General features: G+C 41.5%; 3 protein-coding genes across 3 annotated transcripts; all 3 read right to left on the reverse strand.

Annotated features, from left to right (window-relative positions):
* Positions 1-3,137: 3,137 nt before the first annotated feature.
* Positions 3,138-43,659, reverse strand: kndc1 (kinase non-catalytic C-lobe domain containing 1). Its single transcript, XM_022743918.1, has 31 exons — positions 43,434-43,659; positions 38,408-38,606; positions 35,334-35,392; positions 33,306-33,452; positions 31,973-32,090; positions 31,758-31,897; positions 29,756-30,379; positions 28,845-28,956; positions 28,504-28,575; positions 28,298-28,359; positions 28,041-28,199; positions 26,701-26,778; positions 26,271-26,358; positions 25,744-25,936; positions 24,387-25,099; positions 22,915-23,053; positions 20,296-20,549; positions 18,830-19,185; positions 17,884-17,977; positions 17,695-17,792; positions 17,409-17,593; positions 14,202-14,312; positions 13,866-14,013; positions 13,338-13,493; positions 12,842-13,048; positions 12,625-12,707; positions 9,627-9,780; positions 8,723-8,845; positions 8,290-8,349; positions 7,717-7,874; positions 3,138-5,240 (listed from the first exon to the last, which is right to left on the reverse strand). Exons 1-31 carry the CDS (start codon positions 43,536-43,538, stop codon positions 5,012-5,014), a joined length of 5,424 nt encoding a protein of 1,807 aa, XP_022599639.1. The 5' UTR covers positions 43,539-43,659; the 3' UTR covers positions 3,138-5,011.
* Positions 43,660-67,641: 23,982 nt separating this feature from the next.
* On the reverse strand, positions 67,642-170,939 carry adgra1 (adhesion G protein-coupled receptor A1). Its single transcript, XM_022743806.1, has 9 exons — positions 170,785-170,939; positions 169,298-169,531; positions 117,309-117,519; positions 116,606-116,814; positions 93,569-93,696; positions 86,872-86,995; positions 78,007-78,152; positions 69,581-69,676; positions 67,642-69,171 (listed from the first exon to the last, which is right to left on the reverse strand). Exons 1-9 carry the CDS (start codon positions 170,911-170,913, stop codon positions 67,743-67,745), a joined length of 2,706 nt encoding a protein of 901 aa, XP_022599527.1. The 5' UTR covers positions 170,914-170,939; the 3' UTR covers positions 67,642-67,742.
* Positions 170,940-172,396: 1,457 nt separating this feature from the next.
* On the reverse strand, positions 172,397-230,206 carry LOC111220775 (adhesion G protein-coupled receptor A2-like). Its single transcript, XM_022743994.1, has 10 exons — positions 229,460-230,206; positions 213,276-213,347; positions 201,145-201,216; positions 198,750-198,821; positions 198,443-198,514; positions 197,834-197,997; positions 188,779-188,992; positions 176,254-176,418; positions 173,068-173,287; positions 172,397-172,600 (listed from the first exon to the last, which is right to left on the reverse strand). The coding sequence occupies exons 1-10, from the start codon at positions 229,675-229,677 to the stop codon at positions 172,397-172,399; spliced, it is 1,473 nt and encodes a 490-aa protein (XP_022599715.1). The 5' UTR covers positions 229,678-230,206.
* Positions 230,207-252,579: the final 22,373 nt, after the last annotated feature.

Below are 252,579 nucleotides of genomic sequence, written 5' to 3' on the forward strand. Positions count from 1 at the left end.
TCTCTGGCTTGTTTAAACCATATGGCTTATTTTTGTCACTTATAGGACACACTAATAATGAGTCAACAGGATGGTGGAAAGTAACTTTTACTCCAGTAAGTACAAATTTGACATGCATGTACTTTACTTGAGTATCTCCATTTTACTTTACATCTTCTTTACTACATTTCAGGAGCTCATGTTGTTCTCCATATATTTATTTCACCTAGAGCCGCTTGTTACTTGCAGGTTAAGATTTTGCACGGGTAGTGGGTAGATATTATTCTATCCAAATAATGAGCTCCACCACTCTGTAATCCAATATATTATGACAATGACGAGATCTATTCTGCATGGTGCCGTGTCAAACACTTTTATTTTGTAAAGTTCATAGTCCTGGACTTGTTCTAATAAAGGAGTACTTTTTTTATGAGTTTGCTTTTACATAAGCAACTGATGTGTGCACCTCTTCCACCACTGGATATATCTTTAGTCATTTAGTATTCAAGGTGCAGCTCCAAAATAGCTCCTTAATCCTTATCACAGTGATCCATGCTTTAAAGGTGATTCATTGGACCTGATGTGTGATGACATTATATTTCCTGGTTCAGTGCAGAAAATAGAAAATACAGGGGGACCAAAGAAAAGGTTTTTTTTTTTTTTAATGATTCTTTCTCAGCACAGATGTGTCATTTGGCTTCTGGTTATTGCTGATACACTTTGACTGAACTGACTATCGTGTAAACAATGGGCCTATTACAGAGATTCACCAGTGACCAAACGGGAAATGGACTATAATAAGGACAGTGATTGTGTGCGTCAAACTCAGCTTCAGAGCGACAGTAACACCCTCTGCACTGTCGCGTCACAAAACCAAAAACAAACCTGTCCTGTGAGAACTCCACCTCGCAGATTTTACTCGTGTTATCAAACGGGGGCTCATACCGCCGTCCTCCAATGGTTTCTTATTTGACGCGTCTTTGATACCCCGGTGAGCTGCTGGCGCCAGCTACCCAACAGCCAGCGTTTGGCACAGGCGCTTCAAACATTACGGATCAAAGGCATTACAGTAGCAACACAATTACAGTGGATTGTCGGCCCGTTCAAATGTAAATATGCTAAAACAAGCTGCGAGGAAGCTGGGAAAACCCTGGGAGCGCAAACCAGCCCATAGAAACAGACCTGGGTGATCCTGAGACTGACTGCCTCACATACTGAAGGATGACATACCGCACTTATAATACAACAGGTACAAGATCAATATAAACTCAGTGAAGTTATCTAAAGATAAATGTTCAGCCTTCTCCGCTTCTCTGTACACAGTCAACACGGTGACTCACAGTTTCACATCATGTCTTTTAGGCGCCAAATAAACCGAGACACAACTTTCCGTCAGACAGCGTCTAACCTGTGGGATTTGCGGGCCCTCCCCTGAGAGAGCTCTGCACGCACCAGCTCAGGGACAATACTGCTAAACTGATCGTTTAGTTATATGACAATGCAGATAAGAGGCTGGGCCTGGTTGTCTCCTTTATCGGTGATCTGTCGTTGTGAAGGCAGGAGTCCCTTCAGCCTTTTGGAGCTCTTTATCTCCGCAGCTTTGAAGATGCGCCCTGATCCCGGTAGATAACAATGAAAAAGCGCCCGGGACGTCTCCTTCACACTGCGCCTGTTTCCTCAGCTCTGCCCCACACGAGCTCTGTCTGTCCCACAGGAAAAGCTGCAACTCTCATTATATTCTAATTTATTGTGGGACTCTGATCTGGAGAAGAAGAAAAAAATCACCCAGCAGCTAATATTATTGTACTGTTTGGAAGTGACACAAGCAGCTTTTATTTTGAAATTCAATAGCACTGGAGATCCCGGACCAGTGGTGCAAGAACTATTCAGCAAACTATTCCTTTACCACAGTGTAAACATACAGCAGCCCGTTACAACTGGAAGTCCTGCATTCATATTCTGAAGTAAAATGATAGAAGCAAGAAAGAAGAGCCATCATATGAGTATACACACACACACACACACACACACACGCACGCATGCACGCACGCACGCACACAAAAGCCCCTAACACAGAGCATATTTAACATTGTTTTATCATCTTGATACTTCATGACCTTTTCTAAATCTTTGAGAAATTGTAAACCTGATTTTGAATTGATGTCATGATTCGGAAATAATTTGCTGTAGAAAATAACACATTTCTGTTTGGAGTCTGTAAAACACAGTTAAATACAAAGTGTTTTCATGTCTCTATCTGTGATTGGAGTTGACAGGACTTTTTAAGCAGCTCTACCTCTCACAAAACCCTAAAGTCTGGATTTATTATGTAACAGTTTGTAATAGTCATCATGTCTATCAGGGACTAATTGACCCAAAACATAAGTAATAACACTATGTCTGACGTAAAACTGTCTGCAAATGACTATTTGGCAAAGAATACAAAATATAATAATATATATATTTGTGTTGATTCACAGCCCATATAACATTTAAAATAAGATATATATGAGCTGGTGCCATAATAATGCTTTAAGGTCATAATTAGTCTCCTTCATTAACAGTTTGAGCCCAGTTTGAGGCGAAGGGAAGGATTACTTCTTAAATACCTTTCTATGTTTTTTTTTATTTTATTAAAAAGGCCAGAGTAAAAAGAAATAATAATTCTGCAGTTGTGATTATTATTTTTACACACTGAGCAGCGGCACCTGTGGGACCCCAAACCATGAGGACGTGGTACAAATGTCAACAAAACACAAAGATTCATTTTGCCTGGATAAACTAATGAACTCACGCATGTGTCCAAATACTATGACAAAGTAAAAAAGTGTTCTTGTGGTCTGGTCTTGAATACCTACTTAAATTTGATGTAGCCATTCTACCAGAGAAAGTCCTTGAGTGACATTCAAAAGGAAGAAATACCAGAAAGCACAAAAAGTTCACTATGATGTCATCACCACACACTGTAAATCCTAATGGGAGGAGAGAAACCCGAGCTTCGGCTCCCCCACCGCCTCCCACAGCCCCCTGACAGATGTAACAGGACTGTAACCTGCCATGCAGCCATTCTATCATGGATATTGTCTGACAATAATACGCTTTGGCAAGAGAGAGCTTATAAAATCTCATTTATTTGGCTAAATTAAGCAAATCTTCGTAGCACGTCACATTCCATCTCCACGGTGTGTTTCAGGGCAAAAAACCATGGAGGAGAGAGAGCGGGCAGGAAAATAGAAAAATAGACACAGACTCAGCTTCACTCCTCATATAACATTTTGCACTGACATCTCATTATGTTCTATCATTTTCTCTGTAATAGTAAGGTACTGTCGTGACAGCAAGCTTGTCTAGCTTCACGACACACTATTGATAATAAACGCAATTATTTCACATTGTGCTGTTTAAATGGAATTAATATTAGATATTAATTTACCAAGCTAGTCATATAAATCTCATTTTGGTAAAGTCCTAATTGGTAAAAAAACGAATGATTAACCATTCTGCGTTATTAGTAATGTTTCCTACAAATCAGACACAATTCAGCAACATCAAATAGATTTTATCTGAATGTTTGACAAGGCCTGGAATAGGACCAAGGACAAAAATTAGTTGCTGGGCCCCTATTTACCCCCATTCCCTCCTCCTTGTTTGCACTGTGCAGGTTGTTCCTCTGCTGGAAAGACATGCCCCCCAGTTTGCTGTGTGATGAGTTCATTGAATATGATCTAATTCAGGAATATGCACCTTCTACGTACAATATCAGCTGAAATGAAGGAGGTCTGAAAATTAGATCTTTGCGCAAGACCATAAGACACAGCCCTTTAGATTAGCTAACAAGGCGCCAGTATACTATACTGAATAGCTTTGGAATCCTTCCCGCCGCACGTGTGCAACGTCAGAAGTGGGGGAGAGGGGGGGCTGTGTCTGACAATCCAACATTGGTGCCCATTTCTTGCAGTTGTTGTCCTGTGTTTGAACTTAACCTCCTTTTTTTTTTTTTTTGATGCACAACTACATCTGTCACAACAGAGTGCAACTTTATGTCCTCCTGGAGCGACTGAAGGTGTGAACTGTTACCCTATAGTTTAATGATGATTGTGTCTCACCTCTCTCTATAGCACTATATAGCCCTTCCACTGCAGGAACCTGCAAGTGTGAAAACACTGTTTTAGCTGTTAGTTCATTGACAGACATTTTACAAACCATGGACCGGTGACAAAGTCCAGGCTTCTTGTTGAAGACAACATCCAGAGGGAATTTGAGATGACAAAGTTTACCTGAAAATTTAATCTGTGTTGAGCAAACTAAACATCATCTGACGATCTGACAGTGGCGGGAAAAACTTAAATTTAACTGCAAAAAATAAATGAATAATAAAATAAAGGACTGACAGGCTGACAGACTAACACTGTCATTCCCAGTTTGGCTAATAAAGGAGGATTCCACCTTATTGCCCTCATCATGTCAGTTATCTTGTGCTTTAATGGTGCATATTCCTAAATTAAGTCCCAGTTGATCATATTACTGCAGCTGCTACACAGCGAGCTTGTGGCTGTCAGGGGCTCCTGGGGTTCTCAGGCCCTGGTGCAGTTGCCCACTTTGCCAGCCTGTATTTTTTGAAATATATTCCCTATTCCTGCCATGTTCAGTCCACATGTGATTACATGGAGGCCTTAACAGCTAAATTACATGGTCAGATAACAAATGTCAGTATATGAGCTGAGGGAGAAATACTGCAAATTACAAACATCAGCCATTATTTTTATCTTTGTGAAGAAAGATGTTGAATATCAAAACCAAACAGATGTGTGACCAACAGCAGAACCTGTGTAATCTAAAGGGTGTGAGTTATAAATAAAGTTAAACTGATTTTACCGACTGAAGTTAGGGAACAAAATGAACATACGACAGCGGAAAATGTTTTCCAGTCTACTAGGCTCTGTTGCCACGACAACAGAGGCATCTGAGGGTTGGGCCTTGACCTGTTGGTGGTGACTTACTCCAGGGCTATGATATGCGACCGGGGCACGGCTCACTGGAAGGTGGCCTTTACCCTCCTCAGCGTGTCCTGGATTCTCCGCGTTTGTCGCTCGCTGGAATGCTGGAAGTTGGCATCCTTGTCCGAGGCCAGAAGGTGGATGTCAGAGGTGGCCAGCCGGGCGATGCGGCGCTGAAGGTAGGCCTGCAGATCCCGGTCCGGGCTGTAGGAGTACACTGCCTCCTGGAAGGCGTGGACCTGACTCACAACCTTTGCGATGCGCCTAGACCCAGATATGAATGGATGGATGAGACAAATGAAGCAAAAGAACAAGAGTTTAAAGTGAAAACATGAAAAGAAAATATGTCTGGCTGCATATTCTTTCTTCTTAGCACCATCATCAGCTTTTGTCTGTGACCTGATTTGGAGCGAGCGGGGATAACCCGGGGTCCACACTCAACAGCTGTGTCTCTGCCGTTCCCCGCTAGATCTCCTGACCCCAGCATCTGGCTTCACCCAGCCTCCTCTCAGCATCTGGCCCAAAACCTCTTTTCCAATCAAACCCCATCCCACGGGCGCCATCTGGTGCAACACTGGCACCCCTACCAACAACCCAAATTCAGCAGCTGTGCCATTACCATCCAACCGCCACTTGTTGTGACCTCAGCATCTGGTCAGCCATATTGGATTGAAGGAGAAGGACACAGGAAAATGCGAGTTGGCCGACTTTGTCATAGATGGATACTCAATATGTGGGGAGAGAGCTAATTTTCAGTTAATGGCACTAACTGTTCATATTTTGTGTCACTACAAGGATAGATAACAGGCTAATTTCACTGGCTGTGCGCGACTTTCACTAACATCCCACCTCTAACATAATTAGTGCAAATTCCAGCTCGCAGTTATATCATAAGTTGCAGAGACGGAGGAAGGGAGGACCGGGCTTTTAGCCGCAGAGATATTTTGAAGAAACGGGGCGTCTATTCCCTCTATGTTACTCAACAACAAGGAAGAACTCCACTGAGATACAGTATTTTGTCTTTTAACTTCCTGTCTGCCCCTTAAATAGGGATGTTTTGCATTGTGTGGGAGGACATCTGACGCTTGTGACCAAAGATCCGACCAGTTCCACAACATAACTTACAGCGTTAAGTTGTGTCGGGTCAGGAAGAAACTCAGACTTTCTTTTCTGGCAGTTTTATGAACATATCAGTTGCTATTAAAAGATGTCACAGCGCTAATTAGACCATTTCACCCACACAGACCCGTTCCTGTGCGGGTGAAATACAGTGCAACATGTCATCAGCTAGACATGTTGCACTGTATTATTTAAGCTCGTCTAAAAAAACTCTCACATCTAAATCCAGTTATGTCAAGTAACAGGATTCTTTTCACTTTGTACCACATGTTCAAAGCAGAACAGAAACACTGGTTATCTGGTTGTGCCCCTCAAAAATGGATCAGTCTTTCTATTTTTTAAAACATTCTCAGTTTTTATTAATGTGTAACCATTGGTTTGTGCGCATGTAAATGTGCATTTTGTCAGTGCTCATTCTGTACGTGTTTTATTGTACACTGGTCTCTCCTGGAAAAGAAACTTTGATCACAGTGAGAAGTACCGGTTTAAATGAGGGACCAAATAAAAGTATTACTGTTATAATAGTCACGGTGACAGGTCAGTATGCATTGGTATTTTTGTTTTTCTAATGTTTGTATATATTTAACTGTATGCCATGTGAGCTAATTAACAGTATTTCTTCATCCAAAACAGACCGCAGGGTGGAGACTTATTTAGACTATTACAGTAAGCAGGATTTTCATATGAACCTCTTCAACTTTATTGTGGAAGTAAAAGATTTTCTACACTTGGTTGAGGGAAGACTTATTTTCATACCATCAAGTTAAACAATGGTCTAGTTTTCCATGAGTTGGACTAAGTATGTATTGAGCTGATTATTCCAATTTTCATCATTAATTAAAATCCTCCTCCACCCAATAATGTGTTCATAAGCATAACAGCAGGATTTTGTGATGTCACAACAAATTTCTATGTAGTGAAGTACAGACATCTCGTCTCTAGCATACTTTGCACTGAAAAATATTTGCATAGATTATAGATTGTCGATTTTTCAATGAGGGAGTTTTTATGTGTTTTTTGTCGATGAAAACCAAATCAGACAAATTTCTATTCAAAGCAAAGCAGTTTCATATGTCTTACAACAAGTCTAGAGAGGATCTGTCATAAATTAATCAATTAATAAATACTCATAATTAGACTTTTAACGATTATTATATCATCAATAATATAATTTGGAATAATCAAACCAACAAAGCAAAAAACATCTAGTTTAGTGATACTTTAGCCAGAGGGGCTACAGTGAGATTACAAGTCACATTAACTGAATATGGTGATCATGCTGCTGCTGTTTTTTTTTTCATCATAGAAACATTTAAATGGTCCTACAAGACAAAGATAGCCAACTAACATCATTGGTAACTGTGTCAAGGATGGCGTTTTAATCTGATATCTGCTGTAGCTGCGGTGGCGTCAGGTGAACGCAGGAATGTGGACGTGTGTTCCCAACTTTGTGGTGTTTACAGTGTGAACCCATCACGGCTGAAACATTTGGCAACAGCAGCCAGAGGTTAAAAGACAAGGGCGGGAACGGGAAACACCAAAAAAAAAAAAAAATGGGCGCCCACATCAAGTCAACAACAGCTTATTACAGATCTAGAAATGATCTGGATTTTCTCCTCACCTGAGCTTGGTCCACTTGTAGGCTCCGGTCGTGAGCGTGAAGGCCCCGATCTCCAGCTGCTGGACGTGCATGGCCAGGATGTGCGATGACGGCAGGGTGGGCCTCCTCCTCGAGTGCTCTGCCCCCATCAGACACAGGTCGTCGCTCTTCAGGAACACCTGAGGAGAGAGCAGTTTAGCCGCACAGTAAATAAATGACTTCTTACTGGAAGAGAAAATTTCCAATTAAGTCAAAAGCATGTGTAACATGAGTGAAAAACCTGTGAGGATTTTCAACAAATTTAACCTCTTTACATATGAAAACCAAGAGAGCATACAGTTTGTTTTCATTACATCTAAATAGTGGAGCTGGGAAGATAGCAATGTCTGTTGTTTGATGCATCAGGATCTTTTGAGAATAACTTTCAGAAGCAGAGCCAGCTGTAAGCTTTCAGCACACAGGCGGGTTGCTTGAAGCTGTTTTTCTATTGATCTGTTTGCCCTGCAGCCCAGTTTCACAATATGTGACCAGCCTAGGCTTCAGTTACAAACAGCATAAGCGTGCGCCTGCTCAAACACACCTACGCACACACACCTGCACAGCTCGCAGCTCCTCCAGGATCTCAAACACCTTGGAAGACAGATGTTTCCAAGCCTGTTGGCAAGAGATGAGGAAGTTTTATTTAGTAGCTCCAAAATGAAGACGAATTAAACCGTGGCTTCAGTGCAACACCAGAGTCAATGACTATAACCTGCCTTTAGATTAAAATATGGAAATTTTTTGCATTGTCTCAACCAGTGGTGTCTTTTAATTGTTAGGTTTTTAATTACTCCTTTTCGTGGGCCACATTCCTCCTCACTTTCTACATCACATTTGAATGCATTAATGCTAATTTCTCATTTGAGAAACTAATTAAACACCAACCAACTCCTATCACAGCTGAAGAAAACATTTAGCTCGAGGGCACCTGACTTATTACACAAACTCAGAATCTGTTTGAAGAGTAATTTATGAGATGCAGCCTCACTGGTAATTGCTTGACAGTCACGTTCTCCAGACCTCGGAGGACCTGCATGGCTGTGGCAAAGTTCCTTGATTCATAGCAGTGTTTTCCTATCCACAGGTACTTGGTCAGCAAAGCAACTTGTGTCTGCAAAAAAAAAAAAAAAAAAAAAAAAAGAGTTTGCAATGAGAAAAAATGCTAAACAGGGCAAAATGCAAAAACCTGCTAGCTCTTTACGCTGGTGTGCTTTTCTTGGGACCACAGCAGACTGCATAATGAAGCACGTCCACTGGAAAAATACTATGTATAGTCTATATTAATAGTGCCTTGTCGACTGTTCTACATTTTCATTACTGCTACTGCTGATTATTTTTCCGTTTGACTAGAAAAGGCTAAATTGAAGTTAAAAAGCAGGTGAACATTTCAATTTCAAACACTGAAAGCAGTTGAACTGTCAGCTGACGAGTGAAAGACGACAGCGGGTTGAAATGTCTTTTAAAGAGGACGAGGTGAAAGCAGGCGAAATGTCAACTGAAAAGCAAATAAAAAGTAACCGCAATTTTAAGCTGAAGTTGAAGCAGCAGATGTAGTTTAATGTGAGCTGTCATTTAAGTGTGAAAGATGTGACAAATTTGAATGGATGCAAATGAGCTGAGCATTTTATAGATTGAATGGAGTGTCTATATGAAAGTATCAGGAAGTAGCTGAAGGAAAAAAAAAAAAAAAACATCCGTAATAATATTTTTCATAGAGTTTCTAACTCTCTATAACCCATTCAACCATGAGACCAGAGAGGAATCAGAGCGCACATGAGAGGAGGTCAGTGTCTGACATGAGAATCCGTGTTTGATAAGATCACAAAGCCCATGCTGTGTCTGTAATGGCTCCTGCCGACCCTGTTACTTTCATGAGTTCTGTCTCCTCTCACCTTGGTGGAGTCACAGATGACTATTTCAGAGGAGATCCAGTTAGTGACGCTGTCAGCATATGTGAGCAGCCGCTGGAGCTGGCTGTCTGACAGCGTCCCCTCACACATGAGCAGACCGCTGCCCTCTGCTGGCGGCACGTTCTGGGACACATTCCTGGTGAGGGAGATGAAGAGACATCTATACTATAAAATCACAATAAAAACAATAATAACTTGACTGTTCGGTTTCAAGAAGATGTACTGACAGAAACTTTGATAATTACGTCATTTTTTAGTCATTTATCAAAAAGAAATCTGGTTGCAGATTCTGAAAATGTGAGGTGTGCTTCTTTGCTCTTTTCTCTTGGCCACACAAAACAAGCTATTGGAGCCAGTCACCTTGGGCTCCAGTAAACTGTAATGAAAGTCTTCATTGTTTGCTGACATTGCTTTCATGACCACATGACAATGATAATGAAAATTATAATTAGAAGCACTCCTACCAGAAACATAATTTTCCACATACAGTGAGAGAATCATACTATCAGTGGATATATACATATAAACTTCCTGTATACATGCGTCAGGGGTCAGCAAATAGGTTTAGCCAGGGGCCAGTTTGAAAATATATGTTTTCATTGTATTGTTTTTTTCCTTTCCTTTAATTCTTTTCAAAATAAAACTGTTTTAAGTTCCCATGCGAGAGCAGACGACTCTGTTCCCGTTAGTAAGTTTGAGCTACTAGAGTTACAACATCTTACATTAATACTTGTTTATCAAAAAGGACTCAAACACAAATGCATGACTTGTGCTGCACTATGATAAGATTATCCGCACCCAACACGCCGTGGCCTGCTTCATTCATGCTAGTATGAAGGGGACTGTTGTTGTTGTTGTGTTGATAGTGAGGGGATTATCCTGGTGGAAAGTCAATAAAACCAAACTTAAAAAGTTGCTTTAGAAAAAAATGTCAAGCTGCTTTGATTGTGAATTACACAAATCAGTTACGGTCAAATAGGCTAAAGCTGTGGAATTAAAACTGTTTGTTCTTGTACTTGTTGATTTTAATACTTTTTTATCTATCTGTTAAGGTTATTAGACTTCATTACAGACACAGGCGCTGTTCTAACAGCCCGGCACAGTGTACATCTCTCTACATGTAGGGGGAACAAATCTTAAGGACTGCTGCTGGATTATGGCAAAAATAATAATCACGATTTTTTGGTTAATATTGACATCACAATTATTCAACACGATTGGTCACTGACTTTGGAAAAAAAACTGAATTTAAAAAAAAAAAACGAATTACAAAACAAAAAGCATTGTGTCTATGTAGTTATTTCCGTTATACACGAAATAAGAAAAAGACATCTGAGCATGGGATATAGAAACGGAGTTGGTGAATGTGGAAGAAAACTTCTATCAATTTCCCAATTCCTTCAGTACCGAGGGCGGAACCCATAACGTCGGATGGTTTTTGTAGGGGGGGTGACATTGGTTGTGAAAACAGAATGCAGCACAATAATCGTTTTCTCTCGATTATCTTGTTTTTATAGTCGTTGGAGGCCAAAATCGTAATCTAAACAAATCTTAAATCATATTTACTGAAGTTTACATGAGTTTTGTACATCTACATCTACAGAAGAAAACCCGAGCTTTCATCGGGTGGTAAATATTTTTGTTGGAAGGCCAGATTTGACCACCGACAAACATTTAACTGTCTTGTAGATGCTGCTGCACAAACATAATATCCGTATATTATGTATAGTATCCCTATATTATGTATGACATACATGTTACTAAGTCAACAGGAACTCACATAGCCTACTGTTCAGAAGGAGATTACGATGAAGTAATTTAATATGAAAAGTAGACTCTCTAGGTACAGATGGGTGGGGTCGTTGAACAAATCTGTTATCATGTTTCCATATAGATCACAAGGGGCCACTGAATGTGTGATGGTTATTTCAAATGATGAGAATCATCAATCAGTGCTATGGCTATCACAGTCACCAAATCTCAACCGAGCTGAACCACTGTGGGAGACTTTGGATCAACATGTCAAGACTCCCTACCACAAATATCAGAACACAGAAGGAGGCGAAATATTTTTTTTTTACACAGACTTATGATCTATGCTGAGCAGCACTGAAACTGAAACTGGAAGCATGTGGTGGCTCAGCACCTCACTAAAACCCTGTTTAAACAGAGATCCTGCTGTATTGCCATTAAGAGTACCCCTCATTATGCCTGCTTTATTGCTGGAACAACAATAACAATAACAATGTCCCCTCATTCTGTGATGGTACAGTTCATGCAGAACGACTAGGCGGAATATAGTTCCAACATTCCCGCCTTAAACAGGCTGTGTAAAAGGGGCTCAAGACACTATGGCCCTGTCCAGATCCGGCATTAACATTCATCTCGGGTGATCTCTTCACAAGTGGACAGCTCTAAGTATGTCACTTCACACCTGGCATTAGAATGCACCCCTACCTGCTACTCAAGTGCCCACTTGTGATGGGATCTCACTTCCCTGATCTGTATGCAAAAAAACAGGTATGAGTTGTCGTTTTTAAGCAGCCTGTTGGGTCTGTTGTCAATGTGTGTGTGGGTGTGTCTGAGAGAGAGAGAGAGAGAGAGAGAGAGAGAGAGAGAGAGAGAGAGAGAGAGGGAGGGAGAGCAGGCTGAAGAGGGGCTGAGCGAATCATTGCTCTGCTCACAGCTCTACAATGAAATTAGGTTTAATCCATTTGGAAAAAGTAGAATATTTTCAGTTCATTATGAAACTGGCCCAGACCACCTCCGAATGTGGTCTTAATGACTGGATCTCGAATGCATCTTCAGTGTATCATGGGTGCGTTCACACCTGTTCTTAGAGTTGTCCACTTGTGATCATCTCACCCAAGACGCATCAGGTCTGAACAGGGCCTATGTTAGTTTTTCCTTTTCATTTGCCACCCATCTGTATCCTATATGAAGACTGTAGACGGTGTTTAAGCTCGAACATTATACTCACTTGTTTGGGATGGAGACTTTGTCCCCGACTCCGTGGACTCTGGAGTTGAGGAAATGAACTGGATGACATTCCTGGAACATTTCCTGCATTACAAAAGGTAAATCACAAGTTTATGAATTAGAGCCTTTCTGGGCATTCATAGAGACATGTCTCCCTCTAGTGGTTAAACGAGACAACGACGACGGTGGTGGATTGAATGCATGGAGGATGTGTGTACCTGCTGCAGGAGTGTGAGCTGTTGGGCTACGTGCTGTGCGCTGTATTCATTCTTGCTGAACGGGAGTCGCTCCTCACTGTGCAGGCAGACACTGGAGAGGTCATCGACCAGGGAGGGATAGCAAGGCATAGGCAGAGCTGCAGCAATGGAGAAGGCTTTGTCTTTAGGCATGGACGCAGAGGGCTCCACCACTCTTGAAATCCTCCACTGAAAAGTTTGGAGAGAAGATGTGTTTCATGAAGGTACTCTTGCAAAACGGTGAGATAGTAGACTCAGTAGAAGCAATCAAAATTCAAATTATACACAAAGAATACGCAGCAACTGAACTTGTTCTCTGATTTCCCTTAAAATGTTTCGCTTAGGCGGGAAATATCTGCATGCAGAAAGTGCAAATCGTTTTCTTGCTCACACAGTATAAATAAAAGTCCAGACTCACTTGAACTAATCAACAGGAAACAAAACCAAATGGTGTAACTTGTTATTATAATGCACTTACCTTTCTGCCGAGATCCTCAGTGGACGAATACAAGCACACAGAGTCATCGTCGTCCTCTATGCTGATAAGGCTATCTCTTCCTTGACTCCACCTTGTACTTGGGGGGCTGCGGAGAGCAGCAAGAAGGGCCTCCCCTCGGCTGTCGACAGGAATCACCTGTGGAAAAAACAAAGAAACAGAAAACAAACAAATGTACCAAAACAAAAAAGCTCCATCACCTTTAAATAGATCATTTAGACTCACATTTTAGAGTTATAACACATTTTTTCGATCCCTTTTGTTATGCTGTCATCTAATAAGACAAATGACTTGAATTGAATTGTGTCTGCTGTCGAACCTCATGGTGTCTGATAGTCATTTCTATTTGCAAGTTTAAGAAAATGAAGTGGGTCGTTAGCATGAGCAGCAACAGGCAACGAGAAGTACGGTAACCTTGAGGAACTGCAGGCTAAAAATATTGCATGTTTTAATACAGCCCTGCTATTATAATATAAGCAGTATTATTATAGTTGCTAGGAGGTTATGTACCTCAGTATTAAGGAAGTTTTCTAATGTATCCACAAGGTTGGACTTGGGTGTGAAGTCCACCTGTTTACAGTCTGTTATCCAGAACTGGAGCACGTCCAAACTACGATGGAAGATCTTCTCACTGTCTCCTGACATGTCTGGACCTTCTCTGGAACAGAAAACAATTTTGTCACACAATTAATGGACAGTGTTTCATACTGTGTGCTATAAAGCATTATGTTTTATAGCTTAGAGGAGAGGCTGGACTAGAGATATGGGTTTTTCTGCCAACTGGGGCCTACTTTACCGCACTACACTGTTTCTCTATGTAATCATGAGCTACTTGATATACTCTACCTTGCTGCACTGACAAATTTATCCATTATGAACTGCAGTAACTGCTCAGGAGTGCAGAAGAAACGATAGGTATACAGGAACTGCTGGATATAGCCCTCCATGGCAGCATTTCTGTGATGACAATGAACACAATGACATGGAATTAAGTTCAGAAAGAAACACAGTTTATTAACACTGTTCAGTGAAAAATATGACTAAGTCTACAACAGACAATTAAAGAATATAATAACACAAGCGCCGACCTTCAGGGTTGAAAAATAAAGCCAACATGTGAAGCGCCGAAAGCTGCAGTTCTTTGAAAGGCCAATAGAGTCTGGCTCCAAAAGCGAGTCAATCCCCAGAGACTCCCATGTTCAAATGTCCAACTTTATAGCAGAAATAAACATGTTTACAGCCTGGTACAAAAAATGGTTTGTCTCTATAACTCATTTTCTCCTTCACGACAACTGTACAGTGGGTGAATTTTTATATAACTCACTCGTTTCAATATATTAAGGATTAAAGTTATCCATAATTGAAGGTGTTCTGCTTTGAGTGACAGGTGGGTGAATGTATGCTTGCCACACACCGGCATTCACTGAAGTCTCGACCCCACGTACATCCCACCTCTTTGCCCATCTTTGGATTAGCAGCGAGTTAGTCAAGTTAAACTTGATCATCTTTTCTATCCAGTTCCTTATCCTGATTAACCTTATTGTTGGCAGCAGACAGTGGGATCCAAAACTCCTTCAACTCCTTCCGGGGAACCCCTTCAAGCACTCTCAGACCATGTGGGAGATGTACTCCCTACATATGTTCTATGTCTGGCCCAGGGTCTCCTCCCACTTAGTTACGCCCAGAACATTTTAAAGAGTTTCCAGGGGGCATCATTATTAGGTGCCCTAAATCACTTTAAATGCCTCTTTTCAGTGAGAGGGAGCGGTGACGTCATACAAAAAGCTCTCCCAAATCACAGCATCATGGTGGTGTGTCTCATGTGAGCTGGCAGACAAATGGGAATTTATGAAAATCCCCTATATGACTTTTTAGGAGAAATATCTGAAAATAAAAACAGCTAAACGATTTTTTTTGTTGAGGAGCTGGGTCAACATTTTCAGCCCTGAGTATTCACAAGCTATATATATATATATATATATATACAGTATATATATACCACCAAGAGGGGATGGTAAGCTTGCACATTGGGCAAATCTTTGGGCAATCTTGGACAAAAAAAAGTAATTTTCAAGTAAATCATTTGCCAAGATGCCGTGAGAACACTGTAATAACAGCCGACGCCTACTGTAATGGGAACTACCACAGGAGTGCTTTTGAGTATTTTGACAGGTGTTTATATGTCTGTCTGTCTTTGGACAGATTTTGTCAACATGATAGTGTCACAACCTGCAAGATACAGTCACAAAAAAATAACAGGTATGTAGTTGAAGTAACTGGTTCTTCAATGCTAATATATTTACTGAAATGTTTAAGCCCTTGTGAGGGTATAAACTGAAAACAAGTCTTATCAGAGCTGTTAGAGGTGGAAAAACAGCTTCAGCTTGAGGCAGTGGAAACTAAAAGGGGATAAAGAATTTATGGATTGTGACCTTGTTTTTCTAAATGCTGATGCTGTTTCTCATAGCAACAGATACAAAGCAAATGCTATAATGTCAAACTTCAAAGCAGCAGTGATAGTGTCATGGTTTACAGATCAGATTAGAATTAAGGATGGACTTCTAGTGATACTGACAAAATTTATGTAACCAATTACATGACTAATCGAAAACGTGTGGGTGAGCAACAGAGCGAGAGAAAAGAACTAAAGCACAAATGTATTTGATACTGTCAACAAATCCTATGAAAAGGCAAAAAGCAACTATGAACTGATCCTACTATTATGTATAGTCCACTAATATGATTCCAAAGCCTGATAGATCTTATTCCTCTGTCCCATAGAGCTCCATTGTTGTCCAAAAATGATTAAAAACACATCAGTGAGCCACACTGTTGCACAGGGTGACACGTTCCTGAATTAACACAAACATGGACACTAATCTATTTTGAGTCAGTCCCACATACATCAACTAGCAGCTGTTAATACTCACTAGGGCATAGTGTATTAATCCACAGGTGAAAAGAGTCCCAAACAAATGCACCATTTACCCGTTTGATAAAAAAATAAAATATTTCTGACTTTAGTCGTTTTTAAAGATTCATATCTTCACTACAAATGAATGAGGGTATTGCTGCAGGAGCGGGGAGGTCAGGTCAGAAAGTAGTGAGAGACAGACTGACATATTGTGTCTTTTCATGAGATTTCGTGACATTGAAAAGAATACAGATGAACGCCAGCTCTTTCCTTCAACAGTTATCAACACGACAACAAGACTCTACAGCCGAGCCCGCAGCTCTGAATGGCTGTGCTTTGGCAGAGCAGTGTTTTAAGCTAACTGCTAATGTCAGCATGCTAATATACTCCTAGTAACAATTTAAACAATTACCAATGTTAACATGCTGAGGTATAACGTCTGTGTTGGGAGGGGGGGCGGGGGGGTGTTCACATGTTGACTGACCATCTGTCTCTTAACTCTCTTTCTTTTAATTTCTTCCGTGTGTGCAATCAGACAGAGCAAGTGCACAATTTAGTCTGGTGGCAAAGTGATATAGTTGGAGAGTGGAGACAACATAAAAGTTCCTATTATTGTTTTGAAACATGTTAGAAAGATAATTTCATTTTTAAAACATTAAAAAACATTATTTAAAAAGGTTTTTTTTATTATATTTTTCACCAAAATTTTACAGTTCCACTAATAATTTGTTGGCCCACTTGCAATGACTTCACGGCACACCAGAGGACCACAGGTAGGGTGCCACTGCCAAGGTCAGTATGACTAATCCTCTGGGGACATGAACAGAGCTGTACAAAATTCCACAGCCATATATCAAATAGTTGTTGAGATATTTTAGCCTTATTTTATGAAAAGCATGTCTGTTGTACAAACAGTAAGATCAAGGATCTTCTTCAGTTTCTTACTGTAACCTGGTAATTTTCTGACCCGAGTCCTTGTGGAATCCCTTGGTTGGACGCATCAAAAGCAGCAGGGAGAGTAAATAATTGAGCACAGAACTCGGATCACAAGGGCTGCCTTAAACTTTGAAACAATATCACAAGTCCTACAACCTCATGACTTGACTAGAATTTCAAATCTAAACCCTGATCAATAATACCTTGTGTAGAGGTAAGCCATGAGGCCCAGAGAAGAGCCAGCCTGCAGACTGCTCTTCCCTTTGCTGGTGCCAAAGTTCAGAACAGACGGGTCTTCAGAGGATTGGAGGTCCAATGATCCAGGTCCAGCGACAGCCAAAGAAGGTAGTAATGAAACCTCCAACCCCCACTGATCCACACTCAGAATCTGCAGAAGTAAATGACATGATATCAAAGGTTAGAAGAAAAAGATTGTTGGGAGATGCATGAAAAACATCAGTGTTGGGAATTGTATCTCTTTGACAGTACCTCAAGGTATTTCTTCACACAATCCAAGAAGCCCACTTTGGATCTGAGTTCCTCAAGCTGGGACTTGAGTTTAGACAGCATCAGTTTGCTCTCAGAACCTTTGGGATACAGTACATACACAGTTTTATAGATCATAATGGCAGCTTGCTGTTTTCATACACCAGCAGCGTAATGAAATGGGCACCCAACCTTTATTTTTCCTCTCTTGTTGAATCAGCTTCTGGTAGAAATTTCTCGTTTTCTTTAGATTCCTTGTTTCAATTATCAGCTGCTGCTGCAGTTCCTGTTCAAAGGAAATCACACAAAATCAAACAAAGGCCCTAAAATAACAGCACATGCCTTTCACTGCCTTTAGGTGTTTCCAGTGTGTATGGAGCAGAGTCTTCATTTTTTTCCCTTCTCCTCCCTCTTCACCGTGGCAACAGAACACAACAGCTCTTTTGAAGTGAAATGAGTAAGAAGTCGCAGCAGCTCGGCTCTTAAGGTGTGTTATTAGCTGTTACACGAACCCTCTGAAGGAACAGTGGTGCCATCAAAGTGTGCAAACACAAAGATGATTCATTAATATTCTTTTGCAAATGATAATAACTTCCTCTGCCAAGGGCCAAGTTCAACATATTAATATTCAGATCCAGTTTGGAGAGAATAATATGCCAATTATCCTAAAGTCCCCAACATGTTCTCGTCCTATTTACCCCAAAGCCTGACCGTGCCCCACTTCATTACAGTTAAGAAAATAATTCCTGTACTTGTTCATAAAACTCGACCTAGTGAAGAGCTGCTGAAGCTAAACTGGGTGCAACAAGCACTTGGATGTAACATAATAAAGGATAAAATCTATAAAGAATCAAGAGTCTAATTTTTAAAAATGAAAACCGGCTCTGTCTTTGTTTAAAAACCATCAACACCTGATAGAATATCAGCTTTTTGTCAATATACACAACTCTATTCACAACCTATTATTGCAACATGCAGTACATGTAAAATACATGCTCTGTGATATACATTTCATTGTGTTAATGTAATAGAATCTCATCTATAAATCAGCCGCTTCACACAGTCTGCTGTTTGTTCAAAGACACAGGGTGAAGGTCAGACATGAGTCACCGGCAGAAGCCTTCACAGGTTCACCTACCTGCGTTTTCACATCTAGACATGGTGATCCCGTGTGCTGTCCCAGATTCACCGCGTACTGTATCACCTCTGGACTAAAACAGTCTTCTCCAAAAAAGGCAGAGGCCCACACTGGGCTTAAGCTGAGGCCCGGTCCCTCTGCTCTGGATCCAGGCGAGAGGAGTCGCTCTGACGCCAGGGAGTCGCTGTCCTCCATGTCCTCCGAGCAGTCAGGGCTCATCTGCTCGTCCGGGGCTCCCGGCAGCCCTTCCTCTCTCCCCGACACAAACTCGGCTTCAGAGGGGCTTTCATCGCTGCCCCCCACTGAATGATCTCCTCCCTCCATGACCCCTGTGTCTGAACAGTCCATGCTCACACCTCGACCAGTAAACAGGGACAGCAGAGAGAGTGGGTGGGGGGGGGGCCGGGGGGGGAGAAGAGAGGGACTGAATCACATGGAAGGCAAAAAAAACAAACTGGATTTGTGAAGAAAACACAGAGAGAGAGATCCAAGACGGGTGCTGGGGGTATTTGTTGCTAACCCTGTCATAGCTGCACAATGCAGCCACTGTTAACAGATGAACTTAAAGGCAGTTCAAGCTCAACTTGTTCTATCACTATCTTTTTATCTCCAATATCTAGTAACCAAGTTGTTTGTAATCAAGATCCCATGTCTAGCATACTTTAATAGCACAACCGATGCAGATGTAAGGGCTTGCGTGTGTGTGTGTGTGTGTGTGTGTGTGTGTGTGTGTGTGTGTGTGTGTGTGTGTGTGTGTGTGTGTGTGTGAATGTCACTGGCCAGGAATGAGCTCCAGAGGAAAAGAAATCTTCAGCGTTTGCTCGCCTTCAGCCTTGGACTCCTCTCAATGTGCTACAATCTTAAGAACAGCATCCAACAGCCACTCACAACTCTCATGACTTCAGTCAGCAGCCAAATAAAGAGAAATATAAAGTATCACGGGGGGGTTGGGCTTCAAACCACCTTTTTTTTTTGCAACCAGTATTGAATCTAAAACCCTTTATTGAATCTATTTAGGTAGTATATTTGAGGAGGACACTTCTTAGTCAAAAAAGTATTGTTTTCATTGCAGCAGTGGTGGAACATGTATTTCCATTTCATGGTATTTTACACTTCTACTCTACTACAGTTCAGAGAGAATTATTGTAGTTTCCGATGCTGTAAAAAGCACTGTATTTTCATTATATGACAGCTTTGCATATTTACTTAGTTTTGCCACATAGATCACATATTTTGAATTCAGCTAAATGATTACCTGCTCTACACTGCTGCTACACTGATTTTTGCTGGAGAAAGATTAAAATAATTTCATAAGAATTTTGTATTATGATCATAACAAATCTGTGTATTTTATAAACTTGGAATTGGATCCAAAATTTAACCGGCTATGAAACCCGACCCCATGAGCTAGATCTTTGTCTAAACACGCATAGAATTGAACATGAAAGTAAAAGTCAGTTTCCTACCTTCACTGACAGAGTGCTGACTCTGCTCCGATCTCAATTCAAAATCTTCAGGTGCAGTCTCATTTTGACAGGGTCGGGCCTCGGTTTCTTCCCAAGAATCCACAGCAGCAGGACTGGAAGTGTGAATGTTTCCATTCAGATCAAGATGGCCGTGCAGGCAAACTTCTCCCTTCCCTCTCCAGACAGTTGCTATTAAGGGTGGGGTGAGAGCTGCCCTTTTCACAGCCTTTGAAGAAGGCTGCTCATCAGAGCCGCTGCAAGGGGCGCATTAGGAGAGAGCAAACACACACACACACACACACACACACACACACACAGATTTCAAAGCTAGGTAGGGACAATTAGCACTTATTAAAAGAATAATGCCAATAAATGCATATATGTGAAAATTAACAATTTGGAGAAAACACATGCTGATGGTAAAAAACAAAACAGTTGACATCACATAAAACTTCTTGCAGATCAGATGCACTTGCCAAGACAAAACACAGTCCACTCCAGTCCATGTCAGAGTTAGAATGGACCAACGTCTTAATAGAGAGGTTACAGACCTCCCTCTATCCCCTCACTGAAACTGGAACAGTGGGAAAAAAAATAACCTTCCATGGCCGAGCCCAATGAATGAGCCCACAGCCAGAGGGAAAGAGTGTCTATCTCCCTGCAAAGCTGTGATGTCTCTCTCCACATGTTGCCCTGAGCATGGCAATGCCTGGATAAAAAGATGTCTGGGAGAAATGGCAGGCTCGACCCTCTGCTCGTCTCTGGCTTACATATAAATGAAGAGAGAAGCGCGAAGCATGGAATTTGCTGCCTTCATTCATGTATTCATTCATACGCTTAAGCCACCCCTCCCCCCCACCACCACACCACCACCACCAACCTACCCCCCCCCACCCCCACCCCCCCACACACACACACTTCCAACCACCCCTCCCAGGGCTACTTGTCAGCATATCAGTAACAAAGCAGATGAGGCTTTACATGTATCTCCAGTGTTGCCAGGTATTCTGCTCAACACACATACTGCAAAGCTGTTGCCATAGGGACCATTTAAGCTGCTGGCGGACGTTTATTTATGAAGCGCATGTTGCATTAATGCTCATTTGAATGCTTTGTAATGATGTGCACATGTATACGAACTGTGAGTGTGCAGGGGAGGAGAGGTCATGTTCATGTGAGGACCAGATCAATCTGTGTGTGTGTTCTTCAGAAGCCACTTAAGAATAAATTAAACATCTGAATGGGTATCTTACTGTTTAGACAGAAGCACTGGCTGTTGTGCTGTGGACAGATCTCTTTCCTCGATTCACGATAATCATTTTGACACCTCTGGTCATGTCTTTAATTCATAATGTAGGCCAGTTGGGGCGATTTGATTCATCAGACAACCCACCCCCCTGAAAAAACACTCACTTAATTAAAGGATTAAAAACTTCTTTCAGAGTCTTTGAACTGTGCTGTGATTGAGTCAGTCATTGAAGCTGTGGTACTGTGGCAAGAAACGATAATGGAACAACAGCAAAAAATAGTGTTGTTGAGGTGTTAGGTGGTCGATTTTGATGTAGAAGTACAGTGTGAAATACATCATTTCCACAGCACTGACTCTGTTCTGAAAGACCTGTGTTGGTTGCCCAATAATTACAGTTTATTGATTTTTGAATTTAGTTTTTTCACTTAAAGGTCCCATATTTTATACTTTCCAGGGTTTTATTTCAAGCATTGATCCATAAGAAGATATATTTGTGGTTTTAAGTAATAAAAACCAGCTCAATGTAGTTTTACATCTCCTTTCTCAGGCTTCTCTTTGGAGCTCTTGCAACAACAGGTAATTGAATCATTGAAATCTGCTCTAAGTCTCTCTTCTGATTGGCTGACTGTTTTCCGAGTGATGGATTAAAAATATAGCAGACTTCAGGTAAAACACTCAGAGAAACCGAACCCTGCAAGGTTGGATGGTGGGTCCAGGCGGGCCATGCTCAGGCATAGCTGAGGGTGGTGACTGTTTCATTGTGACATCACAAACATATTTGGAGGAAGTCCTGACAGCTCATTTTAAGGCTCAGTTTCTGAATGCAGGCTGTGTGCATTTCTCTGTGGACCGAGCGCTTTGATGCTTTCACAGTATTAATATGGAACCAACAACTGCTTTACAACCTAAAAAACATGGGAATCTCACTTTATACAATGTCGGACCTTTAATTATTATTTGAACCTGTGAAAAAAAAACTGGATTCAAGCTAATTTGGTGGCATATAATATGCAACTGTAGTTAACATTCATTAACTGATGATCCAATTATCACATTACCTCAAAGTCAGTATCATTTCTTAACAGTGAGCAACATGACTTCATGATACATGCTGCATTAATTCATGCGATAAATCATTGAGCTATTCCTTATTTACACATTATTGAAGCATGTGCCCCCTTATTATGAAGTACTCATTTCTGTATCACATCATGAGGATGTACAGCTGGTGGCACAACTAGAAATTTCAGTCTGCTGGCTACAATGACTTTATTTTCCTTTGTCTAGTACCAATTGACAAATATATTTTGTTTCTTAACATGCAGTTAATTTAAAAAGAAAAAGACACAAGTGTTTGAAGTCCGACTCACGGTGTGGATGGGCTGTAGTTGACCAGGCAGTGTAAAACACCCAGCAAGTCTTCTTCCCAGTACACATCACTGAACCTCTCCTTCACAACACTGGCGAACGTGTGGTACTGGAGGTCCTTCAAAGAGAAGATGTACTCCCCTCGGAAGAGACAAAAAGTTGATTTTCAAATGAATATGTCTGAACAACTGAAGACAAGGTGATGGAGCAGGTCATTGCTTTGTTGTTTTATTCAAACATGCCTGCACTGAAGGTGTTAACTGGTAATAAAGCAACATTGTGCACTTAGACATAGGGGTGACTGTTCTCTGTGACACTGCAGCTGTCTAGTTCACTTCTGCCATCCACTGGCATATTCTGACGTCAATGATACAGTGAGACAAGATAGAGCTTTATCTGTTCCTCTCCACCCAGGGGCATCCCAACAGCTCAGTCCGCTATCAGAGAGGAGTGCTGTATGTGTGTAAAAAAAATTGTGTAAAAAGCCCAAAATATCAACCAGATACACAGAACATTATTTTAATGATTCCTAGATGTTCTGAGGAGGCATGTTAAAAATAACCATGGTGGAACATTAAACAATTTTGTGAAGATCGTCTTGGAATCTGCTTAGACCCAGTGAACCCAGGCTGTCCTCCTCCTCGCCTCTCTCAGATGAACTGAAGTAACCCTCTATCAACACCACCACCCGTGACCACCTGTCATGTCCTAAATGTGTTCACTAACTTATTTTAAACAGGATGTTGTTTAACATTGTTGATTAGGTAAAAGTATATGTTGTTACAATATTTTTTGAACTGTCAGTATTTAGGTCAAGTTTGCTATTCAAACTGTTCATTCATTACTTTTATTTATTTCAGTCTTTTTTTTTTTTAAGTATATTTTTTTAGGCTTTTTATGCCTTTATTCAACAGGACAGTAGAGAGACAGGAAATGGGGAGGCAGAGAGGGGGAATGACATGCAGTAAAGGTCGTCTGATGCGGGACTCGAACCAGGGCCGACTGCAGCGAGGACTGTAGCCTCTACACATGGTGCGCCTGCTTAGACCACTACGCCACACGACGCCCGACTTATTTCAGTCTTTTGTCTATACCTTTTAGCTAGCCACTTCAAAAGTTACCTGCACAGTTGACAGGAAATCACATGATCTCAGCAGCAGAAGTTGGTCTTCGTCATGTTATTTTTGCATGAACATATGCATTGCATGTACATAATCAGGCTCATAGGAAGATTATGATAAGAAAGTGATACATAATAATTTATTAAAAAACTGCTTAGTAAATAAATTTGATTTAAACATTACATAAAACATTTAAAATAATTGGTGGCATTTTCAAAGACTTAACTTTGAATTAGTTTGATTACCACTGGCTGAATCACTGAATGATGTATACATATATGAAGTTTTTCCCGATTGTTGTGTAAAGCAAATGAAGCAAAAATAAAATGATGTTGCACGGTAAAGATACATACCCATGGCGATGTCCTCACTTCCATTATTCAGATAGCCATTAAGTGAAAACTCTCCCTTCAGCAGGTCAATCACCTCCTTTAAGGCAGGGTGGACTTTGGGGGCGACGGACTCTGAGGGAGACTGGTTCTCACCTTGCATTCCTGGATTTGTTTGTCCATTGTGAGTTCTGGGCACACTGTGCTCCAGGTGGCTGTTAGAAATGATGGAGCTACCATTGAAATATGATGGTGGGCCATATTCCTGAGCTTCAGGCCTCACAGGCACATTCAGACAGTTAATAAAGGGACCTTCAACGTTCTCTGGAACTGTGATTAGTCCTTGCAAAGGCTGTGGGACCAGCGAGAGATTTATATCTAACCCGAGGAGAGACTCAGGGGCCCTGACCTGCACAGGCACTAAAGAAAGACGTCCTGTTATGGGATCCTGACGGAAGAGGTAATTGTTGAAGACACCACAACCATTAAGGTTAGAGGATAATGGTGGAGGAAGAGACACTTCAAGACAGGAAACATCGGGGAGTGTAGAAGAAGAGTTAACCAGTATCTTGTCACTGGAAGTTGTAGCAGTTGTAGTTATTGCCTGACTAACAGGCGACTCCTCTATGTGTAGATTGGGTTCAGTCTGTGCAGGATATGGGTACTCAGAGAGTGAAGTGAAATCAACATCCCTTTCCTCGATGTGTTCACTGATTTTTGTGAATCCATCCTCAGTCCTGTAAAACAAACAATCCCTAATAAGCATTTTATTTATTAGAAATTCTTCAACATTCCTGGGAATACGCTTATTTGTTTTGTTATATCTATCCATCTATCTATCTATCTATCTATCTATCTATCTATCTATCTATATATATATATATATATATATATATATATATGGCATAGTGGGCTCATTTGGTACTGCAGGATCACATGATACACACCTGTCCAAAGAGGGTGTTTCCAATACACAATCATTACAAAATAACAGTAAAAAACATAATGACTCTTTGTATAATCAGAATTCTATACATTCAGTCCAGTAAAATGTTTTAGAAGAGCTGTATCAGTAAATTATTTCATGTCATTTGCACGTGTGTGTGAAGTCATGGGGAGGTGTGGTTAGAGAGCATTAAAGGTGTGGGAAGGTGGATTTGTTTTATCTTAGCTCTGTACAGAGCCAGGCTGCTGGTCCCACTCTGTCTTTGTGCTAAGATAAGCTAACCCACTTCACATCTAACTCTCAGCAAGAAAGCAAAAAAGTCTATTGTCAAAAATGTCAAAATGTCAAACTATTACATTTAAATTTTATGACTTTTATCCTGCAAATTGCTTTTTAAAAAGATGCGTCAGTATTACAGTGATAATAAAATCGCACCCTTCAATGGCAGCTCCAAGATTTTGGCTCTCCTCCTCTGAGTCCCTTTCATTGGTCAGGATGATGGGGGTGAAGTGTGTGGCAGTGGAAGTGAAGGCCTCTGGGAGTTGGAGTTCCTTGCTGACTGGATAGCTGTGGGGAACAGGGCCAGGCACAGGAGCCAGTCGGCTCTCAGTGGCCATGGGCACAAAGCCTACACACAGTTACAAAAATGCCAGATACAATATCAGTGATATTGTCTCATGCAATGCACGTCTGTAAATTACACAAAATGTGTAAAATATTAGGAACACCTGCTACTGTGGCGTGATCCAAGTTAAAAGCCATGATACCTTTTAGATTTTTTTTAAGGAATTCACCTTCAGTCAGGAATGTGAGACGTAAAAGAAATGGCATTTGTGAGAAAGACATATCTCAAGTCAAAGGGTCTTCTTAATATTTGTCACATTTCGTGTATAATATATTGCACATTTCAAGGTAAACTATATTGCATGAGGGTCATCCATACTAAAGCGAAGCTGTCCTACCACTGTTGTTTTGTTCAGACTCTTCACATGAGCTGTGATGAGTTTCGGTTGCACTCAAATCTTCTGCATCTGTGGATTTTGAGACTGGCTGAAAGACAATAGAATTGATTCATTACAATAAGTAGAGAACCGAGAACACTGTGGGGGTCGAGTAGTTACAGCACATGTCACGTAACCGCAACATCCATGCTTTGAATGCAGCCACGGACCTTTCTTACAAACCTGCCTTTCTGTCAAACCTGCCTCTTCACTAATAACTGACCAATCAAGAAAACAATAATAATAATGATAATAGAGAGACAATCTATTTTGAAGTGAGACAAAACAAGAGGATGACCGAACAGACAGAACAAACTGACTGATTGTGGGATTTAAGATGAAGACACAGAGGTTTAATTGTATCTGTGGTGTAAAACAAAGGAGGGTTTACCGGGTGAACTCTGCTGATGAGGTTGTTCCACACAGTCTCAGCATCTGTCCCTTGATGGGATAAGTAGTCACGACAGCTCTGGAACAGATCCACATAAAAACAATATGATAACAATGCAGAACACTCACAGACACCAATAATGTCATAATGAATTCACCAATCAAAACACCCATTGTTTCTAAAACTAACAGCTTCTTTCAAAAGAAATGACTGACAGCATAACAATAAAGGTAAATGATAGTATTTTTGTAGGAGAGTCCTTCATTGAAAAAATGACATGGTACTTTTACAACTTGGATTCTCTATATTTAAATTACAAGTGGTTTTCTTCCAAAAAGGATTTGCCTGTTTGTACATGCCTCTCTGAAGTTGTGTTATTTGCACACTGATACGCAAAATTTAATCAGGGTTTATTTATAGAGAACTTTTCATATAAGTCAATACTAATTCAAATTATTCTTACAATAAGACAGACACAGAACAATAAAATAAAATGACTCAGCGTTAATGAAACAGAATGTTACACAGAACAGAAAACAAATAAAAAGAAATAAGAAGAAAATTAAAATAATTAGGGGTCAAAATGATCTTTTTCTAAGAGTTATTTTTCTATAGGAAGTGATTAATTGTCAGGTCCTTCCTCACACAATTAACAGGACTAGCCGACAGCCATGCTAACAGCTCTGCGAGGCTGTGTTTAGGCAGTATTTAGCACTTTGAGCAAAATGCTAACATCAGCATGTTAACATGCTCACAGTGGTAATGCTAACATGCTGATGTTTAGCAGGTAATGATTGTCCTGTTGTTTAAAGAAAGACGTCCTGTTATGGGATCCTGATGGAAGAGGTAATTGTTGAAGACACCACAACCCAGTTTCCGTTTTGTAATAAAATTATCAATGAGAAAAAGATTCATCGACATTCATCAAAAAGTAAAGCTTTCATTTTTCTCTTGTAATTTAGTTGTACACTTTTTTTTCTACAAATTTAAATCCCACTGCTATATATCTAAGAACAGGCAGCTGAAAACAGTAATATTGTTGATGGGGCTGCTTAAGTCTGAGAGATCAGTGGGAACACTGGAATGAGAAAAGTAATGGGATGACACAGGATCAATTTCAGGCCGGTGCAGTGGGGAATTGCAAATAGCAGAGCTTTGCGTCTGAAGAAGAAAATGGAATAATATGGGAGGCCACATGTGAAGCATGCAGTGTCAGACAGAGAGCCTTGGTGATAAATACATCAGGCTGGCAGAAGTGAAAGAGTAAAAAATTGCCAAAGCAAAGTGGTAGATTGAATGAGCAATGCATTCTTTTCAAGAAAATGTTGAAATAATAATACCTTCTTAGCCATAATGATGGTAGGTCTCTCAATGGGTGTCCTCTTTGCCATCTCCAGGAGCAGTCTCTTCAGTTTGCGAGGCATCGCCAGCTTTTGATTGGGTGATAAACTGAACTTGGCTGTGGCCCAGAGAATAGCAGCAACCCCGTACACACAAACCTGAGCCAAGACAGAACAGAGGAGAGAGAAGAAAACCTTACAACCAATGCAAACGGCTGATGAAAATTAATTCAAGAAAGAAGCTCAGACAGACAGACCTTTTCAGTCACAATGCCATGTTCTTGATATTCGGGAGCAAGATAAAATTCATCTAGGGGTCCTGCAAAGAATTCTGAATGTCAGTTATTAAAGTCAACAAAAGCCTCCAGACACTGTTGCCTCATATACTTCGGCAATCTATTCTGTAAATAAAGATTAAGAAAAGCACCACAGAGACTACAGCATAGGACGGAAGTAAACCTACCTATGTTTTTAGGCTTCAAGAAAAGCACCTCACCCTCGCAGCCCACGTACAATGTGTCAAGGCATAAATACGCTGATGGAAAAGAAAGAAATCAGCTGCAAAGAATTGTGACAAACATGCAGCATAATTTGAATATTTTTTTCATTCCCTTTTTTGTCTTTCCTCTGGAATCTCCCATCATTATCGTAACAGCTGGTTATTAAATGAACAGCAAAAATGAAAAATGATAATAAATAAATAAAAATAACGTGTGCTCTCATACAATATGGGACTGTGCTTGAAGGAAGGGTTAATATTAAGTTCTTAAATACTGGTTTCATGCAAGAAGTGGGTAAAATCACCTGGAAAGTCAATGTAGGTCTGCAGTGAGGACAGACAGGTATAACACAGAGCCCACAGCTCATTAACCGTCAGCCTCCGTCCACGAGTAAGTAACTCTCTTAGAGAGATCCACTGGATATAAGATACAGAACAAATCCAGACTTAAAAAGACATGAGTGACAGACTTAAAAGCTTCAGCCGGTGTCTGAGGCCTGATTAACACAACCTGAAGTGATCCCTTACCTGATTTTTCGAAATCTACTTTTAAATGTTACAAGTCCAATAATGATTTGTCTTTTGGAAGTGTGTGTGTCGCTTTGGCCTATTACTGCTGAATACCTATGTGACTACTCTGTCTCTTGACACGGAATACTTTAGTCTCAAACTCAACTAGTAACTCAATAAATGCATTCATACAGAAGAGTCATGTAAAGGTTCTGAGTAACTGTTCTGACAAAAAGAGATGTGTAAGTGAGTATGTTACAGACGTTTCATTAAGCTAACACCCTGTATGTCTCCTTTCAGTAAATACTGTGTACATCCTGGCAGATGTTAGAGGAAACAGAAGACAAACTTAGCACAAGGCCCACTTGCTACCTTTTTTTTTTCCAGAACTTGGTCTCCCTACCAAAAGACCAACTGTCACATTACCGGTTTTATACTTAGGTCACATGTTGACATGGAGCAAACTCCATCTGCTGATGAAGACTGTGTGAGATGCTGTGGAAAAGACGGACCTGAAGATTATTTTAATCCAACTCTTCCTATTTCTGCACTGACCTACATCCCCACCATAAAGACCTTCTTCATGTTTCAATCTTTCTCTTTCATAAGCTGCTCTTATTGACAGGCAGCCAGTTCTCTTGTGGACTTCTATAACAGCACCAGACATAACTGTGATTAAATCTAAGATGCAACTGCACTGGCTAACCTCATCCTGAGATTCTTCATTCAGGCACAGCATGCTTTTGGTCATGTGGTTATTAGGAATGTAGAGGCTGTTGTTCGATGAGCGCTGGTCCCCAGAAGAGTCCTGGTCCATTTCCAGGTCCTGACAGGAAGATGCTAAATCCTGGATACATTCAGATTCACTTTCGTGGCACTCCTGACTCTTTGTTTCTCCACTGCACAAAGTCTCTGCAGCATCCTTGTTCTCTTGTGACATCTGGTTGTCCACAACTGAGTTCACATAATCCTCAGTGCTACTATGAGGGTAAGCTTCACACGACCTGCCCCGGTTGAGCCTTTGAAGTCTGTTACTCCACATAGAATTGCAGCTCGAGTGTTCATCTGCTCCTATCTCAGTGAGGTCGGACACCGGTATACTGATATCTCCGTGTGGTGGAGGGGAGAGACAGGGGGGGTTGTTGGAGTCCGGGACAGAGCAGGAGCGGTTGAGAGCCCCCCTCACCCTGTTCAGCCTCTGCTGGGCTCGCCTCCTCACTGGGGAGCTGTTGTGGGACCTGCAGTCCATCTCGTCTGCCAGGATCATGCCGTCTCCTTCACTGTTGTCCATATCCTCAGCCCAGAGAGAGGAGTCCCAGCCCGCACACACCTGCAGATTACATTTATAGCATTCAGTCATTTGTTTCTCTTAATCATACATCAGTGGGTGTAAAACAGATTAGAGTTCAGATAATTGCAAAAGTGAAGCAGAAATGAAAGAACCTTGGTCAACTTTTTTTTAACTTATTATCTCTTATGATTTCAAGGGCTGTAGGAGGCAACTGCTTATTTACATTATATAGACGGGTTCCCAAACAATGTCATAGTTACGTGCAGCGTTGAGAATAAACTGAAATGTCTGAGAGCTAATGGAGAGATTAACATGAGTTGCTTTTGTGCTATAATGTCTTGAAATGGCAAAAGTAATGGGTGGAAAATTATCAGTATCTAAAGACAGAAACCTCCTCTTCAAAATTAGCAAAATTGGTCATTAGTAACAAGAGATTAGGTCTGACTCTGGCTTTTAATAAGGCGGTGAGTAGTTTAGCGCAGAAACTGGTGAGGAAGATTTTAAGATAAGGCAGCCCATTCTGTTAATGCTTGTTTTGAGCCGGTTTAAGGAAAAGTGCAAAAGTTTGTTAGGCTCTGTGATCAAAGCCGTGATCAGTTTGATATGAGTTTAGAGTTTCAGTGTGAAACATGCATTTTGTTGTTAAAAAAAACAGACAATGACAGGGTGTGACGGGTGTCTTTACATGTTGATAGATAAAACTTCTAAATCCCACTGGCACTGCATCTATTATTATGACATCTAATAATAAGACATAAGCATATTTTCAGTGTCTGGTATATTCATATTAAAAAATGCAAATGTAACTCAAATCAAGAATGAGGCAACTTCAGAGCTTAAACAGGTAAAAAGCAGTTAGTATACATCCTACTGTTACTTTTTTATAATGCTAATATTACAAGGGGGAGCTTCTTTGCTCTTAACCCATGCTTCCTGTTGCTGGTTTGAGACACACAGTCATTTTCCACAACCTGCATGAGCCAATTTTGTGTGATCTCGGTTAGCGATATCACTGCCTCTAGCCCCCCTGGAATTCCATGTGTCACATTAAATAGAGCTGACAGACATCTATCATTGTGAGTGTTGTTAAAAGGTTTGGTTGATGTGAGTTCTACATACAATTTTTACCTCTTAACAGCACTATTACTGGTTTCTAATTTAAGTTGGTTTATTTTTTAATAATGAAAATATCCATGTATAAGCTGTTGTGACACTGTAGCGATGTTTTTCCCACCCCCTTCCTTTGAACCTTCATCCTTGATTTTGAAAATGGGAGACCCATACACAGCTGTCGGCAAGCACTGGAGGGCAAGCAAGGCTAACTACTGTTTGCTTCCCATTCTGTTGTGCTTCAATTATTTGTTCATCCAGAGCAGCAGCTTCCTGAGAATGTTTGCAGCTACACACTGTCACATACCTGCTGCCTGGACAGACTATTTGCCTTCACAGAATTTTCACTGCACAGGTCTTTGGTATTATCATCTGAGCTCAGTCTTCTGAGCAGACATCTGGGTTTCGGATGCTGCCATCTTGCCTCCCAGGAGCCTTCCTGCCCATCTGTGGATATACAAAGACGGCAGTTAGTACCCAGCAGACACCAGTCAGTGACATGACTAAAGAGATAAAAATGACCTTGAAATGTTGAAACTGATTCAATGGAAAGCACCCGTCGCCCGACAGAAGACAGCTTTCGGCACACAGCAGCAGAGGAGGTGTGAGACAGCCGAGCTTCAGCCAGAGACACGATGTCCTGAGGGAGAATTACACTTGCAGGTTTGCAATCCACAAGAAAGACACAGAAGACATAATGCTTATGTTCTACTTTTGCCAATACTTGTCTTGTTTTAAGAAAGTAAAAGTAAACCTCAGTAACATGTAGCATTTTTTTTTTCCAAAAAGACAGATGAAAGAACTGCTGAATCAGAGATTACGCAGAGTTGCAGAAGCCAAGAGCCTGCACATAACATCATGACTTCAGCTCTTTATAACTTCTCTGTGAGGAAAAGTTATTATTAAAACACTTTCTTTTTGATTCACATATTTTCAAGTCAAGTTCCAATCTATCACGTCTTTTCATACAAATATAACTTGTTTTTCATTTCATTTTTTGTGGCTGAGGCTTTTCTGAGCTCTGTTGTCAATGAAAGGTCTTATATAAATCCTTTTTTTTATTATTTTTATTACTATTATGATGATCATTATCAACTAATTCAAAAATATCTTTTATTACTTATTTAGAATTGTACTTTTGTTTTGCCCTGCTGTTAAAGTTTAAGTCGTGACAGACTGAAAGTGAATGGACTTCTGTCATTTGCACTGACACACCATTTCCACTTGATGCTGCTCAAGAGCACTGACTGACTGACTACAGTATATGCACTGCCAATTAATCATAAGAGAAAAAAATGCTTTAAGGCTACAGTCATAATTACTGTAAACATAATTATTTCTCCTAAAGGACCAATGTGATTGCACTTGTGACTGTAAAGGCCCGGTGACGTAGCACTGTACTGGGATATGTTTTATGACTTGTTGTGTCACACTGACCACACGTGCAGCTGTGCAATCACCATCCATCTCCCTTGAGTTAAGACGACTCTAAAACAGCATGAATTTATTTCTCTTTGTGTTTATTTCATCATGTTTTATGCCTGTTCTTGTTTATCGTTGTCATTTATTTCATTTTTCATGTCTTACTCTCTAATTTTACCTCGAAGTTGCTATTTTTTAAATCCCTAAAGGTCAAACAAATCATGCTAATTTTGCATTAGCATTGAAATGAACCTAACTTAACACTTAACTAAACACTCGTAACTTCAGACATTGTACTTCTTTTCATCTGGATATCATGACAACACAGCTGCTCAAGTGAAATCTGTAATTATTCCACGCCTGTCTCACGGTGGTGAAACCATGATCGATAAATCATTCTAGCAGTAGAGAAGAGTCAGCAAGGTTTTTATACCTGCAGCAACGGCCTGTCCTCGGGCTTCTCCTCCTGCATCTGTTCCAACAGCTTCTGGATTTCTTCTCCCAGTTCTGCCTCTAGCTCCGGCTCAATGACGAAGTTCAGTGCAGCAGAAAGCGTAGAGCCCAGAGAGTAAACATGGCCCTGTAGCCGGGGATGGAGGAGACAAAAACACTATCATCATCAGGAAGCAGCTGCAACTGTGAATATACACCGAGTGCAGAAAAAGGCTAAATAAAAAAAATACAGGATCCTCTCACCATTCTGGGCAGTAATTGTCATGTATTGTATGTATTTATGATGGAGCTTTTGTTTTGCTTTGCTACACTGACAGTAGATATTATGGTCAGCTCTTTGCCAGCAGCGGATTTGAACCAGGTGCTTTTGACTTAAAATCCGAGACGTAACGATCACTCCCGACTACTGAAGTGGGCTGTACCCATATTTATTTGCTAAAAATAGAAGAGTAAATACTCAGCTGGCCTTAACTCCTGTTTTGCTTATGCTTTTACTCTGGCAGTGTGTAAAACCTCCCTTGAGATAAAACACACTTGGGGAAAACATCAGAGAAGTGAAGGAGATGTTTGTTTTTTTGTCAGGAATTTAGTGTATTATGACAGACAGCAAAATTAGAATGAAAAGTTTATTTTGGAATTCAGTTGAATTGAGTCTACTGTACATTTATTCATGTGATGGTGAGAACAATGAGAGGGCAGAACAGAGACCTTCTCAGTAATAGTTTAAGATCATAAATAATTTATTTGAAGATTCATTAAACCCACAATGATGAAACTTATACTAGAGAAAAGATCCAGTTGAAGAATTGCAGCATGAAAGACCAATACATGTACAGTAGGCAGACACATCGATCGTACCGGGAGCTGCAGGTATATTCTGTTTTATGATGTATGTCTATACACAGCTCCATTAAAAGGAGTTCAAGCCTCAGACCAATGAACAACTATCATGACAGTCTGTCATTAGATTCAAAGGGGTGATGTTTAAAGGATAATTCAGGTGTATTTAACCTGGGATCTTAATTGGAGCTATTCCCATTGTTTCTATTAGTTACAGTAACAATGGGAATATGGCCAGTCTCTTAAAAGACGTCAGACATGGCGACAAACATGAGCAGTCAGATGATCAGACAGGTTGTATAGGATCTAAAATGACTGACTCGTGTTTCATTTCCTATATTAACACCTCTTGTAGTTGAAAGCACTGTGCCACATATTCAATAAACTTGATAAAAATGAATAAAACAAACCCAAGAAAATGCCCCCTCTTAGCTATATATACACTCAGAGTCTACCCATTAGTTAGACCTGTACAAATGAATGGAATCCAATACGACTGATCTTTTATGATGTGTATAATGTTCAGTTTTCTGACACTGTCAGAGAGGTGTTAATTCAAACATGTTTTAGCGTTGAGAGGAAGTGTCGTACTGAACCACATTATATTGAGAGATGTTTCTAGTATTCTACCCTCGTCATGTATGTAAATACAGAAGACAAAAAGTTAGAAACACCTCTCAATATATGTGGTTCAGTACGACACTACCTTTAATGACTGCCTCCGTAACATAGTATAGTATATATATAATATAATATAATATATTTTGAATTGAATTGAATTGAAGTTACACATTCCGACGGTGTCACCAAAAACGGAACATTACAAACTTCGTAAAGGTAGAATGCACAGCACTGTACAGGTGTGCCAAATAAAGTGGCTGTGTTGTAATAAACTGGAATTATCCTTTAAGCCATGACCTTGTGTCTTTTACTGTTCGAGTGCTGCCTCCTATTTCACTTTATCACATGATGACAGAGATGACAGATGACCTCGTAACTGAGTGACTGCTGGTTTGTGTGGGGAATCTTAGGTGAGGAAACAGAACAAGCGACGCTCTCCTCTCCCTCAGCAAACACAGACACGGTGTCCGTCTGTGTGACTGTGTGCAACCGACAGAGTCCAACTGTGATCAGATTAAAATCTGTAAGAAGATTCAGAGTTTCTCACCTCAAACGTGCTGCCTGTGTTGTCAAACTCAGGAGGCACAAAGGAGCCTTCTGGATCATCTGCAGGTGAAAAACACACCAATTAACTGCTCCATTAAACTTGTCTGAAACGCAACACATACATCACAATGTCATCAAAAGGGAACAAACGGTGCATTTGCCATTTGATGTGAACACTCTGTTGTACAGCCATGTCAGTTCTGTACGGTAACCCACTTGCTAAGGATCCACTGTAATGAGATGCAAATCAGAGGAATATGTATCCATGCTGAACCACAACAGTCCAGTGAGCTAGTGCAGCCGTTTTCCCTTTATTTGCATAATTCATGTGTCAGAGATAATCCCTGACAAACAAGACAGCAGCTATCTGCAGATCAGAAGCTGAAGCAGCCACACAGGAGCGGTGCAGCGTCTTCCTCCTCCTGAAATAGGCCAGTGTTCACACTGGCTATAAGCAAGACACACAGATACATGAAAACATCACTGTAAACACACTGAACACTCCCTCAGCTGGACTCACGGACTCACGGACTCATGGATGCGTATGGAGACAGAGGGAGAGAGAGGTTGAACCCAGAGTTAGAGGAGCAGAAGGAAACAAGTAAAGTGGGTCATGACGGATCTGGATCATGATGCTATTCTCTCGCAGGTGTACTGAGTGAGGCTAATCTCCATTTCTCTGCGCTCCCCTCCTCTCCCCTCTCCCCTCTCCCGTCCTGTCCAGTCCTTTCCTTTCCTCTCTTCTACACTTTAACTCCCTCTCCTCCTCAGCACTTTTCATCTAATCTTCTTATTCCTTGACTCTCCTGGCTTTCCTTATATTTCCTCTCCTGTTTCCTTTCTCACCTCTTTCTGTTACTGTCCTCTTTCCTTCCTTTCTTTTCCTCTTCTCTCTTCCATTTCATTTCCTTCCCCTTCCTGTCCTAGTCTTTCCTTTCCTCCTCACTTGCTTCAACTGACCTCCTCCTCAGCCTTTTTTTACCTTGTCTTCTTTTTACTTTCTGTTACTCACCCATCCTTCCCCTTTTCCTTTCCTTCTCATCCCTCTCCTCTCCTTTCATTTCAATCCTTCACTTTCCTCCTCCCTTTGCTTTGCCCTCGCCTTCTCTTTCCTATTCTCTCCTCACCTCTTTCCTGCCCTCCCCTTCCTTGCTTTTTCATCTCCTACTCTCCCCTGTTTTTCCTTCTGTCCTCTCAAAGACGTCGACAGTTCAAACAAACACGAAGGAGGAAAGGGACAAACAGGAGAACAAAAGGAGGACGAGGCATTTAAACTCTTTGAGGTCGGGAAGAACTGTAACCCGGTGAAATAGGCAGTGAATAAGAGAGGGGGAAAAAAGACAGCCGTTGTCAGTGACGCAGTTGCCTCCAGGGTGATGGTGAGAGCTTGGTGAGTCATGTATGCCTACAGCATTTTAGCACAACAGGTAGTATGAGCTGAGCAATATCACACTCTCTCCAAATGTGCTGATTATAGAGAGCACAGTCAGTCCCGTTTTATCACAAATGGAACAGTTTGCACTGCAGAACCTCCTGGGAAAATTAGCAGCTCTTCTTGGTCAACGTGGTATTAAAACCATTAGAGGACATTTTGTTTCTCTGGCCGGTAGCTTTGGCGCTACCACATCACCCACAGTCACGTACAACTGCCTTCCTGTTATTACCGCAGTAATTAATTAGCTGAAATGAACCCTATTGATGAGTCACTGTGGCAACAGCTATTCTCACTGAGATTCATGACTACAGCCCCTCAAGGTCACTCTATTATGCAGCCTGGCAGGGACAGAGTTTGTGTGGGAGCACGGGATTGGCTGTCGAAGTGTGCGTCAGCTTGAGATTTCACCGGTATCGCACAAAGAGCTCAATTAGACGGAATCAACAGGAAACTGTGCAGCGAGTGAAGCAGAGAGCGTAGTGTTGTGATTAATGATACACATGCACTGTGTTCAGGATGTGTGTTCAGCAACACAAGAAGGTTAATGTGGGCAGCGCGGCCCCTTTTCTCTGTCTACAGGATGAATCATAGCCAAAGGAGTGAACGCAATCCAATATAGCAGGACAACAAATGAGCCAGTGGAGGATTTTAGCTGACAGAGTAATCAAAACATCGCTTCATGGTGTCTCTGTTACTAAAGATCTGTGTAGAGATACAAAATGGATACAACACTCAAAAGGATACCATGCTGCCTGTGTAATGTGTTTGACTATATGTGTGTGTGTGTGTGTGTGTGTGTGAGCAGCGCAGGTTGACTGCTGATAGGTTAACCGAGCTGTTACCACAACAACAATCCCCCTGGCAACTCTAACACTGCTCTTCTAATCAATGCTTATCAATTTCTGACATTTGGCATCAGGGCATGGAACAAGTGCGTGCAATACTGTGTGTGCGTGTGTGTGTGTATGTGCACATGTGCATGCAAACATGAGTGTGTGTGTGTGTTGAGTGTGTGTGTTATTGAGGAGGTAGAGAATGAGATAGAGAGAGAATGAGAACAGCAGAGGAGAAGGAATGACAAAAAGATTGGAGACTAGAAAGAGGGATAATAACTCCTGAGAGGATAAATCCGTCTTTCTGTTTGATGTGCAGGACTGTGAAGGAGGAAGATGTCTCGTGTTCAAATCAGAGCAGCCCTGCACACAGATCCACTGTGTCACTGAGAGTGTGTTTTCAAGCAGGAATTAGCAAACTGAAACCGATTTAGATCAGGGCAAAAAATCACTGAGGAGAAAAAGGTGGCTTCAAACAGTTTAAGCTGTTAACGCACAACCTCATATTCAAACTTCCAAATCTCTTATGTATTCACATCCTTGTTTCAAAATAAAAGTCTACTACAGCAGCATGTGGGATTCAACAGCCCAACCATTGGCTACATAATGGGTGGAAGTCAAATCCAATATCAGGATATACAGTAATATGCAAAATGTCATGCAAGCAATAGTAAACAGTAAAGAGTGTCAGGTAGAAAAAAGTAGTAAAGTGCAACTCAAGGAGTATAATATGTCTTGAAAGTGGTGGAGTTCTTGTCCAAATAGAACAAATATATAAATAACAGTGTATCTGTGCCATAGACTCACCACTGAGCTGCTCCATGAAGCAAACATTCCCATGGGCGTTGAAGGCCAGCGTGTCGGGCGTTATGCAAAGGGTATGGAAGAGGTGGGAGGGTCTGATGCTCTGCAGGGCCAGAGCACACTCTGCACACACCGCCCACACCTCCTCCTCAGACAAACAGCTGTCCCGCAAAGAAAGGATGTCTGCCAGGGACACGTTCTCCTGTGGACACACACACACACACACACGCACACACAAGTATACAGTGCTTGAGATTAAAAACAGCCTAGGTTGTTTGAATTTTGGTAAAACTTGAAGGGGCAGGCCTGATCTGTATAAGTGCTCTGGCTCTTGTTTAGTGTTTGTGTAAGGGCAAATGTAAATGAGGATTTCTCTTTACTCTTTAATAATTACCTGCCTTGACCATTTTTGTGCGAATTTTCCATTATTAGCTTGTAGCTACTTAGCTTGGTCATCCAGTTGTTTCAAAACAATAGGAAGCAGACTGCATCACCGTCATCCTAACTAATGAGGGCTGCACCTGACAGAACCTACAAGCTTCCCACTCAAGTCTGGCTATAGCCATATGAATAAAATGATTCGGCTTCTTTGAAGGACTTTTAATTTAGTGAGGAGTCTTTGCATAGAATATCATATTTTAATGTACAGCGATAGGGACCAGAAGGCAGAGCATTCATGTTGTCCTACCTAAGCATGAGCACCAGAATGCACCATCAAAGTTTTAAAGAGTGAGCCTGCACTCAGCTTCATTTCAGTCCGCTAACTCATGTGGAACCGGTTTATTAAAATGTAAATACAGCGCGTGCAAAGTTAAAGTTTGGCATTAAGGCTTTGACCTTGTCAATCTCTGCAGCACAGAGGGATGTCGGGGAGTTCTACCTCAACTCTGGAGAAACTAGACACTAAAGGTGGAGGTGAGGGAACTGCTACAATTATATAGCAGCAGTAGCAGCAGCAGCATGACAGCTTAAAGTGAAGACCTTATTGCAGAAGGTTCAAGGGGTTAGACAACATATATTATATTATATTATATTACCATTTTTATTTATTTAATTATTGCAATTGCAAGTTTTATTTTATAGTTTTGTATTATACCAATACTTACAATACAATATATTATGATTTACTATATTTTCCAAACTTTCAACTCATAACTCAACTCAGTGTGCGATACTGCCACACTTTACTGCAGCGGGTCACTAAGTTTGCAGCTAATGGCATGGTTACTGTCAAACAGGAGGCGGATTGAATACTCTGTATAAAAAAAAAAGTTCAGCAATAAATGTGAAGTATAATCACTGTAAGGCTGAGAAACTCTTCCCCTTCTCTCTTTTCTGTACGTTTCATAATGCTGTCTGAGATTGCATTCCTGAAGAATGGTATCTTTCTCCTTGAAGCGGAGAAAAGTAGATGTTGCATTTGTCCTTGAAAGTCCTAGAAAAATGATCAGTTGTCTTCCTCCCTTGAGACTGCCTCTTTGTCTACAAGTCAACATTTATTTCAGCTTTAGACAGAGACAGTAGGTGTGAGCTGAGTGGAGGTAAATCAAAGTGTAACAAGATGGAAAACCACACCCCGAAAATTAAATCATTATCATAAAAGTGAAACAAAAAATCTAATTGGGGAGAAAATAAAAAATCAATTTGCGAGTCGTACATTCTTGTCTTAAACTCAGATTTAAATTGAGCACAAAGAAACCTTTGCTCTTCAATAGATGAATGTGAAAACAGCCTTTAGTGTCAAACTCTGTGCACACTTTATTCTGCACAGCGAAGCTCAAACATCCACAAGAAGGAACAATACGCAAAACACATTTCTGAGAGGAAAAGAGGGAGCTGCCTCTGTATAAACAGTTTATCAAGTCTTTGCACATTTTCTATCACACTCTATCAGAATAAAATGTGCTGCAGAATGCACAGCAAGCCACGTGATGCTAGCAGCATGACCAAGGCTTCACTCCAGTATTACATACATGTATGTTAACTAGACCCAACTATGACACAAAGATAAATGGACATGCTGTTTACAGTTATAATACAGACTTCTAACTTTAGACTTTTTTATTGACACATTTATGCTATTTTCACTTGTAGGACAATTGCAGGCTTAAACTTCATATAATTAAGCCACCCATTGGACGTCCCTCGTTATACAGAAGTCTTATGGGTCCCATATTGTAGAAAGAGAAATTAGATTTTAAATGTGTTTATAAAGTAGGTCAAAGTGCTGTATAAACACTGTGAAAATATCAAAGTGCTTAATAAACAGAGGAATGCACACAGTCTGTATCCAGAAACTGAGCCTTAAAACCTTAAAACTGACCATCGTCACTACAGCTGAGTTTTTCCAAGACAGGCTCTGACCCTCTCTTCTGATTGGCTGATTGAACTGGTGTTACTTGAGCTCAAAGCCTGGCAAAGGAGCTGTAAAACTACACTGAGATGGTTTTTTGTACTTAAAACCTCAAGTATATCTTCCCCTGGATATCAAAACATCAGAACACAATAAAATATGGGACCTTTAATTTGAAAAAAAAAAAACAGTGAATGCCCCTGATCAGTGCCCTAATTTTGATGCCAAGAGCAAAAAATCATATTCAGTAGCAAGGGTATTTGGTACACGAAGTACATTACATCACACTTTTCATAACACGGAGTGACTCTACATACCCACATTAACACACTACATCATCTGTGATCCACTATCACCAAATGGCCCCATTTATCCGGGCAGACGCAGTGATCTCAGAGATTCCATGCAGCGTCCTGCATGATGCCACTGTCTGATCATTACAGGATCTTCTGTTCGCTTTGCATGTGAACACATGGGCCTGGGCTCAGATGGAAGGGCGGAAGTGGGCAGTGTGGGGTCTTCACAAAGCAGCGACTGTCTAACACTATATCCAGTACTTTTAATTACCATGAACTTGACATATTTTTTCTTCCATGACATTTATACCACACCAGAGCATCTCTCAATGGAAACTTATTTTTACTCTAACTGTGAAAGTCTTAACGCCTGTGATCTCTTTGATATTCAACAACCGCATTGTCTCTGACTGGCAACAGAAGTGTCCATCTGTTTGGCTTTGTGACTCCCTCAACTCTCCTGTAGGTGCAGGACAGTTGCAGCATATTGTGAACAAAGCACATTGATGTGATCTAGTGGGGTAGAGCACAATTACAGGGCAGAAAAGTGCCATTTCAAGCAGCAGCAGCAGCAGCAGCCCCATAAATAGACAGTTTCCCTTGAGAACAGTGCAGGGGAAAGCTGGAAGTCTCGCTCACTCCCCTCAAGTTAAATATGCTGTCCTACATAAGTTTGCCTCTGAGCTCCAACAGTCTGATGAGACTAGTGGTGGTGTTCTTCCTGTGTCTGTAATCTGGGACTGAGAGGAGAAGTGAAAGAGCATGCCAGAACTGTATGTATTAAAGGATTAAAGGATAGGTCTGTCTTAACAACAACTGTCAGGTGCCCATAGACTGTTAAAACAGGTTTTTCTTGCTTTCTTACTGGTCAGCCAGAGATCTGAGATCAGGGACTAAACTAAATCCACAGACCTCCCTCCCTGCAAAATGTATTCCAAAGTTTATCTGAGGCTAATACGACACTTCGGCAGTCAGATGAAGCTAAATCAGGTAGATATCTTCCAGAGTTACTGTTTTTAGGACAGAATTACCTCATTGTATCACTAACACTTCACTGCAGCTCAACAAGTTAACACTGTGCAGGGAAACAAAGAGGACATTTTTTTATTAAAAACTTTAAATGATACCCACTTGCTCCGTCTGACTCACACTGCTGACGCCTCATATTAACATCATATAGACTTTGGAATATATTTTTACAGAAGAAAAAAAAGGATTGTGGATTTTGTCTCCTATCACTTACCAGCTCATTAGGAGGGGATCTCTTAATGGCCAGTGTGAACGGGAGGAACGATTACAGCAAGAAAAAGCTGAAAAAGCTTTCAATGTACATAGCAACACCTGACTATTGATTTAAGACAGACCTGAAATTGCATTGCATTTATGCTACTTTATACCTCCACTCCTCTGCATTTAACTGACTGATACAAGATACTTTTCAGATGAATATCTCCCATAAAAATGCAATGAATCTATAAAGTGCATGGCCTTATTGTCTTGTGACCCCCTTACAAAGAAGCATGCTGTAGATGTCTATGAGCAGTTTGCTGTTCCAGGATATACTGATTTCTTTAAACTTCTCAGAATAAATGAATAAATGTCTGAGGCTTTTGTTTTCATCTTTTCTACCTCATTCATTATCTTAGAGCCTCCAGATTTATCTTGTGATGCTCAAACAACTACACGACTCTACATATCTGTATATAAAAAAGTCACTTAAGAAACTTTGCTTTGATACTTTGAATACATTTTGCTGCGAATACTTGTTTTCACTTCAGTAAAGAGTATAGTAGGGCTTAGTACTTATCCTTAAGGAAAGGATCTGAGTAGCCTCCTTCTTCCAGCAGTTATAGCAAGAGGTTACAGAGACAAAGCAGGTCAGACAAACAGTAAATGGACAGTATGACAGAAGAGTGATGGCATCAGGTCCACTGCCACCTGGTGCAGACATAATAACTCTGACATACTGTAATGAACTGACAAAGTCTTCGTGTGTGTGTGTGTGTGTGTGTGTGTTGCAAAAATTCCAATAATCTAAGGTCTTGAAATCTTGTGCAACTGACTTTAAATCCTCTGCAGTTTGACTAAGTAGGAAAAATCCTCCTCATGGCCTATTTATGAAATCACCATATCAACTTGAACTCAGTATGACAGCTTGACAGGATGTGCGAGGACACTGGAGACAGTATCCACCAGCTGTTCAGCTTTTACATTGGGGATGACACGTTTCTTTTATTGTAAAGTTTACCTAATGAGTAATTTACCCATTTGTCCTATAGGCTACTAATCAGAAAACAGTCAAGTCTGAAGTCAAGCCTGTTATTCTAAATGAATGCTAAGAACTGTATTTCATTATAACTTAACAACCATATAGTCTCACCTCATCCTCCAGCAGCGGAGGCAGATGTTCCACATCATAATATCCGTCTCTGTCTTCAGCTTTCCCCAAGTGTGTGAGAGCCGCATCACTCCCGGGAGTCTCCATTGCAGCAACTTTGATTCCCTCAAGTAGTGAAACGAATTTCGGCCCAGACAACAACAGTGTTGCCAGTCGAGACAGATGGCATGCCTGAGCTCTCTCGGTACACCGAGCACAAGCGGGGGTCGACTACTTGCTGCAGTCCAGCAGTCAGTCGATGGTCACTGCGGGACACTCGGGTCCAAAAACAACGCAGGAGAAAACAGGGAAAGCACAGCAATGCGCCGGAATCGAGCGTCCACAACGTGCTGGGGGAGGAGGAGGCGGTGGTGATGGTGGTGGTGGTGATGATGGTGGTGGTGGTGGGGGGTGACGGCCGGTGTCTGAGGCTGTCATGACTACTACACCTACACACACACACACACACACACACACACACACAGGCGACACACTGAAGGCGAATGAGCTGCAGTTTTCTGAGTCCTCCCTTCCCAGTGGAGGAGTCAGTGTTGGCAGAGTGGACGGTGCTGTTGTCTGCATGCCACAGTTGGCTCCACGCCTCCGTTCACAGTGCAGTTTGTGAGTGACTCATATTCATCACCTAGCTCTTATTAATCCCTTCTTATTCCTGTGATATGGCTTCGAGTGAGCCGTTATGCCATTAATATGAGCAGTGATTTGTTTTATTGCACGATAATGCACACATACTCAACGGCCACCATTTGCAATAAGTCTGTGTTTGTCCTACAAAGTTATATCAAAATGGTCATGATAATAAGATTTGGACATTTATCACAACAATTATATATACACACACACCATATATTTACTTAGTATCCTTCTCAAAACTCCTTCATTCTCGTTCATATATGACACTCAGGAGAGCACATACCTCCACCAAGGCAAACAACCCTACACCTCTTTTGTCAAGTACACTTTTATTTTTTTTATCTTTTTTCCGCAATTTATTGTCTTTAATCCCAACAGCTGTATGGTGTTATTACCTGTTGTGTGATATGATGACGTCAGCATTATACAAGGCTAATTTTATAAATTGCATGTTGCAAGTTTCTTTCACCACATCCAGATTATTATCAGATCATTATCTGGATCTGCACCAAATTGTACAAAGTCATAGATCTCAACACCATAAACGTGTGTATTATAATATTCACACTCAAAAACTACTGGGTTAAAACATAACCCAGCCATAACTCCACAGCTGGGTAACTATGGGACAGAACATTTGCTGGGTTGGTTTGACCCAAGAGATGGGGTTTCCCTTTCAACCCAGAAGTTTTGGTTGTTCTCTTAACTAACCTGGTGAGCAAAATGAACTCTATTGCTGGATTACATGTTACCCATAAACTGGGTTATTTCTTGACTTATTGCCTTGATACCTTATATCTAATGATAAAAACAACAACAACAACAACAACAACAGTATATTATAAAAGAAAAACGAGTTATCATGCAGAATACAAATGTACATAATGTACAATACACTGCATGCCAGAGAAACTCCCAGGTGGGGGAGGCACTGCTTGGTGTAATTGATGTCAAACACAAACATCTACACCCTCCAGCGAAGAGTCTGTTTTGATGGCGTGGCCTGAAATAGCAGTGAAGAGCTGGCACGTTGTCATCTCATCCCCAAAGCACAAAATGTGCAGGAACGCTTGACTGGTCTCTGCATTTTCTAAATAATCAACTACACATCACTTAATGTTGAAATAAAACTGACTTTAAGTTATCAAGCTTATTTTGTGGAAGTATCAAAATGCAAAAAAATGTAGGATCAGTTTTTTTTAATAGATGATGACATATTCCTATAAGAAATATTAAGGTTACCTGGTGTAATGTCATCCAGCACTAAGTGCAGTTTCCCTCTTGCTGGGCACATGTGAGGATTCCGTCACCGACAGCAGCCCAGTTTTCAAACAGTTTTCCCGCCACCTTAGGATGAATCTGTTGGAAGTCCTGTGATATTTAATAAATTCTGAAAACATGGAGAACAAATGTATCTAGAACAACAAACAGTTGCATCAGGTCTGATTAAGAATAGGGTTAGAGTTATCATAAAACAACTTTCATCGTTCATGAAAAAGATTTTTCTTTTCATCTTTGATCATTTTCCCATTTCATTATTGTATCGTAGATAATCTTATAGTCAGGGAGAGGAAGAGTCTGTTGCTTTCAGCTGTAAAAACATTTCACATCAGTTTCTGTCAGGTTGAAAATCCCTGTGCATCAAGTAGAAAGGATATTTTGACTTGATATTTAATATATTTTCCACTATCACTAAAATAAACACTACTTTAATCATTTCTACAAATTAGAAGACATCCTTCTCATAACTTGGATAATGGACATAATGAATTTACAAAGAGAACATTAATAAATGCAGATGCAAATAATCCAAAAATGAATAAAGCTTTGTTGGTTTATTAGCTTTCAGTGTCTGAGCAGAAACTTACCTGTGGTTTGATGGATGTGTTGACAATTTAATCAAAAATAAAGTTTTTTAATGAACGGGCACCTGCTGACAAGCAATTTATTTATGGTATTTCACAGTCACTTTTGTCATGTTGGATGGTGTCACTGCAGCGCTGCACTGGATGTTCTTGTTATTTGGACATTACAAACTCCAAGGCATAAAAAGTTGTTAACACCTGCAGACTGACAACTGATCCAGCTGTGGTCCAGCTGCGCTGTCATCACAAGAAACTGATGTTGCTTCAGATGATGGGTCAGAGAAAAGACATTTTGTTCAGGATTGGCTGTCACTTACACAGCAAACCATTAACTACTCAAACCTGACAGTTAGTAGCTACTATTATGTATATATGTTTTAGCTTTAGCTACTAACTCTTGTTTCCAAGAGTTAGTAGCTAAAGCTAACCTTGTAAAGTACAGAGGTTAGGAGGCGCTACAGACACCTTTGTAATTGCAAGGTCCAAAAGTTAGCAGCTTCTTCTAGTCTTGTATGATCCATATTTATGAAGTTTAATAGCTAATGCTAGTCTTACAATGCCCAAACTGTAGTACTTTAGCAGTTAATGCTAGCCTTTTAATGTCTGATTAATGTTAGTGACCCTGTATTATTTAGCTTCATGCTAGTCTTGTAGTCCATAAGTTAGTATCTACTATCTTCTAACTGTCATAGCTTCATGCTGGGCGTGCTTTCCCTTAAGTTAGCAGCTAATGCTGCTGACATGTTTTCATTTTATCTTACCATCAGGGGGTGAACTGAGCCAGAGCCTGCCACAGCTGATCTCCGCCTCCTCATGTCCAAATTGCACCAAGCCGGAACTGAGGTCTGTCTCCCTCAATATAAAATATCATCATATGACACTTGTATTTTTTTAAATGTCCCAGTAAATGTAAGAGCATCTTGAGTAATTTTCTAGACTTCAAAAAGATATTTTAGGCGATTTCTACACCCAAATTCTATCAAGGAACTTACTGTATCCAGTGATGCCTTAATGTGCAGGCTTACATGGGCTTGAGCCCCAGGCCTCTGACCAATCAGCTGTCTCAAGAGACATGAGCTTAATTGGGTCAGGTATGTCATCATACAAATTGCACACTTCAATAGAACTCCAGCATAGGGGGTGCAGAGCATGAAAAACAGATTCATAACTGATGGTGTGGCTTCATGTAAAGAGGACACTGACAGCACATTGGCAGATAAGACAGAGCAACAATACAACAGCAGCACCATGCAGCAACGAGTTATTCAACTATCGGGAGAAAGTGAGAAATATTCATAAACTGTTATATTGTAATTTATTCCCATGCATGCTGCTCAGAGGAGTCAGCGGATCTTCTGACAGCAGTGTCTCTACCTCTTCTCTTGCACTGTGCACAGGCAGGCAAGTGTGCGTGAGTGAGTTACTATGGTTACAGGACGCTCTGTCAGAGTTTGTTCAGAAATTCAGTTTTAGAGATTTTTTGGAGCTGTGTCTGTCACTCTGAAACTTTCCCATGATTCCCATTAACAGATTATTAGGTTAGTATGCCTTTGCAAAAATAATGAGTGTGATTTTACTTCAATTCTGAAATAGTAATATAATAATAATAATTATATATATAATTTTTCATTTCCATTACACTGGGTTGCCAGCATGCTCCAATCTCTCTGAAAACAATCTCTCAAATCTCATGTCAAATAAGAGAAAGCCTCGAAGCTACTCTATCGTGAAGAAATATAATTATATGTTAAACAGGCTTTCTGTGAACAAAGCTCGAATATCAGGCTTTTTTCCAGAGTCCAGAGCAACTGCTTTTTTAGTTAGAATTACTCCTTCCTGTATGACATTACAACTACACCAGCTAGTGGTGCTCTGAGAAGAGCTACCATAAGAACTGGTGTGTATAATAAATAGGTAGAATTAGCTGTTGTAAGGCCATTTCATTCATACGGATGACTTTGTGAGTACTGGGAATAGCAACCCTCAGGTTTAACATTGTTTAACCAGGTTCAATTATCCAACTCATATTGTGATGTGTTGTAAGGCTATTTCATTTATTTAATTGTTTTGTTTGACCATGAAGAAGGTCTAGTAGCCTGCAACCTACTACCATTTGAGGCTACACACTGTTTTTTTCTTAGTAGGCCTATAATTTAAAATATTAAACAGTCATTCTTCTAATAATCATTTCCTGTCCTGATTAACCCAGTTAGAAATTGTTCTTGATACAGTCTTGGTTTTCATAGCACCTCAGTCTAACTAATCTAGACTAGTACAGGTGGCTGTTTCTTGACTTTATCAAAGATTATGTATTGTAATCTTTATCAAAGATTATGTAGTGTAAAAATACAATACAAAAATACAATTTCTTTTTCTGGGTTAGGACCCCCCCAATATTAACCATACACATAACTTTAGTCATGGTGCAAAAAGCATCATTTCACAAGCTGTAAACAACAATCAATTTGAGATTCTCCACCAACACATTCTCCATTCTCACTGGACTAAGGTGATACAATCACAATTCCTGATATAAGCCCATTAAATTTACCATTAAATTTGTGAAGACAAATTAGCAGCTAATACTGACTGTTTCATCAAGCTTAATACTAGTCTTGTAATGTCCCAGGTTAGTAGCTATGCTAGCCATGTAATATTAAGAGGTAAAGCTAAAGCTACCCAATTGTAATGTCCAGAAATGACCAATGTCACTTGCACTTACATGTATATATTCATTCTGTGTGTGTGTGTTTTGCAGTGAGCATCACTATTTTTTGGTTTAATAGATGCAGTTCTACTATATTGGTTTAATGTGCGCATTGTAATACTCCATACTCACCATGGACTCCAGGAGTTAAATTAAGAGGGTGGCAGCCAAACATTTCCCTCCTTTATACTCTTGCTGATGTCATCAGTGATGTCACGGATTATACCATGAGTGTAGGGGTGGTATGAAGTTTAATATATCGTGTTAGTAAGTATTTGTCTGATTTGGAGTAATTATACAGTTTGTTTACACAATCATAATTTGCATCTTAGTTGTTCTGTTGATGTTTACGACTAAAAGTACCTTTTTCTTAATTAATCTTTGAAAATGAGATAGACTTAGACACCCTGAATGAAGTTTGGTTCTGCCCATGCTAATTGTTCAGTAGAGAAAGGGTCTATAAAAGCACTTGTTCCCTCTCAGCTGAGGGAGAAAATCATGCAACTGGTATACGAGTATTACAGGAAACAGTAGAACATGCAATTATTTGTTGTCTTAAGTACCAGAAATTGGGCACATTCTCAAATGCAGACTGGGAAAAGATCATATCAACTTGAACTAAAAGAATCGTATAATTATATATTATAATTCCAGGATTATTCTGATCCACACTCCATTTCAGAAGGTGGTGGTAATGCACCTAAAAGCTGTTTGCCAGCCGCCATTAAACATCATCAGAAGAAGAAACTGAGCACGAAGGATCTCACAGGTCTGTGCAGGTGGGAGCTTTATGTTGGTCATGTAATGCCTAATGCAAGTGACTTTAGCTGTACCTTCACTTTAACCTGACACCCGTTACATATCACATGGTCAAAAGAATGAGTCCTAAAACCCAGAAATAAGTTTTTGTACTTCTGATTCCCTCATCCAAAACTCGATGGATTTTTTTGGATGAGGTGGCTGAAATAAGGTCTGTGGTTAACACAAGCTCAGGACATCTCCATGTTTTATTGTACAACATAAAATTCTTTAAGCTTTTGTGAGTCTTAAAACAGAGGTTGTCTAAGTGTCTCTCAAAATCTACCGTCCCACTTGTGAACAGTGTCTACTGAAACTGTTGACTCTGTCGTCTGTGGATTACACAGAGAAAGAGGCCACTTTTTCCCAAAAGAAATGTTGCTGCTGCAGTTTTTCAAGTGTAATTTTTCAAAACAGTCACCACCAGCTACCATAAATAAAATTTTATTCATCTCCATTATATTGGAGCAGAGGCAGAAATCTCAAAATATGAGCAAACTATTTGCATGGCTAGATACAATTAGAAGTAGGTTAAAAACAAGTTGTTTTTTTTAATATAATTTGGATAAACTGACTGAATTGTTACCTGTTTCCCCACATTGTGTGTCTCTGTGTTTGACATATTAAAATTCCCATTGATGATTTTCTTTCGCCAAGTGTAGCCCTCTCTCTTTGTCTCTTTTGATACCTGGTGACCTACTTAGGAGACAAAGTCCTTCACTTTTGTCTGGAGGAGACCATCCTGCTACAGCCCATGAACAACATCACTTGGCAGAAATGTGGAAACTCCCTAGAGAAGTGTTCCATTTATTTGGCTTATGACCAATGCTTGCATGCAGGTCATCCATAGTTGCATATGTGTGGATGTATAACAAAACCCAAAAGTGAATTTGTGTATGAGTTGAACAATGTTTAGAGGCCTGAGGGACAAAAGGATCCAGTAAGTCACAGGTATAAAAGAAGCAACAATGAATTGAATCAATGTATTTTGAGACCCCTGAGAGGTCCTAGCCCCCAGGTTTAGCACCACTTCCCTAGAGGAGTGTGAACTGCTCTGGCATGCAGCCCTTCCTGCTTCCATATTACAGATGCAATCACACAGTTGCACACTTGCTCTAGATCAATACTATTTGTACTCACTCTGATCCATCTTAACTGCCCACTCCATTTGAATATCATCTTGTGATGTGTCACAAGATGATATAGTGATGATGGAAACCTGTTTGGGTGCCAGCTGAGCCCTGGGTAGCAGGCAATGAGATTACTATTATGTTGTTGGTGCCCTGTGGCTGCTGAGCAGTGATAGAGAGGCCTCTCTGGCCAGGCACCACTATTAGATTTGTTGACTGCTCAGCATTCTGGCATGTTGAGATAATGGTGAGGAAATACTTTTACTTCAGCAGCCAGGCATTAATGTGATCATATATATTCTGGCATATTTCCACAGTGACTTATTACTTGAGAACAAGGCAGTCTATTTGATCCTTGTTGGCATTGTACAGTAACCAACTGAGAGACACATTCAGAGGGTTCATCTTCAAAAGGATTAGCTCCTAATGTGGAAATACTGCACAGCTCCTAGCCGCTGGGAACAACTGAATCATTTACAGTGAGGCACACTTGGCAGGGATGAGTCTGACATTGCGATCTGAAGTCATCTGATAGTATGACTGCTCACTTTTGTCTATTCTCATATTTTAGATATAAACCTGCTTTGTATTCCTTTTCTTTCTGCCTCTTTTCTTCTATTCTTATACAGTGAGATAATGATTATTGTGGCCTTTTTGATTCTTTCAGTCAGAATAGGAGACCACATGTGGATCTGAATGTTTTTGTAAATGTATATATTTTATGTATGTCAAATGAGAAATTTCAGTTTTTGGATTTTTTAATACACTTGCAAAAAGTATCCTTTTAAAATTAAATGTACAACACCATTAAGTCTGCAAAAATTGAAGGTTTGTGTGAGGACTTTCTGAAGCCACAATGACAATGTGAACATGCTGATGATTACCAGTAAAATGATTTCCCAGAATTTCCCATCTTAGTTTAGCATCTCGGCTCGCTGACATTAGCTAATTAGCACTAAACACAAAGTACAGCTGAGGCTGATGGGAAAGTCAATCGTTTTGCAGGTATACGTAGACCACATAAAAGTTTGACCTGATGATGGTTTGAAAGGAGCGGGGATCACCAAAACCAGTAAGTAGGCCTCTATCCTGAGGGCCACAAATGTCATATCAGTCAGCTGACCATCACACCGTCAATCCCATTCTGAGAGCTGCACTGCTGGCAAGGTTAAAAACACACGTTTAACTTAACCCTGATTGTAATCATCTATTCAAACTGTAAATACCAATTGTTAAGTCACTGGTTACATAGGATGCACAAACTGAGTACTGGTTAATCATCACACTGGTTGATTCAATCTGCCAATCCAAGGATTAGCAGACACATAACCCAGGTAGCCCTGGCTTCGACCAACAGAGGCCTGATTGCTCTACTTATTCTAGACTTGTGATAAAATATGTTCCAGACCTTGCCTAACTGCCAAAACTGGGCCAAAGCTGGCATGAATACTACCAACCAGAAAATTGTCTGCACCTCCAAAATCTGGCCAAATCTTACAAGCTTGGATCAGAGCCAACTCACATTTGTCCTTTTTCCAAAAAACAGATGAATGAGCCAACACTGAGACACAGTGTTTTCATTATTCAGATTTGGACTAAAATATTAAAGAAAAGATTAAGATTAAAAAGTAACTGCACAGTTAAGTTTGAACTTATTTTCATGGATTTTGTCTCGTGGAAAAGAAAACGCTTCATATTTATTACCAAAGATTTCTTATTAGACTATTAAATATTTCTTCCCCCTTTAAATACATATAGAAATACACAAAAGAGAAATGCAGTACATGAAATAACGTATTCATCGACACAAATAGCAAAAGAGGGCTGTGACCCATAATTGGGATCCCGTGTGAATCCCAGGCTGGCTGACCTAGGCAGTCTGGACAGTATTGTTATAGAGCAGAACCATGACGGAGCTGGAAGGTCAAGCGTGTGGACAGTTGTCAGCCGTCCGGGAAATGTTGAATGAATGTTGAATACTGGCAGATGTGCCCCAGAAAAAAATCAGAGGTGTCAAAAGCTCCCAAAGTCGACAGGTCTGGTATGATGCTTTGAATGTGTAGCTTAGGGTTGTTTCTCAGCGGGGGGAATCTCCTGTGAGAATATCTGACTCAGGGAGTCTACTGAGGCGTTGTGTTTAAATGAGCAAGTGTGAAGTGTGGAACCAGATAAAACCACATTTAGTTGCATGTAGTGTTGATTTTTATGGCAGGAATATGCAAATTTTGAATCCCCATAGTCTTTCACATCACATCTCAGATCTATAGCACTCGCACTGGAGGTTAAAGTGGCAGTCTCAAAGATTTTCATTTAAATAAATATCTGTTAAACCTGCAGTACAGAACTTCTGTCTCCCCCTTCTGGCGGAGTGACGTCCACCTTGATTGTGCACCAGCCCACATGCCAGGCTTGGCATTGGGGTTTTTGCGTAGGCTAATGAGAGAGCCATAACCGTTACCAGTAAGGCGACATCCATCTCTCAGTCCCTTATCTTTCAGTGTGCTCAAATAAGGAAAGACCACACCAGTGGAGATCCATGTTTGTCCTAGGATTGCATTCTTTTCAATTGCATTCTTGTAATCCGTCCTCTGAAGGCTTCGGAGTTTCTTTGTTATCTGGAGCATCAGAAACTTGGACACTTTCTAGATTTTTCCGCCATAGGATCTGCCACAGTACTAGTTACTATAGCATACTCTCATCTCTGTCACTATACGCTCTTCAGCTCCGGCAAACCAATGGTCGCTGGTTGACATAAAACACATTTCTACCAGTGCTCCAGCGTGGGAATGGTGCCACAGGCACTAGATTTAAAACTCCAGCATACTGTGAAATACAGAGAGATTTACCTGGCACTTAATCAGCAGCATGTGGACTCGTTTGGCAAGGGCTTGAATGTAACAGATGTTCATTTATATGTAAAAGTTGCACACTCCAGCTTTAAGTCACTCTCTATGGCCAAATGAGGTAACACAATGGTGATTGAGCCTACGGTCTAATGATTAAAGTATTGCAATATTTATATAATCGCAGTATTACGACCTGGGTGTCTGTGGTGACATTCCTAGAAAAAAAATCTTGTGTTAAGTTGCTGATAATGCAAATTGAACATTTCCTACTGCTGCTTCACATTATTTAACTGGCGAAACACAAGATGACTTATTATGAAGTAGTGGGAATGCAATGTGTTACCTAAAAAGTGACCGAAAAATTTCCCACTATCTTTCATAGAAAAAAATGCATTTACAAAACAATATAGTGCTCTGCATTTTCTGTCAGTGGATCAGCTTGAAGTATTGGAACAAGAAGGAGCAGCCACAGTGAGCTGTTGCTGCAGGTGACAGGCTGCACACCTGCAACCTTTCAGCCAGGTAACCAACCCCTTTCACTGTGCCCAGCTGTTTGCAGATTCCTGCTGTTTGCAGCATGAAACCAGATCATGGTTGCTGTCAGAATGATGGGAAATGGCCAATTATTGCTTCTTTATTGAAACGACAAGAGTTTTTTTTCTGTGACCTGTCGTATTTAACTACATCTGAAATCTTGGATATCGCCACTTTATATCTTTACCCCCTTTACCTTTATAACTTTTCCTCATCAAAATGTCTAACAGTGACCAGACCTATGTTGCATATTTCATTGAGTTGTGTACTTATGGGATCCCAAATATTTCCAGCAATTTTCAGACCTAGAGAAGTATGTAATTTTAATCAAGGTAATCATTTGCTTGCTTGTCAATGACGTTTTTCACATGCAAGATGTGGTTGTTTGCCAGAAGCGGTCAAAATTGACATTCAGTTTTAATCCACATTTTTATGATATTTTTAACAATATATTTTAACCAGGAGAAGTATTTTAGTCATGGGACATCTGGATATTAAGTTATCAGAGAAACAACCTGGGCAAACATTGGCGGCAGTCCTGTGTAACTGACGAACAGTGTTGGAGAAACACTCATTTTTAATGTGGAACTGCCTTATTATGTTTTTCCCAGATTTAATCATCAGGTCCATTTGTTTCAGAGAGGAGGAGACCTCTGCAGATAATTCAGCTTTCAGTAATAACCTCTTGAACAACTGACCCTGCAGAATCCTAACCCGGAGAAGTTAACAACAATGACGGCAATGGTGATAAAGACATTCTCACACTTTCACAATGTCACCAATCTCTGTCTTTTGGCATTGTTTTGATTGAGGGTCTATAGCAGCAGAAAGTTAGATATTGTGTCTTTAAGAACTGGACCGTCATTGGTCCTCACCTGCTAAAATCAAAAGAACAGCTAAATAAAATGTTGAATGTTTGCTGAAGAACTAGACACTTTTAGTGTCAGTTCACCCAAAATTAATATAAATGAAACATATTGAATATAATATTTAACCTTTTTTTTTTTTGCTTAGCTGAGGTGGAAATGTTGGTGTAGCCTGTCGATAAAAACAAAATGAGACAAGGTGAAATGGAAAAGACAAACATAAACCATAAAAATCAGATCTGTATGAACCAATGAGGAGACTGTTACTTTCCTCAAATTAATATGTAAAATCAACATACAGTACATGTCATATTTCCCATGTGGTTTTCCACCTTGTGAGGTTTGAATAGATGTAGATATGGTAACTAAGAGGTAAGTCAAAACATACATGAATACAGCCTTTAATGCTAAAAATAAATTATGGAAATAAACAACTATGCAAAATTGTTTGTTTTTTTCCTTGAAAAGATAAAGGATAATGACAGAACTTCATATAAACTCTTAGTCGTGAATTGCTCCTCTATTCCCTGTCTGTATAGTTCTCGAGCCGACACACACTGTGCATCAGCATTTGAAGCACGTTGTACATCATAGCTGTCCTGGCAGGATTTGTTGTAGTGAGCAGTGTCTTGAAGTTGTAGCTTTGCCACAAGTTCCTTCAGCGTTCCCGAAGGTCCTACACTCACCTTTCCTCTCATCTCCTCACCTTGGAACTATGTGTGCAGGGTTTTGACTTCCACACAGAGAGATGTATCTGACATAAAAAGGAACAGTGACATCTGTTTCCCAGGACCTTGGTCAAAAGGAGGGTGATGGGGGGGGGGGTGTCTTACACACACACACACACACACACAGTCATTCACTTGCTATAAGGCAAAATGTTCGCTTTGTAACTTCTAATTTCATTTAGCATAACAAGCTTTCTGTGGGTAGACCTACAGTAATATCTGTGGAATTACATAATCAAACACTGGAAAAAGAAAATAAATGGAAATAGTCTTGATTACTGCAGTTACTACATGAGGTTGAAATCTATCTAACTATAACCCTATAAAACCCCACAAGAGCGCAAGGGTGCACTAGGGTCAGCGTGACGTGAACTTTGTCATCAGAGTTTGTGCTCGAGGTTCTGTGTGGATGGTCCGTAACATTGCAGTATTTGTTTCTTAATGTGGTCTGGCCTGCTACAATTGGCACCAAACATGGCGTTCTTTCTCAGAGTCATGACCCGGTCAAATCTGAACCCACAAACATCATACACATATTTGTAGATTCAGTATTGCTGACACACATAGAATATCATTATCTCAGATGTCATTGCAAATGCAAGTCCATCAATCCCCTTAAAAATCATAGTAAAATGACACTCTTTGGAACTCCAGAACTTGCCCTAGAATCATTAATGTTTTTAAGCTTTCTTCAGTATCAAAGTATTCCAGTGATAATTATCTAGACAAATGCATTGCAAACAGGAAGTGCTAATAGCTTAAAATACATTTAGTGGTACCAATTTGCCAAAATGTACCAAATATAGACAACTAACTCACCGTCTTGGCAACTTCGGGGCTGTCGGCGTCTATAGTTTTCTTTCTTTGTATTTCCTTTTTCTTTCCCTTCTTTTTAAATGTATTTTTCTATGGTTTATCATTCTTGTATTATCTCCATCATTTCTGTGTTCTCGTGTTGATCTTTTTGTCATATATGAAGCTTTTAGTTTGCAGTCATGAGGATATGATTCTGAAGCTAAACATAGAATATTACATTACAATTACAGTGTTTTCATCATTTAAAAAAAATCTTACATAATCACAACAAACTCGTTAAAGAGGAAATTAATTAGTATATCAGCCATAATGATGTTACTGCAGTAATGTAATAAAATATGTAAGGTGGATTATTGAATGTATTACAATTCTGACATGTAGCTACAATAAGTTCTTAGTGAACTTATCTGTATGTAAACAGCATTGTATGGGTGCGGATTTGTGTGGTGCACAAATGTTCTCCTGTGCACGTCCATGTGTGTGTGTCTGTGCTTGTGCGAAGGCAAGGAAGCACTCAGGCAAAAATGTCGGGGAGGGAAAAAAATGCATATTCATCAGGCCTTGCAGACAAAACAATGTACTGGCATAAGCTCTGCAACAAGCGCGAGTGAAACAGCTGCAGAGAGACTTGATGTGCTACACTGGGACAAACATTTATGAACCCACCCCCATGGACTTGCCACACAATGATGTGACACAGAGAAAGGAAGGATCCCTGCATACATTTGCATTCGGTTTTCGGGGCTAGAGTTCAGCAGGGCCCCCCCCGTTTTTCACCTCCATCTGAACGCTAAACTACTTCAGATGGTTAATCGTTCACTTAATACAAATCTATTAAACAGGCCTGGCTGTGTATAAGCAGGGTGTGATTTAGATCTGGATCAATGCCCCTGTGTATCTGCTACACTCAGCCAAGACAGTATTTTGTGCCTGGCAGATTAGTCTTGCAATTACACTTACATACATGTGGACGTTTCACATTGACTCATGTCTTGACATCAACCAATTGCATAATCTTCTTTTTTTTCCCCTTTTGTCGTGTAGTTGCAGCAGCAGATTATCCCTCATCTTGTTTTTCATAAGGCTTTTTTTTTCCTATCTCTATTGTGAAAAAAAACCCCTTATCTGACAACAAAGAGGAACCCAGCTCATGCATTAACCTGCCTGTTGACCTCTATGCAAACTCACCCCTGCAGATGAGCGACCAAAGATGCTGTAAATAAAGACAATCCCCTGTCATCCACTTATGTCCTTGAGTTACCAAATGTATCCACTAGATGGCATTCCTGTATAGAGAGCAGATCTGAAACCAAAGACAAGCCTGGCGATCAGTTTCACTGTGTTTGCATTGTTGACAGCTGAAGCACTACCAGCGATGTTACATCATGCATTAACATCACTGTCTGTCTCCATATTATGGATGAACGGCAGCAGTGGTGTCCATGTGTCTGCACAATAGCATTTATTTTAGTGAGGATTTGATTTCTGTCACACTGAGAAGAAAACCCTGAGGAGCTCTCTTCACTTCTTCACTTCACAATCCACATTTGCTCTTTTGGCCACACGTTCAGCTGTTAAGAGTCAAGTGCACATTTGTGAGTAAGCCTAAACAAAACAAAACAAAACAAACAGAAAAAAAAAAAAAAACGCAGGATGCAATCTGAGATTCCCAGAGCTGATCTGATGAAAACAGTTGAAACTAATGACAGATTGACTTTCTGGAGCTTCCAGTTGGTGCGATGAATTCCTGGAGAGAGGAATATAAAGTCTAAAATGAAAAACTGTACTGCAAGTTGTCGCCAGGGTTTTTTTTTTTTTTTTTTTTTTTGCTCGAGACCATGTGTGCCCTACTACGAATCCCCCACCACTCGCACAAAATTAAGACCATAAGACATTTTTTATATTTCAGTTTGGCATTTTATTCCTTTACTAGACAGCGACAATGGGCAAGGCCAGACAATTTGCATAGCACATTATCATACGCAGAGGTCATTCAAAGTGCTTGACGGATATAAAAAACGAATTAAAAAAAATACAGAGAAAACAGTATAAAATTGTAAAACAAAATAGTATAACAGCAAGGATTATAAAACATGTAACATGTAATGAAAGTGTAAGATTAAATCATTAACTCTCCTTACATCCCTCTCCGTAGAGGGCTGCAAGTAGATAAGAGGAGAGAGAGATGGGGAATAGCATAAGACAAAGGTTCCTGGCTGGATGCAAACTGGGGACATAGCACTTCCTGCTTGGTGCCTTAACCTAAAGACCAGGGCCCCATATTTTCTGTTTTACTATTCTCCTGACTGGAGGCTAAAGGAGAGTTATAAAGATTCAAATTTATTTTTCAATAGCCTACATTTTAATTATTTAACCCAAAATATTAGTGTTAAAAATATATTGTTTTTCATCCTGTTTTTTTTTTGTTGCTACTTTCAATAAGATAATGTGTTGAACATACTGACTCTAACAATGTTGTAATCAACTTATAAAGTACCAATTATGTGTAATTTGTTAATTTATGAAATTGAAATTTACAAATTGATAATAATGAAAGAAAGAAAAAACAAGAAGTTGAATAAAAACCCAAATTTACAAAAATAAATAAAGGAATCTTTACTTTTACATCTCTTTCTTTATCATTTTTTTAAACTGTACTCGGATATATTTTTGACCCTTTTATATCAAAGCTGTCACCAATTGTCACAAATATAATTCTGAAGGTGACATACTGAATCCTTCATTTATTTATTATTTTGTTCTTGTTGTCACATTTGAACATATTGGGTCTAAAATACTGTAAATCATCATTAAATGTGTGTAATTTTGTAACTGTAGAATGTAAACTTGACCCAGGTGATAAACCTCCATAATTTAAGTAAGTCCCAAGGTCATGACCTCAGCGTCCTTCATGGCCTTCAGTTTACCTGTTTAAACACAGTTTGGTTCAAAACACACTAGTGAAGAACTGGACATTTTAATACATTGTGATATGTTTTTTTTTTCTTTTTTATGTATTTCATGTTTTATAATGTGCAGAAGCTTATTTATGTCTGTTTGCATGAACACTCTACATAGAATTCAAATGTCACATGACGCATCTTCACATATGTCTTGTTTGATCTAAAGTGGCCTCCCTTTGCAGAGCTGTCGCGGTATTTCTTCTTAGATGCCAGATTCCTATGGTTATTGCAGTTTCATGTACAAACTTTGTCAAACAGTTCTTTGGTTTAGAGGATAAACCTTCATTTTCTGGATACAGAGGAGGTGGACACCAGTTCCTGGCAGCTGTGAAGAATTTAACACATCCATAACAAACAGCTACTGTAGCGTAATCTCCTGGCTTCACTCCTCCCTCTCCATCCTCTCGATTCTCGTCCCTGCTCCCTGGTCCTTTGCCCACCATGCCTTCCCCAGCTGTCCTCTTCTCTCTCCACTGAAGGAGGGAGGAAGAGGGAGCGAGGGAGCTGGCGGGCTTCAGCCCTGCCTGGCTGTCGTGTTGGAGCCTTGATGTTACAGACTGCAGTAGCAGCCTCTTAGGCCCCTCATAATCCACTGGATTGTTGCATTAAAACCATCACATGATTCTTTGCTCCCTTGCAGTTGTACCATGTTGCGTCACCATTAGAGCAAGCTATAAATAACAAAGAGGGGCTGCGGGGGAGGGAGGGGAGATACGGGGGAGGACTGTCAAACACATAGAACAACACAGACTGGCAGCTATTGGCTCCCTCCGAAGCCAACACACAGCTTTTAGTTAGAGAACGCAGTAATATTCACACTTACCTGACTTAGTCATTGGCAAACATCACAATACACACAAAGGATTTGATGCATGAAGAAATTGAATAGCGCAGCAGGGGCCAATGGCTGTGACGAGAAAACAAGTTAAAGGGAACATTCAGACGTGTCACTCACTGAGACGTCAAAGTCTTTTTTCCAGAATGAGAAGCTACCCTGGATTGTCACATCATAGACTGAAATTCAGGTGCGGCTGTGTTGACAGTAAGCCACTGTGAAATAGCAGAATGGGGCTGAGCTTGGTAAAATAGGTTGGGGTTTTTGTTCATTACTTTCATGTACTTAGAGAGGGGATGTAAGTCTTCAGAGGTCTTCTTGGGGGAAGCTGAGAGATAGCGATTGGCTGGAAGGCAGCCTCCTCACAGGGAGACATATACTGAGGCAAAACACAGCTATGACAACCACATAAACCAATATAGCTGTTTTTGTTTCCCCATGTTCGCAGCCACTGTGCACTGGATTAGCATACATCCTATCCTCTGCCCGCCAGGCAAACAACTCCAGCACAAGTCTATGTAAGTAGAAGCCTGCTGTGTCTTCTGAGTGAATAATGCAGGATGACAGAGCAACATGCTTCACAGACATATGTACACCACCATCAATTACTGCATCATCAGTGCCGCTACATCCAGACAGAAGAGTGGTAGAAGTGTTCAGATCTGTACGTACAGCAGCACTTATCAATATTTCTTATGTTAATGATGGATTATGCTGAAATGGAAACTCATAGAATGACGAACCCAAAGAACGTCATCATCTCCTGTTCCTCTCAGCTCCACAGAGCTTTTTAGTCTGTTTTGGATTGTTTTGGTTTCCTTTGATTTCCACCCACCACAGTTTTCTTGGGAGATGGTGGAGACCAATATAGAGCTAAAAGGAGAGTAAATGTTGGTCTTACAACCCCGAGGTAGACAAAAACAGTCCAAGAATTCAACTATTTGCTAATTTAGCTTTGTGTCTGCACTGTTACAACAACTGTTATTGTCTCCTAGTGCAACAGCAGGAAAAGTACAGGTGTCACTAATAACATTAACAATGGATGGCTCTGTTCTATTCAAGTGTCCCAGTAAATCATGACACTGTGACAGTGATTCACATAACAGGAACATGAAACTGAAGCAGTGAAATGGAATTCAGCCAATTAACCTCATACCTGTGCTTTTCCTACTGTAACATGTCAAAATATCCTCTGTGAGAAAACCCTGTATAAAAACCAAGTGGCAACCTCTGGGGCTGTAAAATGAAGCCAACTCAGAACTACCAAAAACTGCTGTTCCTCGAATGGCCAATAGAGTCTGGCTCCAAAAGTGAGTCATACCCCATTGACTCCCATTTTAAATGGCCAACTTTACAGCAGAAATAACCATGTTTACAGCCTGGTACAAAAACAATTTTGGTCTATATAGCTACTTTCCTCCTTCATGACAACTGTATGGGGGTGAATTTTTGTATAACTCACCTGTAAAAATTTTACTAAGCCTCCTATAATTGAGGGTGTGGCCTCTTTGAGTGACAGGTGGTGAGTGTATGCTTGCTACAAACCGGCAAGCACTGAAGTCTGAGCTCCACGCGCCCCACCTCTCCACCCATTTTTGGATTAGCTGTGAGTTAGGTGGAGTCAGGCTCTGCCAAGATGGCGCCAGCAGAGCAGCCCACTCTGAGCTTCAAAACAGCTCTTCAGAAACCTGTGGGTGATGTCACAGAGGCTACGTTTATCTTAATTTACAGTCTATTGTGAAAACAAAGAAGAAAACCAACACAATCTCAAATTACTATAAAAATGATATTATTGAATCACTATTACTAATTCAATAATGTATGAGCGGTATTTTAAAGGTTAAACTTTAACTAATTTACACTGCTGGGTAATTTACAATATGACAATGCAAATGAATGAATGAAAAATACAAATTTGCAAAGTAATAGCAACTATAGCTGTCAGATAAATATAGAAGAGTAAAAAGGACAAGAAATAAGAAGCTCCCTCAGAATGTCTGTCATCACATAAGATGGTGGTAAGTTAAATACAACAGCCTGTAATTGTTCACCGAGTTTGTAAATTCCTTCTAGGAAGGAGTGTGGTCTAAACAGGTGCAGCAGAGGACAAGATATCTTGACATTTATGCCACATTTATGTCATATGGATGGATAGTACAAATCCCTGTTAATGTGAGTGTTCATGTCATCAAGGTGATTGAATGATTACATGGTCGGTCATGTAAGGATTAAAATACTGCATTGACAATATAACAATATAGCTGATGAGGCATCTGTAGTTATTGATTTCAACCTCAGTGTTATGAGTTGGATATTGACATAAACAGTATTTACAAGTTGGAAATGTGTAACTACTATAAATCCGATAAGATGTGAAGACAGCTTAGGTTCCCAGTGTGGGTTAAGCTTCAAAAATGCTGCATCCTACATTTCCCATAATGCAACTTGATAGCTTCTTTCATTAGACCTCCCCTGCCTCGTAAATGCCTGTGCCTTTCAAACTCCATGTTCTCAGTTTGTAACACAGGTTTTTTGTTCAAAATTTAAAGTATCCAAGCCCAAGGCGAGATGATGACATCACTGTGACATCATCAGGGTATTTTTTTTTCAGACTTGGCAAAGCTCCTCCAGAGATAAGTATTTAAAACTGTTTACACAGGCTGAATACTGCTCCCCAAAATGAGAACACTGATTTTCATGTGTAAAATCAGTTATTCAAGTACTTGAGTGTGCATTTAGTTACTTTCCACTGCTGCAGTAGCCTCAAAGACTCAATCACACACACACACACACACACACGCACACACCACATTAGAAATGCAGCTTCCAAGAAACCAAGTGATGCTATCTAATAAGAAGTTTTGCCCACCTCTTTCTGTCTTCTCTTCCTCTTTGATCTCTCCACCTCACTCTCTCTGTTTCCTTCTTCCCATAAGCCTCAAACTATCCATTCAACCACCCCGCCCCTCCTCTCTCTCTCCTTCTCTGTTCTCTCTGCAGCTCTGCCTCGCTCTCCTGCCCATCGAGTGTCGTGCATGTTATTTAAGTCAAGGGCGGCATTAGCATGACGATCACAGCCTTCTATCACAAGTCTTGTCTGCCAAGGCTAGAGCTGGAGGAGTGGGGCTTTTGTTATTATGGTGGAGAGAGAGCGGCAAAACATGTGGGGAGTAGAAAGAGAGAGAGAGAGAGAGAGAGAGAGAGAGAGAGAGGGGAGCTGGAGGCACAGAGACAGGAGGTCTATAAGAAATCAAAGATGATTTGTGATTACTTTAAGAAAAAGCGTATATGCGTGTGCATCAGAGAAAAACTCAATCCATTTACGTGCCATATGTTGTCGGGTTATTCCTCACTCCTGAAGAAAGCCTGCTCCTTCCTCTCAATGAAAAACAAAACCACAAGTGTGCAGAGATAGGCCTACAAAGAGACTCCAGAATCATGCCTGGATCATATACACACACACACACACACACACACACACATATATATATGCTAATTTCTGTATGAAACTCAGCAAATTCAGATCAGGCTCATGAATTCCTGCTTGTTATTCCAGATCTGATTACTCATGACTGCCTACAGGAAAAAAAAACAAAAAACATGCAACATATTGTCATCTCAGGAGCATACATGCATTTTAACAGGCGCACTCACTTCATCTCCCCCTTCTCTCCGCTCATACTCCTATTTACAAACCTATTTATTACAACAGGAAATTAAAACACAGTTAATTGTATCATAAACACACATCTGTGTTACTAAAACCAGATTAATTTTTAATGAAACAGATGCCGTCCTGGGCCAATTTCTCCCTTCGCCAACCACCGAGTTCAACCTACCGCGGCCGGCTGTCTCACAGCCACGTGGTGAAGCCTCCTTTTGCTTGACTGACTCTGAGGTGGAAATACACACTTAGCGGTTCAAAGACACACCTGGTTATTAAAGCAGTTGTAGCCTTTTATTCATTATTGATATAATCACCACTGCAGCTCATTTGGCACTGCAGCGCACACAATCGTTCTGCCGGCTGCAGACATCCGTGACTCACCTTTGATGGACACCCTGCAGTACTCATGTTCAGTCTGGGTCCTCATTGCAGACAGAGGAGGAGAGATGGGGTCTGACATTTCACATGGCTTTCAGTCAGACGAATAATCTGATGGTCGGGAGGGTGGGGAGAGAGAGAGAGAGAGAGAGAGAAAGAGAGAGACGCGGCCTTGGAACAGAAAAAAAAAAAGAATCCAGCTGAATATTAAATGCGCTCAGGTGTTTCATGGCCTGTCAAACCTGGGTGACACACAGAAGACACAGTGTCTCATTTCCTGGGTGAAGTGTGCACATGTGGATGTCTGTGCATGTATGTGTACAAGGTCCAAGGCATGCACAACACACACACACACACACCAAACACACAGTGGCAGTCAAGCCTGCTATCATTTGAATTCCTCCCCTGTGGTGGCTCCGTAAGACATCTCAATCTCCATCATGCTGTCAGAAGAAATAAACACAGTACATAGAGAACTGAGAAGAAAAAAACAGGCTTTTTCTTTCCCTCACATCCATCGTCATGTAAGTTAAATGCCTTCTCATGGACACACGCACACAAACACACACACACACACAGCAGACAAACAAACACAAGCCAAAGACGCTTTCATCCGTTGCATGGTGAAAAAATACATTTATTGGAATCTGTGTCAATGTAGAAAAAAGTGAAAACTGGCTTTAGGTTTTGTCACAGTACCACAGGTGAATATTCCAGCAGCCGTCTGGTGAGCCGAAACTAAGTCCGCAAGCTCGTTTTAGGGCAGTACATCTGCTACTGATGACAACAGAAAGGGTGGCCTACGGTGGCCTTATGGTACCAAACACGTCGTCTCTCACAGACACTGAAAAGCTCAGGCTGCTTCCTAGGACACACCACCAGCAAATACACATGTTGTACAGCAATTAACCTAGACCAATGTTCTCTCAGTTTAATGTGGGCTTCTGTGGGAGAGGCTGATTTGTTCAAATGTTTTGTTGTGATACTGTTACAAATCCCTTTCCAATAACTATAAAGTCAGGGCCGCTGACTGCCAGCATCCGAGGCGACTCAACGGAGCCTGTATTGTATGATCAATTGCGGGCCACTGTTTTATAACTCATAAACTGGGCCCATAATATCCCATTTCGTCCCGGACCCTGGAAATAACTCCACTGGCCCTGTGCGAAGCTATGAGGTTCATGCATCATCTTTGATGTCCACCAGGGCCTCCTTTCACTGTTCAGCGCCTGCCATCCAAATGAAGGGAATATCACATTAATATTTCTCTTTTCTCTGTAGAAGTCACTTTTTTTTTTCTTTTTTTTTTTAAAATTCAAATATTTCTGTCTGAACAAACATCTCTATAATAAACATACCGCAAGTGACAAGTTCTACTCTGGCAGGCCAAATGTTATAATGTGTAGTGCATTTCTATTTCTGATATGACAGGATAAGTCTCACAACACATGGCGAGTCTGCATACTTTATGAAATCAACTCAAATCGCAACAGAAAAAAAAAAAAAATGCATTTGAAAACAAAACGAGACATTTCTAAACTCAGATACTGAGTATTAACATTGAGAGGTCAGTTTTTTTTTCCCCATACAACTTTCTTTACATATAGACTTATTTTATTCTTAAATATCTTAAATCTCATATAAAATAATTCATCAGAAACCGATTCTATATACACGGACGAGAGTGCACAAGATGGATAAAGAGATGGTGTGCATGCTGACGTGGTTTAGCTAGAGCAGGGTTTGCTGTGAGGTTATATGCGCTGCTTGGGTGTACAGTTTTTTTTGTTTTTTTTTTTTTTTTTTTTTTAAAGTTTGGCTTTTTCTGATGAAATGAATGACAGGTTCTGTGTGGAGCATCGGACTCAATATCATCATTCAGAAAACAAACAACAGCTTCTAAACCAATAAATAGGCTTTCTCTTTAGAGCGGCAATTCTTCAAAGAGAATGTGACCTTCATGGTTACCAAAAAAAAAAAAAAAAAAAACCAACAAAAAAAAACAAAAAAAAAAAATCCATATTTCAACCTCTCTCCTGACACAAGTTATCTACCAAAGCAGAACTGGGAGCATTATGATTTTTCTGGACTGGATTCTAGGATAAACCTAAGCTTAATGTATTGTTAAATGGAGATTAGCAGTGGGGAAATAGTACAGTATTTGTTGGGAACTAGGCTTTTAATCCAAGAGTGTGTCAAAAATGATATATGGCAAGCTGCAGCAGTTTTATCGGGTCAAGGCAAATAATATGTTCATGGACGGGCATTCAGTTACACTGTTAAAATATAGCACATAGCTACGTACAACAAGGCATGCATGCTTTGAGGCTCTTATGAGACAAAAATAAAAAAGAGATAAAATATAAAGGGATTGCATTTGCACTGACTTCTGCCATGTGTCATTTTGTGGCTCTAGCCAATGGTGGGTGAGGTTGGCTGAAATGTTTTATTAGCTTAGGGAAAATAATCGGCGAAGTTTCCCCCAAAGTGACATTTAAGCAGCTTGTTGTTTCTTCTATAATCACATTCACACTCTCTTTTTTTTTTTTTTCAAAAAAAAAAAAAAAACGTCTGAGTGTTTGATTTTACAAAGAATCGTACGCTTATAATGTGCACGCTAGTTTTGGCAATGAACTTGCTGTGAGGACGCGGCTCTGTGTGGCACAGTGTTAATAAAAACGGCACTGGTTCCAGTGACTCCAGTGACACCAACTCTCTATTCACAATGGCCACAATCGCTGTTGCTGCTGACGCTGTTGTTAATTTACTTCTCTCCCCCGAAAAAAAAAGAGAAACACAACAGTGAAGACATCATACAGACAGCACGATCAATACCGACCTGGAAGAGGATGCTTAATTTCACTTCTCTTTTTCTGTTGCTTTGAATTTTCACAACTTAACTGGCATCCACGCATCTCTGGCAAGCGACAGCATCTTTGTATATTATTTAGAAAATCTCTAGTAGATATTCACAGTTGCTTGACTGAATGGCAAAAATACCCATGAAGTCTAAAATTGCTGGTTTAAGTCGTCTAAAACATGGATGCCAAGAGTTCTTTAAAGTACTGGAGGTTCACCGTCGTCGTAGACTATTTGATGGATTCAGATTCAGAAGTGTAAAAAAATCTTGCAGCGTGTTGCCTTTGAGCACGAACACACATATTCATACATACAACCATTCATTTTCTTGTATATATATATAGAGATCTGTAGTAATATGGGACAATGGAGATACCTTCAATTACATCTGATGGTTCATGATGTGACACATATTCCACAAATTCTTCTGGATGTTCTGTGGGTGGATGCTCTACAGGAGCGTTTACATGAGAGCAGATTTCTGTACAGTAAAACAGCACACATAAAAACATGAGGACTTTAAAATAAAAATATCCCACGCTGATTGTGATGTTTAAAATGTTATTCAATTCATTTTTTTTTTTTTTATTCTAGAAAGGGAGGCAAGGGTTTATTTTTGGCGGGACGAGGCAGGGGTGCTGCCGATCTCCCCTGTTTTTCTTTCCCACACTACACAGTAGTTTCATTCTTCCAGGGTCCAGTGCGTATATTCCCTGTGCTGTCCGAGGTGTACAGGAGTCCTTCGTGCAGACCCCCTTTTAGAATCCCATTCTGATTGGGCGGGTTCTGGGGGTAGGATTGTCTGCGCGGGGCGTGCATCTCCAGATGGTGATGTGTCGCCATCGGGTCCTCCTCGGCCACTTTGCCGCAGCCACACAGGAAGATGCCCGTGTCGCCTGCCTCCGCCGGGCACAGAGAGGGGAGGAGGTCTGCCTTGGCACAGCAGATGTGCCTGTGGCAGGGGTTATGGCACGCCAGGGCCTCATGCGTGGTGGCTGCAGCAGCGTGGCATGTGTGATGCCCATCATGGTGGCCTTCGTGGGCCAGATGTGGACAGATGTGGGCATGACGCTCATGTGTGCTGTGGGGGCTGTCAGTGTGTGAGCTGTGCACGCTGCCTCCGTCCACGCTGGAGGGGATGTGATAGGCGTACTCCCTCTCACTCCCTGCTCCGCAAGCGCCGGCGCCGGACCGGCGGCTGAGGTGACGGCCTTTAGTCCTGGTGCTGCTCTTTAGGCAGGGGTGTAACTGGATGCCCGGTCTGTAACCCTCGGGGTCAGCGTGTAGCAGTACGTGCGTTGCCGCAGGCTCCTCCTCCATAAGCTGCTGACTATGCAGGGCGGCGCAGCATGGTGTCACCGGTGCCAGGCACGTCACGTGATTTTGCGAGGACGGAAGGGCGGCGTGTTTACAGTGACCTAAACTGCCATGACTGCAGCTCATTGGTGCTTTACCTTGACACGGTGAGTCATGGTGGCAGTGGCTGTGACCATGACCATGTCCGGGGGTATCTCCATTCACGTTGACCTTGGGCCGCGCTTGAGCAGGCCCGTGGGCGCCAGAGCAGGCGTTGGCTCGTCGTCCGGGACAACAGGAGCACCAGCAATGCCAGACATCGTCACGCTTGGCACAGTGATGGATGAGGATGAAGAGGCCGAGGGTGACGGAGAAGGCACCGTAGAGGCAGCTGAAGATCATATCCAGGAAGTGGCCCTGCGACACGGCCAGTGCGCCGAAGGTCCAGGTGGCCAGGAAGAGGAAAAGGGTGAAGGCCGCCGTTCGTAACTGAGCCTTGAAGGAGTGCTCGTTAGCCAGCAGCGCAGGGTTGATGGGAACGCCTGGGCAGCCGGCGGGGCAGTGGCTCCCGCTGGGTGGAGCTGCCAGGGCTCCAGGCTCGGCTCCCTGATGACAGTGGGTGGGCACGTCGACGGCGGCCAGCCTCTGCTGCTCCTCCGTCAGCTGCTTGAGCTCATACTTCTTTTCAGGGTGTCGCCGCAGCTGGATGAAGGTACAGAGGAAGTAGATGCATGTCACCAGGACGATGAAGGCCACGGGGCCAAAGAAGGCTCCCAGGCTGGGCTCCCAGGCCATCCAGCAGCTGCAACACACACAGACACCAGTGTGTTTCAACACTTTCAACACAGCATTTATTCATTTGTTCTAACATCTATCCGCCGGCATGTGCACCTTCAAAATTTGCACCCTGTACACACAGTGCAAACAACCTTAATATAACCACACAACATCTGAGTTGTGTTTGCTCAACAGAGATATGCTAATTCATACACACACCCACCAAAGGGAAATAAAAGCTAATGGCGGAGGTGTGTGTCAAAACATGTTGTCTGCAGATACACACATGCAGCTCTGTTTTTAAAAAAATCAAATGAAGGTTTATTTTTGGAAATAATTAATAACACCTAATGATGAAAGTACTTTGTTGAGGTGTATAAAATCAACAGAGGGTGTAATTTAACCTTGAGAGCAGAAACAAATTCAGGACTTACTATGGTGCTTGCTCCCCGCTGCCATAGTTGTCAATATTGACGGCTGCCGTGACCCCGCAGATGATGAGGGGCACTCCACCACTGACTAAATAAAATCTGTGAGGTGACAGAGGGACGAACACAGGCAGAGAGAAGAAGAAGACGAAAGTATAAGACTGTGAAAAGACATTTACAAATCCCATATCTCACATCTGGATTACAACAGCACACTGTCAAAATATGACTGAGAAACACTATTCGACACAAGAGATAGATAATAACCCAAAGATCCAAATAGACAAAGTGACAGATAAGATTACAGACTTGTGCAGTGAGTGAAGCTCTCACCCCAAATAACTCTGCTTTTTCTCAACTTAAGCAACAAACCGTGACACTGAGGAACAGATGTGTGGACACATTTGTCAGATATCCTTTCTCCACTTTTCCAAAACATGACCACCCCAAAATATCTCAACACCGATGTGTGAACTTTTAAGCCTTTTTTTTTTTTTTTACAATGTGTTTGTTTATGATCACACTCCATGGGTGCGATCACACCAATTGTTTGTTTTCCTTGCTCCAAATTAAAGTCTGAAGTTTAACTAGGAAAAAACAAATCTGTTTCCTGTCGATGAAAGCTTGTCAGGACTCATTGCTTGAAATTTGCAGCAGCTGCTGTCCATGACAGCACGGAAGACGTGGAAAGAAACCTGGATTTGAGCAGAAGTGGATAGAAAACTTAAACTCAGTTTGGCTCTGTATGTGCACTGGTGACGCCTTGCATTTAGAGGTTTTATCCTCAAGTTACTTAGAATTATTTTTCTTCTTGCATGCAGACTGCAGGTCTGAAAGACAAACCAAGAAACCACCAACAACCAAAATTATAATATTATTATTATAATACATATTGTCATAATGTCCCTACTATTTCATACTATTTTACATTATCATATTTTTCTCTTTATCATTATTATTATAAATGTATTATTATTACATTCTTCCCACACACACACACACACACACACACAGACACACTTATCATTTTTATGTTGTTTTTTATGTCATCTTCATGTCTGTTCATTATGTTCTTTATATCACACCTGTTTTTGTTATATTGCCAATAAAGTTGTTACAAAAAAGAAAAAGAAAAAAAGAAAAAGTAAACATGAGCTGCATCTAAACACAGCAAGGGGCAGCAGTGGTGGGGTGTGTTTTTTCAGGTACCTATGAGATGACAAAATATAATGTGGGAAGGTCGGTTTGAGTAAATACTGTAGATCCATGAGTTTTTAGTCTTATCAGGCACAATAACACTGCACAACTGTTCATCATATACCACGAGGTGTTGAAAGTTATCACAGCGGCAATCCTTCTATCTTTCCTTGCAACAATCGGCAGAAAATAGAAACATGACATTCACGGCACAAAGCAACCAGGAACGTTGCCGCTGCCTTTGTTTTGTTTCTTTTGGCCACAGCCCTTTTGCGACAGTAACCCCTGCTGTGGTCCAAGTTTTTTTCACACAGTGCTGCAGTCTGAACACAGCCTCAAAGCACTGATGTGTGGCCATCGTGGTTGTGTTCATCCTCAGAAATGCCTCCCCAAGATGCAATTAAGCCCTTGCGGTGGAGGCTGTACATCAGCTGTACATTGCAAAAGAGATCTCGGTGTCATCAAATAAAGGTTATATGAGACTAGAAACTGATCTGAAAAAAACAACATTAATAGTGGTAGAAAGGAACTAATAAGGCATGAGCTCAACAACACGACAGTATCCCCTCCTTACCCGGGGGGATGCTGTAGTGTTGTAATATTTACATTGTGCAAAACTGGATATTTCCTTAAGGAAGATGTTCTGATGTTTCCTGGGAAACAGGTAGGTATGTGAACAATGACACTTGCGTCACAGCAAATGAACCATGAGCCTTAAGATTTCGATGCACAAACAAAGCCAATCCTCAGCAGCTCCCTCTCCGCACTGCCCTTGTCCTCCCTCTCTGCGTTGTCCTCCGCTTTCCTATAAAACACTATGCTATTTCCTCTTCCTTTCTGTTCAATCTCAACCTCTGTCACCGCTCTAACCTCTCCACCACTCCATCTTCCTCCATCTTCATCCTCGGTTTCCTCCCTTCCATCCCGTCTCTCTCTCTCTCTCTCTCTCTCTCTCCCTCTCTCTCTCTCTCTCTCTCTCTCTCCCAATCTGTCATCCGTCACACAGCAGCCGTCCCAAAAATTCAATTACAATCAAGATGTTTGTCGGGGCTGGTTGGTGAGAGGTGGTTGGGTGGTTGGAGGGGCGAGGAAGGGGGTGGGGGGGGTGGGACAGCGGTATTACTGGCCTGTCACTGTCTATGAGTGGAACAGTTCCCTCAGGGGACCCTCCTCCAACAGAAAGCCATTTACACACCCGTCAGCCAGATAAGCATAAATGAGAGGAAGAAGTAGTGGATGTTAAAGCACCCTGTGCTTTATAACCGTTCCCCTATATCTCCTCTAGGAAAGCCTCCTTGTGTTTCCTCTAGGCCTGTGCCCCAAGAAAACATGTGTAGTGTACATGCATAAAAAAATGTATAGCACGTGTGATCAAATTACAGTCTCCATGCTGCCCCGATTTTATACAAAAAGCTGCTCCATCATATTCAAATTCCTCCCAATCTTGCACACTTTCACACAGACTTTATTTGTTGTCCATTCTATTAAAAAAAGCCTTCAAACTCTAACGAAATAGCTGTGTATGCAGAGCCGTGCTTTTGAGTGAGTTTAGGAACAGTAATTATCTGATATAAATAGACCCTGAAGTGCCTTTTAGCCAGCAGCTACAGTGACTCCCCCCCAACCTTGTGCCTCAGCTGATGCACTGTCCTCTGTTTGGTGACTATGTGCTGTCCTCTCTCTGGACCTGCTCCAGGATATACATAGCACAGCTAGAGAGTCAAGTGATGGCCATAAAGCTCCAGCTCAGGGCAAAAGCTTATGGGTAAAACCAGACTATGCAACAGTAATGCATGTACTCAACCTTAGACTAAAATCTGCATGCATGAATGCCCTTTAATGAATGCTTTTTTAGAGCAATTGTTTAACACTTTGGGAAATAAGCTCCTTTGTTTATTTGCCGAGAGTCAAATGAAAATGAAGCTAGCACCAGCAGCTGCTTAGCTTAGCTTATCATAAAGGCTGGCATCAGTGTAAATCTTTCCGAAGGTAACAGAACTCGCCCACCAGCCCCTCGAAAGCTCACTAATGAACTAATTCATCACATTCAATCTAATAAACAAATTTAACAATTGACAAGTATGGTGAATGCACACTCAAAATGGTCAAAAAATCGAGTGTAAAATGATGGACACGTCTCACCCTCAACGGACGCCATCTTGCCTATGTAGCGGAAGGAGGAGGGACCAATGTATCTTCAAACTTGTGAAAACGGTGCCGGCAGCGATGGCGGCCTAATTTCCATGTGGCATGACACAGGGGGCACATTCAAGAAAATAAAACATTCATTTTGAAGTGAAGTGTGCAAAACAGCCAGCGGGCGAAATCACCTGTCACGTTTGTCATTTCTGATGAGTGCACAACGGCCGTGTTTGATTGGGCACAACACTACCCAGTTGAAATTTGCACGCTACGCCAGAGAGTATGCTGTGTACACAGTGTACTTCACGTGAGCGTACTGACTGAAATACCTGGTTTGAGGCAGAGCAAAGGTAGCTTTACCCCCATTTGCATTCGCTGAAGCTAAGCTAAGTTGAGCTTGGCCAGTCACTGGTTTAGCCCAGTGACTAACACCACTGTCAGTCACGTGAGTCGGCAAGAAAGTGACCTAGTGTATTTCCAAAAATGTTATTATTATTATTTCTGGTATATTAATTTCAATTTCTGATCTGTTTTTTTTAATGGTGATGGACATTTAATGGTTTTACAGAGATATTCTGCCATTTAATTTTTGATACACTTGATTGTACACACACTGTATCTCATGGTTCATGCGTGGTCAGCCACCCATACTAGCCATTTCTCTTTTGAAAGTCATTCTGTTTTCCCACCTGTACTTTTCAATGTGTGACTTTGCCTGTTTGCAGTTAAACATTTCTGGAGATTCTATACGAGAAGGGAAACTGTTCTCTCAAAGTGAAGTGTTGCTTCAGAGGAATGAGTTATCCCCATCACACTACAGATGACTGTCAGTTAATAGCATGAACAGAGGCGTTAAATGTGTGTGGTCCAACACGGTGAAGCAGATTTCTGACAAAGGTCAGTGTGATGGTCCACTGGATATGCCATCTGACACTGTCAGGGGTGGAGAGACAGGAAAAGAGGTAGATGAGGAGGAATAGGTTGGTTGTTGGGAGGGAGGGGGAGGGGTGAGGTGGGGATGCTCAGAGGAGAAATTGATTTGTCTCCAGCTGCTAAGTCTCATTGCATGAGCCTGTCTGACGGGGAGCATTACAGTCAATCACTGTGGATCAACTTGACTGCTGCGCCACACGATCCCACCGCGTGCCCCAAGACAAATTATCTCATTCACAAGCAGTGCATGATGGGAGAGTCTCAAGAATGTTCCATATTAACCCCCCCCCCCCCCCCCCAACAAATCACGCAGGTGTCTAAGGATTTGCTTTGCAAGGAGAGTGCTGCTTATAGGCTGAGAGGATTCTTATCTGATGGGGACCTTATCCCCAGTGACTTTCAGTGACTCTTCAGGAAATATATTATTCAGCAGATTCCAGTTTTAATAATGTCAGACATATGATGCAGCTCATTTAAAGGTTTTTATAGATATGAATTTCAGGTGATGTAGGTTGGAAATGTCCTCGGAGTGGTACATGCATCACAACCCTCTAAAACATCCCACAGAAACCAAGTCTGAGAGCATGTGAGTAGCAGGGTTCATATTCAGTGCAACTCCACATGTTTAAATCATTTTCATGTGTGGGGTCATCCGCTATGTCAAATGTTTCTTAAAGTTCATGAAAAGTCAGACAACTGGATACACTTGATATCTTCCAACAGCTTTAAGAAAATGGCAGTGAATACAAGATTTAAATGACAAACAAGCATTTGTCACGGTGCACCCTCTGTTCGCCTCTCTATCTCTGCTCTCAAACCTTATGGGATTTCTCGTAGAAGCTTCTGAAGTTCAGCTCTGCAGCACGGTTGCGCTGTTGCAAGAAGAGCTCACACAGCACCTTCTCACTGCAGAGGAAGAGCACCGCACGTGTCCAAAAGCTGATCCTCTTACACATGCCAAATGTCTCGAGTAAGCAGAGAAGGAATGAAATGGAGAAATAGTAGAAAAAAAAAAAAAAAAATGACAAAAAGCAGAAATTCAATTCTGACGTGTGCGTCTAAGCAAATAGGAATTAAATGGGTCAAAAGGTTAAATACATTTCGATTTGTGATAAAGCTCCTGGCTCAGCAGCCTCCTGGGGACCTGAGCTAATTAGTTACAGCATTGGGGTGATGCCATAGTAACAGGTTGTTTTAAGTTGTTCGCTTTTTCATCCTTCCTCCCCCTCTTCCTGACATTCATTCCTTCTTACCTTTCAGGGTAGTAGGAAGTCTCAAACTGAATAACTGAGCTAAAACATTTACTACAGACCCAGTTCAGCTACTCCAGGAAACAATGTGTAGCTATACCTGTGGGGAAACTGCAAAATCAGAGGCTTCAAAATAGTTTAAAATTACAAAAAAAAAAAACAAACAAAAAAAAACACACTCACAAGCCCGATCATTGATTCCTAACCTTTTATGTCTGATGTACTGTATATCTCTATCAGATGAGCTCAAGTACTCTTATCTTATCATTGCTACTGTCAAGTTTCAACTGTGTTCCTTTCAGTTTCAATTTCAATTTTCAGTGTTTAGGTCCATTTGGTTGACCAACCAGAAGATGGATCTGTCAAATATTGATCCTATTGTTTTAGTCAACCATTTCAGATACGATACGATACGATACGATACGATACGATACGATACGATACGATACGATACGAGAAGAGAAGAGAAGAGAAGAGAAGAGAAGAGAAGAGAAGAGAAGAGAAGAGAAGAGAAGATGGTCCTTTATTAGTCCACAGTGATGATTTCAGCTAGGGCCATCTGCAGAAACATGTTTTAGCCACTTTAAAAAATTTTATATTACTACACAGCGCACACTACTCCACAGATCAGCTGTTTGAGTCTGAAAGAACTAAGCTTAGGTGCACTTGTGTGTAGGAATACAGTAGTTCAATGGTTAAAATGTAGTTCCAAAGGAAAGGGCTGTTTGACGGCAAGATGAAGTGGTGAAAATATTCAAAATATAGCATACATTTAAACCGATATTAGCTTTTTTTTCTGTGGGCATTTGTGCCGGTGCTCCTGCTGCTTCTCCAAACTGGGAGCGTGCTGGTCCGAATCTACTACAGGTAATACACTGACTATGTGTTACAGCTGTTTTAGGTCGTAGCTGGTGGCTTACTGGTTAATGTGACAATAATTTGCCAGAGACCGTCAAACCAATTTGTAATCCTACTTGGATGCGTATTTGCCTCCCCCTCCTGAACACAATCTGTGTTCTTCTTCAAATCGTAATTTCTCTTTTTCTTTTTTTCAAATTCGTAGAAATGTTCCATTGTACCACATGCGAGTTAATGGTACTGATGAACTGATGCAAAATGTCATATAGAGTTCCCAGACAAATGCTTGTCAGTCTGATACACCTCCCTCTGTCAGAGTATTGTTGCTAAGCAGCAGTTTGCACCTTGAATGCCTGTCACCTCTAACAGGAAACTCTGATGTAAATAGGGCTCAGTTCAGAAATTTACTTATTAATAGGAATTCACTCGACTCCACTAATCTCTGGCATTTATCAGCCTAATTTTCACATTAAGTGAATCATTACCCTTCAAAACCTAAACGTCTTCCCTTGTGGCGGACAGTGACTCAGATTAAAAATGCAATTTCTTAACATGAGCAAATGTGTGAGAAATCACCAAGGAGAGCCAAATGGTATAAATAGGAAGACCTGACAGCGATGTCACTACAGAGTGAACAAAGCCAGAGGCTTGAAAGAATGCAAACTAGCTGTGGATGTCTCTGCAGATAAACGATGCAATAACTCATCTGTGTGAAGCTATTGTTGCCCTCTAAAGGAAACATGAGCCAGCAAACACCTGAAAAAAAACACATAAGCTAGTATAAATCAACAGAGACACAATTATGTATATGCTCAAACACGAACACCTCTCTGCAAGGACAGAGTAACCTGAACACAGACTTACTTAAACCACATTAATACTGGGATTTGTCGTTAAGAAGAGGAAGGAGAAAAAAAAATTACGATATAACTTAAAATCAGTGGTGGAAAGAAAGTAAGTACATTTACTTAACTATAATATTTTATAATATATGTACTTATCTGTAATTTTCATTTACTTTCCTTGAGTATTTCCATGTTATGCTACTTTATACTTCACAAAATTTCAGAGGCAAATGTACTTTTTACACCACTACATTTATTTGACTGCTATGGCTAGTTGTTACATTTAAGATTATGAGTTTAAATAACATATGATAAGTATATGAAATACAATACATGTCAAAGATTCATTTTGGATTTACGTTATTAGACTGATTTGTCCTTTAAACCTCTCAGATGGCTCCATTTAAATAGTGTTTGAGGGACTAAGGAGGTAAAACTCTCCCACAGAAGTAAAGATTCAATCCAAAGTCCAAAGAAGTTAATACAGTTTTTTGTATCACCCCTTTGTTTTTTCTTCTGACCCAAAATGATCATCTCACAACCCCACAGGTTTGTGTTTGGAGGGAGTCCGACATCTAGGCTGGGAACCAATGGACTGCACTACCAAACAAACAGTTATAACCAGCTACAACAGTGAAAGGCTGCTGACACACTGATACATCAACAGTCTAATTATCTTATATTTGTAATAATATATTAGTAATTAAAGCAATTTTCCTGCTGCTAATACTTCTGTGCTTACACTTAAGTGAAATTTTAAATGCTGGACTTTAACTTCTTCTTTAACTTCTATTGGATCAGTGTAGTAATATTGTATTAGTGTTTTTACTTAAGGATGTGAAAATGCAATGTGCGGCATATAGCTGTGATTGTGTAAGACTTGTACATCATACATCTCACAGTGTCAGTCAGGTCATATGCTGCCAAAAAAACGGAAGAAATAAAAAAGCAAATAATTGTGCAGTGAACCAGTCCTTGGCCTCTAAAGACACACACACAGCAAGCAGCAATGACAGTGCAAGAAAGATCAAAAAATACTGGTCACACACACACACACACACACACACACACACACACACACACACACACACACACACAGAGGCACAAAATACACAGAGGCACAAAATACATACACACGGCTTTTTATGTACTTTTCCGTCTACATGCAGTCAGGGTTGAGGAGGGTTGCAGGGACATTTGTTCTTACCTCAACAGGGGCTGTTTAGGGGGCGGAGGCGGGTCACCATCCTGGCTCTGCGGAGGCTTCTTGGTCACCTGCTTATAAATGTTCCTGGCTGTCACCCCGAGCCACAGCATGGTCGACAGAGACGAGTAGTGCAGCACGACCCCGACCTGAGATGGTTTGGCAGAGGAGGGTACATCATGTTATTTATATGACTTTTGTGAACTTGACATACAGTAAAAAGTCAGACTTGATTATATCACTGTAACACAAAGACAATATGTTCGGGAAGAGCTGCCACTCCTTTCTCAAAAACAATGTCACTCCAAGGGTGTCTCCGCAGACGTTTTCCTTCAACACCTGCCTGCTTCGTCTTATCCTTCACTAAAAGACAATAGTACGTGAATGGAGGGACAGGTTGAAAAAGTGCCATTGAATCATCAAGGTTGATGAGGATAAGAGCATTATGGTGAGGTTATACTGGTGGATACCGAGCAGCTCTTATCAGTTGAGTTAGAGGACATGAGGTGTGCACTGTGAATAACAAATCTGAATAAAAATGATAGTCACGTTGACAACTATCAGTGCGTGATTGTTTTTCCAAAATGCACTGTATACATATCTCTGTTCGTCTTTGTTTTAATATTCATGAATTATGTTTGAATAGGGGAGCTGATCTAACTTTGTTTAAAGGCTTTGCCAGCTCATAGAAAGACAGATGGAGAGACGGAGAGATGAGAGTTTCAGGGAAAAAAAAAAGAAAAAAAAGAGAGAGAGAAAGGGAAATGGAGGGAGAAAATTAAAATGCGTCTTTTCTCCACCTACTCAATCTGTTCATGATGTACTAGAAACCTGAGACATCCAATCAAACGCTTTCTCTGCAGCCTGAGAGGCCTAGGGACCGAAGCAAGTGTACCGGAGTCCAGATGCTAATTGGAAGTGTCCTTGCGCTGCTTATAGAGAGCAGAGAGCGGGTGGTAAGTCAATCACTGCTGCGGAGTCTGCACACTACAGAGCTTCATTAGTGCCAAGAACAGATAGCGAGGAAGTGTGTTTGTAATATGGAAATAAGAGGAGAGGAGAGGAGGGGGGGGGGGTTCTCAAATTGAGAGTATGGTGCAGATAGGGGGTCTGCACACATTGATCATAACTGGCTGATTAATGTCCTACATAAATAAGACAGAACAGCCATGTCGTCCATCTGGCAGTTTTTCAAAATTACAGATCACATGGTCGCAGTCTGCTCATCAGTCATCAAGCATATAAAGCAGTACTATATCAGTAACCCCTTAAATTCCATGTCTCAGGCTAAAAATGTCCTGTATGACCGTTTGTAAGCAGAATTTTCATATATAATATATCAGCTTGTGTTGGATAGATTTGTGCAGTGTCACATGTTTAGTGTAAGTGGTCAACAGCTGCTTATTTCCTGGGTGCACTCTATGATGTATTATGAGAAATAGTTACTGGACTCAAAGATGGCACCTTGCCACTTCAGTAAAAATTGCTCATGCAGCACATGAGCCAAAAAGGCTTTCTAGCTTCTGTGTTTGCCTTTGCTACGGCATTGGTGACGTTCGTCTCTTTTCAGTTACGACTGGGACCAAAACATAAAACACCACTTTTCACTGTTTTTCCACATAAGACATGAACACTCCAACAGAGTGTAATTTTAAGTGGGCACACACCTGGGAAAAAAATGCGGGGTTAAATGGGTTAAGTGTATTTAGATAAGACCTATAATTAATTATCACTTGGATATGATTAGAACAGTCTGCTGTACACAGTCCTATTTTGGTGTTTCACTATTCTCATCTGCTGTGTGCTTTCACCTGATGTGCCTGTGTTAATAGAGAATCTTGGTAAATACATCATTTCAGTCAGTGATGGGATCAGTGAGCAGCACAGTAATCACACAGTTAACGAAACAGGAGCTGGAAACGGCCTCAGAAAACCTGATTATTGTGTCCCCATTAAACGCTTCTATCGCCTCAGACTCACTCTGTCATCACATAGGACAGGTGTCAATAAATAAATGAAATTATTAGATTTAGATTCATGAAATTTTTGACTCTAATCTTTTTCATTTTGCATATGCACATGGTCACTTAAACAAAATGAAGAGATACAAGCTAAAGTTAGCGTGTGGTGTTGCTCTAATGTTTCTGCAGCAATACACAGCATCTACAGCCAATAATCCTACACACACACTCTATCTATCACAGCATACAGTCGACGTGTCAGTCAGAGTTAGCTATAGTTAGCTTTGCAGTGCTTTTATGTAAGTGCCCTTTTGTGATTATTTGTGTCAAACAGCAACAGACTGGACAGAGATGTCATAATCAATACAGGTCAAATCCTGATATCGTCAGTGGGAGGAGGCAGAGGATGTGAAATTAATGTGAAACGTGGAAATAATGAGTTACCACAAAAGGCTTGTTGTGCACCTTTCTGCACTTTGTGTTCTACAAACACACCAAACTGCAACAGGCAGGGAATTGTGGGCGACATTAGCCTTAATTAGTCACTGTTAGCTGTCAGCTTAATACATGAGGGAGCTATTCATTTGATATTTGTATGCTAGTTTAATTGTTTATTTAGACTACATTGCAAGATAGGATATAGTATATTGTATTATGTGTAATGTAGTACAGCAATATAGCAATAGCAATAGCAATATATCCCCCACTTAGGGGAGGAGGACATATTCCATCACTTTTTAAAATCCTGTTTTTGCTAGATATTTGCTAATGCTAAAATCTGAGTCACTTTCATTGACATCTTTTTGGTCCTGTCAGGCTACAAACAGGTTGCCCTACTTTATTAATGGCGCTTGTTGGAGCCATATGCAGCCTGAAAGCAAGTCTCCTTCCACCTCTTCTTCTACAGTGTGTGTCGATCTATCTTAATCTATAATACACTTTGTACTTTTTATCCACAGTTTATCTCCTAAAAAGACAACGGAGTTGAACATCGATCAAAGATAGGGCAGTAAAGCGCAGTGTAAAGATGGAAATGTAACATTATCTATCACAGAAGCATCAGGTCTCTGAATGAAACTGGATTTTAAATAGGATTAGTGCATAATTTTCTTTTGATGAATCCCCGCTCTCAGTGTTTAATATCAGAATAAAATAAACATTATTACACTCAGCGAGAAGAGAGAACGTGAAGTTATTAAGAGCTATTAAGAAGTGTGTTTCTCAATTAACTTCATTTTATGCCGTGGTGAATCCAAACTTTACATATCAGATGCACACAGTAGTACAATATGAAATGTTCTGTGACCATTTAATCAGAAGGAAGTGCAGACAGTGAAACGGGGCCGGCTACCACACATTACCAAGCAGCACAAAATATTCACAAAACTGTACCAATAGTGTAAAACTGTACCTTGTTGTATGCAGTATGACAGTGTGCAGCAGTGTAAAAGGGCACAGACAATACAGAAACAGTACCAGAGAGTTTTAAACTGTTCAAAACATAATAACTCTGTTAGTAAGCATAGGGGAGATATGGGTAAGCGTGATCCTTGACTATAAATCTAACATTTTAATAACCTGGAGGACAATATGTCCCTGACCATGTTGGTTCAGAACCTAATATCAACATATTGTTCTTTAAACGGTGACTAACTCACTCAGCCGTTCGGTTTTTCAAAATAAATTCCATTTAAACTTGTTTGTTATAGTTAAAATGACATCAGTGTCTACACTGACTTACTTGCAACAATCATTCTCTGCAGTTCTTCTAATACTTCAGTCATTTTAAGAGTTTATTTGGAAAGGCACCTTTTTAGCTTCAGTGTAGTGGGGCATTTCCTATAAAGAAAACACTGTCAAATGAATTGTTTCAACAATTTTAGCATATGCTAAAAGTGCTATACTCCAAAGTCCTTCTAAGCTGTCTCTATATTCATTATATCAGCTCCCTACTGTTTTCGATGCATAAGTAACCAGTCTACCGGAAGCCTTTTACATGTGGGTAAATGAGCTCAGGAACACTCAAATTGGACCCAATGAAAGTACAAAGCAAATCACTGCAGATACTGTAATGTCTAGAGCCTTTTTTTTCCATTTCGTTTTTTTTTTTTTTTTTTGCCGTCACAACTAATTTCACAGTGGCACACTAATGAGGAAATCCTCTCTATAGCATCTTTAAGCTGACAGTCAGATGTAACCTCAGATCTAGGTCACATCGTTAACTATGTTTTTTTGCTAAATAAATAAATTAATAAGTTTATTTAACGCTTCTCACACTTACTGAGCTGAAATGTGTAATCTGAATTTTGATGGTCAAGGGTAAAATGAGGTGACGTGAGGGAAAACAGGGACGTCCTGTATGTTGTTCTGCTGCTTAACACAGACAAACAGAAGATCTAACGTGACAGCTGGGGTGTTGCTCAAGTCAATGACAAAGTGGGCCTCGTTGGAGGAAGAGATAGGAATAGAGATTGGAGACGACTTTGACTTTGAGGCCATAAAGACATCGGATGCTGCACAGCGACAGAGCCTCAGTGGGCGGGGAGGCGGTGCAAGACTGAAAAGTGGCATACAGATAGAGTGTATAGGATGCAGGTGGGGATGGTAAGGGAAGGAGGGTGAGGGAGTGAGGGCTGGGTGAGAAGTGCATGCTTGAAGTGCTGCGAGAGCTGCCAAAGCTAGTTTCAGAGCTCCTTGAAGTTCCCTCTGTCGGAGGGAGAGCGTGTACTTATGTGTCCCCCTGGGAGGGGAGAAGGGGGCTGCATATGTGTGTGTATAGAGGGAAGGTAGGATGATTGGGGGGAGCACTGAGAACACAGCAGACACAGCGTGTATCCGGGTGTGCGTTGTGAATGTGTGTGTGCGTCCGTGTGCGTCCTGTGATCACACATCTCCTCAAGCAGTCCTGTAATTATCCTAAATTGTGTCTGGTGGGGCCTGCCTCCATCCCAGTGGAACAGCAGACAATCTGGGCTCCTGCCCAAATCTGCGGGGAGTTATCCTGTTAGCAGTGATTGGCTAAAGGAGGAGCAAAAAATATCCAAAGGCCCCGGGATAAAATTAGAGAAATGAATGAATGCTAAATGAGTTAAAGAGCAAGACCAGGGCCAAATAAGGTTGCCTGGCTTTGTCAACAACACCTGCACGGACGCCGCCGGAGAAGGCGTGTGCTGCACGAGCAGTTAGATTTATGGGTACTGCATTTATAATAAGGCATACTTTATGAAGTGGTTATAAGCTGTAATTAATGAACTATATAAATAAATATATTAAACAAATAAATTGTCACTTATTCGTTCTTTATAGATCAGTAGGAAGCAAATAAAAAAGAACAAATTTTGGGTTGCCATATTATAAGTGAATGTTGAATTCATTAAATTTCAATGAGCAGTTCGACCATTTATCCTCGGAAAGAGAGAATATCCACAGCAAAGTCCATCGATTAAAAAGGGATTAAAATGAACAACTGCATTTGATGTATTATTGTGGTGGAAGAATCATTTAGAAACAACTTCCTATTTTGTCAATGACTTACTTTCCAATCTCAGTTATAAATGTTAGTCAGTTAATAAAATGGGTTTGTCTTGTTTTAATAAGCAAATAAAATGTATTAAAGGAGTAGTAAATAATGAGGATACATTAATGGCATAACAGCAACCCAGAAGTAGTTTTTAATCATTTCTTTGCACTGGTCTTCAAAGTATTAAAGACACAGTGAAATAAGAAACATACGCAGCACAGTACAAGTTTGTTAACTGTTCACTTATCTGTTGTATATGACAAATAAATATCACAAACAATTTTTTTTTATATGTCAAAATCACTCTGGTTTAATCTCTTATAAACATTCAAATATTATTTATGACTCATCCTGCACTCTAGCGTGTATACTTGTACACAAATGCATCCGATCAAATGTGAACTACGGAGATTAGCTAATTCATTGCATCATTTAAAACCTCTCTGGCAGTTAGCTTGTGGGTCGTAGCGGCTAGCAGAGCAATATCATGGGTCGGAGGGGAATGCTTGATGTTAGCTGGCAAAAACTTTGTTTACATTTCCAAAGAACATGGCTGAGGTTCATTTTATTCACTTGTGCCTTGGCCTCTGCCTGTCGGTCTGATAACGTGGGTGAGAGAGGTCTGGAGGCCGACTGTCCTCTACATTTCCATATCTCTCCATAGCTCCATATCGCTCTGCGTTCACAAAGACACACACCTTTCTCATTGAACTATATCCTGCCCTCATATTCAGTTTCATCTCGGCTGACATGTAAGACATTGTGATAAAATAATCATCTGTTAATACAGGACTGTCAATTTATTGGTCAGGCTCTGGCGTCAACTTATTAACCCTCAACAAAGTAGACAGCGGTGCCTCATGAGAAAATGGTATCAATACACCATTAAAACTGCATATTGTGGATAGCTATGGATCTTGCAGTGATGAGGAGCATTTAAACAGTGAAGTTCATCCCCATATGTCTGTCAGCAGAAGTTTAATTATTAATATATATGGTAAAGTTATGAATGCGATGTTAAACGGCAGATGCTGCATTTTAGGACAAACACCAGCCGCTTCGTGTCAGTCACAGTTGTGGTGGAGAAGTTGACGGCCGTGACGGCGGAGTTGGTGACTTCTCACAGACTTCGCTGTCACCCAGCCTCCTGCCAGGCAGCTCAGGCAAAGCCGGCTGGCATGAAATATGATGCTCTGCATTTCAGCCTGGTTGAGGTGGAGTCTTTGCACTATGGAATAAGGGGCCGCCTAAAGTGCGTGTGACAGCAGAAGAGGCAGCTGAGTCCCAAACATGCTGCAGCTCACAATAAAGGGAGCGAACAATGCCCGCTGATACAAACATGGAGTGAGTGAAGGCAGATGAAACCGTGAGTGAAAAGTATAAAAGAAGTGTATATCAGTGTCTTTGTGACTACATGCAGTAAAGCAGCCCACCCCCTGCTGAGGTGAGCTGACAGTGGAGGTCCAGCTATCAATCATTGGGAACGAGATTCCACCAGGAGCATGTGGCTTTCCAACCATGTGAAAAAGTAAAAGAAGAAACATGTTACTCTTTCATCCTCAATTTCTCTGTCTTTTTGTTACCTTGACACGGATCTGAACTGCCTCAAACATCTGTGCCATCTCTTACTTGTCCCTTCAGAGTGGTTCCCCTTTGTATTTCCACTTCCTTTACAATATTATATCAGTCCAGTATTTACTATATACAGTGTAATTTCACATCCTCCTCTCTTTTTGTATAAAAACCTAAGAATAGTGAGGTGCCAACAGGCAGTGAAACATTTCCCTGACCTGCTTCCAAATCTATCCTGACATCCCAAATCTCCACGTCCCTCCGCGTGTCTCGCTCTCTCATTCATAACTGTGGGCTGCAGAGACGGAGGCACCACCCTTGTGACCACATACTGATTGCAAAGGGGAAGAAAAAATCCAACTGCAGCGACAAAGCACTCTGCTCGCATCACATGACGGGGCTGGCTTCCCAATATCCATCATCAGAGGCAGTGGTAGATGGTAATGTGTGTCAGTAGCAATTATGGTGATCCAGAGAGACTTCAGACAACCCTCTTTTTCCTTTATCTAGATACAGTATATCTTGCAGACTAAATGTTGACAATTACTCATTATGGACAAAATGGCTGAAAAAGGGGGGAGGACGACTTGACCAGCTGCAGCCATGTAAATGCCTCTATTTAAGCAAAAGAGGTGAGGCTTGGTGGAAATCAAAGTAAAACTAATCTCCAACCACATGAAGAAAAACAGAATGAATCTGCAGACAATATAGTCTAGAGACTAAGAGTCAATGGTAATAGCTCCTGCAGGCTGCACTGGGCTAAATGCTAATATCAGAATGCTAATATGCTCCCAATGACAATACTAACATGCTGATGTTTAGCAGGTATAGAGTTTAACACGTTCATCACCTTAGTTTAGCATTTTCGCATGCTAAAACTTGCTTATTAGCCACCAAACACAAAGTGAAGCTGGGGCTGATGGGAAGGCTATTAGTTTTCCAATGGTAATCCATCCAATAAATATAGAATGATGCAGAGGACGTATCACCTGGGTGATCACTTAGGCGATACATCCTCTGGGAACCATGAATATCTGCAACAAATCCCTATATTGAGATATTTCACAGTGAAAACTCTGACATGCTGACAGCACTAGAGGAAAAACCAGGCTGTCACCAAGAACAGTGGGAAGCATCCTGTGGGGACCATGAATGTCATGGTAATCTATCCAATAATTGCTGAGATGTGCCACTAGGTGCATGCGCAACCGTGAACATGTTTTGTTGAGAAAACTCAATTTTGCCAGGGGTGAGAACACCACCAGGCCTGTGTTGAGACAAAACCTCTGCATGTGTGATACCACTGGAGGCCTTTTGTTTCTCTTCAATAAAAAAGTGTGCATGGCTGTTCCAAATAAAAATGTCATAATATTTGTGTTGCTTCCAGTTAATGAATTGTAAATACATTAACTCCAAAGTTGAAATTTCAGGCTTAAAAAAAACAAACAATTTGCAACATATTAAAACGACAAGAAATAAATGTATATACTGCCACTTTCCATGATATAAACTGATGTAAAATTGGGGCCATAACGCCCACCACTAACCTTAGGCAACAAAAGAGAGCACAGTCAGACGAGAGAGAGGGAGACAGAGTGCATGCATTCATGATGAGAAAGCCTGAATCATCAGGGCTCATTGTGCCAACACTTGAGTAAAAGAGTGACCAGGCCATACATGCCGCTGAAGCATGAAGGTACTCTACATCCACATACTACACTCAGCGCCCTGGTTGCCATCACCTGAATAGACATTCATAATCAATTTTCTGAACAGCTTTGAGAGCGGGACGAATGAAAAAGGGAATGTACTTACTGTTTGACAGATGATGGGGTATTTGATTCGATTGATGCCGCCGGCAAACACAGCGAAGGTCAGAGCCGTGTGGAAACAGAAGTTGAGAAGCATATGCCATCCCTTCCGACTGATGCGGATTGCGCTGCCATAAAAGACCAAGAACCAAAAAATTAGCAAGTACATACCATAAAGTAAAATCTCATTGAGATTCAGTTTTCAAGGTATATTACCCATCACTTATGATTTAAGCCGGTCTTTTTACAAGGTCCGCATAAAGCGCCCTTTTCTTTTACCTTGCTACGGCCATATAAATTAACAACCACAGGAGAGCCCCGGAAATGCTGCTCATAGACTCTGAGTAGTACAAACAAGCCATTACATCCTCCACTGCCAATGCAGGTGCTGATTAACAGAATATTTTAAAGTACATTGAAAAAATGTAACCTTGGTTCAACTTTAAAAAGTAAGGTAATGAGTCACACTCAATATTTTCAAGTTGAGTGAACATAACCAACTCAGACTGATTTTTTTTTTTTTAAGTCAAGGCACCATTTTACAGAGTAAGGGTAAAGTACATTAATAACTTTAATGGGCCTTTTCCCATTTAATTTTTACCACATTAAATAGCATAGCATACTATTGTATTGTATATCGTATTGTTTTCATTTAACAAGCTTTGCAAGCTCATTGTGAGTGATACAGCATATGTGTCTGGCTGAGGACACTCGCGCATTGAGACAGGGAGAAGCAGGATTTTTGCCATCAAATCATTGAGCCTAGACTGGGGAGCATCATCATCATCAACAACAAGGTCAGTCAACATCAACCAAGCACACAAATTCACTCATGGTCTAACCACATTCACTCCTAATGATTAACTGTCTCGCAGTAATGGCACTGTGGCACATCACACCATTAACAAAGCACAAACACACAGTACATCAGACTTACGCCCATCGGACGCTACATTATAAACTCCTGCAAAATGCAACATTTTGGTGTTACTACAAGAATAAACAGATTGTTGTAGACTCTTGGACTTGCAAAATAATTGAATGAACAACAACACTGTTTTACTTTTTCCATGTATCTTGCTTGATTTTTATGAAACAGCTCATTGACTCAGTAAAAAAGGTCAAAATGTGAACATTAACTGTTTTTTGTATTTACTATATGACTGCTATTTGCTAAAATGAATAAGAACTGTCTTGCATTTTGTTTCTGTTTGTACAGCTACTGTGTGGAAAAACAAATGATTTCCTCACAAGATTTCTTTATGAAATAAGATAGGAAAGAAAATTCAGAGAAGGTCTATGACATTCAGTGACGGAGGAATAATGGTTATAGAAAACTAATTTCAAATCTTCAGAGAATGAAAAGAAAATTATAAAAAAAGAGAATCAGTTTTAAGAAAAAGGAAAAGAATAATCCTCAGTTGACAAAATGGTAACACTTCCAACAAACTGTATAATCTTTATTTCAGAATGATGGACCTCAGGCAAAGAGCTATTCACAGATTCTAGTAAGAGCTCACTGTGTTATTCACAGTGCTGTCTTCCTACACAGCTCTTTAACCCACTTTCACACATACAGTACATGCAGTGGTATATGCACAACTAGGAATCACTGCTGGTTTGATGGTGAAATAAAAAGACACTGCTTCCACATGACTGGGCCAAATGAAGTTTTCACAATGTAAAACAATGCAATTGTATACACTTTGTGAAATATAGTGTCAGCCAGGGGGTTATGCAGCCTTGGGCAGGGCACTTAACCCACATTACCACTTTCCATCCAGCTGTGTTAGAAGATAGAATAAATAGGTCAAACAATACCAACATAGATGTCTTACTGTGTGAATTAACAGGCCATCGATTCTTTTAATCACTTCCCCGTGTCAGATCCATCTGTTTAATCTGTACAGTCACTGTCACCATTTGAAATTATATAACCCTTTGCTGGAAATCTCCACTCCCCAAAATGGAGGAGCGGAGCCCCGGCTGCACGTGAGCCAACTGTAGATGAAGCAGTGGCTCAGCAGTGAGCTATGAGGCGTGTCTGGGGCTGGGCTTCACTGCTCTGCGTGAGGGGAGGGAGAGTTAAAGCTGCTGTTGTCGATGCCTCTGCCGCGGTCCAGGTACTGAACTCCATCCAGCAAAGAGGCCATAAATCAGGCCAGCTCCTGGCCTCCCTGGAAGGGGGTTTTCATAGGCTCTGCTCTGGGCTTTCATTGGGTCAAGTACATTAACCTGGCAACCCTCCATATCCCCATCTCCCAAAGGGTATGGGGGGAATAAAACTGTCCTCTCTCTGCATCTGCTCTCTCACCCTGCACCCGCTGCTGAGCCAACTGTATGGGACAATAAAGCTATGGACAGTATAATATTACACATTATACAGTGGTTAATTTTAGCCAAGTAATTTCACCGGTGAAAGACCCGTTCCAAACACGCTGAGAGTCCCATCAACCATAGGTAGCAGCACCCGTAGCAGCAGCTTTACATGGACAAATGGAAGTAGCTGTATGCTAATGATGATAGAGAACAGGGAGTAACATTACAGTAGGGCTGAGCTCTATGGTTGAAATCAGTCACATCACATGAAAAGAGTTTCCTGATACCAATATATACCTTATATCAATACAGCAAATCACATCAAACAATCAAATGTTCAGTGTAATGAACTGTGTCCCACTGCTCCATGTTAGTGTACATCATTTTTTTGGTTACTAGGGGACGACAACAAGCTAGAAACACGATATAATATTAGCTATTATAAAGTTGCTATGAAAATTGTTAATAAACTGCTGCCTATTTATATATGCAGTAGTAATATCAGAATCCATTTTGAGTCATGTAGGAAGAAAGTCCAATCTTTTGAGTTCTGTTTTGTTCTCCACCAACTCCTGACAAAGATAACTGGTTTCTGTTGCAGCTAATCTGTGTGACATTTGGTGCTGAGCTGTGAGACTGAACCAAAGCTGATAGATGATATAACTGAATTATCCCCCAGCTCTACAGTATCTATTGTTTTTTCTTGCTGTGTTCTCATGTCGACTATTTTGTTGGTTGCCATTATCAACCAGAACACGCTGCCTGTTTAATTACAGGCTTATGATGCTCGATTCCTTATTTGAGTCAAATTAAAAAAAAAAAAAAAAAAGGTTGTTGTCATTTTTTTGATTTCAATGTTTTTTTTTTCCTTTTTATTGGATCCATTACAAGTAATTGAAGATTTTCCCATCAAAATTCCCATCATGCTTTGGCTGCCATGGAGAGGGCTACACCTGAGCCCCTGTTTATCAGCCTATACAGTATGTCTTTACATTTGTGGTAAATTTACACCATGAAAAGCCATGCTGTATAAGCTGCTGACAACTTCTATCACCATAACAACCAGATGACAACCAACTGCATTACTTTTTTATACAGATAGCAGTCATTCAAGCTGATAAGTGTGAGGTAATCTGAAGTCAAGGACTGTCCTTTAATATGGATTCTAAGTGGGTTTATGGCTGTTTATCGTTGTCGAACATCTATGATTGAAAAGAGTGAGCTCCTCTGAATCCAGCAGTATGTGTATGACATCAGTGTTTCCCATTTTGACTGAGTCATGACTGAGAAAACGTTTGACGCAAATTGCACCAAGAGGGTTCAAAGGATTTTGGTTTCAAAGACATGATACCCACTATGTTCTTTAGTTGGCTCATACATCATGCATCACCACTGCACCAATAATCACAGCCTATCTTGGCTTAGCTTACTGGCAGAGAAAGAACCAACGGCATATACTGTATGCATAAATTTATGCATGTGTGTGTGTGTGTGTGTGTGTGTGTTAGCGAGCTGAAGTGAGAAAGAAACAAATTCAAACATGCGCTATCTGCTGTGCCTGTCCTTGAACAGCCTCCCTCGCAATCTGCACATTTAACACACAGTTCACGGCTTGGATACTGTCAGTCATCTGGAGTGATACTACACAACTCAAGTGTTACTAAACAGAGATGTGTTTTAGAGCTGGGGAGTGCCTAGAGGGAGGTGTGGAAGAGGAGGATGTGCTGGAGTTTGTTAATGTGAGCGCCTTGCAAAGAAAAACCCTCGAACCCTCCCCTGTGAGTGACAGGCACCACAAAAGCCTCAGCTTCATATCTTAAACATAGGCTTGTTCTCGCTCTTAGTTTGGACTGGAATTAATGTCTTTTTGCTCTGAAAAGCGCTCGGTGATGAATAAGTGTGTCTGCATGTGTTTAAGCATCCTGCTTACAATCAGGTTATAAGAAACCTGTATACGCTAGCGGGAGCGCTCTGATCAGGATACTGTTGCATGTCAACGCTCTCCAGGTGTCAGATCAGATTCTCTGCCATTCTCACAGGCACAACTCAAGTCATGGAGTGGTCCGCCAGTTAAACAACAACTATGAAGGTGAGTGATGTAACAGTGAAATAAAGGGAACACGTGGCTTAATGCAGATCATAAATTTTATTGTGGTTTTTGTAGGCGATAAGCTGCAGAGGCTAAATCCAACTTAGAAAGGACCATAAACCTGGATACTGTTACAATTATGTAGACAGGGATATGAATAACCACGTCTCTCTTGTTTATATAAACACCAGATAGCAAATATGATCAAAATCAGGGTAAGACCAAGCGGCAACCTCTGGGGCTGAAAAAACGAAAGCCAACATGGAACTGCCAAAAACTGCAATTGTTTGAATGGCTGCTTGAGTCTGGCTCCAACAGTGAGTCAATCCCCAGAGACTCCCATGTCCAAATGTCCAACTTTACAGCAGAAATGAACGTGTTTACAGCCTGGTACACAACACGGTTTTAGTCTCTATAGCTAATTTCTCCCCTTCGTGGCAAACGTACGATAACAGTAAATTTATGTATAATTGAGGGGGTGTCGCTTTGAGTGACAGGTGGATGAGCGTATGCTCGCCACAAACCAGCATGCACCGAAGTCTGGGCTCCACACACGCCCCACCACTTTGCCCAATTTCGGATTAACCAGGAGTTAGGTGGAGTCACGCACTGGCAAGATAGTGACCCTGGAGCAGCTCACTGAGAGCTTCAAAGCTGCTCTTCAGAAACCTAAGGGTGATGTCACAGAGACTACGTCCATCTATATATACACTCTGTGGGTAATACTCAAAACATGGATAGTAATGTGTATGTAAACATACTCATCATGTTTGCTCTGAAAGTAATATTAACAGATTTGCAAGAGGGCCTCACCGCATGATCATATGATTAAATAATAATTTACAACAGCAATGTGTCTCCAATATAACTTGTAATGGGGTTGTAAGGTAAAGTTAAGATGAAATGTAGATCTTAAGACGCTGGATCTTGTATTGCAACACAGATCGTCCTGTTCCTCAGTTGTAAAATATGTTTGACAGTCTAGTCCGTCATGTGTCAACTACAAATCATATCAAACACTCATAACTGTGTTACTTTACAACAACTACAGTTTATCACCTATAATATTTAGTTAAAGATTAATTTTAAAAGATTTTCTTAAAAGATTTTCTCTATGTTTTATCTTATTACTATTCCTAATTAATATGTCTTTAAACTGTGAATTATGGCTGCACATTGTTTTTTTACATTCAGTTTCAGTTTTGAGTTCAGCTGAGTTTTAAAATGGCCAGGTGTTTGGTGCTTGGAAACTGTTGACATTTTTAGTTGTATCAAAAATCTCAACTCAAATTTGAAATTGCTCCTGCCTCCAGCTCAGCTTTCAGTTTTTCCATCATTCAGTGCTGCAAGGCTAGACGACAGAAAGCGGCGTTGCTGTTTGAGGCTCCAGATGCTGTCGTTGCTGTCTGACTGCAGAGGGATGCACCCAGTCTTCATCCCTGGTGTCACAGATGGATGCAAACTGCAAATGCTGCTCATACGGTTTCACAAATTTTGCGCTTTAGTCACAGTTAAGGACAAAAAAAAAAAAAAAACATAAATAAAACCAAAGATTTCGGTCTGAAAAAAATATCAGTGAATCTTCAATATTTCAATGAGAATGTGACGTTTGAGACATTTCCTGTTTTCGTTTATATTAAAATGGATGGAGAGCTATTACAATAATACCACATTAATGCCACGGACATGATAAAGTGACTAATGGTCTACCAGAACAACAGATGATGAATTGGCGCGCTGAAATAATACGCCACTCTACGCCTGTCTCCCTCCTGCTTTAATAACAGCATCCACAGCAGATGAACCTAAGTGGAGCAGACAAATGCCACAGTGCAAAACCACAAGAGCCACACGGTGCATTCAATGTCCTCATCTCCATATGGGATGAAAGGAACAAAGGTGGCCTAAGTACCCAACAGAAATCCATTTGAAGCATATATTTCTGCTCTGACGGTCTGAAACACGCACGCACGCACGCACGCACGCACGCACGCACGCACGCACGCACGCACGCACGCATCTGTCTGTGTGTTTTAGATCCTCTTAGTCAGACAGGCTGCAGTGCTTTACGCCAGCCTAAAGCATCTGACTCACATCACAGTCAGCCTAGGATCTGTGACAGAGAAGTCAAAAACAGATTGTAAACCATCAAGGTAAAAAAGGTGAGAAATGAAGAGATTACATGAGCGTCTGCCCGAGTGTCCATATGGAGAAATAAAGTTCAGGGCTGGGATTTCAAATTAATGCTCAATAGGTTTAAATGTAAAGAATCAAAGTGGTGATTTCCTCTTACCTGTGGTGCACTATGTACGTGATGATGGAGGCGAAGAGGCAGAGCAACATGACCGCCGTGCAGGCATACACGACCGGGTGCAAAAACTCCCCAGGGTATGGGGGGAAAGACAGCACCTTCTTCAGATCCTGAGGCAGAGAAAAGAGAGAGAGAGAGAGAGAGAGAGAGAGAGAGAGAGAGGAGAACTGGGCATGAGACAAAAGCCGTCATCAATACAGCATCATGAAAATAATCAGTGAGCAAGAGCTACGCCGGCACAGTGACAGCGTTTCCAACAATCCACCCAAAGACAAAGATGATGAGCGCTATATATGCACAGGCTGAGCATAGTGCGCCGACGAGATATACAAGCAAAATACAAATGAATGTCAAGGAAATGTCTTCAAGTTAGAGCGCTGTCCAAATCAGCATAAAAGAGTAACAACCCTGTCGAGTGAATATACCCCCCCCCCGCCGCCGCCGCGCGCCGCATTACATTTTTGCATTTCAGGCATTTAGCTGACACTCTTAGCCGGAGCGATTGAATGCAACAATAGCATAAGCCTCCTAGTCTGCCAATATAAAAAGCAAAACAAAAATGGATAGGTGCCAGGCAAAGAGGGAAGAAAAAAAGAGGAAAAGCAAACAAAGTTAAGTCGCTTTTTGTGGCTCTAAAAGACACATTGTTAACAGAGGCTCATTAAGCCCTTATCAACATCACAGTCGATTTGCTTTGTAATATATTCTACAGTCTACAACACCAACTTCTTCTGCTCTTACAGCACACGCTGTGACAGCTACAGCGTCAAACTCTCAGAGCACAGACAACTTTTTGAATACTTTATTTTATCACTGTATCTGTTAGCTTGTATTATGAGACAAAACAAGCTATTGTAAAATCAGCACGCTCACTTCTCATGCGCTTGACTGCCGCCCCCCCCTCCACTCTGTGCCACAGGCAGGTGTAGAGCCCACAGTGACGTCACGATTTAGCCTCCATCATGTTGACGCTGCTAAATAAAGCGCACCTTATCTCCATAACCCCAGCAGCTCAGTGTGAGTTTGTGTCTGCGAGAGTGATCCACATACACGCTGTCTGACTCCATCATTGTCTCGGTGAGTAGCCAAGTGGGATATTCTCTCTCCGTGTTTATCCAAAGGCTGATGAGCCTGTCGGGGCCTGCGAGGGGTCGTGACCTTCAGCTGAGCATTTCTAAGCGCAGTTGTAAAGTAGTGGCCTGAGCTGAAATTAGAAGTTTAGGGGAACAGGACACTGGGGAGTTGTACAGCAAGAGAGTATGTGGTAAAGACACTGGTCTCTTTATTTTTAGAGGTATACGTAGTTATTGCTCTGATGATGTTGTGCCATTTCCCAGAATTCACTTGGTCTTTCCTTGGATTACTTTGTGTATGTATTCTTAAATTTGGTTTGCATTCTTTGCTAAATGCCCACATCTTTAATTTAGCATCCATCCATCCATCCATCCATCCATCCATCCATCTATCCATCCATCCATCCATCCATCCATCCATCCATCCGCAGACAGCAAAATGAAACTTCTGGCCCAACATAGGCCTGGGTCCTCAGCCCAAGTCTGGCCCATATATTTCCACATCTTGGCAGATTCCAGCTGCAAGATTTTCTGTGTGTGTGCGTGCCAGAAGTGGTCCAAATGTGGATGTAGCATCTGACAATCATGCCGTATATGGGCCGGATTTGGGCTGTGGAACCGGATACTGCATACTGGACCGGAAGAAAACAACCACGTGGCTCAAGGTACGGGCCGGAATTATCCTTTACAGGGTCTGGAGCCTTTTCCAGCTCACATTAGAGTGAGAGGCATGGTTCTTCACAGATCTAACACACACACACACACCATATACGTATAGGACCATTTAGTCTCACATTCACACCCTCTCCCACAAAAATCATTGTCTAAACATATACAAAGCTTAGCAAAAATAAACTTGGCACAGCAAGCCCATCAAGCTTTGGATTTCATTACAAGTTGAAGCGGTGGGTTTGGATGGTGGTGATGCTTCTTTGCCTTTTCAAGACCGAAACATGCAAAACAAAAGCAAAACTGTGAGGAATGAATTAAGCAGCGTGTTTATATGCTCTAATGTAAGCTGCAAACAGCTTGTTTTAGTCAATCAAATATAAATATATTGATTAGACATATACCAATTAGCTATACCTGTGTGTGCTGGAGCCTATCCCGGCTGGCATCGGGCGAGTGGCGGTGAACAGCCTGGATAGGTCACCAGTCAATCACAAAGCTTACATACGGCGACACACAACCACTCACACATATTTTCATACCTATGGGCGTACACCAGTCAAAACACCCTCGTTTTCTAGTTGTTACTGAAATGTACAGTGTAATGTCTCAGTGTTTCTGAAATTTAAGAACAGAACAAACATAATAGAGTTTGATAAAAAAAAAAAGGAATCATGGAACCTTAAATCCTAGTATTTTTCACTCATCCAGCAGCTGAACACACTCGTGGGCTTCTTTCCACAACGGAAATCAAATATTGTTCTGAAAAGTTTGGCAAAACACATCTGCAGAGGCTCCCACAGATGTGTAGCACCCGCAGGTTGCTTTTCATTCACCTTAGTTCCAGTTCATCCCAAACCAGCTCCATCAGGTTTAGGTCTGGAGACTGTGCTGGTCTTCCATCATGTGAAGCCATGTCTGGTTCTTTAGTTCTAAAATTTCGGGTCATCATCACTCTGTCTTTCTTTGTTACTTGCCCTTTTCTCACCTTTCTGATAGCAACATACAGACCTACTTCCTGCAGTACAGTATTGTCCTAATGATGCTTCAGAGGACATAGTAACAGTTTGTTCCAACACTGACTTTGTACAGAGGGTTTGTAAGTCATCAACCTGGTTCGCTTCAACTTTCAAGGCTTCATTTACATCTATAGTTGCAGGGAAGCTGTAAGTTAACCAATTTCTTGAAAACTGTTTTCTATGAAATGCTTTTGCTTTTACCTTGTTACCTTTGTAACATTTACAATCATTAACTGACTTGAAATTCACAATTTTCAATAAAAACTGGAAAAATGGGCGTGTTCTAAAACTTTTGACTGGTGGTGTTCCTATGGAGTACCCAGAGAACATGCAACCTTCACACACAAAGGCCTGAGGTGTCCGGTGGGTTTGAACCCGGACCCTTCTTGCTGTGAGGCAACAGTGCTACCAACTGCACCTCCTTGCTGTTGGCTGCCTTTAAAGCTTTTATACTATAACTATAATATCTCTGAGGAACTGTTCTTGCCAAACTGAAAAGTGGTGGAAGAAAAATCGTGATGATCGATCTTTCAAAATACAGGCAGTTATGACTTTTCAGCTCGTAGCTTGGCCAGGTAGTCAAAAAAAAAACGACAAGACGGAGGGATTGAGGAAGAACTGGAGAGAAAACTGCAATTAGACCTGAGCAATAAAACATATCATCATTTCCATACCATCACGGCAGCACACAGATAGAGGAAGAAAAACATATGAGGCAGAGGGAAAGAAAGAAAGAACAGTGAGAGAGTGGGCCTTGTGGGAGTTAAACGAAACATGACAAACACATTCCAACATTGTAAACAGCTTCACGTAATTTAGCTGTTACAGATTTACAGGGAATTATTAAGTTTATATTTGTCCTCGGAGCGATGTCATGGAAGGACAATGAAAGCTGGTGTTAATTACAGCTCAATGAATTGATGTTGCTGAAATTTAAAAAAAATAAAATAAAAAAAATCACGGCCTGAAGCATCAGCAAGAAATCCTGCTGAAATGAAGCTTTTAAGTCAGTAAGCTGATTTATATACTTAAAGAGCAAACAGCACTCCATAGGAGTTCAGATCATGAAAAATTACCCCACACACAAACATCAACTCGACTAAAGGTCAAAGAGAAAAACGTTTCAGAGGGAATCAAGTTGCTGCATTGATAAAAACTAAATCGTGCTCAGACATATTGAACAGTTAAATGTGATGCTAAGCGCCGCATGGTGAGTGACAGCAGCTACAGTTAAATGGCTTTAGGTGTGAGGGAGGAAGTCAAACGCTCTCATGAGACGTATTACCATCGTCGCCGGGCTTATAATGTTGGCTCTCGCCTCCAGAGTCTTTAACCGTTTCTCACCCCAACAAATAAAGCTGGCCAGCCCACAGCTGCGCGCTGAGCTGCTTTTCTCAAAACCCCTAAGACGTCATGCATCTTGGAAGTGTTTCCTCACAGAACCACATGAGTACTAAAACGTGGTACATTGGCATCACGAAGTATAAACTGTGCAGCAACTCTGAATGCTACTGCTAATTTAAAAAAAAAAAAAAAAAAAACACACATTAGAAACAGCTTTTAGAAATTGAATTTTAAAAGCTTTAGAGTATTTCTTTGTTTTACTTTTTTTATTCACGTCCCTGTTCACCATGTTTTCACTGTTTTAGCTGCTCCATTACTGTCGAACACTGCGTTGTGAGACAGTAGAGTCCATTAACACAAAAGTCGAAAATTAAGCAAATTTTAGCATGCTTGCTGGCATTTTTGAGCATACTTAACTTGTTAGCATTTTCACTGTGAATGGGCTCGATACTTGAAACACATTTGTTTTGGTTAGTATCATGCAAATTGGATACTGGTTAAAAGCCTAAAAGCCCTGCTAACGACAGCATGTTCTGTTCCCAGTATCCAGCTGCACCAAGACAGGCTAACATCTCCATCGTGGCTGAGCTGTCGATAGTGAAGCTAAAAATCAGGTGTGGAAAGATCTTCATATCTGAACAGCAGGGCAGGACATTCACACACAGGGCCTGCTGAGGTCTGGATTTACTGCTGTAGGAGATATTAGCACCTTCAGTGATGGGTCAATCCCTGCTACTCTCAGTTACCTGTAAAGAACTGACAGTTTGCCTCCAGGAAGGCAGAGACTGCTTATGAGCAGTGTTTAAAATAAGGCAGCTTATCTGTTTGTTTTTATATATATGAATGAATGATTGAGAGTAATTCATCGCTTTTTTACGTTTCATACAGTATTTTGCTCTATATATTGACACTAGAGCTGAAACTCTTAGTGCTTTAACTGATACATCAATCAACTCATCAATTCTAAACCAATGATCTTCGGATTTTGGATGATTGATTGGCCAAAACATGAAGTTTGAGTATGTCAATACAGTATAATACAATATATTTGGACTCTGTCAGGAATCTAGGTCACATTAAACATAACAAACAAATTAATTCATTGAAAAAATAATAGACGGATTAATTGATAATGAAAATAATCTTTATCTGAAGCCTTAACTGTGACATTGGCTGTTGAAGCACAGGTTTTAAAAAACCTATTTCAAATAGTATTTCTTACTTTGTTTGTTTATGCATGTGCTACAGTGAAGATCAAGTATTTCCATGAAGAAAGCTTTTACACCCACAAAAAGACAAGAGAATGACTATATAACTATCTAAGGGATTTTCAAAGTCCGATGCTGTTGGAACGCCTTAAGACAAAATTGTGAGAACTTATTTTCAATGAATCAGATATTATTATAATATTCTTTAGAAACCTGAGCCCCCCTAAATCTAAAAATACATGCATCATGTCTGTGTGTTGAGATTTGACTTGAGTTTGACTCAGCACTACGCTGCACTGCAATAACTAACTTCCTGTTTTTACTTTCTGAACACTGTCATCCACCTGTCTCTCTCTCTTTCACCTGACACAGCAGCTTCGCCTCACAACCCCCCCACCCCCACTCCCACTCCCACCCCCACCACCCCCACCACCACCACCACCACCAACAGAGAGTCCTCACAACCTTTGCTCTATAACAGACATATGTGTGTAACATGTCACCATTATCAAAACCTTTAGCTGGCACATGTGGATCAACAAGAATCAGTAATACCAAATCTATGCAGCATAATTAGAGTCTGACGAATATTTCAAGCAGATGTGCTGGTGGACGAGCAGCTTCCAGACCAGCTAAAGAAGGACAGCAGTAGCCTAAAGGTGAGAGAAGACACAGGCTGGCTGGGAGAACCAGTCCGGCTGAAAGCGAATGATTAACCACCCTTCTTCTACAATTACATAGGTACCCTTATGCAAGGTGCTGAACAGCTGCTCGGAGGCCAACAGCAGAGGAACTGCCATTTCTGGGGTGACATATACTTTACAGCGGCATTGTGTGTAGAAACTGAGAAGGGCAAAGCTGGAATGGAGCGTGCAAGCTCAGCAGAAGCCTTCCCCGGACAAGTAAAGGTTAAAAAAATGACCTTACAGCAGACAGCTGCAGGAGAGAAGAGAAGGGGGGAAAAAAAAAGGGAGGAAGAATGAATGGAGTCTGTCCCTTTCAGCAGATGGATTGACCCAGAGAAAAATGGCGAGACGGACGACTGTGCGCCCTGAACAAATTGTTCATATGGCTCCTCGAAGCAGTGTTGATGCTTCTGGGGTGATGTGGGGCAAACTGCTGCAGCACAGAGGAGGAGAAGGCTGGAGCGGGATGAATGCACGACACTTACACTGAACACTGACTCAGTGCACTACAGTTTTTCACCACCGCCGTTATTATTCAGTCATTAATCATTTTCTTTAAAGCATGTGCAGATTTCCAGCCTGCTACATCTCAGCTCTACATTGACTCCTGTATATTTACGTTATGTATAGATCTCACTGTGCCGTGCAACAGATACAGACTGTAAAGTTGCAACTCCCTTGTTGACCTGGCTGTCATGATGACTGATAGGCCATTGGCGTAGCTCGCAGTGTGCTCTGAACAACTCTTCCCTGTTGTACTTTTCCTCGCAGAAGCCAATAGCAGGATGTCAGCTGGGGACAGGAGCAGCCAGCTTCAAATGTGATTCCTCCACTCCAGTTATTATCATTATTGCTATCGTATTACATCACAGCACCGTGGCCACTTTATTACTGTGTCTGTGCGGCAGGGAAATGTGACCAACCCCTCTGACAGTGCAATTCATTACAGCCAGGCAACAATATTACCATACAGGGCAGCTTAGTTTAGCCTATTCTGGATTAGAACTGGCATGTTACGTCTAAACATGCCTCCATTGTCCCGTTGCCTCGGCAGCTAAACAGGCCCCCAATCCCCTGTTTGTGTTGTAGTTACAACTTTAATCCAGGATCCACCCTCCCCATGCCAAAATCAGATTACCAGAGTCAATTAAACTTGATCCATAATCTCGGCACACAGGCACAGTGGATGCAAGGTTATCAGGCCCTGCAAAAAAAAAAAAAAAAAAAAAAAAAAAAAAATGGGACAAATACACTGCTGATCTGAGAGGACTTACAGGCTCAGTGTCTTGTTTTAGCCCAGCGATTGGTTATGATGATGAACTGCGCAACCTGCTACATGCAAATATTTCCCAGCCTCTTGCAAATTTAATGCATTTCGTTTTTTAATTGATGCCGTTGAAGCCGCAGAATCTGTAAGCCAATCTGTGACATATGTCCTCACAAATGTGCTCCTTTCCCCTGTTGTAATCACGTTGGTGCACGCAAGAATGCACAAACATTGTGGGGGAGAGGGAAGAGAAAGGGAGTGAGAGAAAAACAAAATTAAAATCCTCTAGTGAACAGCCTGCGGGCTCCCGGCTCCCAGCTCCCATCCAGCACTGTATTTTATCATCCTTGAGTGGCTGTGCGAAGGCTGGAACAGAACCGGAGTGAGTGTGCAAATCAAACCCACTCTGGCTTGGCCCCGGACACCGCCGGATAACAGAGAGCGACAGGACAGCGGCGGGACAGAGTAACCTCCGGACTTGACAACAGTCAGGAAAAAAAAAAAAAAAACGGTCATGCGCCATTAACGCAGGTCATCAATGTTTCAGCGGTGCCTTGTGGCTGCCACTCAGCTCGTAGCTTTGAGATACGGTCCGTGCTCGTAATCAGCGCCTCGCCCCGGCGAAATGTTCGACAGCAGAGGCGAACAAGGCCCGCCGTGAAACGAGTAATCAAATCACGTGGAATCAAGTGCACATCCATCAAATCAACACGCATTATGAGCTGATGAAGAAGCTCGTTCGGCATAAAGAGATGAAGCTTCTCCAGAAGAGCACCATCATTTGAGGCTCAGCCACATCAGTCGTGCTGTATTTATCTCCTCAAACATCAAGGGGGCATTGTTTCATTAGCATTAATTTCTCTAGAGCCTCAGATTAGAAGTGTTGTATTTAGCTTAAGGCTATTCAAATTCCTATACAGAAATTATTGTAATCGCTGTTCTGTGGAGATATTTAAAGCGTGACTATCAAATAAATGAGCCTTGTGCACTGCTCAACCTTGCAAACAGAGTACAAGCTCATAATTCACTGTAGGCAAACCCCGCTCCACAACTGGAACAAAGAGACGTGAATACTCAAGTCTGCTATGAAGAGAATGAATCAATATGAACAAATGTGAAAGCAGGGAGAAGATTGCTTTTTAATATAGGGCAGAGACACTGGAATGACTGTCATCTCTTTCTTTCTCCAGCTTTTATTTATCTGGGGAAGATTTGCTGAGCATGATACCTCCCTTCACACGTTTACACTTAAACACATTGGCTACTGGGAGCTACCCAATCTGACCACAGGCAGCCTGGTGCTGACTGAGAGGCTCCATCGCCACAACAGGGCATTTAAGTGCTTTTCTCGAAGGCTGCATGACACACTGACATGTTCTCTGTACAGTAGCGCTGGGTTTCTAGAGCATTATATCAGATCTGCATCCAGTACTGAAGTCTAATCACATCCATTCACATCCATTATTTGGGTTGAGCTTTCAACATTTGCATGTGACTGAGATCGAACTTTGTTGCCTGAGAAGTTTCAACTGGATCAATGTTAAAAACCTGGAGCTGCAACATCTCAACACTCTCCACAACCTGTGTGCCAAGGCCATGCTACATGTTAATTCTACTGCAACAAACAGGCTTACTCAACAAAGTCAATATGCATGATTTATATTTCATCTCTCATTCACCCACACTCACACACACACACACACACACACACGGCGGCGGAGATGCCATGCAAAATACTGGCCCCGGCCATCAGGAGCAATTTCAGGTTCAGTGTCTCGCTCGAGGACACGGTGACATGTGGACTAGGAGGCAGACGAGGATCAAACCACATGTCCTGTGATTAATCGACGACCTGTCCCACCTCCAGAAAATAAGGAATAAATCTTAATCCCACCAAACCTATGGAAAAATATTTGTGATTTCTAAATGGCAGCAGCAGTTAGGTGTCAAACATTTCCTGTTAGTCAAAAATGGTTCCTTATGATGTTTTTTTTCCATCATAATTACAAAAATAACACACTGACAATTAACATGACAATTCATTCATACTGTATGCAATTAGTTTGTAGTATGGAACTGGCACACGGCAACAGCCCACTCGCAATCATGTAGTGGTCGTACTGCTCCCTCAGAAAATCATCTTTACTCGAGTGAAGACTTCCAGAGGGCGTGTTAACTAGACAATAGCCAAGGTTTCATTTTAGGGAAGTTACTTAGAGAATTAACATTAATTAGCTCCTGCTGATACAATCTATAATCTTAACAGACAAAAGCGATGGTTAAAAATGAGAAACCTGCTATCTGAAAGTTTTGTACACTGCTCTTTGTTGAACCATAAGAAGAGAGATTTGTGCTTTTAAGAACCAAAAACCATCTCAATGTAGTTTTACATCTCCTCTCTCAGGCTTCTCTCTGGAGCTCTAGTAACAACAGGTCGGTGAGCCAATCAGAAGAGAGGAGGCTCTGATCCTCTCCTCTGGTTGGCTCACTGTTTTCTGAGTGACTGAATAAAAATATAGCAGCTTTCAGGTAAAACACTCGGAGAAACCAAATCCTGCAAGGCTGGATGGTGGGTCCATATGGGCGGGGCTTGGGGCATGGCTGAGAGCAGTGACTGCTTTCTTGTGACATCACAAAGTTCCAGAAGTCCCGACAGCTAGTTCAGTTTCTGAATACAGACTGTTTGCATTTCTCTCTGGACTGAGTGTTTTGATTCTATCACAGTATTAATATAGAACCTAGACCTGCTCTATAATCACACAACACATGGACAAATACCTTTATACAATATGGCTCCTTTTAAATCAGATCACTTGTATCAATCGTGTTGCTTTATGAGTTACAGTTGGACTGAAAACCAGCTATTATTGTGTGTGTGGACAGATTGGCTCGCTGACCTGTTGTTACTAGAGAAGCCTGAGAGAGAAGATGTAAAACTACACTGAGATGGTTTTTGGTTCTTAAAACCACAAACATATCTTCTTATGCATCAACACTTCAAATAAAACACAGGGGAAGTGTAAAATATATGATCTCTAATAGAAATGAGCGATAAAAGGTTCCCTAAGATATTTGTCTTGTAGCTTAGCGAATTCAGGTATTTTCTCCAACCTGGAACTAAATCTGAAGAGGCACCAGCTATGAGAACCCAACCCTACTTTCATGTTGAGCTTTTTCATTGCAAGCCACAACCCTGCTCCTCCATACTTGTGAGAAAACCTGCCTGCGTCTGAGAACATGAATCAATAAAAATAAATCTGGGAGAAGATTATTACAAAATGTAGAACAAAGACGCTGGAATGAGACTAACCTCTTGAACAGGGTTAACCTTTTATTTTTTTTTTTATTGCTTTAAAGAGAATGCATGAGCAAGCCTGAAGCTCGGCTCGGCTCGCCAACACGTCTTTCATCGCCTTTGCACATGTGCGTGTGTGTGTGTATGAGAGGGAGAAGGATAGAGAGAGGTGGTCGGGTAGGTGTTGTCTGAGAGGGGTGACTCATCTCTTCCAATCGCGACACACTGTGTGGCTCTATGGGTGCGCACATACGCACGCACTCAGGCTCACATTCAGGGGAACAGACACGGACGCCCACACACAAGAGCACACACTCACGGAAACACCTCAGCCCCCTCTTTACACACACTGCTCACGCTCTGCTCTCGGCTCCCGGAGACGGCATGCTGTTCAGCACGCAGAGTGGGAGCATACATTACATCGGTCCACACCTTATTCCCTTGCAGGTCGATACGTTGTACCAAAACATGCCGTTTTTCTCCTGTTACAATGGAACATAATGCAAACAGCCTCTCTAACAGAATGCACCGCTCTCGGGCGATAGAGGTCTCAGCGTGTAAATAAGCTTACGTACTGTATGCCTGCGTGGTGCTTAACTGGTGCATTTACAGAGCTAGCTCTCTCTCTATCTCTCACACACACACACACACACACACACACACACACACACACACACACACACACACACACATCTGTTGCTGTCCACCATTTCATTTTCATGCGCTCTTTCTCTGCCTCCAAGCCTATAACAGCCCTTCTGGTGTTGACTACATGAAAAGCAACTGTGTAGCGTTGAGCGTTTGATGGCTCTGTTTTCATCGCCACAAAAACCACATATTTACTGCAGCTCTTAGGAATAGAAAGTATGTTTGCAGGTAAGGGTGTCTTGCCACTGCTTTCCTGAAAAGCAAAAAAAAAGCACCTTTTAAAAAAAAAAATGAACGGCCTTGTTGGGATGCTGTTTTCACCGCTGTCAGGGAGTGTAACCAGTGCTGGACTGTTGCTGCCATGTTCTCTAACTGTGGCGGCATTTAGCCCCCTGAGACTGAGCTGCTGAGAGAGAAGGAGGGTGAGGGATGCTCTCGAATGAATGCAGTCAGCCATGCAAAGAATAAATAACATGAAGAATATGTTATGTGGTGCATCTAACAGAAAACAGCTTGTAGCAGGGACAACAATGGAAAGCAGTGATAAGGAGATGAAGAGTGATAGCGTTATGTAGACGAACACCGTGGAGACAGATGGAGGGAGAAGGACAGATAGGTAAATCATTACCCCTTCAGCCCAGGGAGCTACAGTATGTCTGAGTCAGATCTCTCCCTCAGTGTCTTTCCCCCGTCCCTCCACCCCGCCCACCCCCCAACCGCAATGCAATTTTCCTCCATTTTTGATTACAGATTGCTTGCTGTGATCTCAGCCCAGTTCCATTTTACCATCTGACAGTTGTGCTATCTGTGCCATTTAGACCTAAGTGGACGCTCCATCTCCTTCGCCGCAAATTTACATGTTTGCATCTCGTTAGAGCCATTTGTAAGGCAAAGGCAAAGTGTCAGGACGGTGAGAGAGGAGGGAATTTCAGCACACAGATTAGTTTTCACCTTTGATACCAGAGCGCATCGCTCACCCGCGTGGAATGGGATTTTAGAAAAAGGTGATTTTTGAGCTGAAGTTGAAAGAGACCGACGCAAAGGTCCGTCTCTGGTTGTGTAATTCACTCCGACATACATGCTTTTTTAGACTCATCATCACCCCACTCTGACATTCTCACAAACACACATGACAACACAACACATGAGCTCAAACTAAGATAGATACACACGGAAAACACCCAAGGACACAATGCCACTCAACACTGCAGATAAACCCGATGGGGAATGTTTTCCTTTTAAAAGAATCTCTATTGCCATCCATCAAGCTAACACTGCTGTGCTCTGCAGCACCAAGGGAAAGACGAGAGTTTGCAAGAGCTGGGCTTCCTCCATCTTTCAAGCTACCTCGCTGCTGCCCCAAATTGCCCACTGACCCCACCCTGCTGGCACTCAGCGGGACTCGAAACAAACTAGAGAGCTGATACTGGATCTGTCAGATTAGAGATTTTATGTTCAATTATAATCCAATTCCTGTATATTGCGATTCTCTGGTATTACTGTTACAATTTTCTCCATCTTTACCAGGCATTTTTCCACCACAGCAGCTGTTGCACACCGAGCTGTCCGAGGAGGGGGAAACTCTCTTTGAATAGATTCTCCCGAGGTTTCTTCCTTTTTTTCTTTTTTTTTTACTTCATGTGCTGAGGTTGTTTGAGGAGTTATTCTTTGTTGCCGCCTTGGGTCTGTAAGGCACTGTGAGACACTTTGTGTGATATTGGGCTCTGCAAATAAATTTGACTTGAGTTGGCTTTTAGCACCTTGTCGGATCTGTTACTACAAGTTAGTTCCCTTCCTTTTTAAACCCTTTGACTAATCCCATCCACCAGCCGTTATCGAGGGCCACTTCATGGTCAAGAGTGACAGCTAATATCATCCCCTCGTGACAAAAGATCCACGTAGCCAAAATATTCAGCTCCAAAGGTACTTCAAAGATAAGGCTGGCATTGTTCTATGTAGGGGAACTACATAGAACAATGTCACCAAGGGGATATTTCATGTATCTCAATATTCTCCTACTTCCCTGCCCTGCCTGTGGCACTCTCCCCCATGCCCATTCAATTCTAATGGAGACAAAAAAATCTTAAAATACTGATCATAAATGTTAAGTTTAATAAACAAAAGGCCAAGTAATTCCCTGAAACAGCTGGGGACTACAGTTTTCCAACACATGGCTGAAGCAGTAATAAATATTGCATTTGTTGGGGACTATTTTCAGTTGCGGATTAATATACATCAATGATCCAGCAGCAGGACTCTGTGTGTGTAGGATCAAACAAATAAACTACAGTGCCCACATTTATGGTAAAAAAGGAACATGTCACCCAGTGCAACAATTTATTTTAAATAGTTCTGGACAACAGTGGAGCTACAGGTACATCTGGCTTTGGCCACACAGGCCGTTCTTGTTAGCAGGATCGGTCCATTATTGGTTGAGATCTTTTCATAGAATTTGTAGGCAAATGAACAAACTGAATATCACCAGCCTCATCCTTTAAGGCTGCTCCTTACTGCCTTTTTGTGAGTCCTACCAGAGTGCACAAATACATACATGTTTGAACTGCTCCGTCTGGGGAGTTGTCTGTCCTAGATATCACCAGGTGGTCTTGAGAATAATTTGCAAGGTTGGGTCTAATCTAACAAATCTTTCAGCCAAACTCTATCCATCACCAGAAGACATTCCTGCATGAAAACAGTGGAATGTAAAAACAAAACAAAACTGTGAGACCTCTGAATAAAATCTGAAGGGCTCTTAATAGACCTTGCCAAAAGATATACCCCTTCGTCTGTCATGTTATCGCTTCCCCCTCAAATTACATAAGTCTCATTTTCTGCTGTCCTTATCTTCCTCCCAGGAGTGCACAGGGGGCCACATTGCATCACTAGCTGCTCCCTAATTACAAGCTGAGCAGCATCAGCAGCAGCAGCTCCACACCCTTACAGTAGATAGAAAAAAAGACGCATCTGCAGGGCATGGCTGTACTCTCCTTGTATGCTGCGGAGAGGAAGGCACTTTTACAAAGCGATAAGGACATGAGGTCAAACATCAGAGGTCATAGTGATCATGGCTGGTTGTGTGACGGAAAAGGGCATGATGTGTAATAAAGCATTTGCAAGAGTTTAATATTTCAAGTCTATTATGAAAAGGACTGTCGCCTTTAACCCTCGGCCTTTTCTGTTTCTGTGGTGATATACTTTTGCTAATCAGGGCCTGGCAGCAGCAGCAGCACCAGCGAAATGGAGGGGCAGAGGCGGGCATTCTGGGAGCTGCCGTCTTGGCTGACAACAGAGGTGGACATGCAGACAGCAAGCCAGCCAGCCAAACATCCAGCCAGCCACAGGGCTGGATCACTTTCTGCACTGCCCTATTAGAGAAAAAAATAAGCTCTTAATGTGTTTGTCTAGACTGGCCTTGCATTGTGCAAACGAGGTGCTGTCCGGTTCAGTTAAATGCAGTGCACACATACAGCAACCCAACTGAAAGCCAGTGACACAAACTCAAACAGAGGCAGAGAGAGGGAAAGAGAAAGACGGAGAAAGGGAGAGATAGAGAGGCTGTTTACACGGCATGCCCTCATTTCTACCAAGCTGTCTCTGGGGTTCAGAGAGGGTCGCACACTCGACTAGGGAACAGCTGGTGAGACAGGGGGGAGAGAGGGGGTAGAAGCTGGGGGAACATTTGAACATTGACAGTTTCAGATCGGATGCCATATTATCATGTCAACAGTCCATTTTTTTTTTCCTTTTCTTATTTACTGTTTGGTGGAGACCGTGTGTGCCGACAGTGTTCCAGGGCATGAATCATGTATGTCAGATGGCCTCTGTCACATGCAGAAGGACAAGCAGGACCTGTTTCACTTTAATCATTTGTGACTAATCATAGCCGGAGCAGCAGATGCATGCGAGTCTGCACAGTTTTGCCATAAAAAACTCATTTTCATCTCATCCAAGTGTTCATATCTCACTAATTGCTGGAGGAAAAGTGTGCCAAAATCATCAACTTAGAAATAAAAATCAAAATGCAACTGCATCATTATCTTTCATGAAGACTGCTTGTCAGCAAGGACAGTTTTTCATTTCAAGCAAGCAGTTGCCTCCATAGCACAGCTTTGGCTGCCAATTAATCAGTGACGGCATATAAACAACATCAAAAATATGAGACCACCGAATAGCCCATTACCTTCCTTTACACTCATACACACACACACACACACACACACACACACACACACGCATATGCACACACATTAAGAGCAACAATCCCTTCTGCTGTGAGCAGCACTATTGTAATCTTTCATACACTTAGCTGAGGAGCATACATAATTTGAATAACAATAGGTTAAAGCAATGCAATTTGTATCCAGGCTAAAAGAGGAGTACACTCTGCATTAAAAATAGAGCGGCCAACACAGAGCGTTAGGGGAAAGGGCCAACAGTCAGTATTGGCTTAGTCCAGCAATGCCAGGGCAAAAAACTGTTGATGTCTGAGATAAATGGTGGTATGTGAGCTCTGAACTCATTAGTCAGGGAGAAAACAATCTGCATCACATGTCAGGTTACTGGCGAGCAGCCTTCTGTTGTGGGAGTGCAGAAGGGACTGCAGAACCTTCCCCTTTCACACCAAAGCAGGTCGACAGTCAGCAAACACTGAGAGGTTAAATCAGAACAGTGGCAACAGACAGAGAGTCTGCAGTGGCAGTGTGGTTTCAGCGAGCGAGCGTGCACGCATGCACACGCACGCACGCACGCACAAACACACACATACACACTCCCTCACACTCACCGGGTAATCACGCCTGACATCAAATTTAAGTTAATGCCTACAAATGGAACATGAGTGCATTTATTAAATATTAACCTAAGCTAAACCTCAACTCGTGCAGTTAAGTTCACACAGGCGCAGCACAAAATTAAAGCCCCGGTGTAACTGGTGAAGTCAGCGGCTGGTTAGGAGGCTGCACGGCTGCCTACTCGCGGGTGGAGGTGGATTAGTGCTCGTCTGTCAGCTGCCATGTTTGGAACGAGTGCAAGTGAGGTAAGGGGTGAAAGGTAGCTGATGCTAAGTGGGTTGAATTAGCTTAAGCCACATAATTATGACAAAGCTTAACACCAACACAAACACACATTATGCATTAGTGTGCTTACTTTCAGTTAAATCTGGGGTCTACTGCAGCCACAGAGGATCATATTTCATATTTTAAAGCTTATTAATGTGACTTTGTTATGCTTTTACCAACAAATTTAACCAAACAGTACATATGCAAAATTCAAGTTAAAGGATTAGCGCAACATTTTGGGGGAATATGCTAATTTGCTTTCTTTCCAAGAGTTAGATATGAAGATCGGTGAAGGTAAAGCCAGTTAGCCTAGCTTAGCATAAAGACTACAGGGTAAACAGCTGTCCTGGAACTGTCCAAAGGTAACAAAACCAACCTACCTGCACCTCGACAGCTCACTACTTCACGTTTTATATGTCGTTTGTTTAAGCTGTACCAAAAAAGCTTAAGGAAGACATGTTGGGGGTGGGGGGTGGGGGTTTATGTGCCAGACTATTTCTTGGCTGGGAGCGGTGACTTCTTTGAGTCTGTCGTCACAGCGAGGTTGCCAATTTACTGCTCTTGGCCAAGACACAGCCTGGCACATAACCCGCCGTAGAAATCACAACGTGTCGTTTTCACTCTTCTGTTTTATTATGGCCCCAACAAACGAGTAATAATGTGTTAATCAGTGACTTTTACATGTGCTGCTGGGCAGATTTTGTTACTTTTGGATGCATCCATGCTAGTTGTTTTTTTTTTTATCTTTATACTAAGATAAGCTAACCTGCTGCTATATGTATATATTTACCAGACAGACACGAAAATGGTATTGACCCCCCCCCAACAAATATGTGTTGCCCAAAATACTGAAATATGGCTTCTAGCAAAATATCAGCAATTATCTACTATGTCTGCAGCAGGATCCATGAGCTGTGAAATGATCTCAGCAAATCTTACTCATTATAGACATACAGTATTTTTATCACATCAGTACTGAATATAGCCTCATCCACAGCCATGCTCCCTGTATCTGAGATATTAGGTCCTGTGTAAGGCTAAGAGGCTAAGAGGTGCATATTGTATGATGCCCCACTCCTCTAACACAAATCTCCTTTTTTAATCCACTATTATCCAACACACAACCACAAGGCATCAACCCCCCCCCCCCCCTCCTCTATTGATATCACAGTCTGTTATCACCCCTTCCCTCTTCCCCTCCCACTACAATGCATATCACCAGAAAATGCCAACACAGTGCGTCGGCGGGTGCATATCTAAACAGGTCATCGTCATTATCACTGTGAATCCATTCATCTCCTAAAACACACACACACACACACACACACACACACACACACACACACATACACACACATACACACACACCACCAGAAAATGTCTCAGAGATAGAAAAGTCCAGCATGTGAGAATGAAGTTAACCCCGCTGGAGCAGGAGTCTGTTTGTGGGCGGACAATAAAAACCCCGGCTTGTTGTCTCATTACATCTGCCATGAGCACAGATGTGGACAAAGGACTAGTGAGGAAACACCACTTTGAGAGAGCGATGTGCTGAAAAATAGACACGGAGAAGATAACGCTGCTTTTGAGCTGCAGAGGATTTTCAAAGCAATACATGTCCTGGATCGCTTACAGTATGTGCCAATTAGCCATAACTGCTAAACAGGAAATGCAGATTGAATTTGAATAAAAACTTACTTTTTTTTTTTAGAATGTAATCACAATCAATCGGGCTAAAGCACAGAAGGTTTTCTAATTTTCATCCATTTCCTCCACCTTACTAAATGATAGTGATTCAGGTAGCAATAAACATTTTGGGATGCCTCAAAAAAAACTAAGTAAAGCTGCTTTATTGTTTGTGAAAAGCAGCCTGGTTATGTCTACGTTCTCACAGTCATCAGGGATTCAGGGTAAGAGGTTTACAGAATGGATAGATGGGTAAATTCTCACAGTTGTTCTGTTATACAGGTATTTTGTTCTTCTGTATGGGAGACAAGAGCTCATGGTCAGCTCCAGCAGTCAGCAGTAATGTCACACTGGTATCCAGCCTGCAGAAGGCTCAGCCAATGAGAACTAATGTATCAAGATGGGATCCTGTCTTGGTTGATTTGGTTCAAGGCAGAGGAGCAACAGCAAAGACGAGTGAATTGTGGTCTGTGCGGAGGTTTTCAAACAGCACACACATTCAAACAAACAAACTGCTCCCTTCAACCTGACGAATGCCACCTGTTCATAAGAAGGTGCACGTTCATGGGATGTGATCATTAGTTTCATCAGCGACGCCAACATGTTTTATTAGGCCACAAGTTCTGCTCCATTTGTGGACCGTTGTCTGCTGCTACCTAAAAGCAGTCCAGTGATTAAAATGGGAGGGGGTCAAGTCAGCGTGACGGTCACGGCGATGGACGTCAGACGACGTTCCGTTACAGGTGAGGTTTCACTGTCAGGTAGAACAGTGGATGTTCCCATGAAACCGGCCAGCACGGAGACCATGGGACAGCTGATAGTGAGACTTTTCCAAGCAGCTGAGAAACATCACACTGACGAAAATATTTTACACTTGATTTCAGTAACATATTTAAACTCAAAGCTTGTACTGATTAAAGTTGTGCCGTTCTTAAGTCAAATTAAGGCCTTTCCTCTGTGGACAAAACAGGCCTGGGCTACTGCTGAATTCCCTTTAAAAAAATTCTAAATTAAATTGGTGAATGCCACAAATTCTCTTAAATCACTTCAGAGCAAATCTGTTTTTTATGAGTGTTTCTTGAATGAGGCCAAACATTTGTTTTTAAGGGTGTTGAATGAAGATGTTGTGTGTGTCCATGACCGTGACTGAAATATACAAATTTATAAAATAACATTTGCACATCAGCTCAGACTAGTGCAGCGGTGGAAAGTAAAATATTGTACTTTCATTTCACTACATTTGACAGCTGTAGTTACTGGTTATGTTTTAGATTGGGAGGCCTTGTGGAAAAGCTCCTTGTCATGTTTCATACTGTATGTCTAAGAGTTATTAGCAGCTCCACCATAAGAGAACTTTCCCTCATAAACATCTCAGATGGATTAATTGTAATGACTGTTAGAAGCACAAATAAGCAAACGTCTCCAATATTCAACAAAATAAAATACACAAAAATGCTAAAAAAAAATCCAAAAAGTCCAAAAATGTCTACAAATGTGATTAACAGAACTTTGTTTCCTCTTTTTTCCTACTCCAATGATCGACTCCCGACCGCTGAGATTTACTTTGTGATGCTCTGGAAGCGTTTAACTCCTGGGTTGCGAAGCACTGGGCTAAAACACTGATCTGACTAAACTGTAAAGTAGTTAAACATAGCTCCACCTCAGTCAGCTACAACAGCAAACTGCTGCTTAAACACTGATGCATGAGTATTACCAATCTAACAATTTAATATATAATTTATCTTTTCTGCAGGACAAGCACTTTTACTTTTCATATTTTAAGTATATTTTGCTGAATATTCACTCTACACATTTACTTAAACAGGACACTGGACTCCCTTCATTATCTTCCCTTGTCATTCAAACCATCATCAACAACAAACATTACAAATGCAGATGCCTGCATCCACGGCTACAACCACACTGTATGAGACGCTCCCATGTTTAAGCAGCAGGTCACCTGTTCCACTGTAACTGTGATGCAAAGCCTCACCAGAGAAGCCTCCTGTCTCCAGGTTTCCACCTTGCCTCACATATTCATTATATCCTGTACAGTGTATGGGAATACATCTGTGAACAGCTCTTCCCTTATTGGACTGTGGCCTTAGGGCCTTTGTTATGATTGGATACTTACAAAAGCCAGCCACCCCCTCCATGTGTCTCTCGTTCTAAAGGTCTGCTCCTGCATATTAAACAGTCTGGAGCGTTGCAGCAATCAAACGCAGGAACTCCTTCATCTACATTATCACCTCAGTGAATGAATTAATAAATAAATGAAGAGAATTAGCTACCTTTGAGGTGGGGTGGGGGTTAAAAGGGGGGTTGGGGGATGGGGGGTTTGAGGCTTGTCATTGTGATGAAGACAGATGATGAGGCTGCATTGCTGTAAACGAGTGAGTCAGCCCTTCCTTCAGACAGACACAGGCCTGCGGGAGGAAGAATGGTGGTGGTGGTGGGGGAAGGTGGGGTGGGGTGGGGGGTGGGGGCAGAAGGAGGGAGCCGGAGAAATGCATGGGAACTGTCCCTGGTGCTGAAATCTGGAATGGCTGCTTTCTAACAGCTTCAAGTTCAGCTCAGTGCAGGGGGGGAAAAAATCCAACATAGAGGCATGCTGTCGTTCAACTACCTGACCCACATCTGAAACAATCTGTATCACTAGTTCCTGCGGAACAGGTCAGTAATTGACCTGCTTTCCAGTGCGAGAAAAACCAAATGATGCATTTATCAATTTTCAAAACTCCACAGCAGGGGGAGTGTAATATATGCTCCAACAAAAGCTTTAGAGGCTGTCGAGTTTTTCCACTCAGATTCTGTCCTAAGTCGGTTATTTGGCATTCTGATCACAAAGCCAGGGGAGGGAGATTCTCTACCATGTAATTCTTCCTGAGCCAACTCAAAGAGATTCTCATTAAAGTACTTTTTATATCCCTAACCTCAGTTTCCAGGGACAATTGTGTTGGGTTGTCATGCTATTTGTAGACTAATCACCTCCACGCACTGCACACATACACATACACACACACACACACACACACACACTAGCCTCATCTGAACTGAATGTAAAAGAGTCTGGATCAACAGGAATTAGATATTGCATTGTGCCTTTCAGGCACCCCCACCCCACCACCACCACCACTCATATTCTTTGAAATGATTTTGTTGCATTATTCATCTTTCAAAGCTGTCATGCTTTGTGGCTGTCAGTTTGCTCAACATCACAGATGCACCATGAGATGGATCCTTACACTGCATATTGCAGACCACTGATCTAACAAGGAATTCAGCTGTATCATTTAGACACAAGGAAGGTGACAGAGCTATGTTATGTACTCATGTGACTGCCTTGAACACTACTCAACACCCAGGACAGAGGAGCACCACCGTCACCTGTCTTTTCCACATTGTCACAGCAGCTGAAACATGTAACTTTGGTCATGCAGACTTTGCAACTTGTTACCCTGGTCCTCCTTTAGAGCAGAAAGAAAAACAAAGGCTGTGGGGTTTAATGTTAATTCAATGCTTTCACTTCAGGAGTTACAGATCAGAGCCTCACTCATGGAGTCTCCTTACTTATAAATACTGTAAATTAAAAATGTTCAACTTGCAGTCAGCCAGTAATTCCTCTCAGTTTTACGTGAAAAGATTATGCAACAGGTCCAGTACTTGCAGAAGCCACCCTCAGCTATAAGGGTCATTGTTGCAACATACAGTGTTTTAGATGAGGCCAACAGGAGAATGATGTCACAAGTCCGTAAATAAGGGTCCTTTTCTCGGGCACTGCAGAGACCAGGCGGGTGTGGTGACTGCATTAGTAGACGCGCAATCCCCGGCGCAAACGCTCGCCTAAGACCATAATGTGAGCGTTGCTGTAACGGCTTAACAACCATCGCTATGACTGCCTTCTACTTGTCGGACGTGTCCTGAAGTTCAAATCTTTAATCTGCTGCCTCGAAATCAGACAAATTCGCCGACCTCGCTTCACTCTCTGACAACCACAAGGTGCCCATTCACGGCGCGCCTCCCCAAGCCCCGTGTTTGATAGAAAAATACATGCACAATGACAATCTGACATCTGCTCTCCATCTGACAACAGCTTAGTATTCTCCACAGACATCCCACTCTCTCCCTCTGAGCACCCCATGTCTTTTTTTTTTTTCTTTGTACGCCGCTTTCCCCCCTCTGTACCCCACTCTTTCTCATTCCTATGCGGCTTTTTTCGAGCCAGCTCATTTCCACACACGAACAACAGCGGAATTGAACAGCGGCTTCATAAAATATGCAGGTAAAAAAAAAAAAAAAAAGGCAACTCGGAAAGCACCGACATCTCAAGCACAACACTTTTCATGCTCTACTGAAAACTGACCTCCCAGTCTAACGAATCCCACTCTTCGGTAAACATCCGGAGGATTTCTTTTCATCCAAAAAAAGCGGACCAGGCGCAGCGGCTCTATGGAGCGACTGGGCGATGCGATGCCATTGCGCTTTTGGTATTATCCTCATGAAATCACTTTGAACGGGGGGACGTCGTCAGTGGAAGGCATCTCGGCGGCGTCGAGACCAGGTTGAGCGACACAGAAGAAGAAGAAACGCTGCTATGTTTCACAGTCCAACATTTTTGCTCGGCTGATGGTTGCAACCAATTAGCACACCACATGCGCTCGGAGGCGAATAGCTCCTGACAAGGCGCTCCTTCTCCTGAGCATCGCTTCTATTTCAGCTGCTGTGCTGCTTTTCGGGAAAAGGTGGCAGACTATACAACAACACGCAACTTCTCATTTCCAGGATATAGGGGGGAATTTAGCGTGGCGCATACTCCAAAGCCAATAAATCCCCGTAGCGCATTTGACAAATCCTTCCCCTCTGCTGAAGGGGCAACAATAAGGGAAGCTTTTAAAGGTCCCTGCATGAAGTGCTTCTTAAAACACGTGACTCCATCTATTCCGTGGTGAAAGCTGAAAGATGCATTTGATCCATAACAGGCCCTAAGCAGTGGGAGACACGTTATGTGGGGGGGCATGGGTGTGCTAAAATGAATGACACTGGTATACCACACAGTAGACTACTCACCATTAGCACAGCAAAGTTATTATGATGGGTGCAATGAATGGTGGTCGTGTTGCCCCCGGAGCCTGTTATGTGGCAGCCCTCTGCCCTCCAGCCACCGTGTCCATCCAGCAGGTCAAAATCCCAATAGGCTGCGGTGGGGTCTACACCCAGTGCGAAGTGCCTGAGAGCGATAGTAACGGAGTGCACGGCGCTCCCGAGGCTGCACCCATCTGCAAGAAAAGCAACACATTCAATTAGGGAAACCAAGTGGAAAGTCTGTAAGTGCATGTGGCAAAAAAAAAAAAAAAGAAAAAAAAAAAGGAAGCGTGGACATGGCACGCGCACATTCACACATAAACTCCTGCACGCACAACACGCACACACACATTATCTATGGCGTTACTCAAGTGTCAGACAGTTGTGTGAAGTGTTGTGGGTAAACTTTAATCTCAAATGGAATCATAAAGCAGCTTTCAAAGTAAAATGTGATGTGAACGTTCATTCAAATGAAAAAAAAAGCAAAGAGTTTTCCCTTTATTTTGTTTTTTATTTTTGTTTTTGGCAACGTGCACAGGAGGCTGTGAAGCTTGTTGCGCAGAACAAGCTGATACACACACTCTCTCTCTCTCTGTATGTGTGTGTGTGTAAGCATGTAGTCCGAGTCGGCATTACAGTACAAGCGTTGACATCACAAGCATGATGATAAAAATGGATTTCCTCTTACCTAATTTGGTGAAAGCAACTGGTGTTGAAACGCTCCTACGCTTCCCATCGTCTGCGAGATTTGACGAATTCCCTGTGCAAGGAAAGAGTTTCCCATTGCGAAACACAATGAACTGCAGCTTGCAAGTGGAGTTATCAACAGATTGCAGCGCAGAGGAGGAGATAGGCGTACCAGCCAGCGGTAAATGGATTGAGGCGACTGCCACTGAGTTCTGCGGATGGAACAAAAAAAAGAGAGGAAAATAAAAATTAAATAATGTATCCGAGATGCGCAGGAAAGAAAAAAAAAACAAACTCCCATAGAAAAGACAGGCAAATTGCTTTCCTCTCCATGAGTGGAAGCGACCATAGACCACAAGTGACCAAGGGAATGAGAATCACGTTTGAAGCGCTCTAGTGCGCCTATTTGGTCAGGCTCCCTGCCGCAGAGGTGGAAATGGTTCTTACCATTTCAGCTTGAGGGCACATCAACACTGCAGCTTGATTTAAAGAGACAACCGGTCTGACTTTATCTTCTTTTCACCAACTATAAACAACAGAGAAAAAAAACATCCCTGGCAACATTTTTTTGGGGAAAAAAAAAAAGGGGGGAGGGGGGGTTCTGGGAGAAAGGCATGGCTTGGGAATATCAAGGTGTAGACACGCGCCATCTTTGAGTCCATGTGAGTCCAAACTGATCCTGTAAAGTTGCTTTTTATTGCTGTAACTGCAAAAAAAAAAAAAAAGAAAAGAAAAAAAAAACAAAAAAAACAACAACAATCCCCCGTGCAGCCAAAAATCCCACCAGAGCTGCATTGAAGCTCCACAATTCCTCTGATGTGTTATGACCTATGAATAATAATTTTACATACTGAACTAATAACATATGAGCAGTCAGAAGTGTCTGCCTCTCCTGTCCCAAGAGAATCTGAGCTGAAATCAGGACCCAGCCTTTTTGGAGCCTCATGATAACAGCTGCAGGAACTTTTGGCACAGCTCAGGGTTTAGTGAATGGATGCCCCTGGTGGACAGAAATGTTGCTCAAGGGTGTGTGGACTCGCCGCTCTTACAGGGCAGGCTGCACTTAACCCCGCTGAAAGATCAAGTTTAATCATAGAAAAGCTTCCAAAGTGACACAGTCAGCGTGTAAGACCCACACATATGGCCGCACATTCAACTCCATGCATCCGCTCAGCTGATTGAAACGTTCAGGCTCTTATGTGTTCAATATTTCATGAATAAAAATAGAGAAATGGAACTAGAGTGGACTTTCCGAAGGCAAATAAACAGGAGGTTCAAAAGGAAAAGGCTTCTACACACACTGCCTCTGTTGGAATGTGCTGACCTCCTGGTCAGAGACCTTCATCACAGCATGAAACACTGAAGAGCACCAGACAGATTGGCATCCTCTTTTTGTTGATTTATTAAGAAGTGATTACACGGAAGCTGCTCTTTCAAATGAACATAACAGTCGAGGCAATTAACACATTTGTGCACCGAGAACAGATTTCTAGGAAGACCCAAAAAACACAGAAGGTCCCCAAATATTTATCCGGTCACTGACCCTTAATGGCAAACGGTGTTAATGGCGAATGCAGACGATATGTCTTGATAATAAAGATAATGATCGCTTTCCAAATGAAGTCTGTTTTGTTCAGCTTTCAATCACGTCACCCTCCAGTGCGAGAGGATCAGCACTTTGAGCCTACAGGGGAGGGAAACTTCCTGGCCAAGATGAATGTGGATGCCCATAAAGTGCCCTTACAGTTAATGGGGAGCTGCTTAGTCAGACGTTCGGCCCAATCAATGTCTGGGAGACAGATGGCCAAATTTCTTAATCAAGTTAAACAAGTGCTCAGTTGTCCGTTCTTATGTTTCCAATGCCGGCTGCAGAGTTGTAGTGTTTGTTAACGTGTGGGTCCCCCTGAGCGCTGACGGGCTTTGTGGCCCCTCAGACGCTGCAGTCTGGGTTGTTTTGATGCTCCTGGTCCTTCTATTATCCTGAAAACAATTCTACAGATGTGACAAAGAGCAACGGCGTGCTTAAGCACAATTACTTTACATTACAGCCACCAAATGTGAGGAGCCGGAGGTGATTCTACAGCATCGGGTTTGTTGGCTATTAGTTTCTGTATTGACTCACTCTTGAAAGACTATTGATTTTCATCCTGCGGTGAAGTCTTGCCTTGAAAATGATGTTGCATCATTTCCTTTCTCTGAACGGCCAAAGCTTGGCAGTCTGTTGCCAAGACGTCACAGGATACAGACATCAGAGACGGAGTCAGAGAGGATTTGAACCTTCTTGACAATCGGGAGAGTTAAAACACGGGTCTAGCACGCTATCCGAGGGGGTCCTTTCTCATACGGCCAGCGCGTATGCCAGGTGACCTCCATCCCCGGGGGGTGGGTGGGTGTGGGGGGGATGGGGGGTGTTTTCAAAGTGTACAACTCACAAAAAGAAATCTTATCTCATATACTTGTCTCCTCATCTCTTTCTACATCTTTTATCCTCTTTTATGTGGCGTATCAAAGGGATTTGCAGCCCAGAGGGTGTGCTATAAGCCACGGTGTGTGCAAGGTCTCGTTCTAAGCTACAATCTATGTTCCTCCTGAGCAACCTAAACAGCTACATTTCCTCAACCCCAACACCACCGGGGACCTCACACTTCAGAGTTGATTTAGCTGGATGTACCTCAGCCGTCTGACCTTCCTCCAAGCCCCTCCCTCTCCATCGGGGCAGCATGCTGTAACCTTAGTAACCATAATCGCGCACTCCCCTCCATCTCTCGCTCCAGCCTGGTGATCATTCTCCTTTTCCTTTTTTTTTTTCTTTTTTTCCTTCATTTATTCCTGTCCTTACAGAGGGCATCCAGGTGAATGTCAGCAGTCACCTCCTATTTCAGGCTGTTCCCTCTCATCCGCCTTCCCTCCCTCCGTCCTCCTCCACCTGCTCCTTGATGCACAGCCCTGCGTGATAGAAGCATAAAACTGCTAAACAGCCTGCAGGGCAAAACGCAACAGCCGTGTTTGACCCGGGGCAGCCACCAAATCACAGCGTAAACATCATGCTTAAACATGGCTCCTTGATTTCACAGGGGGATTACTGCCGAATGCGTTTAGACAAAGGTGAAAATTAAGAGCACCAGTGTATGTGTGCGTGCGTGTGTGTTTTTATTGTATAATCCAAAATTAGAAAAAGCTACAGCTCTGTGCCTTTGTAGATATATCTGTGGGTGAGATAAATTTATTTATTTGCGCAGGCGGCAACTTGGAAATTAACTATGAATGAAATGAATTTAGCTCAAAGGGCAGCTTGGTGAGCTCGGCCCCAGCCGAGAAGAACTGCTGACGAGCATGATGGGAGATTTGCATAATTCTTTTTTGTCATCACTGGCAGTCCTGTCAGCGCAGACGTGGTCAAAGACACAATGACCATGACAAATAGGTAGACATCAGGAGACTTCAGGGGGTCGTTCCTACCCATGATGCTTTAGAGCCTGAAAATAAATCAGTTTGCCCACAAGTAACATTTAGCAAGAGCTTAAACACACGCCCCTGCTGGAGCTGCCAGAGAGGTTTCAACATATTTGCGTTGCCTGACATGAAAATACTGACAAAGGACACGTCATTCTGCAGAAGCGATCGCCACGGTTTGAAGCTTAAAAGGCATTTTCCTCTTGAGCATTACCATGCTGTAGTGTTGTTAGCATTACTTATCAAGAGAAATTAAACAGTCCTACATGGTTGCCATGCCAACAAGAGTCTGTTTCCTCCAGAAGGGTTGTGTTAGTTGGGGTGGGGCGACCGTTTGAGCAGATTTGAAGCAGGAATTCAGGCTCTTTGGAGAGGCAGAGCTGCACTTCAGCTGTCAGCTACACTCTCCTCAGTCAGCTTTGACTCAAACTGTCACATCACAGGGTGGTTTCCTCAACAAAAACATTCAAGAGGCTGCAACAGATGGACAGCATTGTTAGATTAAAAAGGCATTGTGGATTAGAAATTAATGAATTCATTGTGTGTAAAAGCATAACTAATATATTAGCTGCAGGGTGATTGATAATGAGCCAAAAGGAGCTAAGTCTGAGAGAGAACAGATCCTAGAAGGGAAATTCACCGATTTTCAGCAGTAATTAATGCTAATATACGACTCTCTCTGCAGAACCTCATCCGCCATTTTCAGCTTCCTCCATTTACAGAAATGTATGAGAAGAGTTTGTCTCATTAGTCTCCTGATGCCACATCAACGTAGCCTACATCCCCATTGTTAGTGAAGCAAAGGCGACTGTGACTCGGTACAGAACATCTCCTGAAAGAACATATTTTCATGCAGCACTGTAATGATGAGAAACAATTTGGACACACAAAAAAATATATTTTTCCATTTGTCTGAGACAGCTCCCGTTTATACTTAAAGAGTAAATTCACCCAAATCAAAACACGACATATTGTAACTTACTTCAACACTGTATCAGACCACGCACTTTCTGTTTCATGTACAGATATATATATATACATATATATATCTATATCTATATATATATATATATATCTATATGAAACTTGAGATGCAACAAGTGGATAGAAAGTAGTTCAACTGAAAACTGTTCAGAGTGAGCTCTGTGAATTCATCCACAGTGAAAGGAACACAGTATATGGAAAGCTTCCTTAAAGCCAGACAGAATGTTGGTATTCTGAAAAACATTGTGTTAAATGTTTTTTTTCTTTTTACGTCCAATGTGAGCATTTTTAAGATAAAAGATCATGCAATATCTGTACATGACAATTATAATCCGAGACCTTTTTGGAGGAAGCAGAGATAAGACAAGCAACTGCTAATGGCCCCGGACAGCCACAGGAGAGTCCACGGGCCCCTGCAGCAGCAGGGGGCTGCTGCCCTGCTTTCACCGCTGATTAACCTCTAGAACTTTCTTTCAACCAACATGGAACAACATATCAAGATGGGATTAATAAGGAAAGGGAATCCAACATCACTTTTGGACAGACGGAACCAAGGGTAGACCTGTCACCCATAGACGAATGTGTTTAGAGAAAAACACTGTTTGGTGTCATTGTAGTCACCTGGGCATCAGGACAACACATCTGTATTCAATGTAATTATTTCATAACAAACTATAGTTATTTAGGAAGTTCTCTTGAGAGTGAGACGTCACATCTGACCGCTACTGGACAACGTGCCCAGATGGGGGTGGGGTGGGGTGGGGTGGGGGGGGGCAGCCACAGATTGGCCAGGCGTCTCCCTGGCCCTGTTTCGACCTGGCATTAACATATGTCTAAGGCGATCCGATCACAAGTGGACAGCTGTAAGTACGTCATTTCACACTTTGCATTAAAATGCATCGCCACATGCGTCTGGAGAGACCACGTGTGATCGGGGCTCACTCCCCTGCTCTATATGCAAATAAACAAGTATGCGTTGTTATTTTTACCCGGTCTGTTGGTAATGTGTTTGTGTGTGTGTCTGAGAGAGAGAGAGAGAGAGAGAGGGAGAGAGAGAGAGGGAGAGGGGCAAGGAGGGGTTCAACAATGAAATAAGGTTTTAGTCATATGAAATAGCACACGTGTGCAGCAGCCTGTGTTGTTTTCTGTTTCATGATGTGGTATCGAATTTGGTATCAATTTCATTGGTAGTTGTACCGACTACCAGATTTATGTTAGCGTGACATCCCTGACCCGTTCTGTCTCAACTAATCTCAACTTCAACAGAATCTTCACCTCCGCTGCTGCACCATCACCTTCTCCCCAACTCACACCGCCATGCTGAGTCAGCTGTTGCAGCTAAATGACTAAGTGATGGTTGCGTGATGAAGTTACATCACTGGTCAGCCGGCCGAGTGCTGGAGTTCCCCCATTGGCTGTTGCTGTTTCAAAATGAACTGGTGAAAAACAGTTTCCATTATGAAGTGTTTACAGTCTGCAGGGTCGCCAGCTTGACACATTTGTCACTAGATTTAGAGACTTTTTATCAAAAAAAAACGACCTAGCGACAAACCTTAGCTACTTAGACAGTCACCAGTACTTCCTCTTGAGCTCTGTGTCTACTACAGTGATGGGCAGAGAGGCGGAGCAGCAGTTTGAGCTTGCACAGGCTGTGTTCTAAGACAGAGACAAAATGAGAAGATATTCTGTTGCTTCTAACTTTCTCTCTGAGTGATCATTCATTCAAATCACAGCACAGTCTTTGTCTTTAACTTGTGTTTGGTGATTTTGTCAGATGGTGTTGCAGTTATAAAATCAGGGCTGTAGCGGTAGCAGAGCAGCTTGGAAATGGCGTGGGAGTTAATATGTAGTCTTAATGGACCACACTGCAGTCACTACTTCCGTTGTCTGACGACAGAAACAGAAACGCATGTGAACTAGACAACAACAACAGCTTTACCGAGAATTCAGCCGTATTGAAATACTGTATATGTGAGCACAGGGTGTAGGAGAGAAGCAAACAGATGAAGGGATAAAACCGGCTGACGCTAGGTAGAGTGCAAATATGACGCAATGATGTCAGTTGTTTACAGCTGTAACAGCTTTCAAGTACTTCCTCAATAACACCGACTATACACATACCAGCCATATACTAGGTTTTGACCTGGTCTTGTTTACCACAGTGAGCAACACAGACTGACCTCCACTGTGTTAGCCTGGTTCCACTTTTCCATTTTTTGCAGTGATTCACAGAGGTCTGCTTTTGTGTCCACAGACGGTCGATTCTTAGATGGAAAATAACGAAGCCAATCTGAGCTTCGTTGGCCTGATTAAGAATGGGAATGTAATCTTCCTGCGCCGGAGCCAAGAGCAGCTACATCCATGAAAAATAGTGAAAGAACAATGATGACAAGCGCGGATGAGATCAATGCAGCTGCACAGGTTGTTCTAATCTGTATCGTCTTTGAGGAGAGACATGTCTTAGTTATCGGTCTTAAATTTACATTAATGTTAGATTCCAGTTCCGCTGACACAGAAGCTGGAGACTTCAAAGGATTGTATCTCAGTGACAAGTTTGCTCTCTGCTGAGCGGTTGAATGTAAAACAAATGTCTGATATCTATGTAGTGCTGTGAGATAGTGATGTTGAAAACACATTCTCCGAATAAGAGTTTGGACGCGTCATTAAGTAAATAACCTTGATGTTCTTGTCCATGTAAGTTGAAGAAACGACTTTCCTGCAAGCGCCTTCAAAGAGAGCCAAACCCTGAGCCTTTTATCTATTCATGTATTCATTCACTCTAAACCATTCATTACCTGTTTATTCACCAACATGCTCACTCTCAGTACTGCTGAACCAGTTATAATTGGCCTGTTTGTGAATAAGACTGATTTGCCATGACTGGAATCCCAAGAAAAGCAGTCAGCATCCGGTCCATAACAACGTACCTTTTCACCTGAGGCTGAATAAGGATTACACGCACTCACATGCACACGCAGACACACACACACACACACACACACACACACACACAGTCGTACAGTCCTTTTGGAGTCAGTCCAGGTTGTGCTTTACTGTCACCACATCTTCTCTCCCACACTCACGCTTCTCAAGTTTGATTCAGCTGCAGGGAGACAGGATTAATGGGCGGTCATTTGGTGCAGCAATAACAGTTGGCTATCACACAAAGTGGGTGTGCTGGGCCTGCCCGAGAGGTGAAACACAGTCATAACTTCGGATTAGGCTGCAGGGTCCTGTCCTCTCTATTTGGACCGCTCGATGGATAAGTGTATAATTGCCCAACCCCCCCTTAATTCAGTCCATCTATGAGCTGTGTTTTCAGTTACTGCCAGGTTAACCTTTACTTATTTTCAGTCATCAGTCCAATACGGAAAAGACGAGACACCGCGTCTCTAACTGTATTGTACAAATATCAAATGTCACTCGCACCGCAATCAGAGCCGCAGCTTTAACCACAAAGTGTGTATTCCACTCGAACCACATGATTAAAGAAGATCTCCATTTGAAGGGAGAGGGGGGGTAGTGTAGAACAACTGCAGTCTCTTTAGGGCCTTTTCAGATTGTAATTTGAGATTCAGCTCGGAGGTGAAATGAATGTGAACTGATGTGTGCGCTTCGCAGATTGAATCATTCAATTACTTTTCAGTCGCTATTTGATTTTCTGCGTGTGCGGTGTTTATGACAATCTCTCGGTTTTGGCGAGCCAAGACTGAGTATTGATCTCATAAACATATGCCATCAAACAGTTTGCAGTTTGAGGGAAAAATTGACTCAACAAATTAACTGGAATGAAATAATTACACTGCAGAGTGTAACCCTAACAGCTGACATTCATGCTGTAATGAATCCAATTGCTGTAACACAAACACACACAAACACACACACACACACACACACACACACACACACACACACACACACGCAGATGCACAGGGGAGTTGAGATGTGCATCTTGTCTCCTTCACATGATGTATAGTGTGTATTAGCTGATGGTAATAACCACTGAGATATGTTGGCCCGTAGTCTTCGCTCCCATTTATGATTCAGTGGCAAGAAGGTATAGCCAGTGCTGCCCAGGTGTCTCCATGGTAACCTGCTGATGAATCTGTGTGACTTAACAATTTCCCTCCGCAGTGGCATAGGAGGTGGGTAGGGGGTGGGGGTGGGGGGGTGCTTCATGTGTTAAGTGCCTTTATATCAACATGGGTACACATGAATATGCATGACTGTGGGGAGTGCAACATGCTACAGTGGGATGGCTGAGTGGAAACCAAGACCACTTGGGAACATGATTAACTACCGCCTCAACCTCCTTTTAGAAAAGATCAAACTGTTAAGATTTCAAAGATTTAAAAAAAAAAAAAAGTGATGTAATTACATTTTTACATGTGATCTGATCAACTCCCAGGAAAGTGTAAATATTGCATTTTCCTCTGATCATTATGATGCAAGCTATGGAGAGGTCTGCTCATTAATGATAATTCAACACAGGCAGCAGCTCTATAGGATTTCTCCTACACAGTGGTGTTGAGCTGCAGACCGTATCGTCCCTCGCATCGCCATCTCCACACCTGCTGTTGTGTAAACGAATGAGACGCGCGCGCGGGGTCGAGGGGTCGTCGCAGTCTGCATACCAAAGACGAATCATGCAGAGGAGAGAGAAACAAAGCTCTAGAGATGAATCACCTCCACGCACACACGGCTAAACAGCATAATGGGGCTTCTACGGTCCCATCACCGTGGTAGATGATGCAACAAGCTGACTGCTTCCAGCTGAACCCTGCAGCAGAGGGGGAGGCAGTGAACCAATCTCACAGACACACACACACACACACACAGACACAGACACACACACACACACACACACACACATGACCTGTCAGCCAGGACAAACACAACAACATGAAATCCATCACACAATGGTGTGGTAAAAAAGCCCCAAGGCTGTGTTGAGAACATTACATGGCAAATCATCATCACACAGCAATTTTAATTATGCACATATGAGAATTCAAAAAGAGGCATCACTTAGCTTAGATGTATTCAAGCTACCATTAGCATTGTCTAGAGATCTGATTGTCTTAAATGGCCTGTTCTCTCATTTAAATGTCTGGAAAATGCCCTTGGGCATTCCCAGGGCAAATCTAGCAGATCTGGGAGGGAAATTAAAGCGCAGGAAAAGGAAAGGAGAGTGCCGTATATTTATGGCCTCCTTTTACCATATTAATCCCTTCCCACTAATCCTTCAACTGCACCAAATAAAACTGTAATGGCTTTGGTGGTCATCTTTATCTCATCGGGCTGATGATGAACTCACTGGCAGAAGTGACAAACTCATTCCCAGGCCAACGGGCTGTTTATTACGCTCCCATACTGTTTGTCTCTGCGTGTCTGATATTACTGCATGAGGTCTGCGACGATGCATTTATGACACCTAGAGCTCCAAACATGTACAGTTCTTCATGGAGCACACATACAAAGACAAAAGAGAGGAGTAACAGAAACATCTCTGAGAACAGATTAACAGGATGAATCCAGAAAAACAAGAATAAGCCTGTTCACCAAACCCTCCCAGCACACAGCTTTCGCCCACTGTGTTTAGTCATTTAAGATTGGCTCTATTAAAATTCTAGCCTCCACATTTTGTAAAGTCAATAAAGGGTGTGTTTCTTTACACAGTCATAGCTGGAGATATATTATTCACTCATCTACCGCTAAAGGGATACGGAATGGAAAAGTACAGGAAATGCTTGTAGCTTGCTTCTTTGTAGAGGATCCTAACTCTAACCAGCCTGTCTTAGTGGATACCAATGGTGACCCAGAGTCATGCCAAAAAAAGTGTCTTGATTTGTATGTGTACTATGCTCCAAACATACCTAATACCTAAGTACACTACTTCAACTACTACTGCTCTGTTTTGCACTCCTGCTTCTTCTAAGCTATTACCATGGCTGCTCACTGATTGATGACACACGCCGAATCGCACCAGAGTTGTGGGCTTGAGTCACCTGACTTGCAGACTTCCTCAACCTGATGACTTAAAGGGGCTATTTGTTTTGTCTGCTGCTGAACGTGCTTTCTTTCCAGGAACAGGTGGTGGTGATCGACGCTTGACAACAGCTTCAGCCACCAGTGTCTATGTAGTACAAGAGGTTAGAATACACCCTCTGAGCAGTGCTACGTCTTCAGGACAGACTGGAGGCTACAATGAGTCACTATGGGAAAGTGACGAGATAGGCTGATATGGGGGGGGGGAATAGAAACAAGAGTTAACATTGGTGTTGCTTTCCACCACTGGATACAGCTCTCGGTGAGTAAAGGAATGTTTGGTGACCTCACAACTTTTCTTCTAGACTGGTGAGTAAACAGCTGTTGATGCTAAAGCTGGCTATGTAGCAACAGCAAAACTTACAAATAGCTCCTTTAAGAATTGACCTGCCAAACGCAAAAGAAACTTGCAATTCGACTTTGACCAGTGTCTCGTGACTTCACTTGGACTTGAAAAATATTCACCTGGAATGTGTTGATATCCTTCCCGCCAGATACAAAAAAAAGTCTTCATTTTCTTGACAACAGCAGCCAATAAAGTAGCATGGACATGAGGGAAAGATTCGTTTGGCAACACAGACCAGCAGACAGACCAATAATGACTTGTTTGGGCCTTGGACTTGACTTCAACTTGAATTGGAACTTGCTGATCATAACTTGGGACATTACTTGGACTTCAAAACCGACTTGAGACTTGTGATTTGCGTAACAATGACTTTGTCCCACCTCTGCATCGCGCTCTCTCTTAGTCTGGGTCTGCCTGGGTCAACTGCATTTTCCATCAAGTCTGACTGATCAGTTCTCTTTTAGTTAAAAATCTATTTTAAACAACCTGTTTTTCGCTGAATCTAGTTTGGATCAGGTTCAAGCTTTTGCCCTCCACAGAGGAGCAAGCTACACACTTCACAGTTACCTTTGAAGGAATGGCTTGACTCTTTTGGAAATAGTGTTATTCATGTTCTTGCCAAGAAAATTGGACGTGCTGGTGGGCAGATTTTAAAACCTTTAGACAGAACCAGAGTAGCTGTTTCTGGTCTTTATGGTAACCTAAAATAACATTCTCCTAACTCCAGTGTCACACTGAACCGACAGATATGAGAGTGGCATCAACCATCAACAGTTCCTTTGATAAAACCTACAGGTGGGGAATATTTGGTACTCAAAACATCAACTTTCGATGGGTTTTCCTATGATTTTAATCTAATCTAAATGTGGATGTTTATTCTTCTCAATATTTGTTAATGGGATAAAAGTAAATAATTCCTCCTATTACTTATTCACATGTTTTTATGTATTGCATGCACCTTTGATTAGATTTAATGTTGCTGCTGTTTGGTATTCTGTACAATTCTCCCAGTCTTGGTCAAGCTGAAGAATCCAAGACACTTCACCGCGAGCAAGGGTAGGATGGAGGATTTATTGGAGTGCTCTTGTGCCTCAAACGCACATCCCTTTAATCGATCCGTTGAAGCATTACCATAGTCAGCTCGCTCTGGCTGTTCAGTTTTCCCCCATCCCCCTCCATATTTTGATCAATGAAAGTCCCATCCATAGTCAAACCGCCCCCCCACGCCCCCCACCCCCAGCTACAGTGGGACCAGAGCCAATTGACTCATATATGTAGTGAAAAGAGAGAAAGGAGGCTTGTATTTCACAATCAGGGCCATCACTCCAATGAGAACAATCAGGCACGCAGCAATTTCTCCAGCGACATGATGGTGATGGCCATGATGGGAATCGCAATTCTCTTAATAAGATGAAAAAAAGATGATGATCTGAGCTTACTTTGAGAAAATGAAATCCCCGGGGATCTGCGCTCGATTCGTCACCCATTTAATCTGTTAAACAGGGGTAATAAGCTGGTGTCAATCCACTGCCTGTTTAGCACAATCGCAGTAAACTGCTGCCCTGAGCCATGTGGTAATAGAGGTGACATGCGACTCTGAAATATATCAAAATACCAGGCGAAATTCCAAACACATGAACCTGTGTATAGGCAGAAGCCTGAAGGATTACAATGTATGAAGTGATGATAAAAATACACTATGGGAGATTCAAATTCACATATGAACATCCAGTCACATTAGCCAGTTATTCTTTTTTATTCATCTATTTGACTTTGATTTGGTTTTACGGTTTTACTGGACAGTAAAAAGCTGACGGGTCACTCACGAGAGGAGAGAAAAAAATGGAATGAAAACCCCATCCTTATACCTGCTTATTCTTAGGTGCTGAACTCTAATCCAGCACACTTGGAGGAAACCCACGCCACCATGGAGTCCACAGGCTCACACAGAGCAGTCCCAGACGTGAATGAACTTTCTTGTTGAGAGGTGACGGCAGAGCTAACAGCTGAGCTGCCACGCTGCCCTGCTTTACACACAACACATTTCATTCAGAACAGTTCTTTGTTTTGGCTGTGCTTTTTGTAATAATTCCATTATGCTAACGGCCGCAACACACTGGTAGCATCATGAGTGAGTTACAGTATGTGACTACTGTATACCAGCTATTAGCCCTTAGCCAATTAAGTGATTACTTCATATGCAGAAAATTAATTAGAAACTATACTAACAAGAGATTAATTATTTAAGCCTTTTATTTTTAAACAGAGATGCCAAAAATTCACTGTCTACAGCTTTTCTGTTCCAGTCCCAAATGTGAGTATGTGCTGGTTTTTCTCCATCGTCTGTGATAATAAACTGAATATCTTTGGGTTTTAGACTATTGGCTGGACAAAACAAGACATTAAAAGACGTCACCTTGGACTCTAGGAAACTATGATGGACATTGCTTACTATTTTCTGACGTTTTTAAAACTAACAATTAACTACTGTAACTGTAACATTCTACTTAAATATCTTTAACTTGGGCTTTGGGAAAGTGTGTATGGTGTTTTTCATTATTGCCTGACATTGTGTGACTGGTCGACTGATTGAAAAAATAATCGACATAAGAAAGCTACAGCCCTTGTCATTCTATTGTCTTTTGGCCTGCATAAAGCTTTCAAGTGCTTGTCATCTCTGTTTAACCATGTGCCTCTTTCTTGGCGGTGCTCTTCCTCAACCACTTCTCTCCTTCTCTCTACACTGCTACACAGGAGGATGGCAGGCAGCACACATCGGACCCACAATACTGACAGAAGTAGTGTGGATACAGTAGCTGAGACGTGCTGATCTGGGGGAGGGGATGTGATAAAACCGCTGCTTTTCTGGACTTAACATCGAAAACAACAGGCGTGGGTGCTCTGACACACATCTTGCGCTGTCAGTCGCACTGACTTGAGAAGTGAACCGCTTATGTCTCATAGCAAATTAGCAAATAGGATTACACACCTCTTTCAATTGTTCATAGGTGTTGCTGCGGGAAACAGCTAAAGTTAGCTTGATTTGGACAAACTGACATGGTGTAGCTCAGTTACACAGCAACATTTTACGCAACAGCAACCAAAACAGTTTGCATCACAAACATGCGGTCAAGCACGGCCCTTTATCAATTCAACTGCAGTGTGTATGTAAAGTAAAAAACTCTTATGTTTCACAATTTGGCTGAAAGATAAAGAGTTTTCTGCTCTGTTTTAAAACCATTTTAATTTAGTCAATAACAATCTTAAGCATTGGATAAAACTGATGTACTGGTAATCATCAGTTTTGATGTTCTATCAGTTCACTGGAAAATCCAGATGATCATTGGTATAAATTCATTCTATGTTATTTTATTGGGTCATATACAGTATGTGCTACTTATAAGGTCTACACAGAGCCACAATGTGTAGAGAGAAATAAGGCAACGCCATTTGTCTAGAGCTTACAACCATAGTAACGCACCATAGTATCTGCAATATGCTCACTGGTCCATGCAAGGAGGCAGGTCATCACCTGGGCAAATTATGCCACAGTTCAAAGACATCACAAAGAAGGACTACATTACCCATTAGACATCTGCAAATATGAAAAATGCTATTAGAGAAATGATTATCTTTAATTTGTTCTATTCAATGAATGACTGAGAATGCAGCTCAGTTATTGGGAACCACTACGATAGTTAAAAACACATACCGCATACTATCACAGAGTGAAGATGAAGTGTCCTAAAAAGATACCATCCAATTATTTTGTTGGTGTTGCTGAGAGTCTGGTGGGAACCTTATAGTACTGTCTGCTTAATGTCATCACAACTCTTTTAACTTCTAGTTAATCTGACACATTTTCTTTATGTGATCTGTATTTGTCGCCAAGCACGTAAAAACAAATGCATTTTAACATCTTACTTTGTCCAAGGTTAGTATCTATACTTAATGGCTGCACATAATGTCAGTGTTAAATATCAATTTATCTAGTTTTTACACAGTCATCTATAACACATCAATGAAATATGGGGACAGATGATTTGGATGGAGCAGAGCTAACTCAAGCCAATCTAACCACAGCTCACGCTCATCCATCTACAGAGCCCCCACTTGGCACAGATTAGCATCAGACAAGAGGGCACACTTTGAAGATTCTGTCTCAAAAAGTGATTAGCTGGGAGCCAGCCATGTTACCCAACAGGGACTTATTAGCCATCCCACTTAGTGTACACAGTGACCACAGAGAGGAGACTGAGGGGGGGCGAGGGAGAGAAGTCATTCATCAGAGATTTGTTTCCACTCTGATTAGGAAACAAGCAAAGTAATGGTGTTAACAGCCGGCTGACCTTCGTCTCATCACCCCCTTTAACATATGTTTCAGAATGCAACAATCATCCTTGATCCAAGCTTCAGAGCTTCTACAAAGGTAGGACAAAGAGATTTGAAGCGACTGATTTTGATTGATTTTTGTGCTTGTTCCAAGTGGGACCATGCAATCGATGATTTACCTCTCCAGCTTAGTTTAGGAGCTAAAGCTTGGGTCTCTTTCACTGAGGGGTAAAATCAAGTCCACATTCTGGCTTAAGTAAACAGTAAACTGTATGTGCCCTGGTTACTGATCTATTAATAACACAACACATTTTTCTGAAAACAAATCAACATTTTATTTAACAGGGTGAACTGATTTTATTAAAGCATTTCTTTTTCCAGTAATTTGTCCTATGGAAGCTTCGCACAAGGTGAAATAACATGTTATTTCATTGGTATTGATAGAAATGAGGTTTCCCAACAGTAAAGCTTCAGATCACAGCTCGCAAATTACAGTGTAACTATTCAGTATATACAGGGTATCAATTGGCATTAGGAGTGGTCTTATATTATGGATGATCTTCCTTTGGCATATGATCTACTTTTCAGATGAATCATACAGATTTTGTCATTAAAAGTTTCTATATTTAGATATTTAATTTAAAAAGTTCGGTTGGTGCTAACCAGCCCACTGTCAACAGTTAAACAGCTAGCCCGCTAACTGCAGCTCCACATGCACTTACTAACTCCAAGTGTGATGGTTGTGTGACGTGATTTATGAACAGAAGACAGCATTGTGGGTGGAGAGTAGCGGTGAGCGAACAAAGCCGTGGAAAGATATGAATCAGAACTTCCAGTCAGGACTTTCACAATAAAACCAGAGTGGAAATTGGATGCAGATCGTGATTCAGATTGTGGACTGCGATTTAACTGAAAACGATCATATCATGTCATATGATCCTTTGGCATGATCGCTCACTCCTAACTGGTAGCAATAGTGACCAAGGGCTTTCTGTCCCTTTGTTTCCTAGCTGGGTGGGAGGTCAACTCTATAGTCCTGGTGGATTCAGATGTTTTCTATTTCACAATCATTGAGGCCACTATGCTCCTGGGAACACTCAAAGCTTTGCCACAGGTACAATCCAGTTCCAGATACGTCAGTGATAATTAAAGCAACGAGGAGGCAACTGACAACACTTTGGAGCATCACAGCGAAAGGTCTCGTTCTAATGCTTTTGTAAATGAGAGATGTCAGTTTTTGATTTTTATTAAATGTGCTAAAATGTTTAAAAACATGTTTTCACTTTGCTAATATTTGTTATTCAGTGTGGATTGAAGGGCAAAAATAGATTAAAAAAAAAAAAAATCTGTAACACAATAAAGTGTGGGAACACTCAACACACACACGCACACATTTTCCTAAAAAGTATATAACAGGATTACACATGAGATTAAATTATTCATTGTCCTGAAAGTTATATGCATGTACACATCATGGCATTTCTATGAAGAGGCACGAAACATCCTCCACCTAGACTCTCCTCTCCAGTGTCAGACTGGAGTGGGACACAGCTGTGATAATGGTGGAGGGAGTTGGGGGGGGGTTGGGTGGGATAGGGCTGGGGGTGGGGTGGGGGGTGCTGGTTGGGGGTTTGATTATACCAACGAGCTCATTGCTGCTGTCCCCTCTGTCCTGAGAGAGACACTATCTAGCTGTTTATCTGCGAACCTTTGACCCCAGGCAACCACTGCTGGCCATCTCCAGCTCTTTGCGGACTAAAGACCCTGCCGCATCCCTCCAGTGACTGGTGCTATGTCACAGCATCTGAGCTACATGGATCTTAGGGGTGGGAGCTAATTGGTCACTTTATGGCTGAGAGTCTGTCTCAGCCACTTGCTCCAGAAGTGGTTAGCGTTATCATCAAGGCGTCATTATAGCCAGAGAATTGACCAAAGTGGCAGTGTTGGGGCAGATACAAAGATTTGCTCCTTGATTCGACCTCAGATTCATTTAAAAGTCAATCTGGCTTCTTAACGCCGCTCTATTCAAATAGCATTACTTTAGTTCCTCATTTCCATGTCCTTAAAGAGGTCATCCTCAAGATAACCGTTCAAAAAACTATTTTGCTGACATGACTGAGCTAACTGCTTGCTCTTGAGTTTGTGAACTGCTTTTCCAATAGTTTTGTTGCCAATCAAACAGTGTTCTGTGAGGGTTTTCTTTAAAGTCAAACCACTTCTACTACTGCTGCTACATTAGAGCTGAAATGATTAATGGTTAAATAATCAATCGGTCAATCAACAACAACTTAATCACCAACCATTTTGATAATGGATCGTTTGTTTGTGTAAGTTATGTGTGTTAAGTTGTGTAAGTGCTGGTTCCAGCTTCTCACATGTGAGCATTTTCTGCCCTCCAACAATATACTGAATATCTTTGGGTTTTCGATTGATTATTGGATAAAAAAAATAAAAAAAACACCATCTGATGACATGACCTTGGATTTAAGGAATCTATGATGATGACAATACGTTCTAATGAGAACACTTGCTGCCCTCAAACCTACGGTACAACAAATTATGTTTCCTAACAGACATTTACTGTTGAATATGGCATGTTTTTATGAACCAACTATTTATCACAATGTGCTATGTCAATGATACGACGTGGCATAATAGATCTTTTTGTTTATATGTGAAATATATCCATATATGGAAACATTAGGATTCATTTGGAGTTGTGTTCCTGGCAGCTCGACTGTTTTGGTCTCCACCAACTACTGAGAGGCATTTTTGGCTCTTTACCTGCTAAAACCTTCACTACATTCACCAGCTAGTCTCTCTCTGTGTCAGTCTGCTGTTTGGTTCTGGGCTCGCCGCCTGTACCGCGGGTTTTTCAGAGCTTTATCACTGACAACAGCAGCCTGAGGCAAACTGCAGAGTTTGGTGATAGCGTTCATCACTACCAGCAACACCTTTCACATCGCACAAAGTTATTATATCCATTGTTGATGTAAAAATATCGATTAGTACGGCTTTACAACATAGCTAAAGCAGACTGCTGCAGCACTATAATCAACTCTAAGGCTTACTGGACATCGGGAGCCAAACGTCAGCCTCACGCATCATGCACATGCACAGCAGAATCTAACAGAGACAGGAGAGAAGCCGATCTCACTAACACAATCGAATAAGATAAGACAAGAGGATCAAAAATGTGCAGATGCTACACATGTGCTGCATCTGTTTTGTCACATCCGCTTCCACATATGCATAAACAAGCACAGAGTACAGGCAGGCTGGAGGTGAGACAATGAGAAAACAGCTGAATGACACCGCCGAGGTGACTGTGACACATCTCCCTCAAACAAGCTGCTCGAAAACCTGCAGCCTCCAGGGAGATTTGTATGAGAATGGATGCTTGACAGTGACTAGCACCAGCCAGACTTTAGTTCCACTCCAGGGACGGACTTGCCTCCCTGTGCCACTGTAAATGTAATTTTCACTCAGCTAAAGCACCTCAGGTACCTCCTCACCTCAGATCCTGGATTAAGGTGTGAGAGTCAGAGGGAGACAGACAGCGACGCAGATGACGTGAGAAATTAAGTCAGAGTGAGACACACACACACACACACACACACACACACACACACACACACACACACACACACACAGCATGTGGATGTACTCGCATACGAATGTGCAGGCGTGAATGCGTGTATACTGTAGAGGCGCTGTATCACATGTGAGTGGTCCCATTTCACCACAATGCTGCTGTCCATCATCCGCACCACACACACACACACATGCACGCACACACATGCACGCACGCACACGCACACACACACACACACACACACACACACACATATACACACACACACACACACACACGCACACACACACCCACTGAGGGATCAAATGTAATTTCACGCAGACAATATTTTGACGTTCAGATCTCACAACCTGTTTAAGCACAGCACCTGTGTGAAAGGTTAGAGGAGACCTACGGATTTGTGTGATAAGTTCAAAACTGTTTTCAAACTGCTCTTAATATGCATTGTTGCTGTGCTATAATATTAAAGTATAAGTCAGTGATGAATGGTTATCAGTTAATCACCGTTAATGATTTATTCAACTAAAAATATGAAGATAAACATAAATGCTAATGTTACAGTGCTAATGTTTGGGATAACCAGTGCTTTCCATAGTTCAACCATGAACTTTCTGAGTGATGTTCTACGTCTTTGGTTGTAAATCTATTTTACTGGTGGAGGTGAAATGTTGAAAGACTTCCTTGGACAGTGAAACTGGCACTGCAGTATCTGTGCATCCTTGAGACATCTGCCCCACCTCAGCAGCTGGATGACATAGTGAGACAGCAAACAGCCCTCAGCTCACCCTGATGATGTAGCCCTGATAAGGTATGCTAATTATCTTCAATAAAACTAGCACTGCTGTTAAGAGAACAGTTTAACTTATGTCTACTAGTTAGAGGTATTTGCTGTAGAAGGCTAAACCTCTTTTAGTTGATACAAGACGAGTGTTAATCTATAACCAGCTTCCTGAATCTCAGCTAGTTCTAGTTCATAAGTTGTGTTTATTTTTTCAGATACCTAAGCCATAGATTTTGTGATGATTATGGGTCACGCATGTAGTTTAAAAATGATATTATTTGGGGCGTCGCGTAGCGCAGTGGGTTACGCAGGCGCCCCATATATAGAGGCTACAGTCCTCGCTGCAGCTCGCCCCCTGTTTAACTCCCGCTTCGGACGGCCCTTTCCTTCGTGTCATTCCCCCTCTCTCTGCCTCCCCATTTCCTGTCTCTCTACTGTCCTGTCCATTAAAGGCACAAAAAGCCCAAAAAAAAAAATAATAAAAAAAAAGATATTATTCACAATTAACTGTCTTCTACTGGTTAAAAGCGGCCAACAATCAAGTAGAGAAATCTCTTCAAATTTGCATCCCTTGTTAGTTGTTATATTCATTAGGAAACAATCAGAGAGACTGTTTGAAATGAAAAACAGTCTTTCTGAAGCAATGAGAATTTACTTTTTCTGAGTTATTTCATTATTATTTTTCCATCTCATTTTCCATTTATGTTTTTTTTAAATATGTTTTTATATTCATTTTATGTCTTTGCATGTGAAGCACTTGGTGCATGTAATTGTTTTAGTTGTGCTGCATTTCTTGTATCAAAGGTGCTATAAAAACAGAATGTATTATTATTATTATAATTATTATAATTATTATTATTATGTGTGTGCCTGTTTCTTACTGACTATTGGGCACTACTGCTGCATCATATTGCATAGAAATATTTTCATTTACAATTTCTTGATCTACATCTGAAATATACTGCCTGATAAATTTAAGAAGACATTAAATGAAATTGCATGATTCTAAAACACAGAAAAGCCTGAATAATATGTGGGTGGAAACTGCAGACAATTACTGATATTACAGAGATATTTAAAAATTAATATAAGATGCAATGACTTACTGAGACTATATTTTTTATAATGCAACAAGGGGGCAATTGGCAGGAAGTGTCCCCACCTCCCCTCCTCAGGGAGCAGCAGATATTTAAAGGCCTTTCCATTGACGCGGCAGTAATTGCAGCAGTTCCCTATCTCCACAGCAGAACAACATCCCACCTTATCTCCATGACCTTCCATAGACAGGCCTCAGTCCCCAGTCCCAGGGCAGGGGAGGGAGAGAGAAAGAGAGGTGCGTTGGATAACACCCAGCTGACTCCTCACGTGATCCCAAACACCATCGACCTTTGTTCGCTTCCCATGGGAACTCCAGCTCTAAGTCTATATCTACAAGACTTAACCTAACACACTCTGCCATCCATCTCTTTCCTCCAGGCCACAATGTATCACATCTACCTTCTCATTTACAACTAAAGCCTTCCAAAGCTGCCAATCCAGGCCAAAGCACACTCCAGGGGCTTCAGGACCCAGATAAATGCCCCAAACAGTCGAGTGTGTGTAAACAGGCGCTGTCAATCAATGCTCCTGGAGGGGACGAGATTCTTGTCAGTGCAAAACCATGGTAGGAAGATTTTCTCCACATACTGACTCATTGTGTGACCTGATGAAGGGGTAAATGTTTCTGGTGTAAGGTCTAGATGTGGGTTTTGACTGAATAATATGATACTTCTAATCCTTTATGTTTTTCACTTTTCCAGGAACTGGATTTCAATATTAAGACTGTAATTACCTCGCCATTCCCATTTTGCCTTCACACTCAGGAGGCGTTTACAGGGATGATATGGAACTTTTCCACATTAAAATGTCTAAAAATGACAAGATCTATTGTCATTTAGTTATGTTTTCACAAATGTTTCCACCAATTCTCAAACTTAGAGAAATTTTAATTTTAATGACGATAACGGCCAGTTTTTATTTAGTCGCCTGTCAACGGCGTCATATCCCCTATGCGCATTCATCGGCATTGTAGTCGTAGCGTACATTGTAGTATACTTTTTACACCTTGGTCGTTTTCAACTATTTATTTTAACCAGATGAAGGAGTTTAGTAAATGTTCTCGGCAGCTCAGCTCCCAAACCCCACCGAGACGTCCTATCTCCGCTGAGCTGCGTCTTAACCACCATCATTAATCAAAAACAAGACAGTGATTTTCAGTGATTTTTTTTCCACAGTGGATTATTTTAGATTTTCTTTATTTAAACAATGACTTTCTTCAGTTTCACTGTAAGCAGATGCACCAGCTGCTCTTCTGTTGTTTGTCTGACAAAAGTTGCCGAAATCCTAAGGGTTACAATTCTAAAGGCATATTGGTTATTGTAGAGACGCTGACAAGTAATCGAAGATATTTTAACCTCTATTACAAGCAAACCAAATGCAACTATACATCCTCTCAGTTTTAGGGTTCCGAGTTTAAACGGTTTTTGCAATCCTGTGTAATTCACTTCGTCACAGACCTGTGGTGCATACTTGAAAAAAAGATAAAAGAGATTCAAAAAGATAAAGGGCAGGAAAACACAAAGGCTGAGCTGCATTTAGGTAAAATGTAAACAGAAATCTATAGATCGTTGACTGAGAGAATTTGTCCGTGCCTTAAATCTGACCCTGTTTAACGGGCTAATGCCTTAATTGACCCAAATAAATGAGGAGAACACCAGTGATACTACACCACCGCCTAGTGATGATAACCAAAGTAACTCCTGCACTTGCAGTGGGAGGAGAGCAGCCTTGAAAATCCCATTCAAATAAGTAGTGAATAAGGAAATCTATGAGCGGGCCTGGACTGAATAAGAATGAGGGCATTAGGATAAATATAGAACAAAGATACTTTTTGGAGGACAGATTTTCAAAGCAGGGTAAACTGAAAGCCTGTGAAGAGGGCGAACAACGGGAGAAAATAAAGTTATTTTTCTTACTGTATTCTGAGGTTTCCGTTTCAACTGTATCTAACCCAGTTCGTTTGCAGAGCTTTGTCACAATTAGTACAGCCCTGCAACCGTGAGGACACACCTTCCACTGTGTGGTTCGCACGGGTGTGTTATTGTGTTAATTGTGTGTTTACTGCTGTGGTGCGACAACAGAATGTAGTGTTTTCTTCTGCTACATTATTCATGGGCTTGAGGAGAGGCCTGACTCCGTGTTTGGCACTGGCTTGTTTTGTTTAGCGTCCCCTGTTACACGGGCCCTATCCACCCCCACTTCTCACAGTATAAATTCTTAATCTACGCCCGCACTCGCACAGCCCAAATCTTGCTGGCTCTTTCTCCTGCGCCGCAGGCATGATGAGCTGGAAACAAGTTCAGGTGGATCTCTTCTTTGTCCTCACGCTCTGTTTACAGGAGCGCACAACACTGATTAATGAAGATAATCAGATAACGGCTTTTAATGAATAAATTATGACTGGCTGGATCGGGAGGCACTGGATTTTCCCCCAGGAGAAAAAAAAAAATAAAAAAGATTTGAATGAGCGCATAAACAGAAGTCTTTACCTCATATTCAGAAGCTGTGAAAACAGTGTAGTAAATATGCGCTCAGTGATCCTCTCTGTGTATTCGTCCTCAAAATTTGTCCCCCAACATTGGCTGAGAAATGATTCATATTCATATTCATGCTGTGTTACACATAAACTGACATAAATCAAATAACTATGGAGAAACATTTTTCATCAAGGTCACTCAGGTACAGTAAAACAGAGAGAGCGTGAAGTCACTCTGGGCTGGAATGAAATCATTCACCACGATGATATTGATTGAAACTCCAACCTGGGAGGGGAGGTGGGGGGGGGCAGATTGGGATTTGATATGGTACTCACCAATATCAAAAGAAGTTCACCGTGAACTATAGGTAGGGGAGGATCAATGCTCCAACACGTTAAAGCCACATCGTCTGGAGCCAATTGTCTTAATTGAAAAGCTATCTGGAGTGTGGATGGCAGCGCAGCCGTAAACCAAAAAAAGCTTCGAGTCCACATCATGAGTGTTATTGAATGACACTTTCACAGATAGGAGGAGCTGGAACGAGACCATTGGAGTGGAGGGGGAGATCTGGCGGTTGGTGGGAATGGTGGGCAGGAGGGCAGTGGTGGGTAAAACTGATTTTTATTGAACCATTAAATCCCCAGTGCCAAATGTAATTTGAGGTTTTTGTTGCTTTGCCACCATTAGCTTCTAACAACCCCATCGCTCCGGGCCAGTCCTGATAAAAATAGAGTGGAGAGACAAGGGCAAACCAGAACAACACCGTATTCAATCTGTGCAATTATGGTGCCGTTAACATTAGCCCATCTGATTCCTTAATGTCAGGGCAAACAGATGCATCACTCAGGGAGCTTCCAAATCTCATCAGAGAGGAGACACAGGTGGAGAGCGAAAGCCAAACACCACGGCGTAATATTGTGATGAAGCGACAAGTGAGAGACAGAGTAATAGACAGTGAGGAGGAGGCGATAGGGACAGATAGAGTCTTGATGAGAGTGGGCGGGTATGTGTTTGTTTGGGCTTGTGTGTTTGTGTGTGCGACCATGCATGTGTAAAGCTCAGAGGATAAGTGCACATTGAGCGACAAGGGACCAGGCTGCATCACCATAAAATGTAATCTATTAAAGCTTATCCCAGACAAGATCGCTACATCTAAATTCATCTCAGTCTGTCAGGCCCTGTTCTATTCCCAACGCTGCTGCACCATAATGGGATGTGACAGTACATGTCCTTAGGAATGAGGAAATAAGAAATCTCCATGTCACATAGCCGTGTCATTTTCATTCAGCCGCCAGCCCCATAAAGACAGAGAGCAGCTGGGCAAAAACACCAAACAAAGTGCACAGAATTAAAATAGTACATTATGGACTTTTGTATACTGGTGCATAAAGCACTGAATACAACATTATAAATAAAATGATGCTATACTCCTTTTCATTAATAATAACCTCATACCAACAGAGTTAATAACTAAGATCCGGGAACCTTTGGCAAGTTGAGTAAGAAATATCTTTTCTCTAATGTTTTTATCTCGGAGGAAATTTCTATAATCTCTTCTGTCCCTTCCAGTTTTCCGCAATGTCAAAGCCCCCGTCATTCCTAAACTCTCATGTCGTCATATCTGACCAAAGATCTTTTTGCCTGTATTCCAGGAGGAAATGGGTCTTTGGATGCTGTTCTTTAAATACCATCAAGATCTACCTCTCAATCAATTCATTAAGTAGACTTTATTTGCATATAACACTTACATAAAAACACAATGTCTTGAGTTTGCTTTTAAAAACATCCACATTTTCTGCTGGTCTCAGGTCACCGGGAAGGCTGTGACGTTGACCACGGTGATAAAAAGATGCCTCACTGTGGGGTCTGACCGTGGGTATAATTAAAAGGCCACCACCAGAAAACCAGAGGGTTCTAGAGGGTTCATGGGATAAAAGAAAATCTGATAAATAGGTAGGACCAAGACCATTAAGAGCTTTATAAACCAATAAAAGGATCTTAAAATCAATTTTGAAGCAGACAGGCAGCCAGTGCAGAGACTCTAAAACTGGTGTAATGTGAGCTTCTTCTGGCCTTAGTCAACACAGGTGCAGCTGAGTTTTGAAGCAGTTGTGGTTGTGATATATTCTGCGCAGTAGTGTCTCTATATTGGCTGGAGAGAGAAACGGTTTCACTGTGGCAATGCTCTTCACATGATAAAATGTATTCTTACCCATGTTTGTAATTTGAGGCTCAAAACTGAGATCTGAGTCAGAGGATTGGAGTTTGATGCCAGTGGTCTCAGTTTCACTTTGAGTTTGTCACTCCGAGCCTCGGTAACAACCAAAACTTCAGTTTTGCCCCGATTGAGCTGCAGAAAATTCTGTGTCGTCCATAACTTAATGTCTAAAACACAATAAGAAAGGGCATCGATTTGCCATTGGTTATCAAGAGAAACCGCAATGGAAAGCTGTCTGTCATCGGCAGCTATGGATAATGATGCCATGCCTCCTGAGGACGTTTCCAAGTGGCAGCATGTAACCTAAAACTGAACCTTGAGGAACACCACTATTCATTTTATAGCTTTTAGATGAACATTAATCCATGCTTACAAAAAAAACTCTCTATCAGTAAGATAATGGTGTTAGAATAAGATGTTATAATACACCCTCTGAGCAGCGCTACTTCTTCAGGGCAGACTGGACGCTAGCAAAACTTACAAACAGCTCCTTTAACTATGTCTTAGGAGCATTAGGGAAAACACCCATCAGAAGAAAATCATCTAGTTCAGCGAATCCTTCTTAAAAATGCTCTAAAATATTTCTTTTTTTTAAAAGAACGTGGGATGGGACATAAAGAGCAGGTTGCCAGATTTAACTGGGAAACAACTTTGCCAAGCATCTCAATGTCAACCAGAACAAATTACTCCAGCAGTGTTTCCTCAGTGTTTAAATTCATATGCTGACATTGAGACGAATTCAGTTTAATAGTGTCTGTTTTACTTCACAAGTAGAATGCAAAATCTTTGCATTTGAAGTTGGTAGGCAATGGTTGAGAAGAGGATTTTGTTCGGATTGTTCCGGTTGTCGGATATCAATTTTGAGAGGTGAGCTTTTCTTAAATGTTTACATTGCCTTATTTTAAATATGCAGCTGTTCACAGAAAATTAGATAATTGACTTCAATCTATTCTTTCTCCATCTTGTTTCTGCTGTTCAGAGTGTGCGCCCCTTCATTCCCACATTCCTCACAATCAAATCTCGCATTATGAGGGTTGATGGAGAAGCTGGCTGACGGGGGAGGAGGGGGGGTGTAAACCTTTTCTCAACTCACAACCGCACCGTCGCCATTACTATCAGGATGATCAGGGAGATTCAACTGAGAGTTTCCATCACCCACCTGCTGGCTTTACCTCAGAGCTGAGACTGCAGGGATCCTGTCTCATCTCCCGTCTTTGTGGTCCTTCGCTTTATGAAGTGCTTCACATCAGTGAGGTGTAATCACCAAAGTCTGTTACACACTAGCAACTGAGCAATTACTATTGGGCTCTTATTGAAAAAAAAAGAGGTTTAAAATTTTGACTAAACTGTTGCCTTAAAATCAACATCAAATTGTTTGCTCGCTTGAGTCTGTTTACACGCTGGGAAAGTGTTTCCAGATCTCAGCAAATGTCTACTCATTAAGCCCCGATCCTCTTAGCTACTGTTGCAACGCCTGTCAAGCTGGTAGTGATAATGGTGACAGTTAAACCACCTCCCCCCCCCCCCCCCCCCCCCCAAAAAAAATGAGTCCTTGATTTAAAAAAACAGCGATAGACAAAAGCTGCTTCACCATCAATTATGCCAGCTGACATGACAGCTGTCGCTAGCAGATTTTTTTAGCTGTAGCTAATGAGTTGGCAGAAAACACCGTCTCCGACTGACTTTAATGTTGCTAGTTTGTTCATTTAAAATGAGAATTTTATAAAAGGGGGTCTTGAATACATGTGTGCAGTGGATGACTTCACATAAATAACATGAGATGATATTGTGTTGAAAGACTGAAGACTTAAGTTGCATAAAAGTCTGCATCCTCATCAGTTTATGATCCATGTAGACAATAAAGTCATGGAAATAAAAGAAACAAGACTTTTTGTATGGATAGTCCAAGTACTGGTGGAGCAGTGGTTAGCACTGTCGCCTTACAGCAATAAGGTTCTGGGTTTGAACCTGCCAGCCGGAGCATGTTCTCCTCATGCCTGTGTGGGTTTCCTCCGGCTTCCTCCCACAATCCAAGGACATGCAGGTTAGGTTAATTGGTGACTCTAGATTGCCCGTGTGAATGGTTGAATGCTTCTATATGATTGTTGACCTGTCCAGGGTATGCCCCGCCCTCGCCCAATGTCAGCTGGGATTGGCTCCAGCTCCATAATAAGAAAAAGTGGTATGGCTAATGAATGAATGATAAGGAAAAACATAAGATGAGACCATAATTTCATTAAGCAGCTGTAGCTTATATTAGAGCAGGCAAACACACTGTCTAATCCATTAATTTAAGTACAGCCCCATACATACCGCTTTGACCTGGAGAGATCTAAACCTTGACAAGCCCTCTATGCCTAGTCACGGTTGATAAGCTATGATTAGACAATCACTTTTCAGGGGAGGGGCTTAGCAAACACCCAATTACTTTGGTGAAAACAACTTTATTATAACAGATAGATATTATGGTCATAAGTGGAATTGTCCTTTAAGTCTCCTTTGGTTTCTGTTTCCATGAGAGAGATCTTACATATCACTGAATTGCACCTCTACTCACGTAATGACACAGATGTCGTTAAACGTCCTTCAAAACTGAAAGTTCAATTCCAAAGAAATCTGTTATCTAAAGGAACAGCAGGCAGCACCCCCCGCCTCACTGCTCACCTTCTCCCCTTCCTATCGTCCTCTTTCAATGCATCCCACTCTGTCAATCTGCCATGCAGCGAGTGCCTTGAAACAATGCACCAATCATTGCACAAGGAGCGTGACTCGCACCTCCTCTCCTGCTGAAGTCCGGTGGGATTGGCTGCCGCTCCGTGCTCCGGGCTTTCCAGACAACAGCCAGATCCTCGGACCACTGTGCGGCTGCCAGGAGCAAAGAGCTCTAATGATCGCCCACTGCCACTGAAGCAGAGCCAGGGACACACAGGCTGCCTGTAAAAACCAGAGTGCTTACACTGATAGAGGAGAGGGGGTAAAAAAAAAAAAAAAAAAAAAAAAAAATCACAATTTCTGTATTTTTCAGAAGTGTCATCCACAGTAATCATCCTATTTAAATTCAATTGGAGAAGATCTTTATAGCGTGGCTGTGTCCTTCAGAGTGCCTCTTGTGAAAATGTACTTTGTGTTGAGGTATGGCTGGTGCAGGTTCATGCAGGCTACTGCGCAGGATGACTCAGTGGTGAACTATTTTGCTCCATATACTCTCTTGCGGCACAAACTGCATCGTGGAATGTGTTGGGAATGGCAACCTGGGCTTTCTCAAGGAAAAAAAAAAAAAAAAAACATTTTAAATTCACTCTCCCTCCTTCATTCATGCTTTATTTATGTCTACCTCTGTCTCTATCTCTCACCCTGTCTCTTCCTCTCACTCCCTCAAATTTATAATTACCCTCACCTTTTCTCTGCCTTTCGCTGTCCTCGCTCTACACGCCTTCATTTCTCCGCCTGATGGACTCTCCATCCTCTCCACCATCTGGCCCCTCTTCTCTCTACCTCTCTGTCACCTGCTTTTTGTCTAAGTAAGGGAAGGCTTTTAGTTCCTTATCAAACTCTCATGAATTATGAACGTCCACTGTCCGGTTGCCTGGACAGAAACACATCTCACTGTCTTCCTGCCTCTCTGTCGAAGCAGCTCAGAAAGGAGGGGTACTGCAATCCAGTCAGAAACACCTTGTTCTGTAGACCTTTGGGATGAATTATTTAAGCTGTTGTGACCCTTCACCCACCCTCTAACTCGTGTGTGACGTGCACAGATCACCCATCCGCCTGCCAGACCTCAGCTCAAACACACCACGAGCGCTGTCACAAGAGAAACCTTGTCAACACCAAAGTGAAGTCTTGAGTCTGACTCCAGGTCAAACTTCTGACCTGACGAAGGTTCAACTGTTCATCTTTAAACATTGTCTATTCAAATAAATTTGCAGTTGCACTGTCAGTGTGTAAGCATTACTTTTTTATTGTATAATTACACACAGGAGAAACCTCGTATCCAGAGACATACTTGTGGGGTGCACTGAGTCTTTGCCACATCTGGGAGATTAGAATAATCTATGTAAACAACTGAGTGCATCACTGGGAAGAATGGCAGCTTCTAGTATTACACTGCCACACAGATCCACGCTACATACAAGATTATGATATATATTTTATGTAATGATTTTCATTTTCAAGTGGCAAATCCATCCAATAATTCATTCTTTACATTTCACTCTTTACCAAAAATATTCAACCTGCTGCTAGCTCTACATCAGGGGTCTTCAAGTAAAATACAAAGAGGTCCAGTTGGGCAAAATCTCCTCATGCAAAGGTTGAGGGTTGAGCTGGAGGAATTATATAAAACTTCTCTTCTTAACTACATTTCACATCTTAACAGTCTCAACCATTTTTATAATAAACAATCTCAACACATCTTTACAACCTAATAGCTTTAGCACCTTCTTCTTCCTTTCCTTCCCTCTTATATCCCACTTTCCCCACTCACACTCTGCCGTCTCGTCTCTCACGGTGTCTGTATCTCACTGACTTGAGCCGCAATTATTGGCGTAGCGTCACGTCGCCAGTGCTGTAAAGGCTGGAAAAGTTGAGCCGATTAAAATAGAAACGATCCATCAAAATGTAATGATCCTCAATAATTTGTAGGTTATAGGAATATATAGAAAGGACTCTGCTGTGAAGTGATGTCTGCTCCACATGAAAAGTCAGGGCTATGAGGATGTCATTGACTGGTGGACAGTGAACTACTTTCTTCCAGACTGAAATACCCACCATTGAATGAGTTGACACAAAATTTTAGTATTCGTGCTTCCTAAATGATGTATCCCAATGATAATTCCCTGACTTATCATCAAGGCCACAAGCATGATTATTTTTTTAATAAGGATAAAATGGCTTGATAACTATTGGAACAGATTTCCATTTGGTTCAGGTAATTTTCCCAACAGGAGGATTTCTAATAAGTTTGGTAATTCGCTGAATTTTATCTAGCCCCATCATCAGGTCAAAATTTCAGTTTGTCCAGCACTTTTTATAACAAAATATCGAAAGAGATCATTTCCATCTCCCTCTCTGTACTTTAATTTAAGTTCACATTCTGTCCTATTAAAAACTAAGTTGGTGACCATGAAGACATTTCCTGCTGAACATCAGCATGTTAGCATTGACAATGTCAGCATTTCTTGCAATTGTGTTATTAGCATTTAGAAATCACTGCTATGACAAAGTAAAGAGCTGCGAGTATGACAGTAGACTTAACTATACAAAGGAAAAGAGAAATGGTCGTCAACGATCATGAATTATAATAGTTCTTTCATTTCATTTTCATTGCATTTTGGGACAACGGTGGTTACCAGTAGTGCACTCAGAAATCAAGCAGTTATTATCAATACTGACTTTTACAGTATTCTTTAATTTTTAGCTTCAGTGTAGCTTTTAGTAGGTAGTAGCAACCGTTACCAGGGCTGTTAATGGCTCCTGTTGTTTCAGAAGACAGGAGGCAGGGAAGAAGCAAGAAAATAGCAACATCTTTTATGTGACAGAAAGCAAGTGTTTATAAGAAATGTGTTTTTTTTTTTTTTGCAAGGTACAAAATACTTTAGATGCTAGCACCTTTCTCCTTTCTCCTTTTTTTTTATCAGCGGTAAAGAAAATTGGCTAGGCCAGCCACATGCAACAACTCTGGCATTACAGTAGCCAATCAGCTACCTCGTGTCATCAGACAGCGGCAGAACAATATGGCTGGAAGCAGCGTGAATGCAAAGTAAGTCAGCTAACGAGATGAGCTGAGCTGCTGGCAAATACATACAGATGATCCCTCGTCTTAGGATTCGAGTCGGGTGCTGTGCATAGAAAGAGTTGAGAGCTCCAGTATGGATTAGTGGGGCTGGGAGTTGCTTATGCTCTTCAGGAGAACACAGAGCAGCGCCACACTGGATTACACAGCTGGGGAAAAGGTTACACACTTCAATGCGTGTGAGAGAGGCATGAACAGAAAGAACAAGCTCTCAGCAGCAAGGATAATTAGAGAAATCTACCTTTCCTCTTCCTGACAGTACAGTCAGACAGGTGTTCCCGTGTAGGCTGGCTGGGAAAATCATTTGAATGTGCGCTCTGTTTACTTGGATGAAAGAGCCACTCCCTGGCCCTTCCTTCGCACGTGCAGTGTTTCTCCACCCATGTCACCAAGACAAATTTCTGTGTATTTATTGTAATTTGTTAATTACTCTGCCTCAGAGCCTGGTCTTAATTAGCAGTGAGAAAGAAGTTAATCACAGTGTCCTGTTGCTTGTTACTGAACGCGATTTGGATTGTAAGCAGATATTGTAGTACAGACGGCAATTCAATTATACTCCATAATGAGCATGGGCGATGCAGTAATATCACACCTGACATGATGCATGTGGTCAGGAGCACATGAGTGGAATCTGACTGTCTGACTCACACTGTTACACTGGGTGACATGTTCCTTCATTACAATGAACATGAGCCTTGTAGTTTATTGTTGAGTCAGTTCCATATACACCGTCCTGCTGCTGTAAATACGTGCAAATCCGCCGCTGAAAGTAGTCCCCTAAAAATATGGTACAGTATTTACGATTGAGAAATGTTTGCTGAATACAACACTTCCCAGTTGTTTTAGGAATTTATAATTTAGTAATAATTATTGAAAATTAAAATATAATACTGATTAAACTATAGTACTGAATACTGTATGTGTGAACTGTTTCGAAGGTTTATATCTTCAATAGAAATGAAAGCTGAGCTGAGTGCACAGGCAGGAAGTACTGACACATTGTTTATATGTGTTTGGTATTTGTTGACAATAACAAAAATGTAGAACATAGTCTTATAGCCAGCATTATCCTTTAAATCAAATACATATTTAGGTCACTTGGATGATGATATAAATAAATGACAAATAGTTTTGTAAGTGATTTATAAACCTTGAAATGGCACATTTTTATAGGACCAGTGTGTAAAATTGCAGATTGTAACCTCAGCATGTAGTAGAATCGAGTGTGTCCTTCAGGTAACACAAAAGCCTGAAAGACCCTCTCTAGAGCCAGTGTTTGGTGTGTCTGTTCTGGGCTACTGTCGAAACATGGCGGTGCAACATGGTGGGCTCTGTGGCAGAAGACCTGCTCCCTGCTCCCTCCCCTACAAAAGCACAACAATTTGTAGTTTCAGGTGATTATACACTAATGAAAACATAATTATGAATATTAAATTCCTTTTCTGCCGACAGAGCTCCTAAAGCCACACTGGTCTTTTAAACAAGCTGCAAATTGCCAGTTAGTTTTTTTCTGATTAACAAACTAATGAGTTGATTTCAACTCCTGAAATCAGCAGATTTTCACAGGCAAATGGAATCATCTCCCAAGTCTTGGATTTTCAAGAAAAGGCGAACCAATAGATTTCTTCTCTGATTCTGTCTCACATTAAGGAGGCACAAAAATGTAAACCTCCTTCTCTGTAGTCTTTCTTGTCTTCCCTCCACAGCTGCAGGCATATGCACCGGGCCTGATAAGGCATTAACATTCCAGGCCTGTGGAGCAGGATCAGTCTCCTCTATTGTAATTACTGCGGTCCACTCCTGCTCCACATCTACAGCAGGTAGCTATTAGACTGAACAGAGTCAACATGCTAGCCATTTCAATGCAGCTATCACTAGAATCAGAAGGAATCCGGATCAGAATACATAATCACCATCATGATGCAATAGAAATGAGACGTCACACACGGCTACAGCGGCACGGACGATAAACGGCAGATTAACCACTAGCAACTGAACAGGGTAATGCATGAAAACTTAATGCGGCTATGCAAATACTATGGCACTACCGAATGTATATGTTCTTCTACCAAGCTGCAGTGATGCTGTACTCCCCTGATGCAGCACTAAAGCATCCTGGCCACTGAATTCTGTGGACAACCCCTGAAAACCGGACTACAAAACTACAGCAAACGCTTTATATTTATGCAACGGAGACGAGCTAATGTGCATTCTGAGTTCGACTCCATACTGATAACAGGGGGTTTGTGAAGGAGTGTGTGGGAGAAGAAGACTGCAGAAGGAGTGGGTGGGCAGACGCAGCGATGAACTCAAGAGGTGAGTATGAATGAGCAGTGAGGATTCCATATTTCTGCTGTCATAGCACAGAATAGTACATGTATTGTGGGTACGGTGAATGCAGCATCATCCTCTGTATAATGTATGGAGCTACAGAGCTGGAATGTGTCCTGACAAGGAAAAACAAGTTGGGGATTTGTTATACAGGTGTAAACTACTGCACCACGGCTGTCTGCAGCTTTTAGAAAGCATCATTTTGAACTAAAATGACTTTAATGTTACTGAGATACAGATTTAGGACAAAAGAGCCAGCATCACACCTTAAAAAAAGTGTGTAACATCTAACAGACATCATCTTCAGTTGTACTAAGAAAAGTCAAGTATTGCAAAGCTCTGCATTAATCTAAATATTCAATAACAACAGGTCTGAGATTAGAGTTGACATCCACTCACAGACCTGCTATTGTTTTTTTTTTATTAACCACATCTACCTATCTCACCCGGAATTATGCCTCTCTGGGCTGCATATATGTTTCTTTTATACTATACTATACTAAATAACAGTTATAACGTCTCCTCTGGAAAGCAGTCTTACGTTTGGCAAACCAGAGTAGATCACTTGCAAAAGTACTATGCATGCATGAATGCACCCTTTAACAACAATAATCCAGAGTTTTACAGAAACTACTCTTACTGATGTTCTCGTCTGATGATAGAGTTGTCCTTTGTATAACATAAACAAAGACAAGCAGCAAGAAACAGGATAAAAAAAACAGGTGCTGGATATTGTTATATTACAGTTTACTGTTGGAGTCGCTGTTAGAGTCACTGTGTGGTCACAACGCTTCACTCTATTCTAAATGAGCAACTACCCAAATACACAGAGTAGGAGACAAGTACAACACACCTCTTTGTAAACTCTTTTTAACTTTTAGATGTACCAGAGAAACTCTCTTGCACTGAGACACATATGTGTTGCCCTTGTTAGCAAATTTCTTATCAGGAGCTCACTTTCATAGTAGCTCAGCTTTTGAATTTATGTTAAATTTCATATCTTCTATTATAAAATCCAGTGTGTTTGGTTTGATTTCTTTCCACACCACAGTTTGCCTGGACAACAAGCAGACCAGTATTTACTCTGCACCGGGGTTCAACTGACAGCTTTCACACCAACCTAAGTGAACCAACGCAAATGACCAAGTGCGCAGTTTATTTGAACAGCACCAAACAGGTCTGGTGTGAAAGCACCCCTGTGGATCTAAACCTCACACACCACATGAGGTAAAGGCCGCGTACATGTGTGTCTCTGTGTCTGTGTGTGTGTGTATTTGTGAGTTCCACTCTCCCCGTATGAGACACACACATCACATCAAAATAAGCAGCTTATATTGTTTCAGTAAATCCAAAATTATGGACACTCTGTGGGAGGACTTGTAACTGCTATGCCAAATTTACAGCTTTGCACAGTGCAGTAACAGATACAATGGGGGGTGGGATGGGGGGGTGGGGGGGGGGCTGAAAACTACTATTTCCACATGAGGAATAACAATAATTAGAGAGAAATATACAGAGAGAGAAAGAGAGAGATACCCCACTGTTGAGAGAGGAGCACAGTGTTACTGTAATTATAACTTGTGAAAGCCGGTGCTCTTGCAGCAGATTCCATCTGAGCAAACACTAGCGGTGCAGAAAAAACTCCAATCTCATTGATCTAAGAATTCTAATTGAGGGAACGCCAGACACTCCACAGATGGTGCAACATGCAAACACACTGCAGAGCAATTAGAAAAAGTAGTTTCTTCCTCTCCTTTCCGCGAGTATTAGAGGATACTGTTTCCCCAAAACATGATGTGGATGGAGCCGATAAAAGAGCGGGAAGTTAGAGGAAGGAGGGAGACGCAGAAGGAGGGATCGTGTTGGAATGGCAGGATGAAAAAGTCTGATTTTACATGAGAACTGACAGATGTTTTTTTTCTGAAGGCATTTCGATTTCATTCATCAAACAAGGAATATTGCTGAAACATACAGGACATGCCCTTTTTCTGTCCTTTCCATCAACGCAGGTACAAGCTGTCACATCTACATTGTCTGCATACAAACACAGCAGCTGTTGTCCCCAACATGTCACACGTGACTAAAAGTGCAGGTGCAACATCTGTTCACGGCTCCACATATTTCAGCGCGTCTTAGCAGCATTTTACAGCTACCTATATACAGAGAGGAATTCAACATTAAAACACAGTAAAGTATATAAAAACTTTTTTTTTTAAGTTTCATCGATCACTCAAAGTCCTTTACAGGACAAGCCACATTCAAACGCACACAGTCACATGCCAGAGATAACTTGTACGCACACAGTCACAGTATCTTGCCCGAAGACACTTAGACATGCAGAGGAGCCGGGGGTCGAACCCCCGACCCACTCTACCTCCTGAGCCACAGCCGATATTTAGAAAAGATGCAAGAATTTTGCCGTATTTTTCATTCTGCCGCAAGGTTTCCATGGGTTTTGGATGTCATGTCAACAGCTGTTTGACATCAGTTTGCAGGGACGCTGTGATTTACCAGAACCTCTTTGCGCACATCACATGAGGTGGCGTATCAGATCAAGTCAACACAGCGGGTTATTTATTCTTGCATTTTTCTGCATGCCTGTCATTCCCCACTAGCCCCGACCTTGGGCAACGTGTTCGTACAGCATCCTAATGTTCTATTAATTTTGCTCTAATTACCCCACATAGTGCAGGACGTGGGGTGAGAGGATGAAAGAAGCTTGCAAGAGACTGAGAGAATCACAAGGGAAGAGGGGTTGGTGGGTGAGGGGGGAGGGGGGAGGGGGTGTCTGTGAAGCTGAGACAGGGAACAGAGGAGGGGGATTGCAAAAGGACTCCCCGCTGCTGCACCCTACTTTTGGGAGGAGGCGCCTACTGTAGGACATGAAGGAGGGCGGAGGGAGAGAAAGGAGGGTAGAAACGGGAGTCAATTGAGCTGTGATTTGTAGACCAGAAGCAAAGGTGGAAGATAAAGCAGGACAGGGTAGATTAAGTAGCGCATGGGAGGCAAACTCAGCCAGTTGGCTCAGCGTTTGCTGCTTTTAGCCACATGAAAAGCGCCAGAGAAGAAGGATGGGGGGGGAAGGAGGAGAAGGGAGTGAGGAGGAATAGTTAAAATGCATGTGTGTTTGGATGTCTGCGCTTTATCCGACTGTGATGACAGTTCAAATGTAGTATTAAAGGCAGAATAGTGTGCGTAGGGAGCAAAGCGATATTTCTGTAATTTTCTAAATGGTATCTAATACAGTAGAGGTTTAACATTATTATTAGCTCTTGTGTTCTTTAACCTCTGGAACATTTGAATCTTGTGTAAAATCAAAATTTAACTAAGTACATTCAGCATTTATAGTGTGAATTTGTATGTGTGCGTTTGAGTGATAAAAAGACAGAGAAAAAGGGCAAGAGATCAGACGACTGTGTGAATATAAAATGCGAGAGCGTTACTGGTGTGTAGATTGGAAAATGCCAATCTTTCTTTATTACTAGAGCAAGGGGTCAGTTATGTGCCTGGGCATGGGAAGATGAATGTCTTCTGACTGTAGTGGAGGAGGAAGTTCAACTCATAACTGGGCCATAATAACCTAACGTCATGGAGGCACAGTTAACCGGCTCCAGAGATGAAATGTCAGCAGCTGTCACGAGGCTGACAAAGTTATTTAAACTGTTAGGATCAGGAGATGTAATATTCAGACCTACAGTGTAATATTTATCGAGATAAAGTTTGCTCAGCACACATGGGATTTTTCAGCAAATCCTCGCCTCAGATTTGTAGTGACACACATAAACAGCTGGCAGCTGCCCCGTACAACAGGCTTCCAACGCTGGCCGCTCTTCATAGTGCTGGCTTCATTTGTTATTTAGGGAGGAAATATGTCGCTCATTCACTTTCAGAGTTACACTGGGACACGAACCATATTGGTGCTGTTGGCTGAAAACCTGTGAATCAACAGTGTCAACTCTCCAGGAAAACAGTCTCGTTTTTTTAGCACGACGAGGATTCAAATTTCAGTCTGCATTACACAGTTAGTTAGTTTATGGCTGCTGAGTCCTAGAGATGGAGATGCTGTGCAAACAGGTGGGTGGTGCTTGTGGCTTCTAAGAGCCCAATATAACTGTTGCCTGGTGCACTTCTATACCTCTTAACTATTAACATTCAGTGGTAAGGGTAAACAAAGTGAGTACAAGTGATCAACGGTGTGCAGGAGACTTTTCTCTCACAGTTATTAACACCCAGAAGAAATTGAGATTATCAAACATAAGAGGAACAGATAATGTGCTGCATTTCCAGTCGACTGTCCTGAGCTTTTAAAAATCAACCTGTTTTTATCTATGTTTTTTTTATTCTATTTGCTGTTTGTTCAAGCCGCAGTATACTGCATACTCAAATAATGGTAGCTGATGCCGTCACTTCATATCAGTATACATTGTGATATTTTGACCAAAGGAAATTTTCCATAGCTTTCAGTCACAGCTTGTGGCCTTCCTCGCTGGATGCAGTTCTCTCTGTTTCACTGAGATGATTTTGTTCTTACCACGTGAATTAGATGTAGAATTTAGGTCTTATATGCGGAGGGAGATCTTAAACCTGGTCTCTGTTCAAGGATGGTTTTCCACCATGTGGGTGGTCGTCCTGATCTCCCTCTGGCCAGAGTCTTTGTGCGTTAACTATTAAGGACCTTCCAGCAAAATATTGCGATTAAGTACATTTTCTGAAAAACTAATTGAGAAACTTCAACAATAAAGTAACCAGACATGTCTGTTTTTGTTAGTCCAGCAAATAAAATGCCCGACAAGTACTTCATCAAAGTAATTCATTACATATAGAGATGCAAAATATTGTCATAATCCAATATTGGCATACAACTACTCTTTATCTCCAATGTTCATACTACACATGATGGCATTGGTATAGTGTGACAGCTGACAAATTAGTATCATGTCATTATAAACATTATCATATCATCTAGCCCTAACAGAGCTTTTGCTTTATCTAATAGAGAAACCAGGGATGTTGCTGTTAACATTCAGATGTCCATTTTTTTTCCAATTTTTTTTTCCATTTCATGCCCCCAAAGGTCAGGAGAAAATTCAGAAAAAACTCTGATCACATTCTGATTAAACTGGAAACAGCTTAGTTCATTTCCTATCTACCTAAAACAAGTTATCCTTACCATCAATTATTAGCTATTAGCTGCAACAAAAACACTGTGAGTCTGTTCTTTTTAACCAATATTTTCCTTCTAGACTTTCGTGAGGTCTGGTTACACAAAATCATTCTCAACCTGAATTAAAAACAAACTTAAAAGTAACTTAAAACATACAGTATATGTTTGATTTTGAGGTGAGTCGACTGTGTGGCAGCACCAACCTGTGCATATTCACTTTAGCACTGACATGAAAACTGAAATGACATCCGTAGTTTTTAATTCCTACTATCTGCCTTAATTTGTGAAAGAGGAACCTAAATATCTTCCCTCTGTCATTTCTAAACAGTTAAACAGTTTTCACAAAGCTGAATTTTTCCATTCCACATTACACAATCGAGGTGACACTGGGATGAGTGATGCAGATTTGCAATGTGGCTACAGGCAGGGCGCCAAACTCTCTTTAACATGATTACAGAAGATACTATTAAGATGCAGATACAATTCATCATAGAAAATGGCCTATTTTTCTAAGGATTATTTTTCCTACAGTGGTGGGCCGGCCAGAGCCGTCACTCCTACAGTAGCTGTCAGGACGTACCATAGCTGGCTGAGAATATGCCGTCTCTGACTGTGGCACACAACAGAGAAAATGAGATCTTGGCTAAATGTATTTTTAAAAAAGGGACAGTCAGAGATGAGCAAATGTGTCCATTCATCTCTTCAGTGTGGTGCAGAGTGAGAAAAAAAAACATGTTATGCAGCAGTAAAAGACTGCATTGGACAACACAGCCAGCAGAGAGGCTTGGTGAGCACCGCGCTAAACACTAGGGCATCCTGAATGATTCAACCTTATAGAAAACAAATAGGTGTATCGCAGCAAACTGGGTGGGGCAGAAAGGAAAGTTAAAGTGTGGGTGCATCAGAGTGGTCAGGAGTGACCCGGGTGATCCCGAGGTAGATTTTAAGAAAAGATGGGATGGGAGGAATGATTCTGTTGGGGACAGTTTGTCCAGTACAGAGCTTATACAGGAAGTAGAGAGGATCAACTCCTCTGCTCGTCCACAAAGGGAAATAAATCTCTGTCTTTCTTCTTGGTGGAAATGGACAGGGGTCTCCAGGGCCTGCTGATCTCCAGCCATTGAGAGGACTATTTTTCTTTCTCATTCTCCTGCTCTTAGTATCACCCTCCCTTGTCCCCTGCTAAGTCTCTTCATCTCACTTCTCACTTTCTATTTCCTGGAAATGTCCATCTCTCCAACTCTGGTAATTTATTTGTCACTTTTGACTCTATCGCATCCTTTCTCCTTTTTTTTCTTCAATTCCAGTTCTCTTTTTGTCTCCCTCCTCCTCCTCCTCCTCCTCCTTCTCCTCCTCCTCACTCTGCCTTCCTCTCTTATGATGTGTTTAGCATTCAAGGCCTCTCACTGCTGCATCACAGGCCTGTTTGTTTCACCGAAGAGAGAAAGAGAGAGAAAAAAGATGCAATTCCTCAGGGACAGAGTAAAATTTCTATATGCCTTTGCACTGTGGAGAACAATGCATCTGCATGGATGCACAGTCACATACGTGCAAGCTGCGAATACTGAAGACTCAGAAAAACACAATCCTGAATGTATGCATAACAAATGGTGCAAATGTATGTCTAAATACACTCAGTTGGCAGTTTATTAGGTATAGCTTATGTAGCTAAAATAGTGTGTAGTGTATAGTGTGGTACAGCAGTCGTGCTAGAAATCCTAACGTCATGATGGTTATAATTTTCAGTTTCCGTTTAGATAGGTGTTGATTCAACTTGATGGTTATTTTGGAGACTGCAGTTTGTGGTACTGTTGATATGTATTGCATTATATGGACAGGCGTATATTATTTGTTCCAACCCATTTATAACAGAAACATTAATTTGTTCGCCATATCATAGGGCTCCAGGGCTGGAGCCTATCCCAGCTGACTTTGGGCGAGGGGGGGTTGCACCCTGGACACGCCGCAAGTATATCACAGGGCTGACATATAGAGACAAAAAAACCATTCACACTTACACCTACAGGAAATTTAGAATAGCCAATTAACCTGGATTGTGGGAGGAAGCTGGAGTACTCGGCAAGAGGAGAACATGCAAACTGTGGAGAGGCACAGAAGGGCCCCAGCTGCCCAGAGGCAGCTCTTCAAAATCCTCATGAAGGTGAATCAACATCTCTCTAAAACAACAGCTAGGGCTGAACGAAAGAAAAAAAAAAAAAAGTCACATTGCGATTAGTTGGAATGGTCATTTTTGCATTTCATTTTCTCTAAAAAAAAAAAAAAAAAAAAAAAAAAAAAAAAAATACAACAATGATGATGATGATGTGATTTCTGTTGGGTATTGTACAAGCATGTTCCTTCACGTCTGGAGAATACGATTTGGAGTAAGACCACAATGCTTCATTTATGGTATGTTGTGACATATTTTACCTTAATCCAAAAAAACCAGGTGTACCTAATAAACTGGAGTGTATATTCCCCTGTGAAGACACACACAAATATGCATCTCTGATTTATACACCCACCCAACCAAGACGGCACACATGCACAACACGCCCACTCTTCATTATGAAGCATAACGTGAACTAATAAAACCTTAATACCCATCCAGTGTTAATGCTCATTGCCATTTGACTTCGACACTTAACTGCAGTTCAACACCCATGCAATTAACCTCCAGTCGTTTGCATGTCAAATGTGGAGGGATGATTTCCTCAATCTGCCCCCCCCACCCCCCACCTCACACACCCGCCACCCCCCCCCCTCACAGAGACGCAGGTCAACGAGCTAATGAAGAGTCCTTTCGCAATTCATGTTGGAGTTAAGTACTTTAAATCCTCCATTGCTTATTAGAGAACTGTACACAACGCATCCCTAACATATTCCAATTAGACGCGAATTATCAGGACATTAAGCATTCACATTCACAAAGCTCCATGTTTACTGAATCGGGACAAACTGGGTCATATTTGGTTGTCTTAGATGCCTGTGCTGACACAGAGAATTCGTTTACTGTGCTCCAGCCCCACCGGCTCTATTCTTCTACACCAGTGTCCCCAGATAGAGTCTTAACCTGGAGGGCGGCTAACACAGAGACACACACACCCACACACACACCCAAACACACCCTTGCACCAAAAAGCACAAATATATCCACATACACAACCACATACACCCCCCCTTGAAAAAACCAACAAAAAAAAAAAAAAAAAACAAACAAACACACACCCACGCAGAGCTGGGTGTGTGTAATTAAAAAGCAGTGGAGCTCTGTGGAGCAGAGAGAGGCTATCTGAGGAGAGAGGGAGTCGGGAATACTCCGCCCGTTCAGCCTAAAGGCTTCCACTAATTACCTGTCAATGACAAGGAAGAGGGAGATCTAAAGTGGTAAATATTGTCCCAAACTGTCATCCTCAATGAACCATACATTCTGCAATTCAGTTCAAGGATAATGCCCACTGACTTGGGAAATAGGATAAGATGCCATATGTTTGTGTAACTTAGGGATAATTAGTTCAGAATCTGTTCCAAACAAAGTGACACCGTGGCATTAAACCGTGTGATACCAACTAAAGGTCAGCTGACAGACACACAGTAATCTGAAAAGATGCTGAAAAGATGCTGAAAACAGGGATTTTTTTTTTTTCAAAAGCTCATTTTAATTGCAGATTTAAAGATTTTGTTTTGGATGTGACGCAGACAGTTGACTCAGGTTTAAGTCTGTCAGGTAGAATTGTGACTGATGGATGTCAATAAGCTCACAGCTGGATCTGATGGAGTTTTTCCAACCCGGGGGACAGGATGATAAACAGAAAGGGAAAGAAGAAGTAAGCATATTTATGCAAGACACAATTATTTTTAGATTATTCTAATCTTTGCTTAAGTTCTTTTGTGTTTGTAGAGGAAGATATGGAGGCTTCATTGGGTTAACCTGCACAGAATCCACAACATGAGGTGGACTACTACATTTACCAACAAAATTCTATATGTAGTCAAATTAAAATGATTAGTTGTTCATTTGAGTCATTTTTTATCTTGCTTTTCCATTGTAAATATCATAAAATATCTACCTTAGAATTCCTGCTTCTAGTGTTGATAAGCAGAATCTAGCTAAACAGGAAAGAGTATAGCTCATACTGTTTGGCTGGGGGGGGGTTTGAAATGCTGAGCAATTTCAGTTCTCTAGTTCTGTCCCACAATCAACAATCTGTCTCACTCTTACCTTTCTTGTTTCTGCAGCTCTCTTTATTTTCTACTCTCTAATTCCCCCCCTGCATCTTTCCCCCAGACCCGCAAGCTAGCAGCAGCTTCACTGCAGCGACATGACTAATTTCAAAAGCCCTTTCCTCCCTCTACAATGAGCTGACTGGATGTCCAAATTAATCAAACACATCAAAAATCAACCACGTCTGAAAGTAATTTTGTGTGGTTCTCATTGGATAGCTATATATTTAATAGCTAATTATTTGATTGGCTAATAGCACTAGCTCCACGCTCTTCAGCCAAGCCTGCTATTTTTACCTACAGTTTAACAATGACATAATCATTTAGAAAAGCAAACAAACACCTTCAACTGTGTTCAGTTACAAAAAGTCAATCTCCACCTGCCAGCAAATGGAGTCAAGAATTAGCCATTGGCCATGTTTTGTATTAGTAGTTTACCTTACTTTCTCTGTTATTGACTGCAGACCAAAATACACTCAAATTTCAAATGATTTTAACTGATCAGGCCTCTTCTGTTCTGATACAACCTTTGCAAATGCACCATAATCACACTGTGAAAAATGTCAGTCACCTGAAAATACACAACCTCTCATCTAATCCAACATCTGCAAGAATTTGTTCACAAATATTTGAAGCAAGTGTGTCACAGCCACCTTTCTGTGTGTGGAGATGAGCGCTGGGAGACAGAGGGAGGCGTACGCTTTTGGATGATGACTTTTTTGGAAACGATCAATAAACAAAGCATTCGCTGTTTCAGATTTATCCCTACCAATTAGGTGTTAAGCAGACATTTGAAACAGTATCTGCCAGATAAAAATTGTGTCTGCGATCAAATGCAACTCAGTGAGTCAGTGACTGTGTTCATTTTCATATAATCCATCTTTGCAATGTTGTAACATTAATATGTGGGAGAGGTAGACACAGAGATGTTAAAATAAAATTCTGTTGCGAATCTGAGAGGGAAAAAAATTATACTTCTCACGTTTGTTTGGTGTAAGAGGTTTATAAAACATGCACATGTCAAGTATAAAAGTATAATTGCTCCACCTAGTTCTCTAAACCCAGTTAAAGAGATAACTAGGTCAGGTCAATTCAGGCACGATCTGAGCGTGCACACTAATTCAGATAAATGCAAAGCAAATGGATAAGGATTGAAGAGTAAACTGCCACTGATTGATTTATTTGTCTGCCTACACAGCAACACTCAATAGGGGCATCTACAAGATCAATAGACAAGTCAGCTTTTCTAATTAATGTCCTTCAAACAAACATACAGAAACTAATGTTTTTAGCCTTGTTAGTGGCGTGTAGCGATGGAAACGTTGGTCAGTCCACCACTGTGGGACAGAAACTTTAGGAAACAACTGTAGGATGGATTGACATTAAGTTTGTTACAGAAGTCCATGGTGCCCACAGGGAGGATTTTACAAAAGATTTATCCACTACTTTGGTTTATGGCCAAATACCTGCAGTCAGTCTCAGCTATACTGCGTTTAGTGCTAACCATAGACTGATGCTAACACTCTCAATGTATGTAAGCGGCATAGGCCCTGTTCAGACCTGGTATTAACATCCATCTCAGCTGATCCAATCACAAGTGGTCAGCTCTAAGTACAGGTGTGAACGCACCCAAGGCGCTTTGAGGACGTATGTGAGATCTGATCGCTCAGACCACATTCACAAGTGGTCCGGGTCACATCCTTTTGGCAGTATGAACACAAATGTGCCATATGCCACCGTGAAGAACCACCTACTCAACTGACGTCCTCTACCACAGTCTGATTAGTCGTGTTTATTTGCATTTGCATTTGCAAGTGGCCACTAAAGATGCATGTGGAAACACATTCTAATGCCAGGTGTGACGTACTTGGAGCTGTCCACATGTGATCGGATCACCTGAGACAAATGTTGATGCCAAGGCCATTAGCATTTAACGTAGACCATCGATGTGCCTAAAGACCTGGTATGGTTGTAGACTCTTACAGTGAACAGGCATTTTAGCTGCATTTTTAAGTCGTACAAATTGTATTTCTAGGCTTCAAATCTACTTCCTTCCATTTTACATGTTACTATAGCGACTTTGTGTTGGGCTCTGAGCAGACACTGTGTCTTGTTTTAAATAACAAATCATCCTAAATGTGCCTGAACAGAGTCAGTACTGGACCCTCTTCTCCTGTCACGTAAATCTGACTAAATGTATCCATCTGCAGAGTGAAGTTGTCAGAACAGTTCCTCTCACACCAGTTGCCTCAGTAAATTTTAATGTGTTTTCAGGGTGGAACATCTAAGCTGCTTCAAAGGTCGAGAAAGTAATGTGAAATACCTGGGAGACCATGTTTCTCTGGTATTGTGGTGTTTATTTGTAGGCTGACAGAGACCGACAAGGAACATTGGCAAAAAGATGACATACAGTCCCGGCTGGACTCATTACATTAGACCACTCGGCTACTGGGAAGCTCAAGATACCTGAGTGTTTTATGGATTTCTATTAAAGCACCAGAAGAAGAATTTCTCCCTTCATACATACTGTACATATATACACAAGTACATCAGGGGCACTATTGTGTAGCATTTAACTTAAAAGTTCATGTTAAACCTAGGAAGAGAAAAAGTTAAGATTTTGTCTTATGACCTTTCCCATATTACAATCTAAAAACATTTGACACAAAATGTATATGTGTAAACACAGAAAAATCAATCAGGAGATGTACACCTCTCCACCAGAGTGCACTATGTAGGGCGCCGATGTTGTAAGGCTGTGTTTTATTACGCCACTTTTTGGCAAGGTGTTGGCGCAGCAGGGCCATATGCTGTGTGTCTTAGTCCAGTTGGACCCAAAATGGCTCTAAACGGTGTGGAGCTTCTGCCAGAGTGAGACAGAGAGCAGATCACTCAGCCAATCAGTCAGCTACACGAGGATGGAGGGAACAGCCTGGAAAAGAGGTTTATGGGGAAAGTCTGTGGGTTTGTAGGAGCGAGCCTGTTAATCACTTATAAAGCTGCTTCTTAAAAAGTTTTGTGTGCTACTGTTCTTGTTCATTAGAAACTGGTACCAGACTGCTGCTGCAAGCCGTAGCAGGTCAATACAGACATGTATGCTAACGTCACTTACATACACTGAAAAAAAAACAATCATTTGATGAACTATTTGACAACAAACTGATATGTCAACATACGTAAGCTCACATAATGATTTAAAAAAAAAAGAAGAAATAAAACCACTGCTTTAAACTTGACTCCTGATGAATCTACAACAGCTTGGGTTGGAAGAGAATTTCTGATTACTTATGTGATGACAACTGTGAATTTTTTCCAGATTAGTTCCTCTTTACTGCCTGTTTGTGTCTTTGCTCAATAACAAGCTGTGGTGCTGAATGTCTGTTGCAGTCTTCACAGTGTGCTGTTAAACTGAGCAGTGTTAGACAGGCTGACTGATGAGTCATTGGGGAGATTGTGTGTGTGTGTGTGTGTGTGTGTGTGTGTGTGTTTTGTGTGTGTTGGCTTGTGTTTGTCGTTTGTTGTGCTTGTCGTGTGTGTGTGTGTGTGTGTGTGTGTGTGTCCTGATATACCAAATGTATTTAACTCTCACAAAGTTCATACTCCTGGTGGAGAAAAAGATGGCTACTTTAACATAAAAGACAGACCTTCATTCGCTACTCAGAATTGCTGCTCATACTATTTCTTTTCTTTTATACACATCAGATTTATATCTGCTACTACGTCTAAATCACAGTTTTGATTTGATGCATCTTTTCAAACACTATTTAGTGTTTTTTGCTTTTCTTTTTTTGTTGTTGCTGTATCTCCTCCTGCAACTTAACACTGGCTTAGGCAGCCTGCTGTGAGACCCAGAATTGTGAGATTTGTCTCAGCTGAATGATGTGCAGTTTACTTATTGTCATGGCAACACTTACTCTTGATGTTTGGAGCATTCATATATAGGACTGTATACTGTATGTATCAGAATCTGATTTGATTTGATACGTTCCCTGCAGGCAGATGGCCACCAACGTCAGTGCATGTTGATATTTGGTTGATTATAGGTTGCAGTGTCAGGTGACCAAAAGTCAATGTCAGGACAATGTTCAGATGATGCGCTGACCATTTCAGACACCTATAACACTGATGATGATGGTTACTTTTAATCATTAACCCATGTTCATATAAATGAACTCAGTGTGTGGCCTCCAGACTGCTAACATATTTAACATATCTGGAGAGACGACAGATGAACTACGAGCTAGGCAAAACTGCATTTCTCCGCCTGTACGTGATGGACCTTCTCTAGATGTTTTGATAGATTGTTCGTGTTTCTGCCCTGACATGCAAAAGACTTGTTGCACTTGTGGCAGTGAGCACTGTCAGCATCGACTCCAGGGAAATGTAACCACACTTTTGCATGTTTAGTTCTCGCCGCATTGTGTGTGTGTGTGTGTGTGTGTGTGTGTGTGTGTGTGTGTGTGTGTGTGTGTGAATGGTGAAAATGCATCATAAATGAATGTCTTAATCAGAAACAGAGTTACTGGGATAAAATGTTGAGGATGACTTTTATGTGGAAATAATAAGGAAGAAATCTATTTTCTTAATTTCTCCAATACCATGAGTAGAACCAATAATGTTGGAGCATATCGATAATTTCAATAATTTAGCCCTAGAGCCTGTTTAACACCATTTAAAACCACCCCTACTCTAATGCAAATGTCAACTTGACATATACAATACTGACGACGGCTGGTCTCGACGGTTCTCATACATCTCAACATTCTAGACAGCACTCAATGACATTTAGCCAACGCCGGATTTTGACGTCAATCCAATTTTCATTTCCGACCAAAATTTAACATCTCCCCGACGTTAGAGTCGTTAGAGTCCAACGTATTTCTAACGTTACACTAATGTACCTGCTGGGTTGGAGCAAACATCCCATCGGTGTCTTGTTGGAAAAAACTAGAGCTGAGACACCAGAAGCTGCGGCGTCTACTCTCTCCTGGTGTACTTCACACAGAGTTTAAGAAACCAGAAATCTGTAACGTAAGCATCGGAACATAACTGAAGGCTCGTTGAGACCTACAAAGACTGGACAAACCACACATAAAGACCGTTTCCACCTTTCACAGTCAGGAAGGTGAACCTTATGAATGACTAAATGAAGTAGACAACACAGAGTTTGGGTGGGCTCATAGATGTAGAGATGTGGACAACAAAGAGGTTACAGGTGAAGCTCTTGAACTTTTCAGTTCAACCAGTTAGACTTTGCCATGACCTCTGTGAGCCAATCATCTCATTGTTGTCAAATGAGTCTCCCTTTCTCTGCTGCTTTCTGTTTTTTTTTTAAGAGTCAGATCGATGCAAAACTGCCTTCACCCTATTACCTCCAGTGTCCATCAGTACCAGCCGTCCACCTGATCCTTCTGCTGAGCTTAGCAACAATCCCGCTCAACGTCACATCCATACAGATCTTCAGCCCGTCTGTTTTTTTCTCTCTCTCTTTCTCTCTCTCTCTCTCTCTCACCACCACCAGTGTCTAGACTCCACTGGAGGATTTCTGTATGACTCATGCCGTGACTATCCCTGTTAAATGATAGCTAAATAATAATAATCACCAAAGACTCCTCTCATATCCCTTTAATTTTTCCTGTTGAATACACGATGCCAAATAAATTCATTCAATAGCTCTTTAAACCCTTCTTTCATTTTGTCTGTCCCGATTGAAATGATGTCACCACACACGCATGAAAACACACATGAAGTCTCGCAACAACATGACCAGTAATTGGTGAAGTCTTTCCCACAAGCCCTGCGAAAGGTAGGGAGAAATTTTAATATGCCGTTGCAGGATGGTGATAGCTTGAATAGATTAGAGCCATTTTATAGGCTGTTCAAGTCCCTCAACAATTACCATTAAAGTGCTCTCATGCAGGGCACTGCTCCTCACCCCACAACTGTTCCAGAGGAGCAGGAGCTGTGAAGCTGGGCGGCTCGTGAGGTGTGAGAGTGCGAATCGCCCAGGGAGGACAAGCTGTGTTCATTCTGCACGCTAAATGAGCTGGAAATAGTGTTACACTTCTTCATCTCATGCCAAAAAACTGACTTTTCAAGAGATTTTTTTTTTCGAAACAATTATCCAAACATATCAAGTCCTGAAAAGCAAGACCTCAAGACAGACTGACCTCCTGAATAAAATGCCAAAATGCAAAATATCAGCAGCATTTCTTCCGAAGTTTGAGCACAGACAGTGGTTACAAAGATTCCTTACTGATGTCTTTTTATCCTGGGCTGTTGTGCATTATCATCTCTTTAAAGTATCATTAAGTTCACATGCCTATATGTACAATATAGTCTCTTCGTCATATTAAGACAATAATCAAGTAAAGCACCTTTTGAGTCTGATTGAAATTGAATGTGTGTGACCCTCTCTCCACCTACAAGCACTCCCTCAGTAAATTGGCCACTTCATTTATTACGTGATGTTCTTAGCCTTGTTAAATCAAGATTATCTTAATGGAGATACAGTATGGCTACGACCTCTAATGTACTGTAGCCTTTCTATTATTATGATTTCTTCATGCCAGCTCGCCACTGATACAGTAATAATCCCCATCACGGTCTTAAGGTAGTAATGTACACATAATAGCACTGCTTAATACTGGTGATACAGGTGATACAGTCAGGATATAAGTGATTATCTGGAGAAGCAATTACAAAGCACATGCTTATTATTAACATAATGGAGAACCTCTATTATTAACCTGTTTGCTTTCTTGCAGTAAGAACTGCAAAGACTTTGGTTTATTTCACTTGGAGAAAAAAATATTAACAGGCAGCATCAGTGCATGCAAAGTCAAACATGGAGTGTATGAATAATGTGTGATGGAAACACGTGTTAACTGAATAAATGCTTGAGTTATAATTTCTCAACTTGGGTGAGAAATTCATCTAATGCAGTGAAGCCAGTGAGCTTTAGCGGGACTCCATCCTCACAGCTAGCTGGTTTGACCATTGTGAGGTTCCTCTGATCTCACATACACAATGTCATTTGCTTAAAAAAAAAAAAAAAAGGACTTGATTGAGATGTCAAACAAATCCACTGTTAATAACAGCTGAGACTCTCCCGCTGTCCAGGATTTAGGTTCAATAGCTTTTTATAGAATCTGAATCCCTCATTCTGTCTGTTCTCCAGGACTTTAGTTTTCCCTCTTGCTGTGAGGAGCTGCTGAAATGAGTCTAACATGTTGTACAGTATATAGTATTAATTCTACTCTATCATTTAACGTCTACTTAATAATTGCTGGTTAATCTTCGTAGCACTATGCTGCACTTGAAGATGAACCAGTTGCACTGGCACGTGCAGCTTAAGTTGAGTAACTTGAAAATGATTCGATGGTTTCCAGATAAATGTTTAAGCAGGTGGCTTGTAATCATTCCTGTCTATTGCTCCTGTTTTTACATGGCAGTACGTATTCGTATTTGATATTTAGCTTAACGCTGACCTGATCCGTTTGTTAACTGGTTGCTGCCAAAAAGAAAGACCTAGAAAGACTTTTAGCCTCACACGAAGATCTTAACAAACTTCCACATTTTACCAACTTGGACCCAAAAACAAAACTGAACTTCGTTAGAGTCCAACCATGACCATAATGGCTCCTACTTGTGCCAAGAGATATCACTAAATATATCTTCATGCTGTTGCAGAGCATGGCAACGGCTGATACGCCGCCTTAACAAACACAAGAAGGCTGAGTATATTTTAGAGAAAGTCTGTTTCAACTGAGATGCCAAAAGAATTTCACACAAAAGCAAGACAAAATGCCACATTTGTGTAGAATGAAACATTTCATTTTGGTCACAAATTTCATGGCAAAAACCCAAAATTAAAATAGTGAAGAGGACAGATAGAAGCTTCCTTTCTTACATACTAAACTAAACTAAGACTCTTACTTGAGATTAGGCAACGATGAGAAGCTTTAGAGTGCACCACACGCCAACACATCATCTCATACTTACTGTGAAAAGCCAAATCCATCATACTGGGAGTTTCATGCTCGTACAGTTTGTGCTACTCAAAGACACAGTGTGAGAATCCAGCTTCAACATATTTTTGTTTGTATATCTTTTTTTCTTTGTTTGTTTGTTTTTTTTCTGCCCATCTGCGGTATCGTCCTCCCCATGATACAGCTGACCTCGCTCATCTTCTAGAAATACATACATACATGCACGCATGCTACATACAGCCTGGAGCCAGAACTAAGTGCTACAATTTGCGATCAAAAACCGCAGAGACGTGACACCATCTCACCAGAGAAGAAGAAGATGGGGGGAAAATGAAATAAGCCAGCAGACTGAAAGATAAACACACACCCACTGATACACACACTAACACGCACAGACAGCGAACTCACTCACACACGCACACTGATGAATTCGGCGGACTGCACACTGAATAGCTAGAGGGTGGAAACTGTTCAGATGTTGCAGAGACTGGCCACTTCGGTGAGAGGTGAGCCGAGTGTGTTGCCTGCAGAGCGCCTCTCATCTGTTTGACGTGGTATTTGTCATTTGGGACAGCCACAACCGGAGCCGTGGTGAGCCTGCAGCTGATATAATGTGACGGTTATGCAAGGCCATCTTATCCATCACAGGGGAGTGGCCCACATTCTCTGACTCCCAAATTACCGTCCTATTTGCGGGGCCATACCCTCGCTACAACCCCACCTATCACCAGCTGATCTATGGTGTGCCAACAAAGCCAAACAAGGTGTCATCTTGCCGAGACAAATAGGCAACAAGAGACTTAAGGGCAGGTGGTAATCCTTCTCACATGCTTCAACTGTGCGATGTCGGAAAATTCGTTTTATTGTGCCCACGAGCCACTGTACAAGTTGTACTCCCAGTCTCATATTTTATTCTTTCTCAAATGCTGTTAGAACATCTTCTGTCCTTCTTCTCTCATGCATGCATTTGAACAGAGTGTCAAGAAATACAAGTGTGTGTGGCCTTTACAAAAAAAACCCAGCTAAGAGTGAAAAAGAGAAACGCCATTCCCTGACCTCAGGCCAGATCCGCTGGATTTCACCAACAGAGGTGAGCAAAAGAGCAGCAATAGCATATTTTAGAGAGTTTCACGCTATTTATTAACTTGTGCCCTTACCTTGCTGAGCTGACTGGCCGGTGAGCCGCTGTTGTTGACAGTGTGGCATTTGAAGTTGAGCCAAGATTCCCCCACGGCATCACGTTCTCTGCTAGCGCCCTTGTCAGTGTGGTAGTGGCTGTCAGGGACGGGGGAGGGGGCAGATGAGGGGGGCCGTTGGAGTGCCGTGCAGGACAGGCCGAGGAAGTTAGATGGCCGGATCAAAAAGGCCTCCAGGGCTATGTTAGCAGACACCTGATGGAGGGAGGCCAAGGATTAGGAGTGGGGGACAGAGTGGCGGAAGAGAGGGGAGGGCAGAGATTTTTATATTAGTCATTTAGCAGATGCTTTTATCCCAAGTGACAGCAGGAGGGAAAAAAATAGACGGAAGCGAGAAGAAACAAAGAGAGGAAGCAATTTATCTTTCTCTAGCCTCATTCGAGCTATCTGCTCGAGCCAAATTAACTGCTCATTATTCTAAACCTCAAGAAAAGAGGTAAAGCTACGGGACGTTTAGTCAGATAATCAACCTCTGCCCTGATGACTGTGGCTGAGTGTGGGTGTTACTGTATGCAGGGCTTAAAGTCAAAAGAATTCCTGAGCCTGAAATGTTGTTGTTATTTTGTATTTTTGTTTTTTTTTTTTAACAGTGCAACAGCTATAAAGTGCGAGCAACTTCTGGACAATTATAATTTGGAAAAAAAGATTTGCACATACACATATAACATTTTTCTCTATTCTCTATAAAAGTATGTGCAATGTAAAATACAACTGTAAACAATACTGCAACACTATAGCAACATTTAAATGTTTCCTTCTGAAAAACAGATAATAATGGGAAATAAATAAATATTGAAGATAAAAAAAAATTCAGTAACACTGAAGTGCTTAAAGAACTGGTAAACTGAAGTCTTAAGTGAAATCAAGAAGACCACGATCACTTATTTCTTCGTTCTTTTTGGGATGTAAACAAAGAAATTGTGAAGGACAGATCATGTTCAGCAATGAATGTGCACACATGTATTTTTGATCGCAGATACGGTCAGTCATTGATGACAGAGTGTCAACCGTAACTGCCGCTCCCGGTAACGTAGTTGTATGCTGGGGTGCGCGGACAGCAGCTTTATGACCGGGGTCCAATTCATGACGAGAGAGCAACTTTTTTTTTTTTTTTACAGCTGATGGCAGACAGTAGCTTCCTCCAGCACATGGATCCTACGCTGGATCCTACACTGCCAGTGGTGCCAAGACCCGCCCCGCTCGGCTCCTGATTGGCTAGTGAAGTTGGTTAGGTTCAGTGTCTGGTTGGGTTCAGAGCAAGAACTGCTTTCCTCTCATACCATTGGTAGGTGAACTTTATTACCTCGAACATGATAAACCGTATCCACAACAAATTCCCAAGTATATTGACTTTTCATTTTTCATTTTTTTTCTTGCACAGCGTTACGCCGGAGATCCGGCACGGTACCGGAATACTTTAAGCCCTGTGTATGGTCGTCCTGCCATACCTTAGAAATGGCCTGATTGTCTCCAGTCAGTGCCAGGTCAGCGATGCGCTCCACACACTGGACGATGCGAGTGCACGCCCTGGCCTCATTCTGGGCCATCCACAGGATGTGCTCCTCCACTAGCATCATGTTGCTGGCTATGTCTGATATATAGTCCCCCAACTGTGGAAACACAAGCAGACATGTATGCAAATGGAAGCACGTTCACAATTACATATAAACTGTACGTACAAAGCCCACACACACACACATACACACACACACACTCCAAGAGGCAGACTCATCATGCACATCAATCATATCCGCAACAACAGGCGCATTTATAATCTCCAGTCGCAACTGTGAGGGAGGCAACGGTGGCTTCATTCATTATAGGGAGATTTAATTTAGATTAGCAGCTCCAATGGGGCATAATCACTTCCTTGAGATGGCAGTTTGCTATTTACTTACTGTACTTCTCATTGTTGCTTCATTTGACTGTTCTCTATGGGATGAATGAGGGTGGTCTTCCCACCATTGTCTTAGGAATGATAAAACGCAAAGTATCTCCTCATAATATCTCCTCCAGAGTGACCTATGATGACTAATTGGACAAGTGAGAGCTAATATTGATTCTTTTCACTGACTAAGCTCGACACCCTCCCCCTCCACAAAACCTGACCTTCAGCGTTACGCAAAGCCCTGCGATTGCCTCTGGCCGAAGACAGAGGAGCGGTTCACTCAAGGTAAAAACGTGGCTTGCCCAAAAAGAGATGCATCTTCATAACCATAATTGTCATTCAGAGTCCATCGCCGCCATGGGCAAGAGGAAAGCGTATGAGGTGAAAAGTTAAGCTGTCTGGAATCGATTGAAGGATTGAAGCCGGAATGACGACAGCGTGTTGCCATGTCTTTTAGGGCTCTCGCTCAAGTGTCCTTTTCTGGTTGCTCAATTAGGGCTCTTAAGAAACCCTTGCTTTCTTTAGATGAGCTGGTCAAAGGTTTCCTGATAAACCTCATCTTTTAATGCAACAGCAAAACATAGCTTTCAAAAAACTGTAAGCAAGCAAATGCATGAATACCGTAAGAATGTACTGTAATGTAAGAATGAGAGAAGTACGGGGGGGGGGGCAGTATCAGACTTCTTCAAAGGAAAGTGTTCCTTTATTTTGTCATCCTTTTTTTTATTGTGTTGTTATGTTTATGTGATGGGTTATTGTTCTTTTCCATCCAAGCCTTGTGTCAGACGTAATTGTAACCAAAAGTAATGAATCTGAGTTAAAACAGATAATACAGAGGCAATAGAGGACCACTGAAGTAAATCAAACCATAGGCATCCCATAAAACAAATAAATAAATAATAATAATACGCACAACACAAAACAGAGAAACTAAACCAATCCAAATAACTAAATCCAAAAAGTTGTGGTGTACCTGCATGATACTCGAACACAGATAGACATTAAAAAAAATGACATTACACAAATGATGGACGTACAAGTGTGATGCACCTTATCTATCTTTCCCATATTGTCATAAATTTTTTCCGTTGCAATATAATATAAAAAGTAATTCTCTGAATCCTAAAGATTTCACAAATAATATCAATCTTGGATTAAGTCCTAGATCACGTTCACATGTTATGGTGTAAACTGGCTGTGGTGCATCTCTGTGTATTCACTCTTACATCTCTGCGCTTCTCCACCAGCCTCGTCAGTCTCTCCACCAGGTGTGTGACAAAGATGACGTCCATGACGTCGGTGAAGTGCGCCGCCCTGCTGGTGAAGGCCACTAGCTGCTGGCCTAAAGGCTGAGCGTTGGTGGTGTTAATAGATATCTGGAATAAAAAAAGAAGCAATATTCAAAGAGGATGATCACACAGTCCATCAACACAACTCAACAGAGACATAACATTAAACAGCCTCGCAACATGTGATAAATAATAAATGAATGCAATGCTATTTCATGTCACACATGTAGTTTTGTGAACATGATTCCTTTAATGTGGTACAAGAATCCCATGAGCAATACAGAATGAAGTCAGCCTGTCCTCATTCACTTTTTATTATGTACTGTATATAAAGGCATACATGCACAGATCTGCAAATACCTGCAGGCTACAGATGAATCAGTACAGATGTTAGTTTCTGTATTCTAGGAATATTAAGTTATTAAATCTTGCTGTTTGTCTGTGTAGGCTGGCAAATATGTAAAAGGCAACATGTCGAACATCATGGTAAACATTCAAAATTAGTGATTTAATGACAGTGGAAAAAGACTTGTTTTCTCTGTGTGCACTGATACCTGGGTGAGCTCATGCAGCACGCGGGTCAGTTCACTGGCATACGGGCACTGGGTGTAGTCCTCCTCGGCCCAGCGTCCGGCCCGGTCGCAGCGCCGCCACGCCTTCTTCTCCCTCTGGCTGGAGGGGTTAGGAGCGCTGCCAGAGGGATGGGGGGCAGAGCCAAATGTGGCAGGAGCACAGGGCAAGAAGGCCAGGATCCCAGCGAGAGTCTTTGGCCACCTGCCACACGAGACATCTCCAAATGATCAGGACTGAGGTGAATGCAAGAATCTACACTCACCGCACCAGATGGCAATTTCATACTCCCTGTACTTAGGAAATTATCAATTTGCATATTTGATTTACAGCTAGCTCTAATTATTTTTGCAGAAGACTGCCAGATTCTGATACTTGATTGTGAAACAATGTGCTGTGTTATTAATGACTTCTGACTTAATTAACTATTTACTAACTTTATTAATCAATTTTATTGTCTTTCCACTTTGTGCACAATGAAACCAACTAACTAACTTTTTTTTTCTTCTTTTTTTTTTAATGGCAGAATGCACTTAAAGGGCAGTGTAATGTCTTCTGTGGAGGAGTAAGTAAAATAACCCAGATAACATTGTCAAGGTTATTTTGGACACGGCTTGAAGTTTACACATTACAACAGAAAGCTCTGTTACAAACTGAGGGGGCATGGAGGGTGAAAGACGATAGAAATGCATCATGTGTCGAGCTTGACCAACACTAAGGCCTAAAAGTCAGGATACCTTGACATCTGGTGTTTTGATGGTGACCATTTTCCTTTTTAATCTGCCTGGCAAGTCCCACAGGTCTATGAAAGCGCAATACTAAGTCGAATGCATACCCTTTTAATGGGCACCACAAATGCGCATGAGAATGGTGTGTATTTGAAGCAGAAACCTGATCCTTTCTCAGCCTTAAACAGTAATTACAAGAGTTGTTCATATGGCCATGCAAAGTTCAGTGAAGTCTCCTCTGAAGCAAGAAATGAGACTTCCTCAATAATGTCATCAAGAGCCAAGTCCTGGAGCTGCTCTACCGACCAACCTGTGATAGGGGCCGGGGTGATTTTAAATTTTTCATTTTATGGGTAACGCCTGTTAGTGTTTCAGTAAAATAAAGCTCGTTTGAGTGTAAAAAGTCAGCCAAACAATCACAGTCCACTACATTAGCTTCCATTTCCCTGGTAATAAAAGTACTCCCAAGTTTTGTTCCTTGGTGCTGTTGTAGATTAAAGGTCTTTTTTTCCCCTGCCTCTTGCAGCCTTAGGAAAGAGTTTCAATTTGTCTACAATCAAGAGGAAACATGTGTCTCATGTGTTCTGGTTTTCTCCTTGAGGCAACATGAAAATCTTCCTGGAGAAAGTTAGCTGGAGCAACGCTTAATGTGACAACACTCTTGACTTCCTCTAAATGAAAACAAAGGAGCAGGAGGCTGGTGGTCTGTTCCGAGGGTAGAGACCTGCCATCCCTTTGCTCCACACCCTGTCCTCTTTTCTTCCCTCTCTCTCTCTCTCTCTCTCTCTCTCTCTCTCACTTCACATTGTTGCAGCAGCAGCAGCAGCAGCTACTTAGTAATAAATGGCGTTAATTTCGCCCCCAACAAAAAAGTGGGCTCATTTTCCAGCCCATTACTCCGATGCTCCAGCAGAAACAAAGCCTCTGTGCTTGCTGCACTAGAGGTAGGCTGTAAAGTACAGCAGCTAGTAAGGAGAGTACACGACAACAGCACACCCACGGGGCAGGAGGGGTGGAGGATGTGACTGTGTGTGCAGAACTGCAAGCTTTCAAGGTGGTCACAAGGAAAAAGAGAAGTGATGGAGGGCGAGGAGATGTGTCGTCTTTGTTCTTCTTCTTATATGAATCCTCAGTCACATGAATATGTGCTCTAGTTTTTTATAGTCTTGCTGTAAAGTCGGATAACATGGAGCTGTAATGTTTGTGACAGTTTTCATAACATACGTCCAATTATTATTAAAATATATGAAGTGTCCACCACTGTGTGGTCTCAGTTCTGGTCTTTCGTGGTTAATGAGCCTGGCGCAATGCAGACCAGGTGTGGCGGATTTTTTTCAGGTTGAACAAAGACCAGTGTCAGAGTCAGACTTAAATACCTCGACTGCACTGTATGTGGAGAGATAATAGCAGAGAGTGAGCGCTCTGATTACAGTATTAATTTTTATACAGAAGACTCTGTAATTGGGAATATTTCTGTTGAATTAAATTATACCGAGGTTAAACTATTATTTTGCTGGAACCCACCTGGTATCAGCTCTGAAAACCAGTGATTACTGTCCATTAACGCTAATTACACAGGACTAAAAGGTAAATGAAGAGTAAACTTAAGATCAAAGTATCAAAACCAACATTTAGAACCTCTCAGCGACTTCATCTTGCTAATGTCGGTTAGCACTTTCCCAGTGTGTGCGTTAAAAAATACTACCTTGTGTTCAGTCACATTAGTCCACATTCACTCAAAGCAAAGAAGGTGACATGGATGACACAAGCACAAAGACTGCGCCTCAGGCTCAACCAACCTACGGTAATACGTTTTAGTTTTACAATGCATCACTTTTGCTATGTTTACATCTGGCGTCCACATTACTCCGGAGTTTTCAGGCGCCTAAAACTGAGACTTTCAGAAACGCTGCTGGACTCATTTTAGTTTGAAAACCCCTGGGTAGCATTGCAGTCTGGATGGGGAGAAACTGAGACTTTTGGGAACAATGATGCCTCGCCTGCCGATCGATTCAGTCACGAGTACCTGACAGTGGTGAGTGCAACATGGATAGCGACCAAAGGTAAAACCACCAATTCGTTTAATCACTTGGAACAGAATCACATTGCTGAATATGAGTACATGGCTCAAAAAAAGAGAGCGAGACAGATAAGCACCGAAGTAATCGTTCATTAATCATATTCGAGGTAAAAGTTTGAAATAATCATGATATTGATTTGAAGTCATACCACCAGCCCAAGTTTTTAGGAAAATTTTGTTACCCATAGCACAGTCTTTGTGTAGCTTTATTTTTACTGTATAGGCCTGAGAATCTTAGCAAATAAGCACATGTCCCAAAATGTTGAACTATTACTTTCAGCCCTGATTGACATGATAGAGCTGATATTATTTGACCACACGTGGACTAGCGGCTGTACGATGCACGGTGTGAGGTGACTCACCTGAAGTCCCCCTTGTTGTTGGTGACTCTGTCAGTGGGGCAATACGGTGCCGACGTCTCCAGAACAACTATCTCCATTTGCTGAGAAGTGTTGCCACGGGAACTGGTCACCAGGCACTCCCAGATGCCAGCGATGCCCACGTCGATGTTGGAGAGGATGACCTCGCTGGAGGAGGAGGAAAAGAGGCGTAAAACTGAACATGCGTCTGCGTGTTGGTGAACTTGTTCGTATGAGCATCAAATGTCTTTAAACGGTTTGTACAAGGCTCTGGATCAGGATGTGGCCTCAGGTTTGGGGTTGAATGTAGTTTTAGGATTAGGTTTGTGTTAGGACTTGATTTTAAAATGGTTTGGATTATTTTTTTGGATTAGTTTGAGGATTAAAGTTAGTCCTACAGCAAAAGGGTTAAGGTTAGGGCAACATCTTAAGGATTCTATCGTCAGTGGAGAAATGTGTGTGCATGTGTGTGCTTCACAAAAATCTAATTTATTCGAGAGACCCTTGTGCATGTATGAGTATGCACTGGCTTAAAATGTTGGCTGGGAGTTAAGATGATCATTACTCATGCTTATCTTTCCTACTTTGTCACAGCGATTCCTATCTCAATGGAAAATGCCTGATTAAACAAAAGATGGTGAAACAGTGACAAAGAGCCAATGCAGGCCATTTGCCAAGGCGACTTATCTTGAGGATTTTACTCCTTATGAAAAAAAGGAGTAAAGCCGGCAGAGATTGCTAAGCAACGGGCATTATCACCATGGATATACTACCTCTATAAGAAATGCCAACTGTTTAATTTCCAAATACAATCCAGTTGTAGTCAAATATACACTTTGCTTTGTGTGTACTCAAGAGGGTAATACCTTTTTTGTGATTTAATTAAGCTGTGTGTGTTCATAATACAAGTCACAGTACACCACTGTATAAAGTTTTAAATGCAACTTAGGGAACAATGGCACACAAATGGGAACGTGTGACAGTTGACATTAAAATGATAAGTGACGGACTGGACAAGAAACTGAAATCTTCCAGAGTAAAGATGATTAGAGGCTGAGCGGCTCTGATGTGGAGAAGCTGTAATCCCAGAAAACGTTTCTCAGAGGATGTGAGGGAAATATTTATTCAGAAACATTAAATGCCTTCATATTGTCTGCTTCTCTCTCTCTCCTTCTCCCCTTTTGCTCTCACTATTCTTACTACTAATATAATGCTTTTAGTCTTTTAGCCCAGCATGCATGTTGTGAAAGGCAGTGGAAAACCATCACAGTACTGACGCACAAACCCAAACACATTCACCCCTCCTGGCCTTGAATTCAACATTTGTATTTCACCTTAACTGCATGTGTTTGGAGTGTGGAAACAAACTGGAGCATCCATGCAAACCAGGGCTGCACAATTAATCGAAATACAATCGAAATCGCAATATGGCCAAGTGCAATATCCAAATCACAGGAGCTGCAATTTTTTTTTGATACAGGTAAAATGTGTCACTACATTAGTGTGCATTGTTAGCCCCATAAGCACTGTGGTGCTACAGAGACGGCCCGGCCTACAGATCATATTCTCCAGACGTACCAAAACATGTCAACATTTTTGTTTGGTAAAAGACCGACAAAAATCGCATCATCATCATTCAAATGACTGAATGCCTGCTGCCAACTAGCGGCCGGAGGCTTAAATAAACACAAGACCGCGTCACAAAACCACTGTCACCATGTAAACTACTGTAAACATTGGCTATTTAGCAATAGCAAAATTTATAGTAGCTCCTTTAAACAAATGTTAAACACAGTCTTGTTCCAGCTTCTCAAATGTGAGGATTTACTGCTTCAGTTTTATTTTATGGAATGAGGATATTTCACTAATATGTAACATTTTATAAAGAAAATGATTAATTAATCAATTGATGAAGTAACTGACAGATTAACTGATAATGAAAAGCCTTAGTTATTATTATTTTACTAGTTACAATAATGATCAGGTAGTAGCATGAAAGAGTCATCCTATAACCTTCTGTATAGCAAAGTGCTATCAGGCTCTATGTAGAAAGTGGGAGACTGGAATATGGTTCAGAGAAGCCAAAAAAATGTGGAGCAGTATTTCATTAGTGTATTATGTAGTGCAGTATTTTACATAAACTGTAGTTAATTGACTTAGCAGAAGACACTTTTTATGTAAAAGAAATATGGGAACTATAGATGAATACAATTACTGAGGACAAGATATGGGAAGAGTTATGTGCTGGTTGCCATAAAGGCATCGATAGTCATTCCTACACAGAACTAGAAATTGAAAAGTAGGTTATTTAGAAGCCCAGCAATTGTGTCAATGCTTGATAAAGGCTCCTCAATAGCTCTATGCTGGAGGAAGTGCGGAATGGTAGTGGGTCGTTCTCATATTTTATGGGATTCTGCCAGAACATAAAAGAGGAGGTCAAACAAATCATGAATATTGATATCCCACTAGGTTCAGTGTATTTCATACTGAGGGGAGTTCCTGAAAAGGTAAACAACAAAGACTAAAGGTATGTCTCAAAGATTCTTTTAATGGTTGATAAACTGGATGAAAGTACTCGCACCGAGCATAGCTCAGTGGACTCAAAGGCTAAAACAAGAAACAAACAGCTGAGGTTTGAATGTGCCCTCAAACAAGTAAGTAAGACTAAATGGATTAAAATGGAGACTTATCTCAGTATATGATACAAAAGCACCAAGGCAAACAAATGCAAGTGAAGAAATAAAGAATGCAAAAATGACAGGTCATTAGTCAAATGTCAGTCTGAAGTAGCAAATTAGCTCTAATGACCTTCATCCACCAGAGGGGTAACACAGTAAGATACTTTAACGTTTCCAAATCACAGCACATTGTGCTTTAGTGTGAATTCATCTCTGCTGCTCCACTGTTTGTTTAGCGAGAGAAGGCAAACAGAAATCAGAACGTTCCCTGCACCGAACGGACCCATGACTTTGCTCCAATGACTTTATGTGGGCGAGTTATGAAAACGAATATAATAAGTCCTGATTTCATCTTCTGTGTTCCACTAAAGCTCTCTTTTCTGATTGCTTTTCTAAAAGGCCCTAAATCAGATTTGAACGCTTGACTGAGATGATGACATTCTGGGCTGGAGAGCAAAAGTGTATATGTGTGTATGTGTGTGTGTTTCTGTGTGTGTCTGTGAATACATGTGAGGGTTTTTACATGTGCATAAATACATTTGTTTGTTTGTTTTGTCTGAAAGTCTCTTCTGGGCATTTTTAGCTGGTTTTGAAGGATTTTTTTCACCAGTCGTGTAATAGTTTGGACAGCAGCTTTTTGAAGTATTGTCATTAAGACAGATTTCTACAGACCGTAAGAATGACTGCATGCTTCACTAAATCGCACTGTAGGAGTGAGTCACTCTCTGACATGACTGTCGTGGCATGTGTGTGTCAACTTTACTCAAACTTTTAGTTTATGGAGAGATTCTGAACTGTAACCCAAACCTTTACCTCTCCTTCACACGCTTATTCTGTCTCACACAATATCACACACTGTTTCACTCTCTCTTGATCTCTCTCTCTCTTGATCTCTCTCTCTCTCTCTCTCTCTCTCTCTCTGGGTCTCTTTCCCCACCTCCCCCCTTTAAAACAACATCCTCCCTCTTCCACAGGACGTACGTTGAGTTTAAAGTGTGGATGAGCTTCAGATTGAAACCCTCTGGGCTCAGTCCAGATATCAGCCGCTCTCTGCAGTTATATAACAAACCTCAACGAGGACATACGCTGTCTGAAACCCTAATCTAAACAGATAATATAGATAACATATTGGAAGGTGAAGTGAAAGACCAAATCTGTTAGTCATGCTTATCAGACTCTATTTGCACAGGACTAGTATTACATGAGGCCCACAGTAATTCATAGAATACCCCTCAGACTCTGTTTAATAAAACCTTTTCCACAGGATAATGAAATTGGCAGGAAATACCAGTTTTCCATGTTACAATTACTGCATTTAAAGCCAGGATTTCCCCATTTGCTTATTGATTTTGCAAGACCTTCCTCTATAGACTCCACTAGATTAAATAAAAGAGAAAAAAACTCACAGAGAATTAGTGGGACTGTTTTTCACCAACACTAGGTTGGGGATAGATGGAGCTATAGCTTCCAACAAACCCACCAAAGAAATCACCTGGATGTTTGATAAACCTGTCTGATTCCTGTGGTTCTGCTGTAATGTCCAGTTCATCTGGTCCAAAAACACCTCCCGCTGCCACAGCAAATTTAAATCCGCTGGAAACTGTGTGATAAAAACGCCTCATTACATTATCATGTGACATCAGTATGACGGGAGCAAAGAAGGAAGTCAGGTGATGCTATTACGGGGCGACAAAGTCTGAGTAGGCAGGAGGTCGCGGTGGATCGGAGACAAAACAGACACAGGAACATGCTGTTCGTTTCCTGTTTCCCAACAAGAGTCAACACTGGGTTTTTTTTTTTTTGTTTGTTTTTTTGTTTGTTTTAGAAATCATTTGTTCCTTAACATGAACCATGTGTTTATTATTGTCAGACGATGAAGCTCCCTTGACCTTAACAAAGTGCTTTTGAAACCTAACTTTTCTCACAGCGCGGTCACATCATAAAAACGGATTATTTATTTGCTGTTGTGGAAGGCACAGACAAATGATGTCATCCCGCCAGCAGAGGCTAGAGACTAAAGATACTGCCACAGTAATAGAAGATTAAATGGTTGGTTTATCATCACCAAAATGTGGAAGTAGAATCATTAGCTGACTATTCATTCTGTCGCCTTGCTGATCAATAATAATCTTTTATTAATCTTCGACTCAATCAGCGTGCTTTTATTTCTGTGCCTTTGTTTGCAGAAAATCCACAACAATGCAGCTCTCTGTAGGGATTTTCTATTGTCCCTTAAATGTTTGTCCAGATGTGAGCTGAGTTTCACAAAGTTCACAGTTAACTGGGTGTCTAGTATTTTGAATCATCTGAAGTGTTTTTAGAAGGCATTACACTGAATTGCCTCGTGTCTGCACCTAGCCTTGTTTATTCGTGTATTTACAACAAATGCTACAGCCTCATCAATAAATAATTAAGCAAGCCCCAGTCTATGGATGTAGACAATTTACAATATACTCTGACTTTGCTTTACAAATCATTTAATGGAGCATTTGTAGGCAGTTAAAATAACTTACAAGTCACCAAATGTCCCCTGATGTGTGGACTGCTTTTAGGATCAGTGTTGTCAGTGTGTTAGTCTGAGCAGATCATTTTGTTTTCAAAAAAACAGTTGGTGAAGTGTAATTAAATCTTATCAGTCATTTACTATTCTTTCAGAGGAATGGTAATAAATTACGACTGGATGATGATGGTGATGGTTATGATGATGGTCATGACGATGGTGATGATGATGATGATGATGGAGGTAGAGGTGGTGGTTTTGTATGTGGGCACTGTGCGATTACATGCATGCAAATGTGTGCGCCCGAGCTGCTGCACTTGTCCTCTCTCACCGTGCATAGTCTGGAGAGGGGACAGTTACATCATCGCTGAACGTGGGCCAACTGTCTGAATGCTGGGAAATACACAGGGAAATACCCCACCCCCTCCCCCTGCCCCCTCCTCCCCCACCACACATCCACACCCAGCCGCCCACCTCTCCCTCTCCCTCTGCCTCCCGCCGCTTGCCTCTCAGAGGAGAACTTCACTACTGGAGGCGTATTCTCCTGCAGCCTCATCACAAACGTCCCCGGTGACCTGCTGCACCCAGACAAAACAAGGGGAGCAGGGGAGGCCATCCAGCAGCCAGGCCAGTTCTCAGAAAAAGAAAAAAAAAAAGGTCATCCTCACACTACAAACATACGAAGAAATTGCTCCAGTATGTGGAAAGCAGTAGGGCAGGGACACACATAAGTCATACACAAAGCACTGACCTAAATCCACCGTAACACTGCACCATTGTGGAGCAGCACCCAAAGGACTCATTAGGAACATTTATGTTCACGCGCCTATATTTAACAATTTGTTTACATAATCTCGCTTACGCGGCTGTAAAGTTGCAAATAAAATGAAAACTCGCAGATTACAGTTTGCGAATCTGTGACAGCGCTGCATTTGAAATGTGCCTAAGCTTCAACTGCTTTCTTGAATATTCAGATGCAGGAGGAGTAATACATTCTGCACGTAAACATACACGCGGGCACACGTGCATATTCAGTGTGTACACAGACACAAACGGAGGCGTAATCTGATTTGATGAACATACTATTCCCATTGTAGCAGCATCCAAAGCTCCTTATCTTAACTCACTCTATCCATTACTCTACAAGTCTATTGTGTAGACTGTTAATAATTTACACTTCACTTTTTCCCTGTTGAACTTCATCCAATGCAACTAAGAGCTTATGTTTTTCTTTATTGACTGAAACTGGCAAGCAGCAAAGTGATGAACCGAGAGGTAAAACTATATATGTGTAGACATAATCAAATTTGGTGTCCTTAGCAACTGATGCTGCACAGAAGCTCAGTTCAAGACAGAAAATGAGGAAAAACATGAGGACTTAAAGAAGAACACAGTAGAATGCAATAAAAGAGGAAAGATATGTGGGTTGAATTTAAAGAAATTCAAGTTTGTTTGTGAGCGAGAGCAGAGAGTTTTAGATAAGAAAAACAAAAAGAAAGCTTTAGAGAGATCACCAGCAGAGACAGGAAGGAAGAGGCAAGCCAGAGACATTTTCCCTTTTCCCTTTGCTTTCAGTAATATTTCCCAACCAGGTTCCTCATTTTGTGCAAGATTAGCCTGATTAAAAATGGAGAGGATTAAGAAAGATACATCCAAAGTGTCTGCTCCAGTTAGCTACAGGGCTCTAAAATGTTTGATTAATGAAACATGAATCACAGGCTGGTCCCACTGCTGCTGCTAGCATAGCTGACACTGGGAGTTTGGCCTGACACCATTACTCAGCAGGAGTCTGGCCCACATCGCAGAGCCATCAGGCCTCATGGGGTCTGGGTTTTTTTTTTTTTTTTTTGCTGCTGCTCACTGCGAGCTATGTAAACGGATCAGCTTATCGGCCCACCTGCGCCACCAAATGAGATCCTGTAATGACACAGTGCACAGTGGAAAAGTGGGAGGAAGCAGTGAAAGAAATACAATGCTGCAAAAATGACAAAACAAAACAAAAAAAAAAAACACATTTCATAATGTTATGCCTGTTTCGGTGAGCAAAAGCTCATGTCATGATTTGAATGTCTACACTGGCTCTTTGCCTGATACAGCCCAAAGCAGGATAAGCAGAATGTAGCTGAGAAAATAGCCTCAAAACATTTTGGGTTCACCTTCAAAGAGGTCATTTCACTGTGGCTTTGGCATCTCCGCTCGCATTGCTGCAACACTATGCGACAAATCCAGATGAGAGCTTTAAGCCACCCGCTAAATCCTGTGTATTCAGTCTTTCCCCTCTGATGGGGCATGCAGGGCGAGGCTGACTAATTTAGAGGACATTTATCCAAGGTGAAAGAAATCAACATCCACCATAATGACTAATGTATTGTCCACTGCGGTTAAACAAGCATTGACAGCGTCTGGTATGTCAAAGGCCAGAGCATTAGTTAGATTTTTTTTTTTTTGTTTTTTGACTAAATGAGTGCTGGATCAGTGAAGTCACAGGACTCTAATTTCCCCCACACGTCTCTCAGCACTGCAATTTCAGATACAGCTCAGGGCGAAGGGTGAAGTTCAGCCCAGGCACAGCAGATTGTTTTTGTTGGACCCAGCTCTGTTATACACTCATCAGCTATGGAAATGATGCCTGCTCCTTGCAGGTTTTTCTACAGGAGGGACACATTTTAGGTGCCAAGAGCAACATGACCCGAACTGTTCCACTTGGAGGAGAAAATTGTATTATTTGTGTACACAAGAGGAGAGCGGTGGATAATTGCAAGCAGGGGCTCTAATCAGAATAGGAGCAATGAGAAATTCATCATGTTCTATTGGGACATTTAGCTGGAAAAGTAGAGACAAAAACCTGGAGAATTGTTTTTTTGCACAATGGGAGAGATGCAGTGGTGGGGGGAGCAGTAGAGTTTGTGATGATGGGACTGGAGACCCAGACGGCTGGACCAGGAGCTGACAGATGTAACTGGTCAGTAAGCAGCCAACAGAGGGTCAGTTGCATAAGGAGTTCTCCCTACACTGACACCTAACAAGACACCATAAGGACCCCTCTCCTCTCTGATGGGCTTAGATATGAGGCCAGTGACTTCTCACTGCTGTTGCACATTAGTGGATTTTATGTTTACTGAGAGTGAGTGGTTCTTAACCTTTTTCGGGCCAGTGCCCCCCTACCCATTATCCAGGTCCCATACCACCCCCATCAGATAAAATGGCTAACTGTCAAAAATTATGATTATTATTATCAATTAATCTTCTTACAATTTATATACAGTTCTTATTTATTATTTGTTCATTTTATGTTCTTATTATTATGATTATTATTGTGTTACATCATAACAGATTTGAGGGTTGAACCCCTCCAAAGGAGATAAATCCTGTGAAGAGAAATTATATTTATATTGTGAAACAAATGCAACGGTTAGAACTTTGACATCTAAACTTTAATTAAGTGTCAATATTGATCGCAAACAGCAGCCAATCAGAAAAGCCAAACAAGAAGCATTCTTATTAACTCTTCCAATGGAAAACAAGAGCAGCCTACCAAGGAAAAAGTTTGAGGCTACTGAAAAAAACAAATGATTTATCTTAACTTTCAAAGGAAATCAGCAAAAATGCTTTAAAAGTGTGAGCCAGGTGCTTGGTGGTTCTCAGTGTAGTTCCTGCACTGCGGGGTTGCACAGAAGTTAGTTTGAGCTGCAGTGCACCAGAGGTCAAGCGAGTGTGGTACTTGGACTGAATGTGGAGGACCTGGCTAAATCCCTGTTCAACGATGTTGGGAAAGCAAGAAGAAGCAGCTGGGCATATTTGACTCACATGCTGCCCCAGCCAGAGATGTCAAGAGTAGCCTGGGCTGTGTCACTGCACTGGATTTCAGTGCATATATAGGCCTATATGTCACATATTATGCAGTATGTAACTTTTTGGCATTAAATAGGGCAGAATTAATTTAGCAGATTTTTGAATGAGTTTGGTCTGACACTGATTTGTGCTGAACCTGGTAAATTTAATTTATAGACTTATTAAAGATAATGGTGTTGCTGTGGCTCACCTTGTCAGGTGGCTTGTGTCTGGTTTTAGAAAATTGTTTAAGAAAATTGTTCATTTATGTTTATGATGATTGTATAGTTTGTGTTAATATGCTTTGGCAACATTGTAATTCATGCAGCCACACCAGCGAAACCACTTGAATTGAGTGGTATGTCTGTGTGTGTGTGTGTCTGAATGCTAGACACCAAGTTGCTTTCATGGGAAGTCCGACAGCAGAATATCCTTCTTGTAAATTTGTAACCACGGCAATAACACAGCCTTCACGTAGCTTCTTTTAAGAGGAAGAAGCTCTTTATGTCCTTCACAGAGAACACGAAGGAAGAGAGTATCCATGTTTCCGTCATGTTGGTGAAATTTTATGGATGATACTCTGACCTCCCTGTTCCCTAGAAGGCAGCATGGAGCAGAACTACAGACAGCTGACAGAAACACTGAAGTGATTACTCATTGCTATGGAAACAACACACCTTCACAGCTAGTCACACTGGTGTTAACTAGCAGCCTTCAATGTTTTATAGTTTCTCCGCATGAATCTTTGCTGTAAACAGACACCCCCCCCTCAAGAACAACTCAAAGCCCAAATATTTCAGATACTGCTTCCAGTGCCCCCCCAACCCGATGTTCTCTGAGCAACACAGTGACATGTGTCATACTATGACATACAGTATATTTTTGCTTGTGAAAAGTAACAAAATCCCAGTGAAAGTCTTTGTGTTGATTTCACCTCATACATTCAGTATCCTCCGCCAAAGTTTTTTGCCAAAAGTCAGAAACTTTGTCCGACACACTTATAGCAGTGCATGCAGCAGTGACACGGTAGGAAAAAGCTGTATTACAAGTAATAGTCTTGCATCTAAAGTGTTACTTAACGTAGATTAATAGCTTGGGGGCAGTTCAACAATCTGTGCAGACAACATTCTCATTTTATTACCTTATTAAGTGGATAAGGCAAACATGCTGTGGCTTATTTACACACGTATAACACATGGACAACATTATCATTCATTCAGAGTTGTGTTTGTGTCAACATGATGAATGTAAGTCTAATACTCACTCTTCTTTTATCTCTGTACAGAGAGAAGAGAGAGTGAATCAAAACAGTAAAGTTGTAGGCCAGAAAACCAAGCCAATTAGATAAAAGAGGTTAGTCTACACTGAATCAGATGATAAATCTCTGCTGGTTAGACTCCTCTCACGTTACACATAGTCATTTGATCCATTGTTAATGTAGAAATATGGATTCATGCAGCTTTAACTAAAAGCAAAGAAGTATTATAAACAAAATATAAAGTCAAAAACAGCAGTTACAGTGTTATATTATTGCAAACGTGTACTATATTATTTATGTATTGTAGCTCATTTTACTGTTGTGGGGCTAATTTTCACTAGATATAGGTAGTTGAATCTATTTATCATTACGTGCATCATATTTTTTAAGCTGATTATAGTGTGTGTGTGTAAAGTCTTAACCTCCAAAGCCATTTGAAAATATTGCTATCAAATAAAGTACAAGTGTACTGAAAAGTACAATATCTCTTTGAAATGTGGTGAAGCAGAAGTGCAAAGGAGCACAAAGTAAAAAAAAGAAATACTCAGGCAATGTAAAAGTACCCTATAATTGTACTTGAAGGTGCTATATGTGGGTTTTTGCTATCTATACTTAGCCATCGTTAGCATTAACAGCTGTTTACCTACCAGTCTACAAGAAACGTTGCGAGATCAGCATCAAGCATCATTCCTTTGCTCACGAAGTGCTGTCTCCAGCAGTGGAAAGCAACACCACCAACACCAATGTTTACTGTTGTTTTGCATCTATTTCTATCACTTCTTTTCTTCTACAGAAGTTTGCACGCTATAGTGAGTCACTGTAGTGTCCAGCCTGCCCTCAGTTCAGCATGAGAGGATGAAGAAGTAGTGCTGCCACATTCTAACCTCTTGTCCTGCCAACACAACAATGCCTGAAGCTCTTGGAAAGCAACCATTATCACCACAAGCACTACACCACCCACTCCCAGCAAGAAACCACATTCGGCAGCGGAGAAACTCACATATAGCCTCTTTAAATATAGCATTTCAGTCTCCACCACTGTTGATAATGGTAGGTAATGAGAGGCGAGTGACAAAAGGATTGTATTGACCACTGTTGATGAATACCTCAATAAAAATAAACTGTGCCAAGAAACATCACTACTGCGACACAAAGACACTGACTCATCACTAAAAGATCTCTTTCTACCCTGTAATCCAATTATTCAAGGCCGTGCATTCACCATAGGGATCACTGAGAATGTCAAACAGTGAGCTGGTACATAATGAAAAGAAAAAATATTGACTGATTGTGGCGTTTGCAGTCAGGGGAACAGTATACCTTCCCAGAAATGGAGCGGAAAAGTAGCTGGCGTTCTTGTTGCCAAATAAACCACACAACAAGAGGCGTTGCGGCCCTGTTGACACAGGGAAACATATTTCTGTCAGCACTCCATCAATATTTATGTTAGAGAGGCTGAGTCAGAACAGGCAGCAGTTAAACTAATCAACAGCAATGTGCTCCTGCATCTGAGCCCCGTTGCCTGTTGCATTACATCAAATTCATCTACTATAACACACACACACACACATACACACACCCATATGCGCCACAGACCACCAAGAAAACAAAGACAGGAAGAGGATGGAGGCTTGCGGCGACATCTTCTATGAAAAAGATGTGTAAAAGCCAGTGTTGCCGGTCTACTTTATCACCACAATTATGATTCAGCATCTGTTCCTCTTAGCGTGTGATCCGCCAGCGCTCCGCCGGCGCTGGGGGAGCGGCTGGACGGCCAACCTCTAGAGACGAGCCGCAGATTGCTCTGAGGTGTTGGCACGCTGCCAAGCCAATTCTGTCCTGTCCTTTCAGATCCTTATCAAGGGCGCCAATAACAAAAGGTAAATCACAGCTCCTGAGCGTGAGTGAGAGACAGGCAGGGGGGGTATATCTGTGTTTGTATATGTTACATCTGTCTCTGTGACCCCGGTGAACATGGCTGTGCTGAATGAATGAAAACGCATGTGTGTGTGTGTGTGTGTGTTTTTTTTTTGCAATAGCACATGTGTTTGTTTCTCTTTGTACCATGATGAGACTGTTTATGGAGCAGCTTATTTGCTTGTGTGTTTTGACTTGACTTACAAATATCCTTCAGCGTGTGTTTGTGTATATGTGTCAACGCAACAGGCCAGTCAACAGCTAATCAGCTCCCAGCTCACATTCACCCATCCATCCTCCCTCCCCTCATCTCCCTCCTCCTTCCTCTCTCCGCTGTGTTGTACCTGGTCAGCAGGCAGCAGTCGTGAAGCAGGGTTTCCTCCACATAGACGCCCCGGTCTTCCTGCGTGGTCACAATGTGGCCGTTGTGACGCCACCGCAGCTCCACCGACGGGTCCACGTAGGAGGCGGTGCACTGCAGGGGGAGCCGGTCTCCACGGAAAACCAGTTGTCTCTGAGAGGGGATGAGCTGGAAGAGGGGCATCTCCAGAGGTCCATCTGGAAGATGCGGAGAGAATAAAACAGGAAGGTCAGCTTGTAAACCTTCCCTTCCCCCCTTCCTGAAGCGGGAAGGCAGAGGAAGAGTGAGAAGGTCATTCTTCCATCCTTGAGAGACGACGGAGGAGGAGGAAGAACTGAGGTTTTACAGGATGTACGCTCTATATGATTTTGCCTGTTTTGCCAGTGGTGTTAACATGTAGAAACACAGCATTACATGCATGAACTGTAATCAAATCAGACTGATAACAAGCCTGCACACACTACCACAGACACACACATTCTTACCCGATGCCATACACACACAAACACATGCGTATGCCCCCAAAACACTGTCAACACACACAAACACGCACAAATCTATTCTGTCAAGGTCACACTGCTCCCACGTCGTTCCCACATGTTGTTGCTGTTGCTGAGCGAGATGAACAGCAGCTGATAAAGGAGAGCAGCCTTGAGCGCTCTCCTGGACTCTCCTTGACTCCTTACATGTTCACAGTGGACGCCGGCTGAAACACCAGTGATGGGATTACTTACCTAGCAGTCCTCGAGCCTTTTTGCCAAAGAATACGCCAACGGTAAGGATAAGATTAGAAGACAGCGGAGAGTGTTTCGTCCAGTGCCAGAACATGAGAGGGGGTTTGATTTTTAGTGAAAATCCCTTAATCCCTAATCAATCTAATCACACTGTAGATATACAATTCAATTATCTCCAATCATGCTGAACCCATGGAGGTGTGTGTGTTGCCTGGTTTGGTAAGGATAGAGCGGCCATGTGGTTTTGTTGGATCCAGCATGAGCCCAGCACCTTGCCAGCTCACTGAATCCCCTTCGGTGCATGTTTGCTCATACAAGGCCAGACATTTCCTTGGACATGCTCCAAAGAGCAGCGTAAGCAAGCACTTTGCCTTCGCTTGTATTCCAATCAAGTGTGGATGTCGCTGCCGTCTGACAGGCAATTCAATACAAGAGTCATAAAGTCTGTTATTGCTTCATGCATCGGTTTGAGAAGGAAAAAATACTGAAAGATCCATGTTGGGTGGTGTGGCTGAATGTCTACAGCCCACGACTTAACATTTCAACCGAGCAGGAGAGCTTGCATGATTGTTTATGATAATATAGAAGCCAGTAAGCAATCGCAGCTATTAACACATGCAGGGCTTTGACCTCAATTTTCCATACAAGTAATTCATAATCACAGGTGCCTAATCAAAAGTGCCATGCTTTCGAGAGTAACATTAAAAGTCTGTCACTAATATTGGATCTTCCATGTTGACATCTCTGTGTAATTACTAGAGCTGACCCTGTTAGAGTGGTAAGACCCTATGATAGTCCTCAACAACAGTAGCCGGGGCTTTGTTATCTCCTGCGGGTGACACACAGCAGAGACAGCATGGGGGCCATTGACTGTTGACTTGGCTGATGCTGATACTGTTGAAACAACGCTTTGAGCCAAGGATCAGAGTGTGGCTGCTTGCCTTCGGCTATTGGACAGTGCCAGAGCAAAATGCAGTTATTGGTTGTGTGCTTGTGTGTGTGTGTGTGTGTGTGTAGAAGAAAGAGAGATGGAGACAGGGAGAGAGGCATGGTGATATGTATGCTTTTATGTGTGTGCATGTTTTGGAGTATGAGAGTTCATTAGCAGTGTGGCTCAGTCTGTGGAGCACACAGTGATGCACCCTCACTACCAGAGCTCTGATAGAATACAGCTGACTTATTACTGGTACAAGCAGTCTATTAAAATGGACCCTGGAGTGTATCCCCACAATAATTATAGACATACAATGAATTCAATCAAATAAGAAGTTCCTTAAAATATTTAAAAATGTTAATGAAATCTAAGCCCATTTTTTTTTGGCAGAGTCCGTCATTATCACATTGGATTCAGACACAGACTCTTTCACACACATAAATGACACTGTCACATAAAAACACTGATAACAGACCCACTGAACCTCCTATGGCTGCTTCTGGCCAAACACAGGGAGGCTTTTATTGTGAAACAGGAACAGCAGTGCATTATCATGATTAGCATTAACTGTGATCCTTCATCAAAAATGTATCTACAAAACAACACAATGTCAATTTCAGCATTTTTTTCATCAGGGGATCATTTTTAAGTGTTGCCTGAAATTGTAAAGAATAAAACTTTAAAATTGCCAATTAATAAATCTAATGACATAATCTGTCTTTAAATGATGAATTGTTAATTGAATTTTAAACTGCAGTAACATACATTATGTGTAAGCAGTGTGTCACTTGAATGGCAAGCCCACAGACAGACAACAGGAACTTTGATTGGCCAGGTGGTGAGTGTCAGCGAGGAGTCATTTGTTAGGTCAGGCCAATCAGAGCTCCTGCTGCTGCATCATTTAAATGCAAATTCAATTCATCAATCTGAAAAAGCATTTTAAAAATGATCAATGTACTAAACAAAAGTAATTAAGTCTATAATTATTTACATGCTGGCACATGTCATGCTCCATATTTGTCAGCACCTGTTAGCACTGTAAAGTTATTATGGTAACTGTCACAATTTTGAAGTCTTTTAACAATAAAGATTTGTTTTTGTCAAAATACAGTATATCATATGGCTGAACACCCTGCTATAAGCTTGATTTCCTACTCTCCGTCTTTATTCACACACAGTGAAGGTTTTACTTTTCAATCTTGACTTTGATCCAAACCACAACAGTTAATGAAATGAAACAAGTAGATATTCTCATGCTCAGACTGATTCTCCTGTATGTGTTTCTAGAGTCACTTCATTATCCCTTCCTCAAAGAACCTGATTTAAAAGGAGGTGTGTGACTGAACTTCAAAGACTAATATGACAGACTATGTTGAGTTATATTTGATGATATTTTTATATCATTAAATTATTAGAGGCACACCACGGGCTAAAAGACTTGGGCCTGCACATGAAATTTAATTTAATGACACGATGCCCATAAAGGGCAATTGCACTGCTGTGTCATCATGCAATAAATACTGCTATAGATAGCAGAGGCTTGTCCTGCAGCATATAATATAGCATGTGAGCTCCACTCTTTAAGTCTGCGCTGCAGCTCTCATCCCAGCAGTGTTTAAGAACCAGAGGGCTGTGGCTAGATGAGTAAAACAGAAGCCTGCCCTAACCTCAACACAGGAAGCACCTGATCCTGGCAGGAAGCTGCATGCGCCCCTCCATTCCCCCTCATTTGCAGGCAGTACCTGACCTGTATCAGTGGAGGGACCAGGGCTCATTGCTGGAATGTGTGGTGCAGACATCTGCTACCCATCACGCTGGAGCCGCTGGAGAAAGAAACAGATGCATCTTCGATGACAGATCTTCATAAAAACAAATGAGGAAGATCTCGTTGAAGAAATATTAATATTTCCAATAGTATGTGAGTGTGGAAGAGGGATATTTTCATCCAATCCCATAGTTTTTCCTGATAACAAGAAGCTAGCATAAGGTTCTTAGCACTATCCTATCCAAACAGCCTCAGCGAGGTCCTAGCCAGTGTACGACATACCCTCACAAAGTGAAACCATATGGAAATAACAACCATCAAATAACATTTAGAAATGTGGTTGTTAAAGCACCCCACTGTATCCAATTGAAAATTGCTTGTTGTCAAGTGAGTGAATAAGGTATTGTAAGATGGAGTTGTGCTGTGGAAAGGCGGATGGATCCAAGCATGGCAATAGCAGGAAGCCCAGAACGTTATCAGTGTAATCCCATAATGGATGCTTTAAGGCCTGAAAGGAGCATTCCTCGTCCTGCCACTGGATTCCACTCATGGCTCTTTGTCCATGCAATGCGCAGAATTACCCTGTAATTGCTTTGGATTGTTCTGTGTAAATGAAAAACACATACAATTAGGATTACATAGAATAACTCCAGAAAGTCTGCAGTGCAGACATCTCAGGACGACGCCATCTGTGTATTCAAACACACAAACTGCAGGGGGTTGAACATGTACATGCTGCACATTGGGACAAGTTTCTCCTCATTAGTTTTCTGCAAATGGTTTAACACCATGCATACAGTGCATCGTCGTATAACGTCCCTAGCTTCACACATACACTCATGCACAAACACACAGGCACACTCCACCACTAACCAATGATTTTCTCATTCCAAAGCAATATCCCCTGCGTCAACCAGATGTAAAGAGAAGAGGAGGATGATTCTATCACATATGAGATACAATTCCCTGTGGACCGCGGCACAGAGCATGGAGATAGAGCAACGGAGGGGAGACAGGGAGGGAGGCAGGGGGAGATTGCCTGTCTGTAACTAGTTTTTCAGAAAAAAAGAAAGTAAAGACTCTTGGATTTCTCTTTACGGTAGCTAACAGGTTCTAGTCAGTGAAGAGGCCATTTTATTCTGCCTAAAAACTCAGTTTGATGCACCCACTACTGACAGACACCATGCTGCAACTTCTGTTTTAATCTTTTAGTCTTCAGACTCATATTTAGGCCTAAAGGCATAACAATAACAATATAGCAGCAAACAACTATTTTCAATGGAAAGATATAGTGGAGTAATGGTGTCCTGAGTGGAGAACAATGTCACATCCCCTCTGTAATTTGGTATCCAGGATGGCAGCAGGTGCATGTTAGTGCAAGTTGGCCGCACCCTGTTAAACCATTGGCCCTGCCTATGTTTAGAAACACAAAGGGACATCCCACAGGTATGATGGCACACTGAAGAAACCATGTTTTTTTTTGTTTTTTTTTATCTAAAAAGGCCTCTGGCAAAGAGATAAGACCAGAGCACAGGCAAACTGGCCAGGGCACTACTGGCTCACATCCCGGTCAGCCGGTGGACCATCAAAACATTTATAAAGTTTTTACCGGTTCCATCAGTGTCTTTACTGGCTTCGTCACTGTCTTTAACAGCCCACTCTGTGCTCCTGTCAATCAGGCGGCTGGTCCCAGCAGATAAGTCCAAGGCTGAATTTCTTTCCCAGCCCGACCGTGGCGCCAATACTGGTCTGGCTTTACCGAGATGGAGAGACTTAAGAGCTGCTGAACGGCTTCAGCTCGACTAAGACTGGCTTTTCTTCTCCTCCATGTGTAAGTTACTTGATGGCTACATAATGTTACATGTCTGTTTTCATTACAGCTACAGCAGGCATGACAATGTTAGCTAACTTGCTGGAACTAATATTATTATTGTATTCAGCAAATGTTGCTATCATTAGTTGGCTTAATGCCAGCATTGCCTGGCATGGCAATACTAGCAGAGCTTTAAAAGTTGCAGTTGTGCAAATAATGTAAATATTTAAAAAAAAAAAAAAATGTCATTAATTTCTCAGCCTCTTGGAACAAGAAATGTAACTACACTAGTATTCTAAAAATCAAACATAGATACAAAAGTTTTAGTCTTACAGTGCATTCTTCTTTCTTCTTCTCAGTATTCTTTCCTTCTTTCTTTTGTTTTTCTGCTCCTCTGCTGTAGGTCAGGGCAAACACACACCATGCTGTGTAGATTTTAAATGAAGGACCTCCCACTCTGCAAAACTGTAATTATAGAGAAGTTTTTGCTGAGCACGCCTGATCTTCTCCAGCAACCACTCGCTGCATATTCAGACATTTTCACACCTGGCATCTGCCCAGTTCAACTTTAGTCCTATACCACTGGCCCCTGAGAAGCTTAAGAAGAGCGACCACCAGCTCAAGTGTTACATGCTTTACTGAAAGCACTTTGACAGCAATTTGAGAGGCAGGGGAGGACAGAGCTAATTTATTTTCCCGACACAGATTTCCACCTCTGATGAGGGAATTTTGAACCAGCAACCTCTGTAGCATAAGCTCCTTCCTCTGGCTTTTAAAGCACCTGCTGCTCCTAACACAGGTGGTACATAATAGGGAAAAGATAACACAAGACTGCCTTATGAGATGCAGCCTGGAGTTTTCTCACTGGCAATTTTGCACTAAATCATTGCCTTATATTAGGCTTGTCAAACAGTTCACAGCAGGAGGAGAGATAACAGTGGAGAGGGAAACCTATTATCAGTATAGATCTAGTTAATCAAGTTTTCATTGTGCTAACCACTTGAAAATGTGATGTTAGTGACATTAAACTGTTTTTTGCTAATGAGAAATCTCAGGAGGCATTCTTAAAGTGTAAAGATATCCCTTATCTTACAGATTTCAGAGCTTAGCAAAATGCCCATTCAATCTAGCCTTAAGGTCTGAAACACTTGCTTCTTCGCTTTAAAATGTTCTAAAAACAAAAAAGGAAAAATAATCTGGGATTTATTGGTTGGAGGTTTGTGGGCTTCTCATTTTGTTTCCAAAAAATCAAAGGATGCATTGATCTTTACACATGTAGACATTTATGGAGATTTTCTGTTATCATAGGAAAATACAGAAATTTCATGGTTAGGTATCGGCTTTGTCTCATTCCCTTGTGTTCCGGCTGTTTCCCCCTCCTTCATTTGTCCCCAGTCTGCCTCTCTCTTGAGCCGCGTTTCGACCAAAAAGTACTTTTCTTCAGGAACTAAAAGGTTCCTGTGGCCCACTGTTGTCTGCGTTTCCACCACGGCCGAAAGTCCTGCGAAGTTTATGCAAATCAGGCTGATGATGTATGGAAAAGCAATGGAGGTAAATGCACTACACCTCCAGTCCAGTAGGCGGCGCTAAGAACAACAGGAAGGCTATAAAACAACGATGACGCCATAGAAGTGATGGACAGGCCGGCATCATCATTTGTGCTCTGCGTAAATGGTGAGCAAGGCCTGGACCTTGTCGTCAGTCCATCTGTCGTAGACTTTCTTCTCCTTCTCGAACCACGATGAAAAACAACAGTATCGAATCAAAACAAAACAGCTGGCTTGCAGCTGCAGGCTTTTAAACACGGTGTGTGAAATAAAATGCAGCAAGTACTCAACCAATCAGAAATGTTCAGCACTGTGGACCACACCCCCCAAAGTTCCTGAACCTTTGGAAAGTACTGCACCCCAACCAGGGACTTTTTTGGGGGTCGATCAATTACCCTAGAACTAAATTTAGACCCTGGTTGCTGCGGTTAAAACGCGCATAGTTCTTCAAAAGGTTCCTGGTTCCTGGGGAAAGTTCCTGCAGTGGAAGTACATCTTTGGTTTGTATGTTGTCGGGCATGGTCCTGCTCCTGCCAAACCCCCTGCACACCTGCTTCTGATCAGCTCATTAACTCAACAAGCCCCTGCATTTTTTACACCCCAGGTTTTCACTATACTCTTCACCAGACTGTACATTGACTCATATGGTACCATGTTATGGAAACCGTCTAGTTTTTTGTTCATGGTTCCTCATGTCACATTTGACTTCAGTCTAACTATTGTTTGCCTGTGCTCCAGATTCACCTTCACCTGTACACCAGAACCCTGCCTTGCCCAGCTCCTCCGTGTATATGAACTCCAGCCTGAGAACTGGGAGCTAGCCAGCTCAGCTTTCGTCCCCCAGTCCCTCCAGTCCAGCCCATTTCCCTTCTCTGCTGCCCATCCCAATCTCTCCAGCAATCTCAGCTCCATCCTGAAGCTTTTCCTAATTTTTTACAATAAACTGCCTTTGTTACTGCGCTCTTCTGCCTCAGTGCCTGAATTCTGGGGTCCAGCAAAAGCTTTACTTTAAACATAACACACCATGTAGTTCATTTATAGTAAACACCCAGTAGAACCACACAGCCCAGGTGTCCTCACAAAGGGCTCCACTTCACTATCAGCTAGGCTCCTCTCAGTTCTTAGTTCAAAACTCCCTACAGCATTCATAATTCATTACAGTATTTTATTTTTCCTTCAAAACAGACAATTGCAAACTGCTTATCTTGAAATCAGACAAATCAAGATGCCTCTGCAGCCTCTTGTGAATGATAAAAGAAACAAAGAATAATTCAGATGTCTTATATCCTGCCATTGTTTTTGCTTGATAAAATCAACAGTGTGAGAATATGTCCCCTCAAGGAAGATAACTTTTCAAACACTTCCTATCTGACAAAGTCTGTAAGAGAGTCAATTTCAGGACTCCGAGACCTGCTGGCTTTCATCAAGGACTAATTTACACCTGGGACGCCAGGTGGAATCAATTTATTAACTAATTAACAAAAGTGCTAATTATGTAGAGCATTATTTGTGGACTGTGGGTAGGTTATTATTTTTGATGCTAAAAATTCAGTCTGATGCAGGAAAAAATAAGTATATATATATATATATAGTAAAAGTTTTGCTATTGCCAGCTAATATTAGCATTAACAGCTGCTGCCAAGAGCTTTGTTGCATTTACAAGACCATAGGTTGTAATACTCCCTCTGGGCAGACTGGATGCTATAGTGACTTCTTGTCAGAAAGTGAGAAGACAGGCCAATCGTCATAGAGTAATAGAAGCAAAACAAGAGGCTCTTGGCAAATAAAGGAACAAGGTTTGACCCTGAACTTGCAACATTTCCTCAAGGCTAGTTAGAAAACTGACAAATTGCTCCTTTGAATACAAAATATCACATGTTGAAAGATTTGTCAATTTATTTTTTTGCACTAAATGCTTTTCTTTACATTTAATTTTTTTTCGTTAATTTTATATGAACCTAAATAAGGAGCTATTTATAAGGTTTCTATGCCGCCAAATGTGGTTTCTTGACTGTCTCTTGATAAGACCTTCAGCCATCATTGTGTTTACAAGACAAGGGGTTCTTCAGGGCAGACTGGAATTGGAAGTTAGTTCTGAACATGCAATGTTTTTTCTAGACTAGAAAGTAAAAAGGTGTTAAGGCTAACACTGGCTGTGTAGGAATAGCAAAACTTACAGATAGCTTCTTTAAAAGCCAATAAGTACCGCCCGTCTATGTTAACCTCACACAATTATTATACTTACCGCATCTGAGTTGTTGTTCACGTAGGTTGCGAAACTCCAGGCCGTGGAGGTGGGTGGGGAACACACACACTGTGTCATTCCCAATCCTCACTGAGTTGCTCCGGGCCCAGAGGAGCAGCCACTTCAGCTGACAGTCACAGAATAAAGTCTCAGTGTGGAAGTGCCTGATGGGACATACCAGCATACAGTTAGACAACTGTGTGCTTGTGTTTCGTGGATTTGAGCAACCTTCCATTGATTTCTTTAATTCAGTGGCTGTTTGTCACAGCAGGTATTATGACAAGTCATATAACAGGAAAACACAGGTGTAATTGATAAAATTAATGATGGTTTCATTCCATTTGTGTGTGCCAGTTCCCAGGCTTACTGGCTCACCTACGTGGAACAGAGCCATCGTTAATGTCATTAGTTACACCTGTGCTTCTCCTGCTATAATAAGAGAAAGTATCTGCAGTGAAAACAGCTTGTAACTTCCTGACTTTTTTACAATTGCCACTGTACACTGAACAATAACAACTTAGGTTTGATTATTTTTATTTTTTTAACCACAACTTAGGTAAGTGAATGTATTTAATGTACATGTATGTGTAGGCTATGTGTTTGCCTTACAGCACTCTGAGAGCCACGAGGTGTGTAAAAAGTCCCACGGTCAGCGTGGAGAAGATGTTCCCAGATAAATTCCTGGTTGTGGAAAATAGGAAAACACACACACACACACACACACACACACACACACACACACACACACACACACAAAGACATTCATTCAGAAACAGACCACTCTTCGCAAGCACCAAAACCAAATTATGTATTTTGTTATGCATTACTAAGGCCATATCAAACACCATATTCTCTATACCGTGAAAACTGAGCATAAAGCAGGGCTATTCATGTTTTCAATTTAGGGATTACTCACAATTTTGAGAGGTTGCCCAGATCGAGAAACATTTCAGGGGAGAGACAGCCAATCCTGTTGTTGGATAGGTCCCTATATGGACAAAAAAGGTAAATCAAGAAGAACATCCAGCAGGTCATGTGGTAAATATAAATTTAACTGATATTGTAGTCACAAGAAGAGACAGGACAAAATAGGAATCATCAGCAAAAATATGTGTCTGTGTTTATATCTGTTTTCATGCATACTTGCCTTCTTAAAACATAGGGAACTTGAACAGCTGTGAAAGCTGTGTTAGTAAACCAGTGCCATGTTCATTCATCTATTCAACGTCCTGGAATATCTGTCCTGACCTTTTGTAACCTTTTACTCCTCACATAACCATTGCTGGCATACACACCCCAACACACACACACACACATGCAAACACAGCGGGCTTCCGTATGCAAGTAGCTAAGCGCTGTCGCGTCCATGGCTCCATGCCCTCGCACTCTGTAATTAAAGAGCTGCTTTGCTGGAGCAGCTGTGGGAAAATAAGCAGAGCACTCGAGTAATGACCAGTTGGGGAGCACTTAAATTAGCACTCTGCTGCTCCCCGAGCCTGGCGCACACGCGCCCCAAATCAGCTTGGATAACTCACTGCTTGCATCCCTGCCAGCCCAGATCCCACTAACTATCAGGCTGCAATCATGTCACTCACTCTGAAGCCTATATGTAGAAAGCCAGGATGAGAGTAATCATTGAAAAGATTGCTTGAGAAGAAGAGGTCATCATAAACGAAGGGGGAAAAAAACTCTTTTCTACAGCTTTGTGCATCTTTGCATTGCAAATAAGTTTGTAAGACACAACATTTTACGTAATTTCAAAAGACCAAATTTGCACACTGTTAATTAGAAAACATTATAAAACTTTGATAAACAAGAAAACACACCATTGCTCAATTCAATACACTTATAGAGTTTTGCCACTACACCTTAGAGTGGTTTGATCAATAGCTTATGATGGCTGGGAGTGACCTTCTACAACCTGCAAAGGTTAAGATCACATGACAAACCGAGGCAGCCAAAGGCATGAAAAGGCACATTTTTAAAACTATATTCAAACCAAAGAAATGAGAAAGAAAATAAACATTTGTAGCAAGCCTAAGCTCCCTCCTGACTGATTCTGAAAATAAAAATTAAATATAAATGAAAGTTATTAATTTTTTTCAGTTCCTGTATTATAGTTGTATTATATGCTCAAGAAAAAAAAATGTGAAATGTGTCAGTTTTAATATTTTTTGATAAAATCTCATCAAAAATTCAAAATCAACCCACAGCAAGCTAATAGTGGTCAGTCAGCATGTTAGCAGATTAGGTCACTAGCAGTGGTGCTAGCTTGGCAAACCCCATCGGTCCCATGATCGTTACCTTGCAGGCTGTAGCGGTCCATCAAGAGTTTCCCTGTGGTGGTCAATGTTAGCAAACTGTAGCTACATTTACCTGTGTAATGAACTGAACTTTCTGTGCCAGCTTGCAGACTTTACCCCCTTTCCACTTGTACTACTCTTAAACAATATTTTAGCCCAGGCAAGAATGGTGATCTGCTACCATAATGTGACTATTAGGAGTTGGGTGCATTGATAAACAGCTGTTGGTGCTAATTTTCCAGTTGGGTGCCAATAGATTGGCGCAACAAGATGACATAATTAAAAGAGCAGCATTCAAGCCTCAAATGGTTTCATTAATTTGCGGAACGTTACAGTCTGTTTCATCTGCCACTGTTTTCCTTCTCCTCAGTGGAGTGGGAGCCTCAGTGGTCATTTAAGTCACATGCTTCATTAGCTTACGTCATGATTTATCCGTTAAATCTGTTTCCATTGCATGTTGTCACATTCGACTTTCATTGATACACCAACTTTCCTACATCAGCCAAGCCTAAGAACTTTTTGTGTTATTTCAAGTTTTTTTTTCCACTCTGTTTTTTTAATGCTTAAATTAAAAATGCGCATAAAAACAAGTGGATGGCCCCATATCTATAGTCTCAGCAGAGGGTCAGTAGTTCTAATCCCCAAATGCTGAGTGGAGGAAGTGAATGACAAGTGCTCTCCTTTTCCTTAACCCCTCCAGCTGATGTGCCCTCTGGCAAAATATGAAACCCTCCCAAATCACAGCGGGCAGCTCCCACTTGTGAATGTGTCTGGCTGTATGAACATGAAGGAAGGCGCTGCTTAAAAAACGGCCCTCGGTTAGTTGTGTCTGGATAATGAAAGTTCACAAAAGCCTGAAGTAGTGGTTTCAGAACATTTGCCTCAGTTAAACATTTCAGTACTCTCTTCACTCTGCAGTTAAGACACTCCTACTCGTTGTCTCTAAAACCAGAGGACTTGTCCCTGTGTCCCCTGGAGAAGGCTATTACAAGGCTTCATCATACTTACAGTCTCCTCAGAGCCAACAGACCACGGAAGGCCCCGGGCTCCACTGTGCTTATCAAATTATTCTTCAGGTCCCTGGAGATGAGAGACAGAGAAAGGAAGAGTTAGCAACGACAGTTAAGCTACTGATCATCTATCTATCTATCTATCTATCTATCTATCTATCTATCTATCTATTTATTCTCTGCACTGATTTAAAGAGGCGGTTAGGCATTAGTTTTGAGCTCATGCTTGCTGACTGTATACACCCGAACCTTCCAAGGAAATGTGATTCATTCAAAACATGCATGAGGATGTTTATAGTTCTCACAGAGTGCAGTCTACACAATAATGGTTTGCGATCAGCTGGGAATAAAGGGAAGGACTCGGTTTTTCAAGCTGCAGGAAAGAAAGAAGATTTAAGTCTAGCATAAGGACAACTTTGAGCAATATCAAACCAGAGTATGAAAAATAAGAGCGCCAAGCGTCAACTTATGCTATTCTTAAATAATTTTTGAATTCAAATGTTACCTTTGTTCCTATATTATTCTAATAATAAGGAAATTCATCAGTGAGTAAGCTTGCACCTGTTAGCTGGACAGCACAAACTATTTCCTGCATTCTTAAGACCCAGACCACATCCAGACAAGAGGCAAAAACACACATGTTGCGGTTTTCAGCCAGGCACTCCTTGTCCGCCCCCACTGACTATACCCCAAAACCTCTGACGCTACTAAAAATGGATCTCAGAAAAATCTCCTCTATGGGTTTTCTCTGCAGGCCAAAGAAAACTTCCTGAAATTGTGTCCCTGGTTTCCTCTAACTCTACACTGTGTGTCCAGTGTGATGAGAATGAGAAGAAAGGTAGCGCCTTCCAAATGTGAGCAACAATGTAGCCCAAAACTTTTTTTAAATTAACAGTCATACAGGCCAAATCAAGGCTGGCCAAAAGAAACAAAACAAGACCAATATAACTATCAGCGCCACAGCCATTGTCCCAAAGTGAAAATAAAAGTAATGCGAGAACTCTGTTTATTTAACATGTGGGACAGTTTGGTTAAAAAATGCTCCCTTTTACCTAACAAAGCAGAAGCTAAATAACTTACTGCACTTCATTCAATACAGGATGAAAGATTTACAGGAGCCGTACAGTACTGCACCTTTCATCTAGAGACATCACCACTACTACGGTACATACACAGTATGAAACGCCTCAGCTGTGGTTGTGTTACAGTAACTGATGTTAATTTGCTCGATGTAAAGCATTAGTTACACATACAGAAGACAAGCCATCATTAGTAGCTGATGAATGACTCCCATCTGTGGTTATTGATCTGTGTCTTGTATTAAATTGTTTGGTACTTGGTTAAAACACACTTTGTCTGCAGCATTAGGACTCGCCAGCACGTAACTCCAACCAGGTTGTAGCCAGACTTATAATGTGTAAATGTGTAATTGACATTCACCTCCTGTATTTCTTTTTCTTTCTTTTTTTTCCATATCATTTCTTTTCATTCGTTTTGTTTCATTTTCATTTTTTAAATTAAGAAGACATCACATCATAGCACATATTCTCTTAATCTGAAATTTGGTAATGAATCTGTGCTTGGTTTAAACTCATCATCTCAACATGCAGCTGAACAAACAACTTTATATTTCTGCTGACTTTTCACAATCAGATTTACTAATGAGATTCTCCAGGATTTGTCATTCACACAATAAAAGGTGTAGCACACCTTAGAATGATCACTGAAGTTGCCTTTCTGGGAGACTAACCCCCTGGTCCAGTCGGGTCAGCCGGAGGCTAGCTCTCATCTCCGCTCTCTCATCCAAACTAGTCTTTGATCATGTACAAAATGCTACAAAAGAGCGGGTGTAGGGTGGAGGTCAGGAGGTCATCCGTTGTGCCGGCAGCAACTCCTTTTATCCTGAAACCGTCTTGCTGCTCACTGCTCTACCGTCTCTGAATTTGCTGAATGTTCAAAACTTTCCACCTCATCGACTGACTGCCTTACCAAGGGTCAGAGGTCACCACTCAGGGAGGCTACATACAGGAAATGTGCTGGTGCACATGTATCGAGGCTGAATCCATTTTTATAATGTACATACAACCAACAGCAGAGACAACCTTATGGGACATTGTTATCATAATATTCACAGAGAAAATAATTGTGATATATGGGTTTTTGTCATTATACTATAGTCCTGTTATTCAAAGTGCACTTAAGTGTCAACTGTATCCTTGTTTGTCTCACTGGCTCCCTGGATGAGGTAATTTTTTAAAGCCATATAAAACACACAATGGCATCCTGGGCAACACAACAACCTTTTATAGTCATCAGACCTGAGCCAACAAGAATCTACAAATAAATGTTATAAATTATGATTGTGTGTTAAACTGCTGGGGCTCCAGACGGGTGGGGTCTGCCACATAATACAACAGGATGAGTGCCAAAAAGTTTCAACAATCAGAGGAAACTATTTGAAAGTGAATTTAGCATCCTTTTCTGTGACTAACTGTCTGGCATGATTGGCAACGTCCTCTGTTAATGAGCTCCACACATCCACGCTCCAAACAGGATAAAACAAACTCAAATAATTATTTGCACAGCATACATCATATTATGATGTTTGTATTGTTCTAACATCAGAGTCCTGTTTGACAAAGTAAATTTTCCTCTGTTGTTTGATGTGGGCCCTCGATAAAATTAACTGGGGACCGTCTGACACCAGGATTACACAAGACGTGATGTCGGACATTATTAGTAGTCATTATTACATACATAATTACATGAATACTCAGCACTCATGAGTCGGACCACACCCATCTTTGAATTCAGCCTTCATTGTGATCTCAACTTCACACTTGAAGGTTTTGTAACTGTGTGTTGCAGGTCGTGACAATATCACAGTGACAAAATCTGTTTACAGACACACAGACATATAAACACCTGCCAAAGTAGTAAAAACTGCCTGTGTGATAGTTCCCACTACAGTAGTTTCCAGGACCACATTTTGCCATGATGACACACAGCTATCTTTGTGGCATTATTGACATACGGCATTCCCTAGCTTCTTACCCTAACCTTAACCATCACAACTAAATCCCCTAACCTAAACCTAATTCTAACCCTCAAACAGTGGTGGGCTTCCAGTTTTTGGACCCCATGGTTATAGTAAAAAAAAACACACACACACACACACACACACACACACACACACACACACACACACACACACACACACACACACACACACACACAATACCAGCTACATTATCGCAGCTGGTAAAAATGTCTCCTACTCCATCACCTGAACAGTTTATTTTTATCTTTTCTATTTTTCCAAGGTACAACACCCACTTTGCATATAAGAAGAAGGAGCACTGACGGTCGTGACCTCAAGAGGTCTCCCTCTCTTCAGTCTCTCTAACCTTCTGTATACACACATAAACAAGGCTGCTGCTACTTGTACTGTAACTTCATTCAGTGGTTCCCAGCTGCTCTGGCCTTGGGATGCACAATTCTTTTCAGTCATTACAGTCAAAATCCAGACATCGGTTACCATAACACTTCAGGTTTATTTCCACACATCGATTCTCTTAACTGCTTATCCTGTTCAGGGTCGCAGTGCATATTGAGTGAGGGTAGCCCTGGACAGATCACCAGCAAAACGCACACAGAGACAGATAACCACCTAGGGGCAGTTTTGAGCTTTCAAGTTACCTAAGTTGCGTAACTCTGGACTGTGGGAGGAACGCCACACAGAACATTCAGGTGACTGATTGAACCCTCTTGCCATGTTAACCACCAAGCTAACTCAGTCATGCATAACAGGATTCCGACATTGATTCTGAAATTAGTCTATTTGGTTGTTATTTGTTGAAACATGTCTTTCTATTGAGATAATTTCACATAGTAAATGATGCCACTGGGATGTTGAGACATTGTTTCTATTTTCCAGTTTATAAGTATTCTCTTTTTAGCAATTGTTAAGGCGACCAGTATGGGTTGTGTACATTTCAGTGGTGGTTCAACAGATGAGAGATCTCCACATTATTTCAATCAGAGTAATGCACCACTACTCACTTAGCTGGTTTGAGTTTCTCAGTCTGATTGTCTAGTTGTATTTTGACATGTTCTTATAATAAAATTCTACACTTCCTATGTACACACTTGCAATGTTTCACAATAACAGCCCCCCAGAAAGAAGACATGCCACCTGAGGCTTTTAATGTAAAACAGATAGAGATAGCACTGAATGTGCGGTGGCAGCATACAGCAACAACATAATAACAGCGAAGTGGAGCAAATCAGAAAACAGGGAGTCTTTTTACTATAGTATATTAAATATACGTACAGAGCAGGGGAAAGTACTGACTCTGATAATAGTCTGTCTAAAATAAAGACTTGGTTTTCTCTTCAGTTGAGGTAAACAAAGGCCCTGGCCACAATTTGAGAATTTATGCTACACACACATACAAACAAATGATAACTACCTTTGGGGAGACTTGCCCCACATATCCGTTGTAGATACAGCTGGAGCAGCTCAAATGAGATGAATGTTTAAACAATAACCATTTTCTACTCCCCCAGCCCTGTGTGTTTGAAGAGCAGGAGCAACCCTCTGTATAAACTCCACCATTTGTGGTTAATGTTTGAAAAGCTACTGAAGTGCTTCCCAATTAATTTAAACTGCACTGTATATCTTAGCCTGCTCAATTTCTCCCGAGCCATGTGACCCTCAGCATATCAGCCTGTTCACTATGTGACACTAATGGGCAGATTCCTCCCTGAATCGAGATGATTATTACCACATCACATAGCCACACTGATACGGAGGTGTGCACACACGTACGCTCACAGAGAAGACAATGGCCAGACCACACACATCCTCAACGCACTGCCTGTAGACAGACCACTGTTTTTCTTTGATAGCAAACGGTATTTCATCATGGACAGTCTCATTAAATGGATCTCAATGCTGATATGATTATCAAAATACCATCTGATTCACAAAAGGTCAAATTCTACATCAAGTATGTAAGCAAATAAAAGTGAAGCTCTCTGTGGCCACTTGGGCACTCATCCAAATGGAAAGTGATGCTGCATGATGAATTCCATTGTATGCGCACTTACTGAAATGAGAAGATGACATACATTCATTAGTATAACTTGTGATGTTTCTCAGCAGCAATGTTGGTAAATCAGAGCATCTGAACATAAAGGCACCTTGTTTCCAGTCAACAAGAAGAATCCCACGTGTCAGACGGCTAATAATCAGGTCAGATCAGTGAGGACATACACACTGTTTTTGTTAAATATCTCAACAACTATTGCCATGAAATTTGGTACACACATTCATGATGTCCACACTTTCATGATTCCTGGAGCCTTTTCCTCTTGAGTTTTACGCCAACATCAGGTTCACATTTGTGGTTTTGATTGAAATGTCCCAACAACTATTGGATGGTTTGCTAAACTAATATCATTCCCATCAAGCTCAGCTGCACTGTGTGTTTAATACTGCCACTACCATGGCTTCAGAGTCTTGCTCACAACTGTGTGGACTAAATTCACAGATTAATTGATAATGAAAATAATCAGTAGTTGCAGCCTGAGTGGAGATACCATAACAAGTACCAATCTAAATGACCCATCGATAGGTCGCTTGTCCATACCCTCGGATACGACCCATAGGAGCCTCACAGCAGCAGACATACCAGTTCCCCAAATGGCCACTTGAGTCTGGCTGCAAAAGTCAATCCCCATAGACTCCCATGTTAAAATGTCCAACTTCACAACAGAAATAAACATGTTTACAGCCTGGTACAGAAGATGGTTTTGGTCTCTATAGCTATCCCCCCCCCTTCCTGACTAAATAGATGATTTCATTAAGGCTTACAGTTATGCATAATTGAGGGCATGCCGCTTGAGTGACAGGTGGGTGAGCGTATGCTCGCCACAAACCAGCATTCACCAAAGTCTTAGCGCCACATAAGCCCCGCCCATTTTGTGATTAGCTGGGAGTTAGGTGGAGTCAGGCTCTGCCAAGATGGCGACGGCGAAGCAGCCCACTCTGAGCTTCGAAACCTCTCTTTAGAACAACGTCACAAGGTTACGTCCATCTTTATATACAGTCTATGTACCAGGCCTTTATCATCATAATAACGATAATGTGACCCATAGGAAGATACCAGTAACAGGCATAAAGCATCTCTGTCGTCATGGTAACAAAAATAAACGATTTCATTTGCTTTAAGCCCAAAAACTATTTGTGTAGGTTCAGGAAAAGGTTGTGGTTTGGGTTACAATAAATACTTCCTCAAGGTTAGAGGACCTTCATCATCATGGTTACAGCAATAAACATACAGTTAAGGTTGCAGAACAGTCATGGATAAAAGAAACTTCGCTAACCATCGGTTTCACACAGGAAACAAGTCTGTCCTCTTCATGACATGGACTTTGTCGCTCTATACACTACATCACCTGACTTCTTTCTTTGCTCCTGCCATAATCCCTGCAGCCACTAGAGGTCACTGAACAATGCTACGTAGCTATGGGCTGCTTGTACAGACAGAGATAGCAGATACTCAGGATATTAGCCATTTATTTTTGTTTTTCACAGCACTGCAACTGACAATGATGCAGCAAATCTCTTACTTGAATTCTCTCCTCCTTCCAGTAAAAACTCTTAACTGGCTCTGTCATGAACTTGACTAAATGTAATGTACATTGGCACCAACCCTGATGCTAATGTAAGATGCGTTTATTAAAACCATTTATTCATGTTAAATATTCATGGGTCAGTTTGCAGATGCTTTGAGGTAAGGCCTGGCCACACGCTCTGAATTGCAGCAAACACTCACCGAGACAGATAACCACTTACTGGGTTGTAAATAAATATGTGTTGACAGGCATTGTGACAGCCTTGTAGCTACCGTTGCCAGAGCATCAAACAGCAATGGACCTTCCTCTATGTGTGTTTGGATTATGGAAATATTACATACAGGACCTGTGGGCATAAATTAATTATTCAACCTTCTTGGCAAGACACACAGCACAATCAAAAAGCCTATTTGAAACAGTCAACACTCATCAATGTAATGCAGGGAATATTTTGCATAAATACTGACGTTATGATTATTTTTATCAATCTATACAGTATATTTAAAATTGCACAGATTTTTAAAGATGTGAGTCTTTGCCACTTCTCTACCTCTGGAGTGCAATTTATTCCTCGTGGGTGGATGAGCAGTGCTTAGGGGATGTTTGCTGGGATTTTCTTAGATTTCACATCTGCTTTAGAAGAGCAGGATGCCACTCACATATGTGAAGACACCTTCATTTCAGCCCACACTTAAACAAAATTAAAACAGTCACATGAAACCAACAGACAAGGCTTTACAGCATATAGAGAAAAAGATCTAAGGGACTCTGAACTGTGAGGAAGATTTACTTTGTTAACAGCTCCACAATTGTATCCAATTTTGGAGTTACTGTTCTCATCCGTGTGAGATATTTCTATCAGAACAAAGCAAAAGGTCAAGGAGAGTGTGAAACAAATTCTTCTAAGAGCTGCTTTTGATCCGAGCCCTCCTGCTCTCTTGCTATTTTTTAAATAGCATAACACAACAAAAAAAGAAACAACTCCCAATGCTCCCAAGCCGCAAATGAATATTATAAATGTTTCTCTTAAATTATGATGGAGTTTACAGCATCCATCTGCTGCTTTTTAATTGTAGGAGACGATCTGTGACTAACAGCGCCAGAAAAGTCAAGCAGAGGCGGGACAGAAGAAGAAATCTGTCTCCTCTGTCTCTCCAAACTTGGTCAGTAAATCGGTCACACCCATGGTGCTCACATGTTTCGCCTCAACTGTGACCCAGCAATGGCCTCCTGTAAAATAACAATAAAAGCATTCATATTTCAAGGCCTCACTTTGATCCATTTAAGGCTTCATCTTACTTCATGTCCTCTCTTAGGTAAACAGAAAAAAAAACAGCAACACTTTTTACATGCTAAAGGAAAATCTGGATAATGTAGACGGCCGCTGCAACAGCAACCTGATCACCAACACGCAAAGCGTGCACACAGTGAAGCGGAATATGAATGTAAATAGAAATTTGATGCAATTATTTATTGATGGTGCACAAAAGACTGAGAAGGTAGTTAGTACTGAGGGGTTAATCAGATAAAATAATTGCACCATTTCAGCGTTTTTGATATTGATGTACATGTTGTTCGTCAAGGATGTAAAATGAAATGGTTCATAATTTGAATATAAGAGGGAAAAAAATCTTTTTACATTTAATTTCTATTTTTTATAATATCCTGACTCAGTTTGAACACATTATTTTTCACATTGACATGATGGCATAAGGATATTGACAGAAGTGACATACTGATATGTATTTAAAATCTTGGACGGAGTGGTCAGCTTTAATGAAGTATTATTGACTCCAATGGATCAATAATATTGTGATTTTTTTCCCTGATGTCCCTGCCACTAACCTCTGACCTTTGACCGACTAGGATAACCCCAGGGTCAGTTTGGTTTATGATCATGTGATCATCGAGCTTTTCCCACCTGCACTCTGCTCTCCAGGTCTGGACTTCAACCTGTCACCCATTCTTATGCACAACCAGGCGGAGGATGTGTCCTTCAGCGGTCTGCCACACCCTCATCAATCACCTCGCAAGGAGACGCGTTCACAAGGAGGACTGAATAAACGTCAACTTGTTGTTGGGAACAACGGGAGTTGCAAAAACTTTAAAGGACGCCTCCTCACACCTCCTGTCATCTGCTTTTCAGAATGAGCAATTGCAGATGCCATTCTGAATTCTGATAGTGTCTCTGCCCTGAGCCGAGGTCCATTCAGTCTGCACAGCCTGCCTCCAAATTCCTCAGGCTAAATAACGTCTGGTCAAACAGATGAAAAAGCAGACCCACTACTTTCAATAAAAAACATTTAGACAGTCTGCTAAGAATAAAAGTACTGGCACATACACCACTGTGTCTATAAAAATAACCACTACTGTAAAGATACTTTGTCTCTGAAGCCAATGATACACAGTATGCCTGTAGCCTGCTTATTTCAAGAGCAGTGTGTACATTTTACAGTCAGAAAATACTTGTACCTTATGGTTATATCAATGCACAGTTTTGTAGTTTAAAGTTACTGTCGGATTGTGTAACACTAAAATCAATCTGTTTTATTTAATCTTCTATTTTTTTTTATCCTGGGTGTGAAAAGTGTGTAGGCCGACTGCAACACCTCTTCTGACTCTATTCATTCTACATGATACAGGTCGTGCATATATTCTATGTAGGTCTAGTAAAAATAATCCTGTATTGTTCAATTAAATGTATTTTCAATCCAATATATCTAATAAAAACATCATACCACAGTGTCAAATTTGCCGTATAATCAGTATGAGAGCCAGCCTCATCTATTTCACACAGATTCTTCACACACTAGGGGTTTTTCTGTGGTGGGAACCCATGATGAAGCAGCAAAAGCGAGATTCAGTGTCCTGACCGGAGAACAGTGATGGGCTTTGTTCCGGCTTTTGCTCCCGTGGGACCCAGTTTGGCTGATGGTAATGGGCTTGTGTCCATATGGGGCGATTCAGGCCATCATCCAACATACAGGGAGCCTCCATTAAGAGAAGGCTATCTAGGCTATAGAGGCAAATCACTTAAAAAGTGTTTTCCTTTGAGAATTAATAAAGTTGCTTATTATCTTTTGCAAAGGACATGAACTCCATGATGATGGTGATAAGTATTAGGATAAACCTACTGAGGTTTGGTAAGTTGCAATGCTAAAAAAAAAATGCCCTGGATGTAATATTATGGAAGGCTTCATGCTAACCTCAATACAGTGGGGGTGAATGGAACTACATATGTGGAACTCACAGCATTGAAAAATTACAGGTGAAGAGGCACTCTACAGATTTTACACATAAAGGTCAGTTTACACGTCACAAGGAGAGTTACACAGCCTCTGAAAACAGTTGTATGTCTTTTGTGGTACTGTAGGAGCTTCTGGGGCATGGAGTTTGAAAGATATGGGCATTTACCTGGCAGGAAGGAAGGTCTAAAAAAAAGAAGCTATTGGTTGCATTGTGGGAAATGCAAGGCTCCAGCTTTTTTGGAGTTTGACCCATACTAGGGACTAAAAATAAGCACATCTTCACCTCAGCTGCACAAATTCCCTTTAAATAATCCACAGAGCAGCCTGTGGACAGTGGAGCCACTTTTTACCAAGAGAAATATATAGTTCTTATATTAAAACTGTGTTGTGTGGCTTTTCTGGAATAACTGGAAAAACACATTTACATTTAGTCATTTCGCAGACCCTTTTATCCAAAGCAACTTACAAGAAAAACACATAGCTATTGATTTTTTATTCACACCAGCGGCATGGCTCTAGGGATGTCAATGTCAGTTTGTTCACCACTTTGCTCTAAACTAAGATGTCTCAACAACTATTGGCTGGATTGCCATGAAACTTAGTTCAGATCTTCATGCTTGCCTCAGGATGCACTGTAACAACTATGGTGGTCATTAAAACTTTTAATCTAGTGCCATCATCGGGTAAAAATTTTGATTTGTCTGTGCCTCACAGAGCTACCAGCGTGGCAGTAGAAACTTTTAAATGCTGTGAGCAATGAAATTCCTTTCACCTCCATAGCCTTGGGGTGGAAGTAGAAAAATGTCTCCACACCAGGACAAATTATCTGCAAAATTATCTGCATGGTTAGATCCCAGCAGTGGTGAATAAGAAAATGTGTTGTGTAATTTGGATAAAATAACTCTCTAATGAAAATTCCATTTCATACACCAAAAACAAACTTTGGGCTCTGGGGTCACCATGTTTCCATTCCTGTCCCAAAAGGTCTGTTTGTTGAGGTACATTGAGTCCACAGCTGCAGCAGGAGTGGTGCAAACACATACACATGCGTTATTAGGCTTGTCAATCAGCTGCCACTCCACCACAACCCACAGATCCAGTCAGTCAGCCAGCCGTGCAGCCAGGCAGTCAGTCGGCCGGGCCAGACGAGAGAACAGCTGGCCGCCACTTTCAACTCACTAGGCTACCTGGCTTGGCGTCAACTGCTAGCGACAGACATATCTCTGCCAAATGCTACATGTGGCAGGACGAATGGACGGGCTGTACCCAGAGCGTGAGGTGAAGGGAAGGGATAGGGCACGCAAACTGCTGCTCCAAGAGGTCAGCCGTAATGAACCCCTGGCTGAGTGTCCTTAAAAGTCTCGCAATCATCTCTCCATCACTCTGGTGGAGCTGGAGGGATGAGGGTAGAAAGGTTTAATGGCACTAATAAGGCCCGGGGAGACAGGTGACATCATCCTGCAAGTCGACCGGCGACACAGCCACCCAAAAAGGAGATGAGGAGGGGGCAGAATTATTCCACTGACATTATTCCAATCTTAATTTAACTGTCAAGCAGTCAGGGAGACAGGGGCCAAACTGACTGCGATAATATTCAAAGCAGTCACTGATGTAGCTTGCGTGTGTGTGTGTGTGTGTGTGTGTGTGATTAATATGTGTGCCTTCATGTGTGAGCGAGAGAGCGCGCGCATACATCTGAGGATGATTGACTGAAAGGGAGAGTTATCCAGCCATCCTCCTCATGTGATTTCAGCCCCTCTCTGATTTCCTCATCATCAGCCAATGTCAGTGTCACCATCAGGTAGAAAACCAGTGATCACTGGGCTGTGCGCAATCAATAGTTGACTCGAAGGGGCAGGCTGGAAGAGCGGGGGAGGCCATCATAGAGCTCATCATCAAGCTGCATGCATAGCAGCCCTCTGGGACATTGCATATATTGTGAGAATCATCAACATGGACTCGACTCCCTGATCTTGCTCTGCATTAGGCCTTTATATGATGCCATATATTATCCCTTTTAAGACATTTACTGTGGCAATTGAGGTTAAGCGTGAGGGCTGAAAGGTGAAAACCACTGGCAAGACTCCTGCAGGGTAAACCCCGACAAGGATCTCCTAATTCCCATTATGTCCCCCAGTGCCTTTCCCCCCCGCTATAAAGCAATACCACTCCTGTGATGACAGCTATTAAGACTCTGGGGAGGACAAAACAGTTAAGAGAGCTTGATTTAAGTACTCACAGTTTTTCCAGGGCAGCCAAGCCATAGAAGGAGCCATTCCTCAGCAAGGAGATCTTGTTGTTACTCAGGTTTCTGTTCAGGAGCAAAAGATATGAGAGAGAGAGAGAAGACGAGGTGAGCATACAGAATGAGTGAAGGGAGGTACATTTGTAAATATCACAAAAATAAAGCTGCAGGAAATTACTTATTCAAATGGCTGATAAATTGTTTATCCTCTGACTGTCAATATGTTTGCAAGAGATAAGGATTTATCTCTGATGAGATTGCGGCTGTAAATTACTCATCCTGGCCACGTTTCTGTCTTGTTTATGGCGTTTGTGGTTAAGATAGGTAATGATCCAAGCCACCACTCCCCCATCCTCCACTCCTCCATGTCAAAACATCAGCCTAATAGAAAAGCTTAAAGAAATGCCAGCTCAGCACAATTCAGTCATTCATTGCTCACATTACAACAGCAAACAAATCAATGAAAGGCACCGCAGGGATCTTTAAGTGATTAATTAATATTCAGAGGCAATGCAGCGCCTTCATCTGATTATTTCAGTGTCTTCACTACGTTTCTTTTTTTTTTTTCGGATGAATTATGTCTGAACTGAACAGCGAAATGAGGAATTATATGTTCTTCAAGTCATGCATTTCTCTGGCAAGGAGAGAAAAGTGGTGGCTGGACAGGACGTCCCGCAGAGTGTATTACTGGTAGGCACAAACACACACTCACAAAATCTTGTCATATTATTCTGCACATTGGGCCCTGAGCTTTCCCTCAAACCTTAGCACAACAGAGTGAAAGCACAGACAAGAATACAGTCACATAAACACAAACACACCTAAACCTATATTACTATGCTTGTGAGGTCTTTCTGTTGATAGTATTTATTCACAGACGTCACAACCTTGGGAAAATATTTTCAGCACCATAATAGTGTAAAGCTTAGTTGACATGCTTCCACACCACTTTGCTTTGCACACAGTCATTTCCCTACCTGCCAACATATCATGAAGTTATTCAACATATGAATCAGCAATGAAGAAAACATACAATCATATATTCTTGAGAAGAACTCTAATGAAACAACATATTTAATAGTCAGTTGTTTGTGGCCATTTGTGAACAAAGTGACATCAGTTTAGAGGAGGCTGAAGCCCTGGTGTTTGACTTACTGGGAGCATTTTTACAAATATTCACCTCAAGCTTTGGAACCTTTTGACCATGTTTTACTAAAATATCACTTACAATGCAGAGGGCTATATCATAATATAAAGTAAAAGTCACCTGCTTAAAACCATTGATTTCATAATTCATTTTTGATTAACTGATATGTGTGCTTATATAAACTGACAAAAATAAGTGAATTTCATTCAATTATTTAATTTTTTTTTTTTTTTTACTTATTTTGTTTATTGTAACATGTTTTAATTTTCAGGTACAGAAACTTCTGTTGTGACATACACATACACTTCCTGTTAACTTTCTGCGTTACAATATATTATACATTATATTTCTGTGGCACAGTACAAGAAAAAGTCACGTTTAACGACCAGCGACACATGGACAAACTTAACCTTACTTTGCCCATTTAAATGCTTGGTAGCTAGCTCGTTTGCAAATTACGTAACGCTAGGCTAACGTTATCAACGTTGAATATTTTGACAGGTCTGGCACGTCTGCGTTAACAACCGCAGCCTGTTTACCTTTACAGGAGAATTAAAGCACCGCCTCACCTGAGGGAACAGCCAGACGGAGTTAAGAGCTTTAAAACTGTGTTGAAATGATTGACTTTAATACATTTTTCCCGCTTGACATTTGAGGAACTCAACCCAGCGCTGTGATTGGTCGAACTCTTCTTCTTCTCTTGCTCAGCAGACTAGACCATGCCACCTGCTGTTGGATTTGAGTACTGCATGTGCACAATTTAACTCAACTATTTGATGTCAAAATGCATACAGATTGCCAGGTCTGTATTTCCTAATCCCTACTACCTAAGTCGTCAGTACTCTACTTTTTCTAATTTTACTTTTTATTTCATTTCATTTATTTAATTAATTTATTACTCAACACAATGATCACATGGTAGAGAGCACAAACAAGACATACACTAATGACAAAAACATGTGGCACACACTGTAGCATAGCTAAGGGACAACAAATGTTGCTTAAACAAAGTAAGGACATTCTTCAAAAAGTTTAGTTTTAGTTTACAAATAACTTATGCATTATCTGATTGCAATAAAAACATTAAAAAACATAGATGAAAAATTTAAATATCCTGTCACCTGTAACTTGCTTAAATTCTACACAAAACGTTAACCTTGTAAATGAGGATGACAAAATGTCAGGTCAACAGGAGCGTAACAACACTAAAACACACGTACACCACAGTACATACAGTACTGTCCAGTGTTATATTGGGCCTGTGTTACCCACTACCTTTCAGACATTTCAGACATGGGATCAAATCTGCTGATCAACCCAGCTTATAACTTCTACTATGTTTGTTCAGGATGACTTCACCATACTAAGGTGTACCAGTCACTGTTAGAAACACAGTAATAGAACAGGACAGTACAGGTAGTGCAGTACACCAGAAATGTTTTGTCTGGTTAAAGGAAAGTGAAACCCCACTTTCATGTCTAGATTATTTCAAACAATTAAAAACGCCCTTAGTTTAAAAGCCCTAAGATATATTTTCTAAATCAGCCTCTCACCGTGGGTGATGGGGTCATGAACACAATATTTTCCACCGGAGTTAGAACAGATGTTTTTATTCCACATGGCAGATTTCTGTCTGTGGTGTTTTGTCTACGCTAATCTCACAGGTTTAAAGTGGCTCAGTTGGAAATAGATGATGTCACATACTGCTGTGCTCCAATCAGTATTTGGATGTTTTTTTCAGTCAAAATATGATGACAGTTGTGTGGTTGTTTCTCACATTGTCAACCCAATGTCAATTAAATCTAATCAAACAACACCAACGACCGACTCACAGACTTACAGACATCAGGGGTTTTGAAGCCTTAATAAATAATACCTTTTTTCAAACTTTGAAGCTGCACTAATTAATATTTCTATATCAACAATGGACCAGTTGACTCTAAGTAATGTGAGAAGGGTCGCTCATAGTTACAAACCCACAGATCATCTGACTGCAGTTTCAGATTTTTAAAGCATTGACTCCTTTTAACATGTTGTTTTGGCAGCATCAAACTGCGCATAGAGAAAGTTAACAACTAGCTAACAAACATTTAGGAATTAAAGAGCCAGATGTTTGCCTCAGGAGATGGTAGAGGCAAAAACAGAGCTAAAAGGAGAATGAATATTGTACTATTGCATTCATGGTGTGGCCAGAAAAACTACTTAAAATGAATGCTAATGTTGCTCTCTGTCTGCTGGATGTGTAAAATAGCATATGCTGCTAATACATTATATTTTCATAAGGTGATAATCAGTGAGTAAGTGTTGTGTTTAGCCCTTGTTGCACTGTCCTGAGTGGACAAATGGACAATGATTGTTGCTGACTTGATATTCATGGATATATATATATATATATACGTATATATATACCTCAGATATGAAACCTGCTTTTCTGGAGCTTTAAGAATATACTGGTTTGGATCAAAATAGCTTCTGTTTTTTATGTCATAAAAGCTGAAAATAGTAGTAGTAGTGGCAGTAGTAGTGGATGTAGGATTACTTGATGTTACTTGAAGGGGAAACACTGAAAATTTGTAATTTACACATATTGTGCACATAACTCCTGATTGCTAATTTAGCTGAAGTCAAAAACTACTCTTCTTAATTTTGTTGCTAAAAAGTTCAATATAAACATCTAAAATCTTGCTTTCCCTCTCCTCACACACACACACAATTTAATACAGAGCAGTAAGCCACGGTGCAATCGTGCGAGCAGCTAATGATTTATATTGCGCTTATTCTACAGCCCAGATTCACATAATTTTAAACACACCTTGGACGGCGTCTCTGGATTTCATATCTGCTAAAATATTGATTTCTCCAGCCAGCTCTTAAATCATCCACTGCAGGGCTGCTCTGTCTCTGTGACGCTGAGGATATGTGCATGTGATCTGCTGGCTAGAGCTCTTCTTTGCATGTGATTTTGCACATCTCCTGTCAGCATATGACCACACACACACACGTGCACACACACACATGCACACACACACACACACGTGCACACACACACAAGCACACACACACACACACACACACACACAAGCGCGCACACACACTCACACAAGGTTATTTTCCACCATCACCCTCCCATCTTCTTTTAACAAGGTGGGTTCTGGGAGTGATTGGCCAGGTTTAGAGAGAGAGGGGTAATTGGGATGTGTCACCGCTCCTCTGTGACGACAGAGCACTTGTTATGGCTGCAGGGAACGTATGCTCAATTTTAACCCTAGGATTAAGCAGTGGGATCCCACAATGCATTGTGCTGAACAGGCAAATTGCTTGGCCAAACTGCTAGGGAGCAGAGCGGAAGTGTGTACACTGAAAATATCATGGTGGAGACTCACACACTGCACAAAACCGACATGCAAAAAAAAGAACTAAACATTTAGTCAATTTGGACACAAGAATGTTTGAAAATGATGTATTTTTCTGGACATAACTAACAACAGTAACAACATTTGTGAACAAAGTACATTTTGCATTTGTGTCAGTATATTTTGTTTCTTAATACAACAAGCTTGCTTATGCATATTCTTTGGGGAAAGTACCCATCTCTCCCCAGAGTGATAACAGTTGTCTTGGCAGGAAAAGCAGGAACGAAGACAGGAAGTTCCCTCTCAGCAAACAGCCAGGATGGACACAAACTTGTGTCAGCAAATTCATGTCAACATCCAAGATTGTATTTACATTTGGGCCTCTCCCAAACGGGGGAGAATCAGTCAGAATTGAATAGAGAGGAGTACAGGTGCCAGACAAAATTAGCACAGCCAGTACAAGAGACATATAATACACTCTTTACCTATTAGAGCCGAATGTAGCTTGATAGGCCTGCCATGACAGTCACTCCTCAGGGGCGGGGTTAAGCAGACAATTAACTAAACAGGTGGGAGCTTGTATAATTCAGAGTGCAAAAATACTTGCTACTGCTTAATACTACTCTCTTTTCCCACAAATCAATCAGAGAATCTAAGCTGTGTGGGAATGGACTATAAGATTTGCAGGCATCCATTTAGGTAGGCAAAAGTGAGTAAGCAACAATTCATATGGATTTTTATTGTTGCTGTTGATCCAGACATCAATATTCTACTGGGTTTCTGTCAGATTGGATTCATTTTGACACAAAGCTGTCTGAGAGCAGAAAACTGCAGCAGATATACATAACCCAGCATGGAGTCAGCCGGACATGGTGAGAGACTGAGTGGGTCAATTTCACAATATTTCACACACAGATTTATTGACAAATAACCAAAGCCCTCATAATAGTTTCAGTTTCAGAGACCAAGTGCGGTTTTTTATTTTATTTCCAGGGCCTCACTCTAAACATCCCCACGTCAAGTTCTGGAAAAACAGCAGCAGCTCCTTTTAAAGCCACGTACGGATGGAGTGATGAAGTGACGGTAGTCAACACTGAGATCATGGGATACCAAAGCTGTCGCTGTGTTTTGTCCCATGTCTCTTCTGTTCCCCAGAACGCTACACCTCCCTCTGCGGACGGATGCCCCACTCAGGGACAGGCAGCCTCTGTTTGTGCAAACTCAAGCGTGTCCTGTGCTGTTCTATGCTCCCTGTGCGTGTGTGTGTGTGTTTGTGCCTGTGTGTGTGCGCGTCTGCTTGCCGACCCCTGCATGCCGATCTCAGGCCTCTGCGTAACGTCCAGGAAATCACAGGAAAAACAGAATTGAACATTATGTAAACAGCCCATGACAAACTTCTGGAGCCACCGTCCAACTCTCTATTTACATTATCAATTATGTTCTCTGCGGATAAGCTGCTTTCAATGAGGGAGGAGAGCACGGATTCACTATTGTCTCTGTGGGCTGCAGCAAATGGTCTATGTCATTGCTTACTCTGCTCCTACGCCAGCCATAGCCAGACGTGTGTATTATATCTATCAAATGCTGCACTTTTGCAATTCTGCCATATGGCGGAGAGCGTTTTCCGTGTGAATTTGGCATTTTGTGAGCCCAAAAATTACAAGGTTGAGGTTCTGAAAGAGACTGATAATTGAATTGATGTATTACTTGTTCATTTTGCTTCCAATAATATTCAATAAAAAATTTTCAAAAGTCAAACTTAACATGAAAGTAACTTTTTTCATTTTTTGTTTGAAAAACCTGAGAAATATCTTATTACAGCTAAAACAATTTTTCAATCAACAGAAAATTAATTTAAGACTATTTTGATTATTGATTATCATTTAAGTTCAAGTAAAAAAAAAAAAAAACTTAACATTTTATGTTTGTACGTAATTTGACCTTAGTCTCTTGTGATGAGGATTTTTCATTATTTTCTGACACTTTAGCGACACAGTAATCAAGAAGTTCATCAATAATAAAAAATAATTTATAGCTGCAGCCCTGAATCTAATAATTTCAAAGTGACAGTTTGATTCAGTCCTCAGGCTGTTGAGGCAACAATCAGTGTGATTAAACACAGTGAGCGAGATTCATATCAGCTCTTCCCTATAACAGGAGCTCTGGCTTTCGTTCTCCCTCCACGCCACAGCTGGGATATTTCTGTGAGGTCCAGCTGAAAAGTCACAGTGTAGCCGGGCTGCCATGCACCAGAGACATCCAACTATATTATTATAGGAGAAGGGAAACAAAAATAGCTTCAGCAGATGCCCTCCAACACACCAGTCCCGAGGACCAAGTGGAGTAAAGATCACAATGTGAACTATTACAAACATGTGGATCCACTGGCCTCGAGGTTTCTGGCCACTTCTCCTCATGCAGCCAAACGCTTTGTTATTTTAGAAGATCGAGTTACTAGACGGAGCTAACCAAAATAACATATTTCATATCTACTAACATTGACCTTGGATGGGAAACAGACATTGCTGTGGGGGTTACCTACAGATGTACGTATGAACAGAGCTTCATATGGTCCCTGCATGACAGAGACTACACTGTGAAGGAAAAGTGCAATATGTGTTTTCAAAAAACTTTTGAAATTTCAAGGATTTAAGATTTAGGCACTGAAGATAAGACCACATGATTTATTATCATATAGTATTCAATCATAGAAAAATCTTTAGTCATCAATAAAAGAGATTATTGCTGAGACGATTGGAGGCTGTACTGACCTACACTGCATTTCACAAAGTCACATCCTCCTGACAGGAAACAACTGGGCTTATTGGAAATCTAGTCCTGAATAAGGTTTGAATAGAGTCTGCAGTCTGCAAAATACCCAGATTTTTAAAGATCCAACACTAATGATTCTCTTATCAAACCTTTTATCTCCTCACTCTTCCCTACAATCAAAGGGCAATGCAGAGACCATTAACATAATGTTAGCAGGCTTCTTATGTTCAGCACATGCTGACTCTTGCATTCCCTCACTGAATTACCAGCATCACTGGAAGCAGATTCTATCTGCTGCATGGCATGTCTCGAACTTGGCACTAGGTCATGTTTTAAGTTTTTTTCTCACTTTTTCAGTTCTGTTTCCTGTTTCATTTTGGTGTCTAACTCTCCTCTCGTTTCAGATCCACCTCCTGCCCTTGTGTGCTTCCCGCCTTTGTGATTGTCTGCCCCGCCCTGATGTGTTTCACCTGTGCTTCATTTTCCCTGCTTCCCTTGTGTATTTAGTCCCTGTGCTCCCTGCTCCCATTGCCAGTTCGTCTTTGCCTGTATTTGTGAGCGTTCCAGCCTATACCCTCTAGTTTTTGTCTCCTAGTGTCTTTCAATCCTATTTCTGAACTTTACTCTGCCTACCCATTTTTGATCTGGTTGCCTTTTTCTGACTGACTGCTGTGTACCGAACCTGTTTTGGATTAAAGACCTGATTTTTGGAAAACNCAATGCAGAGACCATTAACATAATGTTAGCAGGCTTCTTATGTTCAGCACATGCTGACTCTTGCATTCCCTCACTGAATTACCAGCATCACTGGAAGCAGATTCTATCTGCTGCATGGCATGTCTCGAACTTGGCACTAGGTCATGTTTTAAGTTTTTTTCTCACTTTTTCAGTTCTGTTTCCTGTTTCATTTTGGTGTCTAACTCTCCTCTCGTTTCAGATCCACCTCCTGCCCTTGTGTGCTTCCCGCCTTTGTGATTGTCTGCCCCGCCCTGATGTGTTTCACCTGTGCTTCATTTTCCCTGCTTCCCTTGTGTATTTAGTCCCTGTGCTCCCTGCTCCCATTGCCAGTTCGTCTTTGCCTGTATTTGTGAGCGTTCCAGCCTATACCCTCTAGTTTTTGTCTCCTAGTGTCTTTCAATCCTATTTCTGAACTTTACTCTGCCTACCCATTTTTGATCTGGTTGCCTTTTTCTGACTGACTGCTGTGTACCGAACCTGTTTTGGATTAAAGACCTGATTTTTGGAAAACCTGACTGTTTGAGTTGTGCGTTTGGGTCTTTTCCTGGTGTGTTTGAAAGCCTAACACTCACCAACATGCAGACAGATGTCCCCTAAACGACTCACATGCAGGCAATGGGTAGACACTAGCTATAGCACACGTCATCAGGCATCAGGGGCCTCAATGAGGGGGTTTTGGGGCAGCAGCAGTGAACTGTATAATGTCTTTATGGGAGGTTTAAGGGGACTTGTAGTTGTAATTGCAAAATGTGCCACTATGCGGGGCCATCAGGGGCCCTTTTCCCCTTCAGGGCCCCAAAAATCTTGTCTCTCCTGATGGTGCACCTCTACGTGGAAGAAGGAGGCTGTAATCTTGCAAACAATGCACAATAATAATTTTTTCAAATTGGCTTTGCACATTTTTTATTAGAAAAGAAATGTGTCAATACGTTACAGTCACACTGTCAGGCCTCAGGGATACACACTGTGTGTTTTGCAGAGTGACACTGACTGCAAACAGAAATGTGTCTGTGGTCGGCCGAAGATCTTCTGTGAGGATAAAGACGCCGAGCAGAGCTGTACGATCCACGGCCGACTGCGTGTTTTTGCAGTGATGAGTGAATCATGGTTTATGTCACTTTAATTTCTGTAATCTCCAGTCTATCTTTGTTTATATTAACTTTATCAACCTAATAACTCTGCGTTGGTTCTTCCACTATTTGAAACATAGCTCAGGAAGAAAAGGAAAACCAATTTAGCTAGCTTATTGTCATATCAACATTTCATATCTAATGCTGCTCATCTCATAATATTGTAGCTACAGGTTGTGAATGAGTCATAGTGAACCGCCTTCTCAGCCAACAAATGGCGATAACAGGCCTCAAGTGAATCCTTGGATTCTCGTTATTTATAACTTTAATGACTCACAAATGTTGGAAGATAAATCTAAATGGATTTGATAAGGGATCTGATTGGATTCCAGTTCAATAAAATGCCATCAAACCCCAGCCCTGTTCCTGAATTTGTTAAAGTCTAATCATTAATTTTTTAAAGATATGGGCAGTAGATGTTTAACATGCAATGTGTTGCCTAGCTGAGTATATGTTTTGGCAACAACCATTATTCTAAATGACTGTTTGGCTGAGAATCATGTGGAAGAGGTGAGATGATTTCGAGTGAAAAATATACAGGCTGACACACATCGAGACGGTTCAAGATTTGATTCAAAAACACACACACACACACACACACACACACACACACACAGTGCTGATAAAGACATGCCAAGGCTCCCGTGAGACAGGCAGGAGAGCTAATATGCTTCCCACTGAGAACAGAAGCAGCACACATCAGGGTTTCAATCACCTTGTTTTACAATGAGTCAGAAAACAAGGCAAAGACAACACGCTTCGAAGTTGGCCTCCGCTGCTCTCTCAAATTTATGACCCTTTAAGTAACATTAGTATTTACTCAGCGGTGCAGGGAGGAGGCAGGGAAATCAGAGCGGAGAAGTATCCTTGGCAGACGCTGTATTTATCTTTACCTAATATTTTTAGATGGTAAGTCTGCGTTTCGACACATTCTTGGTTTTTCAAGACTATAGCACAATTTACAGACTCCTCTCTCCCCCGGCAGTCATGACCTCCAGATCATGGAATCATTATTGTCTGAAGCCAAACTGATCAGCTGCTTCTTTAAAGCACGCCACGTGAACGGTGGTTACAGGGCTTTCTCAGACAGCCGATCTGAAGGCCGGTGGACCTGCGCAATATCCTGAGTGATGTATGGATCCACATACGCAGAAGCCTGGAAGAAACCTTGACAAAATACCAGTGAAGACATTAATCAATGGCGACTTATTAAGGAGTTTCTAGCATGCAGCGACGTTACAGCTCGGCCCTGACCTCACCGATCCTGAACACACGGGTAACACAAGGGCAAATTGTTCTTGACTTGAGCTATCGCAGAGGGGAAAGTGCCAGGGATCTAAAAGTATTACTCCCTCTGGGGCTCAGACGACTGATATTGGAGAGTGCACTCATCTAAAGATGAACCCTTTGCTTTTTTTTTTTTTTTCTGCTTTTCTTTTTCTTTTTTAAATCTTCCATATCAGTGGAGATAAGCGCAAGAGAAGCCAACAGAGAGTCAGAGAGAGAAAGTGACTGGCATGGCTCCTCCACTCCACAGTGTGAGATGTTAGATGCAACATATTTTATCAGGGTCATTTTGGTCACGTCTCTTTAGATTAACAGCCGGCTCTCTACGTTATCTGTGTGACATATCATTTAAGACATTTTACGCTCTGGATGCCTCGACGCTGCGCGCGCTCGCAGCGTTTGTCAGTGAGGTAATGCACAGGAGAATATGGACGGGCTATGTGTGCATGTCAATGAAATATTCATGTAGAAGTACTCAGAACTCTGAAGAGGGTAGAGCACAAACAGCACCTCGGCAGACGGGAAAAAAAGCCCCAGAGGAATACCAGCAAGGGGAAATAAGAGAGAGGAAGTGAATAAGAGAGGAGGGGAGAAAAGAATATACAGAATTATATTTATAGCTGTACTCAAAATAAGACGAGTGAATGCAGAAAGGCGTTTTAGCAAAAAGAAACGGGAAAATGAAGTGTGTTCTGACGTTTGTTGACGAGGCTGCACTCAGAGCAATGTGAACCTCTGAGCCCTGATCATGCTATAGAGTGATATCACAGCCTGTCCAAATACAGCGGAGGAGTTATTTAAAATCAACAGCCATTTTACAGCCTGTGGTGTCTCACGGGTCTTTCTCGACACTGGTGCGATGACTGACATATTCTTGTAGTGGTTTGGAGTTGGCTACAGCTTCGTCCTGATCACTTCCCTCTAGACACCACAAACAGCCCCTCCTGTCTGCCTCTGAAAGGTTGATGATGATGATGACGATGATGAGGATGAAGACCCACAGAACAGCCAAACACCTCCAGATTTGACTCCGGCCCAGAACAAATGCCCTTGTTTTCTTTCCCTGGAATGGGATACAACCAGGCTTTGGAGGAGCTTAGTGTGGTTCCGTCAGTGAACGTACACAAATCCAGAGGAAGAAGAAGATCATTATCCGAAAGTACAGTAAGTCAGAAAGAACTAGATCTCTCCCGCAGCGCTGCAACAGTTAGGTGTTATCAAGAAAAGACTAAGATAAAGTTCTTCAATGAATTCTGACAACAAGCTGTCACTATCTTAAACTATTGCACGACAGTGGAAAATAACAGGCATTTTTTAGTATGTTTTCCAGTGTTCAAAACTATGATGAAAAATATTTGTTGACAATCTTTTATATAACACGACCTGAGTAACCTTTAAAGATGGAAACTATGAACATATGTGTTTCATCATCACCAAAAGCTTCAACGATAATGTAAAAGACAGATAAATGGAAAATTTATTAAAGTTTTCATCAGCTTTGAAGAAAATACTGTATTGTAAATTTGTTAGCAGAAAGCTTCCTCATTACAAACCCAGCCGATATGAAACAACATTCACTTAGAGCTGTGTCTCAGTTAAGTCAAATACTCTCTTTTAGTTCTGTTTTTGGCCTCCACCAACCAACTCCTGACTGGAATACCTCTGTTTAGCCACTAAACGTTTCACTTCGTTAAACAGCTAATCGTCTTTCTGTCACTTTGTGCTGGGCAGGGAGCGTACAGCGGGGTTTCCCAGTTAGCAAAATGAAACTTCTGGCCCAACTTTGGGCCGAGTCTGGCCATATATTTCCACATCTGGGCAGAGTCCTGCTGTTATCCTCAGGTATCGACTACCAGCCGGAAGATGTTTGGAGCCAGAATTGGTCCAGCTGTGGTCGTGGCATCTTACAATTATGCTGTATATGGGCTAGATTTGGAGCATGGAACTGGGCGTATACTGGGCCAGAAAAAAACAAGCATGTGGCCCAAGCACGGGCCGGATTTATTTTGCTATCTCAGCTCCTGTGGCCAACAATGAGACCATAAGAGTGGTGAAAGTGACCCTAAACAGTGAAGTTTTGACTGCAACACAGGATAGCACTCTTAGAAAGGTCTTGGTCTGCAACATTTACACAACTGTGGGAAAGAAAAAACCACACACTGAGCTCCACTCAGCAGGTAGGAATAAATAGTCAGAATAATATGCAAATACAGTGTGACCCAGGTCTGGTTACGACACAACAGCTCAGCAAGAGAGGAAGCAGCAGCAGTTGTAGTACAAACTTTATAAGTTTTCAGTTATGTAAGTTCACAGTGTGCAGCTCTTAGCATGCAGTTTCCAGCAGCGAGGAGACTGTGAGGCTCAGTCACAATCAGCTGTGACTGTGCGACAAGCACCTCCCCACCCAAACAATCAGTTTGCAGCAGTCACATCATCTAAATCAGCCTCAGTCTCAGCTCTCAAGTGACGTTTTACCAAATACTTCCCATCCCCACTTTCCCAGCATCCTCTCTGTCACTCCCTCTACTCCTCCAGTGGCTCTTTCACTGCCTCTCCATGTCTATCTCCCATCTTCACTCTATCCCCTTGTCTCCTCCACAATCTGTCTGTCCTCTCCCCCGGACGAGCAGAGCGTCCTCCTGTTAGAGCACCGCCTGAGACAGGTGTCAGCTACAATCTCAGCTGCTACCCTCTGCAGAGAGACGGTGCCTCTGCTGCTCGGCAGCGTTGAAACGATTACACCAGATAGGTCCCAAGGTCAACAGAGCTGTCAGACCGTGATCCAAACCCCTCAACTCCTCAACCCTCCCCCCACGGACGATAAGGAAAACAGGCAGAGGTGTTTATCGCGGCCATTGTGCTGCACACAGTTCATTTTCATCTCTTCTTTATGCTTCTGTTCTGTCATTTGCCTCTTAAGTTGCTTTTATTGGGATTTGCAAGGTGCTGCTTTAATGTAGGGTTTCCTCCTCAGTTACTTTCATAGATACAATAATAAAAAGGCAAAAAGGAAATCGACAAAATCCAATCTGTGTCTTTAATTAGAGGTGGCATTTGGATCTGGGTTAGTATTCTTGGACGTGACACACTGTGCTTGAGTTGTCTCGGTGGAAATGGCTCTACAAGGAGCTACACAAAAGGTAAGATCAGGAGAAAATGAAGAGAGCACGCAGGGAGACATTTGGGAGATTTGTTGGGCAGTCTGCAGGGGGGAGATCGGTATGTGCATACTTCCCTTGATATATCTGTTTATTTGCACAGCACATCTAAACAAAAGAGCGAGCAGGGAGGCCACTTCAGCCTGACAAAGGTCACATTTCCTAACGCAGGAAAACTGCTTCCTGGCCAGCGAGAACTCGGCTGTAGGATTTAGTTCACCAAGGAATAGGACTGACCGAGGAATAGGCTTATTTATACTGGTCTCCTCATAACACAGCAAACACACTACCTCAGATGGTGTGTCATTCCCTGTGAGAATCCAGGTAGTTTGACACTTACATTATGTTTTTTTTGTTTTTTGTTTTTTTTACGGAAAACATCGAGTCCTAATTTGATTTATCTATGTAGACCCCTTTAAATATCAAACTTCATTAATACCTGCCAGCTACAAAATAAGTCCTCCTTTGACGCACGTTGAAAACAAAACAGAGCCTTTAACCATTCTCCACTTAAAGGAACAAAAGCACCCCTGCCTACACGGGAGCAAACACCACTCCAAATAAATTGCAGTAAGCAAAGTGCTACCATTAATCAACAGCAGCGTAGTTCAGAACGAGTGGATGGCTGTAACTTGTCAAGGGCCTTTACATTTAGTATTTGCTTTTACACTCTAAAAGCAGACCTCAAGTTTCCAAGAATAAAACCATCTATTAATCTAGTAGTCAATCTGAGCACCTGCGGGGGGGTGGGGGGGCGAGAGAGAGAGAGAGAGAGAGAGGGAACGTGTGGGGAAAGTTATCAACCCCTTGAGTGTTTGAAGTGCTATTTCATCTACGAGAGAGGCACAGATGAATACTAAAGAAGGCTTCTCAAAGTCCCCGTCCAAGTGCAAAATTTATGTTTGAATAACTTTGAATATAATGCAAATAAGATCCCTAAAGAGCGCGGTGAAAGGCAAAAGATTTAGGCAGATGTGGCAAGTGTAACAACGCGAGACAGGTGAGGCTGGAATGTGGCTTTACACTGGGACAGCAGGTGTGAAAAGTGGGGTGAAGGGTCCAAGAGCACAATGAGGAACAGTTTTCTTTGCCATTATTTCAATCAGTGATTCAGTTAGTAACAATTTACGAGGACTAGCTGCCGCTGCCAATCATCTTACAGTATGAACAGTCTGGCTGCAAATAATGATTTTTTTTTTTCACTACAGAAGATAAATGTCATATTCATCACTAGAAACAAAGAGAACTACACACTATGATGTTTCCTACTGAGGATGTCTCAGTAGGAGACTCACATTTCTTCTCAAATGTAAAACTACAGTTTATGAGGGCAGGTCAGGACCGGGTGACTCCTGATAACTTTTTAGGAGATGCCTTTTTAGATTAGTGTGTGATCGTTTCTGATGCTGTTGTGTGACTGGCTGTGTTTTGTCATGTGTCTTATCTTGATCTCAATGAGAGTACCTGGGTAGATAAAGATTATAATAATAATAATAATTTTCATTATCAAAAAAATCTGTAGATTATTTGATTGATCAATCATTTCGTCTGTAAAATGAGAAAAAATGTCAAAAAGTCAGTTTATCCAGAGAACAGGCTCTAACTCAAAGATATTACATTTAAATTTATACGCAAAAAGCAGTAAATCCTCACATTCATGAGGCTGGAACAAGAAATGATTTGGCGTTTTTGCTTTGACCTAAATACTGAATTTATTACTAAAGTTATTGCTGATTAATTTCATGATGAATCGATTAATATATCAGTGGTTAATCATCAACTAGGGGACTAAATCATAATCAAACCACATAATCTATATTGTATAATGAGGATCTATTTAGTGGAGCTTTATTTTGAAAAGGCTGTAGAGCACATGCATGTTAACAACTTCTTGTTACCCCATGACAGTAGCATTAAAAGTGACAGCTGGGTTTATTCAAGGCCTTGCCACTGATTGATACTTGCAAAACATTATTATTTATCTATCATATATTAGTATTATTTATTCTGTGACTTCTTGATAATGAGTTTGAAGTTGAAGTCATCTTGTGTGAATTGTTTCTTTTTCTCTCTGCTGGGTCACAGTATATACTGTATATCACTATAGAAAAGTGCATCTGGGCTGAGTTTAGTGAGTTTATTGTGATATTTTAACCTTGACAGTATCAATATAAGAAGATGTTTCTAAGATTTATTTAATTTTTGAAGTGTGGTATGCTTCTAAAACTCATTTCATCCTGCAGTACAGACTTACTGATGGACTGTGTCAGAGCTGTTTAACCTTGTGGAATCAATTTATAGCACTTTATGCTCCTGCCCTATAATTCAGGTCCCCTACCTGCGGTTTAAGGATCTCCAGGGGCCCTTTAGAGACCTCTCTTCAGGGCCCACCAGAAAAATTCCATCCACCAGAAAGTAACCTATCTCGGTTTGAGAATAAAATGATTTATGGACTTCCATTATTAAATCCTCTTCAGTCCGGTTCTGAGTGAAAATCTCAAATTATCCTGAAGTTGTCCACCCCACCCCCCCACCCCCCACCCCCACTTTGTGTGTCTTTACGATGTTGTCAGTGTTATTGAGACCTACTTACAGGGAGACCGTTCTGTTGGGTACGAAGCTGGGCTGCAGCGTGTCCATCAAGTCCACATCATCACACACCACTTTGACTCGGACGTGCTGCCTGCTCAGCTCCTTAGACCTCTCAGCCGAGCAGTGACAGCTGTCAACGATCAGGTCGGGACAGTTTCTGTTGCTGAGGCTGGACCCCCACAGCCCGACGACCACGCACAGTAAACTCAGCGCCCTCATGGTGGACTGAGACTCTCTTAACAAAAAAACAAAACAAAACAAAAAAAAAACACACACACACACACACACACGCTCCTCTCAAGTTATGTCCTCCCAGCTTCTGGGACAAGTCGGGACCATTTCACATCGCCTTCCGTTACATTACAGTACAGCCTGTGCTCGAGCTGCAGTCCGGATCTCATGCCCCGCTGCTCACCTGCTGCGCCCCCAGGAGCTGCAAACTTTCGGCGCTACTTCTGCGACTGAAACCGGGAGTTAAGTTCAACCTCATGGGTGCGAATCGCTGCATCTTTGCCATTCTCTGCTAGTAAGAAGTCCACCTCACCACACTGTGTACTGTGCTGTGAAGTGCGTAGGGTAAAACTTCCAGCGGCGCGCTTCCAAAGTCCGAATAAATGTTACTGCGACACGTCCTTCTCCGAGGAGCAGCGTGAATCAAACGAGTGCTCGTGGTGAAAAGTTGTCCCTGAGGATCCACTTTAAAATCCCGCTCCTGTCCGAGCTTCTGCACGCCGTGTTGTCATTCAATCTCATCATGCACTTCTTACGACCTTGGACTTGTTGCGCATGTTTGTGTCCAGAAAGTCCCTCCCCGCTGAGTCCTGACAGGCTCCAGCGTGGGCTCCTAAACTCATCATAGCCCAAACTGAGAGGACCACAGACATCCATCTGTTAACATCTAATAGACTATCAATAAATCACAACTGAGTCCAAATTTCCTTGTATTCCTTTCAACTGTTCATCTCCTGTGATCGCTGGCTGGAATAACAATGAAATTTAAACTGTTTCTCCCTCTGTGCCACCTCCAAGGGTCCCTGGAGGTCCCCGGGCCCCCGCTCTGGGATGTGCAGCTGTGCATGGCATGTGTGTTAGGCATGATTTCTCAAACACAAACGTTTCCACCACCTGATGAAAAGTGTTGCTGTTTGTTTTATTCTCTTGATTTACTTTGGAACAGCTTCAGACGACCTGTTTGTATCCACTTTCTGCGACCTGTACACAAACTGAAAATGATCTAAATCGTGAATCACTTCTGAATCAGTAGAATAAAAATTAAAAAAAAACTGTCGAAGTTTAACTTATCCTACCCTGTCATTTCTTTCTCCTATAATAATATAATATTCATAAGGATATTGCATTTTTCTGGTATAAATTAATAATCAAATTGACATTGTTCTTGTTTCCTTGAAAATATATGTTTTGTATATCACATGGCATGTGTGTTGTTAATGTGCCAAGATCCATATTGCTCTGGTTTCATTGCAGCTGCATGAGAAGCTGCTGCAGGCACTTGTAAACCTGACATTCATTTAAATGATGGCAATAAATAAAGAATATGAGCTGGAAAGTGACCAGGTTGACACAGTAACACAGTGTTGGACTCGTGGAAGTGATTAATGACTCGCTTCTTTATGGCTGAACTTAAAATATTTCAAAAATGGTCAAAAAAAAGAAAGAGAAAAAAGTGTGTTTTAGCTGTTTTAAAAAAAAAAACAGCTAGTGCCTGAGGAAGTGGTTTTGATTTGAAAATAAAAACATGCTGATTGAGGTGTAAAAATGCTGTGAAAATACATGTTCAGCTCTCATGAACACTATTCTGTGACAATAAAAGCCACTCCAGTCAGCCATGTGATGCCTCTTGACACACATACGGACAATGTGGCCTGTGATCCGTCTCATAATCCCTGAATTTACACTTATTCTTATCAGAGGACTGAGAGTTTGAACAGGCCACACAGTGTATCCAGTGACATCAATCATGTCTCTTGATGGTGGATCATCTGTGCAGAGGGTTTGGCCCCCGGGGAGACAGAAGCTGAGACATCTGGCTGGATGGGCTCCCTGGGGCCGGGGCAAGTTGTTTCCCCTGTGTGTATGTGTGCACTGCGCCCCACGCCAAAATTCCTCCCTCATTATCCACATTGTCTCCGACGCAGGCCCGACAGCACAAAGGAGGATTTGAAGCCGCTCCCACTGACCCTGCATTCAGCTCGTGTTCCCTATTCTTCTGTCTGACAGGCAAACATGGACTCCATTCTCCCTGCTCTGTGTTTATCCACATACATCTCTATATTGTGCTCCCATGACGCCCCTTTGGACTGTCACTCATGGTTGTTTACACAGATGTACAGTGTATTTACCCCGTGCCTGTAAGTGCACAGGGGGATCTTCCCGCCTGCTGACCCCTGGTGAGCCAATAGGAAAGTCACCTGGCGCAGCCGACATCACCATCTGAAGTGATCCATCTTTAATGGAGTCTGGAGAAACATTTCCTTGGATGGGAGCCATGGCTGTTCACTGAGCTACTTGTGTGCTCCTAATGGAAAACAGAACCCACGAACACGAGCCCGTTGCGTAAAGGTTTCCTCTCTGGCAGCAGTTGTATTTCACACCAACAACCCCTTTTGAATGGGATCACTAATCAGCACAAACAACATTATTTGTACTGTGAAACAGTTTACAGTTAGATATTAACTCAAGATAAAGACTCATCTGTGCACAGTGGAGGGATGGAGTCAATTGTACTGAGGCAATGCAAACAGTCTTTCTCTGCGAAGCATGTTCTCATGTTTTCCCTCTCTCACATTAGTGTTCACAGCTCTCCATTATGACTCGCTGACAGAGATGAATAGGCCAAGGCCGGCAGCGATCACAGTCCTCACTAAATATTTACCTGCTCCACTTGAGAAGGCCAGGATGACAGACTCTCATTATTACTCCATGAGTTTTGGGATAATACTCATGGCATTTTGTTTTCACAGAGTTCCCACTGTGATGCTTATACAGGTGCAAAAAAAAAGTGAAAGCTTTTGGCTTTTAGCAAGTCTGACGGGTGGTTTTTGGTTTCATGGTGCTGTCATTAATAATAATGTTATATGGACAGTGTGAAATTAAAGTTAAATTATCCCATAACACTCCTTCAGTGTTTAAAGCTGAAGAAAGTCTGAGGCTGACATGTTGCTACAAAAAGCCTGTATGGATTTAAAGCGGAGGCTCTGTGTGGGCATGTAAAATGTCCCATTTTCTGTCTGTCATCATCAACTTGCCTGTTTGCACGTAAGATAACATTAGTAATTTTAGTTTTAGTGAGTTGAAATGTGTCATTACAGATGATTCAAAATCACCTAAAAAGGATGCGTGATGTGTGAACCTTTTGCCAAAAAACCTTTTAGTCACAAAGTACAGTAGATCATTTGTTTTTCATTTTATTTGTTTATTTACCTGCTGAAATATATTTTCTGTAAATGTTGACTTCTAAATGTTTTAAAGCCTTCTCCGAATATAATGACATTTTTATATTATATATAATAGTCATATTGCATAATTTAGAGGGAAGAAAACTAACTACTAAATTCTTTCATTTTATATCTAAGAATCTGAACTCCTAATTAACACTAATGTAACCTTGCTCCGTGTCTCAGCTGATGTGTAAAGAGGAGGCTGTTTGTCACCACATTCACAATATCATCTTTTAATGTCAGTTTTGTTTTTACAGCTGCCCCCCAGAGGGCAAAAAATCAACTACTCCAGGTTGAAAGATCTTTAAAAAGTATCAAATTCAGCCTTCAAAACCTACCATGTGTAATTTATGTGAAATTGTAGAATCTTAAAGGAGCTATTTGTAAGTCTTGCTATTGCTACATAGCTAAAGTTGGCATTAACAGCTGTTTCAAAAAAATCTAAATTTTATATAAAAATTTTCTTCAAATAAATTAAATTAAAAAATTTTTCTCTGCTTTACCTCTTTAGTCTTGTCTTGCTGCTTGTTACATATGTAAATCCATTAATTTAAATGAGTTAGTGTAGTTTACTGTCCATTCTTATCAACTTGAACTGAGAGAAGTGAGGCAGGTTCATGCCCAAATCATGACCCGTTGAGATATTTAATATATAACATACACACAATCCTTCTTTTCCGTTGTATTAAACATGTGCTTGTGGAAGTTTGATGAAAATGCGAGCGGGCACGGGGCACCTGTGATGTCGTGTTGTGACACTGTCAACACCAACAGCAGCCGATGGCTATTATCCAGAAAGCCCAGAGGATCTTTGTGAAGAATAGTCAAGTCAAATCAAGTCAGATTTATTTAGAACGTGCTTTTTTTTTTTTTTTTTTTTAAAAAAAGGCCTTCATCCCTTTCTGTAGAGAACAAAACTGCAGTCTCTTTGAGTGGTTAGCATCTGAGCCAGTGCTGCCACAGTCAAAAATGTGATAATGCTAATTCCAACCAAAGACCAACAAGTGAGACGACAACACAGTATGAAAATCTAATTACATGTTACACACTCAACAATCTTTCCTGGGACCTGGGATGAATTTACCATCAATAAACTAAGCCTCACTATAATAAGGTGCCAAGAGGATTTGGGAAACCAGTGCTACTTTTAAACTGGAGAATGGAGGACGGTGTGGTGTGAGCTGGCGTGTTCATCGCCATGCAGGGTGGACCCACTGACCACCAACCACCAGAGCACTGCACAAGGACTTTAGTAAAGGTTTGGAGCATGCATAATGATCTAAACAGAGACTACTGGAATTAATCTTCTGAGGCCCCTTCATGAGCGTGTGGATTTGTTATTGCCTCCACAGCCTGCTTCCTCCGCTTTCCCTCGGCTGAGAGTAGAAGCACCGCATCACAAACCAGATGCCAACAGTGAGTCTGAGCCCCAGTCGTTTTCACCTCATTTGCAAACGGGGCACATGACAGCTTTCTCAACAATATTGTTTTCAAGGGAGGCTGCGGACAATAAGTGAAGTATATTCATTTGTAATCACTGTTTCCCCTCAAGTCTCATAAACGCACCGCACATACGCTCCTCTCTTGTTTTCACATCTCAATACGCTCATCGCGGAATTTCATCAGCGCACTCGTTTGTCATCATTAGCGTTGATGGAGGTTGCTCTGCTCCTGTCTGCTGATCCCCAACAATAAGTTTGACACGTATAAAAGCTGTTTGGGCTTCGGAGTGCTCTGTACACCGTTTACTGTGGCTTTTATTTTGTTGTTTTGACAGGCAGTATTGGTGGAGAGACAGGGGATGCGTCGCTCAGGCTCTGTCTGTGGTGCAGCACTGAACTCGGCCTTATAAGTATTCTAGTCTCCATTCATAATCCGGCCTGCGTGAGCGGAGACCCAATGAGGAGCTGAAGTGAAATGGGAACATTTTCTGGCAGAGGAGAAGAAGGGGAAGGGCAGTGACAGAAAAAAAAAAAAAAGAAGAAAAAAATCCTGTTTCAACAAGTTATTTTATCATGTTTCCAGTCTTAAAGGGAGATCTTTTATAAAACAAAACAACTTTCACTTCACCTTTGACCTCATCTCAGCTCTCTTTTATAACAATGAACAATATTTCCAAACATATCATGCTGATTTTTTAGGTGCAAAAGATATGTCTTCTTGTGGCTTTTTCACTTGTTGAAGATTTTAGAAAAACAGATTCATTTCTATTGACAGTTTTTGCAGCGGTATAAAAACATTTTCCTGCTGCCCTTTACTTGTCATCTGAGTTATTCTTGGGTTGTGTGCAATTCTGTCTATTTCACAGAGCTGGGAAAGGGCAAGATACATGCATGCATGCACGCATGCACGCACGCACGCACGCACGCACGCACGCACGCACACACACACACACACACACACACACACACACACACACACACACACACACACATGGAGTGACTGAGACAGACAGACAGAAGCATGCACCGGCAGTGTGATGTTTGATCCAGTCTTGGTTATGGGAATTAAGTGACAACACTGGGCTCTGTTGGGCAAAGGGAGGAAACTGCACAATATTGTACTCTTCTTAGGAAGATGAGGTATGAAAACCGATGGGGTTTCATACACTGGCTCACTGGCTTTTCACTGTTTATAGTACAAACAATGAGCAGGAAACAGAAAAGAAAAAAAACGTGTTTAAAATGAGGACCAGAATCTATTTTGGATGTAATTCAAACAGAGATGTATTGTGTGATAGGATGAATCTAAAAACAGCCCTGAGGGGGTTGCTTGCATGTGAACTCTGACCTCGCTGGCAGTAAACTTAGAATAGCAAGGAGGTAGCAGGCAGTGCTCCCATAGCCTGCTCTATCATGCCCATTTCTTTAGCATAATAGCTACTTGTTCTGAGTGGTGAGATAGGTCATCACATAGTCAGAGCTGGAGCTCTCCCACAGCAGATATTTCACGCCTGTCGGTGGATCTCTCTTTATCTCTCTGCCTCCCTCTCTATTAAAAAGACACGCTTTGACTCATTCTGCAGACGTCTTCCTCTTCATAGCCGCTGCTGCTGCTGCGAGAGGCTTACAGCTGGAGAATTTGGTGCAAGTGTATCAAGGCCCGAGTTCATCCCCACTGCAACTACAGTTTGCATCCAGTAAGTGCTTTCTTTTTTTAACCATCCTTAATTCAACGCAAATCCACTCGTCCTCGACATGGCCTTCATTCAGAAACATCTCTACTCTGTTTGCCGTCCACATCAAAGAGGATGGAGAGGAGGAAAACAAGAAAGCACATGTTGCTCACCACAGGAACCTTCAGCTGAGGATGACATGGACATGTCATGGTTGGGACCTGCTTGTGACACCCAGCCCCTCTCACACCCCCACCCCACTCGCCTGCCTCCGACTGCTCCTGTGCTTTCACACTTTTCTGAACCCCTCAGTCTGCCATCCAAACCCCAACGCTGAGCTCAAAACGCTCTCTAATTGGTCAAAACTGCTTATTTGGCCCGTGTGGCTCGGCCTCCCCGCAGAATGTTCCACCGCCGCTCTGCCACAGTAAAGACTGGGAGGATGCAGTGGGCTGTGGGCACAAGGAGGAGGGGTGCGGCTGGCATCGCCAAGCAAGAGGAAAAAAACAAAACAAAACACACACACACACACACACACACAAAAAAAAAAAACGGCCTCGGAAACCAGAGGGTCATACATGGAGCGTTCCCAGATGAGCATAAACAGCAGATAGCCTTGAACAGCTGAGCTCATTAAATCCGAGGGCTTCTGTGAGAAAGTGGAGAGGGTTCTTCACAGAAAACAAGTGTGTCCCACCTACTCCAGAGCAGCTATCATACCTGCATTTTATTTGCTGGCCCTGTTACTTGTTGGCGAGGCTGCTCAGAAACCCAACATAACAATATATTGGACTAACATCCAAACTGGCAGAACAAAATAAATCCACCTCCAGCTCTGTAACTGAATGGGTGTATTCCAGGCTAACCCACATCACTGAGCTCACTATGTGCTGTGTATTTGGCAACTGAATCCAGGTAAAAGCAGACTTGTGCACAGTTGAATAATTCATTTCGACTACTTGAAGTATCAGCCGGGTGATATTTACCAAACTAGGAGAAGCCAGACAGTGTTAAGCATGTTGTCACCTGCACACATCTGTCTCCATATATTAATTTGCAGTCACTATTGACTCATATCTGGGATACAGGGCTTTCATTCTTCACTTACAGGACCACTGACATATTTATTGACTGAAATACAACAAGCACTTTAGCCAAGTTCTGTTTTTTGTTTTATTGGTCATGTCAATTCATTCCCTTTGCTATGAAAAGAGGCAGGGTTTCAGTTAAATATATCCCTCAACCAGCTCTGACTTTATGGATACGTTTACTGTTAAAAAAGCGACATGAGTATAACACATGAATAGGCAGGGAATTTATTAGCTTTATTACTCAACTGTCATGAGGCAATAAAAGCTCTCAGTCCCCCAAGTTTTTGGATGGGGTAGCAGAGGGCCTCCGAGCAACTGCAGGATTTTTACAACTTGTTTTCCCTGGAATTATTGAGCACAGCAGCCTTTCTCTGCCCTCACTGAAATTTTATCGTTAATTGCGGAGGTTTGAAATAAACATATTTCTCTGAGATGAGCTCATATAACTTTTTTTTTTTTTTTTTCACTCCATTAGTACTAATTCAGCCCTGTTCTCAGCAGGCATGAAAGCATTTGGCATTAATGAAGGAGGGACTGCAAGAGCAGCCTCAAGAGATGGTTAGTGAGGTCTGGAGAAAGACAGCCGCTTCAAGTCCTGCAGAGGGAGAGGCTGCGCACCTGATGGTGTCCTGCTGTAGTCTGCTGCCTGACAAAGGAAGAGATCAGGAAAGAAGCAGGGAAGATCAGAAAAAAAGGGTTCATTATTTTCAGGCTGGCTGGGAAACTGTGTAACACGGAAAAGTTGTGATTCTTTCAACTTATGCCATTTTCTGGCTGATTATTTGCCCCCAAAATCATTACCATACAACAGAATGTAGCAGCTACAAACAACATGTGCTCTTTCAGTTTTCTTTCTAGTTTACTAGTTATAGGGATGACAGATCTACAGTGGGGTCCAAAAGTCTGACACCACCAATAAATATACTTTTATTTTCCATTTGTTTAAAATGTAATACTATTGTTTTCCTCACAAATGACAATATCAGCTTAATAATCAGAGAGAAAAATGTAATTTTTCAAAAATGTACATGAACTTCATAATATCTTAGCATTTTGTTTGTCCCCTTTTGCTTTAATGGCAGCAGGCACTTGAGCTGACATGGGTGGACTCCACAAGTTTGTGCAAAACCCGATGACCCATGTTATCCCAACATGATCTGACAATGTTCCACAGAGCTTCTTGTGATGTCCCAGAATGCTTTGCTTTCTCAGTCTTAAAGTGCCCCCATTAATGTCCATTGGGAGTGAGGTCTGGCGACTGTGGAGGAAAGTCCATGACAGTAAAAACTCCTGCTCTCTATTGCTCTTCTTTGGTCTTCAGGTAGTTCTGTGTTGAGGTGTGTGTGGGTCATTGTTCTGCTGCAGTGTGAGCCTTCTCCACTGAGATACAAAGCAGAGGGTGTAGCATGTCTCTGAAGAATGGAGTCGTACTTCTCCTTGGTCAGGGTGTAATCAGTTCAGTGTAAGTGTCCAACTCCAGAGTAGGCAAAACACCTCAAGTCTTGAATATTCCCACCACCATGTTTCACTGTGCGTTTGATACACTTACATACACCCTCTGTTACTGCCATAAATCTCACACTTGGATTCATCAGTAAACAGGACTTCTTTTCCAGTTTTCATCCACTGTGAAATGCTGGTATTTCTTAGCCCACCCTGAGTATTTGGCCTTGTTTCCCCTCCTGAGAAGTGGTTTAAAAACTGCTACTCGTCCTCTTTGTATACTACTACAGCCTTCTTTTGACAGGACTTTTGCACTGCAAACTAATTCTGTATCAGTAATGAATTTGCTTTTCCATCTCTCAGTGAACTAGGCTTGATGTATTGATCCACTGAGGTTGTGGTCAGTTTTGGTCTGCCTCATTGTGCTTTGGATACAACTGATCCAGTTTCTGCAAAGTGTTTTAGAGCTCCATGCTCTGCCCCTTTCGAAACCTTTAGTCTCAGCATTAGATGATGCTGAGAAAGCCCCTAAGTTCCTTTCCTTAGAATAACAATTTCACTTCTGACACTTTCACTTAGTTATAATCAACAGCCTTGGCGGCGCGGCTAGTATTGTTTTCACTCTGTGTCTGTGTCTGTGTCTGTGTCTGTGTGTGTGTGTGTGTGTGTGTGTGTGTGTCATGGCGAAATCTGGTCCCGGAGACACTTACTGTAGTGGGAACTGCCACAGAGGTGGTTCGTATGTCTGTCTATCTGTGGACAGATGCTTGTCAGTATGAAGTGTGTCACAACTGTGCAAGATACAGTCACAAGACTTTACAGGTGAAATTGAGATCCCAATGACATTTCATGATAGGTGTGGCCCTGAAGGGATATAACTCAAGGAAATCTGACCTTTGTACAAGTTCAAATTTGCTTAAATTTCATTGCTGACAGTATACAATCTTAAATATCTCCTCTTCATTTTACATGCCATAACTTCCTGTGTTGATGATTCTGAATCCTGAAACTTTCCAGGTTTGTGTGAAAATATTAGATTAAATGTGGTCTCAGACTTGGACTGATATGTTATTTACTGTTTATATTGTAATCAATACAATATATTAATTTAAAATTCACTGTAGACATAGCTGAACCACACCAAGTCAGGTGAATTACAATGGAGTCAGAAGCTGAGATGGTCAGGGTTGGACTGGCCACTGCCGCATTAGTGGGCTGGTGGGCCGTGAAAAAAATCCATAATGTTTTTACCGGCCCTGTCAGTCTCTTTACCAGCCCCCTCTATGTGCCTGTCAGTCAAGATGTGCATGAATGTGCACACCCCGACTGGTCGCAGTGGATGAGTCTAAGGCTGAATTTCTTTCCCAGTCTGACACTGGAGACAGTAGCTACTGCTACTCTGCTAAGATTTAGCAAGAGTTTAGCGAGGTTTATTCTCTATTGTGACTGGATTCAGCTACTGCCTCAAGTTAAGTGGAATAAGATGCTCATCAAAACAGATTTACAATGACATATGACAACTAGAGGGAAAGCAATAAGTAAATTTTGCTTTAGCTAAGGCTAGCCATGGCTATTTCACTAGCTGGCTAGCCCTTCATGTAGCTGTCTTTGTTTAGCTGTCTGTCCCAGTGAATACACATGGCTGGATTAACCTCTAGTGGCCCCTTCTGCAAAAGTTGTCAGGCCCCCATTGACTTCCACTGTAGATGGCTGTTTAATTATTTCCTCAGGCACCCAAAAGCCAACCAGTAGCCTAGTCTAGAGCTGTAATGGTTAGCTGATCAATCGATTAGTTGATTGACATACAATTAATGGCAACAATTTTGATAATTGATTAATTCTATGTAATGTTTTAGGCAAAAATGGCAAAACTTCACTGGTATCAGCCTCTCAAATGAGAATATGTGCTAGTGTCCTGGTTTTCTATTATAGTAAACTCGAAATGTGGGTGTTATTCAAATTCATATTGTCTTGTTTTGATCAGACAAAACAAGACAATATGAATGTGTTAACGCTGGCTTCAGGGAATAATGAATAATAATGCATATTTCACTGTTTTCTGACAATTTATACACTGAAGAATCAATCTGTTATTAAAGAAAATAATTGTCAGACCTCTTGACATGAAAACAATTTGGTTGCTGCCTGAATACAGTCAGTCCGCTTTATTTCACAACATACTGACAGAGAAGTGCCCAGACACTCTGAATATGAACTAAAATAAATCATCTGAGTTCCTCTCTTCCCTCCATCTGGTTCAAAATGTGACGAACCCTTTATAGATTCTTCATTTGTGGGTAACCGGTCACCACTGCAATGCCAAACACCAGCAGGCCCGTCGCACAGACTGCCCAAAGCCTGAAGACTGGCACTGTGACATCACATCCTGTCATTGTGTTGAGATCTACTGAAGTATGTAGTAGAGTAAACCAGGGGCTTTTGGGACCCCTAGGCAGTTGCCCACCTTGCCCAGTCTAGCCTTGTTACGACAGCCTGGGCTGCAATATAAAGCTGGAGGGCAGTAACTGCAGAGTGCAACAACTGTGGTCTGCCTTGATTTTGAACTCTGGTTTATGGTTAATAAAAATTTAACATGCTGTTTTAATGGATATTATATTTCTATGGCACAATAATATTTCAAGATGCCAAAAATTAATTTTGACCAAATACTCCAAAAACTCAAATATGTATGTACTACGGGTTGGCTTTGTGTGGCAGCATGTTCTTATGGAGAGCAGATTAACTCTGGTTAAAGTCAACTCACCCCAAAGGGTTTCTCATGTTCACACATACTGTACTCTCAAGGGAGGTCTTGGAACAAGATGGATGTAACTTGAAGCTCAGTGCCGGAGACCTCAAACCCCCGAGGCCTGCTAACCTCTGCTCTGCTGCTCTCCACTCTGCCCAGCCCTGATGTGTGTGTTTTCACTCTCTTGCTCTCCCCTGATTTCCTGGGCTTATTGAGTCATGATTGCGCACCGGCGCCCAGTGACAGAGGATGTCAGTTGGCTGTCAGGCATTCAGGAGGCTCCAGCTGAATCAACAGTCTCTGCACAGAGAATGGCTCACTCACACACACACACACACACACACACACACACACACACACACGCTCAGCATCTTTTGTGCGTCTCTTTTGTATATATACATAAAAGAGAAGAGCTATAAAAAATATGGCTACAAAAATAGACAAGAAGATATTTACTAGCTCTTACGGACATAGTGGAAACATAACCTGAGGCAAACTGTATGTTGTGAATGACATCAGAAGCTGATGAAAGATCCTGGTGGAGGATCCCTCCTCTTTCTGGCTGCCTTTCTCCTCAGCAGACGGGCCCATACATCTCTGTGACGCACTGCAGGAGTTAAAAATATTAGTTCTTTTTCCTGTCCTCTTTTTTTTCCTCTTCATTCCTTTCCCTTCCCTTTCACTCCCTCTAGTTCATGACACTGGAAGCATGCCAAGCAAAATGTTGACCCTGATTCCCTGGCGTCACTCATGAAGCTGGTTCTGCAGGACCTCAGCTCCGGCCATAAGCAGCTTCGAGCTACAATTAGCCATCAGGAGCCAACAGGTAACATCCGGCACACCTTAGAGAATTTGCTGATGCACTATAGACAGAATTTAGCAGCCAAAGTCTGTTTTAAGCTTGAGAAAGGCTTTTTCTGATATTACCTTTTGAAAAAACTTGTCTGACCCAGAGTCTCCAAGGAGATGGTCCAGCAGAATTTATCTTCAAAGAGGCTTGACATGTCTAATGTGCCTGCTGGTTAACATGGGGTCAAGCTATTCTCAGAACCCCCAGTGGAAAAAACTAATTCAGCATCACCAAATGAGCATACTCAGTCTCCCTTCATTCAATGAAAATTACATTAAAAAAATCACAATACATTAGAAAATACAGTCAGTCCACTCAATTTTTACAAGCATATTCACTGAGAAGTGCCCTGACACTCTGAGTATGAACTAAAATAAATCATCGGAGCCCTTCTTTTCCCTCCATCTGGTTTGAAATGAGACTAACCCACAATAGATTCATTTGCGGGTAACCGGTCACCACTGCAACGCCAAATGCCAGCAGGCCCCTGCCCACAGCCTGAAGACTGGCACTGTGACATCACATCCTGTCATTGTGTTGAGCTCAGGCCAGTAACATCCCAATCAAGTCTCTGGCTGCCTGCACTTCACCAAGAAAAATAGAAGTTACAATTAGAGGAAAGCTATAAGAAGAACAACAGACTTTAGTCCAGACACATGAGTCATAAGAGATAATAGTGAAACAACAGCCAGTTGCTTCTGTCATGGGTTGGCAAACACTGTGAAAAATGTATTTTGACTATATGACTAATTGCATCCTGTGAAAGCTAATTCATCCTCAAATGGCCTGGAACACAGAAACAATTTCATCCCAATGCAAAATATGAAAAATAATGTGAATGTAAATATCAAACTTTAGCCTGCTCTGCAACAATTTGGTGAAGTTAGCTCATTTAACCCTCGATAAACCTGATTCATTTTGTTTTTTGACATCTTCTCCTAATTAATTCTTACAGAAATTTTATCAAGCTGCTTTATATCTTTCTGAAGCCTTTTGCTGCACAATGAGGACCTCTCTTCCTTTTCTTGTTCCTGAAATAGATTGTTAGTGAAATTTGTTTCTGGATTGGTGGAGAAGACGGACCTAATGACAAAGGTAATGACCTGCATTAGATTAAAATGGTACATATTACTAAAATAAAAATAAATATTTTTTTTCAAAGGTCCTATATTGTATAAAGGTAGATTTCCATGTCTTTTTTATTATAAAGCAGGTCTGGGTTCTATATTAATACTGTGAAAAAATCAAAGCGCTCAGTCCACAGAGAAATGTACACAGTCTGTATTCAGAAACTGAGCCTTAAAACCAGCTGTCAGGACTTCTGTAACTTTGTGATGTCACAACAAAGCAGTCACCGCCCTCAGCCATGCCCCAAGTCCCGCCCACCTGAAAGCTGCTATATTTTTATTCAATCACTCAGAAAACAGTCAGCCAGTCAGAAGAGAGACTCAGAGCCTCCTCTCTTCTGATTGGCTCACTGACCTGTTGTTACTAGAGCTCCAGAGAGAAGCCTGAGAGAGGAGATGTAAAACTACATTGAGATGGTTTTTGGTTCTTAAAACCACAAATATATCTTCTAATGGATCAACACTTCAAATAAAACACAGGAGAAGAGGAAAATATGGGAACTTTAAAGTTTTATTGCTGCTGAATTATTTCATGTTATTCAAGTCCTTTAAGAGATAAATGTATTTGAATCATCATGAATTAGTATTTATGGACTGATTTTACTGTATGTACTGAACCTTATAATAAAGCCTGACTGATAAATGATTGATTTGCTAATGTTATGGTGGTGAGTGTTGCCCCTCATTGAGCACTGACAGAGAGATCATAAATGGATTCATGAATTTTGTTGTCGACAATCTGAAGATGTTTGTGGAAATTGTTAAAGTTGATTTTCTTTATTTTCTTAATTGTTTTTGTCAGTTTCTTTCTCACCTATATGACTTCATTCATTTGCATGTAAGAGATCCTTAAAGAGGCTTGATATTTTTTATAATAACAATATACCTGCTTTTTCCCTTTCCCTTGTTTTCCCTGTACTTCCCTGGTGTCTCTGTCTCTCGTTTTTCTGTGTAGGTGTTGTGGGCGTGTCTTAACCTCCCCTGGCTCCTGGCTTCCCTCCACACCTGTCTACATTCAGCTCATCGGCGATTGTTCAGCCTGTCCAGTGGTATACTCTCTCCCTTGCTCTCTTTCTCTCTCTCTCTGTCTCTCTCTCTCTCTCTCGCTCATGTATTATGAGTTATTTTTAGTGCTGCTCCTCGTGTTCTAAACTAACCAAACCTCCCTGGCGCTTCAGGACTAATCCAGACTAATAGGCCAAACTAATCTTCCCTTTCACGCCGCTGCCACTAACTCATCTGCCAGACCATGCCACCAGTCCTTCAGCATGTTGCTCTCCGTTCACCTGATAGCCTTCCTCTGCCCTTGCCCCGTGCCCCTTCAACCCTCATCTGCAACTTTATCTTATTAAATCATTTGCCAAAACCAAACTAAAACTAGTTACAGCATCAAATGACAATGTGAAGGGCTAACTCATGGTGCTGACTCTGCGGCTCCCCTCTGCTTTACAGAGCTTTACAATGAGTTTCAGCTCATTGTTTAGCAGCTGCTTTCAGTGGAAAAGCTCTAAAAACTCACTGTGCATTACCTGCTGGTGAACATAATGCAGCTTTTGGCATCTAAAGCGCCAAATATTCCCCTCAGGAAAACAAAAACTGAGCTAAAAACAAGTGAATGCTGGCTTTAAATTCGCCAGATGGTCATAAAAACTTGACTCCAAATTATGTTGATCCATGACTGCTGAATGTAAGTAAGCAACTGTTTCCTAAGCTGTGTTTACAGCTTGTTTAGGTTGTTCCAGTGGCCAAAAAATACATATACATATATATACATATGTATATATATGTGTATATGTGTATATACCAATCTCAATATCAGCCTCAAAACTCGGCCCATTAAGACTACTTCTTCCAAACTGCTATAGAAAGTCAGAAGCGACAGATCTCTTTTATTTTGTCACTCACACAGCTCAAAGCCTCTGTCTGGGATCCACAACAGTTTTCAACTATACTGTATTTCCTGAAATAGTGACCAGGGCCTTTATTTACTTTTATTGCTGTGCTGCAGTAAGCGTAATGTCTCATTTCCAGTTGGTGTTTCTGTTGTGTCCACGTTAAACAGATCTGCAGGCTGTAAATGCCCCCTAATAGAAAGTGTTGACACAAAATCATTTTGAAAGAGCAATGGCCAATAAAAAGGCTCCAGCTCAGTCATGTGACATTCAGCTCAACAGATCACTCAGTCTGTCAGTCAGTCATGGACATAGAGCTGTTGTGGTCCAGCCAAAAACTGAATTCTAATACCCACGTTTGGATGTTTTTCTAATCTTTGTTTGTTTCCTGTGAAGTTCAGTCTAGTTTTACATCAACAGGCCTCTAAAACCTGTTCAACTCAACAATCTGAGAAGAGAAAATCTCTTCAGCTGTGTACATGCACTCTCATAGACTCTCTTTGTTCTGACTCATCAGGATAAACAAGTTTGCACTGCGTCTCAGAAAAGTTGCAGATTCTAATTAATTAGAATGAGAGGAATGAAGTCCTGCTGCACATCTGAATCATCACGTATGCACAGTGTGTTTGAATAAATGAGATCTACAGTGATTTACAATCAGTCTTGATATGTGTCTGATCTACAGCTCAGACTCCCTCCCTCAGCTGTGCTCACCACCACTCCTTCTTGTAAATGTATCTGTTATGCTTACATGTTGTTGTGATATTTGGGGCTAATCTAAATGAACACTGATAAATAAACATGAACTGTAGTAGTACTGGTTAGCTCCAGCCCGTGGAAGGTAGCAGCTGCCTATTTTAAAGTCTTTGCTGAGTACTCACACCTATCCTTGCACTTCTGTAACATATTTTTGTGCTACACTGTTCCCCTTGGCTGAATGTAGGTCGGAACCTAATTTTTTTTAATATTATGTATTCCTCACCTGTAATGCATCTCCTCTACCTCTTATGAGATGACAATTTTTAGCTTGACCTTCTCTCAGGCGACACATCTTTCATTGAAATGTGAATGTTTAATGTCTCATCCATGCATGTGCTTTTAGTCACCTGTCAGTTTTCAGCGAGGATGTGGTATTTTATCACCGGTCAGTCTCCTGTCTCTCTGGGCTGGGAGACATATGTCACCTCTGACTGTGTCACCCCACGGTGCCTTAAAGCAGTGATTCCCAACCAGAGGTACTAGTACCCCACTTGATACATCTGCAGTTTACAGTGGATTGTAGATAGATTGTGGAGTAAAAAAAAAAAAGAAGACAACATGGAAGCGCCCAAACCTGCGGTTCCTCAATGGTTACTTGAAGCTGGCTCCAAAAGCTAGTCAATCCCCATAGACCTCCACGTTAAAATGCCAGTCTTTACAACAGAAATAAACATGTTTACAGCCTGGTACAAAAACGGTTTTGGTCTCTACGGCTAATTTCCTCCTTCATGACAACTGTACAGGGGTTCATTAAGGCTTAAAGTTGTGTGTAATTGAGGGTGTGCTGCTTTGAGTGACAGGTGGATGAGCCAATGCTCCTCCTCTTTGCACATTTTTTGATTAGCTGGGAGCTAAGTGGAGAGGCGGTGCCAAGATGGCCATGGCAGAACAGCCCACTCTGAGCTTCAAAACTGCTCTTTAGAAACATATGGGTGATGTCACAGAGGCTACATTTATCTTTATATACAGTCAAAGGTTCATTTCTCGCTGTTGAGACTACATAAAAACTGGTTAGCAAGCAAAGTGAAGTCTGACCAGTTAGCTAAAGTGCACTAATGGATAAAAAAAGCTAAAAATAATAAATAAGCAGTTGAAATAGCAGGCAAAAGGTAATGGAACATAAATAGTTAAAAAGGTTAAACAAAAGCAATCGAAAAATGGCTAAATGGTTGCAACATGTAGATAGGTAGTATGTTGGTTGTAACACTGATGCAAATGTTCACAGTTCAAGTGTTCACTTTTATATATAATCAATAGTGTTAAATAACATCCAGTTTTAAAGAAAATCAAATGGTGGGTGGTGTTGATGAAGGGCTTTACCAGACAAACCAATGCATCAGATCCGATTTTATATATACAATTATTTTCTCTGAATGAAAAGAAACTGTCTTTGCAACATGAAAATCTTTGTTTTTTGTAATATGTAATATACATATATATATATGTGTGTGTGCGTGTATTCCTCATCTCTGATATTCTTTAAGATTATTTTCACACTATTTTGGAAAAGAAATTGCTCCTTTCCAATTAAGGCTTTGAGATTGAATGTCGCTTTGAGTGCATTTTTTTGCTGGGTGTTGGAGACAGCAGATGTGTGTTGCCCATCCTCGTTTGACTTGCCAGGGTCCAGAGTGGCAGATAAGAGCTCACTAAATAACAAGGAGCAGCTTGCGGGCCAAACTGCTCAGGGATAAGACAACCCTGAGGACTGAGGCCCTCAACTTCAGTGACAAGTTAATCTAGAGTAGGCTGCTCTTCAGCTGGACTTATTCCTTTGAGTGTGTGTGTGTGTGTGTGTGTGTGTGTGTGTGTGTGTGTGTGTGTGGACATGTGTGTACTAGATATTTGTGCAGCACACACATTTCACTGCAAACCTTGACAATAAAATCATCGCTCTCGCAACACCTTTCCATCCCCACTTATAAATATCACACTGACCCAGCGTTTACTGTCCCCAGATGCCTGCTTTACTACATTATGAACTGAAGAGACAGGCAGGTGGAATGATCTGAGGGGGAATATTAAAGGATTTATATTGATCGATAACTTCATACGATGTGTTTGAGTGCATAGAATACCAGGGGAGGCATCTGTCTCATCTGAATATGTTCCTGTTGAAGTTTACAGACCAGACACCTGATGTCCACTGAGTCTGATATCTACTTTATCTTATCAATATGATTAATATGATATATAATGTGTGTGTGTGTGTCTTTGTGCATTTTTTGTAACTGTTTATAACTCACAGCTTATCCTGTGTGTGTATTTGAGCATTGAGTCACATGTATAATTGTGGATCTGCCCACCTGTGTGTTTATGTGTGTGTGTGTGTGTGTGTGTGTGTGTGTCTGAGGTTATGTCTATGTTTATATCTACTTGTTCTTAATTAGGGGAAGCAGTGAGCATTGCAGTTCTGGAGGGGATTTTCTGGCTATGTAAACATCATACATCATGATTCAGTGAGGTGAGGCGAGCGCGGCCCAGCAGCTGCCAAATCTCACTTAGATTGCTGTCGGGATGGCAACAGTCGACGCAGCCAATGTCGAAGTGATGACTGATTTCGTCTCTGCAGGTCAGAACACACGATGGTGGATGACATTTAAATGTAAACATGACATTTGTCTTGCACATACGCTTAACATTAATTCAAATGATTTAGTCACATTTTTAATCTTAAATGCCTGTTTCTCTTAAAGCAACAGCAGCATAATGGAGTCACTTACAGCCAATTCAATAACATCTCAAATAACTGTCTCTTTATCAAGGAAATAACAGCTGAACCTCTGATCAATGCAGTGTTGTCAAAGTAATCACTGCAAAAAAAAGAAAAACCCATCATCACTCTGTTTATTTTTTATCTCTACTGAAGAGGATAGATATGTTTCCCATTCCCATACCCAAATGTAAAATATGTATATTATATATTATATATATAAACTTCATATATCCAGAGGATGTGTCTGTGATGATCATATATCTCCTTATAGGTGACATATAACATATATATCTTATATTACATTTCCAACAGTTCCAACAGCATTTCAGTCAATGCCCTATCTGCCAGTGGCACAGACACTGAGAGCTTGAGCTCCGAGTGTTTTTCAGATGAACAACTCTCTCTGCCTTTTGTGAACTTTCTAACACGTTGTACCATCAAATCCAGTGCTGTGGCACAAAAAGCTGCACTGCTTTTATTGTGGATGTTGTCGTAAGCTTTAACGCCACCTGTATTTATAGAAGCAAAAATCAATTCAGTTTACAGTGTTCAGTAAAGCTTCCCATTTGTTTCTACCAATATCCTCCGGGCTATTCATTTCACTGCAAGCGGAGAGATATTTAACCAACTGGCTGTTGAAGCACGGCTGTAACACATGATGGATGTGTTGTGCATTGTCAGGCAGTGCTGTGCATTCCTTATAAATCTCAAGTTTTATCATAGGAGGTGACAATCATGGCATGCAGAAGGTTTGCAACGGGAACAACTGTGTTTTGTCACAAAATGCAAATTTGTTTTACATTACTAAAAGTGTGAAGATTAGCTATTTTTTTCAACCTGTTCTTTCAGAGGAAATTGCCTTATGTTTGCTAAAGCCCAAGAAAAAAAAGAAGACATCATGTCTGGTGGTTAAAGTTATTAGCCTTTGCGATAAACAGCCGCTACCACTGGAAATATGTAAGGAAAGCATGCAGCTGCCACAGAAGTCCAATCAGAGTTTTTACGGTCTCCACACAGCCCACGCTGCCCCCATGCATCATTAAATTCTTGTGTTCTGGCTCTGGAGGAACCCTTTATGTGTGTCTCCAGCATTCTCATGTGATCCTACGCTGCTCTGATCAGTGTGATCTAAGAGCCAACTCTGACATGTCTCACACCAGTTTACTCCAGGAGCATTGAAATTAAAATCTTACTCTGATTATTTAAAATTGAACACACAAAAAAGAAAAAGAAGATAAAACAAGACAAAAAAATGCAGCAGTTGGTGGATAGAAAATAAATAAACAACAATTTTAATGATCAATTGTGGCTTTTTTAAGCAATTACCAAAAAAATTAAAAAAAAAGTCAAACCTTCACTGGTCCTGGCTTCTTAAAAGGGAGGATTCGCTTGTTTTCTTTGGTTCCTGTTATTGTTTTGCATGAAATATATCATTTGTGTGAGCTGAAGATGGGTTACAGACCTTTGTTTCAGAGAGGAGAAGAGCGGAGAGTGAAATGGTCAGCTGTGTGATTTAATCCCAGTCTGCCTCTGTCTGTTTTCTCTCATTGTTTTCTGTTAAAATTGTTATTTTTTGTCGTAGAAGATTCTCTCTGGCTGAGGTTCCATTATGTCATTTCAGTATCGTCTGTCCTGACAGGAGACACACGAGAAGTGAATCTGCTCTTCAAGTTCTTTTAATCTGCAAAACTTCACATAAAAACATGTCACTTTCAACTCTGAGACACAGGGAGTCGTCAGATCAAATCGATCCTCAACTCAAACAGTTGACACATACTAAACACACCAACATGTGTAAATGATTTTTGGTTACAGTGAGATGTGGAGAGTAAACCTAACCTATAAAGGAGCAGTCCGTGCATTGTACTCTATACACAAAAAGAACTATTCATTTTGAACAAAATAATTTACACAAACACATTAAAGCAGTGAGATCAGGTAAGAAAACACAGACAGACACTCTCAGTTCACTCACCTCAGTCAGGCCAATTGTTTTTTAATGAATGAAGCACATTTATCAGCAGCAGCAGAATCTCCAGGAGGTGGTTGGGCCAGATGTCTTGAAGTCCTGTCTGTTGCCTCGTGTTTCGGCACTTTGGTTTGGTTTGTGGTGTGTCAACAAACAATTATGCTTCAAAATGTAATTGCTGTGGCAAATAAAATTTCTTAGGAGACAGGGTTAAACAAAAAATGTACAGTTCTGTGAAAATGTATGAGCTGAGACTATATTTAATAAAATACTGATAAAATATCAATAATGTGCTTTGGGTCCCTTCTTGCTGTTTTTTCTCATCCATTCTAATCTTGTGACTAATCTGTTAAATGCGCCTCATTATCACCTTTCCTCACCTGGTTATTTGGTTTTATGTTTGTGCATGATGAGTTGAACTTCCACACTCTCTCTCCATGTTTCTGTGTAAGGACTCGGTGACTCGAGAGATTCGAGCTGCACAGCAGCGTCAGTGAGTCCCAGCTTCAGAGCTTCAGGTTGAGCTGCTGCTTTGGTGAAGTCGCTGAACATGAAGACACAGAAGCCAAAGAAACCATCGCCATCGAAATCCTGAAGAGGAGGTCCACTGGTTCCCAGGAGCCCAACAGAGAGGTAGATCATCAGAGTGATTTTGTGTCTTTGACTAACACATGTCCGCACATTAACGCTGTGGCTGTGTTTTCTCTCCAGCCGGCCATGCTGAAAAGGATCCGTGGCCTCGATCTGGACAATGTCGTCCAGTTCTTTGAAGGTTTTGAACACAAAGGACACATCTCCACGAGCTCCTGATCAGACCCATCACACAGCAGGCATGTGGATCAGATCGTTCTGTCGCCTAGTAATGGTAACATGCTGAGTTACATATCAATTACGGGAGGATGTTAATGTGTGCACGCCAACACATGGACAACAAAAATTCAGAACCTTGCCAATTTTCATCTGCGGCGTCTTTATTTGCTTCTCATTCCGGTAGTTGCTTACTGCACTGCAGTCTGTGAGGACTGTCAGTGTCATTCATGGTAATATTAACCCACATAACATCCTGTTGGTGAACTAAATGGACGAACCCTTCATTGACTCACTGACTTTGGTTCAGTTACTGCAGCTGCTGAAGTTGAGTGCTGTGTCTCCCTCCGGCCTGTTGGGTTCAGGTGTCTTTACAGATTTGTATTTCTGATGGAAATGATCTTCTTCATACACCTATGAAGATGATAACGCAATTGATGCATTTAGTGTGACTGAACAATCACACTCATGTTCTCTTACAATACCCTGATTTTCTTTTCTACTTCTGTATTATAATTTTGTCATGTATCTTCTCATCGAGAAGATACCTAAAACAGTGCTGGAGTTCTTTGTGTTTGATAATTGACTCGTCTTCCCTCTCAGCTCTCCTGATGTTACTCTGGGCCTTCCCATCACAGATGTAGTGGATATGTCGTCTCTGGGTGGTGTTTTGGCAACCATGTACCTCGGCAGCCTGCCATTCCCTCAGAGGTGCCAGTATTACCTGGTATGTCATCTAATATACTTGTGTTTAATTCAGGCTGCACCTTCCGGGGCTGAAAAAATGAAGCCAACACAGAAGTGCCAGATGGGTGACGTCACGGCGGCTGTGTCAAGTGGATCAGATATTTTCTTCCCAATTAGAAAGTGACTCTTTTGAAGTTGTTAAAAAATTATATGAAGAATTATGTCACATATATTCTATGCTGTTTGAGACAGCAAATGAGTACAAAGCTGTGGCTGGTCTCCTACATCAAATCCAGAGAGGCAGCCCAACCAGGTGGATGACCTGCAGATGGTAGGTGATCCTTGTTTTACTGTAATAATAAGGAATTAATACTCTGCGAGTTGAAGTGCATTAGTTTGAACAACCCTTGACTCTTGACTGACGATGATGACGATGACACCAGGTCCCAGTGAGTGAT

Source organism: Seriola dumerili, unplaced genomic scaffold (genome assembly GCF_002260705.1).
Source record: "Seriola dumerili isolate Sdu_G_001 unplaced genomic scaffold, Sdu_1.0 BDQW01000073.1, whole genome shotgun sequence".
In the NCBI taxonomy this organism is placed as follows: Eukaryota; Metazoa; Chordata; class Actinopteri; order Carangiformes; family Carangidae; genus Seriola; species Seriola dumerili.

Coding starts and splice junctions, on each gene's coding strand:
- kndc1 (XM_022743918.1), bottom strand. CDS start 43,538: ATGGAGACTCCCGGGAGTGATGCGGCTCTCACACACTTGGGGAAAGCT. Junction 17,594..17,694: donor GTGTGAAGAAATACCTTGAG/GTACTGTCAAAG, acceptor TTACTTCTGCAG/ATTCTGAGTGTGGATCAGTG. Junction 9,781..12,624: donor AAAGTCTCCATCCCAAACAA/GTGAGTATAATG, acceptor CTCCCTCACCAG/GAATGTGTCCCAGAACGTGC.
- adgra1 (XM_022743806.1), bottom strand. CDS start 170,913: ATGATGCTAGTGGAGGAGCACATCCTGTGGATGGCCCAGAATGAGGCC. Junction 93,697..116,605: donor ATAACTTTGCTGTGCTAATG/GTGAGTAGTCTA, acceptor TCTCTGCCTCAG/GATCTGAAGAAGGTGCTGTC. Junction 86,996..93,568: donor ACGTACATAGTGCACCACAG/GTAAGAGGAAAT, acceptor CTTTTATGGCAG/CGCAATCCGCATCAGTCGGA.
- LOC111220775 (XM_022743994.1), bottom strand. CDS start 229,677: ATGAGGGCGCTGAGTTTACTGTGCGTGGTCGTCGGGCTGTGGGGGTCC. Junction 197,998..198,442: donor CTCGTGGCTCTCAGAGTGCT/GTAAGGCAAACA, acceptor ATGTCCCATCAG/GCACTTCCACACTGAGACTT. Junction 188,993..197,833: donor TGAACAACAACTCAGATGCG/GTAAGTATAATA, acceptor CGCATCTTCCAG/ATGGACCTCTGGAGATGCCC.